The following is a 241887-nucleotide window of genomic DNA, read 5'->3' as shown; positions in this document are numbered from 1 at the left end:
AACACAAAGGCATTCCATAGACTTTAATCATCAGTGAGTTGATTGTACATATGCCTGATTACATCTGTGATCAACTGAAGAGATTGCCCTCAGCAATGAGTGACATCACTTCTAATCAGTAGAAAGCCTTAAAAGGAGAAGTGATTTCAGCATTGAGGGAGAAAATTTCTATCTCTCACATACCACTACAGGTTTATCCGGAAAAGTCTCAGGGAGCCAGCATCTCCTGGACAACTCATCAAGGACCTTGATCTAAGTCCCTGGTTTACAGCCTGCCCTACAGAATTTGTACTTGTGCATCCTAACATGACATCCCAAGATATCATGTGAGATAATTTTATAACATCTCAGCTATATACAAATATCTCCGGTAGGTTCTGTTTGCCTAGAGAACCCTGACTAATACAGCTTGGGACCAGGAGTGGTTCTTGAGAACAAGATCTTAAAAATGGGATTTCTGAATTGGTTCTGGGATTTTTGCAATTGGTGCTCTACTCTGATTAGGGTCAAGGGCACTAATGACTCTGTTTTTAATAATCAAGAGGCTGCTGACAGACCTTGGTTTATGTTGGCAAAATATCACAACTGGATATGACTGCTTCCATGCTTAAAAGGGACAAGTATCTGGGTGAGAGTGTTTTTAACACCTTAACAGAGTTTTGTGGCATTAAAAGTTAGGATGATACTGGTTGGCTGTTCAAAAATAAGCAGGATGCAGTTAAAAAAGAAAGGGATGAGAGAAACAGATGTGGCTCAGATGACAGAGCTTCCACCTACCATATAAGAGAACCTGGGTTTGATCCCTGGGGCTTCCTGGTGAAAAAGAAGAGAAAGTATGCTCACACAGCAAGCCAGTGCCCCTGTGAGTGCCTGCATGGTAATCCAGTGCCCCTGTAAGTGAGTCACACAGCAATCTGATGACACATCAAAAAGAGAAACAAGGGGAGAGTCAAGGTGAAGCACAGCAGAAACCAGGAACTGAGGTAGCATGATTGACAGGGAACCTCCCTCCATATCAGGGGTCTCCAGAATCAAATCCCAGTGAATCCAAGAGAGAAAATGAGAAGACAACACAAACAGAAAAAAAAAAAAACAAAAAAACAGCAGGCAGGAGAGATAGAAGGGGGGAAAATAAATAAATAAAATAAATCTTAAAAAAGAAAAAGAAAAAAAAAAAGAAAGGGATGAACTGAAGGCTTCAAATTTGCAACTCGAGTACCACATGTATGATATGAAAATATCTATGTGTGCTCTGAAAGAAAATCTTTTTTCCTGCAACCACAGACGTAAGTTGTCTGAGAACCAGACCCAGAGTCTCACTGTGTGAGTAGTAGAGTTACAACAGAAACTAAAATCTCAACCTTTCAGGATGTCTGCTGTTAAAGTAAGGGTACTAATTGGAAAGGAGAGGAATTCTGAGGATTTGGATGGAGATATAAGGGTTGATGATAATGGTAATGAGAACACGAGACCCTAAATTCTGCTGAGACTTAGCCAGATAAACCTGTAGTGGTCTGCCCTGAGGACTACACCTGACCTTCCCTGCCCTTGAGATGCACCTGCCTATCCTTTAGCCTGTTCCAAGTAGTCAGCCATCCAATTCTTACCTGAAAAGATAAATCCTGTCTCACCGGATGAAACTGCGATGTGATGCACTGAGGTAGTTGGCTTGCAAGACACACCCAATTCTTCTTGTGACCCATCCTCACCACCTCTTTTTTCTTCCAGACCTATAACTAGACTAAAGTCACAACAAGCCCCCAAAGATGAAGCTCAAAGTGAGACCCATGAGGAAGTACACTATATTCCAAAAGAACTGCATGAATTTTCCAATTTATATAAACAGAAATCAAGGGAATATGTATGGGAATAGATATTAAGGGTGTAGGATAATGGTGGAAGGAATATAAAATTGGATAAGGCTAAGGTGACTGATATGAGCCCACTAAGCAGAGATTCTGGAGTCAATGTTGTAGCTCGAGGAATATGAAAGGGCTCCAGTAGTTAGTTCTGGTGGCTGCCTGAAACATGGACCAAAAGATGATTGACATTGCCTAAGGTCAAGATGCCAGAATTGCCCTGTTATACCCTAGATGAGGGAATCCAAAGGCTTTAGAAAGACTGGAATATTAGAATGCATTTACCACTTAAGACCTGCCCACCCACCCCAGGAATGTCCAGAGAACACACTTTTCACAGGACTTTGAGGAATAAATTTATGAGACTAACACCATCTTCCACGAAGAGCTCTGCTATTCCTTCTCTGTAGGTCAAATATTACCATTGGAACTGCTCTCAAGGAAATATAGGATCCTTACACATTAAGGATATGATTGGATCCCAGGCCAGCAGGAAGCCAGTTGGCAGCATTTGATTGCCAAAGACAAGGTGGGTGTGGTTACAATGCAAAGCAAACTCAAAGCAGCAATCAAAACAGTCTGAGTGACATAAACCTATGTGTTGACTGATAGATCATGTGATACCTAAAAATATGACAGATGGGGAGTCTACTAAATTCCTACTTGATCTGTATACACAGAAGAGTTCTAGGTCAAGTGAAAAAACCCTAACTTGAATTACAGAAACAGTCATGGGCCCTTAATCAACTCCTAGATTTAGACAGTTCACAGTCCCAGGTCCCCTTGGGAAAGGACTCTGTTACACGGCCAAAATTCATACTGCTAATCTTCCTGCCTGCCTTCCCCAAAGAGACCTTTGGCTTTTCACCAGGATATCTGGGCATTAGGGAAAAGGAAATGGCAGACATTTGGGGGAGTATTTAACACTGGTTCAAAAGAAACATTAATTCCAGGAGATTCAAAACTCCACTCTGGTCCACCAGTCAGTGTAAGGGCTTATGGAGTTCAAATGATCAATGGAATTCTAGCTCAGGTCCATCTAACAGTAGGTCCAATATGGTTATTTTCCAGTTCCAGAATGTATAATTGATATAGGTGTACTCAGCAACTGGCAGAATCCCCACTTCGGTTCCAGAAATTATAGTGTAAGGGCTATTATGGTAGAAAAGGCCAAGTGGAAGCCGCTAGAACTGTCCCTACCCAGCAAAATAGTAAATCAGAAGCAATACTGGATTCCTGTAGGAATTGCTAAGATCAGTGCCACCATCAAGAATATGAAGGATGCATGGGTAGTTACTCCCACTACATCCCCATTCAACTTTCCTATTTGGCCTGTGCAGAAAACAGGTGGATCTTGGAGGATGACAGTGGATTATTGTAAACTTAAACAGGTGATAACTCCAATTGCAGCTGCTGTTCCAGATGTGGTATCATTGCTTGAGCAGATCAACACATCCTCTGGTACCTGGTTTAAAGCTATTGATCTGGCAAATGCTTTTTTGTCAGTTGAAATTAGTAAAGACCAGCAGAAATAGTTTGCTTGCAGCTGGCAAGGCCAGCAATATACTTTCACTGTCCTACCTCAGGGGTACATCAACTCTCAAGCCATATGTAATAATATTATCCAAAGGGGACTTCATCTTCTCTCCCCCCCACAAGACATTACACTGGTCCATTATACTGATGATAGGATGTTATTAGACCTAGTGAGCAAGAAGCAGCAGCTACTCTAGACTTATTGGTAAGGTATTTGCATGAGAGAAGATGGCAGATAAAAGCAACAAAAATATAGGGGCCTTCTACCTCTGTGAAATTTCTAGGCCCAGTAGTATGGAGCATGTCAAGATATCCCTTCTAAAGTGAAGGATAAACTGTTGCATCTTGGCCTTCCTATGACCAAAAATGTGGAACAATGCTTCAATGACCTCTTTGGATTTTGAGACAACATATTTCCCATTTGAATATGCTATTCTAGCCCATTTACTGAGTAAGCAGAAAGCTGCTAGTTTTGACTGGGGACTGGAAGAAGAGGGGTCTCTACAGCAGGTCCAGGCTGCAGTACAAGCTTCAATGTCACTTGGGCCATATGATCCAGCAGATCCAATTGGAAGTGTTAGTGGCAAACGGAGGTGCTGTCTGGAGACTTCAGCAGGCTCCCATGGAAAATCACAGCACAGACCCTTAGGATTTTGGAGCAAAGCCCTGCCATTTCCTGCAGATAACTACTCTCCTTTTAAGGAACAGCTTTTTTCCTGGTACTGGGCCTTAGTAGAGACTGAATGCTTAACCATGGACCACCAAGTTACCATGAGATCTGAGTTGCCTATCATGAACTGAATATTATTTGACCCACCAAACCATAAATTTGGATATGCCAGCAGCATGCCATAATAAAGTGGAAAAGGTTTATATAAGACAGAGCATGAACGGGTCCCTGAAGGCAAAAGTAAGTTAAACGAGGAAGTGGTCCAAATGCCCATGGTCACCACTCATGCCACATTAGCTTCTCTTTCCCAGCACACAGCTATGGCCTCTTGGGGAGTTCCTTACAATCAATTGACTGAGCTAGAGAAAATTTAGGCCTGATTTACAGATGGCTCTGCACAATATGCAGGTACCACCCAAAAGTGGACAGGAGCAATATTATAGTCCCTTACTGGGACATCCCTGAAGGACAGTGGTGAGGGCAAATCCCCCCAGTGGGCAGAACTTAGAGCAGTGCAACCGGATTGTTCATTCTGCTTGGAAGGAGAAATGACCAGAGGTGTTTCTGTACACTAATTGATGGGCTGTTGCCAATGGTTTGGCTGGATGGTCAGGGATTTGGAAGGAAAATGATTGGAAAATTTGAGACAAAGATGTCTGGGGAAGAAGTACATGGATAGAATTTTCTAAGTGGGCAGAAACATATGAAAATATTTGTGTCCCATCTGAATGCTCACCAAAGGGTGACTTCAGAGGAAGATTTTAATAATCAAGTGAATAAGATGCCCCGTTCTATAGATACCAGTCAGCCTCTTTACCCAGCCACTCCTGTCATTGTCCAATAGGTCATGAACAAAGTGGTCATGGTGATCATGAGGAGGTTATGCATGGGCTCAGCAACATGGACTTCCCCTCACCAAGGCTGACCTGGATACAGCTACCGCTAAGTGCCCAATCTGCCAGCAGCAGAGACCCACACTAGGTCCCCAATATGGCACCATTCCCCAAGATGATCAGCCTGCTACTTGATGGCAAATTAACTGCATTGGACCACTTCCATCATGGAGGGGCAGTTATTTGTTGTAACTGGAATAGACAGATACTCCATCTATGAGTTTGCTTTCCCTGCACACAATGCTTCTTCCAAAACTACCATCACACGGACTTACCAACAGAATACTATGTAGCCATAGGCTCTGGGTTCTGGGCTTCTAGGTTCTTGGCTTATGCCACATAAAAGAATTTAAGGACATGTCATAGGGTAGGCAAGAGAGTAAAGAGTTTACTAAGAAACATTTAAAATAGAAAAATACACAGTCTGAGACATAGGCTGTTGGTGTGCTGCAGGGTGAGTCGTGTACATATGGGGCCCCAGGTCAGACCTTTTTAAAGTCTTTCCTCCTCCCCCTTCATAGTGTTGGGGAGGGGCCACAGCTGTTTGCTGTTCTGATTGGTTGCCCTGCCTGTTAACTCTCAGGGGGCCAATGGTGAGGCCTTTTGTTTGAAGGTATCCTGGGCTTCCCCCCTTCACCCTGAAAATAATTCCAAATGGGCTTTTGTGGCCAGGGACTCTGGGAGCTTTCCAGCAGCTCTCCCCTCAGGAGGTTTCTGGGCAGAGCCTCACGGCCCTGTAGTCTGCCAGCCATGTTTTTTGCCGAGTCTTCAGCTGTGACCCAAGTCTTCCCTTTCCCTATAATAGCCTGCCTCATTTCCACACAGCATTGCTTCTGATCAAGGAAGCCACTTCATAGCAAATGATGTGCAAGAATGGGCACATGCCCATGGAATTCACTGGTCCTGCCGTGTTCTCCCTCATCCTGAAGCATCTAGATTAATAGAATGGTGGGATGACCTATTGAAGACTCAATTGTGGCACCAACTAGGTGGGAATACCTTTCAGGGCTGGGGCAATGTTCTCCAGGAGCTGAGTATGTTCTAATTCAGCATCCACTCTATGGTGCTGTTTCTCCCGGAGTCAGGATTCACGTGTTCAGGAATCAAGGGGTGGAAATGGGAGCAGCACCACTTCACCATTACTGCTATAACCACTAGGAAAATTATTGCTTCCTGTCCCTACAACCTTAAGCTCTATTGGTCCACAGGTCTTACTTCCAAAGAGGAGTGCTTCCAATAGAAAAAACAACAATTCCATTGAACTGGTAGTTAAGACTGCCACCTGGCCTCTTTGGGTTCCTCATGCCTCTGAATCAACAGGCAAAAACGGGAGTTACTGTACTGGTTGGGGTGATTGATCCTGCCTATCAAGGGGAAATAGGACTGCAACTACACCATGCAGACAAAGAAGAACTTGCCTGGAATGCAGGAGATCCCCTAGGGCACATTTTAGTATTACCATGCCCTGTGAGTAAATTTAATGGAAAGCTGCAACAACCCAATCCAGGCAGGACTAACAATGGCTCAGAATCTTCTGTAATGAAGGTTTGGGTCATCCCAGCAGGTAAAGAAACACAGCCAGCTGAGGTGCTTGCTAAGGATAAGGGGAACATGGAATGGGTATTGGAGGAAGGTAGTGATAACTATGAACTTTGAGCACATGACTAGATACAGAAACAAGGACTATAACGGTCATGAATATTTCTTCCTTGTTTTTTTTTATGAGTATGTTTGTATATGTACATGAAGCCAATATCTTTGTTTTCTTCCCTATCTCTTCCCCCTACCATATGACATAAGTTCTATTAGTTTCATGTCATAGTATTTAAGGGTGTCAAGTTTAAGAATGAATATTACCCAAGGATTTATACCCTATTCTGGAGGGATTTAGTGCATTTCTGATTGTATTCAAGACAGCTGCATATTGCTTGGCAAAAAAAAAAGTCTGTTATTGTTCTTATTTAGAGATTAAGAATGGTTTAAGGTGATGTATATGGCTGCCAAATTGACAAGGGGTGGACTGTGATGGTTAGGCTAATGTGTCAACTCAGTTAGGTAATGGTGCCCAGTTGTTTGGTCAAGCAAGCACTGGGCTAATTGTAATACAAGGACATTTTATGGACTTTAATTGTCAGTGAGTTGATTGCATATATGTAGACTATATCTGCAATCAACTGAGGAGATTGCCATCAGCAATGAGTGAAATGTCATCTAATCAGCTGAAGGCCTTAAAAGGAGAAGTGATTTCAGTATTTAGGGAAAGAGAGTTTCCATCTCTATTTCAGACAGCCAGCATCTTCTGGGGAACTCCTTGAGGACCTTCCTCAGAGTCCCTGGTTTGCAGCCTGCCATGAGGAATTTGGACTTCTGCATCCCCACAGTCACATGAGACATTTTATAAAATCTCATACTATTTACAGATGCCTCCTGTCCCCTCTTTTTCTCAAGAGAATCCTGACTAATACAATGACCAATAAGCACATGAAAAGCTGTTCATCATCACTAGTCATTAGGAAATGTAAATAAAAACCACAATTAGATACCACTTTACATCCTAAACTGACTAAAATTAAAAAGACTAACAATACCGAATACTGAGTAGGTTGTGAAGCAACTGGTACTCTCATTGCTAGTGGAAATATGAAATGTTGTACACATTTTGAAAAACTGTACATCAGTTCAAGTTAAACATAAAGCTCCTCTACGATCCAGTAATTCTACTCCAAGAGAAATGAAAATATATGTTCACAAAAAGATTTATATAAAATGTTTATAATAACTTTATTTCTAGTAACCAAAACTTGGAAACAACCTAAATATCCATAAACAAGAGAATGGATAACTAAATAAATAAAGGCATATTTACACAATGGACTACTACTCAGCATTTAAAAGGAACAAACTGCAGATATACAAAACAACATGGATAAATCTCAAAAATATTATATGGAGCAATAAGCCTGACACAAAAGAGTTCATACTATATGATTCCATTTATATAACATTCTAGATCAGGAAAAACTACTATGTGGCTATGGATATCTAAAACCATAATTGCCTGGCGTGGGGAAGGCAGGGGATTTACTGGAAAAGTGTAGTGATAGTGATCATGTGCATAGATAGAGGTGTCAAAACTCATTGAAATATATGCCTAAGATCTATATATTTATATATTTTATTATACATAAATTTTACCTCAATAAAAAGAATAATAAAAAAAAGGTATGAGGCATTTGTAAGAAACGTGTCACAACATGTAAGGTGCTATGGTAGGGTGATATATGGGAATCCTGTATGGTATGCATAATTATTTTGTAAACTCACAACTTCACTAATAAAAAAAAATATGAGGGAAAATTATATCGTGTAGGTCTCCTAGAATATTGAGCATACTCTGGTTTCTTTTTTTTTTTTTGAAAGATTTATTTTTATTTATTTCTCCCCATTCCCCCTGGTTGTCTGCTCTCTGTGTCCATTTGCTGTGTGTTCTTCTGTGTCTGCTTGCATTATCCGGTGGCACCGGGAAACTGTGTCTCTTTTTTGTTGCATCATCTTGCTGCATCAGCTCTCTGTGTGTGCATCGCCACTCCTGGGTGGGCTGCGCTTTTTCAAGCGGGACGGCTCTCCTTGCAGGGTACACTCCTTGCGTGTGGGGCACCCCTACATGACACAGCACTCCTTGTGCACAGCAGCACTGCGTGTGGGCCAGCATACCACACAGGTCAGGAGGCCCTCTGGATCAAACCCTGGACCCTCCTTATGGTAGATGGACGCTCTATCAGTTGAGCCACATCTGCTTCCTGGTTTCATTTATTTAACCCATCATTTTTTATTCTATGCTGAATATATCCCCTTTTCCTTCCTTGAAATTCTACTTTCAGCACTTCTGTATAACTCCTAATGCATCCCAACTCTCCTTCTCTGAGCCATATAAAAATTTCTTTTCTTCATTCCGTTTCCCTACTGTCAATGTTAACCCTCAGCTCCTTGCTCTCTTCTCCTAAAGCACATGTACTTTTTTCAGGACTATGCTTTCTCACAGCTTACACCACTACTTCCATTTTGAGAAGCTAACATGAAGATTCTATCTTTGCGTATGGCTGAAGCCACAGGCTTTTTATAAAAGTCTTTTTTTTTTTTTAGGAGTTACAGGGGATTGAACCCAGGAACTCATACATGGAAAGCAGTCACTTAACCACTGAGCTACATCTGCTCCCCAATGAGAGTTGTTTTTTCTCTTTTACTTCTCTTTTTTTCGGTTTGTTTGCTTTGAGGAGGTTCTGGGGATCAAATGTGGGACCTCCTACATGGGAGGCAGGCACTCAATTACTTGAGCTACACCCACTCTCCTCTAAAAAAGTCTTAACAACCATTCTCCCATAGTCTCAAGGAATCTTTTGCAGATCTCTTTCCTATCACCATCTTCAAACTTCCATCTCTTCTGAGTCCCGCATTCCGTTCAGTTCTGCCTAGATTCCACATCTCTGTTTTGTCCCTTTGCACTGGCAGCTCCTCTGACCATCTGTCTGGCTTTTCCGATGCCAAATCAACCTTCACTTCTCTCCATAGTATTGCCTCCTCCCTATGTGTCCTCTACCCTCAACCAAGTGAAGGCTGAGGGCAAGCTGCCCCTATCTCCTCACCCCAACCGGACTCCCAAGACCCTGTGACTTAGCTGACCTGGTAGGCCTTTTGGAGGAGGAGGCATGACCAGTGGACTTCAGACCTCTCACACCAGCTTCATTTCTATATCTCCAACTGCCCCAGGACCATTTCCACTAGGAGAGCCTGGATTCCATTAGAAACATATGTCTTTAAGACCAAACTCATCTTCTCCTCATTCAGGCTACACCTTCCAGCTTCCCTGATGCCAAATTGGCAGCTCCATGATCCTAATTGCCTGGATTGAAACCTTGGGGTCATCTTTGATTCATTCCAAGTAAGTTGAATGTCTAATAAGTGACTGACTCCTTCATTTCTTTCTTTTAAATGTCTATTTCTATAATCAGTAAATCAACTCCTCACAACCAGATGAGTCTCTGTTTTCACGTGCTCCCTGACTGTAGTTCACCCAATGCCATTTTGTTAGTCTCTGCAGACCTCAAATCAAAGGGCAGGGCCATCAGCTTTTCAGGCCATGGCAGATAGAACAGCTGAAAAGGCACCCTTCCTTCCTTCCTTCCCTCCCTCCCTCCCTCCCGCCTTCCTTCCTTCCTTCCTTCCTTCCTTCCTTCCTTCCTCTCTCCCTCTCCTTTTTCCTTTCTCCCTCCCTCCCTCTGTCCCTCCCTCCCTCCCTCTCTCTCTCTCTCTCTCTCTCTCTCTCTCTCTCTCTCTCTCTCTCTCTCTCCTCTTTCTCTTTCCTCCCTCCCTCCCTCTCTCCCTCTTTCAGTAGTGGAGGCCAGGAACTGAACCTAGGACCTCGTGTGTGGAAACCACACGAGATGCGCTCAACCACCGAGCCACATCTGCTTCCCTGAGTTGGTTTTCTGTTGTTGTTCTTTTTTTTTTTTTTTTTTCAGGTGGCACCGGGAACCAAAACAGAGATCTCCTGCGTGGGAGGCAGGCACTTAACTGTTTGAGCCACATATGTTCCCTACACTTTCTGTTTTTAAACACCTCACAATTTAGGAGAGAATACAGATACTAATCAAATAACCACACTAATAATACTATGAAAGTATAGTGCTACCAGGACATGTAAAGGGACAATTTGCTTCATTCATAGAAACCTTCTCTAAACAAAAAGACAACTGAGACAAGAACTAAAAGACTAACAGAAATAAGCTGCCATTTGTGTTGGGGAACATGAAACGTTCATGTTCAAGGAAGTAACAAAAGACCTGTGTGGTACGATGAGACCACAAAGGGTAGCGTGGTACAAAGCAAAGCAAGGGGGTAGATCCTGCTGTGGGGTTGCATAATGAACTGCCAATATGAACTGTTGCCTTTCTAGATTCACCACTGTGCTCACACTGAAACCATGTTTTCCCAGCTTCTAGCTAATGACTAAGCATGGGTTAGGTGGGGTAGGGGTAGGGTGGGTATTACATATTCCACTACTATAAGACAAGAGACTAAGAAAGTCCTATAACAGGCAATGTTGGCTCAAAGACCACTGTCTTTGTTTGCCAGAGTTGCTTTGACAAATACCACAACAATGTGTTGGTTTAAACAACAAAATTTATTGGCTCACAGTTTGGAGACTAAGGTCCAAAATCAAGATGTCAGCAAGGACATGTTTTCTCCCACAGTTGGTGGTGTTCTGATGATAGCAGTCCTCCACTATGTGACAATCTGCTTCATTTCTCCTCTTGTGGCTTTCTCTGACTGACTGCAACCAAATTTCCTCTCTTAATATGTATTAAAATCCACCCTTGTTCCATCTGGCCACACCTTAACTTATCCTATATACAGATGGGTTCACACCCACAAGAACATCAACTAAGATTTGAATATGTCTTTTGTGGGGTGCTTGATTCCGTCTACCACAACCCCTGTCAGCCTGGCCAAACATTCTCATACCTCTGCTATAATCTGCAACATTTCCTACCCAATCTTCCTTTTCCCCTCTTTCACAGGTTTAAGACCTGTATTTTAGTTTGAAGACATTCTCGTGTTCTACAGCTCCCTCTCCTTTATTATTCACGGGCGTTTTCTCCAATAAATATCTTTCATATCTATTTCCATTTTGGCACCTGCTTCTTGGAGAACTCAAACTAATACAACTTTGTCGGCCATGATTAAGATTTTGGTCTTTATCCCAAGAGTAATAGGAAGCTATTGAAGATTTTTAAACTCCAAGCACATAGTGAACCTGTACAGGTGACCAAGAATGAGTGGTCAGAGAAATAGGAGAAAATCTTTCATATTATTGCTTGTATCATTTCTTTATCATTGTGTAACCACCTCAAAACTTAATGGGGAAGCAGCTATGGCTCAAGAAATTGAGCTTGCGTTCACCATACGGAGGACCCAGGTTCAATCCTGGGACCTCCTGGGAAAAAAAGAAAAAAGGCATCCCAGACACTTGGCACAGAGAGGCTCAAGGCCCCCACACAGTGAAGCATCACCCCAAAAAGACGATGATGCTGCCAGATAAAAACAAACAAACAAACAAACAAACAAAAAATGTAATGGCTTAAAACAGTCATTTTATTGCTTACAATTCTGTGGGACAGCAATTCTGGATGGGCTCAGCTGGTTTTTTCTTCTAATATCTCACCTGAGGTCAATCATGCACCTCTAATCTGATTCCTCAGCCAGGGCTGGATGGTCCACGATGGACTCACATGTCTGGTGCATCAGTTGAGATGTCTGGAATGACTGAGACAGTTGGACCTCCTTCTCCATGTGTTGTCTCTCTTTCCCATGGACTCTCATTCTCAAGGAGGCTAGTAGGTTTTCTTATACAGCAAAGGCAGCAATTCCAAGAGGATAAATCCCAAAGCACTAAAGTCATGTTGGCTGATATCCTATTGACCAAAGCAAGTCACATGTCCAAGCTCAGAGTCAACCACATTCATCCTCTGCTTTTGAACTTCTAATGATTCCTTATGACTTACCAATCTAAATCACTTCTCACGACTGTATACTACTTACTGTTCCTTCTAGTTAGTCTAGTTCTTTCCTTGTGTTTCCTTCCTGTCTGAGATTCTACCCTTCTCTGGCTATTTTTACCTATCTTTTAGGCTCATTCCAACCAACCTTTTTGCTCTCGGCATAGAAATCCACACACACACCCTTTCTCTTTTGATTCTGGCCAATTCAAATCTCAAATCCTCCATGAAGCCTTATATTGCTCCTGATTTCAAGGGTCTTTCCTGTCAGTTCCTATTGATCTAATAATTGTACTAAACAATTTTGAACCTAATTATGTACATTTTTCACTGTTGGCTTTACGTAAATATACCTTTTTCCCACAACTTCATTGTAAATTCCTTGCTGAAAGCAACTGTGTCTTGCACCTCTTTATCATAATAGCACATAAAGATGAACAAAACAGTATTCTTGAGAATGTTAGTCTAACAGGGAAAACCCCAAATAAACAAGTGCTTATAATAGAGTATAGATGCTACTTAAACCTTAAGTGCAGGATGCTGAAGAAAAACTGAATAGGTTCTAATCATCCTTGTTGCTGTTAATCTTTGGATTTTTAATTTTTTAATTTATTTTATTTTTTATATTTTTTTAGTGGAGGAGGATGTTGTCAGGGAAGCTGAATTCTAGAATGAAACCCATATGATAGCTAAAAATTAGCCATACAAAGAAGAGATTCTAGGCAGAGGTTTTAGCAAGAATTTATAGATAAAGAGAAAAAAGAGATAGTGGTTCTTCTGGAATTATAAGTACAGGTCTTAATCTAGCTGGAGGTCAGTGAGAAAGGAGGTATAGTGGCCAGGGGCTCCAATGCTGGGAAAGCTGTCTCCAGGGTCTTTTGTGTTACCCTGATCCTTTTTCAGAGGTTAGGAATTTACCTAGTCTCTGGAGGACACTGAAAGAAACTCCTTGTCTTAGATCAGGAGGGGGGCAGGGAGATTGGGAGAGAGCCCTTATGGTCACTGTTTCCTTAAGTGCAAGACTCCTGTGTTGTGTCCTGTCATTTCCTTTCTACCCCAAAGGATAGGCCTGTAAAGGGGCTTCAGCCCTAGGCTCTATGCCCAGAAGTTAATAAAGATGCATTTGTGAAAACAAGAGATCAAGTTTCCTATTCTCTCTTCTCTCAATCTGTAAAACTGTGTAAACGCATGTTGTTGAGTGACAGTGATTATTATGAGCCCAATCTCAAACAATGATAAAAAAAATCTTGGGCTGTGTTCCTATGCAATAGCCACACTAACTCTGTGGTTAGTGAAAAGCAAGTCACCAAACAATGCTTCTCTGTATGTGATTTACATATATATAAAAATAGCTACAATCCCCAACCAATCTACAATACTAATTAAGCCCTTTTCAAGTCTCGTAAATGGTTAGTCAACCTCATTTTAGAAAAGACCAGCTGTTTTGTGGAAAACTCATGGGAAGAAAAGGACAAAAATAAGTTTACTCCATCAAGCTGTTTTTATGTGGGCTCCCAGCGTGACAGCAAGCGTTTCAATGATGCATCTAACATAGAATTTTCTTTAGACATATCTGAAACTTTAATAAGCCAGATCCTGCTGTGGGAGCAAATTAATCCAAACTACAAGTTAGGCATTTTGCAAAGTGTGTTAACTCTTTCAGACCGTGAAATAAATATCCTGAAACATCCATTAATGGTTAGATTGAATTGAGTGGAGGGCAAATGAAGCATCCCTATTTATAGGGGTCATTTGAGAAAATTGAAATATGCCTCCCCAATGACCTGTTTACGTTTAAGTAGTTTAGACGGTGACAGAAAACAGCTGATTATATCTGTCAGGGATCCTCAACCTGTTCCCAGCTGAGTTCTCTCCTGTAAAGATTAATTTAGTGAAACATGCAAAATCTGAATCTTTGCCTTTCTTCTCTGCTGAGAAATTCTCAGGTGTTTTCATCTGCGGAGTTATATAAGAAAAAATAAGTTCATAAAGGCAATTTCCTGGGAGGTTAGTTTTAGTATTTGTTCACCTTCCAAGAATAATTTTGTTTATGCAGAATGGTCTTAGTAACTAAGATTCAAATAGGTCAGTTACTCACATTTTTGTGTGTATGTGAAAAAAGAGAAAACTTGATTATGATTAAATTTAACTTCAGGAATATTTCAACTGGAAGGGAGTTCAGTTAGGAATCTTCATGTAGTTATCATATAAAATTACAAAAAGTTTGGAAACAATCTAAACACCCAATAGGCAAATGATTAAATCATGCAGGACAGAGCTACATAAGGGCCATCATATACTTTTTATTTTCTTTCTCTCCCCTTCTGTGCCCCGACACCCACAGTTGTCTGCTCTCTATGTCCGTTTGCTGTGTGTTCTTCTGTGTCTGCTTGTATTCTTGTCAGTGGCACCAGGAATCTGTGTTTCTTTTTGTTGTGTCATCTTGCTGCGTCAGCTCTCCATGTGTGCGGTGCCACCCTGGGTAGGCTGCACTTTTTTTGTGCTGGGTGGCTCTCCTTATGGGACACACTCTTTGCGTGTGGGACTCCCCTAATGCTGGGGACACCCCTGCGTGGCAGGGCACTCCTTGCGTGCATCAGCACTGTGCTGGGTCAGCTCATTACACAGGTCAGGAGACCCTGGATTTGAACCCTGGGCCTCCCATGTGGTAGGCATTTGCTCTATCCATTGAGCTGAATCCACTTCCTGAGGGCCATCATATAAACAGTTAAAATATAGTTGAGAAGAATTGATATAACATGTAAATATATGGTCACAGTTATGTTAGAACTAATACGGTAGGAGAATATCTGAAAGAAAACATATCAAAATGACAACAGTAGCAGGATTGAGAGAATTTTCTCTCTATAGCAAAGTTTTCAAACTTTCAAAAAAGAGCATATACCAATTTTATAATCAGAAAGTTTCCACTTTTATAAACAAACAAAAGTACATTTTAAAATTCATATTTTACAGCTCATTTATAAAAACTGAATTTAATGACAATAGTACCTATAGTGCTTCACAGTTTACAAAGCACTTTTGCATTTACCCCCTACTATCTATAGCAATTGAAACCTTATCACACCACTTATTTCGTTTCAGATCAGTTTAATTGTATTCCATGTTTCACGACATGATATTAAATCCTGCAAATGTTTTGGTAGAAAAAAAGGTAATTCCAAATGTAATTTTCTTTATGACTAGTCATGAAATGCCTTTTATAGATGTAGTAATAAAAAAGATTATAGAAAATTATTGTATTGAAAGTATTTTAAAATTCTCAGGCAAAAGTGCTGCTTTCCTTCACCAATTCCCCATATACATTTTAGGTCTTTATAACACTACCTCAAGCCAACACTCAGAATCTACCTAACTCCAGATTTTCTTGCCTCTACTTTCCAGAAAGAAAAAAAAAGAAACTGAGTATATCAGATCTGGACCCCCTCACATCCCATCCCCACACTTGGGGTCAGCTACATAATTTTAGGATTTAGTGCAAATCGAAAATGCAAAGTGCCTTCTTTAAATAAAGCAATAATAAAGTGCAATTAAAGATACTAAAATAAAACTTTTCCCTTTAGAACTATTTTATTACTTATAACAAAGTAATAAACGAGTAAACAAAGACTCAAACATGGGTGCTCCCAAGAGCTCTAGAGACATCTGGACCCAATGGCAAGACACACACCCCATGAAATCAGCACTCCATCAGCAGGACTTACCTTGGACTATGAAAATCTATTTCCCTAATATGAAAAAGTTAGACTTATATATAATTTCCCTGCACATGATTCTTACCCCTTTTATTTGAACCTATAATTAGCACTATATCCGTTAAATATATGCCCCAGAGACTTTAATCTTCTGTCCATATGCCGGTTGAGCCTGGAATCTCAGCAGATTTACAGCCAACATCTACTATCCAGTTCACTGTACTCAGCCAGGACAACTAACAAAATGATGATGATGACCAACTCTCATCACAAATACCCAAGACAGAGTGTCAACAACTGCAAGCAAAACAGTTCCTTCTGTTTGCTCCATAAAATCTAATTCTCCTCTCAGTCTGAAGCAGACACAGGCATTACTATCCCCAAATCCTCAAGACTGTGGAATGAACAAACATAAGGGAGAAATACAACTATGGACAAAAGTAGACATTATTATTGTAGTAAAGGAAAAGCTGGTGACATTGATATAAAGATAGTGGTTACCAGAGGTTCTTAGAGGAGAGGAAGGGTACAACAGTTGGGACACAGGGCATTTTTAGGATATTGGAATTGTTCTGCATGATATTGCACTGGCAGATACAGGCCATTATACATTTTGTCAAAACCTATAAAATTGTATGGTACAAAATGTAAACCATAATGTAAACTACAGTCCTTGGTTAGTAGCAATTTTTCAATATTTTTTCATCAATTGTAATAAACCTATCACACTAATATAAGATGTTATTAATAAGGAAAAATATGAAGGGGGAGGAGAAGGAATGGGGTTTATGGGAATCCCCTAAACTTAAGATGTTATTAATAAGGAAAAATATGAAGGGGGAGGAGAAGGAATGGGGTTTATGGGAATCCCCTAAACTTTTGATGTAACTTTTCTATAATCTAAAATATCTTTAAAAATTAAATTTATTACACTTACCTGGCAGGGGTGATACCATGATCACAAAGATGGTTTTCCCAGGGCGAGGCTTATCCATTGCACTCCAGGTGGGCTGCCCCAACAATTTCCCCAAATGTGGGAACTCGACTGCATAATTTGTGGTAGTAGGGGACTGCATCCATTCTCACTCGTGAAAAAAAAAGTTTATTATATGAAAAAATTATATGAAAAAATTCATAATGGAGTCTGAGTGATGTATGAGTAACAACATAAATTTAAAATGGCAAAAAATATTTCTGGTGACATATATTTACATAATAAATACATATCAATTTTCATTAATGTGCTCTATTAATTAATTATAAGATTTTTAAGACATTTCTGAAAATTATTTTATTAGGTCATCAAAATTTATAGTTTTAACAACTTCATTTTCGATCAATGAAACTGAAAGCAATGTAAGCTGCTCTTTTTTTGTATTTTATTTCTTTTTAGAAATTTTTAAATTGTTTTTGAAAAGATACGTAGATCACAAATAATGTTACATTAAAAAATATAAGAGGTTCCCATGTACCCCACACCTCACCCCCTTCTCACTCCTCCCACATCAACAATCTCTTTCATCATTGTGGCACATTCATTGCATTTGGTGAATACACTTTGGAGCACTGCTGCACCACATGGATTTATACTGTAGTTTACACTCTCTCCCAGTCCATTCAGTGGGTTATGGCAGGATATATAATGTCCAGCATCTGTCCCTGCAATATCATTTAGGACAACTCCAAGTTCCGAAAATGCCCCCACATCACATCTCTTCTTTCCTCTCCCTGCCCTTAGCAACTACCGTGGCCACTGTTTCTACATCAGTGATACAATTTCTTCCATTGCTAGAGTCACAATAGTAGAATTCTATAGTAGAATACCAGTAAGTCCACTCTAATCCATATTTTATTCCTCCATCCTCTGGACCCCGAGATGGTGATGTCCACTCTATCTTTAAATTGAGAGGGGGCTTAGATCCCATATGGTGATGAATGTGATTCTCCTGCTTGCAATTGTAGGCATTCTTGGTTCCCTGGTGTGGTGGTCGACCATCTTCATCTCCCCATTAGCTGATCTGGGTAAGTCCAATGAACCAGAGAGTAGGAGTTGCCACTCTGCTGAGGCTCAGGGCCCAGCTGGCACATGGACAGTCCAGAGATTCAAGTCATCTGAGTATACACCAACCGCAGCATCAACCACAGGTTCAGTACAAGTGACAGAAAAGGCATGTGTAGAAAGGTGACATCTAAGTCCAACTCCATCACACTCAGGAGCACAAATTCCAAAGTAGGGCCCACTGACAAGGCCCTGAACTCCAGGGCCATCTGCCATGACTGTAGAACCTGTGTGTCTCTGTAGCCCTCAGGAGCACCAGTTCCTGGGGTTGTATCTACTTTGGCTATCTCTGGGATCCTGCTGAGACATGTGTAAGCATGACCCCCCTGATGACCTCCTGACTCATTTTGAAATTTCTTAGCCATATAAACTCATTTGTCTTTACCACTTCCCCCTTTTATTCTTGATCTTTTGACATGTTCATGTTATATTTGCTGTAGCTAATGTACAGATATTGAAACATAGCTACCAAATATGGTTCCATTTTGGTTTACATTATGGTTTATATTTTAGACTATACACTTTTCTAAATTTTAGTTACACTATGGTTTACATTATGGTTTACATTTTAGATTATACACTTTGATAAATTTTTGGTGAAATTTAACATGTCCTATATCCATCATTACACAATCTTGTAGAACACTTCCATTGCCCCTGAGTTACCCGTGCTTCCATCTAGTCTATTTTAAATGTAAGATTGAAAATAATTTTTGATAAATTTTAATTTTGAGAAGGATCTTTCTGCTGATGCAATGTTATCAGAGCTGTATAGAATAGTTTATGAGCTGTGGCAACATAGATAAAAGTCTAATAAATTATTTCAAAATACAAATTTTAATACATTTAGAGCTACTGATTCTTATGGAACAATTTTTCTAAAAAGATTTATCTTAATACAAATCAGTTTTATGTAAGCCTGAATTTAATTTTAAATTTAAATTTATACAAAGGCAATTTAATGGATATTTGCTTTACAGTGTTGTAGCAATTCTCAAAACCAGAAATTCTAGACTGTGAAGAATTTTAGTAACTCCCTAGTATGTTTGATTGCAATGCCCATGTGCACACTTTGATTTTGTAACAAAATGACTTACAAAGTTTACTGCCTGACCACCAACAGTTCCTGTCCCGGGAGTTAGACCTGGAGAGTAAATATTGGTGCAGATGCCACAGAGTTGGACTCCTTGGATGGATGCAAGCCTACCTCCCACAGCAGGGTCCTGTTACTGCCTCCACGCTGAGCCCACCCTTTCTCTTGGGGCCAGGGCCACAGCCACCACCACTGCTGCTTCTGCTGCTCCTTCATCAACACTGCCCATCTGGACCCAGTCCTCAGCCCCAGTTGTCCTTCTAGGCCCTGTGGATCCCTGGATCACTCCAATATGTGCGTGTCTGTAGGCCTGAGCTTGAGCCAAAGTGTACTACCACCAGGCACATCTTCTCTGCTCAGGCACATGCTCCATTGTCTCATCAGATTTCACTTGCAAAACACAAGGGCAAAGATAAAATTACTAAGAATTCTATCACAACAATGCAGACATATAATTTTATTACAGAAGAATGAAGAATTGGGATTAGCAATTCAATCTACCACAAAGAAGATACTAGATTAGAACAGGGTGTGTGTGTGTGTGTGTGTGTGTGTGTGTGTGTGTGAATTTAGAATTTCAAGGTGGCCACAAGAGGGCACTAAACCAAGCAAAGGGACTCTTCTTAAAGCAGGCCCTATGCAACTACACAGGTTGTGCACCTATGAAACAGATGCTGCTCACACTCCAGTTTCCCTGTATCTGGTCCAATCTCAAATCCATTTCTCTAATCCCAGCAGAAGCAGTCTTAGTTCCTGTTCAAATCTTTCTCTTGGTGCAATCCTCTCCCATTCCCTAAAGGACTTTTCTTCATTAGTCATCTCCTTCTTTTCCAGTATTTTAGAATTATCAAATTCTTCTTATTTACTGATACCTTCCAGATGCCTGTTAGCATGCTTGAATCTCCCCAGTCTTAAAACATCTTTGCACACCTCACTAAGTACATTCCTATCTTTCTCCTTCCCTTTGAAGCCAAGGTCCTGAGAGACGAGACTGAGATCATCGTTACTGCAATACAACGTTTCCATTTATCTGCCATCAGACTTCTACACTCACAACCTCACCAAAATTGATTCTGACCAATGCCACCAAATACTTTCTGATGGCAAATATAAAAGATCTCTTTAGTCCTTATCTTACTTGATGATAGGTAATTCCCCATTCTTAAAATTCCTCCTCTGGATTCTGAGACATTACCCTCTCTTGGCTCTCATCTCACCTCCAACCATGCTTACTCTTCAGAGGTTCCTTTTCCTTTGTACACACCTAATATCACTGGCTTGCTTTTCTTCTCACTTTGAGTAATTTAATGCCCAGCCTTGAACAAAAGGATATATTCCAAACTTCAGTCCAAACCTTTGTCCATAGCACCCAACCTGTGAAATTTATAATTTTCTGGATGTCTCCACTACAGTTTCCTTCAATACCTAGAAGTTATTGTGTCTGACTGAAACTCATCATCTCTCCTCTATATTTGTTCCTCTTGTTTCCTATCACAAGTGGTGGCACCACCACCCAAAAAGTCAGAAATTTAGGCATCATCCTTGACCCCCTTCCCTTCCCCATATCCAATGATTTACAGACCTGAGGGGTTCTATATTCTTAATATTTCTCAGCTTTGTCCCGTTTTCTCCACCTCTGTAGATCCTTAGTTTCAACCTTCATTAGCCTCCTAGACTATTGCAACAGTTTTTCTTTTTAACTGTTCCCCCTACCCCAAGTTTGTACCCCGTCTAGTTTATCTTCCACTTGCTCTAAGAGTGATCTTTCTAACAAAAATTTGCTTCTGATTCCTTCTGCTTAAGACTTTTCAATGATTCCTCAATATTAAGTCCATACTGTTTAGTAAATTACAGAAGGCCTTCCTTATCTTGTCCTGTGTATTTCTCCATCCTAATCTCTTGTATCCTTTATTCTAGCTACTGCAGTTCTCAAAATGTGTTATTTTACTCTTCTCCACTTTTATTTTCTTTTGCATAGAAAGCTTCTCCTTATGCTCTTTACAGACTTTATTATCTTCCACATGCTCAGGAGCTCCCAAATGCTGTGCCATAGTCCACTGGCGTGCATGAGATGTGAACCCAACACAGACCTTGGCACAGTCAAGGAAGACCTGGGATGTCCAAAGTGGTGAGAAAGGAGAAAATTCCCTGACAGACTATATGTGAGATGTAAGAAAAAGGGAGGAGTCAAAGATGGCTCCAAGGATTGGGGCCTGAGCACCTGGAAGGATGGAGTTGCCGTAAATCCTGGATGAGAAAGACTGGGTGGCATAAGTTTGGAAGGGAAAAGAAGACATCGGTTTGGATTGTGTTAGATTTGTGACATAGCCATTCAAAGTGAAAATATTGAGTAAGAAGTTATATACAAACATGGAATTCAAGAGACAGACCTGGCTCAGAGACAAAACCTGGGAGTCATAAACATGTGTGGCAGTTAACACAATGAGGCTAAATCAGTCAGATCACCAAGAGAGTGAATGCAGATAGAAAAGAGAAGTCCAAGATCTTATCCCTGGACTGTTCTGAAGGAATGCCCAGAGAAGTAGAAGGAAAATTGGGAGACTCTGGCATCCTGGAAGTCAAATGAGGAGAGGGCCCAAAGATAAAATCCCTAACAGATTGAGTAATATGAGGACTAAGAATAGAAAATTGGCTTTTGCAATATAAAGTTTTAGTGGAGTGATAATAATGAAAGGCTGACTGGAAAATTCAAGAGAAAAGGAAAGGAAAGGACTTGGAAACAGTGAATATGGACAACTTTTTTGTGAATGTTTTTTTCTACAAAGGAAAAGAGACAAAGAAGGTAGTAGCTGATGAGAGAAGTTGGAATTTTTAAACGGAGGATTTTTTCCCAAGGATTGAACTCAGGACCTTGTACACGGGAAGCAGATGCTCAACCACTGAGATACACATGCTCCCCAAAATGGTGCTTTTTAAGATGGGAGTAATGACAACAGGTATTGTAAAATGAAAAAAAAAATCAAAAGAGAAAGAAAAATTGCAGAAACAGGAGAGTTGAGAGAATTGCTGAAACACTGTCCATAAGCAGTGAGAAGGGACAGGACCTGGTGCACAAATGGAGGAGCAAGAGCCCAAGAGGGTCTCTGCACAGTGTACGTGCACAGATTATGTCCTTGAATACTGAAATCACTTAATTTTATGAAAAGACTAGTTTTGGAGAGAGTTACAGTGAACCAGGAACTAAAATCTTCCCTAATTATATCACTCTCCCACTCTTCAAGTTGACTATTTCACACGTTCTTTTCTTTCCTCACACTTTCAACACTTCTCCCCCTCCTCACTCTCAGCAGATGTCATTGCTTCTTATTTCACTAAGAAAATTAAATCCATCTGAAGAGAACTTCCAAATGTACTCACCACCCCCATCTCTCTACTCACCTGCATCCGTGTCTGTGTTCTCTTGTAATGGGGCAAAAGAAATTATAGTTGGTGCCTCATCATCCTTCCTGGCTTAGTCATAAGTTTCCTTTTTGAGGGACCACTTCAGCTGGCCCAGCCCTGGGCCTAAGCACAACTAGGAAGGCCTGTACCACTATATGGTTTGTATGATAAGAGCCTCTCTTAGCTTCTCTGAATGGTCCCTGCTACTTCTTCTCCAAAAGGCCCTTAACCTTTGGTACCACATAATTTACTAGCAAGGCCTGTATCTCAGTACAGCTTGTATAATAAGAAGTTGACCTCAGCCTTTCCAAATGGCCCTTGGAGGGTCTGCTTTTCCCACCATATAGTCCGAAACTTCCAATCCCAAATACCTGCAGGAAAGCATTCCCCCTCCCCACTGGGTCACAACAAAGGCAAGAGACCAGGACCAACAGATCCTTGCAGAGCCTAGGCTGGGCAAGCCCAAAGGGTCCATCCATCACCCTCATTCTCCCCTCTTCTCCTACTGGGCCTTTAATCTATAAAGCTGTCCTTTCATGTATTCTTGACTGACTGATTATCTGTGCTTGTGTCTCATCACCCAAAGAACTTTCACATAACATTAAAAAAGAAAAAGAAAAATCTCTGCCTTCCCTTCTGTTGGAATGAAAGGACTATATGAGCTCCTATCTAAGGCATCCTCTCCACTTGTCACCAGATCTAATCCCTCTCACCTTCTCAAGGATGGTGCTTCAGCAATTCTCACTTCTCTTTCTTGCTTCATAATTTCTCCCTCTCTACATGAGCATTCCCATCAGCATATAAACATCTTGTAATAGCTCATCTTTTTTAAAAAGTGGAGGGGTAGGAGTGGGGTCAGAAAACTCAAAGATTGCACATTGCCCTCCAGCTACTTCTCATTTCTTTCTCCCTTTTGCAGCAAAAATGGAGTTGCATTAATGACTCTGTCCTCTTCCTCAACTCCCATTCTCTCTTGTAGTCACACCAATCAGGACTTCATCCCCACCACTCCACTGAAAATATTCTTATCCTAATCCCAGTGAATTCCACATTTTCAAACCCAATAGTCACTGCTTAGCTCTCCTCCAGTGCAATCGCTCAGCAGCACTTATCGGAGCTCATCACAGCCATGTTCTTCAAACATTTTGTTCCTGGACTTGGTCCTTTGATTGCTTCTTTTCTCTGTCATCCTCATTTCTGTGGTGATCTCATTCAGTTCCATGACTTTAAATATCATCTATATGCCAATGACTTGCAAATTTATACTCCCATCCCCAGCTTCTTCCTTGAACTGCCAACTTGACATTTCCATTTGTCTGTCTAATAGTCAATTCAAACTTAATATGTCCAAAATTGAACTCTTGATTCCACCCTGCCCCGCAAAAACCTGCTCTTATCTCTAGCATACCCCAATTCAGTAAATGCTTCCTTTTTCTACCCAGTTGCTTGAGCTAAAAATCCTTGGTATTATCCTTGATTCCTGTTTTCTTTCACACCTTTCATCCAACTCTTCAACAAGCACTGCTTAGATAACCTTTGAAATATATCATCTATCTGGCCTTTCATTATAACCTTAATCCTCCTACTCTAGACCAGTGTTGTCAAATAGAAATATAATGTGAGCCACATGTGTAATTCTAAATTTTTTAGTAGTAACATTAAAAAAGGTAAAAAGAAGCAGATGAAATTAATTTAATGACATTTTATTTAACTCAATATATTCAAAATATTGTCATTTCAACATGTAAAAAAATAACATTATTAATAAAATATTTTACCCTATTCTTTCAAGCTGTCTCTGAAATCCAGTGTGCATTTTACACTTAGAGCACATTTCAGTTTGGACTGGCCACATTTCAAGTGCTCAACAAACACATGTGGCATGTGGCTTCCAGACTAGACAGTGCAGATGTGAAATAAGACAACACCATCTCTTACCTGGATTAATGCATTTGTTTTTTCAGTGGTTCTCCAGCTTATTTCATGCCTCTCCCTTGTTTTCCTCCCACAGATATTATCCCTTTAGCAGCCATAGTGATCCTTAAAAATATAAGCAAAAAACTCTAAGCCAGATCATGTGCATTTCCTTCTCAAAACCCTCAAATGATTTCCATCACATTTAGAATAAAATCCAAACAATTCATAATTACTTCCAAAGCCTATATGATCTGGTCACCCCCTTCTCCCAGTCCTTCATTGGGCCTTATCTCCTACTCCAGACACCTCATCAGTCCATTTCCACCCCACTGGCCTCCTTGTTGTTCTTTGAACATACAGAGCATGCCCCCTACTTGGGGACTTTCAATTACTGTTCCCTCTGCTTGGAATCTTTTTCCTCAGATCATTCATGGTTTTCTCCCTCACTGCATTCAAGTCTCTACTCAAATCACCTCAAAAGTGACCTACCCTGTCTGCCGTATCTAAAATAGAATCTCTACCACTTGGGCTTCTTTCCTTGGCCTATTTTTCTTCATAGCACTTGGCATTATCACTATCTGACCTTGTTTTAGATATTTATGTATGTTTATTTATCCCTACATTAGAACAGACTCCCCAGAAAGACATGAATTTGCTCTATTCACTACATTCCCATCCATTTATCTGAGTTATAAATAGGTGATCAATAAATATTTATTGATTAAATGATCGAATTGAGACAAATAAATAAAAGCAGCAGGCCCTGACATTCAGAAGCAGGCCGTAGTTAGGCTATGTTATATTCCTGTTAGACATAAGCTATCTCAAAGAAAAACACAACATCAGATAATGTTACTCTGAGACCATAATAAAATCAGACAAATAAGACTGCTTCATAATTTTGTCTAATTATGGGCAGAAACGAGGTCAATATGCCACCCCCAAAAGACAAAACAACAACAACAACAAGAACAAAAATACCAAACACCTCCTGTCTTGGACAAAATGAGTGACTGCTACCTTTTTACAAATTATACCTTTATCTTCATTCTACTATCCCCTTCCTATAGATAAGATTTATTGGTATAACTAATAACAGAATTGACCCTGCTTTCTGACAGCATCCAATTTAGAATGAACTCCTCTGCCCATTCCTTAAACTTTCTCTTAAATTCCCCAAAGTCAAAGTCCTATAAAAATTTCTTTCTAACACCCTCTTCCTGTGGCACACCATCATTTTCCCATGTGTGATGGTTTCCTCAAGGCAGGGAGAATGTTGAGACTCTGGAGCAGACTGGAGATGAGGTAGTGCAGGCTGAGTTTGGGTGGTACCCCCCTCAGGGCAGGGAGGAATTCTGGACTCAGAGCAGGCTGAAGATTGGGTGATGCAGACTTGACATTGGGTGAGTTTCTCCTCAGGGTGGGGAGGAGGTCGGGATTCCTTGGGGCAGGCTAGAGGTTGGGTGGTGCAAGCTTTACATTGGGTGGTCTTTTCAGAGCAGACCATTACAGGTTTATCTGGAAAAGTCTCAACAGAATTTAGGGTTTCAATGTTTCCACTGCCATCATCATCGACCCATATGTCTCCATCCCAATTATCAGGATTCCACTCCTTTCCAGTCAATACCCTCACTTTAACAGCAGACACACAGCAAGGTTGAGATTTTGGTTTCCACGGTAACTCTGCTACTTGCACAATGAAACTCTGAATCTGGTTTTCAGAGATCTCAAATCTGCAGCTCCAAGAAACAAGATTTTCTTTCAGAGCACACAGAAATTTTTGCATCATTCATGTGGCACTTAAGTTGCAAGTTTGAAGACTTCAGCTCATCCCTTTCTTTTGTAACTGTAACCTGCATATTTTGGAACAGCCAACCAACATCATTGTAACTTTTGACCCCACAAAATTTTGTTAAGGTGTTAAAAACACTCCCACCCAGATCCTTGCTTCTTATAAGCATGGAAATAGTCTTATCCAGTGGTGATATTTTGTGTATCTCTATTACCAACTCATGCCATGGACTGTCAGTGGCCTCTTGATTATTGGGAAAAGAGTCATTGGTGCCCTTTAGTAGAGTAGAGAGTCAGTTGCAAAAATCCGAGAACCAATTCAGAAATCCCATCTTTAAGATTCTGTTTCTCAAGAACCACTCCTGGTACCAAGCTATATTAGTCAGGGTTCTCTAGGTAAAAAAAAAACAAAAAACAAAAAACCCGACAGGTGATATCTATAAATAGTATGAGATTTTATAAAATTGTCTCATCTGACTGTGATATCAAAGGCTGCAAGGCAAGAACTCAGATGAAGATCCTCACTGAATTCCCCAGGAGATTCTGGGTGTCTGAAGTAGAGATAGGAATTCTTTCTCTGAATGCTGAAATCACTTTGTTTAAGGCCTTAAACTCATTGGATGGGGCGTCACTCATTGCTGATAGCAATCTCCTCAGTTGATTGTAGATGTAACCTGCCATCTGTGCAATCAACTCACTGATGATTAAAGTCTATGAAATTCCATTGTTTTACAATTAGCCCAGTGTTTGCTTGACTAAACAACTGGGCACCATTATCTAGCTGAGTTGACTCATTAGCCTAACCATCTGTAGCAGGTTGATATTAGTGATGAATTCCAAAAAGAAATATTGGATTATGTTTGTAAACCGATCTTTTTCTCTTGGCATATTAGGTTATATTGGATTCAGAGATTTATTTGATTAAGTATGTAAACCTCCTGTCACAGTAGGGTGTTGAGTCCCCACTCTTTGGTGGGTGGGGACTTACAGATAAAAGTCACAACAAAAAAGACAGAGTTAGAGGGTTTTTAATGTTGGAGTTTTGATGTTGGAATTTGATGCTGAAGCCTTGAGCTGGAGCCCCAGGAAATAAGCTCAAGAGGAAAGAGAAGCCAGCCCCAGGAAGAGAGGAACTCTGAGCCCAGGCAAAAGCAAGCCCTGGGATGGAACCTTGAACCCAGAGAGAAGCAAGACCCTGGAAGGGAGGAACCCAGGAAGCTTGAACCCTTGCAGGTGTTGGCAGCCATCTTGCTACAACATGTGAAAATAGGCTTTGGTGAGGGAAGTAACCTATGCTTTATGGCCTGGTATCTGTAAGCTCCTACCTAAAAACCAACCAATTTCTGGTATTTTACATCAGCACCCCTTTTACTGACTAAGACACCATCACAACATGATATCTGTTCTCCCTCATTGCAACAAATAATAAACACAATTTATTCAACTACAGGTGTGCGTTGGTGGTCTTTAGTGGAGGGCATTGACAGATGAATGAATGAAACAACCTCTGCACTGGGATATTATGGGTAATTTTTTTTTTTTTTTTTTGGATTTGAGTTATTGGCTATAGTTTCAATTATATGGGTGTTTGCTATATTTACTTTATTTATTTATTTATTTATGGGTAATCTTTATGCTCTTTTTTTTGTGTTATATTTTTCTGTATTTTCTTAGCTTTCTTTAAAGAATAAGTATTATTTTGGAATCAAGAAAATATATGTTTGATTTCAGAAGAACAAGTATGGTATAGCAGGGATATCAAGTCTTAAGAAATTGGGAAGCGGACTTGGCCCAGTGGTTAGGGTGTCCATCTACCACATGCGAGGCCCACAGTTCAAACCGTGGGCCTCCTTGACCCATGTGCAGCTGGCCTATGCGCAGTGCTGATGCGGACAAGGAGTGCCGTGCCATGCTGGGTGTCCCCCCGCATAGGGGAGCCCCACGTGCAAGGGATGCACCCCATAAGGAGAGCTGCCCAGCGTGAAAGAAAGTGCAGCCTGCTCAGGAATGGCACTGCACACATGGAGAACTGAGACAACAAGTTGACGCAACAAAAAGAAACAGATTCCCATGCTGCTGACAACAACAGAAACGGACAAAGAAGAATACACAGCAAATAGATGCAGAGAACAGACAACTGGGGCAGGGGGAAGGGGAGAGAAATAAATAAAAAATAAATAAATCTTTTTTTAAAAAGTGTTAAGAAATAGGAGACCTGGTTTCAGACCAACTTTGATACTTCCTAGCTGAGTAAACTTGGGCAATTTATTTAGCCTTTTTGGATCTTGTTTCTGGAAAGCAGAGGACTCTCTTGAGATCCCTTATAGGTCTAATTAAAAGTTTTCCACAGTAACTGTACTTAACATGACACGATGATGTTCAGTTATGGGGGAGTGATGTAGGTGTCTGGATTACTATCACATGCCATTTTCTTCTACTTACGTTTGCATGATGTTGGACATATTATTTTAAAACCTTGGCTCATTTATTCTTATTTACAAGTTATAAGTTGTAACATCACCCTTATGTGAAAGAGATTTCTTAGGAACCATTTTGTAAATACATTGTTTCAGCTGGAGTATAAGGCACATTCATCCTCCATTTCCACTCAGCGGGTACTACTATGGAAGCCAGTTATTATGCTAGGTGCTGGAGAAACATAATTCCCCTACCCATAAGAAACTCATGGTTAGTGGATGAGAGGGATATGTAAAGAGATGGTTAGACTATTGTATGGTGCACATAATAAGATATATATATATATATGGTGCCAAAAAACTAAGTGTTGGGGTATCAGGAAACTTTTTCAGAGGAGGAATAACTGAGAATGTTAGGAAGGATAAGCACAAAGTAGAACAAATTGTAGGGGATATTCCATTCAACGAAAACAACTACAAACATGAAAGAACATTGTGTATTCAAGAGAATGGATGTAGTAATACTGGACTGGGGGCATTAGGGAGAAGGGAGGCATTGAGAGGTATTGTTAGAAGGACTCTTAGAGATGCTTTATTCCAAATCCCAACCCACTACAGGGATTTCCTGCAGACTCATAGAGATGCATCTCCCGTTACACTAGCCACTACTGTCATACAGTTGTTTAAATTTAAATTGTAATTAATTATGATAAAATAATTCTGTTCCTTGGTCAGACTAGCCATATTTCAGGGGCTGTTTACCAAAAGTGGCTTGTGGCTATTATGTCGACAAGACAGATAGAACATTCCCATTACTGCAGAAAGTTCTGTTGGCCAACACTGCTTTAGAATATCCCTGAGAGATGGCAGTTTACTTTATGCTTGAATGGTAAGGAAATTCCTACCTTTTAAGAGAGCACATTCCATTTATAGATAGGTCAATTTGATGAAACATAATTTAATAATGTGCTTCACTTGGATTTCTGTACAAGTTTCCTAGCTGGACAAATAAACATAAAACAAGTCCACATTCTGACTTAGTGGCTCTTTGTCCATTTTCAGAGCATTGTTTAGTCTGCCTTTATTATTCCCTTCCCCAGCACCGCCTCCCCCCAGGTTCCTTCTGTGCTTTCTGCCTTGGCTGTTTCCACATTCCTTCTGTTTTGGTGGTCATCCAGTATATCTCTCCTAAATTATCTTTTCACAAATTGGACCCTTTATCTCAGTTGTGGGTTGGTCAGCAGGAAACAGAATTACTACTTTCCTATGCTCCAAGCATTTTATTTCCATTTTTGAAATGTAAGTTTCTTTTGCCTTTTTTTTTTTTAAGCAACTACCACCCTGTTGTGCATATTAAACTCCTTGGCCCCTAATATCCAGTCTCCAGTTTCTTTTTTTTTTTTAAGATTTTTTTTTCTTCCCTCCCTCCATTGTCTGCTCTCTTGTCCATTCGCTGTGTGTTCTTCTGTGTCTGTTTGTATTCTCATTAGGCGGCTCTGAGAACCGATCCTGGGACCTTCCAGAGTGGGAGAGAGGCAATCATTCTCTTGTGCCACCTCAGCTCCCTGATCTGCTGTATCTCTTATTATCTCTCCTCTGTGTCTCTTTTTGTTGCATCATCTTGCTGTGCCAGCTCTCTGCATGGGCCAGCCCTCCTGCGCAGGGCAGCACTCTACGTGGGCCAGCAATCCATGTGGGCCAGCTCACCATACGGGCCAGCATGCCTTCACCAGGAGGCCTTGGGCATCGAACCCTGGACCTCCTATATGGTAGATGGGAGCCCAATTGGTTGAGCCACAGCCACTTCCCTCCAGTTTCTTTTTAAACATAAATTACATTTCCAATAAGTCTCTCACCACTTATATCAGACAAGCAATATTTTATTGATATTTCTGTATAAATTTTTGTTGCCGATGGAAATTCTGTGTTGTAAACTCCAGGGAAAAAGAATTAGTAAGGAACAGCAGAGAAGGGAGAAACCCCAGAGAGAAAAAAGTAATTAAGAAAGAATATCTTATAATTTATTAGTAAGTCTGTCTCATAAAAACATTAAATCAGATATAAAAAATATTAAAAAGAGAAATGATAACCTTTGGCATAAAATGGCAATAAAATTACCAATTTGAAAATGGGCTGACAATAAATTGTTCTCTCCAATTACTTTTAAACCCTCCTTAGGTTAATGCATGTGCTGAATTATTAAGCAATATATCTTTGTCATACTAATACCTCCTTAATGCATGAAAGTTATTGTTCATCTTTGAAGATAAAGGTTTGTGTGTGCATGTATGCCTGCAAATGACAAAGAAATGCGTGCAGTGTTTCTATTCCTGCACGTGAATGAGGCTCTCAGGAAACCCCTGGGACTAGCTCTTTTTCCCCTGTAACCTTTACCTTATTAAGGAAAAACTCCATTCTTTGTTTTTCTTTGGGATCACATGTGGAAAGGGTACCCCCATCCATTAATCTGTTATGCATTATTAAAATGGCCTTTCAATCAGGTCATCTCTCTGCTCTTCTTGAGAACATTACCAGTTTTTGAAATGAAAATTTTGCCACAGCCACTGTGAGTTGCTGAGGTCTCAGTAATTTATGTTCCTCAATCCTTACCCTCAGTATTTCTGTACCACTCTGTGATACTAAAATTGGACATTTGACAGCTTCGTCTCAGAGGTATCATTAAGGGACCAGCTTACACACTTTCATAAACAATGTCCCCTGAATGTTCTGAGTCAGTATGTCTGCAGTGGTTACTCAGTTGTTCTGTCTCTTCAGAATATTCCGGAGAACTGAAAAGTGAATATCTAGCTATCCATATTTTTATTCTTCTCTATGGTGGTAAACTATGCATAATTCAAAACTCACCCTTTTAACTATTTTAAGTGTTGAAATGGCATTAAGTACATCACCATCACCACTTTTCCAGAAGTTTTCATCATCACAGACAGAAACTCTGTATCCATTAAGCAATAACTCCCCACACCTCCCTCCCTCCATACCCTGGTAACTTCTATTCTGCTTCCTAGTTCTATGACTTCACCTATGCCCATTTTTAAATTGAGATGTTTGGGGTTTTGTGTGTGTGCATGTGTTTTGGTTTTTGGATGTTCATTTTTGTTTGTTTGTTCTTTTGGTTGGTGAGTTGTAGGAGTCCTTTTTATATTCTAGACATTAATCACTTTTCACATATATGATTTGCAAAGATTTTCTCCTGTTCTGCATGTTATCTCTTCACTCTTTCTACTCTTGGATACACAGAAGTTTTTAATTTTGATGAAGTCCGCTTTATTATTTTTTTTCTTTACGTGCCTGTGCTTGTGGTGTTATACTTAAGAAACCATTGCCAAATTCAAGGTCATGAAGGTTTTCCCCTTTGTTTTCTTCTAAGAGTTTAATTGTTTTAGCTTTTAAATTTAGGTCTTTGATCCATGTTGAGTTAATTTTTGTGTATGGTGTGAAAAAAGGGTCTGACTTCATTGTTTTGCATGTTGATATGCAGTTTTCCCAGGCAGCTCTTCCTTTTTAAAATGTTTTTCAATGCCTGATCTACATATGCAGAGTGGGTAATTGGTAATTAGTGAAATTATTAATAATATCTTTGACTGGATGAGCCTCACCATATACATTATCTCACTGGATCCCTATAATCCTTGTTGAAAGAGGTGGGGCAGAAATAATCCCTCTTATATATAAAAAGAAACTTAGAATCAAAAAGATAAAGTGATTTTGCTCCAGGACACAGAAAGCAGATGGTAATTTAGGACTCAAACCTCAGACTCAGACGGCATTACACTTTTTTTTTTTTTTTACCATGATGCTTTCTCTGCTTTAGGGAATATGGTATTCATCTAAAACTTTATTTTTAAAAAACTGGTCTTTATTGGAAAAAAAAAAACCAAAATATACATTCTATGATATCTAATCCTATGGTTATGAAATTAAACATGATTTACAGAATATTTGGCCCCACTTATCTCTCAAAAAACATGAGCAATCATTTTCTAAGTTCATACCTTAATTTGTAACTGAATCTTTTTTGTGTTTTTTTTTTACTGGGGCCAGGGATTGAACCTGGGACCTTGTATGTGGGAAGCCAGCACTCAACCAGTGAGTCACATCAGCTCCCTGAGTTGGTTTTTCCATTTGTTGCTTTTTTTTTTTTTTTTTTAGGAGGCACCAGAAACTAAACCCAGGACCTCCCATGTGGGAAGCAGGCACTCGATTGCTTGAGCCACATCAGTTCCAGAATCTTGGAGCTGTTCTATTGAACAGTGTTAAACAGTATGCTGATACAATGGAATTTGAGCCCTGGAAGGGATTTTCATCTTTTAAACTTTCTAAATTAGTTGTTTTTTTAATTGAAAAAGTAATACGTATACCGGGAGTCCAGTGGAGGAGGTAAGATGCAGGCAGAGTAATGGGTGCCAAGCATTAGCTTGTTCTGCAGGCAGTTAGTAATAACCCAGAGCGATCTAAATCACCTGTTTGGGGGGCCTAGGAGACCAGAAGAGCATCCTGCAACATCCTTGGAAGAACAAAAGGAGACTGCCCATCTGCAGGGAAGATTCATTAACAGAGCACTCCACACTGGGGAGGACGGTGCCCATCCTCTGCTGGTGGTGCAAGTCACCTCAGAAACTATTCCCTTGCTGGAGCTGGAAGCTCCATTTCCTAAAAATAAGGGAGGAAGAGGTGGTAGCGCCCCTATTTCAGCTACTGATTAGTAAATTCAGCTGGCTAATTAGACCAGTACTAAGAATAGCTAAAGTTTGAACCTGTTCAAGTCGGAAAGAGGCTAGTAGACTCCATTTTAACTCTGTCCCCGGGATGAGGTAAAGCAGGGCTGATTGAAAATCACAGTGATGGTAGGGATGGTTTCTTTCCACCCAAGTCAGACTGCAGCCCTAGCCTGGGGTCCAGCCCCACCTCAGTCATGGAGGAAGCTGGGGGCATCTGCAGCAGCCTCTCCAGGCAACTGCAGGTGCTTTGGGCCCACAGGACTAGATTGGTGGGCAAACCTGTGGATACATGTGTTTCCTCAACCTCTCTGGGCAATGTAGGCACTTTCAACCTGCACAGACCTGAATGTTGAGCAGTCCTGTGGATCCATCCCCCTCCCTGACAGGGCAGAAGGGACAGTGCTTCCTCAGCCTCTCTGGGCAATTGCAGTTGCTTTTGGCCTGTACAAACTAGATTGCTGGGCACACCAAAGCCTCCATTCCCACTCCTGGTAGGGGAAGGGGGGGTGTGCATCACCAGTCTGCGTGGGCAACTGTGATCTCTTTTGACTCTCATGGCTTAGGTTGCTGCCCATACCTGTGGCTCTATCTCTGCCTCAGGCAGAGGAGGAAGTGGCATGGAGTGTCACTGGGCAGCTACAGAGTTTCTTGGGCTGCACAGCTTGGATTAATGGCATGGTGTGGCTCCATACCTACCTCTGGCAGGAGAGAAAGGTGGGAGAAGCTTGATAGGTTCCTGGGGCAACACAAGTAGCTTCACCCTCCACAGCTTACAGTACTGACCACACCCTTGGCTTCTATTCTACAACCAGCAAGGGAGAAAGGGCAAGAAACAAGTGAAAAAAGCACTGAGGGTGTGAATGTGGCTCAAGAAGTTGAGTACCTGCTTCCCACATGGGAGATCCTGGTTTGGTCCGCAATGCCTCCTAAGAAAACAAACAAATGAAGGAACCAACTTAGGGAAGCCGATGTGGCTCAGTGATGTGAGCACTGTCTTCCCACATACAAGGTCCTGAGTTCAATCCCCTACCCCAGTATCTCAGAAAAAAAAAAACAAAACCTGAAAAAATTCAGACTGGCTAAACACAAGCCACTATTAAGTTCCAAATTATGTTTATGTTGAATCAAGTATCAAAGAGGGCTGTAACACAAAGCCAATCAAATAGAGAGCCCTAGACTAAAGAGAGAAAAGGGGGAAAGAATAAGTATATTGAGTAAATCAGATGCCAAGACACCAACAACTAATTATAATCCATACCAAGAAACAGGAAGATATGGCCCAGTCAAAGGATTAAAATAAACCTCCAGATGACATAAGGAGTTGAGACAAGTAATCATAGATGTTCAAACAAAACTCTTTAATAAATTTGATGAGATGGCTAAGGAGATAAAGGACATCAAGAAGACACTAGGTGAACACAAAGAAAAATTTGAAGGCATACATAGAAAAATAGCAGAACTTGTGGGAATGAAAGTCACAATAAATGAGGTTAAAAATACACTGGAGGCCTATAACAGCAATTTAAAGAGGCAGATTCCCCCCAGCGTGGGACATGACACCCAGGGATGAGCCTCCCTGGCACTGAGGGATCACTATCAACTACCAACTGATGATGCAACTGGAAAATGACCTTGAATGGAAGGTTCAATGCGGATCAGCAGAATATCCCTGTCTACATAAAATAACATGACTTTAAAATGCTGTTTGACCTAATGTAAGGGGGAAATGGAAAGGAGAAATGAGTTTATATGGCTATGAGTCTCTAAAAAAGAGTCTGGAGGCTGTCAGAAGGATTGCCCTTATGCACAACTGAGCAGAGTCTAAGAGACAGATAAAGTAGATACAACCCCCAGGTATTGGTTCCTTTGAGGGCTAAAGAGATCCATGGGTGCTATGGTCATGGCAGATGGGGTTAACTGCCATGTCAGATGGCCCTTCTTTGGAGCTGGTGTTTATGCATGATGAATCTGGACTCAGATGGGATCTCTCTTCATAAGACTTTCATGCTACCGTGCTGGAGTTGTAGTTGGTGTTGGTGTTTAAGATATATTTAGGGGATCTGAATCTCTGGACTGACAATGTGATAGCCAGGCCCTGAGCCTCAACAGACTCCAGCACATACAATCTGATTTATTGGACTCACCTCACTCAACTAAGATGGAGTTGAAGAAGGACAACCACCACACCATGGAGCCTAGAGTGCCTACAACTGAAAGCGGGAGGAGTGCATCCAGTATCCATGTGGAATCTGAGCCTCCTCTTGACAGAGGTGCAATGGACAGAACCAATCCAATGTCCACAGAGAAAAGGTGGCATTGGAGTGGGAAAAGTGGACATGGTGGCTAATGGGTATGGGGAATGGCAGGAAGAGACAAGATGTGGAGGCGTCTTTGGGACTTGGAGCTGTCCTGGATGGTGCTTCAGGGGCAATCACTGGACATTGTAAATCCTCACAGGGCCCACTGGATGGAATGGAGGAGAGTATGGGCCATGATGTGGACCATTGACCATGAGGTGCAGAGGTGCCCAGAGATGTACTTACCAAATGCAATGGATGTGTCATGATGATGGGAATGAGTGTTGCTGGGGGGGGAGTGGTGGGGTGGGGGTGGTGGGGTTGAATGGGTCCTCATATATATATTTTTTAATGTAATATTTTTACAAAATCAATTGAAAAAAAAAGACAAAATGAAAATAGTAAGACATTAGGGGAATAAAGAGAAAATTTCACTGTACATATAGGACAATAGATCTTATAGTGATGAAAGGGAAAATGTCAAAACAATTTTTAATAATTTTTTTCATTATTTTCTTATTCCTAATTTTTTTAATTAAAAAATTTATGGCATTTAAAAATAAATAAAGAGGCAGAAAGGATCAGTGAGCTTGAAGACAGGGCCTCTGAAAGAGAGCATACAAAGAACAGATAAAAAGAAACCAGTGGGGGGCAGGGATGAAAAGATAAAAGAATGGAAAAAATTGAACAGTCTCAGAACTAAATGATGGCAAGAGACATACAAACATATATGTCAAGGGTGTCCCAGAAGGAGGAGAGAAGGGAAAAGTGGCAGAAAGAATATTTGAGGAAATAATGGAAGAAAATTTCCCAATCCTACTGGAAGACACAGATATCTGTGTCCAAGAAGCAAAACATATTCCCATTCAAATAAATCCAAATAGGCCTATTCCAAGACACATACTAATCAGAATGTCAAATACCAAACATAAAGAGAGAATCCTGAAAGCAGCAAGAAAAAAGATATTCATCACATATAAGGGATGCCCAATAAGCTTAAGTGCAGATTTCTCACCCAAAACCATGGAGGCAAGAAGGCAGTGATATAAGAAACTGCAAGAGAAAACAGCTAGAAATCTTATGTCCAGCAAGCACACAAAAATATAACTGCAAATGGAAGCATGTGTACACACTCTTTTGTTTCTTGCTTTTTTTGCCTGCTTGCAGGCTATTTCTTAGCAACACATTATTTTCTATGGCTTTTTATTCAACCAGTCTCCTAATGATAGATATTATTTGGTCATATTCAGTCTTTTGCCATTATAAACAATACTGTAATCATATGCTTTACACATATCTATACCTAAAATTAGAATTGCTGGGTCAATGTCTTATGCATTTTTTACTGTACTCTTTTACAACTGTAAAGTGGCTTTCTTTGTTTAGCTTAATGATTTTCCCTTTAATTCAGCCTTGCCTGATATTAATATTGGGGTCTCTAATTTCTTTATAGTGTGAATTTGTTTGATATATCTTTGACTAGCTGTCTTAGTTTGATGGAGTTGCCATAACAAAGTACCACAAATTTGGTGGCTTAAAACAACAGCAATTTATTGTCTCACAGTTGTGGAGGCTAGAAGTGCAAAACCAAGTTGTTGACAGGGCCATGCTACTCAGCAGTTTGGAGAATTCTGGTGGTGGCTTATCAGTAATCAGTGGCTTAACTCAATCTCTACCTCTGTCACATGGCCATCTTCTCTGTCTCCTACTGACTGTCCAGTGTCTGAATTTCCTTTCCTTATAAAGACATCAGTCAAATTGGGTTAGGAGCCACCCTAATCCAGTCTGGCTTCATCTTAACTAATAACACCCTCAAAGATCCTATTTCCAAATAGGATCACATTCAGAGGACCAGAGATTAAGACTTCAATATATCTTTTTGGGGGACACAATTCAATCCATAACACCATCATTTTACTTTCAAACTCTGGGTCATTTTGCTTTATAAGAGTCTCCTATATGGTTCTTATATTGGTGATTTGCTTTGAAATCCAAACTGAGTTTTTGTCTTTTAATAGGTGAGTTTTCCCATTTTATATTATTGTGATAACTAACAGATACATTTAGTTTTAGTTCTACCATCCAGTTTTATTATGATTTTGGCTTTTAATTCTCCCTTTTTTGTGATTGCATTAAAAAATATTTTCCTAAAAAGAAACACATGAATGATAAGAAGAAACTAAAGAAAATGTTTATATATGGGACTTGGATAGGAATGAGTGGAAAGGATAAGGGAAGGAGCTCACTTTCACAAATATAACATGTGTAGCTTTTCTTCTGAAATATAAAAGTTTTAAATATTCAAAAATAAAATTAAATCAGTAAGGATGGTGGAAAAAAAACCTTAAAATTTAAAATAAACGGAAACAAGTGAACCTAAGTGTATTTTAAATGACTATCATAATTACATAGGAAAGGAAACAGATCCAAGTAACTTTTGAACACAGTACTTTAATTATATACCCTCGGTCTAAAAATAAAAAAGAAGTACAGACAAATCATTAACTCTGTAATTGGTGGGACATTTCATTTATTTAAGTTTTCACTTTAATAAACACATACTTATTTCTTTAAAAAAACAGCTTTATTCAAATAAAGAGTGTAAGAACCTTACAATTCACCCATCTATTGTATACAATTACATTCACAGAGTTGTGCAACTATCACCACAATTTAGAACATTTATATCACCCCCAAAAAGAAACCCCACACCCATTAGCACTGACCCCCATTTTCTTGCAAAGCCCACCTTCTCCAGTCCTAGACAAATGGAATTATACATATCATCTTTTTTAAAATTTATTTTTAATTGTCTTTTTTTTCCAAAGATACAGAAGTCACAAAAAATGTTACATTAAAAAATATAAAAGGTTAATATGTTATATTTTGTGATTTTCTTCTTTCACTTACCAAAGTGTTTTCGAGGTGCATTGATGATGTAGCCTGTATCAATACTTTATTCTTTTTTATTGTTGAATAATATACCATTGTGTATATGTATATTATTTTATTTTCCATCCATCAATTGATAGATATTTGGGTTATTTCCATTTTTTACTATTATGAATAATGCTATAACCATTTGTGTATAATTTTTGTGTGTTTTCATTTCTTTTATGTATTTGCCAAAGGATGCAGTTGCTGGATCATTTGGTAACTATGCGTGGTGGGTTGGAACCATATATACCCCAGAAAATCATGTTTTTAAAGTGAATCCATTCATATGGGTATGAACCTATTGTAAGTAGGACCTTTTGATGAGGTTACTTTTGATGAGATAAGGCATGGCCCAGCGTAGGTCTTAATCTTCTTAGTGGAGTCCTTGATAAATGGTATGAATACAGAAAGAGAGAAAGTTAAAGCCACAGAAACAAAAAACTGAAGCAACAAAATCCGTAAGAGAAGTGAGAGACCAGCAGACATTGCCACGTGCCTTGCCATGTGGCAGAGGACCCAAGGATCATTGGCAGCTGGTCTTTAGGAAGAAAGCATCACCTTGATGATACCTTGATTTGAACATGCTCAGGGCCTCAAAATGCAAGCTAATAAATTCCCATTGTTAAAAGCTAACCAGGGAAGTGGATTTGGCTCAACTGATAGAGCGTCTCCCTACCATATAGGAGGTCCAGAGTTCAAACCCAGGGCTTCCTGGCCCATGTGGTGAGCTGGCCCTGGTGTATTGGCGTACTTTGCAGTGCTGAAGCATGCAAAGAGTGTCGTGCTATGCAGGGGTGTCCTTGCCCCACGTGCAAGGAATGTGCCCTGCAAGGAGAACTGCCCCATGCAAAAAAAGTGCAGCCTGCCCAGGAGTGGTGCTGCACACATGGAAAGCTGACACAACAGGATGACACAACAAAAAGAGACACAGTTCCAGTGCTGCTGACAAGAATGCAAGCAGACACAGAAGATACACAGCAAATGGACACAGAGAGCAGAAATTGGGGGGGGGCGGGGCGGGGAGAAAGGGATTTTAACTTTTTTGATGGTGTCTTTTAAAGCTCAAAAGTTTTAATTTTGATGAAGTCCAATTTATCTCTTTCTCATTTGTCACTTTTGTTACCATCTCTAAGATATCATTGCAGTTCGTGAAAATGCATTCCTGTGCTTTCTTCTAAGTTTTACCTCTTAAATTTAGGTTCATGATCCATTTTGAGTTAATATTTGTGTATGTTGTAACTAAGGAGTACAGCTTCATTGTTTACGTGTGTATATCTAATTTTCCCCGTACCATTTGTTGAAAAGGTTATTCTTTTACATTGAATTCTCATCACCTTTGTCAAATCCAATTGATTATAAATGTGAGGGTTTATTGCTTGATTCTCAATTCTATTCCCTTGATCTATATTTCTATGCTCATGTTAGTACCACAGTATCTTGATTAATATTAATTTTTAGGAGGTACAAAGGATCAAACCCAGGATCTTACACTTGAGAAGCAGGTGCTCATCCACTGAGCTACATCTGCCCCACTATCTTAATTATTGTAGCTTTGTAATAGGTCTTGAAATCAGGAAGTATGGGTCCTTTAAATTTGTTTTCATTTTCAAGAATATATTGGCTATTCTGGGTCCCTTGCATTTCCATTTGAATTTTAAGGTCAGCTGTCAATTTCTTCCAAAAAGGCAGATGGGATATTGATAGTGATTGCATTGAATCTATAGATCAATTTGGTAATATTCCCATCTTAACAATAGCAAGTCTTCTGTCTCAGTACACCAGGGCCATTGTAACAAACTACCACAGTCTAGTTAGCTTAAAGAACAGGAATGTATTACCTCACAGTTTGTAGGCTAAGAGTCCAAAATTAAAGTGTTGGCAGGATCATGCTTTCTCTGAAATCTATAGCACTCTGGTGGTGGCTTGCCAATAACCCATAAGTCAATCTCCATCTCTGTCATATGGCCATGTGTCTCCTTCTGTCTCCTACCCCTGTATTCAAATTTCTTTACCTTATAATAACTCCAATAATGCTCATTCAGTTTGGCTTACTTTAATTAATAACATCTTCAAATATCTTATTTATAAATGGGTTCACATCCAGAGGTTAGAACTTAAACGTGTTTTTGTGGGTACATGATTCAATCCATATTTTCCAATCCATGAACATGGATGTCTTTCCATTTACTTAGGTCTTTTTAAATTTCTATCAACAATATTTAACAATATTGTTAAATTTTTATCAACAAAGCACAGGTTTTTCATTTGCTTTGATAAATTTATTCATAAGTATTTCACCTATTTGATGCTGCCTTAATGAAATTGTTTCCTTAGTTACATTTTTAATTTTATCAATGCTAATACATAGAAATACAACTGATTTTTGTTGTTGATCTTATACTCTGCAATCTTGCTGAACTTATTTATTAGTTTGAATATTTTTAGTGGATTCCTTAGGGTTTTCTAAATAAAAACTGCTGAAAACAAATACCATACAGCATTACTCCTGTATATCTATATATGGTTGGCTTAACAACAGGAATTTAGAGGCTAGGAGAATCCAAAATCCAGTCATTAGTAAGGTTCCTGAATACTGTGGCAATCTAGGGCTGACTGCTGGTGATCCATGGGACCCTTTCTGTCTTATGACAATGTACATGATGGCATCTTCTTTCCCTTCCAGGTCCTGCTGATTTCCACCTTCTTTCCCTGTGGCTTTCTCTCTCTATGCCTGAATTTCATTCTACTTATAAAGGACTCCAGTAATCTGGATCAAAGCCCAAACTGATTCAGTGGCCACACCTTAACTACAAATAACATAGTCTAAATGTCCTATTTACAATGGGTTCACACTCATAGGAATGGATGAAGAATATGTTTTTCTGGGGTATATAATTCAATCCCCAATACATTCCATACCTTCTTTGCTGAATTTTATTATTATTTTTTTTATCATGAAAGGGTTTTGGATTTTTTTAAGTGCTTTCCTTTGGGAAGGGGTTGTCAATTATGGTTATCATGTAGTTTTTATTATTTATTCTACCGATACAGTGTATTGTATTAACTGATTCTTGGGTAGTGAATTGCCCTTGTGTTCCTAGTAAAAATTCCACTTGGATATGGTGCACAATCTTCTTTATACATTGCTAGTATTTTGTTGAGAATTTTTGTGCCTTTATTCATAGGTATGATGATTAATTTTCTTGTGATGACTTTGTCTAGTTTTGGTATCAGAATAATAGTGACCTCATAGAAAGAGTTGGGAAGCATTCCCTCCTTTTCCAATTTTTTGGAGAATTTGTGAAGCAGTGGCATTAATTATTCTTCAAATATTTGGCAAAATTTACCAATTAAGCTATCTGGGCTAGGGCTTTTATTTATGGGACTTTAAAAATTATTAATTCAATCTCTTTACTTGTTATAGGTCTATTTCAATATTGTATTGCTTCTTGAGTCAGTTTCAGTAGTTTCTGTCTTTCTAAGAATTTTTTCATCTAAGTAATTTAATTTGTTGGCATACAGTTTATATTAGTCAGTCAAAGGGGTGCTGATGCAAAATATCAGGTATCAGATGGTTTTTATAAAGGGTTTTTATTTGGGTAGAAGCCTGCAGTTACCAGGCCATAAAGCATAAGTTACTTCCCTCATCAAAGTTTTTTTTCCACATGTCAGAGCAAGATGACTGCCAACATCTACCAGGGTTCAGGCTTCCTGGGTTCCTCTCTTCCCAAGGTTCATTTCTCTCTGGGATCAACATCTCTGTTTTCTCTACAAGGTCAGCTGTAAACTATTAGGTGAATGGCTTCTCTTCCCAGGGCCTTCTCTCTTTCCTTACGACTATGCTCCTCTTTGTGCTTACTTCCTGGGGCAACAGCTCAAGACTCCAGCATCAAAACTCCAACATCAAAAACTCCAAATCTGCCTGAAATTTCAACTTGGCATAGTGTTTCAGGGTACTTAAGAGTTACTTCCTCAGAGACTCCAATGTTGCTCAAATGTGGCCACTATCTAAGCCAAACTCAGCATGTAAATGCATTACCTTCCCCCCCACATAAGACATGACTCCCGGGGATGAGCCTCCCTGGCACTGAGGGATTACTACCAAGCACCAGCTGGTGATGAAACTAGAAAAAGACCTTGAATAAAAGGGGGAAATGGTAAAGACAAATGAGTTTTTATGGCTAAGAGATTTCAAAATGAGTGAGGAGGTCATCAGAGGGGTTGCACTTATGCATGTCTCAGCAGGATCTCAGAGACAGCCAAAGTAGATACTACCCCAGGTAGTGGTGCTCCTGAGGGCTACAGAGACACCCAGGTCCAATGGTCATGGGAGATGGCTCCAGAGTCTGGTGCCTTGCCAGTGGGCCCTACTTTGGAATTTGTGCTCCTGAGTGTGATGGAGTTGAACTCAGATGTGACTTCTCTATACATGCCTTTTTTGTCCCTTTTATTGAACCTGTGGTTGGTACTGGGGTTGGTGTATGCCCAGGAGACTTGAGTCTCTGGGCTGTCCATGTGCCAGCTGGGCCCTGAGCTTCAGCAGAGTTGCAGCACCTACTCTCCAGTTCATTGGACTTACCCATGTCAGCTGACAAGGGAGGTGAGGATGGACAATCACCACACCAAGGAACTGAGAGTGTCTATAGCTGTGGGCATGAGAGTCCCATCCACCAGCCATTTGGGATCAAAGCCCTCTCTCAAATGAGAGGTGGAGTGGGCATTGCCACCCAGGATCCTCAGAATGGAGAAATAAAATATGGATTAGAGTGGACTTACTAGTATTCTATTATAGAATTATTATGACTCTAGCAATGGAAGAAATTATAATATTGATGTGGAGATAGTGGCCAAGGGAATTGCTGAAAGTAGGGAGAGGGAAAAGGGGGTATTTTCAGGACTGGGGCTGTCCTGAATGATATTGCAGGGACAGATGCAGGACATTATATGTCCTGCTATAACCCACTGAATGAACTGGGAGAAAGAGTAAACTACAATGTAAACTATAATCCATGCTGTGTAGCAGTGCTCCAAAATGTATTCATCAATTGCAATGAATGTACCACACTAATGAAAGAAGTTGTTGATGTGGGAAAAGTGGGGGGGGGGGGGGAAGTGGGGCATATGGGAAACCCCTGCATATATATTTGTTATCCTTTCTTAATTTATCTTTCTTTAAAAAGTTTTTTATTGTATTTTTTGAAGATATATAGATCACAACAAATGTTACATTAAAAAAATGAGGTTCCCATATACCCCACCCCCCCACTCCTCCCACATCCCCATTACCTCTTTTTTTAATGTAACATTTTGTGTGATCTATGCATCTTTTAAAAATAAAAAATATATATATATTTTAAAAAACCTTATTTAGAGCTAAAAAAAAAAAACACCAAAAAACTTCAAATCTGTCCTTTGCCATGTCTTTTATCTCTGAGTCCCCATCCATCCACCAAGAGGTGGGACTCAACACCCTACTGACATGCCTCAATCAAAGCCCTAATCATAATTTAATCATGTCCAGGTATAGACCAGTTTACAAACATAATCCAATATCTGTTTTGGAATTCATGAATCATATCAAACTGATACACAATTGTTCATAATATCCCTTTATAACTTTTTATTTATGCAAGCTTAGTAGTGATGCCCTCTTTTTCATTAATGATTTCAATAATATGGGTCTCCTTTTCTTTTTTGTCTAGCAAAAAGATTTTCAGTGTTAATTTTCCAAAGAACCATCTTTTGGTTTTGATTGTTTTCTCTATTTCATTAATTTCTCCTTTAATCTTTATTATAGCCTTACTTTTGCTTGATTTAGGTTTAACTTGTGCTTCTTTTCTCAGTGTCTTAAGGTGGAAGGCTAGGTGCTTGATTTGAGATCTTCTTTTGTAAAATATAGTCACTCGTAACTATAAATTTCCCTATAATCATCACTGCTTTACCTTCATCCTATAAGTTTAGGTATATTGTATCTTCATTTTCATTCATCTTACTGTATTTTCTAATTCCCTTTGTGATCTCTTCTTTGACCCATTAGTTACTGAGATTTGTGTTGTGAAACTTGGTATTTTTGCATTTCCCAAATTTGTTTCTAAGTTTTATTTCATCCCATTGTAGTTGAAGAACATATTTTGTATTAGTTCAATCCTTTTAAATTTATTGAGGTTTGTTTTCTGGTCAAGCGCATGGCCTATCTTAGGAATGGTCCATGTGCACTTGAGAAGAATGTATATAATGTTGCAAAATGTATTCTATAGATGTTGAGTTAGGTCTAGCTCTTTTATAGAGTTGTTCAACTCTTCTATTTCTTTGTTGATCTTCTGTCTAGTTGGTCTATCCATTATTGAAATTTGGCTATTGATGTCTCCAACTATTATTGTTGAATTGTGCATTTTTCCCTTCATATCTATAATTGTTTGCTTCACATATTTTCCTCTGTCATTAGGTGCACATATGTTTATAATTGTTATATCTTCCTGAAGGACTGACACTTTCATGAGTATAAAATGTCCCTTTGTATCTCTAGTTACATTTTTGGTTTTAAAGTCTGTTTTGTCTGATATTAATACAGCCACACCAGCTTCCTTGTTATTGTAGTTTGCATAATATATTAAAATTTCCATATTTTTACTTTCAATCTACATGTATCTTTGAATCTAAAGTGTGTCCTCTGTAGACAGTATATAGTTGGGTCTTTTTTTTTTTTAAGTTAGGCCAGTACTTTATTAAAGAATGGTGAGAAGAGAAATGGGAGAAAATAACAGATCACAGGTCCCAGGTAGAAAGGAAGGGGTTGAAGAGTGAAAAAGAGGACTGATTTATAGACTACAATTCTCCATTACAGATTACAAATTCCTGGGTTTTACTTGCATGTTGATCCATGAAGGGGAAGAAGGAAGAGCAGGGGCAGTTTGATTTCCTGCTTCCTTTTTAAATCATTAATTTTTCCACCCCTTTGTTAAAGACAGGGGAGGCGTCACAGCTGTTTGCTATTTTGATTGATTACTCCACACATCAAGGATCCAAGGATAAGGCCCCTGGAGAATATCCGGGGTTTCTCCTGGCTTTCAGAGGAAATCTCATTCCAAATGGGAGAATCTGACAAGAGTCTCCCAGCAGCCATCTTGGGAGTACATGTGTTTAATGGTGGTGGTTTTTCTACCAGGTTCCAGATCCATCTATTGATTCCTTATCTTACTAGCCTGCTTCATCTCCTCCCTCAGAGAGTTTATACCTTTATTCTTAAAGGGGTGCTGAAGGATGATGGTCATTCTTCTGTAATTACTTCCTGCTGGTTACGGGCAGTAGGCCCTACCTGAGAAGGTATAAAACACTCCTGCTATTCTATCGCAGCTAGAGGAAGATGAATCTGGCATCCTGTGTGAAGGTGAAGGCCCTTTACAGCTAACAAGATATTGATTCTGGAAGAAATCCGTTTCATTAGAACTTTGAAGTTATAGGGTCCTGTTGAAAGGACTCTGGACCACATAAGTAGAAAAGGCCAGGTGCCTATGAAAGCTGCATATTTCTGGAATTAGTGGGAAACAGAATTCTCTTTTAAGTTATTTTATGCTGTTAGTTAGATCTAAGGAGAGATTGCAATAGACAATGAAACTTGGTATATATTGCCAATCACAGTTCCTATGGTGGAATAAAGGAATGAGAAGAGGCATTGCCCTTTGGATCTTCTTTTTTTAATCTAGTATGAAAATATCTGCCTCTTAACTGGATTATTTGGCTCAGATTTGATGTTATTGATATGGTAGGATTTTTATGCCAATTTATTTTTTTTATACATTTCATGTCTTTTTTAATCCCATGTCCTTCCTTTAATGCTTTCTTCTACATTAAGTAGTTTTTTTCACTATAGCTTTTTTTTTTAAAGATTTATTTATTTATTTAATTCCCCCCTCCCCCGGTTGTCTGTTCTCTGTGTCTATTTACTGCGTCTTGTTTCTTTGTCTGCTTCTGTTGTCGTCAGCCGCACGGGAAGTGTGGGCGGCGCCATTCCTGGGCAGGCTGCACTTTCTTTTGCACTGGGCGGCTCTCCTTACGGGGCATACTCCTTGCACGTGGGGCTCCCCTACATGGGGGACATCCCTGCGTGGCAGGGCACTCCTTGTGCGCATCAGCACTGCGCATGGGCCAGCTGCACACGGGTCAAGGAGGCCCGGGGTTTGAACCGTGGACCTCCCATGTGGTAGACGGACGCCCTAACCACTGGGCCAAGTCCGTTTCCCATAGCTTTTTGAGTTATTTTCTTTGTGGTTGCTCTAAGGCTTAAAATAGATCTCCTAACTTATCAAAATCTACTTTAGATTTATACTAACTTAACTTCAGTTACATAGGGAAGAATTACTCCTATATATCTCTATTCCATCTTCCTTTTTTCCCTCTTATTGCTATACATATTATATCTATATGTTACTAACCCTGGAATACATTGTTATAATTATTTTATATTCTGTTATGTCTTTTTAAAAAGCTGAGAAAAGAAAGGAGATAAAGTTCATATTTATATAGAAAATATATTTATATATTTTCCTTCATATTTGCTATTTCTGGTTCTTATCATTTGTTCTTATGGGTGGGTTTGAGTTACTATCAGTGTCATTTCCATACTCCAATACAACTTTGCTCCCACCAACCTCCTCTGCCACATTCCCCAATGGAACAGCAACAATCCCTTAAGTGCAAGGGCAATGACCAGTGTAGAAGGATGGTCCAATGATGGCCCTTGATACTGATGACTATGCTTATGAGCCTATTGTGCTTGAAATTTCAACTGGGCCTAGTGTTGCAGGGTGCTTAAGAGTTACCTCCTCGGAGCCTCCATGTTGCTCAAATGTGGCCACTATCTAAGCCAAACTCAGCATATAAATGCATTACCTACCCCACAGTGTGGGATATAACTCCCAGGGATGAGCCTCCTGGTCCTGAGGGATTTTTTCCAAGTACCAGCTGGTAATGCAACTGGAAAAAGACCTTGAATAAAAGGGGGAAATGGTAAAGACAAATGAGTTTATATGACTAAGAGACTTCAGAATGAGTCAGGAGGCCATCAGAGGGGTTGCACTTATGCACTTTTCAGCAGGAACTCAGAGACAACCAAAGTGGATACTACCCAGGAAGTAGATACTACCCCAGGTAGTGGTGCTCCTGAGAGCTATGGAGCACCAGGTCCTACAGTCATGGCAGATGGCTCCAGAGTTTCATGCCTTGTCAGTGGGCCCTACTTTGGAATTTGTGCTCCTGAGTGTGACAGAGTTTGACTCAAATGTGACTTCTCTACACATGCCTCTTCTGTTCCTTTTACTGAATCTGTGATTGGCACTGGGGTTGGTGTATGCCCAGGAGACTTGAATCCCTGGGCTGTCTCTGTGCCAGCTGGGCCCTGAGCCTAAGTGGAGATGCAGCACCTACTCTACAATTTGTTGGACTTACCCATGTCAGCTGACAAGGGAGGTAATGATGTACAACCACCACACCAAGGAACCAAGAGAGTCTATAGCTATGGACATGAGAGTCCCATCCACCAGCCATGTGAGATCAAAGCCCCCTCTCAATTGAGAGGTAGAGTGGGCATTGCTATCCCAGGGTCCTCAGGATTGGGGAATAAAATATGAACTCGAATGGACTTACTGTTATTTTATTATAGAATTATTGTGAGTCTAGTAATGGAAGAAATTATAACACTGATGTGGAGACAGTGGCCATGGGAGTTGCTGAACACAGGGAGAGGGAAAGGAGGTGTGTTATGGGGGCATTTTCAGGATTGGAGCTGTCCTGAATGATATTGCAGGGACAGCTACAGGACATTATATGTCCTACCATAACACACTGAATGGTAAACTACGATGTAAACTATAATCCATGTTTACATAGTTTACACTGTAAACTGTAATCCATGCTGTGTAGCAGTGCTCCAAATTGTATTCATCAATTGCAATGAATGTACCAAACTAATGAAAGAAGTTGTTGATGTGGGAAAAGTGGGGGTGGGGGGTGTCAGGAGTGGGACATATGGGAACCTCCTATATTTTTTAATGTAACATTTTGTGTGATTTATGTATCTTTTAAAAATAAATAAAAAATATATTTTTTTAAAAAAGATGATTGTGGGGAGTGGATGTGTCTCAAGTCATTGGGCATCTGTGGGCTCCTGGTTCAGAAGACAAGCAGATGATGAGCAGAGACATTGAGCAGACAGAGAAGGAAGCCATCTCAGGTGGCAGGGGCAGAGAGATGGTTGTTGTGGTTGTTTTGCTAGGTGAGAGTCCACAGAATTTTTCATGCTGCCATTTTGGAATTCTAATTTCCCTGCTTGAAAGGATTTAATGAGGATTTAACCACCTCAGAGGCCAACAGAGGTAATAACAAAAGGAAAAGTAATGATACAGATTGAGAAATGGGCCCAGTAAGGGGTCACTATGGGAACTGATCTGATTTCCTCTGTGGGCAGCTAACCCAAAATTACACACATACTTTTAATTATCACATCAGCTAAAGTGAGTTCTTATGTTAAAACCTATTTTGAATTCTTAATCAATAGCTATTAGGCCAATTTAGAAGTCATCAGGAGCAACCTACTTGCAAACCACGAAGAACCAGCAAATTTCTCTTAGTCAATGCTATGTATTAGCAGAGCTGGACCTAGAAACCATATCTCTTTATTCATGATCCATAGTCCTTTCATCTTTCTATTTGCAAAAGGAGAATAGGAACAAAAGGATCCTGCCCAGTCTTTATCTACTTCCTTCCATTGTTCTTCCTTTAACAGTTTCTCTGTGTTCATGTTCTGGTATCCTGTAAGAATTTGCTTGTATTTGTAAACTTCCTAAAAAAGAACCAATTTATAATTATGTAACTTTTATTGGCCACTTAAAAATAGCTTCCTTATTTAATGTCTATTCTCTACTTAGCATTTTTCTGGAAAAGTTACTTTCTTCATCTCTCTATTCAGTCATTTAATCATACTTCCACCCAGCCATAAAGAAATATAGCTGACTTTCATATTAGCTATCTGGATGTCTTTACATCCTCCAGCTTTCTTGAGTCACTCTTCTGTAATGAAAATGGCAACATTCAAGATGGTGACTAGTTCAACCTCATGGATACTTGAGTAACTACAATGAACAGATCGCCCTCTGCAAACATATGATGGACATGTAGTGGGCAAGAAATAAACCTTTGTTGATTTTTTTAAAAGACACTGTCATTTTGTTTTCTGTGTGTGTGTGTATTTAACTGCAGCAAACAACATATTCTGACACAGTAAGTGGAATCTACAAGTAGGGGCTTAATTTTAGCTTGCTAAAGGCTGCCAAGGCAATATATCAGAAATGGGTTGACTTTTACAATGGAGATTTATTAACTTATAGGCTTATATTCTGAGGCTAAGAAAAAGACTAAATCAACCTTGAAGCTCTTCATGCTGTCTCCTCAAAGACATGGCTACTGGCAATCAAGATTTCTGTCACATGGCAGGGCACAATGGTTGTGTCTGCTCTCTCTCACTATTCCTCCAGGTCTTGATGCTTTCAGCTTCTGGCTTCCTCCAGCTCTCTGTTCTTGTGGCTTTCTCTCTCCCAGATTCCATCAATTTCAGCTTGTGGTCTCCAGGATTTTTTCTCTCAACTTCTGGGGGAAGGGGAGTGGTTCTCTCTGTGTCTGCAGCTCCCTCTCTCCATATTCATCCCATTTATAAAGGACTCCAGTAAGAGGATTAAGATCCTCTCTGGGTCATGCCCTACTGAAGTAATCTAAAGGCCCTTAACTGAAATAATTTAATCAAAGTGTCCTACTTACATTAGGTTCATACCTACAGGAATGGATTAACTTAAGAACTTAATTTTCTGGAGTCTACAAAAGCATCAAACTATCACAGAGGTGTTGTACCAAAAAACCTAAAATAAATGGCCCTGGCTTTAAGGTTGGGCAGCATCTATCAAGGAAACTATTATTAATGGCTGGAGGATTGTGATCCATTTTACGCAGTGGCAAAACTATTACCTGTGGTAATTCAGAAGACAAGTGATGTGCCTCTGAACTTGTAGGTTTAGGGGAAGAGGTTGGTTGATATTAGCTGAATTTCGCAAGTTAACCACAAAACAAATGAGCTCAGAAACAACTAGCCAGTTTACAAGCAATATAAAAAGGGATTGTGTCCTCAAATTCTGAATTTGTAGGGTTGAAAGAGACAACTGCTACTATACTCCAAATAATGAAAGACAAAAAAATTAAGAAATATTTTGAGTTTGCAGCAAGTATCAAACCAATGGTGTGGCTGTTAAACCCACTGTTTATACCTCTGAATAGTCTGGGGTGTCACCCAGTAAATCCTTTCAGTTGGAAATAAGGACTCAGGAAAAACAGGCTAAAGGGTTCTAGGGTATAGCTTTCTAGAATTCCCCATTTGTTAACATTTTCCCACATTGGCTTTATAATCATTATTTCTCCTCTCTTTCTCTCTCTCTTCACTAATACACACATATCCACACACATGCCATTAATTTATGTTGCAGATATGATGCCTTATTATCCCTAAATACTTCAGTGTGAATTTCTTCAAACCAAGGCCATCCTCCTACCTAATCACAATATGCCCAACAAAATCGGGAAATTATACAGTACTACCATCTAATCCACAGCCTATTCAAGGCAGTCGGTCCACTAATGTCTTTTAGAGCAAAAACAAAAGGCTTTTTCCTTTTATATCTTTCCTTTCTGGACCAGGATCAAATCTAGAATCAAGCATTGTACATTGCCTTAATCTGGAGAATTTCTTCAGTATTTCCCCCATGGCCTTGGCATTTTTGAAGAATAGTTATCACACACTTTATCCCTCAAAGGGTTTGTCTGATATTTCCTCATGATTAGATTCAGATTGAACAAATATAGGTAAGAAAATTACACAAGTGGTAATGTGTTCTTTTCAGCACATCATATTAGGAGATACACAACCACAATCTTTCATCACTGATATTGTGAAGAAATATCACTTGAAAAAGATGGTGGCTACCAGGTTTCTCTACTGAAAAGTTTATGTCTTGTATTTATTAATAAATGCTAGTATTAATGAATATGTAATTAGTTAGTACTTAATAAATAATTAAGTGGGGAGATACTTTAGGACTGTAATTATTTATCCCTCCTCAAACTAGCATCTATTGATATTCCTTGCTCAAAATATATATTATTATAATTGTTGCCAAATACTGATTTTCTAACTCCTAATTTCTTCCTTATTTATTAGGTATGATTCTACTGTAAGGTTGAATTTTTCTTTCTTATCCATTTTATGTATTTGTATATTTATATCAGTATGGACTCATGGGTTCCTATTTTGTTCATGGGTTAAAATCCTTTGCTATCATTTGATATTTTGTACTTTCCCTATCCCAGCCCTGGAATCAGCTGTTTATTCAAGAACCCTGATTCCTTGAGTGGAGAATGGTATTTAGAAACCTAGATTTGGGAGTTAGGTGTGCTAATTGCTAAAGCTAGGGAATATATATATGCATATACATACACATACACATATATACACAAATACATCTATCATCTATTTATAATCTATTTATCTATTATCTATCTATCTAAAAACCAATATTCACACTTGTACTTCCTATTCCAATTCAATATCCTAGCATTTATTCTGGTCTTCCCCTTTTCCATAGTTATACCTCTTTTCTTTGACAGTAAGAAGCCTGACTCCCATTATCCCCGATATAATTGCTTATTTGCTCAATTCCCTATACATAATTAGCCTCCCAAACACGCAGGATACCTTCTTGGATCCAGGTCTAGGACACACAGATATATTGACCAAATTCCCTCTACCCTGGCTCCAGGCATGCTGAGCACTTGAGCCATATCAGCTGAGCCCCCTCCCTCCAAGGTCCAACTAATGGGAAGAAGGGACCAACTAAGTATTTGAGACAATGGTACTATCAAAGAAACAATAAACCTGGGCTAAAAATGTTTGTGATTGTTAGCATCTTAAAATGACCCTTGGTCCACCAATCCAGGTGTTGTTTGTTACTGCAGCAAATGCTAACCTATCCTGACTAATACAACAACCAATGGGGGATACAAGAGGAGGACTATTCTCTAAGAAAAATTCTCTGCTCAGCTTTTTTCTTTTCTTATTTAAAGATTTTAATTTTTTCATTTATTTCTCTCCCAGGCCGCCCCCCCTCCCCCATTGTCTGCTCTCTGTGTCCCTTTGTTGTGTGTTCTTCTGTGTCCACCTGCATTCTTGTCAGCAGCACCAGGAATCTGTGTCTCTTTTTGTTGCATCATCTTGCTGTGTCAGCTCTCTGTGTGTGCAGTTGCACTTTTGCCTGGGCAGGCTGTAATCCTGGGCAGGCTGCACTTTTTTCCCATGGAGATCTCCCTGAGGGGTGCACTCCTTGCATGTGGTGCTCCCCTATGCGGGGGACACCCCTGCATGGCACAGCACTCCTTGTGCACATCAGCACTGCATATGGGCCAGGAGGCCCTGGGTTTGAACCCTGGACCTCCTATCTGGTAGGCGGATGCTCTGTCAGTTGAGCCAAATCCGCTTCCCACCCCTGCTCATCTTTAAAAATACAAATTTTCTATTCCTAATGTATATTTATAAGTGTATATGTTTATCTGTCCAAGATGGTATGAGTATGTCTATTAAATATATATATATTACATATATGAATACATATACATATTATTCATAGGCAAAAATTACCAACTACATTATATTTTGTAATTCTAAGCACAAAAAATGGGGTACAAATTAAGTAAAAGTAGTAATCTGGTTTATTTTTTATCATTTTAGTGTACCCAGTTTTCAAGTTAATATTGACTTGAAATTGAAATTTAGTACTGCTTGGAGTTGATGGATGTGTTAGTTTGGATGGATAATTTGCTGTTCAAATTTGAGATGATCCTGCTAAATACTTTAGAATAATGAATGAGAGTGAAAACATAGTTTCCAAACTGTGTGAGAAGCAGCTATTAGTTTAGCAAATAAATAATTACATCAGTATTTCATTTAAAAAGGTCTATTTACTAATTACAGGAAGAAGTCAATAGACCAGAACCGCATCCAATTTCTGAAAGCTCCCTAGGACGTGGGCCAGATGGTTTCTTGGTAAATAACTATTCACCACTTCTCAGGTAGTTAGTTTTCTCATGCTGGTGATGGACACTCAGACCAAAGAAAGTTGAGTTGAGGGAGGCTACTTTGGTTAGTGTGTCACAGTCTCACACTAGATGTTAGGGGGATTCCCTGTGTAATCTTACCCTCCCTGAGCTTCAGTTTCCTTATTTGTGAAATGAAAGACTAGAAATGTTAACTCTCTGTTTTTTGGAGGGGCCAAGTTTTATAAATCTTTTACTATTGGGTTAATTATATCTTTCTGTAAGTCCTTCCACCTTGACCAGAGGTCTTATCTCCTGAAAAGAGTTGATGAAGTGAATTCCTGGCTTGCACTTCAGGACCTATGAAAGTGGAGAATTCATGTGTACTGCATGTTGCCATTTAGTTAAAGCTATCTCAAGAGGATCTGAAACTTCTGTTTCACTAAACAGAAGTATAAATTTGCTAATTATTTTTCTTGGCTCTGGATCATATTTGGAAATTATAATACACAGACAGTAACCAGTCCTAATTTCTGAACAACTTGACAAAAGCTGGTGGTGCATATCTCACCCATTGCATTTCCTCTTTTCCCGGAGAAGTGCTGGCTTATGCTGAGTGAGAAGCTTGAACCGATACTGATGTTCTTATTGCTAACAGAGTCAGTGCCTCTGAGCTCTCTGTAGCTCAGAAAGTTTGAGTGACAAGACCCTTTGGGTACCTCGTTCTCCCAAGCTTAGTACATCTCTCCATTGGCATCCTTTCCCACACTGCCTCCCAAGCACAATAGTCCTCAGTGTTGTCTTTGAGGCTGGTGCAGGTGGATTTGTTTATTTTCAGTTATTATACTTTTCATTTCTAGATATTTTCATTACTTTTCATATATGCTATGTCAATTTTTTATATTTTTGTATTCCCTGCAGATGTTTATGTATGTTTATTTCTTTAAAAATATTAAATACAATTGATTTTAATATGCATTTGATTATTCTATTCTCTGATGTGTAGGTCTATTTTTGCTGTTATGGTTTCTGCTGATTCTTTTCATAAAACCTTTATTGTTGTAACTCATATACATAATAACATTTCGCATTTTATCCACTTTCAAGTATACAATTCATTGGTGCTAATTACATTCACAATGTAATCATTTCTGCTGCTTCTTACTCAAGTTGCCTTGTTTCCTGTGGACCAGATTATCTTTAATTAATTGCTAGTCATTGTCTCTGAAATATTATTGGGAACTCTCCAAGGTTGAGAATCAATGTGTCATCTCAGTGAGGGTTTTTGCTTGCTTCTGTAGGCATGTGGAAGAATTATCAGTAGGAATCTGTATCATAACAAGTTCATGATTTGGGGTTTTCTGGCCCACCCAGGCTGTGCAAGCTCAGGCACAATTTTTCAAGGACAGGGTTTTTGGAGTTTGTTTCTATGTATGTGTGTATGTGTGAATTTTCTTTGGTTTTGCTTTTCCTGCTTTACTCAGGCCTAAGAGCCTTATCTATATTCCCCTGGAATTGGGGAAAAGAAGTGAATTTATTTCCACTTCACCCTAACCTCGACGGTGGTAGCCTGTTGAAGATCCAGTGAAATGTGAAAAAGGTCTGGAGAGTCCTGGTTTATATTAGTTGTTTCAGCGTAATTATTAATAGTACCCCCTTTCACTTCCAAAGGGTCTTGGTCTGAACAATAAATCATTTAGCCAACCAATCTAAAGACTCTCTGCCTTGGCACTATATGCAATGAATGTGCCACAGTGATAAGAGGTTGTTAATGTGGGAGGAGTGGGGTGGGGCCTGGGGTATATGGGAATCTCTTATATATTTTTAATGTAATATTTTTTGTGATCTATGTATCTTTAAAAAAAAAGGCAATTAAATTTTTAAAAAATTTTTAAAAAAAGACTGCCTTGGGAGATTCTGGACCTTGACAAATGCCTTTAGGGCAAAATTCCTTCACTGTTTTTTTGTTTTTATTTAGACCAACCTTTTATTTTTTCTTCATATATTTTTTTTAATTTTTAATTTTTGTCTTTTTCTTAAAGATACATAGACCACAAAAAATGTCACAGTAAAAAATATGAGGTTCCCTTGTACCCCCCTCCTCACGCCCCTCCTTCACTGTTTTTTGTATCCTACTTCTTTGTCAAGACAGTCCTCACTATCTTTATAGCACCTTGTGGTCTTTAAGGTGATTAAATAAATAAATATATATATATATATACACACACACACACACATGTCCTTGTGTGTGCATGTGTGTGTATTTTAAAGTTTTGCCTAAGTTTTTATAGCTTTCAGTGGATAGGTTAGTCCAAAAAACTCAGCCCACTACTGCCATTATAGATATGTCTTTGTAACATTCAGCTGGAAGTTGGAATCACTTTCCTATAGAAAAAAAATTTTTTAAGTGATTTTAGGTTCTACATGCTAATACAGCTCCTTTATAAGTTAGAGTCTATTTTTGACTGTCTATACCTTTAACACCATTTCTGTGGCAAAAGGACTGCCAAGTTCCAAATAAACAACTGGAAAACAAAATGGTTTGGAGGTAGAGATTACCTGCATGTCCATTTCAGTCTTTAGGCTTGTCTCACCTCTCCTTTATTAGAAAAAAATTTTTTTAATAGTTTAAGGATGAAGGTTTGAAAAATCAAATAAGACGTGTTCTGTAATTTGTACTTTCAAATTTGAATGTTCCCCTTCCCCAATATGCGATTAGTTTGTATAAATGATTTTAAACTAAAAAATAATTGATGAGCTTTCAGAACACAATTTGTAACTAGGCCATTAAACTTAGAGTTTGTGTGTTTCTTCATGCTAAAGTGTGATATACTGCAAAATGCATCTTGGGGGTAATGGCTTGTGTGGGGAAATGAATTCAAGCTGAGAACTGCTGGGGCAAAGAAGCACTTGAAATACTAAGTTAACAGTGTTATCCTGGTATAGGAGGCCAGGACAGTATATTCAGGTGAGTAGGTATAGAGCATTATGGTCAACTACAACTCTTTAAGTTCTAAATGCAGTTATGAAAACAAATGGGCTTGGAGAGAATCTTTGGAATGAGGACTAGCAGTTCACTTCTAAAGTTAGGAAGATCTTTACTTGACTGTCAATAATATTCATATTATTTATTATACTTCGAAATGGTGAAATATGGGGGAAAATATTACATTAGTGATGTAACAAGCACTCCTTAAACAAAAAATAGCAATTATTGTAAGGTAAATGTCTTACCTTCATCATTCAATCTTCTTCAGACACAGTTGTTTTTTTTTAAGAATTCAGTAAAGTGGCTTAGCAGTATTTCATTGAAAATTTATTGTATTGTCAAATACAAATATGCTTCCATATATTTATATGACATTATAAATGTAATTTGCCTATAGTTGCCCTATTTCTCTGGTATTTTCTCATCCTTGCGTAATTGTGTGAAGATGCTTTGATGTTAGAATAGTGTACCAAGTTTTCTGTTTTGTCTGTGAATGGGAGGTTATTTGTGGGATTTAAAAAATTGTGGACAGATTTTAATTTTGAAACTTCTTTGATTTTTATGTAACTGAAAGAAAAAAAAAATCCAGCCTCTCATATCCTCAACCCTTGGCATTTACTGTATGGAGAACACATTTTTCTATCCCTTTCCTATTGCTTATTGGGACTGGCAGGGGAATAAATTCTTCCTAAAAGTCTACAGAGGATGTATTAAAGGAAAACTGTAATTGCAAAAATTTTATTACTAAGCCTGCCAGCCAAGTAGGGGGCACTTTTCACTAGCAAGAGACCTTAACTATTTTTTTTTTTTTTTTTTGCCTATGCACATACAGTCTGTAAAAGGTTTTATTGGATCAGCAAAATAAAAGGAGAGGAATCTGAGGGCAGAATAGTGGCAACTATGGAATATAAATAGAAGGATGAGGTGTCTAGAGAGAAAAAAAGTTAGTGAGAAATGGCTGAAGATGGGGATGGTCCAGGGAGTGTTAAGAACAGAATGTCAAGTGTAATCCTTCTGAATATGCTCCCCATGCACTTAAGTGCAAGAATTGCCAAGTAGATCCCTCTGGGAAATGCAACCACAGTCTAATTATTTGGGGAGGATGGATGGGGGTTCCTTCCTCATCTTAGGGTTGAGTAAGAGTACCTAAATGCTTACACAATCTAGAAAACTTGGGAAGGGCCTCTGGTCTTGAGTTCATTGTGATCACTTCTGAGAACGGTCATTATCCAAGACTGCCTGGCCCGTTCACAGGCTGGTGGTTGCCCCCTCCATGCCAGGCTTGGGTACAGGAATCTTGTGCCGTGTCACTCAAGGTTGTGGCACTTGGTATTTAGCCCACACCACTCTGTTAGAGGTACCAGAGGTACTGCCTGAAGTGGAGTAGAAATGGGCCATACCCAATCTTTGAGCCAAACCCTGGGCTCTCATTCCCTCCGTCTCTGAGATGATTCCCTTTAGTCACCCTCAAAGTCCTGAATCACAACAGTGATGAAAAGAAGGCAATAAAAAGAGTTTAGTCTTTAAAAACTAGGTTGGTATAGGGATAGAGAATTTATTCATTAGTAAAGTCACAGTAAATGAAAGAAACCAACATCAAGAAAAAAATCCCAAGGAAAAAAATTTCATCACCTTTCCTATCGTGTTAGCTAGTGTGCAGTTATTCCCCGTTCTCTGCTGTCCCAAACACCATCTCCGTCATTCCTAACCTTCAGTGAGAGAGGTTGGCATGAAGTAAATGTAAGTGTGGCCTTCTCTTGACACCCTCCTCCATGACGTGGCCAGTGTGGTGAAATCAGCCTCTCTCCAAGGGGAGACAGGGGTCATGGAGTTGCAGGCATGCCTGGGAGCAGCAGACGGCCACCAAGTGGCTGAGTGGCAACAAGGACACTTCTGCAGCAACTGACTTATACACTGTCCTGTGACAAACTCTCTTCCCCAAACATGCTAGAGCAAAGGGAACCCACAACAAGAAGAGGTATTCATTTCGTTTATAGTTACACTTGAAAGTAGACAGGGACTATCTGAAAGACCACATGTTGAATATACGGGAACAGTGAGAGATTTGTTTAGGGGAAAGAGCCTAGTCTCCACTTTTCATAGGAAAAGAAATGGAAATATACTATATAATCAAAGAGAACTGAACCAGTAATAATTTTTCTGAACATAGAAAAACTTTCTTGACGAAACTTTTGAATGAATATCCTTAAAATCTGTGAAATCATCTCCATTGGTCTTTAAGAGCAGGATATAAAATTGAGGAACGGAGATCCAATGAATTACTGTCCTGCTTACAATAGAATGTTTAAACTCTATGTGATTATGAGTATTTTATATGTAAAAAAATTACTCTGAAATAAATATCAGCAGAATCACCCTATACTAAAGATGAAGCAAAGCCTTAAGAAAACAAAACCACTTTTTGATTTTTAATCAACATTAGCTTTACTTTCTCAGAAAACATATACTCTTTAAAATTCACTGACCTTGTCAAGTTGGTGTAGCTCTGTGGTTGAGTACCTGCCCTGCACGTATGAGGGCCTGGGTTCATTCCCCAGTACCTCTTAAGAAAGAAAAGGAAGTTCACTGACCTTCAGCAACCCCTCCTTGAGCCCATTCCTTCTTCGTGCTGCTTCTGCCAGCCCCCCACACTGGTCAGGTTGCCCAGCCACGAACCCATTCTCTGAAACTTGCTTTATTTCCTTTATATAAAAAATTGCATGTTCAGTCTGAAATTGTTTGCCTTAAAATATCCCATAGGGCATAACTGAAACAAAAATGAATAGTTGTTAGGGAGCTTAGGTGGTTCAAGCGGTAGGCACCTCCCTCCCACATCAGAGGTCCTGGGTTTGGTACCCAGTGCCTCTTAAAGAAACATGAAAGACAAACAAGTGAAAATTTGCTGTTTTTTTCACAGCAAGTGAAAGCAAAACAAGGGGGTAGGGAGAAATAAATAAAGCAAGTGAAAAAAACAAAACAAAACAGCAAAAAGGGGGTGGGGAGAAAAATGAATAAAATAAATCTTTAAAAAAATGAACAGTTGTTGACAAAATTGGTAACTGTTGAAGCTGGGTAATGGGTACACAGAGGGTATAACATTTCTTCTAGCTTTGTGCATTTTTTAAAAAAATTTCCATAATAAAAGCCTCAACAACAAAGATAATGTCCCTTTCCTGCAGATTGAGGCTTAATGCCAAGTGGCAAAAAATACATAGCATACAGTTAACACATTCTAATGAGTTACACATGTTAAAATGCAGCTTAATACCTTAAACTGTAACAAGTGTACATTGTAGGGGGTCATTTGGGAGTGAATCTAATGCACAGAATATTAGGAAGTTCAGTGGGGGAAATTTGGAAAAAAGAAAGTTTTCTGAAAGGGGTTTTAAATCATAACAGGTAGGTCTTGAACTAGTTTTATGTGTGCCCTGAAAAATGTATCTAGTACTCATAGCTGGATGGGAAAAATAGGAAGTACCTTGGGCTTCGATTGCTGAAATAGCTATGACAACTCATGCCTAAGCCTCTTCCTTCATCACAGTGCATTGACCTGACCCTAGAATAGTGATATGGCTCACTTGACCCAATTAGCCCGCAGTCAGGCTATTTACAAGAGAGAGCTGTGGGACTTGGCAGGAAACCAGTAGCAGCTTGTTCCCCAACCAGTGATCATCTCAGTCAGGCTGCTCTATGTCAGAAGAGACAGTTTTGCTATGGCAGAGTATCTGAAAATGTTGGCATTATTCTTTTCCAAACTATTTTTGTCCTTTACATTTTAATTGTCCTAAATTCTGAAAAGTACTTGACCATGGCAGAGTCTTTATGCTGTTATTTTGACACTACTTGTACTTTAGGTTGATTCCCATTTCTAGTCAATTCTTTTTAGATTTTCTTAAATATTAAATACAAATAATTTGAAGTATTTTATGTGATTAGAATGGTTCTGAAAAGTAAGCGGGGTCAGCCTTACATAGCCTTCAAGTTCCTGGTTCATTTACAGGAAATGAGGGAAAATTCCTTGTGGCTTCTTATATGAAGAAAAATAATTAAAATTATAAAGTCTATATAAACAAGCACAACTGAAAACTCATACAAATTGATAAAAAAGCAGTATCATATAGAAAATGAGCTAAAGATTAAGTAGCAATTAGAAAAAAATGCAAAAGACAAAAAAGAGAAAAGTGTTTAATATCACTTATGATTAAGGAAGTAATGATTAAAATAGTGAATTTTTGTTTGGCTAAGAAATTGTTAGAATGAAAAAAGCCACCAGAATAATAGTTTTATAACAAGCACTGTATACACTTTATAGGACAGGAGGACAATCCTTTTACCTCCTCTCCATATTGGTAACTCAAATTTTTAAAAAAATTAATAGACAATGTTTTTTAAATGCTACGATTATGTAATATTGTTAACTTCTTAGTCAGGTAGCGTACTGTTGATTACACACCCTTTTTGGTACAAAGCTTTGTTTTTCTTAGAGGTAAAAACTTAATAATTGCTTTATTTTTATTTGCAAAAGTTTTCTATCTATGGACCTGTTGCTAATATTTTCTAAATTCTTCATTTGTCCAATGTTTATAAATAAGTTTTCTAATGCTCAAACACATTAAATAATAGAGCATTCACACACACACCATATCCCCCTCCCATTCACCTCCAACCTCTTAACTGGGTTGGTTATTCTCCCGGCTGCTGCTCAATTGTGTCGTGGAACTTCCTTTTGCTGCACCCCTGTATTGGATCACATTTCCTGGATGCCATGCATTCTTCTTTTGTAGTTTATATCTTTTTGGTAGAACACACGGTAGCATTCTCTGGCTGGCTGTCAGTGATTCTTGGTCTTTGGCTTTTCTGTTGCAGGGAAATGAATGTGGCAGTCTCTCAAGGCTTCTCTGGGTTTCTGACTTCCAGCTTCTTCCAGTGGCTTTCTATATGTCTAGAAATTCTATTTTGCTTACCCGGACTCCAGTAATAGGATTAAGACCCATCCTGATTCAGTTAGGCCACACCTTAACTGAAGTAACCTCAACAAAATGTCCTATTTAAAATGGGTTCACACTCACAGGAATGGATTAAGCTTAAGAACATAATTTTATGGGATATATCACTTCAAGCCACCATAAAACAGGACATGATACAACTGGTCTATTAATAGATAAATACCTTGACAATTAGGGTTCACTGTAGGAAACAGAAGTATCTCTAGCTCTTTTCAACAGAAAGGCATTAAGTGTTAACAAAATTTGTGGAAGGGCTAGAGGGGCAGGCTCTAAGCTGGACTTCCAGGAATAACTCCAAGAATAAGGCAACTAAAATGGCCTAACAGCAACCTGCTACCTCTGGAGCAATGAGGAAGGTGGGGAATTAGAAGTTTAGAGTTGGAACTGTTCAGTTTGAGAATACACCAGAGTTGCAATCCAGGAATCAGAAGCCATGGACAGCACTACTCCAACTGCCTTTTTTTAAAAAAGATTTTTAAAAATTTATTTCTCTCCCCTTCCCTGCCCACCTCCCACCCAGTTGTCTGCTCTGTGTCCATTCACTGCATGTTCTTCTGTGTCACCTTGTATTCTTGTCAGCGGCATCAGGAATCTGTGTCTTTTTGTTGCCTCATCTTGCTGCGTCAGCTCTCCGAGTGTGCAGTGCCACTCCTGGGCAGGCTGCACTTTTTTCTTGCTGGGAAGGTCTCCCTATGGGGTGTACTCCTTACGGGGCGTACTCCCCCTACACGGGGGACACCCCTGTGTGGCAGGGCACTCATTGCCCACATCAGCTCTGCGCATGGGCCAGCTCATCACACAGGTCAGGAGGCCCTGGGTTTGAACCTTGGACCTCCCATGCAGTAGGCGGACACCCTATCCATTGGGCCAAATCCGCTTCCCTGCAACTGCCTCTTGATATCCAAAGGCTAGTGTTTTGATACTGGAGTCCTGCTGGAGGTAGATCCAAAGTCTCACAACTATGCCAGCTAGCCATAAAAGCCAGCAGCAGGAAGATGACTCTACCTCATACCCTTTTACAAATCTCAGAAAATGCGTCTAATTGGCGGATCTTTATTTTCATTCAGAATTTTCATTAGAAATATATTTTTTGGTGTTCTAACTGAAAAGCTCCCCAGAGGTTGGAATGGAGGGTTAGCGCTAAGATGCTACACCCAGCACAGTATATAGTTTGTTTTGCATGTCAGTCATGGCAACTACAAGAGGGCTGAGAAGTTGCTGGAGTGATGGGCATAACAAGAGTTGGTAGGATTAACTAGGTGGAAAAGCATTAAGGTCTGATATGAGTCAGGCATTTATTTTTTTTGAAGTGGAGAATGGACATTTCACTTATCTAATATATACCTTACTTTATTTCACAAAGGACTGGAGGAAGAGAGAAGAGATACATGTTGATAGAGAAAGGCAGAGGGCATTCTACTCAGTGTTAACCATATAAACCATGACTTGGGTTGTCTCGCCTGGTTGAAACATTTGGTATGTACGTATGGAGCATAGGAGAGTGCTGTAGTTCATATAATCAAGGGTTCAGACTTGACATGAAACAACCCACTTAGAAGACCTGACATTTCTGAGAAGCAGAATGACAGGACAACTATGAATTACAAAATCTCTGTAAGCACTTTTAAAAATAAGGAATTTACTTGAGTCAATGACTTGGGGTTGAGATAAAATAGGAAACTCTTCTAGCAAACCAAACAATCCAAAGTTTATGTACCTTTAAAGTTGCAGATACTGATTACAATAGAGTGATCATCTATACTAAGGGATATGTAATGTTTTAAGATTGTGGATATAGCCCAGCCTCTAACATCTTACTTTATAAATGCTTATTTTCCCAAAGGGGCTATTTAAGGCAACCTTAGCAAGACACTTTCCTAGTTTTTCTCTTGTGCATGTTTTCAGCTTCCAGTATTCTCTTTATACGTAAGTTGTAAAAGCTCTTTTGTTTGATTTTTATCTCCTCACATGTGCATCAACTCCCTTCTCAACCTGTCCAGGGTTCCTTTTAACAAGCAACAGCTAATTAGGAATGCTTGCAGTTTCAAGGATTCAGACAAGATTCCATTTTCTAGGAATGAATTAGAAATACAGGGCCAGATTGTTGTTATGGGGGGAGGAGTGGGGTGAGGCGGGTGGGGAGTATATGGGGACCTCATATTTTTTGAATTTAATATTAAAAAAATAAAGACAAAAAAAAAATACAGGGCCAGAAATATAGTTAAACCTTATTTTAAAATAATATAGGATATTATAGAATTTTAAGCAACTTTCACATAATTAATTTTCATATTCATTAACCAAGTCTATGTAAAAGGCATAAAAGTAAGTTATAGGCCCAACTGCCCAATCTTTATGGAAACATTCTTCATATGACCAGGAATGGACATTTAGCATGTTTTAAGGATTATTTTATATTTTGCAATTCATATTGTATGACCAAAGCCCCAAGAAAAGTGATTCTCTATTAGTTTTCTCAGATGATGGTGGTGGACAATTTGTGTTTGTCCAGAACCTTTTGAACACCCTTTCCCCAACTGATAGTTCCCCAGTATGTCTCCCTTACTCACATACAATCAGTACTTTGCAGCCTCCCTTGCCACTAGGGTGCAGGTGCTTGATTTTAGGGCCCACCAATCAAATATATCTGAATAAGATGCGGAAATGGGTTAAGAGAGGGAAAGTAGGCCACTAGGCTTTACTTTGCCCATGTGGAAGGTAGCAGACACAATGGTTCTGGGGCCCATGGTAGGGTGATGGGTTGCTGGCTCCTGACTGCAGAGGATGCAAATGATTCAGGAACTGCAGGCTCCCTTCTTCAGCCAGTGCTATGGTGTGATTCTAAAGAACCTAGTCTTTTAGGCTCAGCCTTTTCTACTAGCCCTTCCAAAGATTATATAATTTTTCTAATCTAAAACTCCCTTTTTACTTAAATTAACTTAACAGTTCTTGAAAGTATGGCCTCTTTTAGAATGTGAAGCCAGCTTTTCTTCATTATATTAAAATATGTATTGCAAGAGAATACAGAAGACGATATGAGAATAGAATGCCTTCTATTAAGTTAGATATTAAGAAAAAATACACATATATAAAACAATGCCAAATTTCTCTTAAAAAAAAAAATAACAGTTGTTAGTTTGCCAAAGGCTGCCTATTCAAGGTATCAGAAATGAGTTGGCTTTTATCTGGGGCAAAAGCTTATAGTCCCGAGGCCGTGACATATCTAAATCAAGGCACCATCAGTGATGCTTCTCAGCAAAGTCAGCATAAGTAATCCTGGTGTCTAGCCCCGTGGTGATGACCATTGATCTGCGGCAGTCTCTGTCTTCCCTCTAGAAGCTACTGTCTCCTAGAGCTCAGCTGTGGGCAACTATTGACATAGGGCTTGTCTCTTTCCGGGTCTCCTCTATGTCTCTCGGGGCTTCTCCGCCTTTCTGCAGCTGTGGATGAATCTGGAGTCCTTTCTCTCACATGGCCAGATCAAACACGGCAGAGCTCCCATTTCCTGTGTGTGTGTCTCTTTGTGTATCCATTTATACCAGACCCAGCAAGAGGGCAGAGACTCAACCTGAGACGCACTTCACTGTCACAGTCCAATCAAAAGGTCTCACTCCCACAGGAATGGATTTGTTCAAAATCATAATCTTACTTAATCAAGGGATTTTTAAGAGTATAAAAGAGTCATAAGGCCAAAAAATTTAATAACCACTGAAATAGAGGAGAGCATTTTAATTAAAAACCCTAAAGAGAAGGCTATGTTTTTCTTTATTTCTTCTCCCAGATTTTGGTGATTACAAAAGGGAAGTGCAGAGTGGGTGTAGCTCAGTGGTTGAGCACATGCTTTACGTGTACAAGGTCCTGGGTTCAATCCCCAGTTTAAAAAAAGAGATATGTTAGTTTAGAGAGAGTATATGGGTATTGTCCCCCATAAGAAGGAGGTGGAGAGGGAGATTCAAAAAACAATATATGTTAGAACCACGGCTAAAAGCCAGTAGGAGCATCAGAAACAGAAATATGTGTCTCTACAATGAGGATCTTGGGAGGAAGACTTACAACAAAATATCCAATGGACACAGAATTGATATTAATATTAATCATAATTATTTCTTAACATTCAAAAATGTATGCCCTCATTTATGGATAATCTTTTTAAATTTACTTTTATTTACTTTTCCCCCGTTCCCCTCCTCCCGCCCTGCTGTTTTTGCTGTCTCTGTTGTCTTCTCATTTTCTCTTCTCTGGATTCACTGGGATTCGATCCTGGAGACCTCTGATGGGGAGAGGGGCTCCCTGTCAATTGTGCCACCTCAGTTCCTGGTTTCTGCTGTGCTTCACCTTGACTCTCCCCTTGTCTCTCTTTTGTTGCATCATCATCCTGCTGCGTGACTCACTTGTGTGAGGCACTGGCTCACTATGTGGGGACTCACATGGGCACTGGCTCACCATGCAGGCACTTGTGTAGGCACTGGCTTGCTGTGTGGGCATGCTTTCTCTTCTTTTTCACTAGGAGGCCCCAGGGATCAAACCCAGGTCCTCCCATATGGTAGGCAGAAGCTCTATGACTTGAGCCACATCCACTTTCCAGTTAACAATCTTAACAATTCATCTAGGGCAACCAACCTTAGCTTTGTGAAGTCAGGGGCAATTTTAGTTCCAGTGGTGGTGCAGAAATATGTCCACCAAAAAATGCTCTTCTCTGGGATATTTACATGTTCAGGAGTCTTAATTATTTCACTCTGCTTGCTCCATATGTTCTTGATCAATGTCCAGGGATGCTAATTATGGCAAAATCAGAACATGTTTTTATCATGGAAAGAATACTCAATTAATATAAATAACCCACAGTTTTGATTTTAAGAAGTGGAAATCCAGGTATTTGAAGAGTCATTTAGTATCAAAAATCCCATCAAATTTATGAAGACCCCTTTTATGTGTTTGAGGTAAAGTACCTCTAATGTAGGTAGTCTTTAGTTGCCTTTTGGAACTGTTCTAAAATGCAAATCAAACCCATCAGACTTTATGCCAGAATGGCAGGGGTTTTGTTTCATTCATTACCAAATATGAAGAGCCTAGCAGAGAATCTGGCAGAGTAGGCACACAAATAATAGTAATTAAATGACTCATTTGAATGAATCTTATCAGGCACTCTAATACCTATTTCTTCATTTTACTTTCCTTCCTAACTGATCAATCAACATCGATTAACTAATTGCCCACTTCCATTCTTACGCTGCAATTTAAAGAATTACTGTTTTGTTCAATCATTAAAATTGCTGATATATGACTAACATCTGCTATTACAAAATTTGCTTACTGTAAACTACTCTAGCCATCCAACATTTTTTATTTGCTAGCAGAGTATGGCTTTAGGTTTGTTCTCAAAAATTTAATAATAGGTAATATTGTATTTTATTTGATGGTAGGTCACAGAAACTGACATCAAAGTAAGAGAAATGCTCGGTATAATTAAATTCAACCAAAATATCTAAAATGTACAAGGTTTCATAGTATGAGTCTTGCATATACAAGCTAAACGTATTCCCCCAAAATCCCCCAAAGTTTTAGTTTGCTAGGGCTGCTGTAATTTGAGTACCGTAAACTGGGTGGCTTAAAACAACAGAACTGTATTGTGTCATGTTCTGTAGGTTATAAGTCCAAAATCAAGGTGTTGGTAGGGCCACACTTCCTCTGAAATCTATAGGATTCTGATGTTGGCCTGTTGACAACCCATGTTGTTCTCTGGTTTGTAGCATAATTCAATCTCTGCCTCTGTCACGTGACTGTCCCTTCTGTTTCCAAATTTCTCTTCTTATAAGGCCACTAGTTATATTGAATTGGGAGATACCCTACTCCAGTATGATTTCATTTTAACTTGCCTAATTCCACGTGTAGTGACCCTATTTCCAAATAAGGGTTGTATTCTTTTTTTTTTTAAATTTCACATCACACAAATAACATCTATTAATTTATTTCATTATTTTTATTTTTTTTACACTTTGGATTATATGCTTTATTAACATGAATCAATAAATTTAATTTGTATTAAAAACAATATTAATGTCATTTATATTTTCCCATGATGTTTTCTTTACTGGAAATTTTTACTTCTTCATGTCAGGTCAATACATTGTCTCCTGTCCTTTCCTTTTGTTTTTTTAATTTATTTTTAGAGACGCTTTGGATTAAATAAATGTTACATAAAAAATATAGGGGATTCCTATATGCCTCTCCCCTCACACATTTCCCACATTAACCACTTTCATTAGTGTGGTACATTTGCTGAAACTGATGAACACAAATAAGGTCACATTCTGAGGTATTGGAGATTAGAACATAAACATATCTTTTTGGGGGCTACAAGTAATCTATAACAGCAAGCAATGTAAAATTATTTAAACTATGATTATACTGGAAAAAGCCAGTGGCATTTTCTGAAAACCTGCCTATAAACTGTAGTTTAAAAATCATCCTTATGGTGGGTAAGAAATAGATGCCAAGTCTGATTAAATGTGAGAGACTTATTAGGGGAGATACCTGTGAATGATAAAAGGGAGAAATAGGTAGGACCTGACCACTGTGAAGGAAAGCAAAGAAAAGGAGAACTGGATAGGAAGTCTTGGATTGCAGACAGTCCTAAAAACGTTTTGGGAGGTCTATGAGCCAAAGTCAACCATCAGAGGAGTAGGCTGACATCAATAGCCTTGACAAGCTCAGCTGTTGGTCGGGGAAGTGTGGACTCAGCAATAACACAAGAGTGGATACCAAGGGACAGTCAACTTTTCTTTCTGCAGAAGATCTGAAAAACACTTTTCCATGGAGCCCACATTATCTTTTGTGTTCCAAATTGAGAGTCTTTTCTCTCATTAATGTTGAATAGACACAAAGACCATAAATGTTTTGGCAACTGTCATGAAATACATTACAATTAATAGAGGGTAAAAGATTCTATTGTCTTACTATAACTTGGTTGTTATATCAGCTTTTCAAGTATATAAATTGTTTTTTCTCTATCACATATCATGATGAACATGGTGCTAGCATAAAACACAAGCAAGACTATACGATAAAAAATAATTTAAAGCAATATTTTTAAATTGTTAATAAAAAACCTTTGCTAATTTAGGTTAATTGGAGGCCGACTAAATTAAAGGGTATTTTTAAAGGAATGTGGTTATAACTTAGCAGCTTACACAGTAACTGGAACTAAAACAAACATTTACTAAGAGAGACAACTAATATAAAGGCCAAATGACGAGTCCTTATTAGTGCACCAGTTAGTATGTTACTGGGTAGAATACACTTTGAAAAAAAATTTTTTTTTCTTAAATAGGTCTTTTTACAGTTTTCTAGAAAAATATTGCACTTAAAATTCATATCACACAATTATCAGCCCACGGCATCCTGACTTCTATAGGACCTGCAAACCCTTTCTTATTAAGTAATTTGAGAGTAGCCTGGAGCTGAAGGCCCAATCTCTGCATGTTTGAGGCCAGGGATCTGTAGCAGAGGACACCTAAGGAGCCCAGAAGTTCCTGTCCTTCTCTCAATCCAGATCTGTAAACTGGACTTGACTTTCCCTGACCCAGTGATCAAAAGGTCATAGCATAGGAGCTTTTGAGTTATCAAAACTGACAAGGTTGGCTCTATCCATCCCTTGCTTTTCTCATATTTGTCTTCTGTACCTGAGTTTTATATTTCACAAGCTAACACATATTTCAGCTCAGTTCACCCAAGCAACTAATGGCTATTTTTGAACTAATGATTTTTAAATGTTGCATTCATGTAAAACAATTCCAACTGAAGTATTTCAAATTGCTGACTTCTAATCTTTCCCCCCAGAGAGTCTAAAGACCTGGAAAAATATATTTATGATTTAAGGATAGCTAACATTTAATGAGAGGTATGTGTTATGTACTTCCCCAAGTGGTTTACATATATTTACTTATTTAATCCTCTCAAACCATACCATGAAGTGGGAATTATTAATATTTCCATTTACACCTAAGGATACTGAAGCACACAGAGGGTAACTAACTTACCCAAGGTCACATAGTAAGTAGTGGAGCCAGGATTTAAACCAAGTAATCCAGCTCCTTGTTAAAACATTTTCTGTAGTTACTGGGGCCTTCTCAAACTATAATACACTATTTAACTCATATTTAAAAAGCCACTGTGGGGAAGCAGATGTGGCTCAAGCAGCTGTGCACACACCTACCACATGGAAAGTGCTAGGTTCAGTTCCTGGTGCCTTAGTTCTAAAGAAGATGAGCAAGACAGCGAGCTGATGCGACGGACTGGCACAGTGAGCTGGTGTGGTGAGCCGATGCAACAAGATGACACAGCAAGATGATGCAATGAAGAGACACAGCAAGGAAATATGATGAGAGACAATAAGAGGGAGAGCAGACAGCAAGCACAAACAACTGTGGGGGTGGGGTAGGGATGGAATTAATAAATAAATCATAAAAAAAAATTCACTGTTTTCTAGCACATGGCAATGTAATTATGTAAAAAGTTATTTCGTCTTTATTTTACAAGTAACTAATTAATTTAAACTGAAAAATAATGAAGTAAAAGTTTACAGCACTAATCATAACTTCCATATATCAACAGATTAAAATTTAAATAAAAATGGGCTAATGTAGAGATATTTTCTTTCCCAGTTTATGATGGCATATTTTCTTCCACAGCCATCATATATATTTTAAGTACATTATAGAAATCAGATTCCTTAAACTATTTAAGAAATAAAATAATCAAAAATAAGTTAATTCAGATGCACATATTCAGAAAAAGAGTACGTGACTTAAAAGTCAATACAGCGTCCTTTTCGTTCCCAATCTCCGTATCGGGTAGGCTCTGGGCCCCTGGGTCCACCCTTTTCTTTGGTAACAGGATTAATATCATCTGGAAATTCTAAAGAAAGACAGAAAATGTAAACAAAGCAGTCAATAAAGATGGAAAAATATTATGGTCAATTTTGAAGACAGTTAGAGAATTGCATAGGTAACTGACTAGGTTATTTTGAAGATTTTTAATTTTTATTTTTTAAAAAGATTTATTTATTTCTCTCCCCTTCCCCCACAGTTGTCTGTTCTCTGTGTCCATTTGCTGCATGTTCTTTTTTGTCTGCTTCTGTTGTTGTCAGCGGCACGGGAATCTGTGTCTCTTTCAGTTGTGTCATCTTGCTGTGTCAGTTCTCCGTGTGGGCGGTGCCATTCCTGGGCAGGTTGCACTTTCTTTCATGCTGGGTGGCTCTCCTTATAGGGCACACTCCTTGTGCGTGGGGCACTCCTACGTGGGGGACACCCCTGCGTGGCAGGGCACTCCTTGCGAGCATCAGCACTGTGCATGGGCCAGCTCCACACGGGTCAAGGAGGCCCGGGGTTTGAACTGTGGACCTCCATGTGGTAGACGGACACCCTAACCACTGGGCCAAGTCCGCCCCCTTGAAGATTTTAAATGAACTGTAAATGTAGTTCTTCTTCCTGATTTTGAGAAATCACTTTAGGATACAGTTTTCATATTCAATTAACTTTATTACCTACATTAGTGACTTAACATTCTGAGCACCCTCAACCCCAATCTGAAACAAGATTACTTTGAAGGAGTCACTTTGATTCAGTGCTTCAGTCTTCTCGTGGATAAAATGGGAAAAACAATCATACCTGCCTTACAGAGCTATCTCAAGGATTAAAAGAGGTAATGCATGTAAAGGCTCTAGGCTGTGCCAGGAACATAGGATGTGCTTGATTAATTTTAGTTATGATATTACTGTTTTTCATAATAGGATTTTGATTTCAGCAACTGTTAAGCTAATACTGACATATACTAAAATAATAGCAATTATGATTATTAATATTATGTGTTTATAACAGGAGTATCCACCATGAGTCAGGCCCAATTCTGAACATTTTACACATATTAATTCATTTAATACTCATAACAATTCTATGAGGTAGCACCAATTATTGTCCCCATTTTACAGATGAGGAAAAGGAGACTAGAAGGGGATAAGAAGGTTGCTCAAGGTTCACACAGCTACTCAGTGGTAAATCCACCTGGACTAAGGGAGTTAGCTGGAAAATGGGGCTTGTAAACCTTCCCACTGTTGGGGGTCACTGAAAGTTTGAATTCATACATTCTGGCTGCAGTCTTGCTCTTAGCTCATATACCGTACTTCCCTATATATGTAAATAACAAGAGAGGTGGGAAGTGAACTTGGCCCAATGGATAGGGCGTCTGTCTACCACATGGGAGGTCCACAGTTCAAACCCTGGCCTCCTTGACCCGTGTGGAGCTGGCCCATGCACACTGCTGACGCGCACAAGGAGTGCCCTGCCCCGCAGGGGTGTCCCCGCGTAGGGGAGCCCACACGCAAGGAGAGCGCACCGTAAGGAGAGCCGCCCAGTGAAAAAAAAGTGCAGCCTGCCCAGGAATGGCGCCACACACACAGAGAGCTGACACAACAAGATGACACCACCAACAACAAAAAGAAACACAGATTTCTGGTGCCACTGATAAGGATAGAGGCGGTCACAGAAGAACATACAGCAAGTGGACACAGAGAGCAGACAATTGGGGGGGAGAAGGGGAGAGAAATAAAAAAAAAAAGAGAGGAACCAGCTATCAGAAATAACCCCAACTTAAACCTCGTCTCTTTAGAAATCTAAAAGATTATCATCAAAGTCATGTTAGTCTTTTCCTAGGCAAAAGAAAGAAGGTACAGGTTCTCCCACAGAAGCTTTGAACAAACAGCAAGAACTGGCACAGATACCTTTCTCAAAGCTACAAAACAACCCACAAAAAACAAAAACAAACAAACATACACCAAAAAAGGAGTACAGTAGCAGGGTGAATGTTATGGTACCCTCACCACCTTTTATTACTAAATCTTTCCCATCTTTCCAAATGAAAATCCTAAGCCCATTTTGCTCCCCATTCTCCCACCCCTACCCCTAGCAATCTTTTACTCTAATTTCTATTTCTAGGAGCTTGCACATTGCCTGTTATTTTCTTTGTAGTTACCATGGGGCTTAAATTTAACATCCTAAATCTGTTAACAGTCTCCTTTCCTTTGATACCAACTTAACTTCAAAAGTATTCACAAACTGTGCTCCTGTATTCCTCCGTGCCCCCACATTTATGTTGTTCTTGTCACAAATTAATGTTTATACTTTAGCAGGAGTCCAAAACCACTGATTTCTCATTACATTTTTTGCAGTTGCCTTCTAGATCCTGTAGGGAGTAAAAAGTGGAGTTATAAACCACATGTAAAATAGTGCTGACATTTACATTTACCCCATCATTAATCTTACCAGAGATCTATCTCTCTTCATTCAGCTTCGACCTATTGTCTGTTGCCCTCTCCTTTCACCTTGCAGAACTCTCTTTAGCATCTCTGGCAGGGCCAGTCTAGTGATGATGGACTCCCTCAGTTTTTGTTTATCTGGTAATGTCTTTATTTCTCCCTCATTTTTGGAAGACAGTTTTTCCAGATACAGAATTCCTGGTTGGCAGTTTTTAAAATATGTCATCCCACTGCCTTCTTGCCTCCATGATTTCCAAGGAGAATTCACCACTTAACTTATTGAGGCTACCTTATCTGTGACATCTTTCTTCTCTCGTGACTTTCAGAATTCTCTTTATCTTTGGAATTTGACAGTCTGATTATAACATGCCACAGCATGGGATCTATATGAGTTTATCCTCTTTGTAGTTCATTGAGTATCTTCAATGTATATATTCATGTCTTCCATTAAAATTGGGTCGTTTCCAACTATTATTTCTCTGCATATTCTCTCTACCTCTTTCTCTCTTTCTTCTCCTTCTGGGGTTCCCACAATGTGTATATGGGTATGCTTGATGTTCCACAATTTCCTTAGGTACTCTCCACTTCAGACAAAATGTTTTCAATGGTCTTATCTTCAGGTTCTCTAATTCTTTCTTCTGCCATTTCCAATCTGCTATTGAACCCCTCTTGGGAATTTTTAATTTTTGTTACTGTGGTCTGAAACACTTTCTGGTTCCTTTCATAATTTCCAAATCTCTGTTGATATTCTCTTTGTGTTCATCTATCATTTTCCTGATTTCCTTTCATTCTTTGTCCATATTTTCCTCTAGGTCTTTGAGTATATTTAGGAACTTTTTTTTTTTTTTAAGACTTTTTCTGTATGTCCCAGATTTATGAATATATTATAATTCACTGACAGTTTTTAAGACTTTAAGTTTCTCTGTTGCCTGGGCCATCACTTCCTATTTCTTTGTATGTTTTGTAATCTTTTGTTGAAACCTGGACATTTTGATATTTTAAGATATCACTGGAATTCTGACTCATAGACATCTGTTCCTTAAGTTTGAATCCAGCAGCCATTATGACAGAGCTTTTCTTGAATGTCAGAAACTAGAATAAAGAAGGAAAGAAGGATATACCTCTCCCAGTGTTTACAGATTGTATGACTGCACTCCTTCAGGGCTTATTCATATAATAAGTTTAAAGAATAGTTCAAGGCCAAAATTTAACAGCCACACTGATCCTTTCTGTGCATGCATCTTGTCTTGGGCATGCCTGTGGACCTAAGGATTCCTGTTTACACAGATACAGATTGCCCGCTCTTCCCTAAGAAATAGTTTCCTCATAGTCCTTGGTCCTGGGCACTGCACTGTATGTCCAATAGCCAGCAATCCCTTGCCCCAGGCCACCACTTAACTGCACACTCAGCCTTCTGAAGGAGAGCTTGATGAGTTCCCGTCTACGCACTTGCAAGTTCTGGGATGATGAGTTTCTCAGGCCGCCACCAGGCAGATTGGACCAAACACAGATGTTCTTCATCTGTGTACAAGTTTACTCTACTCCCTCTGACTGTGGGACCAGTATCTGGACTGGGTCATGGACCAGGTCTGTGCTGAACTGGTGACGGGTGGGGAAGGGGCCAGTCTGGGAACCCTGAGATCCTACTGCCTATTTTTTTTTTAGGAGGTATCTAGGATTGAACCCGGGACTTTGTACATAGGAGGTAGGTGCTCAACTACTGAGCTACATCAGTTCCCCAGATCCTACTGCTTTTAAGTAGCTTTCATCCTGATTCAGCACTTATCCTGCTACTGTAGGCCTTTTTTGGTGTGTGTGTGTGTGTGTTTTTGTGGGTTTTTTTGTAGCTTTGAGAACAGCATCTGTGCCAGTTCTCGCTGGTTGTTCAAAGCTTCTGTGGGCAAGCCTATACCTTCTTTCTTTTGCCTAGGGAAAGACTAACATGATTTTGGTGATAATCTTTTCGAGACAAAGTTTGGGTTGGTGTTATTTCTGATAGCTGGTTCCTCTCTCGTTATCTACATATATAGGGAAGCACAGTACATGAGCTAAGAGCAAGACTGCAGCCAGAAAGTATGAATTCAAACTTTCAGTGATCCCCAATAGTGGGAAGCTTTATAGGCCCCATTTTCCAACTCCCTTAGTCCAGGTGGATTTACCACTGAGTAGTTGTTGGAACCTTGAGCAACTTTCTTAACCCCTTCTAGTTTCTATTTCCCACTGAATGGTATGCTTGTGAGCGATTGAAATGGGAAAGTCTATGAGGTATATAAGGTCCTACAAGTAAAAAACAAAAACAGAGCAACTAAAAAAAAAAGCAATGCATGATTCTGGACAGGATCTAACAAGGGATGAGAGCAGTCTCAAAAGGACATTATAGGAACATAAGAAAAAATCAGAATGTAGACTGTAAGCTTTACATTAATGTTAAATTTCTTGAACTTGATCATTGTACTTAAGGTGGATATGTAAGTAAATAGTTTTGCTCTTAGGAAATGCACATGGCAGTATTAAGCATTCAAAGATTGTGATGGATACAACCTACATTCAAGTTTTCAGAAAATGGATTAATAGATGGACAGACAGACATACAGTTAGATGGGTAGATAACTAGATGGGTAGATAGAATGTTATGGAAAATGCAGTAAAATTTTAAAAGTCTTGGATCTGGGGGGACAGAAATATGTTCTCTGTATGGGGTTAGTACTATTTTTCTACCTGTCCTGTAAGTTTGAATTTCACAATAAAAGTTAAAAAAAAAGAGAAAAAGCAAAACAACAACAAAACAGATGATACAGAATTTATCCTGAGAAATTTAAAAGTTACTTATTCTTTTATTTTGCTTTCCTATAGTAAACCCTCTCAAACCCATTCCATTTTCTAAAGAGCTTTCTCCTTGCTTTAAATGAACATTAGCCTTTCCCTACTCTACCACGCCCCCTGAAAGTTATTTAATGGAAGCTCTTCTTTCTTCCATTTGCTGGAGTTCACTGGGCAAGAAAGAAATGGTCAGGAGTCCCCTGCTACTTCCAGCCTCTCACTCTACCAATGTACCTCTACAGCCTTCCTCTTTTGAATCTAAATCATTCACTTGTACAATGCTTTTCTCCAGTCTTGTAATAAACTCAAAGACACTCTTCTACCTTCTTGGATGAAATCCATATCTGATCCACTGTTTGGTCTCTTTCTCCTCATCCTTAATAATATCAACATCCACATTAATGAATCATCTCATATTGGGGCTACAGAGGTCCCCTATCCTCTTTACTAGTGATCTTCCACTTCTGCCAACTTCTGGAACATTATCTCTTGAATATGCTTCTTTTTCAAATCCTACCCTCTTGAGCTCTCTTCTTTGTGAACAACCTCCTTTCCTTCCATCTCTCTTATTCCCCACATTTGTTTAATAACCTAATTTACACATACATTATAACCCTCTTAGAATCTTCTGAAACATTTTATTCTCACCACCACCACTCTGGTTCATGCTCTCAGTGACCCATTTTAGACTAATACAGTAGTGTTCTAACATCTCTTTATTTCCTAGTTCTTATGGCTACAGTCTAACCTGCACAGAGGCTGAATTAAACTTTCTAAAACAGAACCTGTGTTCAACATTACACAAAGTAAAAGACTACATACTATATAACTCTAGATATAAAAAATCTTAGAACAAGAAAAACAAAAACAAAAACACAAAACAAAACAAAACAAAAAATCTTAGAAAAAGCAAAACTATAGTGATAGCAGATCAATGGTTGCTGAGGAAGGTAGAGGATGGGGGAGAACTGACTGCAAGGAGGCATAAGGGAACTCATTGGGGTGATGGAACTGTTCTATGCTTTCAGTATACTGATTACAAAACTACAAACATTTGTTAAAACTCAATGAATTGTATACTTAAAATGGATCAATTTTTAAATGGGTGATTTTTATTATATATTGATTACACTTCAGTATAGTGTTAAAAAAAATCCCTATATCAAAGCATTGCTTTTCTCATTGCCTACTGCATAAAGCTCACATACTGTAGCCTGGCCTTTCAGGCTCTACCAGATTTGAGCTGAATCTACCCTTCTAGCCATACATTCTATTAATTCAATATATATACTTTGTGTTATAGCCAAAGAGGCCCATTAGCTGTGTCTTGCATGTGTCATGTTTCCCATCCTCTTTTTCTTTGACTACCACTTTGTCTTTTTTTTAATATCTCCTTACCACTCCTTATCTACTTACCAGGATTTCATTTTTCCTTTATTTTTTTTTTAATTTTTTATTTATTTCTCTCCCCTTTCCCCCTCCTCATTGTCCGCTCTCTGTGTCCATTCGCTGTGTGTTCTTCTGTAACTGCTTCTATCCTTATCAGCGGCACCGGAAATCTGTGTTTCTTTTTGTTGCGTCATCTTGTTGTGTCAGCTCTCTGTGTGTGCGGCGCCATTCTTGGGCAGGCTGCACTTTCTTTTGTGCTGGGCAGCTGTCCTTACGGGGTGCACTCCTTGTGCGTGGGGCTCCCCTATGCGGGGGGGCACCCCTGCGCGGCAGGGCACTCCTTGCGTGCATCAGCACTGCACGTGAGCCAGCTCCTCACGGGTCAAGGAGGCCCGGAGTTTGAACCGCGGACCTCCCATGTGGTAGACGGACGCCCTATCCGCTGGGCCAAGTCCGCTTCCCTTATTTTTCCTTTAAAATGGAGTTCAAATGTTATCTCTTTTGTGCACTTTTTTCTGATCTCTTTCTTTGTATATATCATGTTACTCACCATGTGATATGCTGTTCCCATTTATATATCTCATCTCCTTTTTTTATGCATTTTTCTACCTCATGGAGTACCTGCCTGCAAATACCTGCCTTTATCAACTTAATGATGAAATCTACTCTCTGCGGTAGGACAACCTATACATTTTCTTAGGATGAAATATGTACTAGAGGCAGGAAGATAAATCTAGAAGCAGAGAGACCTATTGGGAGACCAATAGCCTGAATTTAGGCATTCTTGATAGGATGGATAAGAGAGGATGAATTTGAGAGATGTTAAGAAGTTAAAATCAACAGTTGGATGGTGACTGGATAAGGGAGACAGCAAGAGTCAGAGGTGAAAGATTATTCCCAGGCTTAAGGCTTGGGTAACTTGGTAGATGGGATAGAGCAGGAATCCAGGAGGAAAAGGAGGATGTGGGGTGGGTTGGTGAGAGGGATGAGGATGAGCAGGAAAAGTGCGTAGAGCATGAGTTTAGTTTTACTGTAAAAGCATCACTTTCTCCAGCCATTTTACCTTTAGGCTTTCATGTCATGTCTTATTTTTGTCCATCTTTTTACCTTTGTGGTTACCCTTTCTAAGTCTTCACTTTTACATTCTCCTTCAAGCCTCTCTCTCTTTTTTCTGGCTACAGAACTCCCTTTAGTGTTTCCTGCAGAGCTGGATTCTTATTTATGAATTCTCTTAGTTTCTGTTTATCTGTGAATATTTTAAACTCACTGACATATTTGAAGGACAGCTTTGCCAGATAAAGAATTCTTGGCTGGCAGTTTTTCTCTTTTAGTATGTTAGTTATATAATGCCACTGCCTTCTGGCCTCCATGGTTTCTGAAGAGAGATCCCTACTAAGTCTTATTAGATGTCCCTTGTATGTGATGCTTTGCTTTTCCTTTGCTGCTTTCAAAATTTTCTCTTTGGCATTTGGGATTCTGCATATTATATGTCTTAGGGTACGTCTACTTGAATTCATGCTAAACTGAAGTATGCTGTGCTTCCTGGACACATATATTCATGTCTTTCATGAAAGCTGGGAAATTTTCAACCATTATTTCCTTAAATATGCCTTCTCCCTCTTTCCCCTTCTCTTCTCCTTCTGGCACTCTCATAACACATATGTTGGTGTACTTTGTATTACTGAACTCCTTGAGCCTCTGGTTAACGTTTTCCATTCTTTTTTCTCTCTGTTCTTCTTTCTCTTTGATTTCAGTTGTTCTTTCCTCAACATAGCGGGTTCTTTCTTCATTTCAAATCTGCTGTTCTGTGCCTCTATTGTATTTTTAATTGCACTTATTGCGTCTTTCATTCCAATAAGCTCTTTTATTTTCCTATCCAAGATTTCAAATTTTCCTTTGTGCTCACCCAGTGTCTTCTTGATATCCTTTATTTCTTTAGCAATATTGTCCTTCAACTCCTTGATTTGATTTAGGAGATTTCTATGAACCTCACTGATTAGCTATTTCAAGTCCTGTATGTCATCTGGACCTCTGATTTATTCCTTTGCCTGAGTCATATCTTTCTTTTTCTTTGTGTGGCTTGTAATTTATTGCTGGTGTCTAGGCATCAGATTCTGATACTGAGTTTACTCTGATGTTCAGTTTATCTCTCTTGCCTAAGGATTTACCTTATATAGCTATGTGTTCCAGCTATTCTTTGACTCTTGGTTCAACTTGTTCTACATATTTAGGCTTGCAGGACCTAGTAATAGAGTACAGGCCAGATCCCAAAGGCCTTGGGAGAGGGTGGCAGTGAAGACACCTGATTGCCTCATTATTTTTCTTTTTCATGCATTTTTCTGGTCTGGCCAGCTGACGGTGCTTTTTGGCAGACCTCTCAGCTCAGATCCCAAGTGCTAAGGGGGGAATGTATTCAGTGTAACTCCTCAGTCTGGTGGGTTGTGCAGAAGCAATATCCTTAGGGCTGACCAAGCCTCACAAACAAACTTTCTCTGAGGCTGTTTTCTACCCTTGTCCAGCCACACCCTCCCTCCCTCTGCCTCTTCAGCAATCAGCCTGGAGTAGTAAGGAGTGTGTTTGAGAAGGTAAGTTATCTCTAGCGCTCTGCTAATTTGGTAATACTATCAAGCTTATATTAAGAGCAGCTAATAAGAATAACTCACAATTATGGTAAACTCTCAAAATCATGAGGGCTCATGTATTGACTCAACAAAAAAAAATTTTTTAAGTACCTTCTGTAAGCCAGGCTCTGGCAACCACATACTTATTCAGTGAGGGTATTTCAGAAAGCAAATTATTTTAGCACCCTGGTAGCTCTCAGTGCAGTCAATGTCACAGCTCACCCAGCCTGAAGTGTGTGACCCCTCCAATGCAGGAGACCAAGTGCACTGATCAGAATCTGAATTTGCTGTTGCCTATGTCCCTTCTCTTTCCCTGTCTTGGGGAAAAGGACCCCTGCATTCCCCTCACTATGCAGCCACTGCAGTCTGCAGATTGTTTGCTATAAAGGTGAGAGGATGGGCACCCGTTGCTGCTTGTGCAGTTTTACTCATGGGATTTTTTCGGTCAGCTGAGCCTCCTTTCCCTCGTCCCTCTCTCCTTGGTGGTGTCTTGCCTTCTCCTGGTGTCCTGAGACCCAGAGTAGCCGTCCAGTTTTTGCCTGTTTTCTAGCTACTATTTTCTTGGAGAGAAGTGATCCCTTTGCCTCTCTAATTCTCCATCTCCCTAGGTTTCAATCTTTTTCCAAGGCCCAGCAGCACTGCTGCCCTGGGATAATTCACCTGTGACACGCATCCTAATAACAACCTACTGTACCTTCTGCCTAAGAATGCTCAAAGTGGGTTTCTGTTGCTTGCACTGAAAAAAGTCTCAACATCATATATTTAGACATATGAATAACGGAATATAATTTAAAAAACAATCAAACTGTCAGGGCCTTAGAAATCTTTTTTTTAACACACATATCATGGTCAATAATGTTGATTTTATTCAGTATTGCAATGTGCTTTATTATTACTAATAAAGAATTATAAGCAATAACATGTTCTTCTTTTGTTTTTTTCTCAATAATTAAAACACTTTCCTTGAAACCTCAAAAATTGAGAGGTACTTTTATTATACTCACTTTCCAGTGGTTCTTTCTCTAAATGGGAACCCTCTGGTGCATCAAAACGACCTTCTGGTAACTTTGGCTTCTTAAGGGATTGTTTAGCAGATTCAGACTTTCCTTCTTGAGACGAACTCATTTTCCTCAAAGAGTGGCACAAAAGGGGTGATCCTAGTAGAGTGGAGATAGTGGAAAAATAAGAGCACTTATTCTACTTTTAAAATTTAATAATTTCACTTATTTTTATTTTATGTATTTGTACGTATCAAAGCTTAACAAGTATTAAAGCATATATATTGAAAGTTCTTCCCTCTAAACTATCTCCCAGTCAGTCAGTTTCCTTCCTTGGAGGTGACAAATCTTTTAAGTTTGAAAATTAAAGCTTTGAAATGAGTTAGGTAACTATTACCAAGACTGAGTACACTCATATAAAACAGTAATTCCTGTCTGAAGCAATGCCCAAAACACCAGGACTCAGACCACTAGGAGTAACTAAGAAGTATGTACTTATAATGATAAAATTTAGCATTTAAGTTTCTAGAAATCACAAGTATATATTTAGTGTTCTTATACTTAAATCTTAATCATGGTTCTCTTCCAGACAACGACAAGTTTTTAAATGTATTAATCATCTGAAATATAAACAAGAGATCATTTTCTCTCTAGGTTGTAAAAAGAAAGTTAAACTTTTTATTACTATGAAAGTTATCCAACCACTTGTAGGAGTATTCACAAGGACAAAATCACTCTAAGAAAAAGATCTCAGGGTTGTGGATTTTCATCTTCTTCAAGGAATCGTTTTAAAGCCAGACAGATCTGTGTATCAGTTCCACTATATCACTGTGGTAGGCAGAAGAGTAGCCTCTAAACATGACCATGGCCTACTACCAGAACCTGTGAATAGGTTATGCTATAGGGCAAAGGGAAAGGAAGGTAACAGATGGAATTAAGGTTGCTGATCAGATGATCCTAAACTAAGGAGATTATTCTGAATTACCCAATGGGCCCCTTATAATCGAAAGGACCCTTTTAAGTGGTAAGGGAATCAAAAGAGAGAACGTGAGAGATGGAAGGTTCGAAGGACTTGGCCAGATGATGATGGCTTTAAAGAGAGGAGGAGGAGGAGGAGGACTGTGGGAAGATGAAAGAGTAGGAAGCTCCAGGACTCAGTCCTTCCACCAGAACAATTATTAAATAGGAAGAAACTGCCTGAAACAATTGTTCTAAAACTCTGGAGTTCAGAAGAACACTGTGTAATACCTAGAGAAGAGGAGGAGGAGGCTGATAAATTACAGTAAAGAACAGTAAATTGTTCTCTCCCCGTGGTAGCTACTGGCACTCATCTCCAAATCTTAAGGCAGGCTGACACAGGGTCCAGTCCCTGGCTAGCTCACTGGTGACATAAAAGAATATAAAAATCTTCCATAAGCATGGCCAATTGGCCAATCCCTAATCATGGGTTCTGATTAATGACTTTAGGTCGCTGGAGGTCCAGCACTGAGATGGTCCACTGTTTCAACCCACCCCAAAGGTAGCAGTGGCCATTCTTTGGCCATGGCAAAGGAGACTTAAAGATACATGCTTCCTTAAGGCTGCCAGACAGTTAACTGAAGGACTGTTTTTGCTGGACAGACCAAGAAACTCAGGATTTGGGGAAGCTGTGGAAGAAACTCTTGGTGCCCTTCCTGATCCCTCCCCAGGGCATTCTGGAGCTGGTCTGTGCCCCCATCATGGGTCCCTGGCCCTGTTTCAGCTGGGAAAGACTCACTTGGCAAACTCTTATTTGGCATGCTCCTCCTCCCAGAATTAGCCCTCCAGGTAAACCAGTTTGAGGCAAGGAAAGGAGTGTTAGAAACAACAGAATCAGATAATCTGGGGCTAAGTCTTGCCGGCTTCAAACACCCAGCAGAGGAAGCTCTGCCTCTTGAGAAACAGAGGGGACAACCAAACTCCTGTTAAGAGGGGAGCCCCAAAACAACTAACAGGCAAAAGCACAGGACAGGACACAGGCCCAAAAAGAAAGGGAAAAATCTGCACACTGCAATTCACCTTGAGCAGACTTTCCTAACATGAGGTTTCAAGCTCAAGAAAATATCTTATCACCAGCTGGTTACAAAATCAAGAAACAGACATCTTAGAAAATAAAGCCCAGAGTTAACATTTTAAAATATTAAAATATACAGTGTGCTACAAAAGAGGACAAGACAAAGAAAAAGGAAATGATGGACCATCTGAAAGAGGATAAAAAATCCAGGTAACACCAAAAAAAGAAGACCTGAATGTGGGCACACCAAATGAAGTCTTTAAAAAAGGAATACTCAAGGAGATGAAGGAAAGCACAGAGATTGAACTATAGCATATCAGGAAAACAATGAAGGAGAACAGTATGAGAGTCTGATAAAGGCAGAAATTTTAAAAAGAAAACAAACAAGTGATGTAGGCTTTGAGTGGGGGGAAAGGGGGGCTGTTCATATATTGGTAGAAAACCCGAGCGGTATGTTTTCTGTGCGGTGCATTTGGGACAGTAAGAACTGCAGCCCTGCCCTTGGTAACTATGACAACAATTCCAGTCCTGGAGAAACAATTTAGCAATGCAAACTCTATAAAAATGCAGACCAAATGTGCTAAAAGCTTATCTAGAACGTATGAAGAACATGCTAAAAGCTTACCTAGGATGTGGAAGATATGTTAATTCAAGTCTATTGAGCAGTGAAACAAAAGAACCATTTGGCCTTTCCTCTCTGTATAAAAGGAACTCAAAAATCTTGTTCGAGGATCGGGTTTGAAACAGAAAGCTCCCGAGTCCGGCCGGCTGTTAATAAATCATTTTTTCCATCTCAAAATCATTCCTGAGTCCTGGCCTTCCTATATGCAAATAATTGAACCTCTCTCGTCTTCTACAACAGAACTACTGGATATGAAAACCACAATAATTGACATGAAAAATGCCCAGGAGGTTTTCAAGAGCAGATTAGACCTGGCAGAAGAAAGAATCAAGGAACTTGAAGACAAGACACCTAAAAAGAGTCAGGCTGAAGAGCAGAAAGAAAAAAGAAATACTAAAAGTGAGGGAATACATGTGGCTCAAATGATTGGGCTCCGGTCTACCATATGGGAGGTCCTGGGTTCGGTTCCCAGGGCCTCCTGGTGAAGGCGAGCTGGCCTGCGTGGAAAGCTGACAGAACAAGATGACGAAACAAAAAAAGAGACACAGAGGAAAGACAATGAGACACAACAAACCAGGGAGCTGAGGTGGCTCAAGAGATTGAGTGCCTCTCTCCCATGTCAGAACGTCCCAGGATCGGTTCCCAGTGCCTGCTAAAGAGAAGATGAGAAAAGACAACAAGCAGACACAGAAAAATATGCAGTTAATGGACAAAGAGAACAGACAGCAAGTGCAAGTTGCAAGGGAGGGGGCGGAATAAATAAATAAAATAAATCTTAAACAAAAAAGTGCAATAATGGGAAGCAGATGTGGCTCAAGCAATTGGGCACCTGCCTTCCAAATGGGAGGTCCCAAGTTCAGTTTCCAGTGCCTCCTAAAGAAAACAAGCAGATGCAACAAGGTGACAGAAGCTGGTAGAATGAACAGACACAATGAGCAGGGAGCAAATGTGGCTCGAGCAGTTAGGCACCCGCCTCCCACAAAGGAGGTATTGGGTTCAGTTCCCAGTGCCTCCTAAAGAAGATGAATGGGGAAGTGGAAGTGGCTGGGGCGACTGGGCACCCTCCTTCAATATGGTTGCTTGTTTGGATCCTGCTGCCTCCTAAAAGAGAAGACAGCGAGTTGGTGCAACTGGCAGGAACAGCGAACTGATATAAGAGACACAGGAAGAAAAAACATAAAGAGAGACACAACAAAGCAGGGAGCAGAGGTTCCCAGTGCCTTCTAAAGAAGACTACAAGCTGACATGAAGGGCAGGTGCGGCGAGCTGATGCAACAAGATGACACAACAAGAGATGTGGGGAGGAAAAACATAATGAGAGCTACAAGAAAGCAGGAAGCGGACGTGGCTCAAGCAATTAGAAACCTCCCTCCCACATCAGAGGACCTGGGTTCAGCTCCCAGTGCCTCCTAAAGAAACAAGGAAGATGAACAGACACAGAAAGTGCAAACAACGAGGGGGTGGGGACAAATAAAATCTTTAAAAAAATAGATGAGTGGACAAATGAGCAGACAATGAGCAGACAGATGAGGGAGCCATAGAGCGGGGGGAGGGTGTTTTAAAAAAAAAGTGAAGTAGGGAGATGGATGTGTCTCAAGCAGTGGAGTACCTGCTTCCCACACGGGAGGTCTCAGGTTCAGTTCCTGGTACCTCCTAAAAACAAAAAAGCAAACAACACGCAAATGAAAATCCAATGCAGGGGAGTCAATATGGCTCAGGAGTTTAGCACCAGCTTCCCACATACAAGGTCCCAGGTTCAAACCCTGGTCTCAGTAACTTAAAAAAAAAAAGTGAAGTAGTTATGGAACATCATCAAATGCACCAATACGTGGATTATGCAATACCCAGAAGGAAAAGAAAGTGAGAAAGGAATAGAAGGAATAGCCAAAGAATTAATGATAGAGAACTTCCCAAACTTAGCAAAATATGTGAATATGCACATCCAAGAAGCTCAGAAACACCAAACAGGTAAGCACAAAGAAAAACACCCCTTCAAATACTGATTACACTATCAAATGCAAAGGACAGGGAAAGGTTCTGAAAGCTGTAAGAGACTAGCAACATGTTATATACAAGAGTCCCAATTAAATTGCATGCCAATCTATCAAAACAGGAATCATGTAGGCAAGAAGGCAGTGGGTTGAAATTCTTAAAGTGCTGAAGGAAAACAATTGCCAGCAAAGAATTTCAACCCACTGCCTTCTTGCCTACATGCTCACTTGTTCAAAAAATGAGGGAGAGATGAAGACATTCTCAGATAAACAAAAGCTGAGAGAGTTCATTTCCACTAAACCTGCCCTACAAGCAATGCTAAAGGGAGTTCTTCAGACTGAAATGAAAGGACTCTATACTGTGATTCAAATCAGCATAAAGAAATAAAGACCTCCAGTAAAAGTAACCATTTAGGTAATTATAAATGCCAGTATTATTGTATTATATTATTTGGCATGTAACTCCACTTCTTACTTTCTGTAAGTGCTAAAATGCAAATTATAGAAAGCAATGACGTATCTGTGGTTTTGGACTTGCAATGTACAAAGATATAAGCAGGAACAAGTTAAAAAAAAAAAAAAAGATGGGGGACACGGGTATAGGAAAAAAAAGTAAATGTTTATGCTAGAGAAGTTAAGCTGGTATTACTATATATTTTAGGATGTTAAATTTTAATCCAATGGTAAACATAAGGGGAAAATAGATGAAGGCACTCAATATGATACCACAAAAAAAGGCATAAGACATATAAAGGCTAAACAGCAAAATGGCAGAAGAAAGCCCTGTAATATGAGTGGTGACTTTAAATATAAATGGATTAAACTCTCTAGTCAAAAGGTAGAGACTGGCAAAATGGATATAAAAAGCATGACCTAACAATATGCTAGCTACAAGAAACTCACTTTAAATTTAAAGACACAGCAAATTGAAATAAAAGGATGTAAAAAGAATATACCATGCAAGTAGTAACCAAAAGAGAGCTGGGGTAGCTATACTCACAACAGATAAGATTTTAAGTCAAAATAGTCATTATATACTGATAAAAGGGACAATTCAACAAGAAGATGCAACAATTATAAATATATATGCACCTAACAGCAGAATCCCAAAATAAAAGAAGCAAATATAGGAAGATTTAAAGGGAGAAACTGATGGTTTTCCATTAATAGTAGAAGACTTTAACACAGTATTTTCAATATACATAGAACATCTAGTCAGAAGATCAATAAAGAAACAGGAAGCTATTCTGTTTCCTTATCGGAATATCATTCCTTAATGATATTCTAAACTAGATCTTACAAACATATATAAAACACTTCATCCAAGAAAAACAGAATACATATTCTTCTTGAGTGCACATGGAGCACTCTCAGGATAGACCAAATGTTAGGTCACAAAACAAGTCTCAATAAATTAAAAAATATTGAAATCATCAATGCATACTTTCTGACCACAATGGAATTCAGCTAGAAATCAATACTAGAGGGAGATATCAAGAGTTCACAAACATGTGGAAATTAAATAACATAGTCTTAAACAACCAATGGATTAATGGGGAAAATATTAAGTGAAAATAGGAAATATCTTGAGATGGATGAAAATGAAAGTACACCATCCTAAAACTTACGGGATGAAGCAAAGGCAGTGCTAAAAGAGAAATTTATAGCTGTAAATGCGTATATTAGAAAGAAGACTTCAAATTAGAACCCTAACCTCAGAAGTGGAAGAACTAGAGAGGAAACTAAACCTAAGGCAAGCAGAAAGAAGGAAATAACAAAAATTGGAGCAGAGATAAATGAAATGGAAAACAAAACAAATGAACAAAAAAACCACAAAGCAAATGCCAGCCCCACAGAGGAACCTGGTTGCCACCCTGGGGTGAAGGTGCTCCACCAACATCATGTCTTACTTACCGATGAAACTCCTACACAAGAAGATAAGAGAAGCAGAATCCAATATTGTGACGGTGAAACTTAAAAGCTACCGGTGACCTCAGATGTGAGCCTATCAGAAACCCAAAACAGAAATGTGTCTCAAGAAACCATGGAAGCCGGAAAAGTTTAAAAGTCCCTAAATCGTCTATGGATGTGAGACTGTCAGAAGCCCAAAACTGAGATGTCTAATCAAACAGTGAAAAATGTTAAAGTTAAAAAATCCCCAAAGGGGCCTTTATGAAAGCTGGCAAGATGGCGGAAGTGGAGCCAAAGAAGCAGCGCACCTTCTGCAAGTTCACCTACCGCGGCGTGCACCTCAACCAGCTGCTGGGCACGTCCTATGAGCAGCTGATGCAGCTGTACAGCACACGGCAGTGGAGACGGCTGAACTGCCCCTGTGGAGGAAGCAGCACTCCCTGCTGAAGCAGCTGCACAAGGCCAAGAAGGAGGCGCCTTCCATGGAGAAGCCGGAGGTGGTGAAGATGCATCTGGGCGACATGATCATCCTGCCGAGATGGTGGGCAGCATGGTGGGCGTCTATAATGGCAAGATGTTTAACCAGGTGGAAATCAAGCCCAAAATGATCGGCCACTATCTGGGTGAGTTCTCCACCACCTACAAGCCCGTGAAGGGCGGCAGGCCCAGCACTGGGGTCACCCAACCCTCCCGCTTCATCCCTCTCAAGTAGCCTGGTGCAGCCAATAAAAACGCAGACTCCTCAGCCCAAGGGAAAAAAAGAAAAAAAAAAATCCCCAAAGGAATTCACCAATGGGGAAGGGCAGCACAGTCATCCAATTTAGAATAAAAGAAGAAAAAGAGAAAACTGATCGAAAATGCTGGGTCTCATGTAGAGAGGAGACTGAAGAAGGAGCTGGAGATCTTGAAGAAACAGAAAATAATGTAGAGAAGTCAAATGGTAACAACGAGGTGCACAGCTTGCCCTGGGACTGACAGGAGCTTTTGAGGATATTTCATTCACATCCTAGCTAATCTTGTCAATGAAAACAATAAAAGAAGTGGGCTTTACAAACATGACTGAAATTCAACATAAAAGTATCAGGCCACTTCTGGAAGGCAGAGATCTTCTAGCAGCTGTAAAAACAAGGAGTGGCAAAACTCTGGCATTTCTAATCCCTGCTGTTGAACTCACTGTTAGGTTAAAATTCATGCCCAGGAATGGAACAGGAGTCCTTATTCTTTCACCAACTAGGGAACTGGCCATGCACACTTTTGGTATGTTTCAGGAGCTAATGACTCACCATGTCCACACACAAAGGTTGATAATAGGTAGTAGTAACAGATCCACTGAAGCACAGAAACTTACAAATAGGATAAATGTCACTATGACCACAACAGGTCTGTTCCTGGACCATATGCAGAATACCCTCAGGTTTATGTATAAAAACCTACAGTGTCTGGTTATTGACAAGGCTGACTACATCTTGGATGTTGGGTTTGAAGAGGAATTAAAGCAAATTATCAAACTTTTGCCAATTCACAGACAGGTCATACTCTTTTCTGACACACAAACTCAAAAAGCTGAAGACCTGGTAAGAATTTCTCTGAAAAAGGAGCCATTTTATATTGGTATTGATGTAGATAAAACTAATGCAGCAAATGGACACAGAGAACAGACAACTGGGGGAGGGAAGAAGGGGAGAGAAATAAATAAAATAAAAAATCTTTAAAAAAAAAACAGTGACAGTTTAGTCAGAAGTGACTAAATGGTAATTAAAAAAAAAACTAATACAACAGTGGATGGTCTTGAGCAGGGATACACAGTTTATCCCTCTGAAAAGAGATTCCTTCTGCTCTTTACATTCCTTAAGAAGAATCAAAAGAAGAAATTGGTATTTGTTTCATCCTGTAAGTCTGTGAAATACCGCTACAGGATGCTGAACTATACTGATTTGCCTGTCTTGGTAATTCATGGAAAGCAGAAGCAAAATAAGTGACAACCACCTTCTTCCAGTTCTGTAATACACATTTGGGGATACTGTTGGGTACAGACATGACAGCTCAAGGGATGGACATTCCTGAAGTCGACTGGATTGTTTAGTGTGACCCTCTAGATGACCCAAAAGAATACATATATGGTGTGGGTAGAACAGCCAGAGGCCTAAATGGAAGAGGACATGCCTTGCTCGTTTTGCACCCAGAAGATGTGGGTTTCCTTTCTTACTTGAAGCAATCCAATATTCCATTAAGTGAATCTGAATTTTCCTGGTCCAACATTTCTGACATTCAGTCTCAGCTTGAGAAATTGATTGAAAAGAACAACTTCCTTCATAAGTCTGCTCAAGAAGCATATAAGTCCTACATTCGAGCATATATTATTCCCATTCTCTGAAAAAAATCTATGTTAGTAATTTAAATTTGCCTCGGGTTGCTCTGTAATTTGGCTTCCTTGATCTGAATATGAACAGCAATGATGGCAAACAAAAAGAGAGGAGAGGTGGTGGATTTGGCTACCGGAAAGTCAAGAAAATTGGTAAGTCCAAAATCTTAAAAAACATTAGCAAGAAATCACCTGACAGCAGGCAGTTCTCTCACTGAAGACACATGTTCCTTTCACCCCAAATAACTTTGTTCTGAAATGGATTTTTTTTCTCCTTGCTGTAACAAAGGAACTTATTTCAATGATTTGGACTGATCTGATGTTACCAGATTTTATTTAGGTTCTTGACCATGCTGCAGAAATGAATTTCAAGAGCATGTCAGGTGAGTTAGACCAGTAATTTATTCAGAAAGGGAAGGAAGAGAAATGGGAAGAAATAACAGATCAGGGGTCCCAAGTAAAGAGAAAGGGGCTGAAAAGTGATAAAGTGGGCTGATTTACAGACTACAATTTCCCCTTATAGATTATAAATTTCCAGGTTTCCTTGCATAGTGATCCAAACCGGGGGGGGGGGGGGGGGGGGGGCGGGGGGGTGAGAAGGCAACCAGCGTTGGGGTCTAGAGGCGACAGAGTAAGAACACTTGTTCAGGCTTCGCGCTTGGCTTTTGGAACTGTTAATTATTCTACCCCTTTACTAACGGCAGGGAGGAGTTCCAGCTGTTTGCTGTTTTGATTGATTACCCCATCTATCAATACCCCATGAGGGCCCAATGATAAAGTCCTTGGGGAATATCAGGGGCTTCTCCTGGCTTCCAGAGGACGTCTTTGTTCTGGAAGGCAGGATCTTGTGTGTGGGGTAGGGATCTGGAAGGCAGGATCTTGTGTGTGGGGTAGGGATCTTCCAGCAGCCATTTTGGAGTTATTGATGTCCACATGGACATCTTACCAGGTTCCAGATCTGTCTATTAATTTCCTATCTTACTAGTTGGCTTCACTGGTTAAGAGTACTTTGGGGGAACTGATGTGGCTCAGTGGTTGAGCACGGGCTTCCCACGTATGAGGTCACAGGTTTAATCCCTGGGCCCGGGTACCTCAGGAAAAAAAAAAAAAAAAAAAAGAGGACTTGGCTGGCAAGCACTGAGCAATCTTTATTTCTAGCAAATCTCTACTTTTTGGTTATAAAGCAGTTCAATTTTTCATCCAAGGGCAAAACTAGAGATATTTCTTTGTTGTGATGATATAATATTTTAATTTAAAATCTTTTTTCCTGGGGATGGAATATGGTTCATGTAGCTCAGTGGCTAAGTGCCCGCTTCACATGTACGAGGTCCTGGGTTCAATCCCTGGTACCTCCAAAGAAAAAAAATTTTCCCCCTAAAATTTATGACATTATTGTTAATAGAATTCTTTCTGTACCTTTATTTCCTGGTGCCTGAAAATTTTTATGGCAAAGACTAACTCAGTGTAAAAGGCAGAGGAAAGTGTACTGAAGAGTTGGTGGTGTTGCAGAAAATCATCTTGGTTTATTTTTTGGTTTTACTTGTTTCTTGGACTTTCACAGTAGTTCTTGATCCTTCTTGGAAATGCTGCAGTATAAAAAGGCAAAGCTTTGGGAAATACCTTAGAAACATTTTAGGTTAAAGGCATTATCAGTTTTTATATACTGCTTGCTATTTGAGTAAAGTGCTCCTTGCAGGCTTAACAATCAGGGAGAAAATTTGGGTTTTTTGAGCCTCATTTACACCAATGTAGGTGAAAATTGCAGTTTTATATTTGGTAACTTTGCAAAGACCCTTTTTTAAAATACAAATGGTACATTCCTCAAATTTGTTGATTTCAAGGTAGTCTAGATTTTGTACTCCCGTTTGACTTTACAGAGTATTTAAATGGCAAGACCACCTGTATTAGTCAGCCAAAGGGGTGCTGATGCAAAATACCAGAAATTGGTTGGTTTTTATAAAGGGTATTTATTTGGGGTAGAAGCTTACAGATACCAGGCCATAAAGTATTAAGTTATTTCCCTCACCAAAGTCTAGTTGGAGTAATGGCTGCTGACGTCTGTGAGGGTTCAGGTTCAGGCTTCTTGGGTTCCTATGTTCCTGGGGCTTGCTTTTCTCTGGGTTCAAGGTTCCTCCTTCCTGGTGCTGGCTTCTCTTTCCTCTGTGTGCTTACTTCCTGGGGTTCCAGCTGAAGTCTTCAGCACCAAATTCCAACATCAAAACTCCAACATCAGAAAACCTGCAACTCTGTTCTTTGCCATGCCTTTTATCTGTGAGTCCCCACCCACCAAGGGGTGGTGACTCAATGCCCTAATGATGTGGCCCAATTAAAGCCCTAATCATAACTCAATCAGGCCCAGGTACAGATCAGATTACAAACATAATCCAATATCTATTTTTGGAATTCATAACCATATCAAACTGTTATACCACCTATCAACAGACTCACAGTAAGACCACTAAATAGTAATTGCTCAGCAAACATTAACCTTACTGTCTTGTGAGAAATTACCTCTTCCAGAATCCATGAAACAAAAATATATTGGCAGTAAAAAATGAAAATAAAGGGATTTCAGAGAAAGCCAGCAAAGTCAGTGTTTTAGTCAGGTGGGTTTCTGTTGCAGGAACACTTAGTTTCTAGTGTGTTTTGTGTAATATGGTAGTTGTATTTTGTAAAGTGATTCAAAACCAAAGTTGCTAGCATCATTTTGCTTTTGTGCCAATTAACCTTCACAGAGTCTCATGAAGTATAAGTACATTGAGAATATCAAGTGTAGGGCAAACAGTCTTAAAAGCAGCATTCCAAAAAGCAAAGAAGGACCAAGTTTCTGCATCTAAGCTTGACCCACATGCACCAGGCTGGCCCTGTCCTCCTGGGATCCGACCTTGGCCACTGGTCTCTCAAGTCCTGGCATTTAATAACTTTCCTCCAATGGCTTGTTTTCTTTGTTTCAAAAATAATCATGTTTAAAAAAATACACAAATGCAAAAAAAATACTATTTAATCACTGAACTAAAACTAAATACTGTTGCTATATGAGTATCTAATTTCCATTTTTTCTATGCATGCTGATACTTTAAACTTTTAAAATTTTTATCAAAAGTGAGGTTATCCTCCACCTACTTTCTAAAAACCAGCCTATTATAATAAAGTATTATTTATTTTACCATGTCACTAAATAATTACATCAAAATAACAACCAAAAAAAAAAAAAAAGCAGCCTGTAAAAGAATGTTACAGACTTTGGGGAGAAAACATCACCTTGTTGATGCCTCAATTTTGGAATTCTCCTATCCTCAAAACTGGATGACCATTGGGCACAGTTCTGGTCAATGCTAAGAGGTAGTTGAACCCAACAAACACACTAGTCATCCTAGTGAAATAAGGGGTGCTAGAAGGAAGGGTTATCTTTACTTGGAGGACTTCTGGGAAGTTTGTGTGGGAACAGGAAGGGAGGGCTTAACTATCTCACAAAAACAATAGAGGAAGGGCAAAACACTGTCCCAGGGAGCTGCTTTGGGAATCTACAGACCAGGAGAGTGCTGCACATCATGCAGAAGGGTGAGGGTCAGAGAAAGACAAGAAGCCAAAATGAAAACCCTGAGTTACTAGTTCCTGTGGCCATGAATGTCACCTATCCCCCACCACAAAGGCGAACAGCACGGATAAAACCTGTGGCAAATTGCAGCCAACTGAGAGGAGAATAGAAGTCTTTCTCACTGGGAAGGGGAGGGTGTAGCAAGGGGTGGAGAGTGGATTCTCTTCAGTGAGTTTGGCCAGCAGAGCCCTCTAAGAATCTCAGCTCTGGCCAGACCAGAAGCACAGATGAGTGGGTAAGGAAAGAGACACCTTTGCAGTGAGCATCCCTGAAAGAGTGCCATCTGTTAGCAGGCTGGAGAAGAAAAACGTTTTTGGAGTCTCTTGTACCAGACACCTTGGATTAGATATATGCCATCTGTGGGTCCTATTTCCATAATTGAAGCTGGGCAATTTTAAAGACTTAAGTTGAACCAAAAATCAAAGAAGAGCCATGAAACAAAACCACTAGGCAACAGAGCAAAACTGACCATCAGAGTAAATTCACCAATATATTCAGATGCCTAGACATCAGCAAAAATTTACAGCCCATACAAATAAACAGGAAGAGATGGTCTAGCCAAAGGAACCAAAAATCCTGATGAGACACAGGATTTAAGACAACTAATGAATGATGTTCACACAAATCTCTTAAATCAATTCAAGGAGTTGAAGGAAAATATGAATAAAGAGATAAATGCTATTAAGAAGCTACTGCATGAGCATGAAGAACAACTGAAAAGCCTGAAAAGTAGCAGATTATGGGAATGAAAGATAAAATGGATGAGAATAAAAGACAGGAGCATAAACAGGAGAATGGAAAAAACTGAACAGGGCCTCAGGAAATTGAATGAAACATGGAAAGGACAAATGTATACGTTATAGGTGTCTCAGAGGGAGAAGAGAATGGAAAGGGCACCAGAAAGAATATTTGAGGAAATAATGACCTAAATTTTCCCAACTCTTATGAAAGACATAAATATCGATAACCAATAAGGACAACACACCCAAACAGAACAAACCTGAGTAGACCTACAGGAGAAAGAATCAACAAAACCAAAAGTTGGTTCTTTGAGAAGAGCAACAACATCAACAATATTGTTATTCTCTGCTTAGCTAGACTAGCAGAGAAAAAAAGAGAGAAGATGCAAATAAATAAAATCAGAAATGAGGAGGCGCTATAACCAATACTCTGCAGAAATAAGAGAGATCATCGGAAGATACCATGAAAAACTGTACGCCAACAAACTAGACAAGGTAGATGTAATGTACACATTCCTAGAAACACATGAACAAACTATACCAACCCTAAGAGAAATAGAAGACCTCAACAAACCAATCATAAGTAAGATGTTTGAAACAATCACCAAAATACTTCCCCAGAATGGAAAGCCCAGTAACAGATGACTTCACAGGTGATTTCTATCAATCATTCAATTATGATCTAATACTAATCTTGCTCAAGCTCTTCCAAAAAAATTGAACAAGGAGTGCTACCAAATTCATTCTATGAAGCCAAAATTACCCTAATACCAACACCCGATAAAGATACTATGAAAAAAAGAAAATAACAAACCCTTTTCTCTCATGAATATAGATGCAAAAGTCCTCAGTAAAATACTTGCAAAACAAATCCAGAAGCACATTAAAAGAATTATACAGCATAATCAAGTGGCTTTTATCCCAGGTGTGCAAGGGCGGTTCAACACAAGAAAATCAATTAGTGTAATAAACCACATTAATAAATTGAGAGGAAGAAAAATCATACGATCATCTCAATTGATGCAGAAAAGATGAATGACAAAATACAGCATCCTTTTCTGATAAAAACACTCCAAAAGACAGGAACAGAAGGAAGCTTTCCAATATGGTAAAGGGCATTATGAAAAACTCAAAGCTAACATTATACTCAAAGGTGAAACACTGAAAGCTGAGATCAGGAAAAGACAAGGCTGCAAGTGTCACCATTATTCAATATTGAGCAAAAAGTTCTAGCTAGAGCAACTAGGAAATTAACAGAAATAAAAATACCGTACCCATATAGGAAAGCAAGAAGCAAAACTTTTGCTACTCCTGATATATTTCTCTTCCTAAAAAATCCCCCCAAATCCACAACAAACCTACTAGAACTAATAGGTGAGTCCAGCAAAGTAGTGGGATACAAGATTAATATGCAAAAATCAGTAGCATTTCTATACACTACTGAAGAGCTACCTGAGTAGGAAGTCAGAAAAAAAAATTCCATTTACAACAGCAACTAAAAGAATCAAATATTTAGGAACACACTTCACCAAGGACATATAAGACCTGTATTCAGAAAACTACAAAACAGAAGACTTAAATAAATGGAAGGACATTTTATGTTGATGGATGGGAAGACTATCGCTAAAATGTCAATTCTACCCAAAATGCTTGACAGACTCTGCAATCCCATAAAAATCCCAACAGCCTTTTTTACAGAAATAGAAAAGCCAATTATCATATTCATTTGGAAGGCTAAGGGGTTCCAAATAGCCAAAAATGTCTTTAAAAAGAAGAACCAAGTTGGAGGACTTTCACTTCCTGACTTTAAAACATATTACTTAGCCATGGTGATAGAAACAGCATGGTACTGTCATAAAGATAAACATATTGGCCAGTGGAAGTGAATTAAGAACTCAGAAATAGACCCTCACATCTACAGCCAAGTGATTTTTGACAAGGCTGTCAAGCCCTCCCAGCAGGTCCAGAACAGTCTCTTTAACAAACGGTGCTAGGAGAACTGGATATCCCTACCCATAAGAAAGAGGATCCCTATCTCACAACTTATACAAAGATTAACTCAAAAAGGAGCAAGGACCTAAATACAAAAGTTACAATAATAAAACTCCTAGAAGAAAATGCAGAGGAACATATTCAAGATTTTCCTGAGTAAGTGGGATATTACTATCCAACCCACTGAAATAAATAGGATTTTAAAAGGATACTATGAACAACTGCATGCCAATACATTAAATAACTTAGATGAAATGGACAAATTCTTAGAAACACACAAACCACCTACACAGACTCAAGATGAAATAGAAGATCTCAATAAACCAATTACCAGTAGTAATGAGATTAAGTCAGTAGTCAAAAATGTCCCAAAAAGAAAAGCCTAGGACCAGATTGTTTCACAAGGTAACTCTACCAAATATTCCAAGAAGATTTGACATTTTGATATTTTAGTGTATTATTCCTGGAATTTAGACTCTGCAGCCTCTGTTCCATAAGCTTGTATCCAGTTAATGCTATGATAGTGGCTTTCCTTGAATGCCAGGCACATACAGAAAAAAAGAAAAACGAAAAAAGAAAACCCCTTTGGAAATGATTGTGGCTCAATCAGTTGGACTCCCATCTACCATATGTGAGGTCCTGGGTTTGTGTCCCGGGGTGTCCCTGTGAAGGCTGCCTTGCCTGCAAGTGGCGCGGAGCACTGCCCAGTTCACAAGCGCCACAGAGAGCCAACTCAGCAAGGGGACACAACAACAACAAAAAAGGAAGACAGGCAAAAACAAAAAACAAAAAAACACAGAAGAGCTTGCAGCGAATGGACACAGAGAGCAGACAGCAAGCAAGATGCAAGGGAGAAGGGGAAATTAAACAAATATAGACACAGAAGAATGCACAGCAAATGGACACAGAGAGCAGACAGCATGCAAAAAGTCACGGGTGTGTGTGTGTGTGTGTGTGTGTGTGTGTGTGTAGCAGTCTGATATGGCTATGAATTCCAAAAATAGATATTGGGTTATGTTTGTAATCTGATCTGTACCTGGGCCTGATTGAGTTATGATTAGGGCTTTAATTGGGCCACATCATTAGGGCATTGAGTCCCCACCCCTTGGTGGGTGGGGATTCACAGATAAAAGGCATGGCAAAGGACAGAGCTGGGGGTTCTGTGATGTTGCAGTTTTGATGTTGGAGTATGATGCCGAAGCCTTAAGCTGGAGCCCAGGGGAAAGAGACATAACTGTTTACCTGATAGTCTACAGCTGACCTTGTGGAGGAACCAGAGTAGCTGAGCCCAGAAGAACCCAGGAAGCCTGAACCCTCACAGACATCAACAACCATCTTGCTCCAACATGTGAAAATAGACTTTGGTGAGGGAAGTAAATTATGCTTTATGGCCTGGTAACTATAAGCTCCTACCCCAAATAAATACACTTTATAACACCTAGCAGATTTCCGGTATTTTACATTAGCACTCCTTTGGCTGACTAATACAGGGGCTAAAAAAAGAAAAAAGAAAACCCTTTCCCAGTCTTTGCAGATTGACCCCTTGTAGTGCTCTCCTTCGGGGCTTAGCCATACAATGAGGTTGGAGAACACCTCCAGGCCTGACTGCCCTGATCCTTCCTGAGCAAGTGTCTTGTCTTGGACATGCACCTATGGCCCTGGGAATTCCCATTTATAAGGATATGAATATGTTCTTTTCCCTAGAAAAAAGTTTCTTCACAGTCCTAGACACTGCACTTTAAGTCCTACAGCCAGCAATTTCTTGTCCCAGGCAGCCACTTGTGTGCTCCCACAGTGTTCTGCAGGAGAGCTTGGTGTGCTGCCTTCTACATGCAGGGCAAGTTCTGGGACAGAGAACCCAAAGCCACCACCAGAAAGATTGGGCCTGATATACTTGCCTGAGTATGTACACATGCATTACTCTGCTCCTTCCAGAACTGGGATTAGGACTCCACAGTGGAAGCACAAACCAGCTCCACACCAAGCTGGTGAGAGGTGGAGGAGGGGTCAACCAAGAAATCCTTCCCTTTTAAAGTGGCCTTTTTCTTGATTTTGGCACGTTCCCTACTACTGCAGACCTTTCACACTTTTCTGGAGCTTTGAGAAAGATGTTTCTCATAAGCATAATTTTATAACATATAACAAGAAATTATAAGTGTAAATTAAGGACAGAATGACTGCCCTTATACTAAACTAAATCTTACATTAAAGATTTCTGTGCAATCTGTTTTCCTTTCTGTAATCACTCTTCTCAGTACACAAATATATTACTTAAGTGTTAAAAAACAAAAAAGCCCAGAAATGAAAAATCTAGGTGAAAGTCCCACATAATCCTATCCCCAAGAAAATAACTGTTTAAAATTTTGTTGTGTAGTCATTCAGCATCCCTTTCCAGTAGTTTTAAAACTTAATTATGAAGTATTTGATACCAAGTGTTTTTTTTAAATACATGTATGTTAGAAAGCAATACCAGCATCTATAAACCAATTGCTCAATTTAGAAATAAAATATTTCCATTATCAAGGAGCTCCCTGTGCGCAACTGGTGTAATTAAGAGGTATTTTGAAGAACAGTGGCTTCCTGGTTCAATTGTGTAACTTTGCATGGGATCTAATGGGAGGAGAGTAGGCTTAAAAGGACTTTGGTACATATAGAAAAAAATTGGAATATAGACTGTAAGCCTCATAGCAATGTTAAATTTCTTGACTTTAATAATTGAACTTAAGGTGGTTACCTAAGTGAACATCCTTGTTCTTAGGAAATGTACATGGCAGTTTTAAGTTTTCAAGGAGCATGATTCATATACAATCTACACTCAAGCATTAAAATGGACTGATAAATGGATGGACTGATAGACTGATGGACAGAATGAAATGGGATCTGTGGCAAAATATTAAAACTGGTGGCTATGGGTATTTAGGGGTTAGGGGCATACTGGCGTTTTCTGTTTAGGGTTTGTATTATTTTTCTGACCTGTAAATTTGAGAATATTTCAAACTACGGTTTTTTTATTTTGTTTTTTTAATTATGTTTAGCATTTTCTGTGGGTTAACAAAGTCCATAATAACATTGGGAAAGATTTCCAACAAAAAGTTTAAAATTTAGGCTTTTACTGAAAGCTTGCATGCTTTCTCTGTACTAAAAATTGTTACATCTTATCTAATTATTACACTGATTTTCCCTTAGTCCATTTCTGCACTCTTACATTTAAAAAAATATGTACACTATCACAAATCCTTTTTGAAAAGTAGAAAGATGTAAATAAATTAAATAAGCAAATGAATGACCCCCATTTTCTTTCATCGGCATCAAAGTTTGGTGCGCCCGCCTGCACTTCCAAGAAAACAACCGGGAAGGTTTACAAACTTTCTTGGCCAGCGCACAGGCCAGAAGGCTGCAGGACGCCCGGGCTGGAAGGGCCTTCAGGATCTTTAGCTCTGCCTCACACAACCCTGAGTTCTACGTGGTGAAGGGACCTGCCCACGGTCACGGATCGGGTGGACAAGGTAAGCAAGGGTTAAGTTCCAAAGCCCCTGGGCCCTCGAACGCCAGGAACACAGCAGCTTGCTCCAAAGGAAGCGCTTCTCGCGACCTTGACTACAACCTTAGCTTTGGGGTCGGACTCCTTACTTGCAGCTCTCCACGCTGTGGACTGAACACGGCTAAGCCGCTCCGCAAGGGACAAAGACGCCATGTCTCCCGCTCCGCAGCTTCAGCGGCGGCCCAGGGCGGGACAGGGAAGTCAGTCGCTGCGTCAGGGGCCGCCCCACAGGGCCGGAAGGGGCGGGGCCTCCGTGGATCCGGCGGGGGAGCGGCGGGGCGGGGCGGGGTTGAGCCAGGCTGATTGGGCGGGGCGGGGCTGAGCCGGGCTGATGGGGCGGGGCGGGGCTGAGCCGGGCTGATGGGGCGCGGCGGGGCTGAGCCGGGCTGATGGGGCGGGGCGGGGCTGAGCCGGGCTGATGGGGCGGGGTCTCCACAGCCTGCTTCGGCAATCCGCGCACTTGGTTCAGAATATCCGAAAAGAAAGAGAAGCAGTCCGTGGGCTCAGGCTTCTGGTCAAGAGCGACCCAAACGCCGAACACGTTTGATGAAAATCACAGCTGAAATTGGATGAGGGAATAATTCATTTTACTTCTGTCAGTCTGAGGCAAAAGACCTCCTAGAAGATCACTTTTACAGTATACTAAGATTGACCACCTTTTAGTCTTTTCACCGTTGTAACAGGCTCTTCCCCTTCACCTCTCCTTTTTTGTTTGAAATCTCTTCCTATTCAGTAAGCTCCTACTTAATTCACCAGTTCTGACCTACTCCCCTGAGGATCTGAAAGGTGCCATCTTAGACTACGGTGAAGAGCAAGAGAAGATTCTCCTGGCGCTGGCAGTGGTGCAAGTAGCTTTGTCAATTGGCCCTTAAAGTCCCACAGCTTCAATGGTGTTTGGAGTATATGTGGCAAATGGAATGCTTTATGTAACTGTGGAAGTCTCTATAGAAGTACAGTAATGGCTCCTTGAATTCTTTTTTTTTTCAAGAGGAAATCTTTACCATTGGCCCCTGATCATGCCATACTAGGGGGCAACAGAATCTGAGATTTTTTCATGAACTGCCCAGTAACCTGGTCCTCCTAGATAAGGAGTTCTTTAATTAAGTGGGATGTGGGGGTGGAGGTGGAATACACAGGACAGGGCCAGAACAAAGCTCAAACAATATTCGTAACAGATAGTTCACACTACTAAGAACATGGTTCTGGCCCTTAGCTTATATCCACAGCTCAATGATGAGTGACAGTAACTGAGGAAAACTTCAAAGTAAGATATGTTTGGCTTTATATGCTGACTCAGCTTGCAATGGCATTTATAGCCCCACTTACAGAGGCCCTCATGGAACTGCAGAGGGAAAAAATTCTCCCAGAGAGCAGAACTGATTTATCTTGAACACTTTGCCTGGTAGGATTTATGGCCTGAGCCATACACTCTTTTATGACCAGTGATTGACAGTTTGCCAAGTGGTGAGTGAGATTGTGAGGGTTTGGGTTAGTTCTTTGGTTTAGGACCTCTCAAAATGAGCCCAAGGCATGAGAACATTTGGGTTCCATTGAATGCTCAAGAACAGGCTCCCATTTCAGAAGTGCTCTTAATCAGAGCCAGATGACTATATTAGTTATCTGTTGCTGCATAAAAAATTACACCAAAATTTAGTGGCTTGAAACAACAATTTATTATCTCACAGTTTTTGTGAGTCAGGAATCCAGGAACCAGGGTATCTTTGGCTCAAGGTTTTTCATGAGGTTATAGTCAAGCTAACTGAATCATATGATTCAGTTTCATATGAAGGAGTGACAAGAGGATTGTTTCCAACCTCACTAATGTGATTATTGGCAGGATTTAGTTCCTCAAAGTCTTTTGGGCAGGAGACCTCCCTCATTCCATGCTACACGGGTTTCTCCAAAGATCAGCTTACAACATGGCAGCTGTCTTTCCACAGAAATGAATGAGCAAGCAAGAGAAATGCACACAAAATGGAAGCCAGTCTTTTGGTAATCTAACCTTGTGACATCCCATCAACTTTTGCTGTATTCTATTCATTAGAAGCAAGTCAGTAAATCCAGTCCACATATAAAGGGAGATTACACAAGAGCATGAATTCTAGAAGGTGTGGATCATTCAAGGCCCACCCTCACTTAAATAACCTGATTGATTATAATGGACTCTTTCTGTCATGAAGGAGGTAACAATTTGTTCTTACAGGAATAGAAATTATTCTGGATTTGGATTGCTTTCTCTCATTTATGATTCTCTTACATTCTAATCTCTTACATACTTACATCCGTCGGCTTACTGAATACCTTATACTCCATATACTTTACACAAGTATCTCACACAGCATTGCTTTTTATCAAAGAACTCACTTTCTTATTTGATGTAAAGCAGTGGATTGATGTCTGTGGGATTCATCAGTCTTATCATGTTATCATGTACTCCATCATCCTGAAGCAACTGGTCTCATAGAATGATGGACAGCCTATTGAAGGTGTAGTTTTGGAACCAGGCAAGAAAATACTCTGGGATGCTATCCTATAGGATTTGGCATATGCTACAAATGAGCTAACAGTATTGATATTTCTCTGTTGTCAGTATTATACAGTCCAAAGAGTATAAGAGGGATTGATGCCTCACTAACACATCTGACACACAGTAAAAAATTTTTGCTCCCTTGTGAAGAGAGACAACCTGCTCTGAGCACAGACTTTGGGCATACCAGCATGTTATTGCTGAGTATGCCAGATTGCAAGGCTTGTCCATCTCCTGATTTCTGTAGTTGGTCAGATAGGCAAATGTTTTAGTCCATCAAAGGTGTGCCGATGCAAAGTACCAGAAATCTGTTAATCTGGTGGCTTTTATAATGGGAATTTATTTTGGAGTAAAAGCTTATACTTCCAGGGCCAAATCAAGGCATCAGCAGAGATGCTTTCTCACCAAAGTCAGCTATTGTTGAACCCTTTGGGTTGCCACGTGGTGAAGCTAGATGACCTTCAATATCTGCGAGGTTTCAGCCTTACCCTCTGGGTTTCCTCTCAGGTTCAGCTGCTCTGCTTTCCTCTTGATTTCAGCTGCAAGCTGGCATAGGGCTTGTCTCTTAGGGTTTCTTCTCTCTCCTGGCAGGAGGCGTTTCTTTCCAGGCATTCTGTGAGTCTCAGCCATCCTGCTCTATTCCCAATTTCGGTTGTAAGCTATCAGGCAAAATGGATCCTCTCTTCCTGGGGCCTCAGCAGTTTGAACCTTCTCCTGTCACATGCTGGGATCAAAAATGACAGCGCTCTCTCTTCTTGTGCCTGTGTGAGTCTGTTTATATTAGACCCACCAAGGGAGTGGGGACTCAACCTGAGTCTCGCCTTACTAATGTGGTCAAATCAAAAAGCCTTAAAAGCAATCTTAACGGATAATCTAATCAAAGGCAACCCCAATGGAATTTAATGCAATCAAAGGGTATCACATCATACCCACAGGCATAGATTAATTTACAACCAATATTTCTCTTTTTGGGATTCATAAAATCTCAAACTGCCACAGCAGCTTAGTAGGTCAAGTCAACCACAGCATGACCATTCAACTGCAGGTCCCCTGGGGGTGTGGGACTGGATTGTTTGCTGTTTGCTAAAAAACTGGTGGTCCCTTGGCCCTGGGTTCTTCTCCTGTAATGCAGGCCACTGGGTATAAAGGTGTTATCTGACCCTCTGTATCACATTATTGGAATTGGGTTTCCAGGAACTGGTGCAAACATGTTGACACACTGGCTACCACTTTTGTTGTAACATAGTCTCATCTGTGACTGTACAGTCTCCTCTCAGTATTCATGAAACTGGCTGGAAGTAGGATAACTTACAAGTAGGATAAAATCTCAGACACTTCACAACTCTTGCCATCCATCTTCATTTCAGATTCTGTTGATGTAACAATTTTTGAATCCAGAGTTGTTCCATAGGGAAACATTTTTCCCAAACTGGACACTGAGACTGCCACCTGGCCATTTTCATTCCTCTAAGTAAGGAGATTAAAACACGGTTATCGTGCTTGCTGGAGCAACTGGCCCTGACTACCATGGGGCAAAAGGGGTAGAGAGGAGTATGGCTACTCAGGGATCTTATGGAATACCTCCTTACAATACAATGCTAAATTATAAAAATTAAGCAGACTAACTACATATAGGCAAGATACCCAAGCATCAGATCTTCCAGATCCTTTGGTCACTGAGTAGCTAAAATTGAACAAGCTGAATTACTGGTAGAAGGCAAAAGAAACAGTGAATGGTGGCAGAGGTGAGAAATCATGAGCTGTCTAGACTCATGACCACTGGTAGAACTGAAGGCTGTATTTACCACAGGTGATTCTTATCAAAAGAAGTCTCTGCATAAAACATGCTGCCACCTGCACCCTATCTTGGAGATTGAGTTGGTCTGGAATGGGGCCCTGGAATTTTTTATCAAGTAGCCCAGGTGATACCGCAGAAGTTTGCAAAGCACTCCTTCAGCTATATTTTCTTCCTCACTGGGTCATGCATGTTTATATATTTTTCATTTTCTTTCTTATATTATACCAATATAGTATAATATTATACTAATTTTCCTATATTATACCAATATGGTGGTGGCGGCCACAATTTTGTCTACAGATTGCCAACTATTAAGACAAGATGATTATAGAACCTGTGGAGAATTGAACATAACACAGGGATCCTAGACTTGAAGTTGGATGAGGGAAAGTTGCATTATGTTAGGAAGAAGCTTTTTTTTTTTTTTAAAGCTGATTATGTGCTTCCTTCTATTACTTAGGACTTTATTTAAAAATGCGTATGAATAAGCATTTTTAAATTGCTTAAACATTCAGATTTTACTGCCTTAGAGCATTTAAAAAAGTATTGGGGTAACATATATACAACATAAAGTTTCCTATTTTAACATTTTAACATTTTCAAGTATACAGTTCACTGGTATTAAATACATTCACAATATTGTGCTTCCATCACCACCACCTATTACCAAAACTTTTCCATTACCCCAAACAGAAACTGTGTATCCATTAAACACTAACTTCCCATTCCCCACTTCTGCCCCAGTAACCTATCATCTACTTTTTATCTCTATGACTTTGCATATTCTATTTCATATAAGTGAGATCCTACAATATTTGTCCCTTTGTACCTGGCTTGCTTCACTCAACATGTGCTCATAATTCATCCATGTTGTACCATGTATCAGAATGTCATTGTTTCTTATGGTTGAATAATACTCCAGTGGATGTATATACCACATTTTGTTTACTCATTAGCCATTGCTGGACACTTGGGTTGCTTAGAAGGAAGCATTTTAAATGTGTAAATATGTATGTAGATGTTGGAAAGCCAAAGAGATGGACTATATATTAGACCTCTGAAATATTTTTATACTTGCTTCTCAGTTATCAAACCCATTTCATAAGTTTGGTGAATCTTGATAGGAGCAATGGTCCCACCTCCCAGTGAGGAAGCTGAAAAGGTCAGATATACTTGCTGTCTCTGATGCCTGACAGTTTGAGTGTTGGCACAAGACTAAACTTCGTCAGTTGGATATTCCTATCAGACTTTGAATCTGGAGTTAGTGATATAAATAAGCACACTGTTCAGAATCTAGTTTCCAGAGGCATCACTGCCAGCAGAAGTATACACAAGCTTCCAGCTATTCTTGAGGTTGATATTGGCTATGATTTTGATCTTCTAGCTTCCTTTAATTTCTGTTTTCCAAACCTGGCTCTTAAGTCTTTCCATCAATTCTGTGAGCTACCTTTCTTCCAAGAAAGTTTTTTTCTCCTTAATTTTGTTTGCAACCAACATTTACTGGTCTATATTTCACTGACATTCACTGTGGTAGATTGAACTATGTACCCCAATAAAGGCATACTCTTAATTGAATTCCTTTGAGTGTGAGCTCATTTGTAAACAGGGCCCTGTGAAGTTGTATTATAACTAAGGGGCAGACTCATTTGTGAATAGGATCTTCTAAGAGCCTATTTAGTGGTAGCCAATTGAATGAGGGCAGGCCTTAATCTGTATTATAAATGGAAGCATTAAGAGAGGAAATTCAGTCATAGCCACAGGAGCCAGAAGCTGGAAACTGCACATACTATACCTGATCTTAGCCAAAAGGCCGAGAAGCAATAGAAGCTGGAAACTGGAAGAAAAAAACATAGATCAAGGACATAGCCATTGATGCAAAGCAAGGAACGCCAAGGATTGTGGCAAGCTAGCACCAGAATGCTATAACTTTGGGGAGAAAGCATGGCTGTGTTGACACCCTGATTTTGGACCTCTGGCCTGTGAAACTGTGAGCCAAAAAACTGTTTAAGCCACCCTATTATATGGTATTTGTTATAACAGTTTGGCAAATGAAAACATTCATTCTCTATGAGTCAATTATACTGTTTCAGATAATTATTTTCCCTTCCAGCTCACCAGAATTTGGATGTGATATCGTACAATGATTTCTCTGGTAAACAAGAAGTTAAATCTGTTAGATTTTAAACCATGATCACTGATGTGCTTTAAAAGTTTTTTAAAAAAATTTAATTTGATTCATTATTTTACTAATGTACTTTTAAAACCATATTAAAGCTTTTAAAACCTTATTAAAACAATTAACCAACTATAATAAAGGCAATTTACCTTCAAATACTATATATATATGATTATGAGTAAGAATGAGTCTTTTGATAAATCTGGAAGATTATCCAAATTTAGAATAAGCATGATATTTCAAAGTCAGGGCCCTGGTATGTGAAGAGGAAAACTGTGTATGGCAAAAATACATAGTGGGTAATGCATATAATTACATTTTATAATTAAAGTGCAACTGGAATATAATTGCTTAGCCAATTTATAGAACTTGTGAGTAACTTTAAAGAATTACTGAGTGCAATCAGTAAAACATCTATCAACTATGAGAAATATATCAAAGATGCAAGGAATGAAAATACATAGGCAGTAAGTTACACGATCATGCTGGCCTATAGTTAATTGATATATATGAATTATATATTAAATTATAGACTCCCTAATATTCTGAAAATATGCAAAGGATTGCAAGTGTTTTAGCTGCTCCTCCAGATATTCATCTGTTAATTTATTAACACCAGAGCAATAACACAATACTAAAACATGCATCAGTTATACAATACATACATACATAAATCTTTTGTCCATCACAATTGGTGAATGCAAACAGAACATCCATATATACCCTTAATGCATTATTATTCTCACAAGTAGAAGAGGAAAAAAAAATAGTGAATTTAATGCTATTCAGCACCTTTAGTAAAGTCAGAAGACTTAACATCTCCATATATCAAAAACATTTGCTTCTGTAACACCAAACATGTAAAGTTAATTATTTTGTTCTATTTTAAACATGAACTATTTTATTTACATTACTCTTTGTTCAATAAATTTTAATATTTAAAAATTATCTAAATTCATAAAACTATTTCAGAAATGTCAACATTATTTTATGTACATACAAGGAAATCCATGAAAACAGTTAAAGAAATGTAGTCAGAAAGTTCAAGCAACATTACTAAATTTAGCAAAATTCCAATGAAATCAAGGCAGAGGTCATTCAACATTCAAATATCTTTATAAGCTGCTAATGTGAATGTGAAAAGTTCCAGTAAAAAAAGTCAATGAGAATTAATGTTGACACCACCAGTAGAAAATATATTTTAAGAGGCATGACACATGACACATGTTTAATAGCAACAATAATGACTTAATAGAAAAGTTTTATAACATTGTCATATATGAACTACCTGGTTTGATCATATGGTATAGGTTATAGGGCTACAGAAGTTGATTTCAAAAAATATATTTTAGCAGCCATAAGTTTATTTCCAGTTAAAACATAGTAAAATGCTAAAAGTAAAATTTATAATTAACTAAATAGTACCCAATATTAGAAAATTTAAAATCCCATGCTATTCTAGCAATAATGTCCTCTAATATAATGTAGTCCAATGTAAGGATTGTGGAAAGCCAATAATAAACAATCACATGTACATATGGTCTTAAAGTTTCACTGGAATACTTAGGTAGCAAAATATATGAAAAAGTAATAGAAAAGTAAAAAGATAAAATCAAAAAAATATTGCACAACCACATTACCTAGAAAGTAAAGTTGATGTTTATATCATGGATGATACAAATTATCTTCCATATAAAAAAAGGTATAAATATTTCTTAGAACTTATCAGCATCTACAGTTTAGTATCATACATTATTTGAATCACTGTTGAATGAGGTAATTGCCAAGTCTTTAACAATGCTTTTATCCTATTGGAAATATTTAAGGGCAGCAACCAGAAAAAATTTCTCTAAAAATATTTCAGAATCAAGAACAGCTATATGTGCAGCTCTCCCAATCAGTGAATCAGCTGTATTGGGCAATGCATTGATGACATTATATCGAACCAAGTTACAATCCTTGCTTTGCAGAACTGGGCGGAGCAAGTTATGGATCATTTCTGAATAGATCTGTCCTATGAAACAAATAGAAAAAAGGGAAATTAGTTCACGTGAGTAAATTGAAGAAAATTCTATGCCCACTTTTTTACAATTTATTAAGATTAGTTACATTATTTCTATTTAAAGCAGAAAACATCTTTTAGCAAGTTCTCTTTCATTTTTGAGAGTTGGAAAATATTTTTATGGACAATATAAGTAATCACATTATTTTATTACCCAGTCAATAAAAACAACAACTTTATTTTACATTTTTCTTGTCTATTTGATATTTTTAATTCAAACAACGCATATAACAAAGGAAAGAATCTTTGACATTAGGTCTCTTGTAACTGTTAAACCACTATGAAAATAATTTGACTGTGGTGAGGCATTTTGATAAGGCAAAATAAAAAACTTTAGAGTAAGTACTTTAGAAATGTTTCCATAGCAGTCAACATTTCCAGATAATTGAGAAACAATAAACACCTTCCTACAGTTAGGAAAACATTGTGAGTTTGGCTCAAAGAACAAACAGAATGTTTTAGGTTTATTCAATGTTTGGTTCTGCTTTTAATTCAAAGTTGCATTCCTCTTTCCCTCTTTTTGGTTAATTCTTAAAATGGGTTTAATGAGATTATGCTAAACTTAAAAGAGAATATTAGATATTCCCAAACATAAACATAAAAACTGCTTTAAAAGGGGTAAAACAATGTTTTTTAATGCTTATATTACTATATATTACTAAATTATAATATATATGGTATAGACTATTATATGTACTAAAAATGAGTGCTAAAATATATCTATTGAGTCTGTGAATTTTAGATAGGGATGTATGTATTAAATTTCAGAGGAGAGGTAAGATGTAGCTCTCAGAAATATAAGAAGGGACTAATAAACAGAAGTACAATTAGAGAAATATTAGTATCACATAGATTCATGAAAACATTTTACTCCCACATCTGCTTGAGTTTCAGTGGTTCCATGCTACTTTCAAAATATGTTTACCAGACAGTGCCTGTACAAATGTATATAGGGGAGTCCCTACCTTAAGGAGCTACCCACAGTTACAATCTGGAAAAAGTAAAGGTTCAAGAGTTTGTTTAAAATTAATCTCATTCCAAAAAAGGATCAGAAGCAATACTGGGAGGTAGGAGACCCAGGTCCTTGTTCTAATTCTAAAAATAACTAGCAGTGACTTTGGATAAGCCACTTAACATTTCTGGGCCTCAGCTATAAAATGAGCAAATAGGACATGACTCTCCTTCTGGTTCCAAATATTTATGATTTAAATTTTTTTGTTACTCACAAATGGCAAAAGAATAAATGAAACTTTCATCGCTCACTACCAGTAAAAAGGGGCAAGCTCTCGCTGCCATCTTTGACAAAAAGTGGGGTATAGAACATGCAACATGACCATTACACAATCACCAATTCAATTAATCCTGAGGAAATCCAAGAATAGACTACTTTTTTTTTCTCAAGGTTTATTTATTTATTCCCTCCCTGACTCATTGTGCTCGGTATCTGTTCTCTGTGTCCATTGGTTATGTGCTCTCTGTGTCTGCTTGTCTTCTCTTTTTGAGGCACTGGGAACTGAACCTGGGACCTCCCATGTGGAAGAGAGGTGCTCAATCACTTAAGCTACTTCAGCTCTTTAAGATAAAACTGCCTTTTTTTTTTTTTTAAGATACCAGGGCCAGGGATTGAACCCTGGACCTCCTATGTGGGAAGCCGGTACTCACCACTGAGCCACAGCATCCCTAAGAACAGACTACTTTTGAGGCAGCAAAAGGGAGAAGCAATTGTAGTTAGAAAAAAGAACTCTTTCATAAGAAAAACTACTGTCTGTTGGGAAAGACATCTGACATGGCAGCAGAGAAAGAAAAATGGAGGAAGGCTAACTGTTAATATCGGTGGGTGGAAAATAAAAGGAAAGAGAAGGGTGAGAATAGGAGAGAGATTAATTTGGGGGAACAGTTCATGTATAGATATAACTCTCTGAAATATTTCTAATTTACTTTGTTACCTGACTGTTTGTCCTTTAAAGCTGTTTTACACATCTCTATACGGGCAGAGTGATAAGGAACATAGCGATCCTGCAGAGATCCCACCAGCACAACATTTTTGAAGTAATGAAGCCCTGTGAAAAGAAAATAGAGGTAATTATTATGCAATAATTAACTAGATATAAAACAATTACTTACATTGTTATCAATTTGGAAAAAATAAACTTATTTCCTCAGCAATACTAATTTTATGCTTTTTAAATACGTGATAAAATCTTTCTCCCAATTTCTACATATTCCCTACAAAAACATCTTTATTGGATGCGGTCTTTGTGCTGATAGGAGAAATGTTTGCATGGAAGGAAAACAAGGACCATAATGTGGTGATGTGAGGAGCCAGAAATTAGGCATGATGAACTAAGGTTCCTGAGAAAGCATTTTAGGAAATTCTTACCTCCCAAAGAGTGCCCCTCAATATTTAGGAATATTTCTCAAAGAAAATTACACCTTTCATAAAAAACAAACAGAACACCCTATATAAAATCATTGAAAGCTTAAGTTTTCACTTGACTTTTGTCTAATGATATTTATATTTTCTGTTTACTTGAGGATGATATTGCCAGTCATAACAATAATAGGTTCATTACACCCACCTGTTTGTAAGGTTCCTTAATAACTTTTTTGGTGGTGGTGGGGGCGGTAAACAACTAGTTGAATTTAGGGCTTGTGATGTTGGAGTACTTTGTTAACCAGTTCGTATAACCACTGAAACCATGTTCTAACTTATATAAGTACTGAAAACATATTCTTGACCTCATTAATACTAGTAATGCTCTTAATTACTATTTGACTAAATCAGTTAATTAAAAAAATGGCATGACTAATCAATAAGATACAAATCAATAGTAATGCATTAACACTGGAATGTAGTGTCTGGAATTTTTATTCTGGAACATTCCAGAGTAAAATTTTGTCACTTTAGTGTCCACTTAGACAATTGTGGGGACTGCTGTGGGTCCAGAATATAGGAAGGCTTTGTAGAAGCTCCTTTTCACCCCTGGAATTTAAGAACCATAATCTTGAGAGTGCAACCCATACATAGCACCTCATTTTCAAGTTCCTGAAGATGGATGATTAGTACTTAATAAATATTACCTTAATGTATTTGCTCTTAGGTAAATATAGCAATTACCTTTGAAAGAATCTGACATAAATGTAAAGTATGTTATAAAAACTGAGCTTAACACTGTTAACAGAAATAATGGAACTAAGGTACAAATCCCTTCCATGTGAAATACATACTCAACAATTTTACTACTCAATGTCTATTCTTACCAATTCTAACTCATAAACTATCAACTTCCTCCACATTGAATCCTTATCTCTTCTGTAAATAGTATCTATAACAAACATAAGGGCATCTTCTCTTTTTTCTCAATTAGAAGATATAATAATACTTGGTGGCAATTTGATATAAACTTTCAGGGTTATAAATGAAATACTCAAATGTCTAAAAGAATTCATTCATTTGCACTTATATATTTGAAATCACACTTTGTAAAAAATATTAATAGTTCTTGGATGTGTACACCACACAGTGTGTGGAAGCCTTTCTCAACATTCATTTTTATACTTTTCTAATTGATTTTCCTTCAAATCACCAGTACCTTCTACACCCTCTTCATTCTTAACTTATGACCTTGTGTCCTATTTCTCTAAGAATGCAGAAGAGTCAGGAGACAACTTCCACATACTCTCACCTTAACACATACCAACCTACCATATCTGTACCTTCATATGCTACCTTCCCTTGTTGTTTCTACTGATGAACTAACTGCTTATGATCCCATTTAAGGTCAGTCCTTTCACTTGTACACTAGTTCCCAAGTCCTTCTGCGTATTTAAAAGAGATGACTCTGGTAGTTGTGCTCTCTCTCTCTCCACAATCATTAATTTTCATTTTTGTACAGATCATTCTTTATCAGAATACAAAAATACTTTGTCTTCCACCTTAAAAAAAAAAAAAATTAACAAAACTGTCCCTCAACCCTACACACCTCTGCAACGACCATCCCATTTCTTGGCAATACTTAATTGCAGAATTCTCCCAGAGTTCTCTATATGATCTGCCTTCTCTTCCTTTTCTTCCACTCTATTGAACCCACTCTTAAAGGGCTTTCTTCATTACTCTGTAGAAACTGTACTTTCAAGCTCACCAATAACCTCAATGTTGCTAACAATCTAATGATCAATTCTCAGTCATCTTATTTGACCAAATTTTTACCAAAGCTGCCAGTAGCCTGCATGTACATCCAGAAACCAATGGTTATTTCAAGACAACTTGTCTTCTCCAAACAATTCAAAATAAAGTAATGCAAAGATTACTGGTATCAGTGATTTTGTAAGCAACCTGAATATATGGCAACTTCTTCTTTTCTAAGGGATAATTTTGGGAAAGAAAAAACTTAACCTTTTATCTAGACACATATGATAATTTTTCCTTTAGAGAAATATATCTCTGCTTTCAACTATCATTTTATATCTTGATCGCCAACTTTGAATTTCTGGACAGGTTCTTTTTTATTTATTTATTTATTTATTTATTTTAATTAAAATTATTTATTTTTACGAATTACATTCAAAAAATACGAGGTCCCAATCAACCCCACCGCCCCCACCCCCCACTCCCCCCACAGCAACACTCTCTCCCATCATCGTGAGACATCCATTGCACCCAGTAAGTACATCTCTGAACTCTGGACAGGTTCTTTTACCAGATAACCTGACATGAAACTTTGTTCACCACTCCTAACACAAAATTCACTTTTCATTTAGAATTAGTCTATCATCATTCTAGTAAAATAAGAACTATTGGTCATCTTTAATTTCTCTCTAATTCCCCCATATCTAAAAAAATCAAGTTTTGCTTGCTTCATCCATAAAACATCTATTCCTTCCCATTTCCACTGCCAGGTCCCTTCTCCTTGTACAATATACCACATTTTCCTATTTATTGGTCACACTGCTTCTAACTTCTCTCCTGAAAACTTAAACTTATGTACTTCTCTTAGATTAAGTTTTTGTTGTTGCTAATTTTAAAATTTTTATTTATTTTAAAATTTTCAGAAGGGTTTTACATTTATTTATTGTAAAAATTTAAAAAAATTTCATTATTAACTTTTGGACAATTTCACATCCATTATTAAAATTTAAGTTACACATTTCTGGGAGGGATCAAAACAGTGACCACATCTTTGATTTGTTTAAACTATCAGATTAAGCTTTAAAGCATAAAATAAAATGTATACATTTCTCAAAACAATCAATATTGCCTTCCAAATATTTATAGGTCCAGTCAATTTAGTTAAGTGGCCTCAAACTTCAATATCTGGTCCTAACTTTTGGTGGTAGTGGAGCTTAGTCAAGTAAGATAAAACCAGGTGGGAAGAAAAGACACATTGGACTGGGAATCAGGAAACTGATTAGTTTAGGGCTAAAAATGCTATCCCAGTATATTTCAGAGCAGTACGGAAACTAATGTTATTGAATATAAATAAACCAACAGGTTAAAGGAGAACTTACTAATTGGTGTGTGGAGTTATGGGTGGGTCCAGAAATTGAATCCCTTAACACTCTCAGGTAACTGGGCAGGGCTGGGAGCTGGAGTCCCCAGGACAACCCCTCGCTGGGGAACAACCTGGTTGGTTTGTTGGTTTATCTCACAATGGTTTATCCCACTGTACTTAAAAATTTAATCATTCGTTATGTGTGTCCTGATTTGAAAAGGTTGGAAAAGACGGTGTTAAACTATATTTAGTGTTCTGTAATTAAAAAAGAAGTATGTAAAATACTTGGCTAATTTCTCTCCAAATAATTAAAAATAAAAATTAGTGTTTAGTGTCTGACATACACAGTAAGCTCTTCAATATATTAAACGTTGATTGACTGTTTAACGGGTTATTCTTTCAATAATTCCATAAGTGGCTATTGAGAATGCCTATTTCTCAAGGGTTTTGGATAAGTGACATGTGCTTTCCCCAACTAAAGAAAAAGTTTTTAAGTATTCCTCCTTTACCACCTTGCCCACTTCCATCATCCACCAAGGACAAAGCAATTGTGTATATCCTTCCAAACTCCTTTTTATTCATTGCACAATTTTTTGAAAATTTTTACTTTTAAAATATAAATGGATTTTAGTATGTAATACACATTTTTTGTGTCAACTTTTTCCCTTAGTATTTTAAGAATAGTTTTTCATGCTTGTACAAATATATATACCTTACTCTTTTAACTACCACCTAGTTAAGTATTTCATGGTTAAAACTTTGTATATCTCTTCTGTTTCTGTACTTTAAAACGCATTTTAAATTTAGTAATTAGAGTTTAATAGTTTTTCAACAAAAATGTATTGGTATGAATATTGTGCTTTTATATGGAAAGTTTGCTTTTTAAATCAGCCAAGAATGAAGCTAGTTAAATAAAACGTGATTTTTTTTCGATCCCAAGAGTTTTAATAATTTTCTTTTGGTTTCAATTCCTTGCCTACTAGTGCTGACTAGAAGGATGAGAAACTTGAAATGTAGCATGGTAGGCCCCTGAGTTGCAATGCTGTAAGGAATTACTGAAGTACTTCATCTGAGTTGAAGTCCAGTTAATAAAAATGTATGAAGCCTTTATTTTTGGAGTTTACATTTAGGTTCATCTCCTCTGGACTTACACTGATTCCACCAGCTGAAAGATTACCTGGTTAACTAGTCTGTGGATTGATACTTCACTCAGCCTCTGAACTGGCTTATTCTTTGTTCAAAAGCATCTTTAACTTGGGAAAGTAAAAAGATATCCCTATATATAGAACAAGATGGCTTATTCAGAAAAATTTCTAAGTATTTTAATTACTTTTCAGCATTCCCAAGAATAAGATTAAAGCAAATCTTCAATATTTCTATGAACTAAAATATGAAATATATGAAGAAAGGAATGGTAAATTTCCATCTTAATTATCTTCATTTTCCTGATACTTTTTGACCACTCATTTTTTCCTGAAAATTTTAGAGAGTTTTAAAGCAACTCACATTGAGTAATTTTATGTTTACATTCTGGCACTGGCTAGGGCAGTGGTTAACTGGGAGTGATTTTGTACCCTAAGGGACATTTCTGATTATCACAATGTGGGGGTAGTGGTGGTTGGGCTACTGGAATCTAGTGGGTAGAGGTCAGGACTGCTGCTGAACATCCTACAATATAGAGGACAGTCGTGGACAACAAAGAATTATCCAATCCAATACGTTAATAATGGTGAGGTTAAGAAATCTGGACTAAAAACTATATCTTTTCAATTGACATATTCTAAACATTTTTATTTTTACTCATTTATTTTAAATACATTTGAAAATATTCTTTCTCACACTTTTAGAAACGGTGTTATTTACAAATCAAAAGTGATACCTATTATTACACATCTCTGAAATCTGCTGGAAAAAAGATTATCTTGTACCATAGTAGCACAGCAGGAGTCTTCTTTAATCATTATGCTTTATTCGTCAGAATTCAACAGCTGGTAAAGAGATTCTAAGATGTTTTTAGGAAGATCTTAAAACAAAATTTGATTTTGAAATGCCAACAATAAATAGATTCCTACTCTATTTGGCCATTTTTTGAGCCCTGATTATGGAATGCATGAGTGCCCATGATCACGCTTTTCTGCTCTAGTACTATTATCTTGACTACTTCAACATTGGTATTATTTAGTCTATATGTAACATACATTTATTTCTCATTCCATATCTCGAGTTCTTTCCTCTTCTTTCTTCCACTTGATATTCAATGCTGAGATGCTAGAATGCCATAACTACATAAAAAGCAATTTCACACCTAATAAAAATATAGTATTTCTCAATTACTTTAGGAACTATACAAATTATTTTAGGTTTTTTAAATACTTTCTTCATTTTAAAACAATGAATAACTTTCAATTAATGAAAGCTTAACTAATAATATATTGAAAAGAAAAAGACTGTTTCAAAAGGAAGACCCACTGGGGAGGATTTGCTTAAATAAAATTTTTAAAAAGGGAAGAAAGTAAAGAGAAAGACCTTGCTTTATATATGTTATTTTAGGTTTTCCAAAAGAATGGGAAATTGGCTGATCTATATATTAAAAAAATATACAGATCATAGCATTCAAGGCTTTGCAGCTTTAGCAGAGTGAAAGAAAAAAAAGGAATTATCACTGGGGCTTATGATTGTTTAAAAATTCCTAAGAATATCATGCTGATTAGGAAAATTGGTTAAGTAAAGAGTTCATTTCTTTTGTTCTATGTTTTTGTTTTATATTTACTTATGTTCCTGATGTGAATCCCACATATCTCTCTGTTTGGTGAATAAAAGTGTAGCAATTTCCTAGGAATTGATTATCATTTTTCACAATTCACTAGATGACTAGAGAAAAATATGAGACTTGTTCAAAATAGTATATTAATTTAAAAATCAACTGATGAGCATTTGTTGACTCTGCAATTAGAAGTGGCTTCTAAGGTTTTTGAAAATATACATTAATGGTTTTTCATGACAACATTTGAACCCTGTATAACCACTTATTAGCTTTATGAACTCAAGCAAGTCACTTAACCTCTGTGCTTCAGTGTTCTCATCTGTAAAATGGGGGGCAATATGGGTTAAATGAGCTAATCCGTATAATGTCCTTAAATGGTGCCTGGTATATGGTAAGTACTGAATGTGATAGCTATTATTATTTTTCCTATATTTTAGAGTTAACTAATGTATTAATCATGATTATTAGGAAACATTGCTCCTGTTTTTTTAACAATATGAATATTAACTCATGTCAGATGTATACTAATAAATTCATAAATGCATACAAGGTAGAAAATTTAAAACACAAAAATTTTAATAAGCCATCTAGACAATTTTTTATAGCTAGTAATAGTGATTAGATGAGCTGATTCCTAAGAGAGTTCAGTTTTAAAATGAATCCCCTAAAATAACATATTGTTATGTGAAAGTCAATTTCTATAATCTGTAATTGTACTTAGTTCAGACAGCTCTTGATTTAGAGTTATTATTACTGTCTAACATTTATTGAGTTGTGTGCTATACAGAATGCTAATTGCTTTACATATGTTATTTCATTAAATCCAATTTTAAAAATATTATGAGGTGGATACCATTATTTCCATTTTACAAACAAGGAAACTGAAGATTATTTGGATGAAGAAACTTGCTCAAGGCCATATACGGAGCCAGTGTTTGAGCTAGGACTAATACCTGTGTACCTTAAAAACATGGCTCTTACCCAGTGTTAGGCTGGTACAACCAGAGGGAAAGTAAAGTCTTGCCGTGCATTTTTAGGCAAATAATAAATTACTAACTTGAAAGCAAAAATTTTAAATGAATCCTTAAGAAATAAACCAAGTACAAGATTTATTCAACCTCTATTAATAATTATAAACTTAATAATAGAACTATCTGCTCAGATGTGTAGAGGTCATGGATTATGGAATTTGGATAGTAAGATTTTAAACTTTGTTTAGTATTTTGATTTTATGTTGCTATTATTCCTATTGCTAACTAAATGTTATTCTATATAACTTAATATAAAAACATGCACCCCAGGGAATACTTGTATCCAGTTTTGCATATTACATAATATGCATATTGCATATTACTGATCAGCAACAGTATGCAAACTCCACAGCTACACACAATGGTTCTAGTTAGTGTCAGTTTCTCACACAAGAACTATTCTCAATATGTGATCTTGTAGTTTTAGGAATCAAGTATATATCCCCATATGCCGTAAGCAACTTACCATCATTGCTTTGTATTCTTAGAAACAAAATTATAAAACCAAACCTATAATAGAACTTTTCTTTCACTGACATTAAACAATATGGGTAATAACCATTTCCACATTCTCTTCTTATATTAAGAACATTTAAGGCAGAATCCTGAAAAAGCTAAATCAGGAATCAAATGAAGTGGTCTTATGTTCAATTTTCTAATACTGTACAGTGCTCATATCAAATGTTTCAAGAGCAGGACGGAGGATATGGTGATGGGAATGAAGGGAAAAACAGATGTAAAAGGCTAAGGCTTAAATTGACAAGTTTAAGTAACTTCAGATTTGTAACTACCAATAACCAAAACTATGGGTTAGATTTAGAGCTTACTATACAAGATGCAAACTACTTCTGTATACTGATAATAATAATGAAAATATCATTCATTCATGCAGTTGGGTGTATATTGAGCATCTATTAGGAAGAGAAGCCTCCATCAGATACTAAAAAGACTGAATATTTCAGGACTTGGTAACTCAGATGTAAGGGATGAGTGAGAAAGGAGTCTACAGCAATTCAAAGTTTCTGGATGGGTAGATGGTAGCACTGTAGGTGTGGAATCCAGAGAAGTAAATCTGAGGAGGAAAGATGAGGTGTCTAAGAACATTGCATTTGAGGAACCTGTGAGACATCTAAGTGAAGCTATTTGGTAGGTAGCTGGATGCATAAGTCTAGATCAAAGCAAAGAGGACCAAGCTGTGATATATATTTGAGAGATACCAAGGCTGAAGGTATGGATGTGGAATGATGCTGTCAGAAAACTGTACAAAGTGAGAAGAGCAGATGTCAGAGACCAGAGCATAAAGAGAATACCAAAATTTAAGAGGCAAGGAAAGAAAAGGAGTCCATGCAGGAAGGAGAGAGAGGATGAGAAGGAAGAAAAAAACCAGGAGAGGTTAATGTTATAGAAATGCAGGGAGAAAGGTATTTCAAGAATGTTGAATACTGTTTTCAACAGTATTAAATGTCAGTATGTTTAAATAAAAGAAAGAAAAGAGATCATTGAATCTGTAAGCTTCCTGGAGTGGTAAGGACAGAAATCAGATTACAGTGGGTTAAAGGGTGACTGAAAGGTGAGGAAGTAGTGAAAATAACTGTTTCTCTTTCTAGAGGGTCCTGTATAAAGGATAGGATAAATAGGAGGATAACTACAGAAGTGGTTAAGAGAGTTTTTACTGTTATTATTTAAGATGGAAGAAACTGGAGTAAATTTTTATATTAAGGGAGTAAAACCACTGAAAAAACAATTTGAAGATACAAATGAGAATCAATGGATTCCAAAGCAGAGGGAGAGAGATTATCCTGGGACCAAAGACATATCTGAACCAGAAAGAAAACATGGGTATGCTAATGTTCATAGGTAGAAAGGAAGGAAATAGAAAAGCTCTTGTTTGACAGCCTTGAGTTTTACAGATAAAGTAAGAAAGCAAGTTCATTACTAGGAAGTGAAAGTAGCAGTGGCAGTTTGAAGTCTGAGGAAAAAGGGTAAAAATTGCAAATGCTTTTAAGGAAAATGAATAGGAGCTAATTAGATATAACTTGATGGGGACCCCATAGATCTATACTGTTATCACTCAGTTAAAGACTGGGATATTGTTTAGAATTTCAGGGGTGGAGGGGAATAGAAAGTCACTGGAATTGAGAAACGAACTGTAAAGCTATAATGCATGTTGAGTTATCCAAATTGCAATGGAGATTTCAATGTACCCAAAGGGATGACTCATCAATTACCAAAAATGATGCCAAGATAAACGTACTAAGATCCAAGAAGAAAAGAAGATTATCTTCACCCAAGAAAAACTGTGTACTAAGTATATGTAATTAACAAAGTCTCTTATCAGAATGAGGCTTTTGAGTGAATCAGTATGTGAGGAGTGACAAGAGATCATTATACTAAAGAAGAACAGAGAGTAAAACTGGATGGATGGTACAAGTCTTGAAGTAGTTTTAAGACACTGAAGGACTAATGACAATGGAGGAAAAGTTAAACAAGAGAGAAAGATCCTCTACTCTAAGTGGTACTTAGTGAGAAACTGAGCTAGTACCTACTATGGCAGGGGTTGGCAAACTATGTACCTTGGGATTTGGTCTGTTGTCTCTTTTTGTAAAAAAATTTTATTGGAACACAGTCACATCATTTTTTATATATTATATATGGTTCTTTTTGTGTTACAATGGTATATTGAGTAGTTGTGACAGAGACTATATGGCTCCTTTAGAGAAAACATTTTCCTAACTGCTTTCACTTTCAGAAAGAAGTCAAGATAGCATTGATTAAAGAGGATAAAGATGAGGGCAGTTTGTTTTCCCAGTGGAGATTTCAATGTACACAGTGGAAAGAATATGTGGGGAAAATATTAGTGTGAGGATAGGTTAAGGGTGGCAGTGGGGAGGAGATGGCATAAAGTAATATTTAGATGACTGCCTGGAGAGCACATTAACGGAGGAGCATGTGGTGAGGCTTGACAGGAACAATAGGTATGACAGATGGTTTTAAGATACCTACTCCTAACTCTTATTACAGGAATATTAAGACATTTCAGATAAAGAGACTGCATGTCACTGAGGTTCCAGGGTAACATATACTGTTTATGTATCAGTCAGCTACCTGTGGTTTTTACCCAGGTTTCAAAAAGAGCATTCATGTTCATAAAGGTCAGCCAAAGGAGAAATAAAGATAGAAATGTAGGTACAGGTATAGATGGGTACTGATGAGATTAAAAGCACTTGGTCATGCTTCAGGACCCGGGGTGGCATGTTAGACTTAAGTAAATGTACAAATAATAGGCACTTTCATAATAGTTTGCATAAAAAGATAAATCCAGAGTACTGATGGAAAAAATGACTTGAACCCAGGTCAGGACAGCACTGTTGTTAGGTTCAAATGAGAATGCAAAAAAAAATTAGTGATAGAGAGCAGAGAAACTGCAGGAACTCATATTGGGGGAACTTTATTTCCCCCAGCAAGGTAGGAGATAAGATCATCTACATGGAGAATGGCAAAGGAGCAGTTGGGGACTTCAGGCAGTAAAAGCTTGGAATATATGTGTAAGATGGGGAATATATTTAATAATCAGTCAATAAGAGAAGATTAACAAGATTCATTTAGTAGTGAGAATTTGTAAAAACGATAACCATTAATAATTTAGTTTGACATTTTCCAGATATGCCTGATAGTCCTAGAAGAGGAGGGTAAAAAAAATAGATAGCAGTTTGTAGAAAGGGTGGGGAATTGGGGTAGGAATGGGGGACAGCTAGAAGGACAGGAAAGCTAGGGCATGCAGAGGTCTAGTTCAAAAACAGACTTTTACCTGGTAGTGAACTGTTAATGCAAAAATTTTTAAGAAAATTTCAAGGTAGCTCATTAAAGATAAATACAATCATGTGAAAGAAAAAGAACCATTCTTTCAATAGCTTAGTCTTAATTGTGAGCCTGCCATTTCATCATTAAGAAATCACAATAGACTGATACTTGGTAAATTATCAGAAATGCTGGTAATTTATATTCTAAAGGTTAACTTAAAAAAAAAAAGATTTTCATATGCATACTACTATATACTTGCCTGCTTTATTACTAAGTTTGTATAAGAAAGTTTGGCGAGGGTCTGAATGATCTCGACATGTCAGCTGCAAAAGAGACCCTGATTTTTTCCATTTCTGCATAAACCAGAGACCTAGAAAGTTATAAATAATATGTGAGTATAACTGGAAATGTACTGGTAACATATGCCAATGCTATTAATGTTAATATATACTTTTCAAAATGGCACCCCCAAATTAGCATTTTGTTGGTCAATAAAGAAGTTTATTTGCAAATTATTTCAATTTTCTGATAGGAGATACACACATTTATACAAGGATTTGCTATGGGTTAAAGGTGGTTGATGAGGACTTACTATACCTATCTCACTTGGTTAATAAAATTGAAAGCATATATGAAGACCAAGTCTGGAAAAATTGTACTACCTTTAGATTTATTTACTCAAATTATACAACAGAGCTGTGGGGGTGGATTTCAAACACAGTGGTAGATCAAAATGCCTAAGCACCGAGTCTTTGGTCTATATATGTTTATAGTTAAGTTATGGAGGACAATTGGTTGTTTTCTAATAATATATGATTATAACTTATGTTTCATATTTAATTCTAGTTCCTTATCAGTTACTATTATATTATCAGTTATTTAAATGCATTTTACCTTAAGGAAATTAAGTGAATCATCAATTGCTTTGGAATTGATTTCCAAGATTAATTTTCACTTTCATTTCTACTAATAAGGAAAGGAGCAGACATAGAAAAGGAAAACCACAATCTTTTAACTAATTAAATCTGGTACTTGTGAGCATATCTGGGAAAAAGTTTAGTGAAGAAAGGGATTCAAAGTACGGCATCCTATTCATATTGCATTCTATTTTGCATTATTTATGAATTTCATTTTTCTCATGCCCTCTTTTTGAAACTGTAAAAATCTAGAACTGGCTGTATTTTGAATACTGCTAATTTGAAATGGGATATAAAAAAGGGTATGGCCTGTTAATAAAAGGAGTGGAAAAGAAAATGGAAATAAGAATTTCAGGGATCAACGAAAAGAGACAGAATGGAATCTAATTTATTCTTAAATTGAGAATCAATTGATTCAACTATAAACCATTAAAAAATATATCTAAGGAAATAACCCAGCCAAATAGAAGAGACTTCAAGAACCAGATATTTTCAATGGGTATATTTATTTCAAATCAAAATTGGAGTCTTAACTTTGATTTTCATTTCCTTAAAAAATTTTGGTATTTCTCATAATATCCCTTTACTATTGACTATCTCCAAAATCAAAGACTTAACATTCCATACAAAATATTTAAAAATTTTATAATATGTGAAATTTAGACAATTCTTTGATCTCTGTTCAACTAGTGGAATGATAGAATAGCCTGTTTATAAGAGAAAAATTTTACTGAAAATATTTAGACAGTTTAATGAAAAAAGGGAAAAATGCTCATGTGCCTTCTGACAAATACAATCTGAAGAGGATAATACTCATTTTCTGAAATGATTTTTATCAGCATGTGCATAACAAAATAGAAAAACAGCTCCATCTCATTTCATGAAATTACAAACATGTGACAAATTGGCCCTAAAATAAACACCAGAAAACATTAAATTCATAATTGAATTTTCTCCCCATGCCATATATATATATATAAATAAATAAATATAAATGTAAAATGTATATATAAATATATTTATGCGTGTGTGTGTGTGTGTGTGTGTATATTTTTAGGAGGTACCAAGATTGAACCCAGGACTTCATACATGAAAAGCAGGTGCTCAACTACTGAGCTACATCCATTCCCAATGAGAGTTTGGTTTTTCATTTATTTGTTTTTAGGAGGTACCAGGGATTGAACCTGGGCCTTGTACCTGAGAAGCAGGCGCTCAACCTCTTGAGCTACATCTGCTCCCCAGTGCCATATTGTTTTAAACAAACAAAATGTTTTACCTGTATTAACAAGAGCACTGCTATTGTACAGCGTACCAAGGTGAGGTCCGGAAAGAGACAGGAAGGTATGAAGTTTGTTGAGGTAATACTTAAACCTTGGCCTTGTAAGCACTGAACGGATTATTAAATTGCCCAATGAATGTCCAATAAAGCTGTAATAAAAAAAAAAAAAAGACATTTCTCCCAAAGCAGTAGTTTTAAAAACAAAGCCAGTTCACTAAACATAGATGTAAAATAATAAGAATTTGAAAAATTTCTAATATGCTTTTAAAAATTACCATTTGATACTCTGAAATGATATAACTTACATTCTAAAGAAAACCTGTGAGAATGTAGTAAAAAATTCCCATATTATTTAAATAAATGTACTCTATAGAAACAATATTATTACTTATCAGAAAATTTTTACCGACAGTTTGTTCCTGCCTAGAAATAAATATACTTTTAAAGTGTTAATACATTAACTAGATCACAAATTTGCTTCCTTGGGTATGCACATCAATTACTTACTAAATTGAGATTTCAAACAAAATAATGGAACTGTACTTAAAACACAGGTAAAATATATGCATTTTCCTATTATAAGTTTGTGATTATATAAAAAGAATAATATTTATAATGCACTTCACATTTATTAAGGTATGGTTTAAATAAAAGAGCCTCTTTACTTACCAGAATTTTAAAGAGATAGTATAGGAATCCCTGGGAACAACTATGAGTGAAAGAAGAGCGCTTAAAAGCTGTCTAAAAGCTGGCTTATAGATATATCAAGTGAGAAGCTCAGGATGAACTTCCCTCCCACTTGAAGTTCCTAAAGCTGTGGGGCAGGAGTGATATTTGGTAGCTAGTAGCTCACAATCAGTCAGATCAGGCTTTTGAATAATGGTGATTATAACTGACAATCTAAGCTAAAAGAGGGAGTACTTTTGATGAATTACAAAATTAAAACACTATTTTTATCATTATAAAATAATAAAGGGAATACACAATCAATGTAGAAAAAATAGTAAATAAAAAGTATTTAAAAATCCATAGATGAAGAGAATAATTAGAACAAGAAAGCATTCTTCCACCCGCCCCCCCCCAAAAAAAAGCCAAAAAACATCACTCATCTATACCCCACTTCATATTTGAACAGAACTGTGTGGGTATTTTTTTTTAATGACTTCAAATATAAACCTGCTTATCTCTCTTTATTCCCTACTCTATCCTTCAAATTGGAGACAAACTTTATAAGCACACAGACACAGCTTCTTCGTTTAACCTAGCTGGATAAAAATTTAATCAGTTTCCCCTATCCTTTTTAAAGAAGAAAGATTAGTTTTGACTTTTTCTTTAATTCCTACTGGACTTGAACAAACAAAAACTGTTTCATTTCTTGTTTTCATCCACAAAATCTAATTAAATAATGAGACATTGGTTTTGTTATCACCTATTGTTTGTGGAGAACTGAAAAAGGCTAGTCAGGAAACTCTGGAAGTATTTTTATTGTTTCTTTTGTTCCCTGTAACATTTATTCGGAACACCTTTGAGGTAAAATTCACATGTCACACAATTTAGTCCAATTAAATCTACAATTAAATGGTTTATAATATAGAGTTATGTGGCCATTACCACAATTATCGAACATTTTCATCACCTCAAAAAGAAACCCTATATACTTTAGCTATTATCCCCTTCATCTATGCCCTTACCTCCCAGCCCTAAGCAACCACTGATCTACTTTCTGTTTGTATGGGTTTGGCTATTCTGGACATTTCATATCAATTTATCAATGAAATCATATCATATATGGCCTTTCCCTATAACCTTTAAATTTTTTCTTTTCTCCTTAAATCAATTAATTTGAGTGGTGTTCTCCTCTATTTAAGAGTACAGCAAGAAAACTACCACAAATTCTGTCTATCCTGTAATTCATATAAATATAAATTGTTTAATATTACAGGAGTTACCTTATTTTTGAAACTGCTAGACTATATATCTGAATATATTGTATTATCTCATCCAGAAGGCGGTCAGTCATGCTATCAAAATCAGCAAAAGTATCATTCTAAAGAAAAACAAAACACATGTTACATACGAAATATGTATAGTCACTCAAATATCTGTAAATAAACATTGTTTTTAATTTAGGTATTGAAAATACGATTAAGACCAGAGAAATTAATGAATGTAACATTCATAAATAAAAAGTTTCTAGAAAAAAATAGGAAGGTTCATTGTTTTTAACAATACTTGCTTCACTTAATTAATTGCTTAGTCCACCATCAGCAGTAAACATAAGGCTGTTTATAATGGCTTAATGAATTATTTGCACAAAAATATGAAATTCTAGAAATTTTTCATATGTGAAGAGAACTTAAAAGTCAAAATGCAAATCATACGTTTTTTTTGATATGTGTATGTTAAATTTTACAGAAATCAGAAAAATTATTTCTACTACCACAGGCATTTTGTACTAAGCAAAAACTTAGGTTGGAACTGGCATAAAAATGTAAGCTTCCATTGACTGCACTGTTAGATCATACCTGGTTTCGCTCAGACATAAGAAAATCAATTCTTCCTCCAGGGAGTCCAAGTTCAATGTAAGTTTTTACTAACCGAAGATCTGCACTGTTACCTAGAAAAAGAAAACTTATGTTTAAAGGATGGGACAAAATATTTTTAACAGGTTTTGAAGACAAATTAACAGCCTATTTCAGTTGTAAAAAGACAAGGCACTCTGAAATAAAGGATTCTCAATTTTTATGGGAAAGCTGATTTCCATTAGTCAAACAATAGTTTGTTTGGCTTTCAATAGTTTGTGTCTTAAAAGGTTTTAGTCACACGGAAGCTTTCAATTCTCCACCTAAGGGTGCAGTTGTTTAACAAACTATTAGTACCTCAATTTTGTGACTTCTGCCTATAGTAGCTATGAATGACTGCTTTTTATCACCACCACTCTAGGTGATCATTTAACAAACATTGAAAGCATTTTAGGTTTATATTTAACCTGTTGACCTTCCTCTGGTCTGGGAGTAATGGCACAGACAAAGCAAAATAAAAATCCATTAAATAATCTAAAACAGTTTATTTTTTCATAATTAATAACATAAAAGATATCATAAATATATCTCTAATATAAATATAAAAATATAGAGTTGTAAATATAAAATACATAAGTATAAATATAAACTTAAAAAAATCCAGTGGATTTTTTAGTTGATTCTTTTGGGTTTACTAGGAATATAAAAACGTCATTATCAATTGTTGAATTTTTACTTTACTTTTTTAATACTTTTATCTTTAAGAGTGTTCATGATTTAATACATTGACAGATGTTATTTCTTTTGTTCCTGGTTTTAAAAAAAAAACACTTCCAGGAAGCAGATATAGCTTGGAGGTTGAGCACCTGCCTCCCATGTACAAGGTTCCAGGTTCAATCCCTGGTACCTCCAAAATAAAAAAGAATAAAAAATTTTTAAAAATGAAGGAACACCTCTAGCATTTCACTATTAAGTATAAATTCTTCATGGGCTGGAAAACTATGTGCTTAAACTCATAAATGAAATAGGTTGGTCTTATTTAAAGCTTGAAGTTTGGGACTTAGTTGTCATGAAAGGGAATGTTACTGAATTTCATCAATGGTTTCTTATTTGATTTGCTATTCCTGAACATTTAATAATAAACTTCCTTATTTTTACTTATCTTTACATCCTGGGGATTAAACCCTATTTAGTGCAGTGACTTAGTTTAGATATATTGATTATATTTGCTAGAGTTTTATTAAGCGTACTTATGCCAAATTGTTTAATTGATTTTTGTGGTGTTGGTGTGATATCTTTATCAGATTTGATTTTTTTCTATTGTTCTGGAACAACTTTAGTAACATAGGATTGATCTATTTCTTGAAAATCTTAAAGAATTTGTCAGAGATTCCACTGGGCCAAGAAGTATTTCTTGGGGGATAATTCTTTGAAAATTTCATAGTTTGGGGATGGATGGAGGTTGGTATTGAAGGCATTAAATTTCTTGAGTCTTATTTTTTTTCCTATCTTTTGTTTTTAAGAAAAATGTCCAATTTCATGAGAATTTACTAGCACAGACCTGTGTTTAGTATTGTAATCCACAAAATCCTTTGCCAATTTTTTGGTTAAAGAATAATAACATCATAATACAACATTTCTATTCTGCAAGTCTAGAAATATTTGGCATCTTCTAACATATTTCCTACCTCTAGAGAAATGTGTTGAGTAACCAAATTAGGTGACATGGAACCACAGCACTAAAGCCAGGTATTTATAATTTAATCTATTTTATTAATAGTTATAGTGACCCTTTAATTCTTAAGAATTTTTGTTTTCCTAGCTTACAAAGTTTAAAGCAACAAGCGAAAAGTGAACTATCAGAGACAAAAAGATTGCCATGAGATGTTCAATATCATTCCCAATCATATCAACTAAGCCCCAAACTTGAAGCTTTAAATAGGACCAGATACCTTCAGACTTGTGAGAAGACAAGTAATGAGAGAAAAGACAGAAAAATCCCAGGTTAAATACAAAGTTGGCATATGGATGTCAGTTCCTTGGAAAATTTACTTAAAACAGAAATCTAATTTCATACTTTAAAAAATTAAGCCTATTTCTGTTTAAAATGTACTTAAGATTCATTAATTTAAGCAACTTAGAAAATTTTTTTCAGTTCAAAGATTAAATAAGACTAAATGAGATCTATTAGGAAAAGAAAATATATTGAGTTGCTATGGGTTACATCAATAGATGTTACACACCATCTAAACCATGCACACAGACAATGAGATGTACTCCATCTTCAGAACCATCCTCTTCTTCCATGCTAAAATAAGGTGATGAGGATGCCAGCAGAGGAATATCACTGTACATGAACCCAGGGAGTTTAAGTTGCTTCAATTCTTCTTTTGCCTGAAGAAAGCTGAAGTAAAATATTATAAAAGATACTCCTTACTAACTACATACTCAGTTTTTAGAACCACAAAGACAATCTGCTGCATTTATACAATTGCAGAGGATGAAATCTAGCAATATTTGGTTTTGAAACCATCAAAATGTATGGGATCACTTATCTGATTTAGAAATCAGAGTTCTGGCCACCTGAAAAAAGTTTCAAATTTATAGCAGGGCAATTTTCTTTACTATTTTTAATAGATATCTGATCATAAACAATGAATACCTAAAACTTGAAATCACTTAATATTCTTTTTATCTTGAAATCAACTAAAAATACTAGGCTCTCTAGAAAATTTTATATTTTATGCATGGAGAAATACTAGAAAGATGACAATCTGAAGATTATTTTGTAATCACTTCTATCCTCTTAAAATCTTCCATAAGAAGGGAAGGAGCTTTTTTTACAAAGATTAACAATGTTATAGTATTTAGTATATTGGTTGTTTGTGCTTTTCACTAAAATACATACCACAAAGAAGGAGCAGAAGCAAGAGGGGGACGTGACTAAATACAAATGGTGGCATAATACTTTTTTGAAATGTGACAAGTTTAGCCAAATTGGGATCTTAAACATAAAATATAATTAACTATTTAACATTATATCATTTGGACTGATAAAAGTAAAACTCAGAAACTGACAAATACTAAACTGACCTGAGGGCAAACATATTACCTATCATTTAATATCTAGAAACACCAGAAGGTATTATAATCTTCAGTTTCCTTAGCATATTTTAATTCTCTTATGGGCCACTATCAACTCACTGCCTTCAATAGCTTTGATGTGTGAATCTTAATTGAATGTATAGATCAGTATGGGAACTTTAAAAATCCATTGTAGACATACCCAGACCTCTTACTTTACAGATAATGATTCAGTCTGGGTGAGATAGTAGAATATTTTAAGAATCAGCCATGCTAGTTACCCTATGTCATCCCCCAATTTTTCTGGATAATTTACTGGTTTATGAAATCACAATATAGGAAACCACTGAATTAGCTGAGGCAATCTGGGTCTACCAGGCTTAAAAAATTACTAGTAACTGTTATTTATTATCTAACTTTTTTTGTATCCCCTAGATGTACTTACAAAACTTAGCTTTTTATCTCTGCTGTGTATAGGGGATAAATGAGGTACTGATGAAAGAAGGGTTTGTACCTCAATTATTCCATAATTGTAACATATAACTACCATTGAAACATTAATATCTAATCAGAAATATCTAGCTTATAGAATAGGACAATCACCTGGGGAACTACAGGTCAAAGTGTGTACTGTGTTCACCACTCAGTTTTGGACAGCTAATAAAAAAGAAGCACTTTCTGTATAAGGAAATTAGAAAACAAAATAGACATTCATCCCTTTAGCACTATTTATAATTTTCTATGTATTTAGTAGCACATACTAATGCTCCATTACTTACGCTTGTATTTGAGGTTTTGGTGAATTTTCATACCAGGAAGTTGATGAACAGAAGTTGTAAGAAGTGCTGGTTGGCTGTTTTGTAATGGCATCCAATGTCCTTATAGAACATTTAACACTACAAGGAGACTCTCGTGGTGCAGATGGGAAGGACAAACAACCAGAGGTACATACAGTAGGCATATTTATACCATCCCTTAGATATTCACTGCTTATTTTTTCAGATTTTATGTGTTTTTCTTCTGCTAGTGCATTTTTGTTTGTAGAGTGAGCATTTACTGTTCCATCCAAAGCTGAAAAATCTGTTTCTTCATAATAACCATTTTGAATCATTTGATGCTCCTGCTCATCCTCCTCATCCTCTTTATCCTGCTCCTGCTGATGATTACTATCTTCTTTTTCAGAAATCTCTTTCTGAAAACTAACTGAATTGCTAATAACACATGAGTCAGAAATATCTGTACTGCTTTGAGAACCAAAATAATTTTCTACAAACCCCTGTTTAACCACATCAGTACTAGCTGAAAAAGAGTCACTTGTACCCAAATGAGTGACACTTTTAACTTCAGAGGTCTCTGAATACATTAGTTTGAGATTTAATGCATCGCTATCTTTTCCTTTCATAGTCCTTTCTTTACTACCTTCTGTATTACTAGAAATGGAACCTGAAATGACACAAGGAGTGCCAAAACAAACCAGTTTTGAATTTAATGTTATTGCTGTCACTGCAGAGTTATTAGATTTATCAGGACTCTGGGATCCTGCACACATAATATCCAAGTTAGGTTTGGAGCTGCAACTACTTTTCACATCACTGGAAGAATCTTCATCTGAAAAAACAAGTTGTGCAGGGTCTTTAGTACTTGAATTTAAGGAATGTATTGCTACAGTTTCATTGTCCAAATGTCCTGAAAACACAACACTCTGCTGTCGCAAAACAATACTTGATTTTTTGCAATCATATTTTGGCAAATCAATTGTTCCTAGATTTAATACAGTTTTACTATCGCTTAGATGGCATTCAGGTACAACAGATTTCTTAGAATTTTCATCAGGTGACAGTTCGTCATCAGAAGGTAGAGAGTTTATGGATGTTAAAGATGACTGTATTTCACTTAAAGCACTTGTACTCTCAGTACAATGACTTTCTAATGAACATTTTACATTATAATCAGATTTCATCAAAAGCTGAGGAAATAATCTTTCATTATTGTAATGATACCCTTGTACAGTTTCAAATACTACATCAGGGTTTGGATGTGTTGCAAAAGAACTTGGTTCACTTTCAACACCTGAATCTGAAAATCTAGATGAGGCATATGTGGCATTAAGATCTGGTAATTTAATAGTATCTCCACTTACTACAACATGATATTCTTTAGTAGAAGGAACAGGTAGATTACTTCTTAACTTAGCTAATGATTCTCCATTTGAACAACATCTTGCTTCCTGCAAAGCTTCCTTTTCAAGAGTTATTTCTATAGATTTAGATTTACCATTAGATTCTAAGGACTCAAAGTTGGGTAGCTGTAAATTATCCACAAATATTTCATCTTGTTGTGGTTCTGTCCACGGTCCTATTTTAACAGTTATTTTCTCTCCCCTGAAAGGATCTTTGTTACTGGGTTTTACTTCAATTATTTTAATTCCTGAAGATGTGGTTGTCTGATGATCATGGCAATCGTCTGATGAACTTCTGGATGTAAGATTGTGTTCCGCTTGTGTAATTTCACTATCATCCTGGGAGATACCAAGTTTACCTGAAATGGACAAATTTGCACAAAGATTTAGGCTGCCAAAGTTCAAAGGATCAAACTGGTTTGGTTGCAAATTTTCAATATTTGGAGACTTTTGTTCAGTTCTCTCATTATTAGTTGGCAAATAGCTAGCTTCCTTTTGACTTGTCTGTCTGATGTAGATTTTTGGGTCAAAATTATATACACATATTGAGGGATCCAGACCTTCCTTATGACTATGTGAAGGACTGCCTTCAAAGCATTTAGAGAGATCATTTGATGCTGTACTTTTCAAACATTTGTAGCCTACCAAAACCACAGAATCCTTAGAGTTCTGTTTTATTAAAGTTTTTGAGTTTTCAGGTTTCATTGTTTTCATGAGCTTAGTAACCTTAACCTTGGATTTATATGATTCTTCATTCTTTCCTTTTAGAGATTTTGTTAGCTGCTTTTCACCTTCTGTATACCAAATATTGGAGGCACCAGCAGGTCTGACTTTCAACTCTGGGCTAGAAAGTCCAGCTACAGAGCTTTCTTCAGTCTCATATTTATCCATTCTACTGGACTCTGATCTCTGAAGATTCTGAATTCCCATCCAGGGTGCATCTAAGTCTTTTATCCAAAGAAAAAAAGATGCAGGTTTAAAACAAGTTGTGAGAACTCATATGATTAAGACTTTTTTTTTTCTGACTGTAACTTTCCAATACCCTCAAAAATAAATAAAACTATAGGGGTTGGAAAACTGTTCCACATTAAGGAATGGTTTTCTGCATATTAGGAAGAATATACTGAAAATATTACACATAGCTTATATATTTTAGATTATACTTACCTTCAATCACAGAATCTAAATACCTATCTTCAAAGATTATTGGCAATGAATTGAGATCTCCATCTAATTCACTACATTCAATAGGTAGGGGTGGAAGAGAACTGCAGAAGGAAGTATTTTTGATAGCGGTGCACATCTGTAGATGACTCTGAGCACTGGAAAATATTTCTTAAGTCAGACTGTAATTTTAAAAAAGTTATACCCAACTCTACTTTTCAGACTCTAGCTCCTCTCCCTCTCCCCATCTCTGGACATAAGACTCATCAAGACATAATTTCCTTGAATTCCTCTCTCCAAGAATTCCTTGGTCAGAGACAAAAAAACAGGTAAAAGGGAAATTATGGTCACCAAGGTTCTGCTATTTTCCAAAAATTTTTAAGTAAATATCAAATGCCTCAACCTCGCAATGAATAAACTAACCAAAATAGCTAAGTTAATAAAGTCCTTATTTAATTTCTATTATATTCTTTATACTTTCTTGTATTATTTCAAAGTAGTTATGATTAATGTTTGAACTTCCTAATTTACTGTGAATACCATATAGAAGAAACACCAAAATCCCAGTGCCTACTAACTATCTGATGAAAATACTGCAGGAAAAGTCTTCCATTGACACTGCTCTACCAATCACATATTGACGAGTAAAATTAACAGTTATTTAAAACAAGTGATGTAATTTTCTAATATAAAAAAATTAAAAAAAAAAACCATTTCTTATGGAAAATTTCAAATAAATCAAAATAAACAGAGGATAATGATCCCATGTGCCCATCACTCAGATCCAACAATTAACGTTTTGCCATTCTTATTTTACCTATACCGCCACCTACTAACCATTCTCACATGCTGTTATTATTTAAAGGTTTGTTTTATTGTTTAAGGTATAATTTATATGCATTGAAACACACAACTCTTAGCTGTACTATTTTGACAAATGTATACATGATACAGTACATTTCCATCTATCCACAAAGTTCCCTTATGTCTCCCTTATGTCTTCCCAATCTCCCAAGTCCATGACAAATCCCTTCCCCATTACCAAGATGACAATTGTTCTTTTTTCACCTTCAGCCTGTTCCAGAACTTCATAAAAATAGAAACATATAGTGTTTGCTCCTCTTATGTTTGGCTTCTTTCATTCAGCATTGTTCTCAAATTATTCTTTAAAGCCAAACAAAACCAGACACCTACATATACTCGGTAGGAAAAATGGAAGGCATTTATTCTGGATATTCTAACCATAAAACATTTGCATAATGGAAGGCAGTGGAAGTCTGACTGTGAAAATCTGTAATACGCATCGCTGAAAACAAGATACTAAGAAAATAAGAAATTTCACAAATTTTCTTTGTGAAACCAAAGAGAGAACAAAATGGCCAAATAGAAGACTGGAATCAAAGCTATATAAGGCTATCAAGGTTACAACAGATCTACTATAGAGGTAGGGTGGTAGAGTGGATTGTGGTCTTTTATAGAAGATATGGGGCTTTCATGAAGTGGTCATAGATTAAACCTAACTTGACTAAACAGAGTATTCCTTTAAATTAACCTATTTCTTCTACTGTAAATATTGTATATTCTGTCACTGAAAAATTCTGAGAAATAAATCAAATGTGAAAGGAAATAAAATAATTTTTCAGTTTGGATTTATGCTACTCACTGAAGTTCCTGGTATGCAATGGCAGCTTCTCTTGGATGTTCGAAACAAAAGAATGCCTCAGAAAATCGGCGTACCTGAAAAATCCCAGAAGTATTAATAAAGGGGCACTATTAAAAGTTACCTGGGAAGGGGAAACTCACTAGGAAGAATAACAATCATATTGTATATGCATCTAACCAGGATACCCCAAGATACATGAGGCAAACACTGACAAACCTTAAGGGAGAAACAAATTATCTCTACAATAATACTTGGAGACATCAATACACCAACTCCACATTGGAAAGAACATCTGGGCAGAGGATCAATAAAGAAACCGAGAGCTTGAAAACTATGATAACTGGACTAAACCTAAAAGACATATACAGAACATTGCACCCCCAAACAGAAGGATATACGTTCTTCTCCAGTGCTCATGTATTGTTCTCCAAGATAGATCATACGTTGGGTCATAAAGCAGATCTCAGCAAATTCAACAGGATCGAAATTACACAAAGCACTTTCTCTGACATAATGGAATAAAGCTGGAAATTAGCAACAGGTGGAAAAAGGGAAAATTCACAAATATATGGAGATTAAACAACACACTCTTAAATAATCCATGGGTCAAAGAAGACATCGAGACAAATCAATAAATAACTTGGGACAAATGAAAACAAAAACACAACATATCAGAACCTATGGGATGCGGTGAAGGGAGTACTGAGAGGGAAATTTATAGCTCTCAATGTTTACATTAAAAAAAGACGACCTACGGAAGTGGACATGGCTCAACTGATAAGAGCGTCTGTCTACCATATGGAGGGTCCAGGGTTCAATCCCCAGGGCCCCCTGACCCGTGTGGAAAGCTGGTCCACACATAGTGCTGCTGCACACAAGGAGTGCTCTGCCATGGAGGGGTGCCCCATGTGCAAGGACTGTGCCCTGCAAGGAGAGCCGCCCCGCATGAAAAAAGTGCAGCATGCTCAGGAGTGGCGCTGCACACATGGAGAGCTGACGCAGCAAGATGACACAACAAAAAAGAGACGCAGATTCCCAGTGCCACCTGATAATGCAAGCAGATGCAGAAGAACACACAACAAATGGACAGAGAGAGCAGATAACTGGGTGGGGGGGGGGGGAGGAAGGGAAAGAAAGAAATAAAATAAATCTTAAAAAAAAAAAAAAAAATGAAGACCTAAAATCAATGACACAGCTGAAGGAACTGGAAAAAGAACAGCAAACTATTTTCAAAGCAAGTAGAAGGAATGAAATAACAAAGATTAGCGCAGAGATAAATGAGATTGAGAACAAAAACACAACAGAGAATTAACAAAACCAAAAGCTGGTTCTTCGAGAAGATTAATAAAATTGACAAACCCTTAGCTAGACTGACAAAAAAGAGAGAAGGTACAAATAAATAAAATAAAAAAGGAAAATGGGGACATTACTACTTACTCTGCAGAAATAAGAGATCATAAGAGGATTCTATGAACAACTGTAGGCAAACAACCTAAACAATGTAAATGAAATGGAAAAATTCCTAGGAACAACCTACACTGACCCTAAAAGAAATAAAAGACCTCAACAAACCAATCACAAGAGAGTGAAACAGGCATCAAACAACTCCAAAACGAAAAGCCCAGGACAGATGGTTTCACTGGTGAGTTCTACCAAGCATTCAAAGATTTACTCAAGTTCTTCCAAAAGAGTGAACAAGAAGGAACACTACAAACTCATTTATGAAGCCAATTATCACCCTAATACCAAAGCCAGGTAAAGATATAATGAAAAAAGAAAATTACAGACCCATTTCTCCAATGAATATATGCAAAATCCTCAACAAAATACTTGCTATTCGAATTCAACAATATATTAAAAGAATTATCCATCATGATTGACTAGGATGCCCACTGTTACCACTGTTGTTCAATATACTGCTAGAGAGTCTAGCTGGAGTCATCTGGCAAGGAAAAGAAAGGAAAAGCATCCAAATCAGAAAGGAAGAAGTAAAACTTTCACTATTCTCAGATGATATGATCCTATACCTAGAAAGTCCTGGTAGAGAGTCAGGATACAAGATCAATATGCAAAAATCAGTGGTGTTTCTATACTCCAGTAATGTGCAATCTGGGGAGGAATTCAGGGGAAAAAAACCCATTTACAATAGTGATTAAAATAAAATATTTAGGAATAAACTTAACCAAGGACACCAAGCACTTATATTCAGAAAACCACAATGCATTGCTAAAAGAAATAAAAAAAAAAAACCTAAATAATTGGAAGAATATTCCATGCTTGTTAGAAACTGAGGCACAGTGGTCTCACAAGGAGAGACATGCTGTCTCCATGGCTATGCTTGCAACCTAAGGAATGCGGTAATTAAGAGCTCCCGGCAAATGGGATGAAGCTGTTAAAGGCTGAAAGAAAAGATGAGCACGTACCTTTTGTAGTGAATAGAACACTTAGACTTTGTACCTTGAGGTAAGATTTTTAAAAAATTCCTTAGACTATGGGTAATGCTGATAGTTAATACATGTTGCTTCTTGATGTCACATACGCTATGTGTTTATGTTTATTGGCACGTAGGCTACGTATGCCTGCTTCTTGTCACATACACCGGGGTATATAGAGAGCCCCATGTAAACAATAAAATTGTCTGAGGAGTTATTACTTGCAGACCCCCTGATCCCAGCTCCCTCGTTCTTTTTCTCTTGCTCTTTCTTTCTCTTTGTTTCCTTCTCCCTTTTCTCTTTCTTTCAATCCCGATACCCTTCGGGTCCAAATCTCCAACACATGCTTAGATTGGAAGACTAAATATCATTAAGATGTCAATTCTACCCAAACTAATACAGATTCAATGCAATCTTGATAAAAATTCCACGAGCATTTTTTAAACAAATGAAAAACACAACTATCAAATTCTTTTGGAAGGGTAATGGGCCCCAAAAAGCCAGAAATATCTTAAAAAGGAAAAGTGAAGTTGGAGGACTCTCACTTCCAGACTTTAAATCATATTACCTAGCTACAGTGGTAAAAACAGCATGGTACTGGCATAAAGACAGACACATAGACCAATGGAACTAAACTGATGGTTCAGAAACACACCCTCACATCTATGGTCAAGTGACTTTTGACAAGCCTGTCAAATCCACCCAGCTGGTTAAAAACAGTCTATTTAACACCTGGTGTGGGGAAACTGGATACCCACAACCAAAAGAAAGAAAGGGGTCCACACCTTACACAAAAATTTACTCAAAATGGATCAAAGACCTAAATATAAAAGATATATCCATAAGGCTCCTGGAAGAAAATGGAGGAAAACATCTTCAAGACCTGGTGGTGGGATATGCATTCTTAAACCTTACATGGAAAGCATAAGCAATGAAAGAAAACATGGATAAATGGGACCTCTTCAACTTAAACACTTTTGTGATTCAAAAACTTCATAGAGGAAGTGAAAAGATAGCTCACTCAGTTGAAGAAAATATTTGGAAACCACAATCAGATAAGGGTTTGATTTCCATTCAATATAAAGAGATTATACAACTCGACAATTGAAGAGCAAGCAATCCAATTAAAAAATGGGCAAAAGACTTAAATAGACATTTCTCCATAGAGGAAATACAAATGCCAAAAAGCACATGAAATGTTCAATATCACTAGCTATTGGAAAACCCCAATGACAATGAAATATTATTTCACACTGCATAGAATGGCCATTATTTTAAAAACAGGAAACAATTAGTGCTGGATGTGGAAAAATAGAAACATTCTTTCACTTTGGTGGGATTATAATAGTGCAGCCTCTGTGGAAGACAGTTTGGCAGTTCCTCAGGAAGCTAAATATAGAACTGCCATATGATCCAATTCTCTAGGAATATATCCAGAAGAACTGAAAACTGTAACACAAATAGACATCTGTACACTGGTGTTCACAGCAACATCATTCACAATTGCCAAAAGATGGAAACAACCCAAGTGTCCATCAAACAATGAACTGATGAACAAAATGTGGTATATACATATGATGGAATCCTATGCTACTTTTAGAAGAAATGAAATTGGGACACATATGATAACAGGGATGAATCTTGAAGACATTATGTTAAATGAAATAAGTCAGACACAAAAGTACAAACACTGCAGGGTCTCACTAATGTGAACTAAACATGACGAATAAACACATGGAGTTAAAACCTAGAGTATAGGTTATCAGGAGGAGGGTTGTCAAGGAGCGCTGATGGTTATGTATGTAGAAGTTCTAATTAACTTGACTGTAAATGCGTGGAAATGGACAGAGTTGATGATAACACATAGTGAGTAGCAGCTGGTTAAAAAACGGTATTGTGGCTGGTTAGTCTAGGGATGTAAAATGTCAACTGAAGGAAAACTAGAGAATCATCTAAGGACTGAATATCACAGTGAACCCAGGAGTGAATGAGAATTGTGGTTAATAATACAAATGCAAAAATGTCCTTCTGTGAACTAGAACAGATGTATATCACTACTGCAAGCTGTTGGGAATGTGGAGAAGCATGGGAGAAGTACAACTAATGCAACTTATGGATGATAGCTCACAGCAATACTTAATATTCTTGCACTGATGCCAAAGATGAAGTGGGTTAATAATAGGAAGGTAAAGGAAAAAATATGCCAAATGTACGCTATTGAACAGAGTGCTAATAATCTGATATTATCTTATAATCTGTAACTAATGTTCAACAGCGTGGTGTGTCAGTGAAGGGTTGCGTATGGGAGTTCTATACATGTGCATGACTGTTTTGTAAGTTCACAACTTCCATAATAAATATATACTAAAAAAAAAAAAGTCAATCAGGCATAGGAAGGTAGGGAAAGAAAGCCCCACCCCACGACAATTAATCTTCCTCTTTACTTTTCTCAATGTTGTCAATATTTTTCTACTGTATGAAATAAATTACACAACACTCTACAGTGAGAAATTTGAGTCTATATTCTGGTTCCATGATTTATTTTCCTTGAAGGCAGATATTCTGTTTGTCTTATCCACCACTGCATCCTTTGTACCTAAACTAGTGCCACCTTAGCACACAGCAAAATGATAAAAGTTATGCGTGCCAGGCATCTAAATATATGTCAATTATTTTGATGGACCCTGGCATTGTGACTTTGGGCACTTAACCCTTTGCACCTCATATGATTGAGTTTTTTTTCTCTCAAAGATTTTATTTATTTATCTCCCCTCCCACCCCACCCAGTTGTTTGCAGTTGCTGTCTGTTCTCTGTGTCTGTTCGTCTTCTCTTTAGGTCCTGAACCTGGGACCTCCCATGCAGAAGAGAGGTGCTCAATCACTTGAGCCACCTCAGCTCTTTGGTTTGTTGTGTCTTTCCTCTTTGCGTCTCTTTTGTTGCATCATCTTGTTGCATCAGCTCACTGTGCCTGTCCACCATGATAGCTCGCCTTCTCCAGGAGGTACCGAGAACTGAACCCAGGACCTCCCATGTGGTAGGCAGCAGCCCAATTCCTTGAGCCACATCCGCTTCCCTGTTGATTTTCAAATTACATTTAATACTTGCCCTACAATAGGGTTGTTGTGAAGAATAAACAAGATAATACATTTAATATACTTAGTCCCCTGGAAATTATATATAAATTTAAGCTATTGTAAATACCGTTATTAAGTTACCTCATTTTGTTTTAAAATAATTGTATATGTGAATTGTCTTACCTCCTACTGTATGATGTTTTTGAAAATAGGAACTAGAGTTTTTTTTTTAGGCAATAAGAGACTGAACCCAGGACCTTGTACATAGGAAGCAGGTGCTCAACCACTGAATTATATCTGCTCCCCAATGAGAGTTGACTTTTTCCTTTGTTTTTAGAAGATACGGACGATTGAATCTGGGATCTTGTACGTGAGAAGAAGGCACTCAACCATTTGAGCTACATTCACTCCCCTAGGAAATAGATTTTGATGATCTTTGTATCACTCAAAACATGTACCTCAGGAGGTAAGAGAAGTACTTGGTAAATACTGGTTAAATCTAGTTTAATATTGCATGCATCATATTTTTATTGACCCTTTCATTTCTAATGAAGAAAGATGCTTTATTACTTAGCCAATATAACATAGTAAGTGGTAAACCTGGGATTCAAATACAGACTTAAGAAATTCCAATTCTTATGCTCCAAACCACTCATCTCTTTACTTCTGCATTAAGACTTCCTGTTATCACAAAGTCTGTCCTTTCTTTTATGTATCTGTACCAGATCATTTTTCTAACTTCTCTCCCACCATGATTATCATGCTGTAGCAATGTGTAATAAAAAAGACTATTAACTGTAGTGTATGGCCATAACTAAGGTATGTGACTGCCACCTGATGGCAGCACAGCTTAAGGTTAGGCAAAAGACAAACAGAAAAATGTTAAATTTACAAATTCAAACTTAAGAGGAATTGCTCTTTTATCTGTGCCACCCTAATTATGTTGATATTGCTAATATAGTATTTATTACAATCCAATTTTATATGTGCACATCTAGCCAGTTAAATTCTAATCTTGCCTGCAAGGTTTATATCTGATCGATCTTATTATCTACACTGCCATACAAAGAGTAGGCACTGCACAAACGCTTATTGAACAAATGTTTAAGTCCATGAATTTTACCCATAGCAGGAAATCTTACAGCACTTTTTGACACAAAGATACAATTCTAACTTTGTTATTTGGTTTTTTAATCCAAAGCACATTAAAAGAGCAAGCTTACAAGAAGAAGAAAAAAAGAACACGCTAGACAAAGGAAAAAGGAGAATTACAAAGGTAAGTATACATAGGCAGCTTCTAAGAAATTATGAAAACTGGTGGAAAAAAAAGTCCTTTTCTCCCCACCCCTCAAACCTCCAAAGTGCACCCAGAATATTCCCACCCCCCCCAAGAAAAGCAGGTAAGAGCAAAAAAAATTAATAAAACTTGGGGCTGTTTCATAACAGAGGATACAACATCCCAACACTCCGAACAGCACAGAGCACTAGCATATTAAAGCAAAGCATATGAAGTGAAATTCATAATCATAACTGAATTATTACAAAACAATATTAAGTATACTCTATTTCAGGAGATAGGGAGCCATGTATCCTACTAGGAAGTTTTCATTTAAAATGGCTAAAAAAATTTAAAGAAAAAGTTAACCCTTTAAAAAGTAGGTATCATATAACAGAATTCACTTTATGTATGTACATAAAGCTATAATACATTTGTGTTTATAATTATGGTAATATTGGGAAACTGCGCAAACCTTGCAACACAAAATATGAAATAAAAGCATCAAATTATATACTCTAAGTAAGCAATAAATTCCCAGAAGGAAGTATCTTTATTTAGAAAAATATAGCTTACTATATATCAAGGTTCATATATATAGTTGAACTGAAAGAGTATTGGTAATATTAGAGATGAATATTTCTTCTTAAAAATGCTCTTCTAGAATATAAATAGCATCAATACAGATGAAAATACCATTTTATTATCTTAAATGCTAGTAAGAATTCGCTGATCCTCTAGTCTCCTTACTGACAGGTAATGGCTTCACATTAGATTCTAGGGTCCTGTTAATAAATCTATATGATAGCTTTAAAATGCAAATTTAAAAAGGTGCTCCTTCCACAAGCAGATGTAACCTGGTTCTAAGGAGGACAGGCCAAATTTCATTTCCCAGTCTTCCTAGCATAATACTCTTATTCAGGGAATAGCCTAGCTGTTTTAATCATTAGATCTTTGAAAAAAACTTCCCTCCCTTCAAAACGTTAAACATAGAACTACCACTTGGCCATTTGAAAACAAAATGTTCATAAAAGAATGGAAAGAGAAATTATGCTACAATCATTCACTGGAATATTATAATATATAACAGTAAACATAAAAATTTTACAACTATACACACATGGAAGAATCACACAAAGCTAACATTAAACAATAAAAACAAGGTTCAAAAAAAGATGTAAATCATGAAATCATTATTTTAAAGCAATTTTTGAGAATATTCACATACATACAGTCCACCTAAAGTGTACATTCAATGGCTTTTGATATAATCACATAGCTGTGCTTTCATCAAAGCAATCAATATTAAAGAATTTTCATTATTCCAAAAACAGAAAACCCCTACTCCTTAGCAGTTACCTCTTAATCCCTCTATCCTTTCCCTGCCATACATAACCACTGATCTACTTCCTTCTGTATAAATTTACTTTTATTTACATTTTGTATATATGTAGTACTTTGTGTCATTTCTTTCACTTAGCAAATTATTTATTTAAAATTGATGGAAAAATGTTAGTATGATTCCTGTAGTGTCCAGTGTCTGCTTTAGGTATATTTTTGCCCAAATACCACTCTATTATAAACATTTTATAATCTTAGTGTACATTTGTTTTGATTCATGTAAAAAAATATTTTTTTGTTTGTTCTATCAACCATACTCATTGTCCGTAAGAGAATTCACTAAGCAAGAGAGTCCCATGTTTTATCCTTTAACCTTCCTTCTAGTGACACACAGGACCCTAAACTTTCCCCTTCAACCACTATCTTATCTGTATATTAGCACAGCTAATTACATTCATTAAAATGTGCTATCACCTCCTCTATCCATTTCCAAACATTTACAATCAACCTTATTACAAACTTTGCACAAAATAAACCCGTTCTCTATTGTTATTAAACTTCTGGGGACCTATATTCTAGTTATTAACTCCATGAGTTTGCTCATTATATTTAGTTCATATTAGTGAGATAATATACTATTTGTTCTTTTGTGTCTGGGTTGCTTCACTCAATATAATGTCCTCAAAGTTCATCCATGTTGTCATATGCATCACAACTTCTTCTTAGAGCTGAATAATATTCCATTGTATGTATATATCACAGTTTATCCATTCATTGGTTGATAGACACCCGAATTGTTTCCATCTTTGGGCAACTGTGAATAATGCTGTTGTGAACATTGTTATGCAAATGTCTGTTTGTTCCCTGGCTTTCAGTTCTCCTGAGTGTATCTAGCAGTGGGAGTGACAGATCATGTGGCAGATCTAGATTTAACTTCCTGAAGAACCACCAAACATTCTTCCACTGTGGCTGCACCATTCTACATTCCCACCAACAGTGAATAAGGATTCCTATTTCTCCATATCCTCTCCAACACTTGTAGTTTTCTGTTTTTAAAAGTGACCATTCTAACAAGTGTGAAATGGTATCTCACTGTAGTTTTGATCTGCATTTCGCTATTAGCTAAATAGTTCCCTAAAAGCACATCTTTTTGGCCATTTCTATTTCCTCTTTGGAAAAATGTCTATTCATGTGTCTCGCCCATTTTTTAATTGGCTTTCTTTTTATTTTTGAGTTTGTAGGATCTCTTTATATATCACAGATATTAAACTCTTATTGAGTACGTTGCTTCCAAATATTCTCCAATTAGGGGGACTTTTCATCTTAACAAAGTCCCTTGAAGCACAAAAGTATTTAACCTTTATTTCTTTTATTCTGCTTGCTTTGGGATTAGTTTGCTGTTCTTCCTGTAGTTTTACCAGGTGTTCAGTTAGGTCTTTAATTTTAGCTCTTTTTTCCTTTTAATGTAGGTGTCTATGGTTATAAATTTCCCTTTGCTGCATCCCATAGTTTTGATACATTGTGCTCTCATTTTAACTGTCTGGAAATATTGACTGATTTCTCTTGCAATTTTTCTTTGACCCATTGACTGTTTAACCTTTATACGTCTGTGAATTTTCCCGCTCTCTGCCTGTTATTGATTTCCAGCTTTATTCCATTATGATCAGAAAAATGCTCTGTATAATTTCCATCATTTAAAATTTGAAACATGTTTTCTGACCCAACATGTGGTCTATCCTAGAGAAAGATCCACGAGCACTTGAGAAGAACCTATATCCTGCCGAGTTTTCATACAAAGTTCTGTATATGTCTGTTGGATCATACTGTTCAAGTTCTGTTTGCTTACTGATCTTCTGTCTAGATGTTCTAGCTATTGATGAGAATGATGTTACAACTATTACTGTAGAGACACCTATTTCTCCTTTCAGTTTTGCCAGTGTTTGCCTCATGTATTTTGGGGCACCTTGGTTAGGTGCATATACATTTATGATTTTTATTTCTTCCTGGTGGATTGCCCCTTTTATTAATATATAATGTGCTTCTTTATCTCATAACAATTTTGCATTTGAAGTCTGTTTTGTCCAACAATACCCAAAGAGAGCTACCCCTGCTCTATTTGGTTATTCTTTGCAAGGAGTATCTTTTTTCCAACCTTTCATTTTGTACTCTTGGGTTTAAGGTAAATCTCTTGTAGAGAGCATATAGATGTTCTTTTACCCATCCTGTCAGCCTGTGTCTTTTGACTGGTCTGTATTTTTTTTTTTTAAGGAGATACCGGGGATTGAACCCAAGACCTCGTACATGGGAAGCAGATGCACAACTCCTGAGATATATCTGTTCCCCAATGAGAGTTGGTTTTTTCATTTATTTGTTTTGTTTTTAGGAGGTATTCCCTTTTCCTTTCAGGCTGCAATACTCACTTTAGTATTTCTTGTAATCTGGCCTCTGGTTAATGAACTGCCTTAGTTTCTGTTTATCTGTGAATACTTTAAACCCTCATTTTTGTAGGGCAGTTTTACCAGATAAAGAATTCATGGCTGGCAGTTTTTCTTTCAGTACCTTAAATATATCATACCACTGCCTTCTCAAGCAGTCAAGTACATTTTTAAAAAATATTTTTATTCCCCTCCCCCTCCTTGTGTCTTGCTTGCTGTCTGCATTCTGTGTCCATTTGCTGTGCGTTCTTCTGTGTATCTGTATTTATTTATTTCTCCCCCCTTGCGGCTTGTTTTTTCTGCTCTGTGTCCATTTGCTGTGCCCTCTTCTGTGTTTTTACTTGTCTCCCCCCCTTTTTTTTGTTGTGTCACCTTGCTGAGTCAGCTCTCCATGGTGTTTGTGGGTTGGACGGCACTCCGTGGCACTTGCAGGCTGGGCATGCGGGTGAGCCTGCCTTCACAAGGAGGCCCCAGGACGCGAACCCAGGGCCTCCCATATGGTAGATGGGAGCCCAACTGATTGAGCCACGGCCTCTTCCCCAGTCAAGTCCTTTTAAACAATGATTATAAATTGCTCAAGGCTGAAAGAAGTTGGTCATAATGAGTGATGAAGAATCTCAGGAGAAAACTGAACTATTGGGGATGGGGATGGAAAGAACCAAATGGAAATTTTAAAAATTTAAAAAGTATAATAACTGAAATGAAAAACTCACCAGATGGGATTAAGAGCAGATTATATGCTACAGAAAAAATGAGTTCGTGATTGAACAGAAATTATTCAGGAAGAACAAACAGAAAAAATTCTGGGAATAAAAAAAAGATCAAGTGGTGTACTGTAAGTTAAATTAGAGCAGCAGAGTATGAGGAGAGGGGGAAAATGGGATAGGAAAAAACTATCAGAATATATAATGGTTGAAAATTTCCCCAAATTGATAAAAACATCCTTGCAGGTCCAAGACTCTCAGTGAACCTCAAGGAGGATAAATACAAAGAAAAACACATCTAGGCACATCAGAGTCAGAATGCTGAAAACCAAAGGTAAAGAGAAAATCACAGCAGTAGCCAAAGGTGGTCTATAATAATAATGACAATGGATTTCTCATTGAGACTATAGAGGCCAAAAGATAACAGCATGATATTTCAAAGAAATATAAGACAGGGGAAAAGATGTCAATCCAGAATATAGATCTGAAAAACTCTATCAACCAACCTTATCTAATTTATATATCTATAGAACACCCACCTAATAAACTTAGTAACACATAGGAAACAAGGCCAATAAGTAAAAATCTATTGTACTTCTAAATTTTAGTAGGAACTATTTGGAAGACAGTGTTTAACCACTGAGCCATACTGGCTCCCTTGATTTGGTTTTTTCATTTGCTTGCTTGTTGTTTAGTGTTTTGTTTTTGTTTTTAGGAGGCACCTGGAACCAAACCCAGGACCTCCCATGTGGGAAGCAGGCACTCAATTGCTTAAGACACATAAGCTCCCTTGTGGATAAATTAAGACACTGAAAACTACAAAACACTGCTGAGAGAAACTTAAGAAGACCTAAATAAATGGGAAGATATACTATGTCTGTGAATTGTTTGGCACAAAAAGTATTAAGGAGCTAATTCTCCTTAAACTGAACTACAGATTTTACTCCATGAAGACCAAAAATCCCAGGTGGCTTCTAATCTTTCCTTAACACACCCAGGTGGCTTCTAATCTTTCCATAAACAGAAATTGACAAGCAAATAAAAAAATTTATAAAGAAATGCAAGGGACCTGAATAGCCAAAACAATCTTTTAAAAGAGGAAAAAACTTAAAGAATTTACCTGACAAGACTTACTTTAATGTTACAATAATCAAGTTAGTGTGATATTGACATAGAGATATATAATACAACAAGAGAGCAGAAATGTAAGTTAAGAAATAGACCCAAAATGTATAGTCAATTGATTATTAACAAAGATTGGTAAATTTATAGTCAATAAGATAATTCAATAGTAAAATGAAATGGTGTTGTAACAACTGAATAGATCCATGGAAAAAAATGAACCATGACCACTACCTCTTACTACGAACAAAAATAAATTCAAGATGGACCATGGACCTAACGATAAAACTTAATGCCTTTAGAAGAAAACAAAGAATATCTTCAGGACCTTGGGACACGACAAGCAAAAAATTTTTAAGAGAGGAAACAAAAAGTAGGAAGCGTAAAAGAAAAAAAGATAAATTGTACTTCTTTAAAGTAACATCTTATCAGATGCATCATTGAGAAAATGGAAATGTGAGCCACAGACTAGAAGAAATTTAATAGATACATTTGACAACGTATTTGTAAATATTCTATAATAAAAAGACAATCTAACACTTTACGAAAGTGATTTCATAATCAAAAGCCTTCCTATCATTAGTCATTCAAGAAATACAAATTAAAACCATAATGAAATACTACTAATACCCACTAGTGGCTAAACTTAAGACTGACAACGCCAAATGATGGCAAGGATGTAAGCAACTGAAATGATCATACAGTGATGGTGGGAGTTTGAAATGGTACAAATATTTTGGAAAGCTAATTGGAAGGTTTTTGTTTTTTTAAATAAAGATACACTTGCCCTATGATCAAGTAATTCCATTCCTATATACTCTATTCATGTAATAAATTTATTACTCTGCATACAAAATAAAGTTGACAGCACTCAATAACATAAGAATGTTCATGAGAACTTCAATGATTTCTTCTATCTTTGAAGGATAATTTCTGGAGGGGGGAAAACTTCACCTTACCTTAAAGCATATGGGTCAGTATTGATTAAAGACACCAAAATTCATCCCCCATGATTTTTTTCAGTTAAATTCCTCATTTACAAAATGTATGACTAATGATAATTCAAGAGTCTTTTATCAGAGTTTATACAACTCCGATCTCTTACATGTAAAGTTCCTGTGCTAAGTCTTCCAGGGGACTATAAATTTTAAAAAACCAAATATATACAGATATCAGGCAAAGGGCTACTGTTTTGACACAGAGATACACATACAAGTAAATTTAGATTAAATAAAAAACCTTTTCTCCTGCCATGAGGATATTGCCCATTGCACGTAATAAATTAATGATTCCACGAAAATCTGTATTAATGTAGGTCATAAGCACATGTACTTTCTCTCAATTAAAAGAAGAGTTTAAGTATATTCTTTAAATTTCCCATGAAAATAATGTTGAAATGTTTATCTCAATTTACAGGTTGTCTTTTTTGAAAACTGAAAATACAAAAACAAGTTTAAAACTTCTTCCTATCCTGAGGTACTACGCATCAAAGGACACTATCAAGTGAGTGAAAAAACCCACAGAACGTAAGAATATATTTGCAAAATACCTCTGATAAATGATAAATATCCAGAATATATGAAGAACTCCTGCAGCTCAACAATGAAAAGACATCAACCCTACAGAAAAATGGGCAAAGGACTTGAGTAGACATTTCTTCAAAGAAAACATACAAATGGCCAAGAAGCAAATAAAAGATACTCAACATCATTAGTTATTAGGGAGATGCAAATCAAAACCACAATGAGATACCACTTCACATTCAATAGGTTGGCCATAAAACACACACACATACACAAAACAGAAAATAAAGTGTTGGAAAGGATGTGGATAATTTGGAACCCTTGTGCTTGCTGGCTGGAATGTAAAATAGTACAGTTGCTGTGGAAAACAACTTGGCTATTCCACAAAAACTTAAACACAGCATTACCATATGACGCAGCAATTCCATTCCTAGGTATATATCCAAAAGAACTAAAAACAGGTATTCAAACTGATATTTGTACATAAATGTTTATAGTAGCATTATTCACGATACCAAGTAGAAACAAACCAACAGGGGTGATGACTGCACATTTTTAATGTACTAAGTACCACTGAGTTGTATGCATTCAAACGGTTAATTTTATGCTATGTGAATTTTACTTTAACAAAGTAATTTTAAAAATCCTATCTTAGCAAATAGTTACCTATAGATATTATATATTACCTGTGCTTTTGACTATTCTCTTTTGATGGTGCTGTCCATAAAGGGTATTTGGTATTCTAGCGATTAAACCATCCTGAGGCATGTTTATTGTCCACAGTACTTTTAAAAATAATCAATTCCAGTGATTAGAGGCAAGTGGCACTTTCTCTTTAAATTCAATTGGAAAAAAATTCAAATCCATATTTTGTATCATCAAGATGATCACTGAAAATTGTTTGAAATTGTATTTCTTTGTATTTGTAAAGCATGACTAGCATGACAAATCAGCATCATAATGAATGGTATTCTAATGTATACAAGTTTGGACCACTATTTTAAGTTTCAACTGACATTTGTAAAATATCAAAAATGAAGTATGTGAAAATGATGGAGTGTATAAGGCCTGTATCTTCATCACAGACTGCTAGGTTCTCACCCCAGCTGTATTATGTACTAGGTGTGGGTCAGGTTATTTCACCTTCCTAACCTCAGTATTTCTTTCCTAAAAGAGAAATGATAAAATATTTACCTCATAGGATTATTCTGATGTTTAAAGAAGCTGACATCTGTAAAGCAATTATATAGGGCCTGGCAGATAATAATTGCTATACAAGTGTTTAAGTGAAAATATATAAGTAATTATCATGATCTACCCACATACCTTCTATGAAACAAACAAAAGTTTCCTTTTAATGTTAGAAAGTTTTCTTTTTATTTTCTTGAGTTACGCTCTTCTATCCAAACACAAATGGAAAACAGCTCTCTCTCCTCCAAATTTCTAGATGAAGAGTTGGGCTTATCGTCAAGGGTTCTTGGGAAAACAAATACACTACCAATAAAAGTTTTATTAACAAACCTATTGCTGTGAACTTGAATAAAAATGTAAATAGGTGGGAGAGAAGTTAATCAAAGTAAGAAGTTAGATGTATAAGAGCAAAGGTGGGCACAAATCCGAATAAAACAGAAATGCCAAAACTGCACAGAAATTTGCATATGATGACCATGTCCTATGAAGGTTTTTAAACTCTCATTCTGATCATTGCATTGCTTGAAACATTGTTTTACAAAGCCTTATAAAATGAAAGTCCAAGGAAAGGCACATCAATGTGAAGATAGTTTAAATAGACTATTATAGAGTATTGAGTAAGTGAATGGCAAAATCATTCCATTTGTTTTCTTTGCTCCAGGTTAGAACCATAAATATCAGTGCATGTTGAACAAAGCCATATGATTATAGGTTCTATATATAGAAATAATAATAAACTCAAAGTTAATTTTCTTTACCAAGGGACTCTGTTTTCTGCACCTTCATAAGGCATGTATTAATGCAAAAATATATAAAACACTGTTAAAACCTTCTTTGATGTTTCAGTATCCTATTTGGCAGGATTGCATGGGACATACATGTACTGAAAAAGTATTCACTGTTTAACTGAAATTTAAATGTAATTGGGTATTCTTTATTTTTATTTGCTAAAGCTGGCAAACAGGATATTGAAAGAAAAATAGTTTTTAAATGTAAGCATGCCCCAAATATTGCATGGGACATACTTAAACTAAAAATTTGTTGTTTATCGGAAATTCAAATTTAACTGGGCATTCTGTATTTCATTTGGCAATCCTATGGATTTGGCTTTTGTGTCATTATTTCTAAACAATTGGTAGGACAGAACCAAAGATTTATACAATTTGGTGGTTAGCAAGTTGCTAAAAGATGCTAAATCAACTGTTACTGGGTCTGACTCCACCAGCCCTACCAAAAGCTTATTTAGGCAGCATAGAAGTCTTTACTGCAAGGGCAAAGCACCAAGTCTATAAATTGAATATACAAATCTTTTTAATATTGGACCGGTAACATAATTCCAGGCACAAGTTAAAATCAACATTAAACATGGCATCTATGATGTTATAATGGGAGAGTTATAATATAACAAGAGGTATGTTAGTTCACAGGAAAAAAACCTGGAGGCAGCCTCAGATCAATAGTTCTGTCCTTCCTAGTTTTACAGCCTTGGTATAAACTGAGCCTCAGTTTTTCCCTTGTAAATTGGAATGATTAAAAAAATGGGCTCACAGGGTTGTTATGAAAATTAATTGAGAAAATCTATGCTAAGTAATTAGCACTGTGTCTAGCATGTAATAAGTGCTCAATAATCTAGTACATATTATTACCAGTTTTGGTGTTTAAGGTCCTACTGGAAACCTCACGTGCAAAATACTTATTCATATTTCACCCTAGCCCAAACAAGGAATAAAACTGGCAGAGACGAATCCATATAGTAACTAAAAATATTTGTGATCTTCAATTAAAAGTACAGTTCTACAGTTTCACTGATGATCTAAACATATACAAGAATGAGTCAGAAAATACTAAAAAAAAAAAAAAGAAGAAAAGCAATGGAATTTTCTAGTTACATGATGATGTGGATGAACATCAACTGTTCTCATAATATATTTAAGTTCAGGGCTCTATGAATGACCTATTCCTCCTAAGTCTGAAAAATTTTCTGTAGAGGACAAGACAATAAATATTTTAGGATTGTGGTCCATACATGATTTCTATTGCATATTCCTGTTTTCTTATTTTTTAAAATACAATCCTTTAAAAATGTAACAGTCTTTCTTAGACCATAGGCCATACAAAAACAGGGTGCAGATTTGGCCCTTGGACTATAGTTTGCCAACCTCTGCCTTAGAAAAAAATCTGGAAGCACTACCAGTAAGACTGAGGAAATAAACAGCAATGAAAAGTGAGTTCTCTACAAGAGGGAGATAATTATCTGTGGGTCTCTTGTATTTCTGTAACTTTTGTGAACAGCCAGCCTTTGTTCCAGACTCTTCTCAAGAATGTTTGTATTGGGAATGGCCTGGAAAGACAGATATATGTTTCCCTTTGGAGCAGAGGACAGGTTTGCTTACAGTCTTAGAAGATAGAGATTCCCTTTGGAGCAAATAGCAGACATGTCTACTATCCATCAAAAAAAATATTTGGGTTCCCTAAGGGCTGGGCTTTTCTCCTGTAATGCAATCCACTAGGCAAACAAGAGTAACCTGGCCTTCATGTTGGGCTGTGGAAATGGGGCTTGAGGAAGCAGCACAAAATGATAATACTCTGACTACTGCTACTGTTGTGAGTAATACAGCCCTTTGGCTCTGACCCAGGGGTCTCATGCCTTCTGCTAGCAGCCAGGAATCTATGGTAGCTAGATGGTTAGTTTGCAAATAGGGTAAAATTTCTTACTCTTTACAGTTCTTGACACAAAATTCATTATAATTTCAAAAATTTTTTTGCTTTTTACAAGTTTTCTCACTTTTTGATTCCATTTCTCAGTTTGAAATGACAAAGTTATCTTTCACTTGATCATAAATATCAGTTGTAAAAAATATATCAGTTGTCTTTTTAATTAGTGTGGGGCATTAGAAGCCATTCACACACAAGAGTCTGTATGCTTTCATGTGAATGTGTATAGCATGTGACTATAGAGATCAATAGTTTTCAATGACTTAATTTGCTACAAATCTGAAAACCTGCCCTTTCTGAATCTTGATATCAAATAATATGATTGAACTATACTGAACTAATTCATTAAGCTGTTTTCATGTATAGATTTCCATTTCCATTTGCTTTTCATTCCAATGAGGAAAGATTACATATCATGAATTTATGATGTGACTTAGCTCAATTGTGCTGTTCCTCGAATGCATTATTTGAGAGTTTATGGCTAAGTTTGCTCCTCTACAAACATTGAATGCTTGCACACCAATGTTCATAGCAGCTTTAGTAGCAACTGCCAAAGACAGAAGCAACGCAAGGGTCTATCAACTAATGAATGGATAAACAAAATGTGGTACATACAGACAATGGAAAAGCATTCAGCCATAAAAAAGAATGAAGTTCTGATACATGTGACAACATGGATGTACCCTGAAGAAATAATGTTAAGTGAAATAAGCAAGACAAAAAGGACAATATTGTATGATCTAAATGATTTGAAATAATTAGAACAGGCAAATTCAGAGGCAGAATCTAGAGTATAAGATAAGTTACCAGAGAATGGGACGGGGGTAGGTAATAGAGAGTTAAGGCTTAAAATGTACAGAATTTCTATTTGGGACAAGGTAAGAGTTCTGGTGATGGATGGTGGCAATGATAGCACAGCACTGTGTGCATAATTAACAGTACTGATTTACGTATGTGAATGGAGAAATTTTAAGTTGTATATATGGTACTAGAATTAAAAAAAAAACAAAACAAAAAACCATGGAATTGCACAACACAAACAGTGAACCCTAAGTTAAACCATGGACTATAGTTAAGAGTTCAACAATAAAACTGTACTTTTTACCAATTGTAACTAATATTCCAAACCAAAGCAAGGTGTGAATTACAGGGTGGCATATTAGAATCTTGTATTTGTGCATGATAGTTTTGTTACCCACAACTTCTCTAATAAAAAAATAAACCCTAAATGACCCTTGAATTACTATGGTTATTGTAGGCTTAGCATGGCATTCTCTGAATACTGAGATTGTTTATGAACAAAGTTCCTCTTGAACTTCATGAGTGGGAACTTAAGAACATAATATGACACTATGGTCAGTTTTTGTCATACACAGCAAAGCCAGACAATGGAATATTAGGGCACTAGCTCGTTGTGTTTTAATTATCCCTCCTTGATTCCGTAAGCAGTTAAAATGACCCCTATCTGTAATGGGGTAAGAAAAGGGAAGCTCCTGATAAAATTTCAAATTTTATCGCTGGCATTTAAATTTTCTAAAAACCTAAATTTTGTCTTGGTCTCCCTTCTTTGTCCTTCTTCTCAAAATTTGGTGTTCAACAGCTGTATTCTGGCAATTCAAATTCCCCTTTTAATTCTTAATTCTATCCAGGACAGCTCTATGTAACCCCATAGAGTATTACACTACAAAATTGCCTCACATTCTTGCTAATTTTCACTTTCCAGAACTTCCATTCAAGTGGAACTAGATATTAACAGAATGATTTAATTTAACCATGATATTCTTCTCTATTAAAAACATATTTTTGGGTGTGGTTGTGGCTTAAGCGGTTGACCTCCTGCTTCTCTCATGGGAGGTCCCGGTGCCTCCTGAAAAAACAAAAACAAAAAAGCAAAACAAATAAAAAAAAAAAACCCACCAGCTCAGGGTAGCCAATATGGCTCAGTGGTTGAGCACTGGCTTCCCATGTATGAAGTCCTGGCCCCAAGTAAAAACAACATGTCCCACACTGCGGGGAAGGCAATGTATTTATACGCTGAGTTTGGCTTAGAGAGAGGCCACATTTAAACAACAAGGAGGCTCCCAGGAAGCAACTCTTAGGCACCCTATAAGACTAGGCTAAGTTTCAATTTCAAGAGTAAAGGTTCATATGCACAGTCATCAATATCAAGGGCCCATCAACGGACCACCCTCCTTCAGTAGCCATTGCCCCTGTACTCAGGAAATTCTTGCTGATCCATTAGAGAATGTGGCAGAGCTCCCCAGGATACGGATTGACACTCTTTTGGGTACTGTGTAAATCACCACCCACTGTGACGATGCTCTATGAACATTTCAACACATTTATATCACTTATATATATGCCCAAGTGAGCTTCCTCCCAGGTATCCCATTCCTTCCATGTATCCCCCATGACTGACATCCCGCACCAATGCAGGGACATCCCTGGGACATGACCCCCAGGAATTAGCCTTCCTGGCACCGCGGGATTACTACCAAGCACCAACTAGCAATGTAACTGGAAAAAGACCTTGATCAAAAAGGGGAAAAGGTAAAGACAAATGAGTTGATATGGCTAAGAGACTTCAAAGTGAGTTGGGAGGTTATTCCAGAGGTTACACTTATGCACATCTCAGCAGGATCTCTTTCACTGCCAAAGTAGATACTACCCCAAATAGCAGGGCTCCTGAGGGCTCTGGAGACATCCAGACACTACAATCAGGGCAGATAGCTCAGGAGTTTGTTGCTTTGCCAGTGAGCCCTACTTTGGAATTTATGTTCCCAGAAAAACAGAGTTGGACTCAGTTGTGGTTTCCCTACACATGGCTCTTCTGTCCTTCTATTTGAATCTATAATTAGTACCAGAGTTGGTAGGTGTACACCCAAGAGACTTACATCTTTGGGCTGTCCATGCGCCAGCTGGGCCCTGAATCTCAATGGAGTTGCAGCACCTACTGTTCAGTTCATTGGTCTCATCCAGGACTACTAACAGGGAGGTGATGATGGAGAGCTACCATATAAAGGAACAGAGAGTCTACAACTGCAAGCAAGAGAGTTCCATCCATCGGCCCTATGGGACCACAGCTCCTCTCAGTTAGAGGTGGAGTGGACATCTCCATCCCAGAATCCTCAGGAATGAATGATGGACTAAAGTAGACTTAGTGGTATTCTACTATAGACTTATTGTGATTCTAGCAATGGAAGAAATTATATTATTGATGTGGAAGCAGTGGCCACTGGAGGTTCTAAAGGGCAGGGACAGGGTAAAACAGGTGTAATATGGGGGCATTTTTGGGACTTGGGAATTGTCCTGAATGACACTGCAACAACAGATACAGGCCATTATAAATCTTGCCATAATCTACAGAATTGAGTGGAAGACAATGTATATTACAATGTAAATTTTAATCCATGCTTAGTGGCAATGCTCCAAAATGTGTTCATCAATTACAATGAATGTACCTCACTAACAAAGGATGCAGTTTATGTGGAAAAATGTGGGAGGTGTGGGGAGTGGGGCATACGGGAATCCCCTATATTTTTTATGTGACATGTAATTAACCTAAGTATCTTTAAAAACAACAACAACAAACGTTATTTTAAAAAAATACCTTGACGGTTACCTTCCCCAAACTATTCCCTGCTGCTGGACTTTACTTCCACTGGCTGCTAAAAATACCCTCAAGCTGACTTTTAATTTGCTTTAACTCTTATAGGAGGAGATATCCCCTCTCATCTTACTTTTTAATGGATGAGTTGGCAAATTACAGCCTGTTAGCCAAACTTGGCCCACCACCTGCTTTTTTCAATAAAGCTTTATTGGAGCACATCCACACTAATTTGTCTTACATATTGCCTATACCTGCTCTCATGCTGCAACCATAGTGTGATGGTTAGGTTTATGGGTCAACTTGGCAAGGTGATGGTATTCAGTTGTTTGGTCTGATTTGTTATTGTGAGGATATTTTCTGGACTTAAATCATCAGTAAGTTGATTGCATATATGGCTGATTACATCTACAATCAACTAAGGAGACCGCCTTCAACAATGAGAGACATCTCATCAATCAGTTGAAGGCATTAAAAGGAGAAGTGATGATTTCAGCAGTCAGAAGAGGGAATTTTCAGAGATACTTGAGCCAGCCAGTTTCTCCTTGGGAGTTCACCAAAAACCTTCAGAGTTCCCAGGTTGCAGCCTGCTCAACAAAATTTGAATTTATGCATCCCCACAGTTGCATGAAACAAGTTTTATAAAAACTCATACTATTTACAGATATCTCCTGCTGGTCCTGTTTCCCTAGGGAACCCTGGCTAATATAGGCAGAGATGAGTAGTTACAACAGACACATACAACCTGCAAAGTCTAAGATATTTACTATTTGACCTTTTATAGAAGAAGTTTGCTTACTCCTATTCAACAGTATAGAAAACTGAAACCTTGGCTGCCTGTTCAGAATTACTTTTCAAGGTAATTTTACCTGATGTGTTGGTATACATTTAGCTTACCTCTTAGTGGAGGTGGGCTGCCTTTCATGTCCTTGTCGGTGTCTTAAATTTCAAATAAGAGTGTCAGCAAGACCTCTTTCATAAACTTTACTTTTAAAGAAGTTTTAGTGTGAGACCCTTAAATGCTTTAATATGTCATTGCTCAAAATTTTGGTTGTGAAAAATAATGTTAACGAAGAATTGCTTGAAAAAGTCTGCATCCTATCTATTACTCTATTCATTCTAAATTGTTATACTAAGAGTAAGACTGACCATTGGTGAGGTGAGTTTCACGATTACACTATTTTATCCAGTCTATAAAAGAATAAAATTTACTATGAGGATCATGTTAACTACAATATATAGTATCATTTCATGAAAACTCAAAGGATAAATACCCAATTGTCCCAATAACATGTATTGAAAATTCTACCTTCTCCCTGCTGATCTCTATATATTATGTCCAAAAAAGGATATATTGGTGTCTGCCCCTTCTCTTCTGTTCCATCTACACAAAAATTAAGAATTTCAGTTCCTCAAAAGACAGCATAAATGGAAGTGGATGTGGCTCAAGTGGTAGGGCGCCCATTTCCCATGTATGAGGTCCCGGGTTCAATCCCTGGTACCTCCTAAAAATAAACAAACAAACAAACAAACAAACAACAACAACAAAAACCCAACTCTTATTGGGGAGCAGTTGTAGCTCAGTGGTTGAGTGCCTGCTTTCCATGCCTGAGGTCCTGGGTTCAATCCCTGGTAATCTTAAAAAAAAAAAAAAAAAAAAAAAAAAAAGCATAAAGACAGTATCCATGAAGAAAAGACATTTATAAAACATGACAAAGGACCAGTACTTAGAATACATGGAAAACTATTATAAATTAAGAAGAAAAAGATAACGCTATAGAAAAATGAATGAAAGATTTGACAGTCACCTTTCCAAGAGGAAATCTATTTAGCCAATAATCATATAAAAGGGCGTTCAACTCCATAAGTCTTTAGAAAAATGGGAATTAAAGCACAGTGAGATACAATTTCACACCCACCAAAGTGGCAAAAATTAATATTCTAAAAAAACCAAGGTTGGGGAATATATGGAACAATAAGAACTCTCATAACATTGCTGGTGGAGTGTAAACTGGTACTATTCTGGAAAACAGTGTGGTATTAACTAGTAAAATTGAAGTTATGCACATCCTATGACCCAGTAATTTCCCTCGCAGGTTAAAACTTCAAAGTCATGAAACAGGTACAAAAATGTTCTAGCAACTTGATTTGTGAGCACTACAAGTTAGGAGCAATTCAAATGTTCACAAACAGGAGAATGGATAAAGAAATAATGGGTATATTCAAATGGAATCTATCACAGCAATGAAAATGAATAATCTATAGCTACGGACAAAAATATGGATCAATATCAGAAGCAAAATTCTGAGTGAAGGAAGCAAGATACAAAAGAATACACACTGTATAATTTCATTCACACAGAATTCAAAAATAAGCTGAAAAAAACCTCTCATTTAGTGTGTATGCATAAGTGATAAAATCAATAGAAAAGTAAGGAATTCATTATCATAAAAGTCAGGATGGTAATTACTTTTAAATGTCAGGCAGGGAATAGTAATTTGAGAAGACATAGAGGACACTTCAGTATTGCTGGCAAGATTCTATTTCTTGATCTGAGTTATGGGTGGAAGAGTATATGCTTTAAATGATTTGTTAAGGTATGCATGCTTATACATTTTTCTGATTTTATGTTATGTTTCACAATTAGAAAGAAAAAGGAAAAAAGAAAATAAGCTTGATGCTTCAGAGGAACTCCAAACAGGACAGTAAAATTAGTACAAATGCAGATAGTTTTGATGACACTGGAAAGGTAGTCAGATGTTTAATATAGTCTCTTAAGATGCTACACAATAAAGTGTGTACAAAGTTTTCTGTGTAATGTGTGTATGTGGACTAATGCAAAAATATATGACTAGACTACTCCCCCAATCCTACCATGTTTGTAATACACATCCTTATATGAATGGCGGGGAGGGAGGACAGAAAGAAGGAAGGGAGAAGAGAGTAGGGCAAGAGAGGGAGGAGAATATATTCATTTGAGATGGTTCTCTAATTTCAGATTCCTGTCCCTATTGAGGCTGGATTATAATTCATGTTCTTGGGTTCTGGTGGTTATCTGGTACCACATATTTTCTATTTTATTTATGTTTAAGTGGTATTTCTTACTAGTAGGGGTTTTTACTGAGAGAGGTCATATGCTCAACTGAACTATTCTATTAACATTAGAAATCAAATAATAGCAAAATGATAAATGTTTCTTTTCTGATTTATCCACATATTAGCTAAAATTCGGGTTTTTATTCATAAGAAATTTCTAAAAGAAAATGATAATACTTATCAAAATGCTAATATCACTTTTCTTTAACTTACCCTCAAAGTATGGTGCTCTTGCGCTAATAATATTCTTAGTTCTTCATGTAGTGTTATAACTTCCAGAAACTGTCCCCATAAGGCCATTAGAAGTGAACAAAGTTGTGCAAGGTTCATATTTATAAGTTCTGCCAGTTCATCGGGATTTTCTATTTTCTGAAATGACAAGGAAAAACCTTCACTGCTTCTAGAGTCCTAGTGTAAATACCTAAATATAATATTTTATTGAGAATATTAATATAAAGGCAAATTTATAGTTTTCAAAAAAATGTATATGTGTATATACAGAGAAAAAGAGACCAAAAAACCAACTGCTTTTTCTCTTTAATTAATAACTATTGCAGAAATTTTCAACAACTGACCAATATTTCAATACCTGAGAAACTTTAATACTGAATCTAAAATTATAAATTAGGATTCTAGAGTATGATCAACTTCAAAATACAAACACTAAAATACTGGGAATTTTAAGCAAAGCAAAAATAATGATTAAAGTTATAAAATTTTTTAAAGTAATGAATCCTAAAAATAAGACTTTCCCCTAATCAGTTAATGCTGTAACTATATTTAATACGCATACCTAAGTGATATAACTCTTCTATAATTCCTGAGAAAGGACTGATATCCTTTCTGAAGTACTGCTTTTTCTTCTCTTCAATGTTCCTAGGTTCTATTTGCTCGTGGTAGTACACATCTTTGCTTTCTTCTAACAATTCATTCATCCACTACCTACTGAGCACAATTTAAATGCGAGGGCCTATATTCTAAAGATACGAAAAATAATACGAGAAGTACATGGTCTAGTGAGGAAAGAAAAACAGGTAAACAATTATACAATATGAGAGTTCTAATAGTGATATTAAGTTACCCAATTTATTTAACAGCTCACCTAAACTGATCATCAAAGTTAAGAGTACTGAATGGTATGATGAAATACAAAATCTTCTCAAAGGCAATTGGTTAATCTTGAATTAATAAAGGATTTTTAAATAATAATAAAAGACTGTAAATCAGAACGATTGCTTCTCTTATGGGCAAGTATTTGTTATTAGGAGTATAGGAATTGAAAAAATTTCATTGAGGCTGCAGTTAGTTTTCAGGCAGGTAATATCTTGCTACAAAAATCTGTCTTTCAATTACTAGTAACATTAGCAAATCTATCTTAAATACATAGATAGATGCTGACTTAATTCCTTATTGTAAAGAAGGTGCAAGTAGCCTATTCAGGCTGAGGCTGAAAGTCACTTTCACACTCTTGATCACTATCAATACACTAATGATTGCTAAACCTCCATCTCCTATCATATCTCTCTCCTGAGCTCTAGATCCATTAATCCATTACCTATTAGATAACTGTACTTGGACATGAAAAGAAAGTTGTTTAAATTCAACATGCTCCAAATTGTACTAATTATATATCCACTTTCTCCTTCTCCAAAAGAAAAATCCCCAAATGTTCCCTATTAAATATTATCTCATTTATTTTTTTAAAAAAAGATTTCTCTCCCCTTATCCCCCTAACCCCCCCTCCCCCATTGTCTGCTCTGTGTCCATTCACTGCGTGTTCTTCTATTCTTCTGTGACCACTTCCATCCTTTTCAGGGGCACCCGGGAATCTGTGTCTCTTTCTGTGTGTCATCTTGTTGTGTCAGCTCTCTGTGTGTGCGGCACCATTCCTGGGCAGGCTGCACTTTCTTTCGTGCGCGGAGGACACTCCTGCGTGGCATGGCACTCCTTGAGCGCATCAGCACTGCACAAGGGCCAGCTCCACATGGGTCAAGGAGGCCCGGAGTTTGAACTGCAGACCTCCCATGTGGTAGGCAGATGCCCTATCCATTGGGCCAAGTCTGCTTCCCTATCTCATTTATTTTTATTTCTTTTTGAAGCATTGTAGGCTTCCCTTCCTGCCTCCCCAAACCAAGCTTCCACTTATTCTTCCTAACTCAGAGAAGACATAAAACAAAACTATAGCAGAATTAGCAAGAAGGGAAGGGCCAATAGCCCATTTCACTTTTGCATCTTTCCTGGTACACAGTAGTCACTCAATAAATATTGACTCATTGAATAAATAAATGAATGAATGAGGAATTACAGGATCCAGATTAGAAAAATATTTCCAGAATTTATGGAAAAATTCATCAACATATGATAAATGTACAAATGTGTTTTGCACAGGAAGTGATTAATAAATGTATTAGATATGAAGCTAACAAGACTTTCATCTTTTTTCATTTTCAAAAAATTAATTTTATTTACATACACTCCATATCCCTCAAACATACTTTCCCTTCCCCATCCCATTAACCTTGAATTTCGTGTCTTCTGTCTTTGCTGTTTCTAGACATCTCTGATAAGTGACACCATATATTTGTCCTTATTCATCTTGCACTTAGCATAATGTTTCAATAGTTTCTTCCAAATTACAATGTGTCTTAGTGTATGTATGTACCACATTGTTTATCCATTCATCTGACGATGGATACTTGTGTTGTTTCTACCTTTTGGCTGTTGTGAATAATGCTGCTGTAAACGATGCTGTACAAGTTTGAGACCCTATTTTCACTTTCTTTGGGTATATATCTAGAAGTGGGACTGCCAGATCATACGGTAAATCTATATTTAACTTTTGGAGAAACTGCCATATTGCTTTCCAGTGGCTGTACCATTTTTAACATTCCCACCAACAATGCATCAGAGATTCAATTACTCTGCTTCTTCTCCTATATGTCTCTTAAGAATATACTAGAAGATTAAAACATTGTCTAAAATAAGATGAAATATTGTCCCTAAATGATTTTTTAAAATTTTTTCTCCAGATGATTTTAATAGAGTTCTGAAAACCAAAATTTTTATCAAATAACATTATCTTGGCTTACAGAGATCCAATAACACAATATTAGGATTTCCAGGTCATCAAAAATTTGATAAAAGTATCAATTTTTTAAAAGCCTGTATAAATTTTTTATATTACAAATGTCCCACAATTTGTTTAACCATTCTCCTACCCTTGGATATTTATCAGGCTAGTATTTTTACAATATTATAAATCACACTGTAATAAATGTCTTTGTATTAGTCTCTGATTACTCCTTTGGGACAGAATGCTTGACAAGGAATATTGTTTTTGGTTTTGAATACATACTGTCAAATTAATCTCTAAAAAAAAGATCTATAAGGTAGGAGAATCTGTATCTCACATTTCAATAATATCACACTGTTATTTAAAAAATCGCAGGTAATTCGATAGGTTAAAAATAGTATCAGAATATTTAAATTTTGTTTCTTTGATGATTACTGAGACTGAATATTTGTCATATATTAGACGTTTTTTGTAATTGGGTGTCTGTCCTACAAGTAATATGAAAAATGGGAGTCAGGTTTTCCTACTGATTTGTAAGAGCTCTTTATATATTCAAGTCATTGTATTTGAAACTGATTCACAGGGGCTCTTTAGATATTACAAGTATTACTTATTTGCCTGTTTTAGCAAAATATTTGCAAATATTCTTTTAATTTATTATTTACTTTCAAATTTATTTATAGTACAATTTGTCATAAAGAAGTTTCAAATTATCAATATCTTATTTTATTGTTTTTTACTGGTAGTCTGACGAAGACATTTCATATCTAAAATCAGTTTGTGTATATGTTCATATACATGCAGATTTAAAAAAATTTTTTGACACAACTCTTTGTTCCATTTAGAATTGCTTCTGCAGCATGGTATGAAGACCTAATCTTACCAACATCATTTATAAACTCCAATGTTTGTTATATTTTATTATTTAACCAGCTCTTAAATATATTAGTGACTGTTTCAGTACTATTTAGTTCATTGATTTGTCTTTCTATTTTTAAAGAAGTTCTATCCTAATTACATTATTACAGTTTTATTATATATATCAATATCCGTTTGGGTAATTCCTGCTTCATTTATATTATAAAGTTTTTCTTAGCTATCTTTAATTTTTACAATAAAAAATTCCAATGGAATTTTGATTTGGACTCATCAAAATTACTGAGAAAAATCAGTATCTTTCACTGATTCTCTCTCCACCATTTATTCAAATTCACTTTACTCTTTTGGTGAAACATTGTAAATATTTTTCATATTTTAATTATACATGTATTTTATTAAGATTATTTCTAAGTGTTTAATACTCTTTTGGGTTACTATTACGAGGACATAATTGATTTTTTAAAAAGAAAATACTTATCTTATTTGACCTGTGGGGAAAGCCTCTAGGATGGTATATAAAATTAATACTGCAATTAATACTATATCCTGCAAAAGCAAAAGTTTCTAAGGAGAAAGTAAATAACCATTTCAGATTGTCAAAGGCATCTAGATGTTCATTTGAATTTACATATGGAAACACATTCCATTCTAAATATATATTTTTGTTTGATTCATTTCTCTGATTTCTTCCATTGTGTAGCTGACAAAGAGTGAAACACATATTAATTTTTTTTTTAAGATTTATTTATTTATTTCTCTCCCCTTCCCCCCCACCCCAGTTGTCTGTTCTCTGTGTCTATTTGCTGCGTCTTCTTTGTCCACTTCTGTTGTGAGCGGCACGGAAATCTGTGTTTCTTTTTGTTGAGTCATCTTGTGTCAGTTCTCCGTGTGTGTGGCACCATTCTTGGGCAGGCTTTACTTTCTTTCACACTGGGCGGCACTCCTTACGGGGCGCACTCCTTGCGCGTGGGGCTCCCCTATGCTGGGGTCACCCCTGCGTGGCACGGCACTCCTTGCACGCATCAGCACTGTGCATGGGCCAGCTCCGCACAGGTCAAGGAGATCCAGGGTTTGAACCACAGACCTCCCACGTGGTAGACGGACGCCCTAACCACCGGGTCAAGTCCACCACCACATATTGATTTTAAATATTAAAACATTTAGTTCCTTGGCAACTGGAAAATAATCTGAGACACACATTGGTTCCTTTAAATAAAACCATTTTTTCATTTGAAAACACGATTTTATAAAATACATAAGTTTAAGTAAATGCTCAAAAAAGTTGTCCAGAATTCCTCTAAGTAAAGAGAAGAAAATAATGCATTTTTGATAACTATCTTTACTACTTTTTTATATGCAGAACAATATATATTTTAAATGACTATTTAACAACACGCTGAAGTCAAATGTCTTTTAATCAACCAAGTTGCAGTTCTACCATGATCAACCCTTTTATCTTTGTAATTTAGAAAGATAAATCATTTAAGTTTTCTTAAACAAAATATTTAGTAGGAAACAGAAACCATTTAAATAACTTAATAATGTGAATTTAAAAAGTCCAAATACCTTTACTTCTTCACATAGTTCAGTAAGTCGAGCTTCTACATCCATTTCCTCTGAAAGGAGTAAAGAATAATTAAAGGAAATACTTCAACACTAGATCTGAAAAAGACTTTTGAAATTATATAAATAACTTAAATTCCCTTAAAAATGGAAGACTGAAAAATATTTGCATTATAGTCCATGAATTATGCTTCAATATAATATTTTCATAAACACACTAATTATACAGGTAATATGATAATTATTAAATTCTATTATTAAATAGAGTGCCTCAGTTCTTACAAGAAGCTAATAATGTCATGGAGATAGTGACTCTGTAAGTAACTTCCACATCAAAGAAAAGATAAACATAATTATATTTTAGTGTATATTATACTTTGTAATTTTCAGTAAAAGTTTAGTATTTTACATTATATACAGATTTACTTTGCTTTTTACAGGAGCTTTTCCTGAGAAGTTCAAGTCAAATTAATTTTTATAACTGAAATATATTTAAAACATACCTGGAGTATAGGCTATTTAATGAAAATGAATGGCAAAATCCTTTCCATTAAAGAGTTCCTAATTTAATTGAATTAAGTTTCCTATAAGATATTCTTAAACTGAGGCAATTTTCTCCCTACAATCCTGATTTATTTAATGTATGCTATAACTATCCATAAAGGAGTGTATAGATTAGTTTGGTTTGTCTGTTTGTTTGTTTAGGAGGTAGCAGGGATTGATCCCAGGACATGGAAGCAGGTGCTCAAACCACTGGGCTACACCTGATCCCTAAATTAGTTTTTAACTAAAATGGTAATATTTATAAGGAAATATATAAATCAACACAACATAAATATTTATTAATTAGTTATCTTTTGCAGGGAACAAATTAAGGCCTGAAATGTCATCTGTTGATAAATTTAATTTTAAACTAGTAACCAAACTGAGTTCTCTTGAAAGATCTACAACAGCATAGTTATGATCACACAAAATCTCACAATCTTGTTTGAGACTTTAATAGATCATTCCCACCCAAAGACAGAAACATATTATATGATATCCCTGAGTTTACTCATCAGCTCACTATTTCATCAGGTAGACTGAATGTTTTCTATTTGATAAAAACAATGAAAAACATTTAAATTTGATAAAATAAACAAGTATGACTCTAGTAAATACAACCAAGCAGTAATATGAACAATGAATGAATCTGATGGTAACTAAAATCAACAGGACCAATGTTATTCACAAAGTATATAAATAAGATTGTATGTAAATATTAGTATACACCAAGAAATAGCATCACTAACTAGGTGATAGTAAATAACTAATTTGGTTAATTCATTGATTACTAAATAAATTCACTAAGATTACATAAACCATTTCACTGGTTTTCATAAATCAATTGCTTCTAATAATTAAGTTTTCCAAGTAAACAAAAACCCAGCAGTAGACCCTGTATTAAAATCACAACTTCCATATGCCAAGATCTGTTTTCACAATACTCAAGGTCTTTTCCTATGATAGAATAAAATCAGAAAAATTAGTTTTAGTAGGTTACATAATAACCTACCTCTGAATTTAAAAAATATATATAGATTTTAAACTTAAACTTTTAAAGTCTTTAAATGTTTTGAATTTTGACACATTTTTCTAATCTTTACATATATTTATTTGCATTTTGGCTAGCTGGAGCTACTTCCTTGCAAATGATACGCTGAAGAATGCTTGAAAGCAAAAGTTAACTTCAAAATCTTCGAGTTGAAATGATTTTAAAATCATTTAGGAGTTTTAATTCAGTTTAAAATTGTACATTAATTTTTCTCTTTAAATTTAAAATAAACTTTCTTTTTAAAATTATATATACACATATACAATTTTAAACACATGTATAAAACGTCATCATTATCTTACATACACAGTATTTTTTTAAACTTGGTTTTTCCTGCCAATCCATGATTACAGTCTAAAATATACCCTATATTTTTCAAACATATATATACATATATAGAATTTTTTGAGCCACTAATTATTTTACAAAAGTGAGACTACTCACTTTTCTGCAACTTGCTTTTTTCTCCATGGAAATATGGTAGCCCTTTAGGGTTTTTTTTAAATGGCTGCATATTATTCCAGTGTGAGTGCATTATCATATATTCCATATTCCACATTTTGCCCAAAACTAAAGGGCATATATCTTTGTTTTCAGTGTTTTGTTTTGCTTTCAGTGTTTTGCCACTAAAAACAATGTTGCAATTAACATATGCTTATGCACATACAACTTTACATACTAGTGCTCTTATTTCTATGACACAGGTTAAGAAAATTGGAGCTGCTGAGTTCAAGGCTACATGTCTTTTAACTTATTTTCTAAATCCATTCACCCATCCATCCAACGGATATTTACAACAGTTCATAATGCTAGGTTTAAGGATTAAAAAATATTTCTAAAAATTGTTATTCATCACATTATACTTATGTTCTGAATCAAGCCCTTTTCCACTCAACCAAAAACTGTCCCTTTCTTAATATAGGTCTAATTATAGAAGCAGCATTCTGTAAAACTACTTATAACACTCATAAAAATTGACAGTAATTAGCAGTAAAATAGTTTAAAGTATATTTTAATTGCTAAAAAAGAACACTAAACATGTCATAAATGGTCACAATTTCATATTATGAGTTCTGTAATTTTACAATTACTTTCGAAAAAAGATTTTGGCTCTTCAATTTCCTTTTGTTTATACTTCTGAAAACTAAGAAATACTGTGATTTTATTTTATATTTTAATTTCTACACCTTTCATAATTTTAGAAAATGTAAATGTGATGATCTACTCAACACAAAGTAAAAACTTTCAATAGACACTATGGAAAGATAGTAATTAAGTACTAATGCTTTATATATAGAAATAAATATACCAATAAAAATGAGATTGGAATTTCCTTTTAATATGTAATGTACCCAAATAGCTGTGATTTATTTATTTTTAAATTTAGAAAAATAAAAATAAATGCAAACTAATTCTAAAAGAGAAAAAACATATATGGACCATGTTTCTCTTTTTCTGCAATTCATGAAACTAGCTTCAATTTTTAAATCATATTTTATATTATCATTAGGCCTATCCAAAGATATCATTACTTTCACCAAATTTAAAATAACATCATTAAACCAATAATTCTGGCAATAAACAAGGTTTTCAGAAAGGGTTCTTTATAGTAACTAGAAAAAAATACAGAAAAGCCAAAAAAGATCTTCATATTTACCATTTCCCAGTTTTAAATTAAAACCTCAATTTACAAATTAAGAAATTAACCAAAGCTTATAAACCAGACTGATTCTAAAAGTAAGTTCTAAAATAAGACTAGTGGGAATATATTATATTAATAAATATAATTTTGAAATTGGACACTAATTGAAATCAAAATTTCATACTAATTTAAAGAGATTTACTTAACCTATTTATAAACATACCTAGACAGGTGTCTTTCTGGGTTCGTGGCTGTTTTCTTCTGAGAAGGCGATCATATAGGACCTGCATGTTGGCCTTGGCTAGTTATAAGGATTGCACACAGTACTAGTTACTATACTCTTTTTTCCAACAAAATTTGCTAGAATTTACAACTTTTTAGTAATAGATTTTATTGGCCTGATAATGCAGTTATTAATAGATGAGAACACTAAAGCAGAATCTTTCAGTTAGTTAATTAGCTTATTAGAATTACAAATGATGTACATTATCAAGTTTATATTATTTTTTTCTTTTATCTACTTAAATGTATATACTACTTAACATTTCATAATCCAAAATTATTTTTATTCTTTAATTTCTTAGATTCAGAATTTTAGAGTTGGCAGAGATCTCACTGGTCAGCTGGTCAACTTTCTACATTTACAAGTATAGATACTGAGGCCCAGAAAGGTTAAGCGACTAGCTAAGCTTAGATTCCAGGACCCTGACTCCCATTTTCAGTTAAGACCTCCTTGTACCAAACCAATATTTGACTACATGTCACCAAAAAATGTACATCATTCATCTAGTAGGAAAAAAAGGAAAAGACAAAAGCAGAAAGAAGAATTCAAGGCACTATTTTAAAATAGGGAATAGAATTTAGATAAATTTTTAAGGCATTTTAGATTTAAGACTTTAAAATATATGCTTATTTAAAAATTCAGGATAAGTGATAAATAATAGAAGTATAATACACTCTCTCATCAGGATCTACTTTATATCCATTAATAAAAACTGGTGAATATAATGATCAACAGTATATTATGGAAATATATTCTAGTGCCTATGATTTTATTCTTGCTAGGATAAAAACAAACAATGTTAACAGTACAGAATATGCAATCAACACTTTTATTTTGAATAGTTAGAATGTTTATATGGTCTCCTAGAAGATGTATTCAAGAATAAACTAAAATTCACAATAAATAGAAAATACAAACAGTAAAGAAAAGTTGGACATATAAAGTATTATCAAGAAATATTTACGGAAGATGAGTCTTTATTTTAAAAATCCCCAGGAAACTGCAATAAGTGTTAATGTCTATACTTCTCTATGTAACAACAAAAACAGTATTTTGCAATTCCATTTGTTTATTCAACAAATATTCTGGATAAATAGTAAGTGTAAGTAGTAATAACTGAATTTGATTGCTATTATTTACCTATCCAAAAATAGAATCTGGATTTGCTTTAAAATTTTATTTTTTGACAAAATATTTTAAGAAAGTAATTTGGAATCAAGTTGACATTCATTTAGTAACTAAACCCTGAAATTACATTTTAAAGGCTCTCAACTGTGATATTTTCTAGGCTACACTTATAAGCCCAAAGTAATACATGTGACATAAATGCCATCCTTTCCTAAGGGAAATTTTAAAACTTTAAGCAAAATGAATTATCTTGTTGAAGTTAGTTTAATAAATGAGTAATAAAGTGCTAATATTGTTTAAGCATTTGGAATAAACCACTGCCTTTGAATAAGAAACTTTTGTTTACCACTTATAAATTTTACCAATAAATATACATCCTCTAGGAAGAGATATTTTTTTTAAAGATAATATGTGGTTCATGTATTTTCATTCATAAATAACACATGTTAAATGTATTTGAAAATTATATGCAAATGGCATCTTCCTTATAAGGCATTTATGGGCCTATCCCAAATATGTCTCTTTATATTAAAACCACAGAAAGCCCTATTACACTAGGTGACTTTCTACTGCCCACCCCAAGGCTGAACTGATTACTTATTACTGTTGCTATGAAAGGAAGGGTAGGATGAGAGGTCAAAGCTCTTTATAAACCAGAGATTGTAGCCTTTCCTCAGCACCTGCCACAATATCTGACACAGCAGGTGCTCCTAAAAAACTCAGGAGAATTACAATTTCTTACTCAGGAGAATTACAATTTCTTAGACCTAGAGCTCCTTTACACCCTCTGCCTTTTGGATTTCCCCACCTTTCCTTCTTAATTTATGTACCCATGATCACTTTGTAGAATGAAAACCACTTTGTATTTGTCACAAAACTACTGAGAGAAATGGCTTCAAATGTGTATTTTTAAGCACTACAGAATAATACCTCTCTAAATGCTACTACAGTATTTCAAATTGAAACTATTAATATATATTCTTGCAGAAATACCATTACACATGGCTTTTAAGTTTCACACAATTACTTTTTACCCATCATACTTTCCTCACTAATTTTGTGTTTGGCTGAATCTAACCAAGAGTTATTCTAAGAAAATAAAAAAATATTTGGGGAACAATATTTTAATTAATTAGGGTAAGAATAGCCTAAATAAGTCTATTCTACAAATGACTATTTCATTTTCAAAAAATAAAAAAAAAATTACATTTTGTGCAGTTTTCTATAGGATTTTCGTAAGGGAAAATGAGGGATTCAAACTACATAAAACATCAGAGCAAAAAGAGTAGTCCAAAGAATGAGAATAATAATCAAGAGATTATCTTTTTCATAATACCATTTTTGTCTTGAGGGAGAACACATGAACAAAAAAGAATACATGCTCCTATTTTTTGTGTATCTTTGAATATGCTGGGACAAAAAAATTAAGAATTCTAAACAATTTAGTGAAATCTGTGTCTAGACAAGTCAATAAAGTGTGAATGATGAAAATAATCTAGCCCACTGAAGTAGTCACTGATAGGCAGTAGCACAATATCAGCATTTTCCCACAGATGAATATAAGTGAGGAATAAATCCTTACATTTTCTTGTAATTCTTTTGTATCCCAAAATAGGTAATTATAAAAACGGGCTAATTAGTTTCAAACCCAAGAACTATTTTCAGTAACAGTGACTACTTTAGAGAGTGCACTGATATTGATACTGAAATCCTTGAGGAACAAAAAACACTAAATAAAATTTAAAAAGCAATTCTGATTTAATAACATATAATGATACAAGTAATTTATTCTGAAAAGAGATGATTAAAACGTACTTTTTATGATGGGTTATTAGCTGATATTTGAAAATAAAAGCTTACAGAACTGACATAAAAAGTCTGAATATAAACTTCTTTTACCAATCTCAATAATTTCCCTTCTGTGAAATGATAAATGTAAAAGAACTTTGCAGACTGTAAGGTAGTAAATAAAATCAAAGCGATGTAATTTTGTACTACCGCATATATGCAGATAATACTGATTAAAACTGAAGCTTGATTTTTTAAATGATTTAAATAATTTTCAAAATGGTAACATTGAGTAACTGAAATTATTATTCCATAAACTGAAATAGAGATTTAAAATTACTTTGTGTGATCTACATATTTAAAAAAAATAAAAAAAATAAAATAAAATAAAATTACTTTAAATCAAGTATTTCTTACTTGGACTTCAAAATATTTGGAGGTATGGATTTAATTCACCTTGTGACTGTAGATAATTATATTTACTTTTTAGTATGCTTTCTGGTTATATTTAAAAAAGGAGAAGTATACTGACAAATAGGATTTTTAAAAAAATCTACCAAAGGACTCATTTCAAATTTAGCATCAAGGGGAGCAGATGGAGCTCAAGTGGTTGAGTCCCTGATTCTTACACACGAGGTCCTGGGCTCAATCCCTGGTATCTACTAAAAAAAAACTTAGCATCAAGAAGTTATTTCTCAATGTTGTAAAAACATTTTTAAATTGCAGAAAATGATCATTAAAGAGTTGAAAGATAGAACCGAGAGAGAAAAGTAAAGCACATAAACATTAGAGTTTAGTATAGAAAAAGTATAGAATAATGGCAGAGCTAGTAACTAGCAAATAAAGGAATGAAGAGAATGACTTCAACTATAGCATAGGTCTAGCTACTTTCAACATACCCAGTTCTAGTTTCTGACAAGAGGGAATCTCTTCTGTTATTGTAATGAAGTAGCTGTGCAATCCCTTGAAGGCTAATAGCAAACTGGCACAAAGTGTAGAGTGAAAATTATAGGCATGATGTAGGAAGGAGTCTGCAATGATGAAACTGCAACCCTAAACAAAGAATAGATTTGGGGTATAGATTATCAGTAAACAAAAAACCTAAAAATATTATACTTGATATTAGAAAAACAAAAAAAATCAGCATTTATCAATTATAGTTTCTAAAACATATAATTCAGCAATATTTTAGACAATTGTTCTTTGTATAAGTAATTTAAATATATGAAACGCAATTCTAGTAATTTCAGTTATAGCAGATTATTTTTAAAAGAAGAAGATTAAATTATGATTTTTGATAAAATGAGAATCAAATTATATTTGGACTGAGGAACAGATAGACACTCCATCTGTTTCTATACTACAAGCCCCCTTCCTTTTCAGAGAAGTGAGCAATGGATGTAACTGCAGTACTGCATGTTGGGTCTCATTTCTGGCAATTGATCTTTAAAGGTTCCTTTGGAATGATTTTACCATTTCTGTTAAGGAAGCAAGGGGAGAATGTAACACATTTTAAACAGGCACTGGCTGCAGTCAAAGATCCCTATCCATTAAATCTGGTAATATCTTGAAATATCAGATTAGTTTTCATAATAAACAATTGGAAATGTATAAGTAAAGCTCATGTTTAATTAGATCTATAAATTGTTAGATTCAAATAATTAGTAAAGGAAATAAATCACAGATAAAACAATAAAACATTTTTTTTAAAATACAAAAGCAAAAGAGAATTTATAAACATATTCAGTTTCTTACGTCTGGTGATAACTGTTTTGTATAGTTAATACCAAAGACCACACTTTCAAGAGTAGGAATCACGGAATCTTTGTTTTGTGCTGGTGCATTTCTATTTAACCAAGTGGTTTTCACAGGGCGAGGAAAGCTGGAGGAATAAGTATCACATTATTATTATCGTAATAATCTATTGAACTTTAAGTAAATATTTACAAAAGAAAATCTTACAGAAATAGAATAAAGAACAAGGGTGTAAGAGACACAATGAACATAAAAAGATTAAGACTAGATGATTGAGTGTTTCTGCATGGTTGGGCTTCATGGAGTCTCAAAGGATCAAAGATAAAACAAGGTGGGATCCAGAAAGGTCAAATGACAAATGGGGATAAAGCTTTAATTTGGAAGTAGTGATCTGTCAGAACTGGTTTCCAAGTTTAAAAAGTTAACACTGCATAAAATTTACAAAATTAAAGAACTCCCACTTAAATTCGTAGAAACAGAAAAATTACTAAATCTACTTGATGCCTTTATTTCTCAAAAAAAAAAAAAAAAAAGATTTCCTTCACCCGATTCTCTTTACTAAAAGGCTATGAGCTCTAGGGATAATCTTTATAAATGGTTCAAGGCATCATCTCAATCACATACTTAGGAATTACTTCTGTTAGTATTAACATTACATTTAGTATTCTATAAACTCCACAGAATAAGAATATTTCTAATACAATGTTTAAAAATTGCACACAATTATATTTGAGATAAAGTACTGACTAATATTAAGTAGGTTGAAACATCTGTACTGTTTAGTAGTTTGGCAAAAAGGAAAAGACAGGAAAATCAATTTTGTCGAAAGTAGAGAGCAGCTTTCAATCGTAAAATCAATTTGTTTTGCAAAAATAAAATATCAGTATATCCCAGCTAAGAAGGGAGTTGCAAGTCAACAGTAAAATTCCATTTGCTAAGATGTATTTTTCAGTCAGAACTTTTAAGTTGCACTTAAGAAATAGGTCATGTAAAACATAGGAAAAAACCTAAAAAAAAAAAAAAAGAAGAAGAAGAAAAGAAATCCTAACCCTACTTACTTAATTGATGACATGTCTATAGTTGGGTTGGTCATAAAAATTGTTTTAAATAAAAAAAGCATTTAGAAAGATAAAATTATAAATTAAGTTTTTTTCATTGGGTTTAGGTAATATGTATTTTAATAAAACTTCAAGAAAAACTTGTTGAAGAATAAATTATGAGGGATATTATCCTTAAAATGACCCCTTTACCAGCACCACCAGCAAAAAGCTTTCCCTTACTCTTTTCTAGCCTCCCTTTTCCAGCCTCTCATTTATAGGCAAAGAAAGGCAGGAGAAGATGCCGCTTCTTTCAGGGCAAGGGTTTTAACAGCAAGAGAGGTGATATAAGGGCCACTGGTAGCTATATAAAGAATAGCAACCTCAGTTGTTGCAGGCATCTTATTTTCTCTTCCAGTCACTAAACAGAGCCAACAATTAATCCTCTTGGCTTCTGATTAAGAGTCAAGTATGTCGTCTCCTTTCCATAAAGTCTCTAGGAGATGAGCTGCCCCTTTCTCCTACTAGTCTGTGGCAAATAGCTGCATTGCAGAGGAAGCACACATTAAACTCACTGTTTATTCAGGGACTTAAAAGTTAACATTCATCATCTGAGCTAATCTTTATGAATTCTTTGTACATTTTTCAGGAAAGAAACTAAGCCAGTGTTATAGATATAAACATGTAATTAATATAAAAGCAATACTGTCTATTACATACTTGAAAGTTAACATTTTAAAAAACCACTTTCCTGTCAAAGAAGTGTCATTCAATTACAATGTTATGACACAGTAATTGAATCCAGACCAACTTCTAAACAATTTTTGGAAGATGCTTATAATAAAATTATATATAATGAAATAAGCATTTTCTTGTTTACAAATGCTATATTAACTGAGAACAACCTATCAAAGGCCTACAATGGTAAAACAAAGATGGCAAAACAACCAGTTATATAGATATAATACAGCATCTTAACCAGGGGTTCCATGAGCTTGAAACTGAAATTAGAAAAACTATCTTGTGGGGATGTGTTGGTATATTATTATTAAATAACACATGGTATAGCATGGACTTAGTAAGGGGTCTGTGGTTTTCACCACTGGCAAAGGGGTCTATGGAACAAAAAAGGATAAAAACCCCTGCTACAGAAAAAGGCAAAGCAAGCTGGCAGTAGAAACAGGCTTCTTCTTGCCCCTGAGCCCTAAAGGAACAGGGCCAAGACAATTTCTATGTAAGGGATCATGGACCAACACAACAGAAAAGGCTCTCAATTACAGTTGTTTAACAATGTGAAGATATGCCAGAGGAGGCTGTTTCTTCTGCTCAATATGTTAAATTATGTTGGTCTTCTATAAGTTCTGAGGGCAATTGTACAAAATCATCCACTTAGCTTTCTGATAAATCAGCTTAACATCATATTCCTTAAGCATCATCCTTAATATCAGTCGGTCAGGTTTGTGTCAGAAATTGTCAAGCAGACAATTCAGAAATCAAATCAAGTAAGAGTCATTTCATATGTTACTGATTTTAAAAGTGTCTATTCTTCGCCTATACAATAATGATATTTTATTGTAAAACCTGAAGAGCACGAACTGCATTATTACATTAATAAAATATGGTAGTCTTCCCATGGATGTGGAAAGAAAAAAAAAAATCAATCCAATGCATTTATTATGATACAGAATATTATGCATTTATAACCTAAAATAGTTTTTTTAAAAAAAGGCTTGGTAAAAATCTATACAATTGGTTAATGAGTTAGAAATCAAGAATTACTGTCTAGTACAGATTTAAGAAGATAAAATTAGCCTATCCAGAGAAAAGACAAAGAAAAAAAACTAAGAAAGATGAATATAATTTACTTCAGTGAGTAAATACAGGATAGTATTACACAAAAACAGATACAGACTAAACAAGCTGTGTGGTTATTTCCAGATTACATTATTTTTATTTGTCAACAGACTTGGAATTGACAAAGATTGCTCCTTATTTCTGTAATGAAAGTTGTCAATTAATATTCCTATATTCTTAAAATGCATGATTGTATCATTTTTGAATCACATTAGTAATTAATTACAAACTTAAAATTTTTATCTCTATCAAAATGTATGTTTTCATTTAAAAAAAGAAAAGACATTATATTAATAAGAACTAGGGTAGTGGCTAAATTTACCTTATTAGTGGCTGGTGTAATGCAACCAATGATGCATGAATTGTAACAGATACAACAGAAAGGTGGAAATAATCAAACATAACATTAACATGATGATGAAGGCCTCTATGGAGGCTAAAGTGCAGCTTCAGTGTTCTGTTACTTATTAGTTGCAAGGTGTTCAAGTCATCTGCCCTATAAAAAAAACAGTGCATTTGCATGTAAGCAAAGAATAATTAGTAAAAGTCGATATTTTATAGAGTAGTTTAAACTATCAAATACATTTAGTTACTTAATTACTTTTTTAGAGCTTAGAATGAAAGTAATTTTTAAAGCATCCAATTTACATTTAGACAACAATATGAAACCTAACAATCAGAAAATAGGCAGAGCCTACCTGTTCTATATCAGTCCATATGGACTTTTTTCACAAATGCCCCTTTAAAATGAGTCTTTTTGATACTTCAGTAATTATTATCAGGCAAAATTTTACTCCACAGGAAATACTGCTCATTACAGGGATACAGTATAACGTAGGTGAAATCCTATGATAATAAATCCCCAAAGGTATTTCAAATCATTTTTATTGTAAAAAATTTTTTGTTATTATCCCTCTCTCAATTGGAAGCAGAGTTGGCATCATCATCCCCAAATTCTCAAGACTGAGGAATGAACAAACATAAGGGGGGAATGCAACTATGGACTAAAGTCAACTTACTATTTTCTAGTAATGGAATAACTTGTACCACTGATGTAAAGATAGTGGTCACCAGAGGTTCTGAGGGGAGTCGGAGGGAAGAATAGGTATAACATGGGGAATTTCTGGAACACTGGAATTGTTCTGCAGGACTTTGCAGTGATGGCTACAGGCCATTATATATTATCAAAACCTATAACATAGTGTGGTGCAAAGTGTAAACCATAGTGTAAACTATAGACAATGGTTAGTAGCAATGATTCAATATGTGTTCATCAACTGTAACAAATGTACCACACTAATGAAAGATGCTGTTATTTGGGAAAAGTATGGGAGGGGAGGGGGTGATATGAGAAGCCCCTATATTTTTTAGGTAACATTTAAGTAATCTAAAGCTTAAAAAAAATTGTTATTAAATGGTGCTCAAAAATAAGCATGCCATTGGTAGATACTTGATTGGAGATAACAGTCTATTAGATTTATACATATAAAAAATTTCAAACAATGCCATGAAAGTTATATCCATATATACTTTAAAAAATACATAAATTGTTAACTGCCAACAAAGAACTACCCAATCATTTCAGTCTGCCCACTTTAGAATTTTGACTTAAAGAAAAAAAAGTCCCATAAAAATCCTTTGTTACCAAACAGATTACAGAAGAACAGTAGCTGCCACATGAAAAATTCTTATTCCTCAATGATACTGTAAAGGACATTTAAGAAAGATCTTTCAGCAACACAACTGCCTAGTCATTTATCCTACATACAGTATGAATTTATAAACAATTTTCAAAAAGTATTTCTAAAACTACCTTTGACATTTAAAACAATCCTTCAAAAATAAAATTGCTCAAAAGATCTGATTTTTTAAAAAAATGAATAAAATTTGTCCCCAAAAATACACAGCTCTTGTCCAAATGTGTGGGTAAATCAGGATAGTCAGTCCTAAAACCCTCAAAGGCTCTAGAAACCAATGAATTAGAAATAACTGCTAAGTCTAAGAGTCATCAGTCTTGACAACTCTTAGATTATCAACAAAATCCCACCTAAAAGAGGTATCATTCATGCCAGTAAGAAAGATTAGCCAGTAATACAGTGGAAGAGTCAAGTTATATTTAAATGCCTTGTGGCAGTGGTATCATATCAACAGTGCAATTTCTAGAGTAGAGAGAAAAGGGTTCCATATTTCCCCAACTTGTCTGAGTTTGCTGTCTGAAGTTCATGAAATCAGCATGGACAAAGAAGAGCAGGTCTAGTGATGCTCATGAGATACTCTGAGAAGACAGAGGTAGTTCAAAACAAGAAAGGGATGGGTTAAATTCTAAGAAGAAAAGGGGAAGATAACACTAACATAACAGTCATGAATAACTAAAGATTTTAAAAATTGTTTGGTTAGCCTACTTACGAATAATCTCCATCTGTGAAGTGTAGATCCAAGGATAACAAAAAATTCATTTCCTCAAGGGTTTCTTCAATCTGAAGAGAAATGACAATATGAATACTTTTTGAAAATTTATAGATAGAAATATGCCTTCAGGTTTTACAAAATGTATTTATCTAAATATATATGAAGAGATGTTTACCTTTTTTTCATCCAACAACATTTTAACTTTGAAGATCATAACATCATTTAAAACAACCTCCTCATTTTTGTACAGAATTTGAAATGTTTTACTGCAAATCAGAGAATCATGAACTGAAGCTGGAAAGGCTAAAGTCATACCTAAAAGGAGATAAAATATGAAATTGACAAGCAAAAGGCAAAACATAATACATGTAAGTCAATATTATTTTAAAATCTCATGAGTTTGAAATCAGAACATCCCTAAAACTTTAATTTCTATGATAAAAATTAATAAATACATTATAAAAATTATAATCTGAGAAGGTAAATGAGAAAATCTCAAGATGGATATTTTAGCATGAACAATTGACATGTATGTATACCAAAGAAGAAAGCAATTTAGTTTTCCATAGTCCATTTGCTATCATGATCTTACTGCCCTATTCTTCAGAAATAACATGATGTGAGAAACAGCTGAAGAAACTGGGGATGTTCAGTCTAGAGAAGGGGAAATATGGATGTGCCAGGAGAGCTTCCTCTTCCTCTTCCTTTCCTTCCTTTGCATAATGATTTAATCCAAAGGCTATTATGTGGGATGAAGCAAGGTGGGCAACTGTGAAGTACAGGGAGACAGACAGAGTAAGAGGTCAAGGGTCCAACTAGAGTAAGCAGAGTGTTCAACATGGCATAGTGGCCTGACACTGGAGCCTGTGCAGTGTGAGGAGGGCAAGTTTGTCATGAGGTGTCAACCTGAGCAGAGTAAGGAGCACAATTTACATGGAGCAGTGGTTTAGAGCAGGTTATTAATAGAAGACCAAGCAAGATGAGGAAGGCAACTGCGTGGAAGGGTACCTATACTTAGGTGGGATAAGGCCCAAGTTGAGTGAAGAGGGTGTCCCTGAAGAACTGTGTAAACTGGTGTAGGGTGTAGTGGAAGGCTTTCATGCCGGAAAGTAAGGAAGTGCTCAAAGAATGAGCAGTTACACTGAAAGGACATAGAAGCCATCTTGAAGAGGCTCCCTATGTCATTATCTGGGATGAACCTAGATCATAATAATTTATAACAGTAATGGATTAACATCTACTGACTAAAATGGAAAACGAGTCCCTACTGATATAAATAAAAAAGTGAAGAAATAGTTTGATAAGGAACAGGATACTTCCTAGTGGAGAAGCCTCATAGACACCACCTTAATCAAGTGATCCAAGTTAACATCATCATAATGTACCAACTGAAATCATGTGCCAATTATTTTTTTTTTTTTTGTAATTCAGATTTTATTGCTTGTTAATTTTGTCATTCCAAACCATTTTAAGTAAACAAACATTGAGAAAATATACTGGGAGTGTTAACCAGATGATGGCAACATTGATGAGCCTGCTTGAGTGTTTGACATAAGTAATGGGAGGCACCACTGCCACTATCGCTCCCAGAAATTCATATATATCATAGAAAAAGAGTAAAAATAGTTCATTGGCATGTAACTATTAGCATTCTTGGTAATCTGTCAACCACAATAAGCCAGGACAATCTTAGAATTTTCAGAGCAAAACAATATATTTTATTCCATTAATAGAGCTAGCTCTTTCAGTTTCTTTTAAAAAACAAGCAAACAATTCAACACAACTAAACTTACATACAAACCTGAAAACAAAAGTTGACATATTCCAGTGGTCCTGAATTTTAATGTTTCTATCATATTAATTCAAGAATAAAACTGTGATTCAGCTTTTGAAAATGAGATTAAGTTCCATCATTGCAATTACCATTACTTTATAAATTCAAAAGTTTTAACTCAAGTCAATGCTAACCCTGAAAAAACCATGCATATAACTCAAGAAACTGCTCTCATGCTAAGGTAACATCTTTGAAAGTTCATTAGTCTTTAAAAACTCAGACCCAAGCTGCAGAAGTAAAACTTCAGGAACATTTCTACCCTTCTAGATATCACAGCAGTAGTTCTAAGTGTTCTTACAGCAGAGAAACATATACAGAATCACTATAAATCACACATGAACATCAATAACTTCTTTCCTGATAAGTAAAAACTACACCAATATCTTCTTCATGATTTCTTTAAAAAACAAGCATGTAATACAGCTCAACATTTGAAAGACTTCTATTCTATTATTGCAAAGGTGTTCAGGTTGAGAAATACATCTGTATAGTTGAAGAGACATTCTGAAAAGCAACAAGACTTGAAATGCGTTTTTATGTTAAGCCATTCAGAAGACTCAGTTATCAAACAACTAAAAATACACAATAGCAGATAAATAGGAACTTATTAAAATCATTGTCTCCAACATTAAAAAAATTAAATTATATTAAGGCATCTTTTACTCCACCATGGTAAATGTAGGAAAGAGAAATGTTTTAAAAATAAGAGCAAGCACTTCTATTCAAAGTGCTTTGTAATGTTTTGGCAGATTTTTTTTTTTTTTTTGTATTATCTTATTTCACATACCATTGAAAGCTCACATGATCAAACTTTTTTACCTCAATCTAGAGGAAAGTATAAACAGTTATCCATATACTAAAGGGAAGCAGTTCATCCTTGAAAAATAAAAAGGAACTACAAAGAGTATTAAGTATTAAGTTCAAATACTAGTATATAAATTTCTCTGAAGCAATTTACGCTTAAGTAATTAAGAAAAAGAAGAGATGAAAAGTTTATTCAAGATGAAAAGCTCATTAACATGGATCATACTGCTGAATAACTGCTTAAGTATTTTGCTCCACTGGGATGAGAATTTATAAAGGACTTCATACTCCTTCAAAAATATATCACATCTACTAGAATAAGATCTTTTAAATTAACACTGATAATTTATTATTCCCATATTTGTCCATCCACAAACTAAACAGTAACTTTTTCACTTTTTATTAAAGCAAGTTTGTGAAAATAATTTAATACAACCAGATCTTTTCATGAACTTTTAGCTTACATTTTACACATAAGAAACATACAAAAAATTGTGTTTTATAAAAAAGCCACTTCAATCCCAGAAAAGAGTAATGAAAGATTCTGAACCCAGTTGACGTTTTAAAGGATGCTCTTTCCTTGTCTCATATTCCAAGTGCTATTTATCATCTTTAGAACCAGTTTTGCTTAAATGCTTAGTTCCATCCTCGAGGAAGCTCCCCTTTGTGATCTGTTTTATCTGCCAACTTTCGTTTTTGGGCTTTTGAAAGCTGTTCTTTTTTATCTTTTCTCTTACTTGATGGGGCTGTATTAGGAGTTTCAACTGAGATGATATTGCTGCGGGGACACCCATATGGTAGGCAGATGCTCTATCAGTTGAGCCAGATACACTTTCCAAGATTAACAATTATATTTTCTTAACCACAATTACAATTTGTATACTTTGTCTATTCTTTTAAAAACTGAAAACTAATACACCATACAGTAATTGTTTTATGAAAGCTATGTGGGACTATACTGGTTCAATGTGTGGTGACTCCTTGATCCTAAGAATGTTTCTAAAATCCTAAAGTCAGCCTTTTTTATTTATTCTATAAAATATTTCTGTTTTTCTCTTTTATACTTCTACATTGCTATTCCCAAAGGGTTCTGAAAACCAGAAGATGCAAACATATGTGTCTTGAATCTAAAACCACCTGTGCTTTTTAATATATACTTGATGATAACTTCCTCTATGAGGTTAGGAACCACATCTATCTTTTTCATAGTTTTAATTGAGGTCTGAACACTATGTCTAACACATAATAGGAAATCAACAGGTATTTACTGATTAATGCCCTATTTCCTTGTTTAAATGGCCCTATTTCCATTTGCCTATCAGTTATCTGCTAACCCAAACATTCAGATCTACACTTACAAAAACTTGTGATAATTGGGGGCCTGCAAACACTTACAGTAAGTCATGATAATTTACATTTTATCCTTATTACAATCTTTCTACATTTTATTTCCTTGGTTAAATAGCTTGCATTGGTACCTTTTATTTATTTTGTGAAAAAATGAGCATTTATTCAACCATACTTTATTAAGCCTCTAAAGCACCAGCAATTAAAAAGACATGAAAATATATAAGAACACTGCCCTTGTTTTCAGAGTTCCCAATCTAGTCTGATAGAAACATTCAAGCAAATAATTGCAGGACAATGTGATAATCTTTTAACTGCCTATATTTCTGAAGGCCAGAGCAAACAATAATGTAATAGTCTCTATCTCCAAAGCTGGGTGAAAAGACAATAGCAGATACAGAAGGAAGCTGTTGAATTTAGAGAAAGCAAAATGATGGCTTATAATGCCAAATGAAGTTTCACAACTACTTCAAAATTTATTGAAAGATTTAACTTTATGGTGAGTGTTCCATTCTAGCCTTCCTCTTGATGTTAGTTTTTTTTAAACTATCACCTATATAAAAACAATGAGTGGTGGTAGGTAGGTAGAATGAAACATACGTATGTGCAAGATTATACATGATAGAGGGGAGACCTTAAGAAAAACCCCAAATACAAATCACTAGAAATTTCTCTTCTGCTCAATCAAGATCGTTTTCTTATTGTTATTAGTCCAAATGCTTATCTAGTTGTGAAACTTCTATCAAAGTAGAAAACGTTTTTTAGTAGTAAGACTTTCCCCACAAATTACATTGTGAATTTATGGAATTCCCTTTTTTCTCCTCATAAATGGCAGTCTTGCTAATACCATTAGCTACCAACTATTGAGCACTTACTTTGTGCTGCGCACTGTATTTTACATGTATCATTACTAATCCTTCTGGCAAATCTATACAGCAGGGATTAATATACCATTTTATAAACACCAAAGTCCTTACAACCTAAATATTTCATCCAGGAAACAAATATATAAGCTGTTTGCTCCAAAGCCTGTGCTTAATCTTCTAGGTCATGTTGCCTCTTGCTGACATAGTGCAAACGTGAACAGTTCACTTTTACACATACCACAGAACTCCTGTACTAGTAGGAAACAGCTCACTGGGGAAAGAATAGACCCAGTGAAAGCATAAAAAGGTTAAATAAGATGAGTTCTTATTTAACCATTAGCAATCAGCTATCCTGTCTATAAGTAAAGCTAATTATTGAAAGCTAAGATAGGACAGATAGTAAAAGTGGCTGCCAGTAGACTTCCTTCACAGTGGATTGTCTTTCCTTAAATCGAACTGATTATGAGACTCTATAGAGTCCACCTTGTTTCAGCTTTTTAACATCTAGGACAGTGGTTAGGACAGAAAGAGAAGGCAGGAGGAAGGGAAATGAATACTTATTAAGGCACTGCACTAGGGTCTGGACACAATTTTCTAATTTATTTATTTATTTTGATGTACTGAGGGCAGGCACTGAATTCAGGACCTTGTATGTGAGAAGCCGGCATTCAATCGCTGAGCCACATTGGCTTCTGAGTTGGTTTTATCATTTGTTTTGCTTGTTACTAGTTTTTGCTTTTTTTCAGGAGCAACTGGAACCAAAACCAGGACCTCTCATGTAGGAGTTGGGAGCTCAACTGCTTGAGCCACATCTGCTCCCTCTAATCAAATCTGTACAAACACACTGCAAGAAAGGGATTATTCCCATTTCACCGATTAGGAAAGAAAGGCTTAGAGAAGTGGAGTTACTTGTTTAAGATCATATAGATAATGAGTGGCAGAGAAAAATTTCAAACTAGTTATGCCCAAATTCAAACATTTTCTACAGATTAAACTAGTTTTATAAGCATAGACACCTTTCTTACATTACTAGAAGGACTATAACAAAACTTTATGTATATAGCCCTTTATTGTTTGTTAGTACTTCCACTTATCTTATTTAATGCATGATGATCTTGAGAAGCAGGTAATACTTCTCACAGATGAGAAATGGAAGCTCAGAGAGGTTTGAGTTTTTCAAGGTCACATGAAAAAAAGGCCAGTCTCCTGATTTCAAGTCATTACTCTGCGAACTAAATCACAGCTACATCTTTGAGAGTACATAAGATACATGATACATATCTAGTGCCATAAAACGGTGACCCAGATCAATATCAAAATTGTAACAAGAACTGCCTTAATTGCCTTTCTAGAAAATTAAGATCCTCCTTCTTTTGGTTGGATAGTCATTTCAATTTTATAAACCCTTTCACTCTTGCATTACAATAACACAAAATTTATTTGGCTTCAACCTTTGGAATCAACCCACAGAAAAAGAAGACAAGATTTTAACCGAAGTTGAATGTTAGTACCCTTATATAATATAAAAGATGATTTATCGAATACAGGTAGGGAAGTGAAAGGGAGAGAAAAAACTTGAAGGAAAAAAAGAGAGAATATTTATATCCTATTTTACAAACTGAGGATCTTTCTGTGGTTGCTGAAATGGGAAAAGGAACTTTAAATATATAGCTTGAAGCTAGGTATTATCAGGGAAAGAGATGAGAATAACAGTATCTCTTTAAAATGGTAGGGGGAGAGGGAGGGAGAATAAGTTAAAATAGTCTTTTATCATAACACAGTCTATTGATAAATGTCTATATAAAGGTAACCATCAGGACTAGAGAAATAGTTGAAAGTGGTTTCATCTAAACAATGAGCTGTATGGTTTTCACTACTGGTCTTCCTGGACTAACTAATCTTTTAAACATTTGTCTGTATTATTTGGATAAAAAATCATTTTTAACCAGAAAAAGGGGATAGATGGATATTAAAAAACAAATATAATAAAATGTTTCCTTTTTAATAATATGATCACTATTAGAAATGGAGACTTGTTAGCTGAGCTTTTTATCCAAACTGAACATTGTCCTCTAAAATTTCAAACCAAGATCAACTTCCTAGAAACAGCAATCATTTTTCTGTTGTAGAAATCTCTGACTGCTTTCTTATTAATCAATTTTCAATGGCCCTATAAATAGTCATTGTCTTTTATGACTGATGTTATTGTGGATGACAACTATTTCTTGACACAAGCCTCTCACTGTCAGTACAATCTTGTGCTGGAAATAATTTAAATTTATTGTGGTAAGTTGTATAACGTCACTTAATTATTTCCAACATATCCAACTGCTCTACAGCAATTTACAGACAAAAATAATTATCTTCTCTTTTCTTCCTGAAAGTTTTCCAGAAATATATAAAAGGTATAGGAATTACAATATAATACAATGCAGGAAAGAAAAGGTATTGAGATGAAAGTATAAATCAAAGAAGAAAAATGACACATAATAAAAAGCATAGTGAAAAAAAATCCTAGCCTTAAAAGAAAAAAGGAATTATTAAAGAACAGAAAGACAAACAGGATTAACAGAGAGAATAAGTTATATGTGTATGAGGAATGACTCTGGAAATCAACTATGTTCTTTTTAGAAGTAAGTCAGCCAAATACATAGGTGTGATTTCTGGAGGCAGAAAAACTTGGCAACAACACCTTTTCCTAACAAATTTACTAATAGTCCTAAATACTATTATAAAATGAAATAAATCTTGTAGAAGGGAAAGACATAGAAGATTGAAGCAATATCTCTAAGTCTGGAATAAAAAAGCTGCCTTCTTCCCTCTTTTATTCAGATTGTGGGTGAGGAAACTCACCAAAATTATAAGTACATGATTTTGGATTCACCCAATACCTGTGAGCCTCAATAGGTCACTACATTACATCAACCACTGTCCTCTATAATTTTCATATTAATGTTAACATTTAACATTAGAGAGGCTATTGGGGACACACTAGCAGGAAATACAATTGGAATACCAGATTTCTAATATGAAAAACTGAGTATGTCTGTTTTTTGGGTCTAGAAATAGCCATTTCTTGCATTATTATCTGTTCATCTTTATCATTCGAACTTGAGTAACTTGATTATATAAAGGTTCTTAGCTGCCCAGCACGAAAGAAAGTGCAGCCTGCCCAAGAATGGCGCCACACACAGAGAGAGCTGACACAACAAGATGACGCAACAAAAAGAAACACAGATTCCCGTTGCTGCTGATAAGGATAGAAGCGGTCACAGAAGAACATGAAACGAATGGACAGAGAGCAGACAACTCGGGGGTGGGGGGTGGAGAGAAATAAATAAATAAATCTCTAAAAAATAAAATAAAATAAAAATAAAGATTCTTAGACAACAGTCCAAAAAGCAAAAACTAAAGGCTGGACAAGTTGTAAACAAATGCTATTAAACATTTTTTTTTCAGGGAGAACAATGTAAGAAACTGAAGAACTGAGTGAAAATGAAGGGTTAGGGTAGGATTCATAGATTTGATCTTTTTGTTCTGTTTGCCATAAATACTCCATTGCTTCTATTTATTTCTCCTAAAGAATTTAAAGAATGGTAAATTTGAAAACTGTCCTATAAGCCTTACCCGCAAAGTAGCTAGGTTTGAAATACATACTGTTCCTTTGAGGAGCATACAACGTGCAAGTGCACTAGTATTTTTTAAGTAAATGTGTTTGAATGGATGAATAAGCAAATGACTTCAAAGCAATCTTGAGAAAAAACATGGTAGTGTGTGGAAAAGAAGTATCTTTTAAAAGTAAATTATTTGTGGCAGGCACCAGTCTTTACATGAGAAGCCAGTTTTTGGAAAACAATAGCTTTCCATTACATATAATTTTAGTTTATTGTGGAAAATCAATTTTGTGTTTATTTTTGTAGCATTACACTAGAAAATAATTAAAGAGATTGTGTACTTAATTAAATTATAACTGTCAAAATAGCAAGCTTGAAGATTATATTCTGCATGGAAGATGAAAAAATACATAAAAATCTCTCTTGCTTTTTTCTCACACTTTCACAAAGTAACAAATTCTCATCTTTCATATCTGAACTATAATATCAAATATGACTTCACAAGATTGATTAGTTTCCAAATGCTTTATCAATGTGTTTTATTTTCAATTTTCTAATTTAGAATGTGTTATTTTTCTTGTCTGTTGGATGCAAAGGTATTTGCATAGTTTTAAAAGTAAAATGACCCTGAGAAAAGTGTGAGAGGTGCCTCTTTTCCCCTACCCCAACACTATTGCCAATGTGATGACCTTTAATTTGTATAGTGTTCCACAGCTTGTGAATCTTGTTTCATCCTCTGGGCACCTCTGTGATGAGGTATACAGAACAGCAAATTGAAGGTCAAAGAGAGTATGATCATAAAACCAGGGAGTAGAGAGCCAGAGGGTACTGCATTGTAGTTCAGATATGGGAGACAAGAATTTTTTATTTTGTAAAAGTGTGAGAAAAAAGCAAGAGAGATTTTATGTATTATTTGCATGGTAGAAATATTACGTGCATCCAACTTTCCCAGTCAATAATGCAAAGCTGATAGTATCAGAATCTAAAAACTGAACTGGTAGAAATTGACTAAATCTGGACTCATAACTAATAAAAATCAAATTCACAATCCCCAGGGAAAGGTACTTAAAGAGAAGGCACTCCAACTGGGCATTTATGAAACACTACTTGTCACAATGCCAAAATAACATTACTTTGTAAATAAGGTTAATTACATGTAATATTTGTCATGCAAATGACTAGAGTGAATCCTGAATTGTGTTAATTTTGATGAAAGTTTCCTTTCTTTTTTTTTTTTTTTTTTAATTAATTTTTTTATTGACTTTGTAATAATGTTACATTAAAAATATATATATGAGGTCCCATTCATCCCCACCCCCCCCACCCCCCCTCTCCCCCCCCAACAACACTCGTTTCCATCATCATGACACATCCATTGGATTTGGTAAGTACATCTTTGGGCATCTCTGCACCTCATAGACAATGGTCCACATCATGGCCCCCACTCTCCTCCATTCCATCCAGTGGGCCCTATGAGGATTTACAATGTCCGGTGATTGCCTCTGAGGCACCATCCAGGGCAGCTCCATGTCCCAAAGACGCCTCCACCTCTCATCTCCTCCTGCCCTTCCCCATACCCATCGTCCACCATGTCCAGAAAGTTTCCTTTCTAAACAGTATATAGTTGATGGAAAATGATCATGGAACTTGAATGAAATATACTTGTTCATAAAATAAATTAATTTCTTTTTCTAGAATTTTTTTTCTCTTAAAAAGACATAAAGAAGGGGCTGAGAAGCTGTAGAATTTCTGTTTTTCTGATGAGTAAACCTAGACCAAACTAAATAAAGTAAACAAGCTTGACAAAATGCAAGTAATGGGAAAAAGATTCTGGTATAAAACCAGGCTAAATAAAGATATTCCAATATCTAAACTGTTAATGCTAAAAAGATTGGCTGCTGCCAAAGAAGGATGAATAATAAGTTGGCACCTTGAACCTATCTCTGGAAAAAATCTTGATTGTGTCTGTAGTGCTACCTTCTCACTGGCAAATAAAATAATTAATGACTGGAAGATCAGTTGTAGTAAGTAGTCACTGAAGGAAAACACTATCAAATATGTATCAACAAGAAAATGATAGCAATACCTGCACGTTAAGTGTTGTCAATTAAATAATCAAGAAACAGAATTAAGACAACCCCAAAAACCACATAGCTCACAAATTACTGAAGGCAAAATACTTAAAAATCTTGGAAAAACAACCTAGTGAGATTATATGAAAGCATAGAAAGGACTGTAAATGAGACTATATGAAAGCATAGAAAGGACAATGTCAACTCCGGGTATCAGGATACAAATTGTTCTCAAAGCTCCAGAAATGTTGACTGACACAGCTGACTTTAGACCACTGCAACTACTGGAACCTGAGATCCCTGTCCAGACTCTTTAGTCTAAACTATGCCAATCAAGATGAAGCCACTCCTACTCCTTACTGGGGACAGAAAAAGTGTTCGTGACTGAATTGTAATACACTTAAGCAGCAAGAAAAAGTCACTCAAGGAATACTGGATAGGAGGAATAATCATGGGTTACTGTCAAGTTTTTTGGTTATTCACTTCTGATATAATTTCCTTATCTACATTCACAAGAAGTATAGCTAAAGAAAATACTTCCACAAAATTTAGAACAAGATAATTTATTAATAAAAGAAGTTAAACATTACCATGAAGCAAATATTTTATTATTGAAACACACCAACCAAATTAAATACTGTGTATCCTCTACACCAACTCCAATATTTAACTGAAAATATTTTAATTTCAAATGGTAGATTTATCCACTGGTCATTATTATTTTTGGCTATTAATTCTGACCTCTACAAACTTTCTTGGGATTTCTTTGTAATATCAGGCATGGCTAAAATATCTACACCTCTGAGGTATTTATTTAGAATCTGAGGGAAAAAAAGATAGAAAGGACTTCTGGGATATTACATAAAGATGCTAAATGATATAGTTAATGGTTTAAAATGTTTAATATGTAATAGATTTTTCTGGGTTAAGTTTCTTAAATAAGTTTCCTTAATAATCTCACATCTAGACACTTCAAAATAAATGTTATTTCATCAATTCTGAACTAAGATAAACCAAAATACAAAAATATTAATGTAAGCATAAACTATTAATTCAGTCTCAAAAATCTCTCAGGTTCTCATAAAAAGAAAACTTCAGGTGTCAAGGACTAATATTCACACATTTAACTTTCTCTCCAAACTTCATGACAACAGAGAAGAAACTGACCATATTTAGGAAGTTTATTTCTTAAAAGTAGTTATCAATCTACTTAGCATTTGGAATTTGAGTCAAATTCTTGCCATCTTAAATATTCCACAAACTAAAGTCTTTCTACTAGTTTTTTTTCAACTGGCAACATTAGGAAATAAATAATAACAAGTACATTTAGTCTATTAGATTTAAGGAATTTCAAATTTTTATAAATCAGTTGTTTTCCTATCTCTGTATTTCATAGAAGAAGAATTACAAAAGAAGAACTATTTAATGACAATAAATATGTACTTTTACATGTATGACAGACCAAGAAGAAATTTTTTTTCTTAAAAAAAATGTATATATATATAAAAACAACAGGCCTCCCTGAGCATTTTGATAGTCTTCAGGAAAACAGAGTAAACTCTCCATTATGTGCAATTCTTTAAAATTTAATATTAACCAGCATTTTAAAATCCATGGTATGCTAAAAAGATTATACTAAACATTTCAAATTTTTTTAAAATTAGAAAATGGGCTGAATTATGTTCAGCACAGTTTCAGTGTTGTATATTTTATTATTTTATGATGCTTTGGACATGAGTATTCACATAAGCATACATGGGAAGTCTCTAGAGGGTTTCATTAACCGCTACTTCTCCTAACTACATGAAAAAGAGAGCATATTGTACTGGGAAACTCGAAAAAATGCCCACTGATTATGTCAGAGCCATCAGTTTTAGCTTAAACCCTTTTATGCTGGTATTTTTCCTTAGATTATAAATAAGTAATAATGCTGCTATGACATATTTAGTTTATATCTTTTGACATTGCTTTCTGCCTCTTTCTTTTCTAATTAGAGCAATTAAAGCAGAAAAAAATCGTTTTAAAAAAATGCTCTCAAAAGGCACACAATAAAACAAAAATACTTTAACAATCATAAATCAAATTATAATATTTGCATTCCCTGTATACCTTTTAAAATACATCTTACGATGATGTAATTGATACCACCCCTACTACTTATGTTTGTTTTCATGAATTTTTCATATACATTCTTACATTTACTCAAAATGCTGTTAAGTAGGCAAGGTACCTCTAATCAACGCTGTTTTACTGAGGCTCAAATATACTCCTTATAAGGGGCATTATAATGAAGCTCTTTATATTTTTATATTTTAAATTAAAATATAAGTTATTACTAATTATTAAAATGTTGCATATTTATGAAAAGTTATCACTGACCATTAAATGTTGTGTTTGATTTTTTTAAAACTTGAAAATATTCCTTGGCTTACCTGTTGCATGTAACAAACTAGCTTCTACTCTGTGGGGAATTCTTGGTGGAATTTTCATGGATGCACGAATCTGGTAAAAACTAAAGCAAAATAGACAAGGAAGTCATTTTGAAACATATTTAAGAAACTATGAAATGTTCCAACTTCTATATCCCTAAATGGATTAAAATAAAGTTGGTCTGCTTTTAGATTGGTCTCCTATATTTACTGTTGTTGGAAAAAACATATCAGATCCACAGATCAAATGTTAGCATGGCATAAAACCAAAACGGAAACCCAACATGTATAAAGATGAAAGAGGCAACACATATATTACTTCCTAATTTATATGAAAGAATGTTGTTGCAACTTATGAAATTACAAGGATATTTAAGAGTTTCATTGTTTAATTCTGCTTACTCATTTTTTCTTATAAAAAATAATTAGCAATGTTTTCTCAAGAATAATTGTAAGTAAAAATAGTATTAATTATAAAGGATGGAGGAATAAAATATGGGTTAGAGTGGACTTACTTGTATTCTACTATAGAATTATTGTAACTCTAGCAATGGAAGAAATTATATCATTGATATGGAGACAGTGGCTACAGGAGTTGCTGAAGGCAGGGAGAGGGAAAGAGAGGAGTGATATTGGGCTATTTTCAGAACTTGGAGCTGTCCTCAACAATATTGCAAAGACAGATGCAGGATATTATATAACCTGCCAAAATCCACTGAATGAATGGGAGAGAATGTAAACAACAACATAAACTATAATCCATGCTGTATAGCAATGCTCCAAGATGTACTCATCAAATGCAATGAATGTACCACACTAATGAAATAAACTGTTGATGTGGGAGGAATGGAGGGTGTGAGGAGTGGGGTATATGGGAATCTCATATTTTTTAATGTAACATTTGTGTGATTTATGTATCTTTAAAAAAAATTTTTAAATGTGAACAAAAAAAATTGGTTTCATATTTTAAATGACAAAGACAATGAAGTATGTAATTGGTTGAAAGAATTTAGTTTTTTCTCCCAAGATCAGAGCTATTTGTTTATGCACTTTTACTTGCTTATATATCCTAAAGGATTTAAATATATATATATTTTTTAAATTAAAATTCTATCAGTCATTAGCAATAAGTTTAAATTAGAAGAAAATTATGAGGTAAAAACATAATATGGTTGTGTTTTAACATCATTATAGCGCAAGTTTATGTATGTAATGGAGGATACGCACATACATACACATGAATACTAAAAGGTAAATCAAGATAAATCAAGGATGAGTTTTAGATGGCTGAGGAGGTGAATATTTAATTCTAACTTTTCTTTAATCATTTCCTAGAAAGTAGTTTAAAAATTATTAAAATTTACAAAAACACAAAATACATAAACTGATTACTTTTATTACTAGGAAGGTATGGTACTGGAGAAGCTATATGGTGAGGTTGCATAAGCATAATTTAAAAAGAGTAAATGAAAGGATAGTTAATTAAATTTAGAACCTTTAAAGTCACAATTGGCCTAAAAGGGACATGACAAAACCCCATAGAGATGGATGATTAGTTAAGATGAGATCTTTCTGAAAACATGAGATGACTGAGAACTAAAATCAAAGTGGAATCAGTAGGAGCCCTGAAACAAGAACAAGAGGAGAGCAAAGTTTTCTAGGAACTCTTCAATATCCTATGCTGGTAATTTTAACCAAATATTAAGTAAAATACTGCTATTTTAAATATATAGGTACACAACAAAAAGCCCACTAAGACTGAACAAGTGATAGGTGCTCCATATTAAACTTCTTAAGGGCAGGGATCATTTCTTGTTCATAAATGTATATCCACAATCTTAAAATAATGATTTGTACACAGTTAAGTGTTCAATAAGTGTCTGCTGAATTTCAAGACATTTAAACAACGCTGTACTTTAATATATACTACACTAAAGAATACCATATACTAATTTAAATTCCCTGAATTTATATGCATTCATTTGTTTGCTTACCATTTATTGAGCACCAATATGAGAACCACTAGGTTAGGTAGTAAAGATACGGAAAAAACGACCACTAAAAGCAAGGACATGCACTACTTAAAATGAACTTCATTTTTGCTTTTAATATTCATAAACGCATCCATTATGACTATAAATACATTGCTTTATTAAAAATTTAAAGGTGCAAATTCTAAAAAATGAATATAACTTTAAAATGTACACATGTAAACTAATTTTTTGTAAATGAAACATCAAATCAGAAAATAGAACTAAAAAAAAATCAAAGGATAAAATACTTCCTTTTTAAGAGCTATGGTAGGCTAGGTTATTTGGAAATAACTTCTTGCAAAAAATCAACTAAATTTGCCAGATAAAGTATAAAAATATAAATTCATAAAATCAATGAAGACCTAACATGACAGTATAGAATTAGTAAATCAAAACTTAAGATAGTAAGATTTTGACAATATTCTTTCATAATTTGTAACAAACGTCTCACTACAATGCAAGGTATTGGTGGATGACTGATGTATGGGACCCCTGTATGATGTTATGCATGTTTACTTTGTAAGTTCACAACTTTTACTGTACACTAATTGTTTATCTATGTCTATATATAAATGATATAAAGATAATATAATAATAGGGTGGGATGAGGTAAAAAATATTTTGGTTAGTGGTAATATTTTGACAATACTCTTTAATCATTAGTTAAAAATGTTTAACAACAATGCAAGGTATTGGTGATAGGGTGAGGTACTAGAGTCCTGTATGATGTTATGTACGTTTGTTTTGTAAGCTCACAACTATTACTATACACTTATTGTTTATGTATGTTTGTGTATGAGCAATACACGTCAATACATTTTTTTAAAAAGCAAAAAAAAATTAAAAAAAGAAAAGTTAAGGGAAAGCAAAATCATTGTGGGGTACTGCTTTTGTTCCAAGGGACCTTGTTGATACATCTTGGCAAACCTAACCTCAGTATTAACAACCTGGCTAATAGTCCTAATACAAAAAGAACATCTAAACATTGAGAAGAAAAATACTAATGAACTAATAATAAAAGGAAGAAAAGCTTAATGAAGTGCTCTGCTGGTAAAGTTGTGGGCAAATACGAATTCTCCTATGCTGATAAGAAGGCAAAATGTTTAAACCCCACATGGAGGGGGATTTGGCAATAAAGAGAAAAAATGGATATGCATTTACTGTGACTCAGCATTTCACTTGCAGGTAAATCTCCCAAGATACACTGGCAAAAATACTAAATGATAGTTGTATGAGATAATTCATTGAGGCATTTGCTATTATAGCAAAAAGCAGGAAATGACCAAACTACCCATCAATAGGGCACTGGTGAATAAACTATGGTGCAACAGTACGACGGAGTACCATGCCATTGTAAAACGGAATATGAAACCTCTAATGGAATGACCTCTAAGAGGTACTGCTAGCTGAAAAAAAAAAAAAAAAAAAGGAACACAGAATATGTATACTATGTCTACCTTTGTGTAAGAAGGAAGGCTATGACTATATAAAGACCTATCTTTGAAAAAGGAAAAAAAAAAACAAGGAATGATACACCAAAAACTAAAAATAAAATGGTAACCTATGGTGGGTGGGAATGGGGAGAAGGGACAGGGATGAAAACAAGATCTCTCTCAACATACTGTACTTTACAGAGTTTTGATTATGGAACCATATAAATGTTTCATATAATTACAGAACAAAATTAAATAAAGAAAAAGTGACCCCTAAGAAACGCTAAAATAATAAATGCACATATCTACTTGATAGCAATTTCATGGAGAACTATTTCACATAATTTCTAAAGCACAGTATTTTGACTGCCTACTTCTAAAAATAAGAGAATCACATAGAAATTTTACTCAACATTTATAGTCTCATTGGTGGTAATGTAGCCACTATTATTTGCAACTATTTTATATAGACACACCTACACACACATTTGAGTAAAGCAAGCAATTATTTATGTTAGGAATCAAGATTTTCAGTGTAAGTGAAAAGAGATACATATAAAATCAACAGTAAAATTCTTGCAATCTTAAATTAGAACGGTAAATAGCATAAAGTCATGATCTATTTTTTCTCATAAAAAGGTATTTTCTAGCTCTGTCAAATGAAAAGGCTTAGGGGTAATGACTCAAAAAATGTGTACACTTAACATACATATAATCTCTAAACACTATTTGCATTAAAAGGAACCTGGGCTTTTTGGCTGACTTTGGTTCTAGAGTAGGAAATGTACAAGAGGAGCAAGGAACACCTAGTCAAAGTAAAAAACAAGGAAGCTATCAAATACTACTTGGATTGTCATATCAGAAGTTCAAAGGAACCAACCAGAAGGGTACTCTTAAAAAACCATCAAAAAGAAAAAGAATGCAATATTATTATCAACTATGTTAAAAATCCATGAGTTCATATTAGTACTAAATAAACAATTATATTTGAAAGATGCTAGGGCAAAAATGCAATATTCTGAAAACTAGTAAATAAGGGAAAAGAACAAAATATTTATCAAGCATTTCATGTACAAACCATATTTCAGAGTAACCAAATAGTTAATGAGGCAAAACTCTCTTGTACCCTGCTAATAATTCCAGCTAATAAAAGAGGATGGAGGGAAGCGGACTTGGCCCAGTGGTTAGGGCGTCCATCTACCACATGGGAGGTCCGCGGTTCAAACCCCGGGCCTCCTTGACCCGTGTGGAGCTGGCCCATGTGCAGCTCTGATGTGTCACTCAGGGGTGGACCCCCCATAGGGGAGCCCCACATGCAAGGAGTGCGCCCTGTAAGGAGAGCCGCCCCGTGAGAAAGAAAGTGCAGCCTGCCCAGGAATGGCGCCACACACACGGAGAGCTGACACAACAAGATGACGCAACAAAAAGAAACACAGATTCCCGTGCCGCTGACAACACCAGAAGTGGACAAAGAACACGCAGCAAACAGACACAGAGAACAGACAACTGGGGCGGTGGGCGGAGGGGGGAGGGAGAAGGGGAGAGAAACAAATAAAATAAATATATCTTAAAAAAAAAAAAAAGAGGATGGAAGAACATCACCATTTTAGAACCCCAAGTAAAATAATGATTCTGGGCAAAGATCATCAATGGGTACCATTAATTAGGTGATAGGAACTTTATAATGGATCCATAAGGTTGATAACACCTGAATCAATCTTATCACACACAAAGAAAACCAGTCAGACATTATATATATCCCCTGATGTAATGTAATATGAAGTACATACTATCACCTATAAAAGATTCTTCTCAAACCTCTACCAGATTTTAATCGTTTCTAGATTAAATTACCAATTATAAATTTTTAAAAATCTAAGAGATATAACCAAATACTGCCTGTGAATTTTGAGAGGATATGCATTTAAACACATAAGCTGTAAAAAACCATTCATGAGATGACTGAGGAAATGTGAAAATGTGAACATTAATGGATTATCTCATACCAAAGACTTACTTTTACAATTTCTTTATATGTAATAATGGTTTTGTGGATATGTTAAAAACTAAAAGTCCTTATCTGTTAGAGATGAATTTGAGAAAAAAAAAGCTGGGGCGTAACAAGCAAAACAAGAAAGATACAACTTGGGTAACTGTTGAGTTACGTGACATATATCTGTGTTTACCATACTTTTGAATGTTTGAAACTTTTCATTAAAGAAAAAAAAAGATTGGTACTGCCCCAAGTGCCTGGCAGAAGCAAAGGGAAATCCCCTCTCAAAGAATGATAAACTTGAAAATACTGGCAGAGATCAGAAATGACAAAAAGGGGCCTGTGGAAGAAAAAAATAACGGGGTAAAGAGAAAGCATGAAATATAAAATAATAGAGGTAAACAAAAATATATCAGAAGGAAAGTGGCTGTGGCTCAATCAGTTGGGCTTCTGTCTACCATATGGGAGGCCCTGAGTTTCTGTCCCGGAGCCTCCTTGTGAAGGCAGACCAGCCGGCAAGCGCCAGGGAAAGCCGACCAGCCTGCAAGTGCCGCAGAGTGCCAAACCAGCAAGGTGATGCAACAAAAAAGGGAGACAAGTAAAAATGCAGAAGAGTGCATAGTGAATAGACATAGAGAGTAAACAACAAGCAAGACGCGAGGTGGGGGGGCAGGGATAAATAAAAAATAAATACATACACACAGAAGAATGCACAGCAAATGGACACAGAGAGCAGACAGCAAGCAAGCCACATTGGCGGGGGGGGGGGTATAAAAAATACATCAGAAATTACATGAAATAAAAATGGACTAAAAGCTGCAGTTAAAAAGCAGTGCTCAAAGAATGAAAACGATAAATTCCATCATATGTGTTTACAACAAGCCAATTTAAAATATAAGGATAGGGAAGTGGATGTGGCTCAAGTGACTGAGCTCCTGTCTACCACATGGCAGGTACCTGGTGCCTCCTAAAGAAGACAGTGAGCTGGCACAAAAGACAGGTGTGGCAAGCTGATGCAACAAGAGACACAAGAAAAAAATAATAAGAGAACCAACAAAGCAGGGAGTAAGGTTCCTGGTGCCTCCTAAAGAGGACGAGTAAGAAGGTAGATGGCATGATGGCCAGGCACAGCAAGCTGATGCAACAAGAGACACAAGAAGAAAAACACCATGAAAGACACAACAAAGCACAGAATGGAGGTGGCTTAAGCAATTATGCACCTCCCTCCCATATCAGAGGTACCAGGTTCAGTTCGTGGTGCCTTGTAAAGGAACTAAGAGGATGAACAAACACAGCAAATGCTAACAATGAGGAGGTGGGGAGAAATAAATAAATCTTTAAAACATATATAAAGAAAGATAAAGTTATTAAGTAAAAGAATGGGAAAAGGAATATTTTGCAAATTTTAACCAAAAGAAAGCCGATTCACAACACTAGTATCAGACAAAATAGACTACAAAGAAAAAAAGCATTAGCAGAAATAAAAAAGGTCATTTCACAAAGATAAAACATTCAATTCATGAAATGAGAACTTTTAAATTCTAGGTACAAATTCTCAAAATATGGGCTATATCTGTTATAAACAAAAAACTACTGGATTTAAAATACAAAAGTCTGCCTTTGAATAGCAAAACAAACTATTTGAATTTTATGGTTATAATATTTTTGAATGTTTGTACTTGTCATCTTATTCTATGTTTTCTATTTTTGAGGCTGCTTACTATTTCCATTCTTCCCTTTGCTATGTTGACTGAGTAGCTTCTTTTTTTTTTTTTTACAATAACTTCAGATAATCTTATTCCATTAGCAATTAAGTAAAATTTTTTCAAAAATATTAGTAAATAGTTACAAGTATTTATAACAGTAAGTACAAAAAAACTGACTTCCACAGATGAGGAATTTAACAACTACTTTTTTTTAAAGATTTATTTACTTCTCTCCCCACCCCAGCTGTCTGTTCTATGTGTCTATTTGCTGCGTCGTCTTCTTTGTCCACTTCTGTTGTTGTCAGCGGCACGGGAATCAGTGTCTCTTTTTGTTGAATCATTTTGTTGTGTCAGCTCTCCGTGTGGGCGGCACCATTCTTAGGCAGGCTGCACTTTCTTTCGCACTGGGCGGCTCTCCTTATGGGGCGCAGTCCTTGAGCGTGGGGCTCCCCTACGCAGGGGACATCCTTGCACGCGTTAGCACTGTGCATGGGCCAGATCCACATGGGTCAAGGAGGCCCAGGATTTGAACCGCGGACCTTCCATGTGGTAGATGGATGCCCTAACCACTGGGCCAAGTCCGCTTCCCGCAACTAGGTCTACCACCATCATTTTTTTAAGTTTTATTAAAAAATAATCTGGAAAAATATATCAACTCACTAGCTTTTCAAAATGGAAATTTATTTTTCAAAAAGTCTACATGTGGAGCCAAGATGGCAGCAGAGTAAGGAGCTCCCGGAGACGACTTGTGAAACAGGGCAGATGGTGGTCACCCAGTGCCACCTAAAGCACCTGTTTGGAGGACCCAGGAGACCAGAGGAGTATCCTGCAACATCCTTGAGCGTGGAAGCAGGAGACTACCCATCTGCACAGAGGAATCATGAGTAAAGCATTCCACACCGCGGAAGTCGGTGCTTGTGGTATACAAGCCGCCTCAGGATCCATTCCATGGCTGGAGTCAGAAGTTCCATTTCCCACCATATAAACAGGAGGAAAACGCAGTGTGGCACCAACTTCAGCTACTGATTAGTGGATTTGGCAGGCTGAAGTAGAATCCTAGAAACAACTAAACTTTGAGCCTGTTCAGGACAGAGGGAAGCTGGTGGCCACCATTTTGATTCCACCCCAGGCACGAGGGAAAGAGGAGCTGACTGAAAATCATAGTGCTTGTAAGGACCATCTTCTTTCCACCCAGGTTGGATTGCAGGTCTACCCTAAACCACAGTAGCCACATCCTGCAGGGAGGAAGCTGGGGGGATCTGCACCACCTCTCTGGGAAACTGCAAGCCACACTGCAGAGGCTGGTGCCCATCCTATTCTAGGGGTGTAAGCCACCTCAGGAGCTATTCGTGGCTGGAGTTGGAAGCTCCATTTCCCATAAATGATGGAAGAAGAGACAGTTGTCCACTGACCTCGGCTACTGATCAGTGGACTCGGTTGGATAAAGTATAATCTTAGAGACATCTACGGTCTGAGCATGTTCAAGTAGGAAAGAGTCTGGTAGCTGCCATTTTGACTCTGCCCCCTGGCATGAGAGGAAGCCTGGCTGACTGAAATCCAGTGAAGTTAGGGACGGCATCTTTCTTTCCATCAAGGTCAGACTGCAGCCCTAACCGAGGCTCCAGCCCCACCTCCAGCAGAGAAGTAGCTGGCAGGATCTGCACCAAGCTCTCCAGGCAACTGCAAGTGCTCTCTGCTGGCAGAGGGTGAATAGTTGGACACCTGGGGCTACATCCCTGTATCCCAAGAGAATAGGAGAGGAGCTGGGTATCCTCAGCCTCTCTGGGCAATGGCAGGAGTTTTCAGCCCAGACAAACAGGTTTGTGTAGTGCCTATAAGCCCATCTCCACCTCTGTCCCCCCACCGGATAGGAGGGAGCTGGTGTTGTCTTAATCTCTCAGGGCAACTTCAGACAGGTTTGGGCTGCAAAAGCCTGTTTGGCACCTATGGCTCCACCTCCATCCCCAATAGGACAAGAGATGGACGGTGTTTGCCCAGCCTCTCTGGGTAACTGCAGGTGCTTTCGGCCCACATAACCTCGTCTGTTGGGTACTTGTGGACCCATTGTCACCCCCCAATAGGAAAAGAGGGGGCTGGTCTTCCAACAGTCTTTTTGGGCAATGGCAGACCTTTGGCTTGCATGGACTGGATTATTGGATGCCTATGAATCCACCCCCACCCCCAATAAGACAGGAGGGGTCTGGTGTATCCACAGCCTCTCTGGACTACAGTGGGTGCTTTCAGCCAACAAGGTCTGAACTGTTGGGTGATTGTGGATCCAACCATGTGCCTTAAGAGGACAGAAGGGGGCTGGTGTTTCCTCAGCCTCTCCAGGGAAGAGCAGGTATTCTTGGCCTAAAGGGACTGAACTGTTGAGCGTCCATAGAACTACTCCTACCACCCAATAGGACAGGAGGGAGCTGGTGCTTCCTCAGCCTCTCTGGGCAACGGTGGGTACTTTCAGCCTACAGGACTGAACTGTTGAGCATTTGTGGTTCTGTTTCCACCCCCTAAAAGGGAGAAGGGACAGTACTCACTCAACCTCTCAGGGCAACTGCAGGCATATTTGGCCGATAGAGATTAGATTGTTGGGCACTCCAAACAGTCCATTCCCACCCCTGGAAGGTAGAGGGTCTGGTGCTATATCAGTTTACCTGAGCAACTGTGGTCATTTTGGACCCACACAGCACAGATTACTGACCAAAACTATAGTTCCATCCCTGCCTAAGGTAGGGGAGAAAAGGGTGTGAGGCTTCATCAGTGTTTCCAGGTGACTACAGACGGTCTTGTTGTGTTCAATTCGGATTATTATACATGGCTGCAGCTCTATACCTATGCCTTAATGAGGAGAAAGGTGGGAGAAGCTTTATCACTTCCTGGGGCAACATGGGCAGCTTTGGCCTTTATAGCTTACAGCACCAACTACATCCTTGGCCCCTACTATACAACCAGCAAGGGAGAAAAGATAAGAAATCCCTAAACTAAAGGCAGAAACTACACCTAGAATAAATACATCTAGCAAGCCAGATGCAGAAATGCCAACAAAATATTACAATCTATACCAAGAAACAGGAAGAGATGGCCCAATTAAAGGAACAAGATAAGCCCACAGATGACACACAGGAGTTGAGACAACTAATCTCAGATGGTCAAACACATCTCCTTAATAAATTCAGTGAGATGACTAAAGAGATTAAGGATATTAAGAAGACATTGGATGCACAAAGAAGAATGTGAAGGTATACACACAAAAATAGCAGACCTTATGGAAATGAAAGGAGAAGAAATGAATACACTGGAAGCATATAATAGCAGATTTGAGGAAGCAGAAGAAAGGATCAGCAAGCTTGAAGACATGGCCTCTGAAAGGGAACAAACAAAAGAACAAATGAAGAAAATAATGGAAAAAATTGAACAGGGGCTCAGGGAACTAAATGGCAGCAAAAGACGTGCAAACATACATGTCATGGGTGTCCCAGAAGAAGAAGAGAAGAGAAAAGGGGCAGAAGGAATATTTGAAGAAATAATGGTGGAAAATTTCCCAACCCCATTGAAGGACATAGATATCCATGTCCAAGAAGCACAATGTATTCCCATCTGAAAAAGTCAAAACAGACCAACTCCGAGACACATACTAATCAGAATGTCAAATGCCAGAGACAAAGAGAATTCTGAGAGCTGCAAGAAAAAAGCAATGCATAACATTTAAGGGATACCCAATAAGATTAAGTGCTGATTTCTCACGAGAAACTATGGAGGCAAGAAGGCAGTGGTTTAAAGGTTCAACGCGGACCAGTAGAACATCCCTGTCTATATATAATAACAGGAGTTTAAAATGCTGTTTGACAAATGGAAAGGAGAAATGAGTTTATATGGCTATGGGTCTCTAAAAAAGAGTCTGGAGGTTGTCAGAAGGATTGCCCTTATGCACACCTGAGCAGAGTCTCAGAGACAAATAAAGTAGTTACAACCCCAGGTATTGGTTCTATTGAGGGCTAAAGAGACCCACGGGTTCTATGGTCATGGCAGATGGGGTTCACTGCCATGTCAGTTGGCCCTTCTTTGGAGCTGGTGTTTCTGCGTGATGGAACTGGACTCAGATGTGATCTCTTTTCACAAGACTTTCATGCTACTTTACTGGAATTGTAGTTGGTGCTGGGGTTTAAGATATATCTAGGGGATTTGAATCTCTGGACTGACAATATGATAGCCAGGCCCTGAACCTCAAAAGACATCAACTCCTACATTCTGATTTATTGGACTTACCCCACTCAGCTAACATGGAGTTGAAGAAGGTCAACCACCACACCATGGAGCCTAGAGTGCCTACAACTGAAAGCAGGAGGATTGCATCCAGTATCCATGTGGATTCTAAGCCCCCTCTTGACATAGATGTGCAATGGACACAACCAATCCAATGTTCACAGAGAAAATGTGGCATTGGTGTAGGAAAAGTGGCCATGGTAGCTGCTGGGTGCGGGGAATGGGAGGAAGAGATGAGATGTGGAGGCGTTTTTGGGACTTGGAGTTGTCCTCGGTGGTGCTTCACGGACAATTACGGGACATTGTAGATCCTCCCAGGGCCCACTGGATGGAACGTGGGAGAGTATGGGCTATGATGTGGACCATGACTGTGAGGTGAGCGATGCCCAGAGATGTACTTACCAAATGCAATGGATGTGTCATGATGATGGGAGAAAATGTAGATGTGGGGGGAGTGGTGGGGAGGGGGCGGTGGGGTTGAAAGGGACCTCATATTTTTTGAATGTAATATTTTTAAAAAATGAATTAAAAAAAAAAAAAAAAAAAGAAGGCAGTGGTATGATATATCTAAGATACTGCAGGAGAAAAACTGCCAGCCACGAATTTTAACCCAGCAAAACTATCTTTTAAAAATGAGGGTGAGATTAGAATAGTCACAGATAAACAGAAACTGAGTTTATAACAAAAAGACCTGCTTTGCAAGAAATACTTAAGGTGGTGTTACAGCCTAAAAAAAAAAGACAGAAGAAAGACACCTGGAAGAGAGTCTAGAAATGACAACTGTATCAGTAACAGTAACTAAAAGTGTCAAATATAAAATGACAGATAAAATGCAAAGATCAAAATGAATGAAATAAGGACTGCCTTTACAGTAATAACATTGAATGTTAATGGATTAAACTCCCCAATCAAAAGACACAAACTGGCAGAAAAGAAAATATAAGCCATCTAAACATTGTCTGCAAAGACTCACCTTAGACCCAAGGATTCCAATAAACTGAAAGTGAAAGGTTGGAAATAGATATCCCATGCATGCAGTAACCAAAAAAAAGCTGGGGTAGCTATACTTATATCTAATGATATAGACTTTAAAAGCAAAACTGTTTATTAGAGACAAGGAAAGACATTACATATTAATAAAGGGGATGGTTCACCAGGAAGAAGTAACAATCATAAATATATATGCACCTAACCAGGATGCCCAAAGATACATGAGGCAAACACTGGCAAAACTGAAGGGAGAAGCAGATATCTCTACAATAATAGTTGGAGACTTCAATACACCACTCTCAGCACTGGATAGAACATCTGGGCAGAAGATCAATAAAGAAAAGAGAGCCTGAAAAATATGACAAATGGACTAAACCGAATAGACATATACAGAACACTGCACCCCAAAACAGCAGGATATACATTCTTTTCAAGTGCTCATGGATCATTCTCAAGGATAGACCATATGTTGGATCACAAACCTATCTCAATAAATTCAACAAAATCGGAATTATACAAAGCACTTTCTCTGATCATCATGGAATAAAGTTGGAAATCAACAAGCAGCAAATAAAGGGAAAATTCACATACATATGGAGATTAAACAACACAATCTTAAATAATCAGTGGGTCAAAGAAGAAATTTCAGGGAAACGGACTTTGGCCCAGTGGTTAGGGCGTCCGTCTACCATATGGGAGGTCCGCGGTTCAAACCCCGGGCCTCCTTGACCCGTGTGGAGCTGGCCCATGCGCAGTGCTGATGCGCGCGAGGAGTGCCGTGCCACGCAAGGGTGTCCCCCGCGTGGGGGAGCCCCACGCGCAAGGAGTGCGCCCGTGAGGAGAGCCGCCCAGCGTGAAAAGAAAGAGCAGCCTGCCCAGGAATGGCGCCGCCCACACTTCCCGTGCCGCTGACGACAACAGAAGCGGACAAAGAAACAAGACGCAGCAAACAGACACCAAGAACAGACAACCAGGGGAGGGGGGGGAATTAAATAAAATAAATAAATCTTTAAAAAAAAAAAAAAAAAAGAAGAAATTTCAATAGAAATAAATATCTCGAGACAAATGACAATGAGAATACAACATGTCATAACCCATGGGATGCTGTGAACACAGTGTTGAGAAGAAAATTTATACTGCTTACAATAAAAAGAAGAACTAAAATCAATGACCTAACTACACAGCTGGAGGAACTATAAAAAGAACAGTAAGCTAATCCGAAAGCAAGAAGACAGAATTAAATAACAAAGACCAGAGCAGAAATAAATGAAATTGAGAACAAAAAAACAATAGAGATAATTAACAAAATCAAAAGTTGGTTCTTAGAGAACATTAACAAAATCAACAAACCCTTAACTAGACTAAGAAAAAAAGAGAGATGCAAATAAGTCAAATAAAAAATGAAAAGGGGAACCTTACTACTGACGCACAGACATAAGAGATCATAAAAGGATACTATCAACAACTTTATGCTAAAAAACTAGACCATGTAGATGAAATGGAAAAATTCCTAGGAAAGTACAAACAACATATACTGATGCTAGAAGAAACAGAAGGCCTCAATAAACCAATCAAAAGAGACTGAAACAGTCAACAAACAGCTCCCCAAAATGAAAAGCCCAGGACCAGACGGTTTCACAGGTTAGTTCTACCAAGCATTCATAGAAGATTTAATACAAATCTTACTTAAGCTATTCCAAAACACTGAACAAGAAGGAATGCTACCAAACTTATTCTATGAAGTCAATATCACCCAATACCAAAGCCAGATAAAGATATTACAAAGAAAATTATAGACCCATTTCACTAATGAATACATATGCAAAAATCCTCAATAAAATACTTGCTAATCGAATCCAACAACACATTAAAAGAATTATCCATCATAATCAAGTGAGTTTTATACCAGGCACGCAAGGCTGGTTCAACACAAGAAAATCAATCAGCATAATACACCACATTAATAAATCAAAGAAAAATCACATGATCTTATCAATTGACGCAGAAAAGGCATTTGACAAAATACAGCATCTTTTCTTGAGAAAAATCCCACAAAAAAACAGGAATTGAAGGAAACTTTCTCAACATGATAAAGGCCATATATGAAAAACCCACAGCTAACACTGTACTCAATGGTGAAGGACTAAAAGCTTTCCTGCTGAAATCAGGGACAAGACAAGGATGCCCACTGTCACTACTGTTGTTCAATATAGTGCTAGAGGCTCTAGCTAGAGTAATCAGGCAAGAAAAAGAAATAAAAGGCATCCAGATTGGAAAGGAAGAATTAAAGCTTCCACTATTCACAGATGATATGATTGTATATCTAGAAAACCCCAAAAAATCTACAATAAACCATCTAGAGCTAATAAATGATTTCAGTGGAGTATCAGGATACAAGATCAATACGCAAAAATCAGTGGTGTTTCTATACACTAATAATGCACAATGTGAGGAGGAAGTCAGGAAAAAAATTCCATTTACAATAGCAACTAAAAGAATCAAATATTTAGGAATAAACTTAACTAAGGATGCAAAGCACTTGTATTCAGAAAACTATAATGCATTTTTAAAAGAAAGCAAAAAAGACCTAAATAATTGGAAGAACATTCCATTCTCATGGATTAGAAGACTAAGTATCATTAAGATGTCAACTCTACCCAAATTGATATACAGATTCAATGCAATCCCAATTCACCAGCATTTTTTAAGCAAATGGAAAACACAATTATCAAATTTATCTGGAAGGGTAAGAGGCCCCGAATAGCCAGCAACATCTTAAAAAGGAAAAGTGAAGTTGGAAGACTCTCACTTACAGACTTTAAATCATATTACCTAGCTACAGTGGTAAAAACAGCATGGTAGTGGCATAAAGATAGACACATAGACCAATGGAACTGAACTGATAGTTCAGAAAGAGACCCTCACATCTACGGTCAACTGATTTTTGATAAGCCTGTCAAGCTCTCCCAGTTGGGGCAGAACAGTTTATTCAACAAGTGGTGTTGGGAGAAATGAATATCCACAGCCAAAAGAAAGAAAGAAGACCCCTATCTCACACCTTATACAAAAATTAACTCAAGATGGATCACAGACCTAAACATAAAAGGAAGTACAATAAAGCTCCTAGAAGAAAACGTAGGGATACATCTTGAAGACCTGGTGATAGGTGGTGGATTCTTAAACCTTACAACAAAAGGCACGAGCAATGAAAGAAAACATGGATAAATGGGACCTCCACAAACTTAAACATTTCTGTGATTCAAAGGACTTCATCAAGATGTTGAAAAGGCAGCCCAGTCAATGGGAGAAAATATTTGGAAACCACTTATCTGATAAGGGTTTGACTTCCATTCTATATAAAGGGATCATACAACTCAACAATAAAAGAGCAAGAAATCCAATTTAAAAATGGGCAAAAGATTTAAATAGACATTTCTCCAAAGAGGAAATAAAAATGGCCAAAAAAGCACATGAAAAAAAACACTCCATATCACTAGCTATTAGGGAAATGCAAATTAAAACAACAATGAGATATAATCTAACACCAAAATCTAACACAAAAATGGCCATTATTAAGAAATAGACAACAGTAAGTGCTGGAGAGCATGTGGAGAAATAGGACCACTCCTTCGATGTTGGTAAGTGTAAAATGGTGCAGCTTCTGTGGAAGACAGTCTGGTGGTTCCTGAGGAAGCTAAATATAGAACTGCCATATGATCCAGCAATTGTACTAGGAATATATCCAGAAAAACTAAAAACTATGACATGAACAGACATCTGCATACCAATGTTCATAGTGGCGTTATTCACAATTGCCAAAAGATGGAAACAACCCAAGTGTCCATTCACCAATGAATGGATAAACAAAATGTGGTATATACATATGATGGAATACAACGCAGTAGTAAGAAAAAATGAAATTGGGACATATGTGATTACATGGATGAGTCTTGAAGACATTATACTAAATGAAGCAAGTCAGACACAAAAGGACAAATATTGCATGGTCTCATTAATAAACACATGGAATTAAAACCTAGAGTATAGGTTATTAGGAGATAAGAGGAGGGATGAGAACTATGGATGCTTAATGTATGTAGAAGTTTTAATTAACTTGACTGTAAAAGTGTGGAGATGGATAGAGTTGATGGTAACACATTATAGTGAGTAGCAACTGGTTTATAAATGGGATTGTGGCTGAAAAATGTTGTCTGGAAAAGTAAATGTCAATAAAAAGAATGCTAAAGAATAATCTAGGGAATGAATAACACAGTGAACCTGGAAGTGGTTACAAATTGTGGTTACGGGTACATATGCAAGAGAGTCCTTCTGCGAGCTAGAGCAGATGTACATCACTATTACAGGGTGATGGGAATATGGAAAAGCATGGGAAAACTACAATTGGTGTGACCTATAGACTGTGGTTAACAGCAATATTATAACATTCTTGCATCAATGCCAAAGCTGTACTGTGTTGATAATGGAGGTATATAGAAAAAGTGTGCCAAATGTATGCTATGGACCATGATTGTTGGTAACAGCCTGATAATATTGTCTCATAATCTGTAACAAATGTTTCACCAGTGTGTGGAGTTGTATGGGAAATCTACACATCTGTATGATTGTTTTGCAAGTTCACAATATCTGTAACAAAAACATATTTTAAAAAAATAGTTATCAGATGGGGGAAAAATACACAAAATGTAAATAAGGACTACAGTTGGTAGTAATTTTGACAATGCTCTTGAATAGTTTGTAACAAATGCAATGCAAAGAGTTGGTGGAAGAGTGATGTATGAGACCCCTGTGTAAGGTTATGTATGTTTATTTTGTAAGTTCACAATCTTTACTATATACTTGTTTATGCATGTTCATGTAGGAATGATACACTTCAATAAAAAATATTTAAAAAAAAAAGATGTGTTCTGGGGAGTGGACGTGGCTCAAGCAGTCGAGAGCCTGCTTCCCACATGCGAGGACCCAGGTTTGCTCCCCCATACCTCCTAAAAACAAAACAACAAAACAAAACAAAAAGACAATAAGCAAACAAAAGAAGAAACCAGCTAAGGGTAGCCAATGTGGCTCAGTGGTTGAGCGCCAGTTTCCCAGATATAAGTGTTGGGGTTCAATTCCTCGCCCTGGTACCTCAAAAACAAACAACCCCATGTGTTCAAGGCCAATACTGGGAGTAGCTGAGATACCCAACTATTGGCATCATCATTGTATCCTTCAAGGGATGCAAGTACACTCTTTCTCATCTAGGTCAAACAGTGGCAAAAATAAAATGTATTTCCAGTTTTGAGAAAAAAAGGGAAAAGGGCAATTATGATTATTGCAAATATTTTTTTCTTATCTCCAAGTCTCAAATTATTAAATTAATCACTAGCCCTTCATCCTAATACCCTATCAATCTATTATCTTGAAAATGTTGATTCAGGCTAAATGCAGACCGACATCATGGCCCAGAGAAAGAAATTAAGTAGGGGTAAGGGTTTTCACAACAATGACAGAAACCTTGATGTTCTAATAACTGATATGATTTTGTCACGAAAAAACTAACTGCTGACTACAGAGGGTAGCTGATTTTTAAACCTGAGAAACTGATTAACTTCTTACTGAGTATTTTCAAGTTCTTATATTTTATTGAAGAAAGAGACAATTTTTGGTAGTTTCAGAGGCGTTAGAGAAAACTTGCGGTGGTTTCTTGTGCACTCCGATCACACTACTAATCAAAAGTCCTCAATTTATGAACTTTAAGTATCAAACATATATACAATGTTAAAGACAAGAAATTATTTTTCCCAAGTTTGTAATCAATGTCAATACACCAAAAATTCAACATCAAAGTTTCTACCTCTTGTAGCTGATAGTACTTTTTAATCAAACTATAAACCTCCCAAGAGCTTAACAATATCAAAATCACAAACAGAAGGCATTTAGTTCAAAGCTTTGAAAAGAACAGAGTATTACTACCACCATTCTTTCAATTTCCTTTCCCAAAGAGATTACCATCGTTACTTGTTTTATTATTATGCTGGATTACTGGCTGACCCAAAAATACATCAGAACAATGAAACTGTGATAAAGTTTCACTAGCTTTACTGGAGATTAGTAAAATAAATGTTTGCAAATACCTGATCTAGTCTGCTTTCTTCAAAAATAGAGTACATTCAACTCTACTAGTTTAGAAGTCATTCACTCTAAAACTGTGGTACTCAAAATGTATATGAATTGGTGCCTGTCTGTGATACTCAAACTGTGGTACTCAAAATGTATACGAATTGGTGCCTGTCTGTGAACTGTTTGTTAACCAGTCTGCAATGAAATAAATCAAGCACATCACAAAAGCACATATTATTTCAGCTGACATTTTTTATAGTAACATGCTCAACAAAAAAAAGCAGGGCATTAATTTACATTCACGGAAAAGCTTCTCGTCTCTTCTTGGACAAGTAACAAACAGTTTGCAGATTGGCTACTCTCAGTACACTATCCTAAAGAAGTCTAGAAAAAGATGTTCTAACACACAGAGAAAGAAATTTTTTTTCTCAAGTTAATACCTAACTGAACTAGTTTCAGCTTCAATTTAGTTCCATTCTCTTATCCTTTATGCCGTTGAGAATTGTGTTTAAATAGCATTTTTCTCCCTCTGAATTTAAAAGCAATATGCTCTTTCCCTTTGGTGTCCTCTTGACACCGGTATTTTGAGTAAAGTTATCTGGGAAGTCTACCACCTTGTAATCAGATCTTTCTAGTATAACAAAAAGTTTAATCTATAGTGCACATTTATAAAGCATACACATCCACACACCATTTAGTAACATCAAATTTATGATCAATGCCTTAGAATACAGATTTCGTTTTCAGAGTTTACAAATCTACTATAGTACACAAAATGACAAGAGAATATATTAAAATGAAGATAAAGTTAGTTATTATTCTTCAGACTGTTGCTATCTAACCTTTTTGTTTACCATTAAGGGAAAACAATACCAAAATCAACTCTTCTGTAAATAAAATGAGTCAATACTTTGCTGAAAGTAAAGATTTTTAAAATCATTTTTTAAACACTGATTAATCCACTGTGCCCAAGTATAAACAAATACATAACTTTTCAATTCAGTTAAAATTAATGAGTTGTTAAGTCTGGTTTGTCCACTGAAGGAGAGCTAAGGAGTCACAGGAAGGTCATTGTGGCAGCTTGAAATTATTTTATGAATCCCCAAAAGAGAAAGATTATTCTTGTGAGCTGGCCCACTCCTGTGGGTGTGAGATTTATTTTTTAATTGTACTACCTCAGTAAGGGAAGACTTAGGTTGAGTCTCCACCCTCTTGCTGGTCCAATAATAAACTGAGACACACCTGGAAAAGAGCGCTCTGCCATGTGACAGAAAGGAGAGGCTCAAGCAGATGAGTCATTTGCCTGATAGCTTGCAGGTGAAAACAGGGGGAAAAGCAGAGCAGGTGCCTGAGGAAGAGAAGAGGCCTGAGAGAAAAGGTCCGGTAAAAGACAAGCCCTATGACTGGTTGCCCTCAGCTGAGCTCCAAGAGATGGTAGAGCCTGGAGGGGAAGGCAGAGACCAAGCAGAGATTTCCTGCAGGCCTGCTTCAACATGTGGCAGCTGACTTAGGTGAGAAAGCCACCTCTTCTGGTGCCTTGAGATGGACTTCTCATGGTCTCAGAGCTGTAAGCTTTTACTCCAAATAAATATCCTTTATAAAAGTCAACATATTTCTGATACTTTGCATTGGCACCTCTTTGGCAAACTAGAACAGTCACCTTAGATCAATCACCCAGGCAAGCGAATTTGGCCCAATGGATAGGGGGTCTGCCTACCACATGAGAGGTCCAAGGTTCAAACCCAGGGCCTCCTGACCCGTGTGATGAGCTGGCCCATGCAAGTGCTGATGCACATAAGGAGTGCCCTGCCATGCAGGGGTGTCCCCCATATAGGGGAGCCCCATGTGCAAGGAGTGCACCCTGTAAGGAAAACTGCCCAATGCGAAAAAAGTACAGCCTGCCCAGGAATGGTGCTGCACACACGGAGAGTTGATGAAGCAACAAAACGAGACACAGATTCCGGGTGCCACTGACCAGAATACAAGCGGACACAGAAGATCACACAGCGAACAGACACAGAAAGCAGACAACTGGGGCGGGTGGGGGGTGGGAGAGAGGGAAGAGAAAAAAAAAAGATCAATCACCCCACATCTGACCCATGATCTGACCACAGATGCTTGAGGGAATATTGTGGCAGAATGATTCCAAAAGTATCTCCAATTTATCACCCCTCCCTGTATCCACATCTCTTGCAATTTGACTACAATTAACAAGCGAAGTCTTTCCCTTAAATCTGGGCTGGCTTTATGATTTGTCTTAGTCAATACAATGTGGCAGAGATAACAATATGCCAGGTCCAAACCTGGATGTTAAGACATTTTCCTTGCATGGTTTCTTTCTCTCTTTGGACCCTTGCCTTTTCCATGAGGACAAGCTAAAGGATGAGAGACAGTAAAACAAGGCTGAATCAGCCCAGCTGAGTCATTCTACATCAGCAAGTACCCAGTCAACGTGACAGTTGAGCCTAACAAAGATTATCCCAGACAGTCCAGATTGGTAGAACCATTCAGCTGATACATAGATTTCTGAGTATAAATAACTTTTTTATTGTTGTAATATCACTGAGGCTTTTATCGTTAGCTGCATTACTGTGGCAATAAATAATAACAGAAATTGGTACCTCGTAGTGACTGTGTGCTATTTAAAAAACAAACTTAAAATATGTAAGCACTGACTTTGGGACCAAAGTAACAAAGTTACAATTACAGAGACTGGAAAAATAATTAGGAAATTTTAGGAGGCTAGAAAAATGGTAATCCATGTTACACAGTGATGAACTTTTTGGTAAATATGCTTTGGACAATAACTTGAAAAAAATCAGAAAATGTACCTGAGTAACTTTTGGACTTGAGCAAGCTAATTTCCAAGTGGAATGCTGAAAATGTTAACTGGATGCTCCAAGAAAGAGATGAGTTAAAGAAAAAACTGTCATTTTAAAAGCAAAATTTGGACGGAATATAAAGGAACCAGCACTTTCTGGGATGGAAAATAAAACTGTTTTTCATCTCCAGTTTCCCTAAAGATTTTCAAAATAAAATAAAGCTTATGAACAAAGATCACATTAAGAGTTTGGCTCTAAGTCCCAATGTTAAGACTGCTAAAAGAATTAAGGAAGTGTGTAAATAGACCTCAGCCTGATAAAAGGGCTTTTAAGGAAATTTAAGGGCATAATTTTACAGAATTCCAATCCCCAAGTAGTAGTGATTATATCTAGAAAATAAGTATGTCTCAAAAACAATTGTGGTATGGATTTTAGAGCATGTAATAGACTATATCAGACACATAGAAAGACCACAAAGTACTAAGTGGTACTGGCAAAAGAGCAACCAGCTTGTACTCTTGGCCTGACAATTGTGATTTGCTCTGGCCTAAAAATGAGGCAAAAGTAACAAACTGCCAATCTGAGGGCCTTGAATCCTTTGTTCCCTTTCTTAGAATCCTGATTTTGCCAAAGAACAAGGCCAAGCTAGCCTGCTGAGGTATATGAGAGACCATGTGGAACAGAGCAGAACACGGCTGTTTTTATTTTTTCAACAAATGGCAAAACAAAACAAAAACAAACAAAAAACAATAGAAAGTCTCTCTCCTCTCCCTGCCACTTCTGCTTTTGTTAGTTATAGCCCCACTACCACAAATCTTAGTAGACCTTCAGGTTTATATCGTGGGTTACTGCAAGGGCCGCTAAGCTCTTCCTTAAGCCTCTATTTTTTCTGCTCAACCATCAATCTAGTATATCACAATTTTTATACTTCATCATGTTAGTAAATACTTATTGTAATAAAAGCAATAATTTCATCTTTATTTGGAAGCCACTGATGGTTACTCAAATGCCGAGTGTCAACTCTTCTTGAAACATTTAAAAAGACCTTCATAGGGGAGCAGGTGTAGCTCAGTGGTTGAGCACCTGCTTTCCATGTATGAGGTCCTGGGTTCAATCCTCCATATCTCTTAAAAAGAAAAAAAAAAGACCTTCACAAACACAACCTCTCCTTTCTTTATTTTTTCTTCTAGTTTCCTGGAGATAACCAATCGCCTAAATATTCTTGAAAATGTTTGTTATTACTTCTAATACTTGATTCATTCTGCTCTCTCTTACCAAAGGGCTCTTTCACTTTATCCTCTGCCTATCCAGTCTTATCTACTCTTTGATCCTATTCCTCCATGTTTTTCCTAACATATCCCACTAAGATGTCTTCTGCTCTAATTTCTAGAGCCCTTCCTATATATACTTATTGCAGCTCTATCATGTATACTTTGTGCTCCTACTTAGCTATCTGTGAGTATATCTCATTTTCTCCATTACAGTATAAACTTTTAAAGAGTAGGAATGAGATCTTAATATTTTCATTAAGGCCTTTTCAGTGCTCAGCGCAGTAAGTCATAAACACATTAAATATATTCTGTATTGTCATTAACTCCATGTGACTAATTCTCAAATATTATTTTAAAAATCAAAATTTATCTGAGAAAATAATTACTTAACACAGTTCATTGTTTTATTACTTCTTATACACTTGATCAAAAATATGTAATTAAATTTAAATGAAAACTGTATGTCTTATCTTAAGCAAAATATATGATTTTCACATTTTAAAATACACACCCTCTCTGAAAAAGATCCACATTGTAGAACTTGTTTAGCTCCACGGAGAATTCTACCATTGCTTGAACGTCAGTCATTTTTAATTTGTACCCAGAAGACAAATCTGGTAACAGTACCTTGGTTAAAGGAGGAAGGGAAAATCATGAGAAACAAAACAAAAATGCCAACTTATAAAAACATTAATATTTAACATACTACAGAGTACAATATATGATATAGAATTAAACATTAAACTCAGTTCAATCTATCTAATGCAGCCTAACCTAACTAAACAGCACCAGAATCTGTACTCAATGGCACTATTCTCCATAATTTAAGATGTCCTGTTAGAACAGTTTTTCTAAGATTTGTTTCCCTTGAAGACAGACATGTTATAATACAGTAATTTACCAAAAGAAACTCTTAACTTTATCTATTATTGATAAGATAGTAACTTAAAAAAAAAAAAGCTATCTAATTATTCTCCTCTGGCTCTACAATGCACATAAAGGCAACTGCAAAGTCTGAAAGAGAATTAATAATCTTTAATCCCCATGGAAATTCATGAAAGGTTTTCCTCTGCTGGATGAGGAAACAGTTCTTAAAGATTATTTGTTTTTAAATTTTAAAAACTCCCTCATTACAAAAGCCTAAAGTATTAATTTTCAAGGGGGTTAAAAAAATACAGACATGCAAAAAAAAGGAAACATCCAAAATTCTATTCAAATATATACTTTGGTATATTTCTTCATATGTATGTGCTTCTGTGTAATTTTTATAAAAGCAGGATCAAACTATATGTACATTTTGTAAACTGTTTATTTCACTTAATTTTTGATAGAATATTATGGTTTTTTAATTATGACTCTGAGCATATCATACTTTAAACAATTTCCAATTAATGGATATTTAGATGGTTTCAGTCTTTTACTATTTAAAAAAGCACTATAACAATCATTCTTATCAATAACACATATTTTAAAAAACAATTTAGATTAAGACAGTGTTGGAAGATAATTCTCCATGGATCTACTGACTGCCTGTCTTACAAGCAGAGGCATTGATTACCTTTTTTCTGGAATCTTTTTACAAGAATATCTGTATAGCAAACAGTCTTAGAAGACAGAGATAGTGCCTTACAATGAAACAGAAGGCAAGAATGTTTATTATTCTATATAATAAAGATAATCTTCCTCCAAGGCAAAGGTCAGGCTGTCTATTCTTTATAAAAGATTCAGATTCCCTTAGCTCAGGATTCCTCTTCTGTAATTCAACCTACTCACATACAGGTGTCACCTGACATTCTTCACCTTGCCCTGCAGGAAATGCAAGTTGGGAAATAGTACAAATGCTGATACTCTGGTTATTGCTATTGCTGTGGGTATAAACCATCTTTGTCTTTGATCCAGGAGTCTCATGTCTTCTGCCAACATCCATGGCACCGCAGCAGCCTAACCTGTTAGCTTACCAAGGTGGGGTAAAATCTCAGACCCTTCACAGTTCTTGAAATAGTTCTTCACAGAAATTTTACAAATATTCTAATCTATTACTCATTAAATAGAAAACAAATGATCTTACCTCTGCTGATCAAAACTTCATTTTAACATTAAATAACCAATTTTGTACTTCCAGTTACTGATTCTTGTTAAAAATGTATTGTTCCTCCTAGGAGAAAGAAACAGTAACATGTCAAGTAAAATAGTAGACATGAAAAGTCCATTTTAAAGAAAACTATGCTTCATTAGAAACTAAATATTTTCAATTTATCTATTAATAAAGTATCTATATTCTCTATATGGTATAGGATTAAGTTTGAGATGTGTTTTCACTCACAGTCTCATGGATATTGCTATTAACTATTATATTTTTGTTAAGAATTCACTAATAATATACTTCAAAGTACCATAATAAATAGAAGAGTACTAAATTCAATGGTGTAGAAAACAATCTTCATGAATACCCAAAACATTATAAACTGATAATTTTTAAGATGTAGAACTCAACATTTTAAAATGACTCCCTGAGTAGGTAATTTCTGAAACACACACACCTACGCTTTGGAGTTTTTCTTACACTTCAATATTGCTTAATGTTTTAAGTATCTTTTGCCCTTGGAATAATTATTTTAGGTACTAAAAACATTAAAATAAAGACCATGTTCACTCTTCTGATTTATTTCTTCTCTCCATAAAGATATAGTTAATTCTATAACTGCTATTTTAAATCTTAATAATCACATAAAAAGTTTTTATACCAACCCTTCATGAGGAGATCAAAACAATATTAGCTTTATATAAGATGTTGCCATTTCATGCAAATAACATCTAATACAGGTTCTGCTGTGTGTGGGGTTTAGAAAATGCTCCAGTTGTGATTCTGAGTCAAGTTTGATCAAATCTCTATATCTTAACTTCCTCAGATATAAAATATGTATTTATATGCAGATCTGAGGGAAGTACTGCATATCTCTCAAAGAACCTGGACTAATGCAACAAGAGGATGGGACCCTTAGGTTTGTCTCTCTTGGGGAAGGGAGGTAGGGGCGTATAACTGGTAGGAAGAAGGGTACACATGGATAGTTGGGTGACAGGAACACTGTCTCACACCCAGTGGTCACTTAATTTAATATTTAACTAATGATTAATGAATTAATATTGTATTCTATAAATATTAACCATTTTCCCCCTATTTAAACCCAAATCAACCTGGAGACGAACTCTTACACTCATATATTAAAAATTGAAACATGCACGAATGAACTTTTGGTTCATTCTTTTACCAGTATAAGTTCAAGACCTGATAGCAGTTCCTCTTCCACCCTTCCTCTTGTATTCTGCTATGCTTTTTGTTCTATTGCTGCTGTTTAGTTCCTTAAATCCATCCTTTTTAAACGCATATTCCCAAAGAAGAAATTATATAATACAATTTCATCCCCACCTATCCCCCCTGCACCCCAAAACAGAAAAGAACCATTATTTGATTCATATATATTGGTTATGGGAAAAAAATTCCAAGAAGCAACTAAAGGAAAAGAAGAGGAAGGAAAGGAGAAAGGAAAGAAAAATTTAGAGGGCACACAGAGTCAAAGGGGATCTGTCTGATTCTCTTTTCATAAACTTCTTTCCCATCTAAAAGGAGTAACCATTACTTAGTAGCAGTCAATCCTTTCTGGTCCAGCAATATCAGAGGCTTCTAATTTTTCAAGAGGAAGATGGAAAACTTTTTTTTTTGAGTGACATCTCCTGAATTTAAGATCCTGCCAATTAATTGAAAACAAAAACAAATTTGTGTAATTCAAGCCAAATTTATCCAGAGGACTAATTCAGTCTGTGTGGTAACAGTTTGCAATCACTGACTTACACAAGGTCTTTGAACTACTGGGATGAATCTCATACCACTCAATTCATCAAGCAAAGGATCTTTTATGAACCAGCAAATTTTTGGCCTCTTCTACCTCAAGAACTAAAGAAGTTGCAAAAAGGGCTTCTTTTCTTTTACTTAGAGAATGCATGGGAGACCATTCATTGCAAGGAATTGTCTGCACCCACTAGAAGCCACCAAGTTTCATGGCCCTCCAGTACACTCCACTTTCTGCCACTTTAACTTGAGCCTTTGTAGCTATCAGAATCAGCTGACTTACCTGAGACTGAGTCGAGTTACACAGTTCTCTCAGCCCTGGCAAAGCAGCTACACAGAATAATTTTGAAAGGCTGCTCAAGTAGGGCTTTGACCTGAACCATTTCCTCAGTCACTTAGAATCTAAATGTGTAAACTATAAACCATTCATTACAAAGAAGCCAGAGGGGGACCCCAAATGGCAAATGACTCTGATACTAAATGAGAAAGTTATGCTAACAGGCCCTTAGAGAAAAAATTCCTCTGCCAATCAAACCTGGTAAGGAGAATGACCTGATAGCTATTTTGTAAAGTCTCAGGAAAAGCTAGCTTACTCCCAAAGAAACAAAGTCAGCAATTAATCTGATAGACATTCTTGCCTCTCTAGACCTGCTCTGTCTAACACAACAGCCACTAGCCACATGTGGCTACTGAACAACTGAAATGTGAGTAGTGTGACTGAGGAAATGAATTTTAAATTTCATTTAATTTTGAAGCAATGTAAAATATTTTTCCATTAAGTGATTTTTATTGTTTTGATAGACATTTAGTTAAAAAAAAACAATTTATTGAAGTATATCATTCATACATGGGCATACATAAAATGATAAGTATATAGTAAAAGTTGTGAACTTACAAAACAAACATGCGTTTTGTAACCTGCATTACTGTGAAATAACCTGCATTACTGTGAAATATTTGTAACAATGAAAGAGCATCATCAAAGTATTACTACTAACTATAGTCCATATCTTTTATATTTTCCCCCAACCGACCCTATTTATATTTTTTTGTTCATAAACCATATAATTTACCTAAAGTGTACAATCAATGGCATCTGATATAATTAGAGTTGTCCATTCATCACATCAATATTAGAACATTTTCATTATTTAAAAAAAATCCCCAAACAACAAAAATCAAACCACTATCATATACATATGTTAGTACTACTAATTAAAAACCCTATGGTTTGTTTTCATCATTTTTATTTATTTCCAAACAACTTTTTACACATTCTGCATAGGCTAAACCTCAGCTTTCCATTCTCTAACCATGTTCCATTCTCTGGTGACTTATAATCTAGCTATTAACTTCATGACTTTAATCATTATATTTTGTTCATAATAGCAAAATTGTACAATATTTGTCCTTTTTTGTCTGGCTTGCTTCCATCAACATAATGTCCTCCAGGTTCATCCATGTTGTCATATGCTTCATGGATAATTTTTAATTATTTTATTGTTTTGACAGGACTACACTTACTTTAACTGCTTAAAATATGGTATATAAATTGACATATACCCTAAATACGTACTGGATCAAAGACTTAGTAGAAAAAAGAAAGTTAATATCTCTTTAGTATGTTTTTATATTGATCACATCTTAAAATAATAACACTGGGGTATACTGAGTTAAATAAAATACATTATTCAAATTAGTTCCATCTGTTCCTTCTTAACTTATTAGGAATTAAGTAGCAAACAGCTATTAGAAAATTTTAAATTACAAAGGTTTCACATTATATTTCTATTGGACAGCATATTCGAGGAATATTGACACATGCTACTAACTGCTAGAGTATATAGTACTACCACAGAAGGAGTAAAAGGTGCATGGGAAACATGCATAGATTCTAAGCCTACAGGGATGTCTACTCCCATCATATCAGTTGAGAGATACCTATATCCACAAAGGGAGTCCCAGCCATGGATATTTTGGAAAATGTGGGAGATGCCCATGCACCATTCACAATGACCTAAAAGAGTAGTTAGGCACTGTGAACTCTATCTGAATTCATGAGAGTTTCAGAATCTAAAAGAGGATGTGGAGACATCTGAAACTAAGAGTTTCAGCTTAGAGGTTCTCAAGATGGACTAGAAACCACAGGGGTGACCAGATCCTCTCACAGAAATCAAAGAACTAGTAATCTTGACTCTTGATCTATGGACCCAAAACAGATGCTCTGAGAACGTTCTTCCTTCTAAGGCAATGTGTAAAGGAGATTGGAGATTCCAGACACTCCCTTATCAACCCAAGGAATAAAAGGGCCACTTCCATAAACTATGGAGCCAACAGTCTCAGCTTCTAAATTCTACTTCTACTTTGGCAGCCATGGGACAAATGTGTTCAGATCCTAGAACAAGACAGTGTGAATAATGACGTTGCAGCTTATGTAGAAATTAAATATTAAAGACATCATATGAGGCAAAAATTGCCTATGGGCCAAACTACTCTTAAAAATCCCTTAGAAAGGGATTTTTGCAATTGGTATATCATTTTGCAATTGATTTACTTTTTTCCTCCAGCTTTAGGGAAAAATTCACTGTTTCTCCAACTGGACACCAGATGTGATGGTTTGAAGCTCTATGTACCCCAGAAAAGTATGTTCTTAAAGTTAATCCATTCTTGTTGGTGTGGACCTATTGTAAGTAAGATCTTATGGTGAGCAGGATCTCAAGTTAAGATGTAACCCACCTCATTCAGGGTAGGTCTTAATCCTCTCACTGGAGTTCTTTATAAGAGAATGAAATTTAGACAAAGAGAAAAAGCCATAGAAGCAAGAAGCTGAAAGCAATGAAACCTAGAAGAGAAAGGAGAGAACAGTAGACGCTACCATGTGCCTTGCCATGTGACAGAGGAGTCCAAGATCATTGGCAGCTGGTTTTCCAGAAGAAAGCATCACCTGACGATACCTTGATTTGGACATTTTTGTCAGCTTTGAAACTGTAAGCCTGTAAGCTAATAAATTCCCCCTGTTAAAAGCTAACCCATTTTATGATGTCTCCTTGGGGCAGCTTTAGAAAACCAGAACACAAGATAATGTAGTACACTTCCATTAAGGGGCCATACTGTACAAAAAATATACACACCTATAAATATTTACACTCAATATAGTGAGAAGCTCACAGTATGAAGACATACGGGAACTGTTTACAAATGAAGAAATAGCAGATTCACTTTCAACCAGATGAGGGGCTCACAGGATGAAAGATACGTGGAAACTGAGACTGACATTTGCGACTGGGACCAAATGAGGGAAGAGCACCAACCTGTATAGGCAAAACCAACTATGTTAAATAGGAACAAGATTGGAACAGATAAATCCTCTAGATCTAAAAGGAGGTTAGCTCCATCGATTTAATACTATCTAATCTAATTTGGGGCCCATTTTCTTGGGACTTCTCCAAACAAAGCAGCAGGTAACTCAAAATAGGGGTACTTAAAGCCTTCAGAAAGCTCACAATGTTGTGTTTTAGTTTGTTGAAAGTTGCTGGGAGCAATACACTAGAAATGGGTTGGCTTTTATAATGGGTATTTATTAGATTAAAAGCTTACATTTTTGAGGTTGTGAAAATGTCCAAATCAAGGCATCAACAGAGATGCTGTCTCACCAAAGATCAGCTGCTAGCAATCCTGGACTCCTTCCACATGACAAGGCACATGAAGGCATCTACTTCTCTCCCATGTCTTGTCGTCTCAGATTCTGGCTGCTCCATCTGTGGCTTCCTCTCTCCCAAGTTCCTCTCTGAGCTACCTGATTCTGTTTCTCTGACTCTGTGGCTTTTTCTTTGTGTAGTTGTGCTTTCAGTCCTCTGGTTATAAAGGATTCCAGCAAGAGAACCAAGACCCACCTTGGGTCACATCTTGCTTAAGTAATCCAAGGAAAGACCAACTTGTGAATCCAATCCAATCAAAGGGTCCCACACCCACAGGAATGGATTAACTTCAAGAACATGATCTTTTCTGGGATCCACAAAAAGCTCCAACTGACAACCCTGTAAGTAATAAAAGACTCTGTAACAACCATGTTCTGTAGCAGACAGAGAAGAATAAGCAAATGGGCTTCTTGAGGGCAGATGTCCTCAGTTGCCAACTTTTCCAAGTCCCATTTATCTAGGGCACAGTAGAACATCGATCTGTATAAGGCTCAGGTCCTTCAAGATTCTAAGCTAGTTTGGCCATGTCAGGAAATACAGCAGTAAATGGAGAACTATCAGCCAGTGACAATCTTGATTAGTCTTAAATCCATAAAACCGCTATCTGGTATAAATTTTGGCAACCTGATTTGGTTCGGTTTGCATTGACTGTTGGGTCTGAATATCTGTGTTATTGTGTTGTTTATTTGGTTAGTGAAGGCACTGACACCCTTTACAGCTTTGTAAATTCTCTCTAGCAGGAACTAAACACGCTCAGTCACTGGCTTATATTCTGCTCTAAAATGGACAAGCCATCTGTCACTTGCCTGTCTCTGAAGATCATTACCATGTAGAGCAATAGCTTTTAACCATCTTTCTGCCTTCACAATCACATGTATCACACACTGTCATCAATAAATTTTAAAAAGTGATGTAGGCCAGGCAAAGGAGAAGATGACAGCATTAGAAACAATCAGAGAGAAGAGTTAGACCTGGGACATTCCAGACCAAGACTTTTAAACCTAAATATGCTCAAAGAACTAAAGGAAAACATGGACAAAGAAATAAAGGAAATCAGGAAAATGATAGAGGAACACAAAGATAAAATCAATAGGGAGTTGGAAATTATGAAAAGGAATCAGATAGAACTTATGACCACAGAAACAGAACTTAGAAATTCCCCAGAGGGGTTCAACAGTAGATTGGAATTGGCATAAGAAGAATCAGTGAACCTCAAGATAAGGTAACTGAAATCATTCAGTTTGAGGAGCAAAAGGAGGAAAGAACAAAGAGATGTGGACAGAGCCTGAGGAACCTGTGAGACACCATCAAGAGTCCCAATATACACATTGTGGGAGTCCCACAAGGAAAAGAAAGAAAGATGCAGAAAGCATATATAAGAAATAACAGCTGAAAACATTCCCCAATTTAAAAAAGAAATGAACATATACATCTAAGATGCTCAACAATCTCCAAATAGGATAAACCCAAACGGATCCACAGAATGTCAAATCAAACTGTTATAATCAAACTGTCAAATGCGAAAGATAAGAAGTGAATTCTGAAAGTCACAAGAGAGAAATACATCACATACAACTGAGCCCCAATATGGAAGTAAGAAGGCAGTAGGAAGACATATTTAAAGTGCTGAAAGAAAAAAAAAAACTGCCAACCAAGAATTCTATATCCAGCAAAACTGTCTTAAAAAAGTGAGGAAGGAATTAAGACATTCTCAGATAAATAAAAGCTGAGGCAGTTTGTGACAATGAGACCAGCCCTAAAAGAAATACTAAAGGGAGTTCTGTGGGTTGAAAGGAAAGGACACTAGACAATTGAATGAAGTCACATGAAGAATAAGGATCTCTGGTAAAGATTATGACATGGGTAGATATAAATACCGTAATTGTAACTCCACTCTACTCCCTACAGGATTAAAAAGGCAAATGCATAAAAATGTAATGAGTCAATAATTTTGGATTCATAATGTATTTAATATAAATATGGAATTTTTTTTGTGACAAGAACTACATAAAAGTAGGTGGATAGAGGGTAAAGGAACATAGTTTATATATGCTATTGAAGTTGGTAAGTTGGTATCAAAGCAAATAAGACTGTTACAGATGTAGGATGTTAAACGTAAGCTTCATGGTAACCACAAAGAAAATAGGAGAGAATGTGCAACCTTATAAAGACAGAAAATAGAGCGTAGGTTACCAGGGAAAGGGGATATAGGAAGTTAAGGCAAAATGAGTATAGGGTTTCTGTTTGGGGTGAAGGGAAAATGATAGTAATGGATGGTGAAGGTTGCTGCAACATTGTGAATGTCACTAATCCATTGAATTGTATGCTTGGGAGTGATTGGGGCAGGAAGATTTATGTTGTATATATGTACTCACAATTAAAAAAAAGAAACTAAAGTGATAATGACAATTAAATGCGATACATGATACTGGATGGGATCTAAGAATTGAGGAGAAAAGTCTCAAAGGAACATTATTGGAACATAAGAAACACCAGAACACAGAATATAAGGTTTATATCAACATTAAATTTCTTGAACCTGGTAACTGTATCTAAGGTAATTACGTAAGTGAATATCCTTGCTCAAAGGAAATGTAGGTGCAAGTATTATGTGTTCAAAGAGTATGATGTATGGAGTCTACCCTCAAAATGTTCAGAAAATAGATAAATAGATGATAAATAAACTGATATGTTAAAGGAGAAAAAATGTTTCTAAAATTGGTGGATCTGGGTATTTGAAGGTATGGAGTATGTTCAAGTTCTCTGTATGAGGTTTATAGTGTTTCTGAAACTGTCCTGTAAGTTTGAAATTATTTCAAAATAAAAAGTTAATTAAAAAGTGATGCACAGTGAAGCTACACTTTCAGAATGATTACAATAGAGGGAACACGTAAAGTAAGGAAAATCACTGGTCTAAAAACTTTCGCTGCCGCTCCTCGCTCATGTAAATTAATTCCTGGGGTCAGCCATATGCCATACTGCATGAATTATAGAAATATTTAGGAGGAGAATAAAATACGAATTCTCTTTTTGTTGGGGAGTTTGGTGAAATGAGATTGCCGAAAAGAAAGATAATGAGAACAGCTTGATAGAGAAACTGTGTTTTAAAAATCTATTACAATTCATTCATATATTTGCTTAGGATTGATTTCTTAGTTACAATCCTCTTTGTAATTTCTTAGTTATTCTTTAAAACCTAGTTCAAGTAATATTTAATACACAGTGTTTTTACTATCAACAGCTCAATTCTTGGTAATTTCTGTATCATTATATTTTGGTATTTTGAATATAACCTATGTATCAAATATATATTATCAGATACCATTTTTGAACTGATAAACTATAATAAAACCAGAAATAGAAGAAAGAAAAAAAAAGCTATTATATTTCCCTGTTGGTACAAAATTTAGACCAAATACTGATACCAAATATAAACATCCAAAACTTTTTGGAACACTGATTCTTGCCCCTTGCATAGCTTTAATTAAGTGGTTTCATTCATTTAATCCTCACAATCTAAAAGAGCTATTATTATTCCATTTTACATGTGAAGAAACTAAGGAGCAAACATTTTCATAATATATTCAAGGTTGCACAGAAGATGATGGAAAAAGGACAAAAAAAGATGCCTGACTCTGAGAACTGTATAATTCTAAAGCTCACACCTGAATTGCTATAGGAGATGGATTTAATGATAACCAAAGCATGAGATAAACATGCCCCTACCAAAAGAAAAACTGAAATCAGAATGCAATATTAAAGAAAAATTACACTTGATAAAAAAAACCATATTCAATTTAACATTATCCTCTAATTATGAAATCCTCAAATTTCTTACCCATATGCCCCTATATACAAAATCAAACTTTTTTTTTTTTTCAGGAGGTACCAGGGATTGAACCTGGGACCTCATACATGTGAAGAAGGCACTCAACGACTAAGCTACACTTGCTTCCCATTTTTAAATTTTTAAATTTTATTTTTCAATTTCTTTAAAATTAGGTTTAAACAGCTGCCATCTAATAAAAGGCAAATGCATTATTTCTAAACTTAGAAGTGACACAAACTAAGACATAAGCACTCAGAATAGAGCTGATTTTGGACATGTGTTAATATGATACAAAACCCAAAGGAAAAAACAACTTCTAAACATAATATAAGCAGGAACCTTTGTGATTTTGTAGACTATTTGCATGGTTGATTTGCTACATGAAAATTAAATTAAAAAAAAGAGAAAAAGAGCTTCTATTGCTCAATATATGACAGTTAATGAAAGCTATCTCTGATATTACATGGATACTAGGAAATTGGATTTGAATTTTCTAAATGCAGTTTAGAAATGCACAATCTTTTCAGGGAAACATTTATTCCATAAAGCAAACCTGCCAGTAATGTAATACAGAATGTCTTTGAATATGTCATGCTATTACATACTTTAAATACTCTAGAACAACCAGAATTACCAAAAACTAGGTACTACTTTTAGAACGAAGTGGAATTCAGAAAGAACCATAGACAACAGCTGCTACATAGCTCTGGGACCTGCCGAGCACCGTTTAAAATGTTTTTTCTTATAGGTTATCTCAATAAAGCACAAAACTCAGAACGAGAACACAAAGCATTAGAATATTTTTCAAAAAGAGGATTGTAACTAAGAAATAATATTTTATTTGATAGTCCATGCTTTCTTTAGTCTAACAATGCTATCAAACAGACCTGGAGTCAAATGTAGAATCTAAGCCTCAGTTCTCAAATAGAAATATTATTTATAATTTCTAGCTTAAAAATTAATGCTTAAAACAGTAACATATACAAAGCACTAAGTATGGCACTTGGCATACAATACTCAATAAACAGCTGGCATTATGACTTTATCTCACTCAAGGAAATATCTATTAAAAAAAATTCAACTCAACTAAATAGACTATTATTATAAGTTTCAGTTGCATGGCTTGAAAAAAGATGAAGGTGCTTTTAAAATCCCAGGTTCTCAATTTCAGAAGACAAAAGTGATGACAAAGAACATAGCCTTCCAAGGTCTTAAGTTATGACTGCCAATAAGCCCTGATCTTGAGGTGTAGACATTTACGGTTAACTGTATTTCCAACAGAAGTCTATGAATTACTGGCAACTTGAAGACATCAAAGAACAGGTATCACTGATACCACTGCACTAAAAACAATCATGAATAAAGTAAATACATTCTATAAGGCAATACCAAGGGGCTTTCAATGAAGGAGTATTTCTAGCTCAGACTAAATTAAGAACTGCTATAAAAGAGTATTTCTCAGAACTTAATATTCCAGAACACTATCAATTATCAACTTCTATACTGTCAACATAATTTAGGAACACTTTCCATATTCTGGAAAGTCTAAAAGACACCTAACTCCATAAGAGGAAACATGCTATAAATTTCTCACAATGCCTAGTTGAGAGAGAGTTTATAAAGTTTGTTTCATCAAAATAAGAACCACCTAAGCGTTCTTGTACACACAAGTACGGGACATTTTTTAAGGTGAGATATGCCTAACACCTTTACAGTCCTATTAAGAAAAAAATAGGCTTTTTTTAGTTTAGCATATTAATAATAACTACCTATCTGTTAAAAACTACCAATTTAAAATAAAATGGTGAAACACTCTAGATTTGCTTCACTTTATTCCTTCTGAAAAAATGTAGGTTTCCCTAACAACTTGTGCTTTGTAACTTCATTGAAAAACCACTAAGACCATTGAATATGCTTTCTTCTTTATCACCATTCTCCTTATTCCTATTAATTTCTAAACCTTTTCCTTACAACTAACTCAAGAAAAAACACACTGCACACTTCAAATCCATATACTCTTGGGGCAATGTGACTCAAGCGATTGAGAGCCCACCTCCCACACGGGAGGCTCCAGGTTTGGTTCCCGCGCCTCCAGAAGAAATAAAAACAAATAACAAGCAAAACAAACTAAAAACCAACTCATTGAAGCTGATGTGGCTCAGTGGTTGAGCCAGGCTTCCCACATACAAAGGCCGGGGTTCAATCTTGGGCCCCCAATACCTCAAAAAAACCCAAAACAAACCATATACTCCCATCTCAATCCATTTATTTAAATACACACTCACACATACAAGTACATATCATAAAATTTAAAGCAAACCCTGCCCTTTCTATTATCCCCTAAACAACTCCCCACCCTTAAGGGTCTGTATCTACAGTAAATAAAGCTAAAACTTAAGACAACAGACATTATGGAGGAAACCAAAAAATATGTCTCTCATATCTCTTTACAGTGTCAACTCTTGGCAAACAAAGGATATATTTGTTCCACACAATGAATGCTGCAGTCTGTTTTACTGTACATGAAAATTGACTAATTTAATCTAGTCCACAGTCACCAGCATTCTAATAAGATTTTTCCCAGATATCTGAAATTTTTTTAAAAAAAGTAACTTTCAGTTTATTCTAGGGTTTAAGCAAGTAAGAGTATATTAAGTACTTACAGCAATTTTTGACTGTGGTGGCACAAAGCATGTTTAAATAATTAGGACTTACTTTGCCACTGTGAGATTACTGGGTGGCCACCCTTACTACCTGTATTTTATAGGTGGAGACACTAAATTATAGAGATTAAGTGGCTTCTACAAAGTAACATCATAGGTCATAATAAAAGTTCACATCTTCTGGATTCTAGTCCTGTGTCTGCAGTCCACGATGAAACCTTATTTTAAGTTCTAAGAGTACAGAACTAACTCACTTAAAAAAAAAAGGTCAACAAGAATTAGTACACATTTACTTTTTTTAAAATGAAGATTTACCTAAAAAAACAAACAAAACCTGCCAATAAAGGGAGGGCAACCTTCCTTAAGAAGCAGCAGTTATCTCAATTTGCATTGCATTTGAAAAATCACTTTGAAAAAAAAAAAACAACCTAAAACCTGAGGAGTACATCACTCTCTATCACACACAATGATTGCTTTTTCTTCTAAGAGGTGCGGTTTAATGACATCAGATTCTAATTTGTATCTCCTACTTTTACCACTGATAGGACTTAGAATAAGGGACTACACTTTTTTGCTTTTTTGTTGTAAAATAGAAAGAGAAAAACTTAATTCTTACTTGACTTAGATAACATGAGGAAGAAATTACTGTGTGTGGACTGCCCTGAGATTCCACAACGAAATACATAATCCAGCTGATCTTCAGCCCTAGAACAAAAGGCAAACTTCACTGAGAGTAATTGCTTTAGTAGATGCCTTCAAAATAAAAGACTATACCATTATTTATAGAGAATTTTTATTTAAGCCAAATCTTCACCACAATTAAATAGGGGGGGAAAACCATAAAAACTGTTTTAAAAGTTCTATAATCCAATTCAAAAATTGAATAACTCTGTTCTCACATTTTTCTTCAGTAAGCACATTAATTCTATTCTTAAGTTAAAGAAATCGTATGCCTTTATTTAAAAGAACCGAGACCCTCAAGAAAAGCAGGAAAAATAATGCAATCAATAGCAAATGCATAAAATATCTAATTAAATTAACAATGCGTTTTATAAAAAAATTTGTTCAATTTTATTTAAGATCGGTTCTTGGACAACTATATTTACTGGAGACCAATAAATTTTCCAAATTCTAAGTGTATATTTGAAAGCCAGTCTTTCAACAAATCTTAATTGGTCACAGTTTCAAGACTGAACTCAAGGTTGTTTCTCTTGGCATATCAAGTAAATATTACTCTTAAAAATTAAAGCTTCATTCAGTAAGTGTAACACGTTTATTGCCACTGTCACTCTTATGAAGATATTTCCAGCCTGTAAAGAAAGGAAGATGAGATTTTAATAAAATTTTAAGTTGAAGTACGACTATTGAGTGCGTACTTAGAAAGCAGAAGAGAGATTAGGAGGGCATGTTAGAAAGAACTCTGTAGGGATTTAATAAAAAAGTAGAACTAATTGAACTTAAGAGGCTCAACCTGTACAAACAGAAAAACGAGTTTTAGAGAGAGTGCGAAAAAAAACAAGACTAAAGACGATAAATGGGACCAGGATGGAAAAGGACGGGAAGAGAGGAGGCCATTAGACCGAAAGCAATCAAATAGGGTACCAAGAGAGAACTGAGGGTTAAGGGAGTGCGGGCCTTTGACGGGAAGGTGGGACAGAAAACTCCAGCGCAAGGCAGTTATAAAGCAAAACTGTCCTTAACTAACAAAAGACAGGACGAAGGTGAAGTTCCGAGAGGAGGAAAATGAGAAGAAAAAAGAGCCACGGAAGAAATTACGGCGGCAATGGAGTAAGAAACCTGGTCGAGGAGGATAAGGAACACTTGGGAAGAGCCAGACTGGAGATGCACGGTGAGGGAAGAGATCAGCGGGGAGTAAAAGCACACGCTGCCTGCCCCAGAGGGACCACCGGGCGTGAAGGCACGTGAGAGGCGTGGGATGAAAATGCAGAACCGGGTAAAGGCGGGAGAGAGCCGCGAGGATGGAGCAGGGGGCGAAGGGCAGGCGAAGACTGTCGAGCAGGAGGCGTGAGGCTCAGGGAGACGCCGCCAAGGGACGCCCTGCGTCGCCGTCCCCACCGACCTTCAGCGGGCCCGGGAGCCGGCGTGGACTGGGAGCAGCCGGGTGAGGCACCGCAGCGGGCGAGACGCGAGCGAGGAGAAGGCCGCTCTTCGCCGGGCCGGTGGGCAGAGGCGACGGAGGGAGGGGTCGTGGATGTCGGCAGCCGGGAGAGAAGAGGATAGTCAGGGGCTTACCTCTCGCCCGGCCCCGCCTCTTCCACCGCCTGTCGCGGGGAGGAGCTCGTTGTCCTGCTTGGAAGAAGACGGCCCTACCCAGGTCAGCACCATCCCTCCCCGGGGCCCCTCACATCGCCATCGCTGCAACCGCAACCACCGCAGCCGAAGACTCGGTTCGTCTCCGCGGCTCGGCGACTGGCCCAGCGCGGCCACCGAGCATGCGCAGTCGCCCCAGTCCCGCGGGAGCCACGGCCGATGGGCTCTACCTGCGATCAACAGGTTCCCGGCCGCGCGGCCCCGCCCCTGGTGTTTCTCAACTCCCCCTCCTGCCTCTTCCCTCCCCTCTCTGAGCTTAGGCCCCGCCCCTTCCAGGTCCCAGGCCCCGCCCCGACCCTCAGGAGCTCGGGCCGCCGCTCCAACTCCAGCGCCAACTGAGATTTCGAGAGATTTGTCCACCCTACCCTGCTCCCGCTTCCAAGTTCCCGCGAGAACGGGAGGTTCGCGTCAATAAAAGGAGCAGGGCAAACTAGAGGGGTGAAGCCGTGTGTTTAAGGGAGGGACCGTGGCTTCGGTGGCCGTTAATTATGAGGAGTACGGAATCGGAAGAGGGCAAAAACGGAGTGTTAACGTTTACACTGTTACTCTCACGTTGTACTTTTTTCTTCTCTTTCTGCAGTCCTGTCTGCGGTCCTGGGTAGAGAGCCTGGTCCCTGCGCTTCACTTGCGCGGTAGGAAAGGAAACAGCTGACTTGGGACAGTCGCAGCCATTCTGACCCCAGGCGATGCGTTTTTGGGGAGATGTAGGTGCTGCTATCTATGGTTGCTGCTCGGTTGGTGGTATTCAAAAAGGAGGGAGGGGACTGTTAAAGAAGTCCTTAGTTCTTAAATTCCATTAACAGAAGCCCGTGATTTGAGTGGCCCGTGAAGACTAGTCCTTCCATGATTTACTTAACTCTTAGATGTTTCTAACAGAACCTTTTCTGGAGCACAAAGTGCAGTGTTACTAAAGCAGCATTAATGAAAGGAAAATTGTGGCTGAAGCTTGTGTGTTAAAAATGAATTAGGAGGAACAAGCTTTGAGCATGGATTTGGGAGTAATGGTGATGCCACTTAGAGCTTAGGCTACGGGGGGGGGGTAAGTTTTGAAAACTATAATTTAACCTCTAGTTTTTCTTCAGCGTTGCACGTATTTTAAATAGAATGTCTTTTTATCCCATGATAGTATTCTAGTTATGTTAGAATTTGTATGAATAGATTGCTTTCGTGGTTCCTGATCTCTGTCCCTTCTTTGATAGCCAAATATCATTTTACTGTCTTTATAAGAAGTTTTTTGCTTGTTTTGTGACTTACACTGTAGCCTCAAAATTGAAAGACTTTTTCTATTTTCATTCTGTCATAGGAAAATACAATAAATATCCAATTATTTCTAATTCCACATCTATGCCTTCCCTAAAATACGGCCTGTGCCAAGATTTCTCCCATTTCTTAATCTTTTCATCCAGATCATTTTTAAAAATCATCTATTATGTGCCAGGCACTCAGCTAATCTCAGAAGTTACCAAAATGAATAAAACATAGAATTTGGTGGAGTGTGTGCATAATTACCTTATGATGTGATGTGTGTGGTGCAGAGATATGTGCACAGGGAGTTATTGAAGCTCAGAGGTGGGGTATTATTAATTCAGTGTGGGTTGGGGAGAGACCATGAGTCAAGAAAGACTTCCAGGAGAAAATGATTCCAGAAAGGTGGTGGAAAGGTTCAAAGGGAAAGGGAAGGAACAGTTTGCACAAAAACTATGCCTTGAGAAACTGATCTTTGCTCAGAACTAAAACTAAGAGCACTTTGATGCGACTATTTGAGGGAGTGAGGTTAGAGAAGTAGGCACGGTCCGATCATTGTGAGCCTTTGCAGGGTTTGAATGAAAGTCAGATCAGTTGAACTAGAATTTCTTAAACACCCATTATGTTTTTACCAAGCACGATGATAGTTCCTGAGGGAACAATTGAGATTCAGTCCCAACTCTCAGGGAGTTTACAATCTTATTGGGTAAAACTGGGACAGGAAATGTTTCTAATTTGTACTCAAGAGTTAAAACTGAGGTAGACACAAGAGTGTTTGGAAACCCAGAAGAGGAACTCTAGAGATTCAGGAAAGGCTTCCTGAAAATTATCCATCAATAGAAGAATGTAAAGTAGTCTCTTAAAGGAAATTAGAAAAAAAAAAGATGCTTCTTGAAGTCCAGACTAACACAGATTACAGCATGTGTCAGTGTAATTGTCAGATTACTTGGGTCCTAATTCTATATTCTGTAGTATACTATGTATCCTTGGAGTGAGTCTCTTCTCTAGGTTTCTGTTTTCCCTCAAATAAAATGAGGATCATCGGAGTGGATGTGACTCAAGCCGTTAAGCACCAGCCTTCCCATGGGATGTCCTGGGTTCAATGCCTGGTGCCTCCTGAAAAAACAAACAAGTAAAACAAGCGAAAAAGCCAACTCAGTGAAACCAATGTGGCTCAGTAATTGAGTGCTGGCTTCCTGTATATGGTCCAGGGTTCAATCCCTGGCCACTAGTACCTCAAAAAAAAAAGGAAAATGAGAATCAGATTATATAATATGTAAGGCCCTTTAGAAATTTCATTATTCTAAATTTACTTTCCATTTATGTCACCAAGTTTTGTGTGAGGCTTTATGCTGCTAATATACCTTTTTGTCACATTTAATATAGATTAAGTCTTTTGTTACATGTGTCATTTCAATCCAAATTGTGAGTACACAAAGAATGCAAGGTTTGGAATCATTTCTATAGTTGGCCTGTATGATTTATATGGTTTGTAGAGTTATACAATGTTTTTGAATCTTTACAAAATCCTGCTAATTGGAATATTATCTTAAACTGACGATCAGGTTATCTTTCCCCTTCAAGGGGAAGTCAATTTAATCATTGACTAAGATTAAATAAAGTTTGAGACACTAGAAGAAATGAATTTCATAAAATTGAAAGTAGCCTCATGGAAAGATGTCTTGTGTTCCAGCAGCTAGACATTAATTTACTGAGCTTGCTTTTACCTTCCCAGAGAAGATTTTTAAAATATTGTTGTTGCTTTAAGTCGCTACCAAATTAAAAAACAAATTTTAAATTAAATATGTAACACGGTCAAAATTATTTCACATTTTCCAACAATGTGATTCTTTTCAGTGTTTTGTAAAGGGAAATCTGAATTCTGTTTTTAGCAGTGTGGTGGTAGTAAAGAATTGGAGTATTAATCTTTCTTTTGGGGCAGTCACTGTTGTCGCCATGCAAAGTTTAGATATAAATAATTTGCAAACACAGGTGAGTGCCCATATTACTCAAGGGTAAGTATTTTAGGAGCTTATATAACCTTAACAACAAATATGAGTTGAAACAAAACGAAGCTTCATTATAGGAATTCCTTCAGGTTCATAACAGCTATAAGCCAGAAAGGCAAATGAATTATTTCATAACTTTTGTTGTAACATTGTTTCATGAGTTTAGAGCCATGACCTTTTTCAAATAACCAAGATATAAAACTCATTTACCAAGTTTTTCTTCTGTGTAATAGCAATCCTTCAGGAAAAATTTTTCTTTTTTCTTTTTAAACTGATAATGTAGGTTGCTTCTGGAAAGGAATTTGAAGGCTGGGATGCTTGGTAAGGGGAGGGAAGGAGAATATATTATTGTATTCCTCTGAGTTTGAACCTGGTGAATATATTAAAGGAAAGAAGAGAATTTTGGATCTGTGTAAAAATGAATGTAGTTAAAACGCAAATACCATAATCTCTAATAACGATATCAGAGGGGAAAAGTTGCTGCATAAATGATCAAACTGTGAGCTAGTTTTTGCTATACGGTGTGAAAGGGACAGACAAAAAGTGACTTCTTGGTTGCAGCTCAGATTGCCTAGATTTCTCAGTGCCACTGTCTGCTTGGATCATTCAGAGTAAATCTATCAGACAGAAGTCATTCCTTCCACCACCATCCCGTGAATCATTCCTGTGAAGTGTAATTATCTAGTATCAAGTGAAAGAAATGAAGTGATGTCTGAATTATTCTCTCATACGCTTGAAGCTTATGATAGCTGGTTTAAAATATATATTTATACTGGAGCAGATGTAGCTCAAGTGGTTGAGTGCCTATTTCCCATGTACAAATATTTATACTAAATTACCATTTGCTTTGTGATAGGAAACATTTTGGGTCAACTACCTTACTCTTCTTTCAATTCCTGATCTTTAAGCCAACTTCAGTCACATTTTCTACTTCACATTGGACATTTTCACTTAGAGATCCTGCTGACTGTTCTTACTCAACATATCCCAAACTGCTTTCCTTTCACCATCGTATACAACTCTATCTCCCTGCCAACCTTTACATTTTTGTCAGTGCGTCTCCTGATTCCACTTACCTGAATCCAAAACCTCACAGCCATGTACGTTTCCCTTTGCTTTGTCTCTCATCCATTTCATTTTCATGTCCTATTTGAGTTTTTTTTTTTCAATATTTTTCTATTTCAAAATGTTTCTCTAGTCCAAGGAAAAGTCAGACTTGGACAAAAAGAGGAGGTTCTCTTATGGTGAGACTGGAAAAAGGATTTAAGGCACAGTGTGAATGGAAATGGAAGAAATTTGTTAACTTAAAATCTACTTTTTGCAGCAAAAACTAAAAGGTAGAGGAGTAAAACTGTAAGCTTTACATAGGATTCTATGATATCTTCTAGATTTCAGACCCTAGCAATAGTTGAAAATTGCTTTTATTGAACTCTTTTCATTTGCTGAGCACTATTCTTAACACTTTATGTACATTTTCTCTGATCCTTATAACAAACTTATGACAAGATAGGCATTAAAACTCTCTGTATAAAGGAAGAAACCGAGTCAGCGTCTACATTACAGCTAGTAAGTGGTGTACTAACTGTTCTAACACCGATCTCTCAGATGCAGAAATCGTTCTTTTTTCATGCCATTACACTGTCTCTTAGTACAATCATTTGATTATTTTGTCTGAATAATCAAAGAAAAAATTCTTGTAACAAGTAATTCAAAAATTATTATTTGTTATTTAATTCAACCTAGACAGTTATAGATTTAGGATAGTGTATAAGTCAGCTAAAGGGGTACTGATGCAAAATACCAGATATTGGGGTTTTTATAAAGGATATTTATTTGAGGTAGGAGCTTACAGATACCAGGCCATAAGGCATAAGTTACTTCCCTCACCAAAGTCTATTTCCATGTGTTGGAGCAAGATGGCTGCTGACATCTGCCAGGGTTCAGGCTTCCTGGGTTCCTCTGGGCTCAGCTCCTGTTTTCTCTCCAAGGATAGCTGCAGACTATGAGGCTCTCTAGGCTTTGCCTCTCTCCACAAGGTCAGCTGTAGACTATCAGGCAAATGGCTCTGTCTCTTTCCCCTTTCCCTGGGGCTCCAGCTTAAGACTTCAGCATCAAACTCCAACATCAAAAGTCCAACATTAAGAACCCCAAACTCTGTTCTTTGCCGGGCCTTTTATCTGTGAGTCCCACCCACCAAGGGGTGGGGACTCGATGCCCTAATCATAACTCAATCATGCCCAGGTACAAATCAGATTATAAACATAATCTAGTATCTATTTTTGGAATTCATCAATAATATCAAACTGCTACAGATAGTAAATGTACATCCCATAGTAACCACAAAGAAAATACCTGAGGCAGCGGACTTGACCCAGTGGTTAGGGCGTCCGTCTACCAAATGGGAGGTCTGCGGTTCAAACCCCGGGCCTCCTTGACCCATGTGGAGCTGGCCCATGCACAGTGCTGATGCGGGCAAGGAGTGCCATGTCATGCAGGGGTGTCCCCCGTGTAGGGGAGCCCCACGTTCAAGGAGTACACCCCGTGAGGAGAGCTGCCCAGTGCGAAAGAAAGTGCAGCCTGCCCAGGAATGGCGCCGCACACACAGAGACACAACAAGATGACGCAAGAAAAAGAAACACAGATTCCGGTGTCACTGACAACAAGAGAATCAGACAAAGAAGACGCAGCAAATAGACACAGAGAACAGACAACCGAGGTGGGGGTGGGGTAGGGGAAATAAATAAATAAATAAATAAATAAAAAGTCTTAAAAAAAAAACCCTGAAAAACAAACAAAAGAACTATGATAGGCAGGATCAAACTATTTCTCTACAAAAGATCAGCCAAACAAAAAAAAAAGGGCAATGATGAAGAAAATAAGGGGCAAAATGGGTATAAGATATACAAATAGCAAAATGGCTGAAGTAAGTCCTCCTATATCAATACTTATGTTGAATGTAAATGGCTTAAACCAATCAGAAGGCAGCTGTTGGCAGAATGGATTGGAAAAAAAGCATGGCCTGACTATGTGCTGTTTACAAGAGACTCACTTTAGACACAACACACAGATAAGTTGAGTATGAAAGGTGGGGAAAAATTCTTTGAAAAAAGTAACAAGACAGCTGGGTGGCTATAATTTCAGATTAAGTAAATTGATACTTGAAATAAAGACTACATATTTTTTCATTGTATGAAATGAAAGTATTTAATTGCTCATATCAACTCTCCAGACATCTCTCAAAATGAAATAAACATACATCATCAATCTCCTTAAACCTCTGATGAACATAGGAGAGAAAAAAGTAATATCCGTTGTCTCTTTTTTTCTCTCTCTCCCTGCACAAGAAAACTCAGCACCTGGTACAGGAGTAAGGCCAGTTCCTTGCTGACAGGGCTCATGACTCAATCGTGTTCAAGTGTAAGTTGTTCCACAGTGGCCACCATGTGTGTTCTGCCACTCCAGGAGCAACATTCTTCAGCAGTGGCCTTCCAGTCTTCGGGAAAGAGTCCAGTCTTTCCTCCTGATCACCTAAGCCTTGTACTTATCAAGCCCCCTTATCTGGGCTCATGTGTTAGTAGCCAACCATTATCATGACCTGAGAACTGAGTGTCCACTTAGTAGTGACTCTGCAATGAAGTTGATGTGGGCTATGGGTGGGAGGCTGTTCATCCCTTTGTAGATAACCTAAGCGGTCTGTGTCCTGACTTGTGGGTGTGGGACGGTAAGAGGCTGCAGTCCTGCCCTTGGTGACCATGGCAATGACTCCAGTCCCAGAGAAACAGTTTAGCAATGCAAACTCTATAAACTTTAAATACTCAAGGAAAATGCAAACCAAATGTGCTAAAAGCTTATTTAGAATGTATGAAGTCCATGCAAAAAGCTTATCTAGGATGTGGAAGATATATGCTAATTCAAACCTATTGAGGCCTCTAACAAAGAACGATTTAGCCCTTACCCTGTATAAAAGGAACTTGAAAATCTTGTTTGAGGCTCGGGTTTGAAACAGAAAGCTCCTGAGTCTGACTGGCCGTCAATAAATCATTTTTCCTTCTCAAAATCATTCCTGAGTCCTGGCCTTTCTATACACAAATAATTGAATTTTTGTCAACTTTACAACAAGGTGGTCAAAACACAAATACTCCACCAGCCTGGTGTGGCTGGAAGATACTACATATTAATAAAAGAGTCAATTCATTAAGAAGATATAACAATCATAAATATGTAAGCACCTAATAACAGACCCCTCAAATGCAGAAAGCAAGCAATGACAGGATTAAAGTGAGAAATAGTTCTCTAATAGTATATGGAGACTTCAAGATGTCATATTCAATAATGGATAGAACATTTAGATAAAAGATCATTAAGGAAACAGAGGACTTGAACAATACTATAAACCAATTAGACCTAACAGATATATACAGAATATTCCACCCAACAACAGCAGAGTATATATTCTCAGATGCACATGGATCATTTTCCAGGATAGACCATATGTTACATCACAAAACAAGTCTCAATAAATTTTAAAAGATTGAAATCATACACAGCATCTTCTCTGACCACAATGGAATGAAGCTAGAAATCCATAACTGAAGGAAAATTGGAAAATTCAGTAATATGTGTCCATTAAACAACACCCTCTTAAATGACCAGTGGGTCAGAGAAGGAATCATAAGGAAAATCAGAAAAGCTTTAGAGAGGCATGAAAATGCAACACAACATGCCAAAATTTATGGAATGCAGAAAAGGCAGTATTCAGAGGGAAATTTATAGCTATAAACACCTACATTAAAAAAGAAGAAACATCTCAAATTAAGAACCTAACTGCTTCTTGAGGAACTTGAAAAAGTAGCACAAACAAAACTTGAAGTTAGCAGAAGGAAGGAAATAATAAAGTTTAGAATAAAGATAAATGAGATTGAGAATATAAAAATAATTGAGAGAACCAATGAAACCAAAAGTTGGTTCTTTGAAAAGATCAATAAAATTGGCAAACCGTTAGTGAGACTGACAAAGAAAAAATAGAGAAATTGAAGATAACTAAAACCAGAAATCAAAGTGGGAAGATTACTACTGATCTTGCAAAAATTAATAAGATTATAAGAGAATACTGGGAAACGGACTTTGGCCCAGTGGTTAGGGCGTCCGTCTACCACATGGGAGGTCCGCAGTTCAAACCCCGGGCCTCCTTGACCCATGTGGAGCTGGCCATGCGCAGCGCTGATGCTCGCAAGGAGTGCCGTGCCACGCAAGGGTGTCCCCCGCGTGGGGGAGCCCCACGCGCAAGGAGTGCGCCCGTGAGGAGAGCCGCCCAGCGTGAAAAGAAAGAGCAGCCTGCCCAGGAATGGCGCTGCCCACACTTCCCGTGCCGCTGACGACAACAGAAGCGGACAAAGAAACAAGACGCAGCAAATAGGCACCAAGAACAGACAACCAGGGGAGGGGGGGAAATTAAATAAATAAATAAATCTTTAAAAAAAATAATAAATAAGAGAATACTAGGAAAAATTGTGTATCAGCAAATCTGACAATCCAGAGAAAATGGACAAATTCCTAGAAACACATAAATTACCTAAACTGGTTTAAGAAGAAATAGAACATCTTAACAGACCAATATGTAATGAAGACATTTGAATCAGTAATAAAAAATATCCCAACAAAGCAAAGTCCAGGACCAGATGGCTTTGCTGGTTAATTCTACTTTCAATTGAGAATTACCACCAATCTTTCTCAAACTCTTCCATAAAGTATTAATAGAAGAGGGCAGAACACTTCCAACTTATTCTTTGAGGCTACCATTAACCTGATACCAAAGACAGACTGAGGTATAACAAGAAAAGATAATTACAGATCAATTTCCCTTGTGAATACTAGCATACTAGCAAATACTAACATACTAGCAAATTTAGTCTAACGTATTGAAAGGACTATATACCATGACCAAGTGTAATTATTCCAGGGATGCAAGGGTGAGTCAATGTAAGAAAATCAATTAATGGACTAGACCACATTGATAGAATGAAGGATCAAAAAACATGTGACCATTTTAATTGATGTAGTAAAGGCATTTGACAAAATCCAATACCTTTTCATGAAAAAAAAAACACTCAGAACTCGGGGGATAGAAGGGAATTTCATCAATTTGATAAAAGACATTTATAAATTTTTAAAAACCATAGTAACATTATACTCAGTGGTGAAAGTTTATTCTACCTTCGAATTTGGTAAAATGAGAAAGCTATTGCATTAAAAATCTGGAGAACTGGATTAAAACTCTAGAGCTATCACTTACTATGTGAATCTGGGCAAGCCATGTAACATCTCCAATTTTCAGTTTTCTCTATATTGTGAGAAAGATGCTAATGTCATAGGCTTCCTTAGTCTGTGATTCTCTTAAGATTACTCTGTCAACTTTTTTACTTCCATTCCTTTCATTATGCTGTTGATATTTTCTCAGAATATTTCATTAAACAGGAGGGCATGAGTAAGGTAGATTTTGGGCCAGTTTTGGCCTGCTCATTTCTTTACAAGCCCTCTAATACTCTGAATATTTTCTTTGTCTGTAGTGATCATATTCACACAGTAATCACAAATGCTTCATATGTACTGCTTTGACAAAGTATGGTATTTATCTTACACTGAGTTTTTCTGGGATATATATTAGTATAGAATTTCCTTTAAGGTAGAAATCATAATACCTTGCACACAGTAGGCTTCAATAAATGTTGTATTTCATGTTTATGCTTTCACATACGTTATCTAATCTAATGAAATAATTCATTTCATTAAGGATTCATGTTAGACAATGTTTACTTTAAAAAATTCTGGGCCCTGAGAAAAATTTCCATATAGAACCCATTTAACTTTGTTGATCTTTAAAGAATTATTTTTTTTAAGATGTGCTAGACACAGAATAATAATAGGGTCATAAAGTTATGTCCTGCCTCAAATCAGTTTGAGAATTGCTTTGATTGTATGTAATGAATCTTTTATAAACAAATTAATAGTCTATCTTTCTTACAAGTAGGTAGAAAACATAGAATTCAATATGGAGGTAACTGTTGTTTAGTTCATCTTACTCTCCATCTCCATAAGACAAGTAACAGATCTTTGACATCCCTGAATTGATAAGTACTGAAAGTCCCTTGAACAGAGTAATTTCTCTAAAATTGTATTTAATTTCACTGATAATGAGACCAAATATTAGCTCCCACCTTTTTAGCTTACTCTGAATGTCTTCTGCTTCCAGTTTATGTCCTCCAAACATCCTTGAGATTTTTTTCTAAAGTGCAAATTTTATTACGTTAAGCTTAAATGCTTTGGTGGCTATCTAGTGTCAAGTGCAGAGTTCTTAGCAAGGCTTATAAAGTCAAATTCTACACCTGTGGTTGAAGTAATGCTAGCAGAAGTAAAAGGGTGCCTGGAGCAAATTGAACCAGGAGGATTGTTTAAACTAAGGTGACTTGAGGCAACTTTAGCTGACTGGAGACCTACAGTTGTTATCTAGTGAGGATCAAAGTTGTTATGAGAAAAGAGTATTTCTAAAGCACTGAAATAATCATCGGAACTGAGAGGGCAGAAAAGAGTTAAATTTAGGAAGCAGGATTCTTCCTTCTGTACTTACTGGTGGTTGTGTATACAGGAATGGCTTAGTGATTTAAAGCAGGTATAGCAAGACAAGTAAGGACCTTTACAAACTATCCCCTACTAACATCTCCAATCCCCACACCCACTACCCTAAAGTCCAGTCTGTATTTCTAGATCTCCTGAATATTTTATGCCATGTTGTTTATCTCTAAACCTCTGCAAATGCTATCTTCTCTTCTAATACTCGACTTCTGTTATCCTGAAACATTCCCTGATAACTTCCTTCCACTTGCTCTCATACTGGTTAAGTTCTCTCTGCTCTCATAGCATACCATTCATACCTCTGTAATCACACTCATAGACTCCTACTTAGTCTGTCCCCAGTTCTAGGTGGGAGTTTCTTGAAGTCATGTTCTTTGCCTTGCTAATTTTTAATCCCCAATACTTACCACAGTGCTGACATATGAAAGTCAATATATTATTGTTGAGTGGAGGAGTTCACAAGGTCCCTAAATGATTAATTTTTTTTTTAAAGATTTATTTATTTATTTAATTCCTCCCCTCCCCCCGGTTGTCTGTTCTCTGTGTCTATTTGCTGCGTCTTGTTTCTTTGTCCGCTTCTGTTGTCTTCAGCGGCACGGGAAGTGTGGGCGGTGCCATTCCTGGGCAGGCTGCACTTTCTTTCGCCCTGGGCGGCTCTTCCCACAGGCGCACTCCTTGCGGGTGGGGCTCCCCTAGGCGGGGGACACCCCTGCATGGCAGGGCACTCCTTGTGCGCTTCAGCACTGCGCATAGGCCAGCTCCACACGGGTCAAGGAGACCCGGGGTTTGAATCGCAGACCTCCCATGCGGTAGACGGACGCCCTAACCACTGGGCCAAGTCCGTTTCCCCTGATTAATTTTTTATCCTCCTGGCTCAAAGCAAAGTTTGTCACCCTCTCTTTTTCTGTTTAATCCTTTCTTTCACCTCTTGACTCCCCTTCCTTGCCATCTTGCAGACCAGTGTTCTTATGCCAAGTCAATCTTTAATAGTCCTCCATTCCACCATCCTATTCTTTTTCCTTGCCTAGAAAAACCCAGGTTCTGAGAGTGGAGGTTCTGTTCTTTTGATGACATATAGTGAATAGAAACCAATATGAATAAGGCTTAAAACTACTTTCAAGGTATTTACA

The 241887-nt window shown here is 36.8% G+C and overlaps 2 protein-coding genes, 1 non-coding gene and 2 pseudogenes across 51 annotated transcripts; 3 read left to right on the top strand and 2 right to left on the bottom strand.

Annotated features, from left to right (window-relative positions):
* The first annotated feature begins 17159 nt into the window (after positions 1–17159).
* On the top strand, positions 17160–17321 carry LOC111761758 (U1 spliceosomal RNA). The gene has a single exon (XR_002795023.1). It is a non-coding gene; the product is annotated as a U1 spliceosomal RNA (small nuclear RNA).
* A 50644-nt stretch (positions 17322–67965) lies between these two features.
* SDHAF4 (succinate dehydrogenase complex assembly factor 4) lies at positions 67966–100196 on the bottom strand. Its single transcript, XM_004482930.4, has 3 exons — positions 100018–100196; positions 81146–81298; positions 67966–70916 (listed from the first exon to the last, which is right to left on the bottom strand). Exons 1-3 carry the CDS (start codon positions 100079–100081, stop codon positions 70807–70809), a joined length of 327 nt encoding a protein of 108 aa, XP_004482987.1. The 5' UTR covers positions 100082–100196; the 3' UTR covers positions 67966–70806.
* On the top strand, positions 87972–88407 carry LOC101436621 (small ribosomal subunit protein uS19 pseudogene; annotated as a pseudogene).
* LOC139440049 (ATP-dependent RNA helicase DDX18 pseudogene) lies at positions 88488–90275 on the top strand (annotated as a pseudogene).
* Positions 100197–107001: 6805 nt separating the features above from the next.
* On the bottom strand, positions 107002–230271 carry FAM135A (family with sequence similarity 135 member A). 49 transcript variants are annotated; one of them, XM_004482922.5, is made up of 23 exons: positions 229797–230271; positions 228160–228248; positions 215575–215661; positions 214018–214133; positions 190879–190958; positions 178085–178224; positions 177907–177977; positions 175823–175996; positions 172610–172736; positions 171754–171907; positions 167879–167956; positions 164423–164472; positions 159118–159273; positions 134388–134461; positions 132728–132882; positions 130161–132507; positions 128541–128701; positions 126301–126392; positions 125725–125822; positions 123773–123924; positions 121839–121949; positions 110438–110551; positions 107002–108443 (listed from the first exon to the last, which is right to left on the bottom strand). In XM_004482922.5, exons 4-23 carry the CDS (start codon positions 214092–214094, stop codon positions 108238–108240), a joined length of 4617 nt encoding a protein of 1538 aa, XP_004482979.1. In that variant the 5' UTR covers positions 214095–214133; positions 215575–215661; positions 228160–228248; positions 229797–230271; the 3' UTR covers positions 107002–108237. The 49 variants fall into 49 exon arrangements, with proteins under 49 accessions (XP_004482979.1, XP_004482985.1, XP_004482982.1 ...); XM_004482928.5 differs by having other exon boundaries at positions 130161–131919; XM_004482925.5 differs by having other exon boundaries at positions 229624–230259.
* Between the last annotated feature and the right edge of the window lie 11616 nt (positions 230272–241887).

The sequence above is a fragment of the Dasypus novemcinctus genome, chromosome 11 (assembly GCF_030445035.2).
Source record: "Dasypus novemcinctus isolate mDasNov1 chromosome 11, mDasNov1.1.hap2, whole genome shotgun sequence".
NCBI classification, from domain to species: domain Eukaryota; kingdom Metazoa; phylum Chordata; class Mammalia; order Cingulata; family Dasypodidae; genus Dasypus; species Dasypus novemcinctus.
Note: the sequence above shows the minus strand (reverse complement) of the source record. Positions and strands in the feature narration are given on the sequence as shown.

What these genes read in the sequence shown, in the direction of transcription:
- FAM135A (XM_004482922.5), bottom strand. Translation starts at nt 214,094, where the DNA reads ATGACTGACGTTCAAGCAATGGTAGAATTCTCCGTGGAGCTAAACAAG. An exon ending in TGTTGTTGGATGAAAAAAAG is followed by an intron (nt 177,978 to 178,084) that starts GTAAACATCTCT and finishes ATTTCTCTTCAG; the next exon opens with ATTGAAGAAACCCTTGAGGA. An exon ending in CTAGCAGTTTCAAAAATAAG is followed by an intron (nt 123,925 to 125,724) that starts GTAACTCCTGTA and finishes TTTTTATTACAG; the next exon opens with CTTTATTGGACATTCATTGG.
- SDHAF4 (XM_004482930.4), bottom strand. Translation starts at nt 100,081, where the DNA reads ATGGCGTCTTTGTCCCTTGCGGAGCGGCTTAGCCGTGTTCAGTCCACA. An exon ending in CACAGCGTGGAGAGCTGCAA is followed by an intron (nt 81,299 to 100,017) that starts GTAAGGAGTCCG and finishes CCACTCTACTAG; the next exon opens with GATCACCCCTTTTGTGCCAC. An exon ending in AGAGAAAGAACCACTGGAAA is followed by an intron (nt 70,917 to 81,145) that starts GTGAGTATAATA and finishes GTCTTTCTTTAG; the next exon opens with AATTTCCAGATGATATTAAT.